The sequence below is a fragment of the Haematobia irritans genome, chromosome 1 (genome assembly GCF_050003625.1).
Source record: "Haematobia irritans isolate KBUSLIRL chromosome 1, ASM5000362v1, whole genome shotgun sequence".
Lineage (NCBI taxonomy): Eukaryota > Metazoa > Arthropoda > Insecta > Diptera > Muscidae > Haematobia > Haematobia irritans.
Window position 1 is genome coordinate 94,463,176 of NC_134397.1, and position 220,838 is coordinate 94,684,013.

Consider the following 220,838-nt stretch of genomic DNA (forward strand, 5'->3'; position numbering starts at 1 on the left):
TTATGGAAACCATTATTTCGCACATAGAAAGCGGCGTTTTTTTAGGTAGCTTGAAGCGCTATTTTACAGGGAGCGATATTGGATTAAGTTGGTGGTTGTTGCGTGTTTTTAGAAAATAACATTTTATTTTTCCTTGGGCAATTGATCTGCTATTCCTTTGATCCTTTGTATAGTTTCGGAACAAAAATATGGTCCGTGTTTGATTTATAAACCCGCACAAATAGTTTTTAATAAATAAATTATTTCTTAATTCACATTGCAAATGGCGCCGTGCTATAAACGTCAGTTTTTCAACACGAAAAAACATAGTATCACAAATGGAAAAAATTTCGCAAATTTTTCGCATTTTTTGGTTTTGTATGGAGTTTCAACGCGAAAACCGAACAGAGTACCGGCCTTTAGCAATAATATCTTAAGTGTTATCCTCAAATTGAAATGCATCGCTACTCAATAATTTGTCAAACAATTTCCGATGCGAGTCAAATTCAAAATTAACATCGTTGAAAATACTCTTCAACCTAAAGGTGGGTATTAAGTTCGAGTTTAGCCGCTAAAAACGTCATTTTTTCACGATTACTTTTCTTTAATAATCCATTTTAAGGAATACAAACTTTGTGAAAATTTGCTTTGGGCTTTTCCCCATCAAGTTATAATAAAATTTGCAACATATATGTATAATTTCATGCATTTTTCTTACTGATTTAGTTTTCACTTTAGCAATTTTAGCGGCTAAACTCGAACTTAATACTCACCTTAAATTTGTATTAATGATATCCCCACTTCAAATTGACAGTCAAAGCCATTCATTCATCATCATTTTCATCAAAATAAAATATATAATAAAACACTACACTACATAATACACTACAATACCAATTGATAAATAATAATCTTATTAAACATATCAACAAATAAGAACAAAAAAACAAACAACAAAACTTTAAATATCTTAAACATTATTAGTAAACACTTTTGCATTGATAATTCGATTTCCTTCTTTTTGGTTCCTTCCTTTTATTAACATGAGGGCAATTTGAAATTTGGAACGTACTGGACCGCGTGTTAGAATTGATTTCCAGTAGAAGGAATTCACAAAATATCCATTTTAAACTGATAATAGCATATGAATTAAACTGACGATGTGATGCACATTTTCATCCAGAAGTTGTTGATTTCAACAATTTGTTGTTTAACAATTTTTATTGGTTGCACTTGTAATGTTTCTGGAAACTCTTTCTTGTCGATAAGCCACTCATTTTTCATTGGTCAGCTTCTTATTGTTTGCAAGAATGTAGCGTCCAAAGATATTAGTTTTCTGCAAAGAGATTTAAATTTAGTGACTTCTTTAAAGTGTTGATTTAATTTACGTTTGTTGTTTTTGTTTTTCGACCTTTTTGTTTATTACCTTATGTTATCTTTTTGTAAATTCAAGCTCGAGGTCAAAGTTTTATTTTTATTTTTTTTTTTTTTTGTTTTATTTTTTCATAATTCGATATTTCGATCTCCTTCGGAAATCATCAACGGGAATCTATATTGTATTAAAAACAAATATGTAATAATGACACAAGATAAATATGTAATAATGACACAAGATAATGAATAAATAAAGTTACAAGCTATGTCACTGCTGTTGTCCTCCCATGTCTGTTGTTGCTACCACACTGGTTCATTTGTTTGGTTTGTCTTGCAATTATAAGCTTATAACTCTGAGCGAGATTATCGACGTCCGTCTTCGCATTCATTCGTTGTTTTGCTTGTGTGTTTTGTATGTATAGCATTTCTAGCATCATTCGTTTGTTGTGATGGCTTTCGCAATGTAATACTCTCACTCTCTCCAGATCTGCATTGTGTTGTTTCTCAACACAGTGGGTTGCGAGTGCTGTTTTCTGTACTGCATTATTATTTCTGAGTTTTATATTTGATTCTGATAATTCGATTTCCTTCTTTTTGGTTCCTTCCTTTTATTAACATGAGGGCAATTTGAAATTTGGAACGTACTGGACCGCGTGTTAGAATTGATTTCCAGTAGAAGGAATTCACAAAATATCCATTTTAAACTGATAATAGCATATGAATTAAACTGACGATGTGATGCACATTTTCATCCAGAAGTTGTTGATTTCAACAATTTGTTGTTTAACAATTTTTATTGGTTGCACTTGTAATGTTTCTGGAAACTCTTTCTTGTCGATAAGCCACTCATTTTTCATTGGTCAGCTTCTTATTGTTTGCAAGAATGTAGCGTCCAAAGATATTAGTTTTCTGCAAAGAGATTTAAATTTAGTGACTTCTTTAAAGTGTTGATTTAATTTACGTTTGTTGTTTTTGTTTTTCGACCTTTTTGTTTATTACCTTATGTTATCTTTTTGTAAATTCAAGCTCGAGGTCAAAGTTTTATTTTTATTTTTTTTTTTTGTTTTATTTTTTCATAATTCGATATTTCGATCTCCTTCGGAAATCATCAACGGGAATCTATATTGTATTAAAAACAAATATGTAATAATGACACAAGATAAATATGTAATAATGACACAAGATAATGAATAAATAAAGTTACAAGCTATGTCACTGCTGTTGTCCTCTCATGTCTGTTGTTGCTACCACACTGGTTCATTTGTTTGGTTTGTCTTGCAATTATAAGCTTATAACTCTGAGCGAGATTATCGACGTCCGTCTTCGCATTCATTCGTTGTTTTGCTTGTGTGTTTTGTATGTATAGCATTTCTAGCATCATTCGTTTGTTGTGATGGCTTTCGCAATGTAATACTCTCACTCTCTCCAGATCTGCATTGTGTTGTTTCTCAACACAGTGGGTTGCGAGTGCTGTTTTCTGTACTGCATTATTATTTCTGAGTTTTATATTTGATTTATGTCCTGAGATTCTAGATTTTAGTTTGTTTTTCGTGGTACCTACATAAACTTGATCACATGTTTCGTTTGCGTTGCCATGACATTTTATTTCATAAATTACATTTGATTTCTCCATGTTATTCCTTTTAGATTTAAGATTTGTGAATAATTTTTGAAGACTATTATTAATTTTTGGTGCAATTCTATACTTATTAGCGTCTATACATCCAGATTTTTCAAATCTTTCCGAAAGTTTCGGCACATATATTACCGATTTGTATGTTAGTGATGGAGTATCATCTCTGTGTGTTTGAGAGGATGTTGTACAAAGAAGATTATTTATTGTTTTTGTTGGAAATCCATTTTTCTTCAAAATGTTTCGAATTTTATTTTTATTTTTCTCATGATATTCCTCATCGCTAATATTTAATACTCTGAATATGAAGTTCTTCGCAGTGTTATAAATTATTTCTTTAGGATGTGTCGAGTAGAAGTTAACTAATCGCCCCGATGCAGTTGGTTTCTGATACCAATCCATTCTGATTTGTCTTTCTTTTCTTATGAGTATAGTGTCCAAGTAGGGTATTATTCCATCACGCTCTAGTTCCATAGTGAATTGAATGCTTTTATTAAAGTCATTAAAAATCGTCATCATTTGTTCTATTGCACTTCGTTTCGTTATCCCAAAGAGGTCGTCCACATATTTTGTCAAAATCTTAGGTCTAATATCACAGTTCATAAGGCATTGCTCCAATAAGTCTTCCATTACAATATCCGCTATTATGGGAGAGGCGGGTGATCCGATGGGCAACCCACATTTCTGTTGGAAGAATTTCTCTTTATATTGGAAATACCGATTTTCCAGGATACAAAATTTAAAGATTTTGAAAAATGTAGGTTTTGTCATTTTTGTAAAATTCTCCAGTACGGTCCATTTTTTATCTATTATTTTTATAGCTAAAGGCCGGTATGCACCTCTAGCGAAATTTTCGGTGGCAAAAATTTATTTAAGTCTACAACAAAAAAACAGGGCTGTGTACACAAATTTTAAACCAGCTAATCGCTTTTAAAAATTGTTAATATATGTTCCAAATATTCCTCAAATAAATTGTTTATTATTTACAGACCTTTTAAAACTTTTACGCACACAATGATTGTAATAAATTAAATGTTTGCTGCCAAAATATGCTTTTGACAACCCTGTTATTTTCATTAGAGGTGCGTACCAACTTACGAAATTGAACGCTACCGAAAATTTCGTTAGCATAAATAGCAATGCATTTCTTATGGGAATGAAATTTTTCGCTAGAGGTGCATACCGGCCTTAAATCTACAGGTACGCTTGGAAACAAAGAAATTACGTCAAGTGAGAACATAGTTTCGTCTTCTTCTATCACAGTTTTATTTATCTTCTCTTTGAACTCCATGGAGTTTTTTATATTAAATTTAGATCCAACAGTGAGATTTTTTAATATTGAAGTAATGTATTTGCACAATTCCGATGCGGGAGAATTAATAGAAGAACATATTGGTCGTAAGGGGTATCCCTCTTTGTGTATTTTGGGAAGACCATATATGCGTGGAGCCACAGCTGTATCAGTTTTCATTCTCTTGCGTTCAAATTCAGATATAATGTTTTGTCTGAATAACTCGTTAACCAAATCATTGTTTTTCTTTTGTAATGTGTTTGTGGGATCTTTCTGAAGTCTTTTATATGTCATCATATCGTTAACAATTCTATCCATCTTTTCTTCGTATTCATCTCTCTTCATAGCCACTGTCACATTTCCTTTGTCAGCTTCCAGTATAGCTATGTTTTTGTTTTGTTTTAGAAAATTTTTGGTGTGTTTCATCGCATTTACCGTATATTTCCCTCTAGCATTTAGTTGTTGTTTATTCATATGGTTTTCTAGCATCGACGTCAATTTATTTCGTGCTATTTCTTGATCATCTTTCTCTCCAATAGTTTTGATACACTCTTCACCATCAGCGATATATTTTAGTAGTGGGAAGTTCTCTTTAACATTTGGTAGACCGAATTTCTTACCATGTGATAGGAGCCATTTGATGTTGTCGGGTATATTTGTGTTTGTTTTGTTCACAAACCAATCGTCATTGACTGTGATATTCAGTTTGGCGAGTTGTGCTGTCTGTAGTGACTTAAATTTCTTTTGGTGTCTCTTTTTGATTTTTAGTTTTATGTTAGTTTCCAGCGTTTTTTCACAAGTGTAGAATTCTTGAAGTTCGTCCTCTGTCAAAGTTTTATGAATTTTGGTTTGGATTCTGTTTAGGTTTTCTCTATTGTTTGTTTTGATTTCATGTTTTTGTTTTATTAACAAATTTAATATCTTGCTGTGAAAATTATTTACATATGTGTTGAGTGTTTTTTGGATCTTTTCAGATTTATTCTTCGTCTCAAATATATTAAAAATATTCTTTGTTGCATTAGAAATAAAATTGGGTATTATACCTGATTTTCTGCATCTTATGCGCTTTACAGACTATCAGTTATTCCGGACGACAGTGCTCGTGTCGAACATATCCCATATATTGTGCACATTATCAGTTAAGTCCGAAGGCATAATCGATACTGATGCATGTTTATGGGATCGATAACACATTTACCGATTATTTAGTCATCGCCGACAAGTCGTATCGATCCGACACACTGTAAGATTCTTTACAAACACCGACATTCCGTCCGGAATAACTTATAGTCTGTAAAGCGCATTATAAGGAAAATAATTGTGGATTGAATGTTAAACTGTTTCTTGCGTTCATTTCTATATTTGTTCATATGTGTTTTGACGTTTTTATGATGTTGTTTTAAACGTTTGTATGCCATATTTATCTCTTATTTACGGTGTGCTCTCCGTTATTTATCTACGTTTGTTGTTTTTGTTTTTCGACCTTTTTGTTTATTACCTTATGTTATCTTTTTGTAAATTCAAGCTCGAGGTCAAAGTTTTATTTTTATTTTTTTTTTTTTTGTTTTATTTTTTCATAATTCGATATTTCGATCTCCTTCGGAAATCATCAACGGGAATCTATATTGTATTAAAAACAAATATGTAATAATGACACAAGATTTCGTTTAACATTACAGACTTACAAAATAAATAAATAAAGTTACAAGCTATGTCACTGCTGTTGTCCTCCCATGTCTGTTGTTGCTACCACACTGGTTCATTTGTTTGGTTTGTCTTGCAATTATAAGCTTATAACTCTGAGCGAGATTATCGACGTCCGTCTTCGCATTCATTCGTTGTTTTGCTTGTGTGTTTTGTATGTATAGCATTTCTAGCATCATTCGTTTGTTGTGATGGCTTTCGCAATGTAATACTCTCACTCTCTCCAGATCTGCATTGTGTTGTTTCTCAACACAGTGGGTTGCGAGTGCTGTTTTCTGTACTGCATTATTATTTCTGAGTTTTATATTTGATTCTGATAATTCGATTTCCTTCTTTTTGGTTCCTTCCTTTTATTAACATGAGGGCAATTTGAAATTTGGAACGTACTGGACCGCGTGTTAGAATTGATTTCCAGTAGAAGGAATTCACAAAATATCCATTTTAAACTGATAATAGCATATGAATTAAACTGACGATGTGATGCACATTTTCATCCAGAAGTTGTTGATTTCAACAATTTGTTGTTTAACAATTTTTATTGGTTGCACTTGTAATGTTTCTGGAAACTCTTTCTTGTCGATAAGCCACTCATTTTTCATTGGTCAGCTTCTTATTGTTTGCAAGAATGTAGCGTCCAAAGATATTAGTTTTCTGCAAAGAGATTTAAATTTAGTGACTTCTTTAAAGTGTTGATTTAATTTACGTTTGTTGTTTTTGTTTTTCGACCTTTTTGTTTATTACCTTATGTTATCTTTTTGTAAATTCAAGCTCGAGGTCAAAGTTTTATTTTTATTTTTTTTTTTTGTTTTATTTTTTCATAATTCGATATTTCGATCTCCTTCGGAAATCATCAACGGGAATCTATATTGTATTAAAAACAAATATGTAATAATGACACAAGATAAATATGTAATAATGACACAAGATAATGAATAAATAAAGTTACAAGCTATGTCACTGCTGTTGTCCTCTCATGTCTGTTGTTGCTACCACACTGGTTCATTTGTTTGGTTTGTCTTGCAATTATAAGCTTATAACTCTGAGCGAGATTATCGACGTCCGTCTTCGCATTCATTCGTTGTTTTGCTTGTGTGTTTTGTATGTATAGCATTTCTAGCATCATTCGTTTGTTGTGATGGCTTTCGCAATGTAATACTCTCACTCTCTCCAGATCTGCATTGTGTTGTTTCTCAACACAGTGGGTTGCGAGTGCTGTTTTCTGTACTGCATTATTATTTCTGAGTTTTATATTTGATTTATGTCCTGAGATTCTAGATTTTAGTTTGTTTTTCGTGGTACCTACATAAACTTGATCACATGTTTCGTTTGCGTTGCCATGACATTTTATTTCATAAATTACATTTGATTTCTCCATGTTATTCCTTTTAGATTTAAGATTTGTGAATAATTTTTGAAGACTATTATTAATTTTTGGTGCAATTCTATACTTATTAGCGTCTATACATCCAGATTTTTCAAATCTTTCCGAAAGTTTCGGCACATATATTACCGATTTGTATGTTAGTGATGGAGTATCATCTCTGTGTGTTTGAGAGGATGTTGTACAAAGAAGATTATTTATTGTTTTTGTTGGAAATCCATTTTTCTTCAAAATGTTTCGAATTTTATTTTTATTTTTCTCATGATATTCCTCATCGCTAATATTTAATACTCTGAATATGAAGTTCTTCGCAGTGTTATAAATTATTTCTTTAGGATGTGTCGAGTAGAAGTTAACTAATCGCCCCGATGCAGTTGGTTTCTGATACCAATCCATTCTGATTTGTCTTTCTTTTCTTATGAGTATAGTGTCCAAGTAGGGTATTATTCCATCACGCTCTAGTTCCATAGTGAATTGAATGCTTTTATTAAAGTCATTAAAAATCGTCATCATTTGTTCTATTGCACTTCGTTTCGTTATCCCAAAGAGGTCGTCCACATATTTTGTCAAAATCTTAGGTCTAATATCACAGTTCATAAGGCATTGCTCCAATAAGTCTTCCATTACAATATCCGCTATTATGGGAGAGGCGGGTGATCCGATGGGCAACCCACATTTCTGTTGGAAGAATTTCTCTTTATAGGTAGGTACTATGTTCGGTTTTCGAGCCGAAACTCCATATAAAAACCAATTTGCGAAAAATGTGCGAAATTGTTTTCCGTTTTTGATACGTTGTTTTATTTCAACTCGAAATTTGACATTTAACTGCAAAGCGCCACCTACAACGTCAGCGTTACAGCACAACAACAACAAACATCCTAATCGTTAGCTAAGTTCGTCAGCGTCAGTGTTGTTTTTGAAAATTAGAAATTTGTTTGAAATGGAAAATAAAATAAAAAAAGTAAGACTAAGCTCTGAAGTGAAGCAGCAAATTTGTCAAGCTGTGGAAAAACATCCCATTATATGGAATAAATTGGAAAAAGGCCATTCGAACAGGAACGCCATACAAAAGGCTTGGGCGGCGGTTTCTGAGGAAATTGGAATCAGTGGTAAAGTTATTTGTTAAAATTTTTAAATAACCACTAAATTTGTGTATAGAAAAATTATGCAGAAATGGTTGGAGAAGCGTTATGGACAGTAGACGTTACCAAAAAAGAAAGACGGTAAAATCTGGTAGTGCATGTGACCCTCCCCTGGATATGGAATGCGAGTATTTGGATAATTCCAGCGAACCGTGGGAATTTGAAGAAAATTTGCAATTTTTAGAGGAAGCGGAAACTTTGCGAGTGTAAGTAAAGATTTTAGTTTAATTTAATTACAACTAAAGTGTTTTTTACATTTCCTATTGTTTGTAGTACGGACAGTTCCATTGTGTTCGAAAATGATTTTGAATTGGAAGAAGCTCAAGCATCCTCATCATCATATTCATTTGTAAGTAGGATATAAAAGAAATGGCGAAGTAGATTTCACATATGCAAATATCACATTTCAGAACAATTCTGCAAGCACAAAGGATCCTCGACGCGACAGTGATCGATCTGATTTGGAAGCTGAACTGGTGAAATCTGTTTCCAAAATGGTTAATATTGCAGAACGAGGAAAAAGTAGCCATTCTGGATTTTTAGCCTTCATCAGTTCGATGATGGATACTTTTGACAGCGACGATATAGCGGAATTTGAAGAAAGGATAGTGGAAATAGGATTTGAAATACGAAGAAGAAACAAAATTAAATAGATCGATTGTTTTTTCTTTTTTATTACGTTTTTATTTTTTCTTTTTTATTACGATTTTATTTTTTTATTTTTGTAGCAGTTTGACTGTTTTTTAATAACAAGTATGCATTATTCTTTTTTATTTTAGTAGCAGTTTGACTGTTTTTTATGACAAAAATGAATTCAATTTTTTAATTTTACTTCTTATTTTACATTATTCTTTTACGTTATTTAAAGTACTTTTACTTTATATACATTAAATTAAACTTAAGATTATTAAATATAAGTGAATCTAGTTGAATTTTTTTAAAGGCATTTTAAATGCATTTAAAGTACCTGATTAGAATATTCAAAAAGTTGCAGTATGAATATTTTTTGTAATAAAAGAAAATGAATTTCAAATGAATTTTTATTCCAAGTAAGCATATTTTCTCTGCCAAGGTAAAGATCCCTCTTCGGAGTTGAAATAATCTTTTATTGTATCGCGAACTATTATACCAGATTCATGTGATCTTCCTTGTGATCCATAGTTGATGTCAGAAAAAAATAAGGAATCCGGCTTCAAAGCATGCCGAAATCGGCCACGTACCACTTCACCATTTTTAGTCTCCGTATCAGGTAAAAGTGGATGACAGTATTTACGTTTTCGAGTTCTTATCATAAAATTATGCAAATATACACAGGTCTTAATAATTTTTTTGGCTCTATCAGGTGCACAGAACATGGTTTTTGAAAGGCAAACATTTTTGGAGCACATAATACCAAAAGCATTTTCCACGCAACGTCGGGCTCTGCTGAGACGATAATTGAAGATTTGCTTCTCCTCGTCTAAAACTGCATTCCTAGTGGGCTTGTAAGGTTTCATAATTCGATGATGTAGCGGGAATGCATCATCCGCTACGAATACGTACGGATAACCCATAGCGTTGGATGAGGGAAAAGGCAGAATATTCTGTTTTATTGCTTTTCCTAGACTACAATTTCGAAAAATTCCTGCGTCCCCTTCTGAACCATAAGCCCCTATATCAAAATATGCGAAGGAGTAATCGCCATTTGCGACAGCCATAAGTACAATGCTAAAATAACCCTGTAGCAAATAGACAATATTTTAGTATAATAATTTTGATATATAAGATCACTCACTTTGTAGTTGTAAAATAAACTTCCTGACTTTGGGGGGCATTTTATAGAAACATGCTTCCCATCTAAAGCTCCAAGGCAATTCGGAAAATCCCATTTCAAAAATGTTTCAGCATTTGCCTTCAGGTTACCGCTAGATATAGCTGGAATTTCTGATTTCAATGCTGTGCAAATAGCATTGCAGACGTCATCCAAAATTTTTCCAAAATGCTGCTTGCTTATTCGATATACGGATGCTATATGGCGTTGTAAGGATCCACATGCAAAATATCTGCAAGTAAATTAAAGCAAGAGATACATATAAATCCAAAGACACATTTACATCATCGGTACGGTTTAAAACTATGTGGTGTAGGAATTTTTGTTTTTAAAAAAGTGTGTTTTACATATCATTGTTTCGTACTTTTTTAGGAATTAATTAAAAAATGAAAAATATAAATCAGAAAAATTATTACAAATATATAAATATTTAAAAATTAATGAAATTAATTAAAATAATTAATAAAATAAACACATCGATTTTGTATATCAATCTGTTTATTCTAATGTGTTTGGATCAGTGCATAAGAATATAATAACATTCCTAATTGAACATTCCTAATTTTAGGACTGATGTAGCTAAACATGAGCTGCCATATGAAGACTTTACCATATTTAAATATTGTTTTAACACTCCACTAAGATCCCGTCCACGTTGAGAAATATCTCTTTTGAGTCGCCGTGCTAGACGAATATCTGGGTATGTATCAACCAAAATTTTCATATCCATCAATTTGAGTATCTCAGGGCTGTGGAATACCAGAATTCCTTCAAATATGATGACATTGGCACCATACATGGTTTTAGTATTTGCCTCTCGAGACTGAGTTACAAAATTGTAAACTGGCACTTCAACTTTTTTACCATCTTTCAATTTGTTCATTACTTCTAAAAGAAGGTCAGTATCAAATGCGTCTGGGTGATCAAAGTTATACTCATTAACGGGCGCTTGCTCATGTTGCTTTTCATTCAGGACCTTGTAGAAACAGTCCATAGACAGCAATGTAATCCAAGGTAAATCAAGAGATTCTATTATTTTCTGGGCGACAGTGGTTTTTCCTGAAGCACTTTCTCCACAAATTCCTATTATAAGTGGTTCCACTTGTTGACCAGCGCAATTGCACCACGGAGGACGACCTGCTATAAATTGTGCGATTATTTGAACGAATAACACATTCTGAGGGATTTGCTGTTGTGACTTGATTATTCATAGAAGCTGTCCGCTGTCTTCTGCGAGGTTGGCCAGTACGTGGTGCTGGTGACTCCAAACATTGTGGATTTTTTGCTGGCACTGTTGTTGGTGATGCAGGGCACCCTTAAAAGTCATTGTTTACACATTTGGAGTCCACATAGAGTTGTTCGACCAAGTCTCCCCGATCATCACTATCAGAAGATGCAGAACTTGATGGGTTATAAAACTTTATTTGCCTTTGTGATACTACAGTCATTTCCACCAACGTATAAAATCCAATCTGACAACAACATAGTCTCTTTTATCGACTGGCTCTTCGCTAAACATCCGTAATACCTTCATTGACTTGTCATTTGAGGTGTGCGCTACCTCTCCGAAAATTCGATTGGGCAAAAACTATAGGGTTCCAAGTTTTACCAATTCCGTATTTTTTTAGCCGAGAAAATAAAATAAAATGACATTTTGTCAACTTGTACATGACGTTGTTTTCATACGTTTCATATGCAATCTAAACAAATCTTGCTTACATATGTTTGCATTCAGGGATGGATGTTTAAATTACTAATTAGGGTGACTAATATAAAATACATAACTAATGTAAAACATATATAATAGGTATATTCGCGCAATTTTCTAATAAAAGTGATACCTCACATTACACTTCCAAAATGCACTTTAACTCGATTTCATTTGTAATTTTCATTGCAAAAACGGAATTTCAAATCCACTTTTAGTATATTTCGAGCCTAAAGTGAGTGAGTTATAATATACACAACAGATATGTAATAGCTTCTAAAATAATTACATTTTGATTTGTTTTTTATGGTTGGTTTCTTCTTCAACTTTTTTTGGTTTTAATGAACATTGTGCTCATTGTATATCTAGCAATAAAGAGGTGAAGTGGGTTGAAAGACTACATGTTTTATAAAAATTACTTACTCCAACACGACTGCAAGCTTTTCTTTAGCACTAATTCCATCCTTGGGATGAGTATTCCTTTTCGGTCTCAGTCTTTCTTCCACAAGATCGAATAGACAAAAGAAAGTCTCCGAGTCCATGTGAAAATTTTCCTTAAATTTACACTCCGACTTTAATAGGTCTTCGAACTGTGGATGATATATATAAATTATAGGGTGAGATAGGAGAGATCTCTTCTCGATTAGGTGATTGCTTACACTGGTAGTGAAGCGGCCTTTATGATTCCTTTCTGCTATGTACGTATTTTTTGGACTCCGTGAAATTTTTTCCTGTTGGCGGTGCAATTTAATAAATTGATACACACCAACAGCGACTGATACCATAATGTTCAAATCAGGTGTGGTGTTGTAAGAAAGCACTTCTTGGACATTTTGATACATGCTTGATGAAATTGATGATGAGTTTGAACTCAGCTCGTCATCGACTTCATCGGTGGAGCTCAATTCATCTTCATCTTCTTCTGATACATTTTCATTTTCCTTTCATATTAACGAAACCGACATTATTATACAAAAATACATAAAAATAATAATACACTTACAAAAAAGATCATTTCAACTGGTTGTAATTGGGGTTTTGCGACGATTGGCCAATTTGGATCCAAAGTATGGATTGTCATATCCAAATCATAGAGAACGTTATCAAGGAACGTCTTATTCCATGTATGCCTCAACTTGTACATCGCTTCCCTCGTTTTTTCATTCACCTGCAAATTGTATTTTGTGTTTTCCAATTGATGTTGCTCAAATTCTAAACTATTGCTTACCTTTTTAAATACTTCAGCAAATATATGAACTATTCGTGCACTAAATTGTTTTGCGTATATACCACATTCATCGTTTTTGACTATTGCGTCAACCACATATAGTAATGGCAACAAAATTTGGCCAGAAACTCGATATAAATATTTTTCCAATATTTTGACTATATTATCGGAATCCTTTGTACATTTTAAAGCACATTCGGCAATGTTATTAATGTCTCTTGATTTATTTCCATTTAATTCCAACAGTTTTGAATAGAATCTTTCAATATTTTTGTTATCCATTTCAAATTTTTATTTGTGTTATTTTCAAATATTGATAAACAATGGAGTCAATTGTTGCATCTGTATATGTAATCATATTATGACGTTTGGTGATGTTGTCAATTAAATTTCGGAGAAATAAACGCGAAATATTTCCAAAATGACTGTTTTCTTCCTTCGAAATCTATTGTCAACACTCTCATTTTTCAACGCGAAAGAATGATTTAGGGACTTTTTTTTCGTGCCAATAAACATAGTACCTACCTTATATTGGAAATACCGATTTTCCAGGATACAAAATTTAAAGATTTTGAAAAATGTAGGTTTTGTCATTTTTGTAAAATTCTCCAGTACGGTCCATTTTTTATCTATTATTTTTATAGCTAAAGGCCGGTATGCACCTCTAGCGAAATTTTCGGTGGCAAAAATTTATTTAAGTCTACAACAAAAAAACAGGGCTGTGTACACAAATTTTAAACCAGCTAATCGCTTTTAAAAATTGTTAATATATGTTCCAAATATTCCTCAAATAAATTGTTTATTATTTACAGACCTTTTAAAACTTTTACGCACACAATGATTGTAATAAATTAAATGTTTGCTGCCAAAATATGCTTTTGACAACCCTGTTATTTTCATTAGAGGTGCGTACCAACTTACGAAATTGAACGCTACCGAAAATTTCGTTAGCATAAATAGCAATGCATTTCTTATGGGAATGAAATTTTTCGCTAGAGGTGCATACCGGCCTTAAATCTACAGGTACGCTTGGAAACAAAGAAATTACGTCAAGTGAGAACATAGTTTCGTCTTCTTCTATCACAGTTTTATTTATCTTCTCTTTGAACTCCATGGAGTTTTTTATATTAAATTTAGATCCAACAGTGAGATTTTTTAATATTGAAGTAATGTATTTGCACAATTCCGATGCGGGAGAATTAATAGAAGAACATATTGGTCGTAAGGGGTATCCCTCTTTGTGTATTTTGGGAAGACCATATATGCGTGGAGCCACAGCTGTATCAGTTTTCATTCTCTTGCGTTCAAATTCAGATATAATGTTTTGTCTGAATAACTCGTTAACCAAATCATTGTTTTTCTTTTGTAATGTGTTTGTGGGATCTTTCTGAAGTCTTTTATATGTCATCATATCGTTAACAATTCTATCCATCTTTTCTTCGTATTCATCTCTCTTCATAGCCACTGTCACATTTCCTTTGTCAGCTTCCAGTATAGCTATGTTTTTGTTTTGTTTTAGAAAATTTTTGGTGTGTTTCATCGCATTTACCGTATATTTCCCTCTAGCATTTAGTTGTTGTTTATTCATATGGTTTTCTAGCATCGACGTCAATTTATTTCGTGCTATTTCTTGATCATCTTTCTCTCCAATAGTTTTGATACACTCTTCACCATCAGCGATATATTTTAGTAGTGGGAAGTTCTCTTTAACATTTGGTAGACCGAATTTCTTACCATGTGATAGGAGCCATTTGATGTTGTCGGGTATATTTGTGTTTGTTTTGTTCACAAACCAATCGTCATTGACTGTGATATTCAGTTTGGCGAGTTGTGCTGTCTGTAGTGACTTAAATTTCTTTTGGTGTCTCTTTTTGATTTTTAGTTTTATGTTAGTTTCCAGCGTTTTTTCACAAGTGTAGAATTCTTGAAGTTCGTCCTCTGTCAAAGTTTTATGAATTTTGGTTTGGATTCTGTTTAGGTTTTCTCTATTGTTTGTTTTGATTTCATGTTTTTGTTTTATTAACAAATTTAATATCTTGCTGTGAAAATTATTTACATATGTGTTGAGTGTTTTTTGGATCTTTTCAGATTTATTCTTCGTCTCAAATATATTAAAAATATTCTTTGTTGCATTAGAAATAAAATTGGGTATTATACCTGATTTTCTGCATCTTATGCGCTTTACAGACTATCAGTTATTCCGGACGACAGTGCTCGTGTCGAACATATCCCATATATTGTGCACATTATCAGTTAAGTCCGAAGGCATAATCGATACTGATGCATGTTTATGGGATCGATAACACATTTACCGATTATTTAGTCATCGCCGACAAGTCGTATCGATCCGACACACTGTAAGATTCTTTACAAACACCGACATTCCGTCCGGAATAACTTATAGTCTGTAAAGCGCATTATAAGGAAAATAATTGTGGATTGAATGTTAAACTGTTTCTTGCGTTCATTTCTATATTTGTTCATATGTGTTTTGACGTTTTTATGATGTTGTTTTAAACGTTTGTATGCCATATTTATCTCTTATTTACGGTGTGCTCTCCGTTATTTATCTACGTTTGTTGTTTTTGTTTTTCGACCTTTTTGTTTATTACCTTATGTTATCTTTTTGTAAATTCAAGCTCGAGGTCAAAGTTTTATTTTTATTTTTTTTTTTTTTGTTTTATTTTTTCATAATTCGATATTTCGATCTCCTTCGGAAATCATCAACGGGAATCTATATTGTATTAAAAACAAATATGTAATAATGACACAAGATTTCGTTTAACATTACAGACTTACAAAATAAATAAATAAAGTTACAAGCTATGTCACTGCTGTTGTCCTCCCATGTCTGTTGTTGCTACCACACTGGTTCATTTGTTTGGTTTGTCTTGCAATTATAAGCTTATAACTCTGAGCGAGATTATCGACGTCCGTCTTCGCATTCATTCGTTGTTTTGCTTGTGTGTTTTGTATGTATAGCATTTCTAGCATCATTCGTTTGTTGTGATGGCTTTCGCAATGTAATACTCTCACTCTCTCCAGATCTGCATTGTGTTGTTTCTCAACACAGTGGGTTGCGAGTGCTGTTTTCTGTACTGCATTATTATTTCTGAGTTTTATATTTGATTTATGTCCTGAGATTCTAGATTTTAGTTTGTTTTTCGTGGTACCTACATAAACTTGATAAAATATGAGAAAACTTTGACAAAACACTACCCTAAAATGCAACGAAAAAACCATGTGGTTTTCAATACTTATTTGTGCAACGAAGTTCGTGGTCAATTGCAAGAAATAAAAAAAAAGGAAAATTTTAGGCAAATAACCAAATAGTTTATAAAAATAGGTAAGTGAAAATAAAAAATGAAATAAAACTTTAAGGAAGTCACTAAATGCATATCTCTTTGCAGAAAACTAAAATTATGGATTCTACGTTCTTGAAAACATTAAAAAGCTGGCCGATGAAAAATGGTGGACAATTAACTGGAACTGCTTCAAATAGTTTATAATAATTGGTACGTCAATATGAAAAATTAAATCAACACTTTAGAGAAGTCACTAAATTTAAATCTCTTTGCAGAAAACTAAAATCTTTGGATGCTACATTCTTGCAAACATTAAGAAGCTGACCAATGAAAAATGAGTGGCTTATCGACAAGAAAAAGTTTCCAGAAACATTACAAGTGCAACCAATTAAAATTGTTAAAAACAAAAAATTGTTGAAATCAACAACTTCTGGATGAAAATGTGCATCACATCGTCAGTTTAATTCATATGTTATTATCAGTTTAAAATGGATATTTTGTGAATTCCTTCTGCTGGAAATCAATTATAACACGCGGTCCAGTACGTTCCTAATTTCAAATTGCCCCCATGTTAATATTATTTATCTACGTTTGTTGTTTTTGTTTTTCGACCTTTTTGTTTATTACCTTATGTTATCTTTTTGTAAATTCAAGCTCGAGGTCAAAGTTTTATTTTTATTTATTTTTTTTTTGTTTTATTTTTTCATAATTCGATATTTCGATCCCCTTCGGAAATCATCAACGGGAATCTATATTGTATTAAAAACAAATATGTAATAATGACACAAGATTTCGTTTAACATTACAGACTTACAAAATAAATAAATAAAGTTACAAGCTATGTCACTGCTGTTGTCCTCCCATGTCTGTTGTTGCTACCACACTGGTTCATTTGTTTGGTTTGTCTTGCAATTATAAGCTTATAACTCTGAGCGAGATTATCGACGTCCGTCTTCGCATTCATTCGTTGTTTTGCTTGTGTGTTTTGTATGTATAGCATTTCTAGCATCATTCGTTTGTTGTGATGGCTTTCGCAATGTAATACTCTCACTCTCTCCAGATCTGCATTGTGTTGTTTCTCAACACAGTGGGTTGCGAGTGCTGTTTTCTGTACTGCATTATTATTTCTGAGTTTTATATTTGATTTATGTCCTGAGATTCTAGATTTTAGTTTGTTTTTCGTGGTACCTACATAAACTTGATAATATGAGAAAACTTTGACAAAACACTACCCTAAAATGCAACGAAAAAACCATGTGGTTTTCAATACTTATTTGTGCAACGAAGTTCGTGGTCAATTGCAAGAAATAAAAAAAAAGGAAAATTTTAGACAAATAACCAAATAGTTTATAAAAATAGGTAAGTGAAAATAAAAAATGAAATAAAACTTTAAGGAAGTCACTAAATGCATATCTCTTTGCAGAAAACTAAAATTATGGATTCTACGTTCTTGAAAACATTAAAAAGCTGGCCGATGAAAAATGGTGGACAATTAACTGGAACTGCTTCAAATAGTTTATAATAATTGGTACGTCAATATGAAAAATTAAATCAACACTTTAGAGAAGTCACTAAATTTAAATCTCTTTGCAGAAAACTAAAATCTTTGGATGCTACATTCTTGCAAACATTAAGAAGCTGACCAATGAAAAATGAGTGGCTTATCGACAAGAAAAAGTTTCCAGAAACATTACAAGTGCAACCAATTAAAATTGTTAAAAACAAAAAATTGTTGAAATCAACAACTTCTGGATGAAAATGTGCATCACATCGTCAGTTTAATTCATATGTTATTATCAGTTTAAAATGGATATTTTGTGAATTCCTTCTGCTGGAAATCAATTCTAACACGCGGTCCAGTACGTTCCTAATTTCAAATTGCCCCCATGTTAATAAATTTTAATGCTGTTTTATGACACCAAAAAGAAGGAAATCGAATTATCAATGAAAAAGTGTTACTAATAATGTTTAAGATATTTAAAGTTTTGTTGTTTGTTTTTTTTTTTGTTCTTATTTGTTGATATGTTTAATAAGATTATTATTTATCAATTGGTATTGTAGTGTATTATGCAGTGTAGTGTATTATTATATATTTTATTTTGATGAAAATGAATAAATTATACAAAATTCATAGAATTTTGGCTTTGACTTTCAATTTGAAGTGGGGATATCATTCATACAAATTTAGGTTGAAAAGTATTTGCAACGATGTTAATTTTGAATTTGACTCGCATCGAAAATTGTTTGACAAATTATTGAGTAGCGATGCATTTCAATTTGAGGATAACACTTGAGATATTATTGCTAATGTGTTGAATTTCACTGTTGAGGGTAATATCTGTTTTTTGTTGAGAACGCGATTTTCTCAACAACTTCTCAACTTGAATATTACCCTAATCCTTTGAAAAAATGTTTGAAAAATTGTTGAAATTTAGCATTTTTCAAACGTTTGTGTTTATTGGGACGCTCATCATGTGTTTATTGGGTTGTAAAAGAATCATTGTGGTCAAGTAAAACAAGATTGTTTAGATGTTTATTAATTTGATTAAACATTTATAAATTCTTATAAAATAACATTTATACCACTATCACAACACATTTAATGCGCTTTACAGAATATCAGTTATTCCGGACGGAATGTCGGCGTTTGTAAAGAATCTTACATTGTGTCGGATCGATACGACTTGTCGGCGATGACTAAATAATCGGTAAATGTGTTATCGATCCCATAAACATGCAGCAGTATCGATTATGCCTTCGGACTTAGCTTATAATGTGCACAATATATGGGATATGTTCGACACGAGCACTGTCGTCCGGAATAACTGATAGTCTGTAAAGCGCATAACATAATTTTTGTCATTAAAGGTGAGTATTAAGTTCGAGTTTAGCCGCTAAAAACATGATTTTTTCACGATTACTTTTCTTTAATATTCCATTTTAAGGAATACAAACTTTGTGAAAACTTACTTTGAGCTATTCCCCATCAAGTTATAATAAAATCTGCAACATATATGTATAATTTTATTCCTTTTTTTACTGATTTAGTTTTCACTTTAGTGAAAAAACTCGAACTTAATACCCACCTTAATAATAGAATGATGTTGATTTACAAGTGGCAAGTTACATGTTGCAGCGTTTATCAGCCTTTTGTTTATTCTCGCTGGAGGCAGCGTGTCTGTAAAAGATTGGAAAAACAATCACTTTATTCCATTTGCAAAATCAAAAATTGTTCACCAATATACATTTTACAATTTTAAGCGAAATAACTATGTTTTCAGCACTTCATTATCGATTTTATTTAAATAAATTATAAGAAGCTAGTTGCGCTTGGAGCTTCACAAAATATAAAATGGCTCTTGTAACAATAGTGATGGCAAAATACTTTCATGTACATTTCATACTTTTTCATACGCTTCCCCCATCACAGTTGGCGATTGTTGCAGTGTCACTTACGAGTCTGTGGTAGCGATGAGGATGAAATGGAACTTTGAAATGCTGTCAGGGATAAATGTTTTTTAACTCAATTTGTCGGGTATGAAATCTAAAGTCCGTTTTTACTGAATTTATTGCAATTTATTAACAAATAATGCTAAAAAGAGGCAAATGTAATAATTGGAATTATTTTTTTCGGGATGCCGGGATTCAAAATAAAACATCCCCGGATTCGGGATTTATGCCGGATGGCAGCCCTAGTTGTTATTAAGTTCGATATTAATGTACCCTGCCAACATTTTTTGAATTTGGGGGCGCTTCTGAGAATCCCCACTACGTCGAAAACAATCATATACGACATCAAAAACTCGTCGGAAAAGCGCCGTCACTATTGAGAAGTTGTACCACGCCAAGTTACTACGAAAAAGTTTCTCATCAGTGCAATTATTAGGTGCCTATTTAGATCAATTTCGAAGGACGCCATTAAGAACCCCTGCAAACTATCAGAAAAAGTGCATTTTAAGGTAATTGTAGAAGAATCATTGTGGTCAAGTAAAACACGATTGTGTAGATGTTTATTGATTTGATTAAACATATATAAATTCTTATAAATATAACATTTTTCCGTCTATCTCATCACATTTAACATAACTTTTTTCATTAATAAAAGAACTATCAGCCGTTTGTTTATTCTCGATGGAGGCAGCGTGTCTGGAAAAAGAGAGCGCTACAAAAGAGAGCTTCTAGATCAAGCAGCGTACCAGGCAGGTTTGAACAGGATTCATGAGGATACTGTAGCTGAAGCGGTGAGAAGCTAAAGGGTGATTTGTTAAGAGCTTGATAACTTTAAAAAAAAAAAAACGCATACAATTTGCAAAATCTCATCGGTTCTTTATTTGAAACGTTAGATTGGTCCATGACATTTACTTTTTGAAGATAATTTCATTTAAATGTTGACCGCGGCTGCGTCTTAGGTGGTCCATTCCGAAAGTCCAATTTTGGGCAACTTTTTCGAGCATTTCGGCCGGAATAGCCCGAATTTCTTCGGAAATGTTGTCTTCCAAAGCTGGAATAGTTGCTGGCTTATTTCTGTAGACTTTAGACTTGACGTAGCCCCACAAAAAATAGTCTAAAGGCGTCAAATCGCATGATCTTGGTGGCCAACTTACCGGTCCATTTCTTGAGATGAATTGTTCTCCGAAGTTTTCCCTCAAAATGGCCATAGAATCGCGAGCTGTGTGGCATGTAGCGCCATCTTGTTGAAACCACATGTCAACCAAGTTCAGTTCTTCCATTTTTGGCAACAAAAAGTTTGTTAGCATCAAAAGATAGCGATCGCCATTCACCGTAACGTTGCGTCCAACAGCATCTTTGAAAAAATACGGTCCAATGATTCCACCAGCGTACAAACCACGCCAAACAGTGCATTTTTCGGGATGCATGGGCAGTTCTTGAACGGCTTCTGGTTGCTCTTCACTCCAAATGCGGCAATTTTGCTTATTTACGTAGCCATTTAACCAGAAATGAGCCTCATCGCTGAACAAAATTTGTCGATAAAAAAGCGGATTTTCTGCCACTGATTTTGGTAATAAAATTCAATGATTTGCAAGCGTTGCTCGTTAGTAAGTCTATTCATGATGAAATGTCAAAGCATACTGAGCATCTTTCTCTTTGACACCATGTCTGAAATCCCACGTGATCTGTCAAATACTAATGCATGAAAATCCTAACCTCAAAAGAATCACCCTTTACAAGGTTAATCCTGTTCTCGGAGTCCGTCCACCGCCCATAGCACCGGAGGAAAGAGACCTCCCACGGCATACTAGGGTAGTTTTAGCCCAGTTAAGATCAGGCAAGTGCAGCCGCCTCAATTCCTATTTATCAGTGATTGATAGCAGCGTAGCTGACGTATGTCCAATTTGCAACCAAGGGTCACACGACATGCGTAATCTTTTCTCTTGCCCAGCTAAACCAACCCGACTTACCGCCAGGTCACTTTGGACGCACCCCACCTTAGTCGCAGAGTTCCTCGATCTGGCCACAAGCAGAAGTACCAAAGCGTATAACATAAAAATGAATGAAATCACAATAAACTGTTACAACAACAACAACAAAATGTCAACTTAAGTGACCTGTCATTTTAGTTTGACTTTCTAAATATCATGGAGTGTACACACGTTTGCTCGTGACTTTACCTTTAATTAATATGCCTTGGGATATCGTATACGACTGTTTTCGACGTGGTGGTTGAGAAAACTTTTGTTGGAATAAGGATTTTTGTTTTTGATAACATTCAACTTGAAATTTAAGAATTGAAAATATTGTTTTTGTAGAAGACAGACTACCTCTCTTATTCTATCAAGGTTGAATTGTAGCATTTATTAAGCGTTTGTGTCCATTGGGAGTCGGGAACTCGTACGGAACTATTGTCACCCTGTTGTCGTCTTATTGCCTTATGATGTACGTCGTATGACTTAGTTTAGGGAACAATGTTTTTCCAGCTGATAGTAATTCCAAATCAACACCACTGAAAAAGAAAATGTTCGCGAATACTAATGAACAGTTCAGGAATAGCACATACAATGTGCTGCAAAGAACTGGTGATAGTCTTCAAAGATCTAATGTGTTAGCATATGAAGCAGAGCAAATTGGCACTGAGGTAAAATCAGTTTTGGGCTTAATTTAATTTAGTACAATGGTAAAATTTTCTTGTTCAGTAGTAAATTCTTAACAGGTTGGCTGATAAGTCCCCGGTCTAACAAAGAAAAACACATTTTTTTTTATCAAAATTCGTTTTTATTATTCAACATAGTTCCCTTAAACAGCGATTCAACGATTATAAAGACCTTCCAATTTTTTGATACCATTTTGGTAGTACTCCTTCCGTTTTGCCTCAAAATAAGCCTCAGTTTCGGCTATCAACTCTTCATTGCAGCGTTCTCAATGACTTGTGGCACGGTGCGTTGTCTTGGTGGAACAACACTTTTTTCTTCTTCATATGGGGCCATTTTGCTGCAATTTCGACCTTCAAACGCCCCAATAACGCCATATAATAGTCACTGTTGATGGTTTTTCCCTTCTCGAGATAATCGGTAAAAATTATTCCATGCGCATCCCAAAGAGACGGTTCACCGGTCGCTGTCCACTCAGCCGACTGTCGGTTGGACTCAGCAGTGTAGTGATGGAGCCATGTTTCATCCATTGTCTCGCTCAGAATCATCAACACGTTGTTTTTGGTCAAATGTGAGCTCGCGCGGCACTCATTTTGCACAGAGCTTCCGCATATCCAAATATTGATGAATGATATGACCAACACGTTCCTTTTATATCTTTAAGGCCTCTGCTATTGCGATCAACTTCATTTTATGGTCATTCAAAATCATTTTGTGGATTTTTTTGATGTTTTCGTTTTGGGCTTAATTTAATTTAGTACAAATGGTCCAATTTTCCTTAATTAATGAATTCCTTAATATCTTATCTACTTTAGTCGAAGTGGTCCGATTGGTCAAATTTGCCAGGTTGTAGACTTTTCGATTCTAAACACAGATGTGATATACCACTTTTTGTCGGAAAGACCTATTTTCGGAGTTACAGGCCCTTAAGTTTTCATTATCACGAAGATTGATTTAGTATCCATCTCACATTATCATCCTAAACGTAATATATTTAGAATAACATGGACCCGGAGAGGTCCTGTGTTCGCATGAGCCCACTTTCGACACTGTCGGATAGGTGGCCGAAGACCGGCCACCTATCTCCTTTGGTTTCGCGTTGACCTACTGTGGACCCAGTCTATAGGAGAAAGTCTCAAACCCCGGCCGAAGGCGTGCCACCTATACGCAAATTTTCAAGGGTCGTGCCACCTATACGCCAATTTTCAAGTATCGAAATTTACGCTCTTCCGACAAAATTTGTACTCTCTCTAAAATGTACTATTTTTACCAAAAACGCTATTTCATTCATTTCATGAAAAATTGCTGCCAGAATTAACAAAAATATTAAGGAAAATACATATTTGCAGGTGTGGATATCTCGAAAACTAGGCTTTTCCGACAAATTTTTACTTAACATTTTGGCTTTAAAATCCGCTCTCCTGCACTCAAAAAAATTTGTTTTGTTTCTAACAACGTTTGCTAAAGTAGCTTTGTTCCATCGAAATCATCACTCACCACATATTAAAAAAAGTGACAAAGTATTTATGGCTCTTACTGAACTTAATATTTAACTTACTGGACTTAATATACTTAAAAGCAGCATCACCTTTAAAAAGGAATGAAGTATTTTATTATCATGTTTTTATGGAAAAGGAATAAATAGTAGACCTATGTATTCCTTAAATGGGATTCTCAAAATTTAGGGGTTTAATTTGTCTCAAAACGCTTCTTATATGTTATTCAACATAGGCATCTTATATTACTATCTTTCGATTTTTCAAAGTGTATCCTTTCTTTTATAGGTGCTAGCTGATTTAGGAGAACAGCGAGAATCTCTTTTACGTTCTACTCGACGGATTGAAGATGCTAATGAAGATCTTTCCAAAGCACGTAGAATTATACGAAAGCTTCAACGCGAATTTATATATAACAAATTGTTGTTGTCTCTCATAATTTTTTTTGAATTAGCAATATTGACAGGATTAATTATAATCAAATTTATACAATAATATTCACCTTTCTATTTGTTATGAATCCCCATGAAACCGTCGTGGCTATATGTTTTTTCAAATAATATAATGTTAGGGCCACAAGAAAATATGAGTACATAAAGTAATATCGGAATTTGTCGATGATAACATCAGACCACACACAATCGTATTTGTATATGTATATTTTGTGGGTTTATTTATTTTATAGTTTCACATTACAGTACGAGTATGTGATTCTAGTTAATTAAACAACATATGTTTGGTACCTTGTAGCGAAATAAGGATAAATAACTTGTAAGCAAAAAAGAAAAATAATAGTAATTAACACCAAAACAAAATATATATCGTTTAAACAATGTTTAAAAAGGGTCTGTATTTCTGCAGGACGAGAGGTATATAGGAAAACTACATTCAGAAAATAATCGGTAAACACAAATGTTCTTCCAAATTTCAGTACGCTGAGGACGTACTATGGTTATATATTTTATTTATTTTGTTTGCATACCCTACAACATTAAATCTTTTAGTTATTGTATGTGATTTATATTGGTTTAATTAAAGAATATAAAATTTTTAGATAAAAACAAAATATGTATGCAAATTTTAAAAAATAAGTACAAGAAATATACCATATAATATAGTTGAATAGAATAATAGAATATATAATATAGTTGAATAGAAAATAGAAATTAAAATTTTGCACAGAATTATACTTACTGGAAATATATGAATGCATAATAATCTTTACAAAAAACAAAAATAAATAAATAAATAAATAAAAAATAATTAATTAGTTAAAAGTGTTATTTTTAAATTATCTATGTAATGCTTTTTTGAAAGAGTATGCGTTGCTGATTGTATTTTGGATCGTGTTCCAAAGACGGACGGAATTTATGAGGAATTGCGATTCACAAAGTAGTAATTTATGTCGTATCCGAACTATAACAATCCTTCTGCTAGAATTGGATAAGAAAATTCTTTCCGTGGATGAGAAAATTGTAGTTCACGATGAGAAACTTCTACACCTGGAGAAAAAATGGCTGACCTCGAAATTAAAGGTGGACCAGTGCGCGTTATCGAGGGCTCGAAAACCAAACCTCCTGTTTTCGATGGCTCAACTTCATTTGATGTATTCAAATTCCAATTCGAAATGGTTGCTTCTAGAAATTTATTGAACGACAATGACAAAGTAATTGAACTTCTATTGGCATTAAAGGTCAATGCCGCTGATGTGATACAAAGCATTTCCGCTGCCTCTAGAAATAATTATAATGAAGTAATAGCGGCACTTCAACGTAAGTACGGCGGAGAACATAAGCCAGACATCTTCAGAATGGAATTAAGAGGAAGAGTCCAGAAATCAAATGAGACTCTACAAGACTTTGCAACTGAGGTTGAGCGGTTGGTGCTTTTGACATATCCAGGAGAAGGCCATCCACTTGTGGACCGCATTAAGATTGAGACCTTTGTGAATGGAATTAGAGACCCAGATATAAAATGCGCAACATATGCGTCACAAAAGGCTACATTTGCAGAGACCGTAACATTTGCACTTGCACAAGAGACTGCGAGATTGCTGGCACGACCCCAAATTCACAAGGTACGCAGAGTGGAGACCGATCAAGATGAATCAAAATCCGTGATTGAATCAGTAAAAGAGGCTTTTAAGCAGGCTATGAAATGTTATAACTGTGATAAGCCCGGACATCTTGCCCGAGAATGTAAAGCACGACGCAAGCGGTCAAGATCAACATCCCCATCAGGCAATCACCACAAAATGGTGATCTCACATTCAAGTGAGTCACCTTTAAACTAAATCGAGCTAGTTCAGCGGGGCAAGAGCTGGCTCCCACAGATGATGGCCCCACAATCTCTATAGCAATAGTTCAACAGAGAAATAACAATTTGGCTATTGGGGTGGTATTAATGGCGATAAGCGTACCTTGACGGTAGATACTGGTGCATCGAAATCTATCATTAGATCTGATTTAGTAAAAGGGAAAGTTACACCGCTGATTGGAGTTAGACTACTTACTGCTACAGGGGAACCAGCAACCGTATATGGAAAGGTTCCTGTAAAGTTAACCATTGCGAACAAATCCGTAAATTATGAATTCATTGTGGCCGATATAGTGGACGAAGTTATAATTGGAGCAGATTTTATGATTGCCTTTGATCTTAACCTGGATATGAGGCGTCATATAATGACCTGGCGCCATATCGAAATACCGGTAAACGTGGGCTATAGTGAGAATACGCCTGTCAGATGTTTGACAACGAGCCAGCCAGAGTCAATACCAAAGATAATAAAAGAGGAAGATGGGAGATTGGCTACTGAGCACATCAAACCATTTACCACATTAGTTTAATACTCGAACCAAACGCGTATACGACAAGTATTGACATAGCTTTAAAATGCAAATAAAACGAAATTAAGAGCACGAAATAAATTTCCATAAAGGGGAAAATGTAATTTTTTTTGTTGTTGCCTTACATTTTACATTGTTTCATTAAGAAAATTAAATTTTTCATTTAAAATATAAAAGCGAAAAACAACTAAAAGATTACAAACATGTATTAAACTAATCTGGTAAATGCAACATTTGGTATGCCGCAAGCCAATCTCCCATCTTCCTCTTTTATTATCTTTGGTCAATACCACCAAATGCCGAAGCAATAATATGGGTTTCTGTGAATGGAGATTGTGAAGTCGGCAAATTTTGGGTTGTTGAACCAGCAGAAAACAAAAACAACATCTTGATAGCAAATGCCCTGGTAACAACAAATGAAGAGGGACTTACATATACCAGTTCGAGTTTTAAATTTATCTGACCATGATGAGCTTATTTGAAAATTTTCTGACATTGGCAAATGTACACCAGCCGAGGCAATAGTAAATTTGGAAAGCAACTCATCAAAGGCACATGGAACTGCGAGAAAACATCTGGAAGGTTATGTCGAAGCAATTGTTATGGAAAAACGCCTCTGCCTTTGAGAAGGGGAATCAGGGAAGAACATCTGTGGTGAAGCATGAAATAAATACCACAGAGCAAAGACCAATAAAACAGGCACCACGAAGTGTTCCTCTAGCAAAACGAGATGAGGTTCAAAAACTTGTAAAGGAAATGGTGGAAAGTGGTGTGATCGAGCCATCATCAAGTCCTTGGTGCTCCCCAGTTGTGTTGGTCAAAAAGAAAGATGGTAGCACCCGATTCTGTGTGGACTACAGAAAATTAAATCATGTCACCAAAAAAGACAGTTATCCGCTTCCACGCATTGATGACACGATTGACACATTAGCCGGGACAACATGGTTTTCCACGCTTGATTTGCAGAGTGAATATTGGCAAGTAGAGATCGCCGAGAGAGACACAAAGAAAAGACAGCTTTTGGCGTTAATGGCGGTCTTTCGCAGTTCAATGTAATGCCATTCGGGCTCTGCAATGCTCCGGCTACCTTCGAGCGATTGATGGAGCGGGTGCTAAAGGGGTTGCATTGGAAGTCCTACTTGATATACCTCGACGATAACATAGTTATGGGCAAAACATTTGACGAACACCTTAAGAACTTGAAGGATGTTATCCAGCAACTGTCAGCCGCTGGTCTACGACTTAACGCAAAGAAGTGTTCCCTTTTCCAGCGGGAAGTTAAGTACTTGGGTCATCATGTGACAGCAGAGGGCCAATCTCCATGAATTGCGCAACTTCCTTGGTTTATGCACCTACTACAGGCGAATCGTACCAAATTTCGCCAGCATCGCCGCTAGCCTCCATAAATTAACCCAAAAAGGTCAGAAGTTCCAGTGGAGTAATGAACAGGAAGAGTCATTCCATCATCTAAAAGAACTTTTATGTTCTGCTCCTGTCCTGGCATATCCTATTCCTGGTAAAAAATTTGTTTTGGATACAGATGCTAGCGTGTTCGGAATTGGAGGTGTCTTGTCCCAACAAATAGATGGTAAAGAGAAGGTCATCGGATATTTTAGCCGAACGTTGTCCAAGCCCGAAAATAACCATTGCGTAACGAGAAGATAGCTGCTTGATGTCCGGTGTGCCGTCCGAGATACACTCAGACCAAGGAAGAAATTTGAATCGGCCCTATTCAAAGAGATTTGTGACTCCCTTGGTATCAAGAAAACAAGGACTACGCTATTGCATCCACAATCTGATGGCATGGTAGAAAAGTTTAATCGCACTCTGGAAGAACATCTTCGAAAGGTGGTGGATAACGGCCAACCAGACTGGGACGAGCATTGAATTGAAGTTTCCCGGAGATTTGATACGGCGCTACACCCAATGATCTCGCCATGGAAGAAACTAGTAACGACATACCAAACACATTTGGTAAAGTTCAAGAATCAGTACGAAACAATATAAAAATGGTCAGCAACAGGATGAAGGCGAGATATGATCGTGCAGCGAACACTGAGGGCTTTAAAGAAGGACAACTGGTTCTGCTATTCAATTCGCAACGAAAGGAAGAATTATGTCCTAAACTACAAACACAGTGGGAAGGCCCATATAAAGTCATCAAGAAGATCAATGATGTTGTATACCGCATTCAAGAGGACGACAGCCCAAGGTCAAAGATGAAAGTTGTTCACATTGGACGTTTGGCTCCATACGGAACGGGTTCTGTGCCTGTTCGGGACGAACATGCTTAAGCGGGAGGCAGTGTTACGAATTTGATATTTCTAGATTTAAGTTGTTTATTCAAATTAGTTTCCGTTAATTTAAAATTTGTAACGGTCAAATTACGTCATCACGTTCAAAATCATTTCTTTATTTTCTAGTACTTTCCTAAACATCTTTTGTGTTATTAGTTTCACAATAATGGTAGTAACCCCTTTTGTTTTGTTATTGTTGTAGTAATATGAGCACAACCCTCTGTCAGGTAAATTACGAGATAGGCAGAAACGACAAAGTGATTGTTCTAGATATTGTAGGCAAGACTAGACAAAATGATTAGATAATTGTGGCAAGACTATGAACATAATCGGCTATGCATGTGCGACATCTGCCGGACACTAGTAGAACATTCTAGATGGCTGTAAGCAATGAAGATAACCAGTTGAATATGCGCTGTTAGATAAATTGTATCTAGATAGTTCTAGATGGTTGTGGCAGAGGGAGCTGTGAGGTCAGTCGTAAACTAAAAGGCAAACAGTACACAACGTAGAGCAAATAAGTGAAAGTTAAGCAAATAAATTGTAGATTGTCGTTATTTGAAAAGAACTGTGTTTTAATTATAGGATTATTAAACACGCTTCAATATAAAAACGTAACAATATGATCATTCCATCTAAGGCTACTGTTTATGATAACGCCCAAGTTCCTAGCTTTTGGTACTTGTTCCATGTTCGGTTTTCCAGTTGAAAATCACTTTATTTTCGCGATTACTATTCCTTACATAATCGAAATTATAAATGAAAACAAAGTTATTCCTGTAAAGTCTTGTCGAAATCTAGAGAAACAAGAAACATCGTATCAATTGAGTTAATTTATCTGCTTTATATTGAACTTTTTTAATGAAGTAACCACGAAAATTTCAACGCGAAAAGCGAACATAGTACATACCTTAACACAGAATAGCTACATGTGAACTCTTGCAAACGACTTGAAATCAGTATATCCTTGTATTGAATGTCGTGTGCTCTTCGCATCTTCTTGAATTTCTTTCTTTTAAGGGTATATAACAAAGCGCATACATTGTAGTTCTCACTCCTCTGGAGAACTTTGCTAGCTACGTCAATGTTTAAGAGACAATTGTGACAAATAAAATTAGAAATTGTAACTAAAGTTATTTTATACAAAAAAACTTTAAATATTCAATTTGCTTTAACAGTACTGAAAATTGTCGGAAAAATGTCCTCACCTACACTATTTAAGGACAGACCGGGAAGGATGAAGGGTCCAACTGTGGTCAACTAAAAAACGAAACATTAGCTAAGAGCATAAAATTAAAATCCGAGAGGATAAAATGATAATTAAGGATAGCTGGTCTAAGTGGGGTAATGGAAACGACCTGGTTTGCGGCGGTAGAGACGGAATGAATGAATTAGTTACACTATATGGGAATGTCGCTGGGAATATTGATATAAATTCGTCGCAATCAATTGATTTTTCCATCTGCTAGTCGACACATGAATAAACCCTTTCATGTGATAATTGGTGACTGTATAATAGTCTTCCGAATACGTTGAAGTATTTGATCTATCCTACAACACCTATCGAAAGGACCTTTTTCAATATTGTTACGAATTAGATATTTCTAGATTAAAGTTTATTTAAATTAGTTTCCGTTAATTTAAAATCTCAAATTGTAACGATTAGATTACGTCATCACATGTCAAAATCATCTCTTTATTTTCTAGTACTTTCCAAAACATCTTTTGTGTTCTTAGTTTCTCAATCGTTCATTGTAAAGTAACCCCTTTTGTTTTGTAGTCTTCATTGCTTATTGTTATTGTTGTAGTAATATGAGCATAATCATCTGCAGATAAATTACGAGATACTTGATGGCTGAGCATAATCAGATATGCATGTGCGACATCTGCCAGATACTAGTAGAATAGTCTAGTTGGTTGTAGGCAAGACTATGAAGATAACCAACCAGTTGAATTATTATTATTATTATTCAACCGTCGAACGGAACGGACGTGTTTTTTAATAGCGGATAAAATCATCGTAATAAGTACCTACTACGAATTTCAAGTGTGGTGGGATATTAGGCCACCATGCAGAGAAATTCAAAGACATCCACTGGGTTGCTAACTTCAGGGCCCAGTGGACGAGTATCGACTGGAGTTATAAATTTGGGCAATGACCAAGAGTTAGGCCCAATTAGTCGACCTGTAGACGGGTCGACAGGTGGCGACAATTTGACAAGTCGAACCTTTTCCAAGGTAACGGCATCAAAAGGAGGTAATCCCTCACGAAAGAGATTCAAGGAACGCAGAAATGCTTTGTTTATCCTAAAGAAATTAGGATCAGTCGACCCAAGCACGTTGTCGGCTAAACAAAGCGATTCCTTAAAATGGGCTCAAGGAATTCTTGAGGCTGGAAAAAGGGAACGATCACCGGATGAGCTGCCATCCTCCAAAAGGGATCAACGATCGTTTGCCTCAGTTGCTAAAGACAGCCTTGTGATGGCTATCATAAATAAAGGAGCATTGGACGGTATGGTTCCAAAGCAAAAATGGGGGGAAATTGAGAATGCTTTGTCTGGCGTCTACTCACAGGTGCTGGAAAAGTTTCCCGGCCCAGATCCTCGACACCAAGAGGCTGGTTGGTATCAAGGACGATTTAAGCTAGTCGCATTTGAGGACCAGAGGTCTATAGAATGTTTTAAAGCTGCTCTGATACTAATTGGTGAAGTTTGGGAAGGAGCTGCTCTAGAGTTAGTCGAGAAGAAAGACATACCGGCTAGACCAAGAGCACATGCGTGGATACCTGCAAACCCTCCTGACCCTGAATCTATTTTAAATAGACTGAAACAATGCAATCCAGATCTTCCAACAGCTGATTGGAAGGTTGGCCGTTTGGATGAAGTGGATGGGCCAAGACGGCATGTAGTGTTTATATTGAACACTCAGTCTTTGCCACATCTAGCAAAGTCCCAGGGCCGTGTATGTTATGGCTTTCATTATATCCAAATGAAGGTGTATAAAAACGATCAGCTAAAGGATTCAGAAATGGACAAGCCTCTGTCTGAATCAGAAGTAAGCGGATCCTCTTGCGAAGTCGAGGGGGATACCAAGACATTTGAAGACATGGATAGATACCGTATGCGTGAGGAGGCTTCTGCTGCCTCAGAGCTCACCAAAGTTGAACCTATTGCGAGAGTCACCGATATCTCTGAAGAGGACATTCTTGATGACTCGATTGAAGCGGCTGATGTGACGGTTGTTGAAAATCTCGATGGTCCTACGGATCCTCCAGATAAATCTTCATCATTTTAAGGCTGCATGTGCTGCCTTAAAAGTTCTCCTGATGAAAGGGGATATAGATATAGTTCTTATTCAAGAACCATATGTTTATAAAAACGAAATATGTGAATTAAGTACTCCGGGGTTCAAACTATTGCAGTATACTGATAATGATGTAAATCGAGCCTGTATAATTGCTAAAAACGAGCTCAACTTGTTTCTGCTTCCTTCAATGTGCAATACAGACACTGTCGTTGCAAGTTTAGAAATAGCCAAATGCAAATATTGGGTATCTTCGGTCTACATGGGACATGACAGGGAGATGCCTCCATATGCCGTTAAGACCTTAGTGGAGGAGTCACTGGAAACAAAGACGAAACTCATTATGGGATGCGATGCGAATGCACATCATAGTATATGGGGAAGTAGTGATACTAATGCAAGGGGAGAGTCGCTAATAGAGTTTATTTTGCGTACTAATCTGGTAGTTTGCAACAAGGGAGATGTCCCAACCTTTGTCACTAAAAACAGGCAAGAGGTTTTGGACATCACCTTGGCCTCGCAAGAACTGAATGAAATGATATCTGAGTGGCAGGTTTTAAGTGAACACAGCTTCTCAGATCATCGCTACATCAGTTTCAAATTTGATGTTCATATCACCAAGATCATATTTCCGCCAAATGTTAGGAAAGCTGACTGGAATAGGTATAGGGAATCGTTCAATATGATGATACCGGAAATAACAGAGACAAATATGAGAAATGTGCAAGATATCGAAAATGCAGTGGAGCGGATTACTAAGGCCTTCAACATCTCACTGAAAGCTGCATGCCCTAGAGGAAAGCCAAGGGGGAAACATCGATCACCATGGTGGTCTACGGAATTAAGTAATATGAGGAAATCCTGCAGGAAGCTCTTTAACAAGGCAAAGTCCACCAGAGCCCCTGAGGACTGGGACGCTTACAAGAAGAATCTGAGAGGATACAAGCGAGAATTGAGAAAGGCTCAGCATAACTCTTGGAATGATTACTGCAGCAGTATTGAGAATACGTCCGAGGCTTCCAGACTACGGAAGGTTCTAGCATCCACCAACTCCGCTCCAGGTTTCATTAAAACATAGGAGGGCAATTGGACAACGTCCAGTGAGGAGACGCTGGAGGTACTATTGGACACACATTTTCCTGGAAATCAGACGGTTGAACCATGTACTGGCGGTGCCACAGTTGCTCAGCGGTCGTTTCCTATCGAGGAAATTGTATCGGAAACTAGAATAAGATGGGCGCTAAATAGCTTTGGACCATTCAAATCCCCTGGACCTGATGGAATTACTCCGGCGGAGTTACAAGCTGTAACTGACAAAATTATCCCCTGGTTGTCGGTGATATATAAAGGATGTATCAACTTATCATATATCCCAGGAAAGTGGAGGGAAACAAAAGTCGTTTTCATACCTAAAGCGGGAAAAGCCTCTCACTCGAGGGCGAAGGATTTCCGACCAATCAGCTTATCCTCATTCCTACTTAAGACTCTGGAGAGGATGATAGATATTTATCTTAGAACTAGCATCGATTCAAGTTTGTTCTCGAAACGACAGCATGCATACTCGAAGGGCAGGTCTACTGAGACCGCACTACATGAACTAGTCAGCTTTATTGAAAGTTCACTATCTGTCAAAGAATACACAATCGTGGCATTTCTAGACATCGAAGGGGCGTTCAATAATGTCCATCCGAGCTCGATATTAAATTGACTGACAACTCTGAATGTTGATCCATGTATACTCAGGCTGTTAGACGAACTGGTAATGAAGAGACGTGTTTCAGCCACACTAGGACAAGCAAACATACAAAAGTATGTGAACAGAGGCACTCCCCAAGGAGGAGTTCTATCACCTCTTCTTTGGAATGTTGCTATAAATAGCCTTCTGGTTACTCTAGAAAAAGAAAGGATAAAAGTGGTGGCATACGCAGATGATGTAGCTCTGGCAGTCAGGGGAAAATTCCCATCCACAATGAGAGATATTATTCAGAGGGCCCTCTGGATGACTGAACAATGGGCGAAAGACAATGGTCTTGGGGTAAATCCTGCAAAGACAGAATTAGTCATGTACTGCAAAGATCGCAAAACTCCCACGGTTAGGCCTATTTCCTTAGGGGGTATTGAAATTCCCTTTGGTGATTGTGCAAAATACCTTGGCGTTATTTTGGACAGGAAGCTGAACTTTAAGCTTAATATTGAAGAAAGGGCGAGGAAGGCAACTGTAGCTTTGTACTCGTGCAAAAAGGCAATAGGAAAAAAGTGGGGACTAAAACCAAAAATTGTGCATTGGCTATACACGGCAGTGGTTAGACCTATAATGCTATATGGTGTTGTAGTCTGGTGGCCGGCACTTCAGAAACCGACTGGTTTAGATAAAGTTCAGCGTATGGCGTGCTTGTGTATTTCAGGCGCATTCAGCAAGACAGGAACAAATTCCCTTAATGTCATGCTGCATCTATTGCCTTTAGACATTTTGGCCAAACAGTCAGCTGCAACAACGGCTGTGCGGTTGCGCGAACTATCGCTGTGGTCGGAAAAAGGTTACGGTCACAGTTCTGTCTTCAAAATAATGTCAGATGTGCCTAACGTAGTGGATTACACTTTGGCGAGTCCACTTTTTGAAAAAAGTTTGAGACTCTAATCCCCAACAGTGAGACGTGGTGCACACAGACCCCGGGGAATAAAGAATATATAGATTTCTACACTGATGGCTCCAAATTGGATGGACAAGTGGGTTTCGGAGTATATTCTAATGATCTGGAATTTCAAATAGCGAAAAGATTACCTAATCACTGTAGTGTTTTTCAGGCTGAAATATTAGCAATAAGAGAGGTGGCGAATTGGCTGAGAAGTAATGTTCCAAAGAATGTGGGCATTAATATATACTCAGACAGTCAACCTGCAATAAAATCCTTGGACTCTGTGTTCCTCAACTCGAAAACGGCCATCGATTGCCGCAAATCTCTCAATGAGATGGCTGAGCAGTACAATATTCACCTAATATGGGTGCCTGGCCATAGGAACATACCGGGGAACTGCGAAGCGGATGAGTTGGCAAGGCTAGGGACTACCTTACATATTCCAGGGGAACTAGAATTTGTTGGTATGCCCCTAGCTACCTGCAAGCTCATGCTGCGTGAGAAGGCTGTTATGATGGCAAATGTTCGATGGGAGAATTGCAAGGGTTGTAACGACACCAAGCAAATATGGCCCCATTTCAACTTAAACCGCACACTAGATATGCTAATGTTCTCGAGACGTCAGATATCACTCCTGTTATCTGCTATAACGGGTCGCTGCCTGATAGGAGATTTTGCAAAAACTATTGGCGCGAAGTATAATGACTATTGTATGAGCTGTCATGATGCGGAGGAAAAAGAATCAATTAAACACCTCTTGTGTGAGTGTCCTGCATTTTGTGTAAAGCGCAAGCAACTTTTAGGAGCATATAGCTTCAGATTACTGGCGGATCTGGAAAACGTTAACTTAAGCAGTCTGCTAATATTTTTGGAACAATCTGGTTGGTTCAACAAAGAAAAACAATCAAGAAGGTTCAGCGGTTAAAACTAGAAGTGCCCATATGTAATAGGTACTTTTAGTTAATGTGGTATCACAATGGACTGAATAGTCTAAGTGAGCCTGAATCTTAATCGGGCTGCCACTTTAACCTAACCTAAATTAAGTGCTATTCTAAAACTGTTGGAGAAAATTATTTCTGATAGTTTGAATCATCAAGTCTCCTCTCTTCTATCGCCTAAACAACACGGCTTCCGTAAATCTTGTTCGACCATAACAAATATCTTGGAATTGACTACAATGGTTAATGAAGGCTTTAGAGATCGTTTACAGACTGATGTCATTTATACTGATTTTAGTAAGGCGTTTGACAAAGTAAACCATTCACTTTTACTGTACAAACTGCATCGCATGGGCTTCAGTGAATTAATGGTATCCTGGTTTGAAAGTTATCTAAAGAATCGTACACAATTTGTAGTATTTGATAACATTATTTCAAAATCAATACATGTGCCTTCTGGTGTTCCACAAGGCAGTCATCTTGGCCCTCTATTGTTCTGCTTATTTATAAATGACCTTCCATCAGCCATTAAATATGGTTACACTCTCATGTATGCTGACGATGTTAAAATTATAAAGGTTATTCGGAATAGTGATGACCAATCCTTAATCCAATCTGATCTGAATAGCATGTACAGATGGTGCTCATCAAATATGATGGAACTGAACATAAGGAAATGCAAGCATATCTCTTTTTATAGATTAAATTATGTCGACACGAATTATAACTTGAATGGCACAACGCTTGAAACTGTTGAATCCTTTAAAGATCTTGGAATACTTTTGGATCGTAGGCTAAATTTTAGATCTCACATTTCTATGACTGTAAATAAGGCCTATGGATCATTTGGATTTGTCAAGCGCTGGAGTAAGGAATTTTCTGACCCATTTGTTACAAGAAACTTATATACTTCACTTGTGCGTCCTATCCTGGAATATGGATCTGTAATTTGGGACCCACAGTACCAAATTCATTGCAATCGTATTGAATCTGTTCAGAAACAATTTTTACTGTTTTGTTTACGTCGGAATAACTGGACACCTCAAACCTTGCCGTCTTACAAAGAAAGACTATCGCTCATCAAATTACCTACACTGAAAAGTAGACGTACCATGCTGAATATCTGTTTTATGGTTGATTTAATTAACGGAAGATTTAAATCTGACTTCCTTATTAACAGCATATCATTCAATGTACCCTTTAGACCTACCCGCAACTTTGAACTGCTCCACATTGAATACTTTCGAACGAACTTTGAAAACAACGATCCACTTCGCCGTCTTTGTAAAGAATTCAATAAATTTTATTATTATCTTGATTTGTCAGAAGAGAAATACAATGTAAAGAAAAAGATAACATTATTATTAAATACTTGATATATTAACAAACGATATGTATATAATGTAATATATTACTGTTAGTCTGTAAGGGTTTAATCCATAGATGAAAATAATAACAAAAAAAAAAATATCTAAATCTGAATCGATTTCAACCAAATTTGGCACACTTACCGATACTGTTAAACGTACTCCTTGTGCAAAATTTGTAGCAAGTCATGGCTTTTGAGGCCATATAAGTCCAAAGATATATATGGCAGCTATGTTATTTACTATTAAACGTATGTTACTCATTGTGCAAAATTTGAACTAAACCGATTTCAATCCAATTTACCAAGCGTTGGTAGAATGTCAATTCTACTCTCTATGCAAAATTTCACGAAAATCGATAGTAAACTATATCTGCACCGATTTTTTCCAAAATCAATAGCCAAAAAAACGACCCTATGCCAAATTTGAGGACGATCGGATTTAAACTGCGACCTGTACTTTGCACATAAAAATACATGAACAGACAGACGGACGGACATTGCTAAATCGAATCAGAATTTAATTCTAAGACGATCGATATACTAAACGATGGGTCTCAGACTTTCCCTTCTTGGCGTTACATACAAATGCACAAACTTATTATACCCTGTACCACAGTAGTGGTGAAGGGTATAATAAGAGTGAGAGTATTCGCTATAATCAAATGTTGTAATGAAAGTGACAAAAATAATTATGAAAATGAAGACAATTAGAGAATTAATGATAAACTCAAGAGTACATAATATTGTTTTTATATTGAGGCGTGTTTAATAACCCTATAATTAAAACACAGTTCTTTTCAAATAACGACAATCTACAATTTATTTGTTTAACTGATAGGTTTCACTTATTTGCTCTACGATGTGTACTGTATAAACTTTAGCTTACGACTGACTTCACAGCTCCCTCCGCCAGGGGCTTATATACCGTGATTTGACGATTTCGAAGATTCTGGGTAGTTTGGCCTACAACCATCTAGAACTATCTAGATACAATTTATCTAACAGCACATATTCAACCGGTTATCTTCATTGCCTACAGCCATCTGGAATGTTCTATCGGGCGTTATTGTACAGGTGATATGGCACACATACTTTTAGGCTTATGCTAATAATATAGTGCATTCTACTATCTGGTGGATGTCGTGCAGGCATAACATAAGTGACCATGGTCACATCACCACAACTACAACAATAAGCAAAACAAAAAGCGTTACCTTTACAATGAACGATTGTAAAACTAAGAACACAACCCAATAAACACAAACGTTTGAAAAATGCTAAATTTCAACAATTTTTCAAACATTTTTTCAAAGGATTAGGGTAATATTCAAGTTGAGAAATTGTTGAGAAAATCGCGTTCGCAACAAAAAACAGACATTACCCTCAACAGTGAAATTCAACACATTAGCAATAATATCTCAAGTGTTATCCTCAAATTGAAATGCATCGCTACTCAATAATTTGTCAAACAATTTTCGATGCGAGTCAAATTCAAAATTAACATCGTTGCAAATACTTTTCAACCTAAATTTGTATGAATGATATCCCCACTTCAAATTGAAAGTCAAAGCCAAAATTCTATGAATTTTGTATAATTTATTCATTTTCATCAAAATAAAATATATAATAATACACTACACTACATAATACACTACAATACCAATTGATAAATAATAATCTTATTAAACATATCAACAAATAAGAACAAAAAAACAAACAACAAAACTTTAAATATCTTAAACACTATTAGTAAACACTTTTGCATTGATAATTCGATTTCCTTCCTTTTGGTGTCATAAAACAGCATTAAAATTTATTAACATGCGGGCAATTTGAAATTAGGAACATACTGGACCGCGTGTTAGAATTGATTTCCAGCAGAAGGAATTCACAAAATATCCATTTTAAACTGATAATAGCATATGAATTAAACTGACGATGTGATGCACATTTTCACCCAGAAGTTGTTGATTTCAACAATTTGTTGTTTTTAACAATTTTAATTGGTTGCACTTGTAATGTTTCTGGAAACTTTTTCTTGTCGATAAGCCACTCATTTTTCATTGGTCAGCTTCTTAATGTTTGCAAGAATGTAGCATCCAAAGATTTTAGTTTGCAAAGAGATTTAAATTTAGTGACTTCTCTAAAGTGTTGATTTAATTTTTCATATTGACGTACCAATTATTATAAACTATTTGAAGCAGTTCCAGTTAATTGTCCACCATTTTTTCATTGGTCAGCTGTTTAATGTTTTCAAGAACGTAGAATCCATAATGTTAGTTTTCTGCAAAGAGATATACATTTAGTGACTTCCTTAAAGTTTTATTTCATTTTTTATTTTCACTTACCTATTTTTATAAACTATTTGGTTATTTGTCTAAAATTTTCTATTTTTTTAATTTCTTGCAATTGACCACGAACTTCGTTGCACAAATAAGTATTGAAAACCACATGGTTTTTTCGTTGCATTTTAGGGTAGTGTTTTGTCAAAGTTTTCTCATATTATATTCAACACCTTTTCAAAGATTTCGTCAACATTTTGGCAAATTGGAAGTAATTCGCAAACAATTTGAAGATGTATTGAAGATGAGCTATTTCAAGTCAAGTTGAATTTATGTTGAAAATTATATTTACCCTCAAACTGAAAAGTTGTTGCATTTGAAAAACGCTCATCCTGTGTTTATTGGGAAAAGATGTTTAGGAAAGTACTAGAAAATAAAGAAATGACTCTAACAAGTTATGACGTAATTTTATCGTTACAATTTGAAATTTAAATTAACGGAAACTAATTTAAATAAACTTAAATCTAGAAATATCACATTCGTATGACCCCAAAGCGCTCTAAGACGATCTGTATTTATATCTAGAGGCTTAAGAAGGACATTTAAGGTAAGTATATATTCAAATATGTTTTGTAGTTCCACCACATAATGACCTTCTAATAACCATCTGTCATTGGTGTACAAAAATCCCTCTATAAAAATAGACAACAATTATTTCATCCCTCGGTAAATTGAACTGATTTACTAAGCATTATATGCCTGTTTATTAACCATATAAAATAAACAAGTTTTTCTTATGTATTTGAAACAAACTTTTAATGTGTTCGAAAACTCCAACTCTAAATAACACTACACTTTATGTTGTGCTGTAAAAATTCTTGTTATGCCGGTACGGAATCATTAATTTTCTCCTAAGCAAGTTTAGCCGGTACAATCACGACTTAACCGGACTCTGGGCACCGATACCTTTTGCATGTTAATCGATTAAAATAAATCCATTTTAATGTGATTTTTAATTTGTTAAAATACACTTACATATTTCTACAAATGTCTACACGGATGAAAAGGCTGTTTTTCATATGTTTGGCTATAAACATTATATGTTTAGAACACAAATTTTTAAACGCAATATTTTTGAGTGCAAGCATATAATGTTCATAAACTAGCATAACATGTTTGGGACATATATGTTAATATGTTAGAACATATTATGTTTGGGACATAAAATGTTTGTAAATATAATATGCTTGGATGCAAACATATATTAATATAGAAATAGCCTATAAACATATATGAGTTTAGTAGCTTGGAGCGCTATTTAACAGGGAGCGATATTGAATTAAGTTGGTGGTTGTTGCTTGTTATTACAAAATTAACATTTTATTTTTCCTTGGCCAATTGATCAGCTACTTCTTTGATCCTTACAAACTGTGTGGTCCGCTGTTCGAATCCCCGTCCGGCAAAAGGTAAAATTACAATAAAAAAAATCATACAATTGAATAATTTCTTCTACAATGTTTGTATTACAGAAAAAGGTGCTAGGAACTAAAAAATCTCGTGGAAGTGAGAAAGATGTGGGGGAATATACAATTGGGCAGAAACAAAATTTTGAGCATTCAGGTCGAAAACCTATGTTGTTAGCACCTATATTACCTGTTTATTTTCATAATTCATTATGATTGTAAATATATAAATAAATAAATAAAATTTTGAGCACAATATTGTTTGGAAGAATTTTTTTTAAGCATATAATATTTTTGGGAGAAAAATGCTTACAAACATATTATATGTTCACATAATAACATATTGTTTTTTGGAAGACAACATTACTGAATTTGGATGCAAAAATACAAAATGTTTGGAAATTGACTAACCAAACATATATTGTTTAGACCAATATGCTTTCAAACATATTATATATTGGAAGAGATCAAACATATAAATGTTTGGGCAATAGCCAAAAATGTATATGCTTGAAGCAAAATATGTTTGGGAGTATATGTTACAGAAGCGATTTTTTGTGAGCGTGTAGTCTGCAGCGCCCACGAGCCGTTGCAAACAAAACATTATTTAACAGAAACATACATTTGTTTGCCACGTGAAGCAATGGTTAGCATGTCCGCCTTTCATGCAAAGGGTCGTGGGTTCAATCCCTGCTCCGACCGAACACCAATTTTTTTTTATTTACACATTTATATTTATACTATATTTTTATAATGAAACTTCAAAATGTGGGTTATTAAAGATTTACAGTCAGAAACAGTGCTTGATATAAACGAAATGGACTGAGCTTTTGTATAAAATATAATTTTTTTTAAATGGAAAAATAACAATTTTGTAATAAAAAAATGTTTTTGGTATAAAAGTTTGAAATTTTGGAAGGAATTCAAAAACTCCAACAAAAGAAGAACGTGGAGTCGGGTATAAACATACATAAATAATTTTATAATATACACATAAATTTATTTAGGCGTATACAGTTTTTTACTAGCATTTAACACCATTTTAAATGCATTTAAAACTTATCGTGTTTTGTACTTAATTTCATTTTTACTTTTAAGGCCGGTATTAAGTTGGCATTATTGCTTTAAAATGACTTGCCTTTTACTTTTCTTTAATAATTCATTTTAAAGAAAATAAACTTTTTCAATTGTTGTAGCTTCAAAACTCGAACTTAATACCCGATTTTATATTTGAAGGTGTCCGACAAGTCCTCTTGGACAACTTATTAATAAAGGGGAACTAAACTTTGTTTTTATACATTTTACTGTTTAATTTTCCACTGTTTCCTCCTTTTTTCATTTTACTGTCCCTACACTAAAAAGAGTATAGTGCCCTTTCGTTATTTTTATGAAGATCCCTTTGTATTTGTTTTTGACTTACTCCTCGTACGTTCCGATTTCTTTTAACGAACCAAGAAAAAAATTGTGCCCATAATGCCAAAATGATAAACAAAACATATGTCCACACATACATAAAATGCTGCTCTCAAGGCGAAAACACATGCTGTATTTATTTTTTTTTTTCAAATCTTTTCTCTTTACTCCGAATACTCATTCTAATATTCAAATTAAATAATATTTAGACTTAAGCATATCAAATTTTTGGCCTTATCATAAAACAGTTTTCCGAAACAACATAGAAGCGGTTTGACAGAAATTGCTCTCTTTTCATTCTCTCGCTGTGTTATGTTGATCTCTTTCGTCAACCCTCCCGGTTTCCATCTCTATTTCTTTCTCTATACTCTCTCTCTCTCTGTCGCTCTCTTAATAAAATATCACAACATATATATGTTTACTCGAAATTTGTATATATGTTTACATTCACACATATTATTGTTATGAAACATTCATGCCCCAAACATAATATATTCTAACATACTAACATATGTGTCCCAAACATTTAGAGTTAGTTTAGGAATATTACATGTTTGCACTTAAATATATTGTGTTTAAAAATTGTGCCCGAAACACATTTTGTTTATATCGAAACATATGAAATCATATTTTTCTAACAGTGTACATATCTATGTAGTTTGTTATGTCTTTTTTCTAGATGATAATATTTATTAGCTTTAAGGTTTCTTGCTATGAAAGTAAATTTTAAATGATCTCTTTTTGTCTAACCACCAAAGCATAAAGAACATAAGTATCGTCAACATTGTAATAATTTTATAACCCTTTTTTCTTACAGCAAATAAATAAATTGTATTAACATTTTTTAATAGTGGAAAATTTGGTTTTCTTACTTTGCTATTCATTTCAATCTACGTTAGTTTTCTCAACATATATTATTCAGACTTGAATTCAAATGTAAAACTTATTTCCAAATAATACGTAAAATTCAAAGCATACTTTTAGGCATATACAAAACTACCCTCTCAAATATCAGCAAAATCAGAGTTGAGTTTAGGTTAGACATATGCAGTAATTATTTGTTACAACCAAAGATTATAGATTTGAGGAAGATAGGAAATTGGCTTCCGTCATACCAAATGTTGCATTTACCAGATTAGTTCAATACATGTTTGTAATCTTTTAGTTGTTTTTCGTTTTTATTGTTTAAATGAAAAATTTAATTTTCTTAATGAAACAATGTTAAATTTTAGGCAACAACAAACAAAAATACATTTTCCCATTTATGGAAATTTATTTCGTGCACTTAATTTCTTTTTATTGCATTTTAAAGCTATGTCAATACTAGTCGTATACGCGTTTGGTTCGTGTATTAACTAAATGGTTCGATCTCCTCAGTAGCTAATTTCCTATCTTCCTACAATTTATAATCTTTGGTTGGTGATTAGTACTTAGCCTGATAAACAGCCACAGAAAAACTTTTGAAGTGAGCTTTATCAAACACAAAACAGGAGGAGAACTGTGGATGACGTTTTGCGGGCCAACACAGTTGAGTGAGGAGTAAGATGACGTTTGTAATTTATCTACTCACAGGTCAAAGCGCCTTTTCTCTTTGTTTACAAAGACCACGAAATAACAACAAAACCTGAATAAGTTGTATTGCTTTCAATGGTTTGCAGTTTTATAATACTGCAAAAAAATACAGCTTTCACCACAAAATAACTCAAACGAATATTTTGAACAGATTGCAAAAGCTTTCGATCACAATTAAGCATAGATTTTAATACCAATTAAGCGGGATATTCACAATGAATTTTAATTTTAATTGGATAAGCTAAAAACACATCCACACTAGAGGTGTACGCGGGACTGAAATTTCACTCACACTCACGCACATTCAGGAAGCAAAATGTTTATTCACGCACGCTCACGCACGATACATGTTGTAGCCAATCCCACTCACGCACATTCACGAAATGAAAACCAGTACTCACGCACGCTCACGCATGAACTACTTTTAAGGACTCACGTTCACGCACGATTCACGACAATTCTCGTGATTCACGACAAATTCACGAGACTCACGACATTTTCCAAACGGAAATCAGCAAAGGTAACAAACTTCAAAAATAGAATATAGTTCGAGAGCTAAATTAATTTCATTTAACATACGAGTATGAATTAAATCTTGATTTTTTCGTGAGCGTGACTACGCAGAATTTTATTCACGCACATTCACGAACCGATTTTATTTCTCACGCACGCTCACGCACGACATATTTATTTTAGTCCCATTCACGCACATTCACGAGACTTGCTTTGGATTTTGTTCACGACTCACGTGATTCACGTGTGAATCACGCGTGTCACGAGAATTTCGTGTCACGCGCACACCTCTCATCCACACAGTGTAACAACTTGACACGAAAATTCTCGTGTCAGCAATTTTAAGCGAAGAGAGTAAAATGCACTTTTACTCTCTTGCTAGTTTTTATTGGATAATTATTGCTAGAAAAGTACGCGAATAGACCTATTGTTGGTTTTGTCAAATGTCAACGTCGACATGTCAAACGCCAACGCCGTCAAAGCATCACTTTGAAACGAAAACACGAGACAAGCCGAAAAATTGAAAAATTATTTTGTATTGGTTTGGAATATATTTTTCAAAATTTTTTTATTATATTTGGTAAGTATTGTATTGTATAATATTATATTCCTTTTAAAGTCATTTTGTTTTTAATAATTTGTTTTAATAATTTTTCTATTGGAAAATTACTATTATACATTGATATATGGGAGCAACCGTCGTACAATGGTTCATGCCCGCTTTGCATACAAACGGTTATGGATTCAATCCTACTTTCGACCAAACACCGTAAAGTTTTGCGACGGTGGATTACTCCCTCTGTAATGCTGGTGACATTTCTGAGTGTTTCAAAGCTGCTTTAAACTTTTCATCGCAATGGGAAATGATATTCAGACTCGGCTAAAAAAATGAGATTCCTTGTCTTTGAGCTTCCTGCATGGAATCGGGTGGCACTCACTGACAAGAGAGAAGTTCAACACTACTGTATCATAATGGACTAAATAGTCAAAGTGAGTCTGAAATAACGGGCTGCCACTATAGCTAACCTAAACTGTACCCGAATGTATCACAATTGGCATAGTTCACCTTAAATGTGAGTATTAAAAGCACTAAAAGCACCAAGTTGACCAATAAAACGTTGATGACATCATTTAATACAATTCCTATAAATAATAGTTTACAAAATGAAAAGTTTGTTATGTCATGTCATGTTTTCTTATAAAAATATAAGTTTCTGAGATAACTGTTTCATTAAAAAATAACCTCTATTTTCGAATTCAAGAGATGAAAATACATAAAAAGCAAGCTCTCATCAAATGTAAATCTTAGTGTAAACTAGTGTAATTACTGTTTTTTTTTTTGCTTTTCATTACAGATTGTCTTAACATTGTTATGTTTTATCCGCGTGCATAAGGCCAAAGAAGAAAAATAAAGGAAAATAAATCCTGGACAACAATCCAACTCAACTTCCAATACTTTGATGGAATTCAATTTATTTCACACATTTAGTAAATGTAGAAGTAATAGTATTAAATGATTTGCGAGATTCATTAAAAAAAAACGACAAATTTTGTTGCTGGGACAACAAACATTTGTAGTTGTTATAGAAAATGTTAGATATTTCAACTAACGCAGTTTGCTACTTTAGCAGCGATGTTTGTCGAAAGCTTCTAGCAAACACGTTTGCTGGGATTATTATCTCAACCGTCGAACGGAACAGACGTGTTTTTTAATAGCGGATAAAATCATCGTAATAAGTACCTACTACGAATTTCAAGTGTGGTGGGATATTAGGCCACCATGCAGAGAAATTCAAAGACATCCACTGGGTTGCTAACTTCAGGGCCCAGTGGACGGGTATCGACTGGAGTTATAAATTTGGGCAATGACCAAGAGTTAGGCCCAATTAGTCGACCTGTAGACGGGTCGACAGGTGGCGACAATTTGACAAGTCGGACCTTTTCCAAGGTAACGGCATCAAAAGGAGGTAATCCCTCACGAAAGAGATTCAAAGAACGCAGAAATGCTTTGTTTATCCTAAAGAAATTAGGATCAGTCGACCCAAGCACGTTGTCGGCTAAACAAAGCGATTCCTTAAAATGGGCTCAAGGAATTCTTGAGGCTGGAAAAAGGGAACGATCACCGGATGAGCTGCCATCCTCCAAAAGGGATCAACGATCGTTTGCCTCAGTTGCTAAAGACAGCCTTGTGATGGCTATCATAAATAAAGGAGCATTGGACGGTATGGTTCCAAAGCAAAAATGGGGGGAAATTGAGAATGCTTTGTCTGGCGTCTACTCACAGGTGCTGGAAAAGTTTCCCGGCCCAGATCCTCGACACCAAGAGGCTGGTTGGTATCAAGGACGATTTAAGCTAGTCGCATTTGAGGACCAGAGGTCTATAGAATGTTTTAAAGCTGCTCTGATACTAATTGGTGAAGATTGGGAAGGAGCTGCTCTAGAGTTAGTCGAGAAGAAAGACATACCGGCTAGACCAAGAGCACATGCGTGGATACCTGCAAACCCTCCTAACCCTGAATCTATTTTAAATAGACTGAAACAATGCAATCCAGATCTCCCAACAGCTGATTGGAAGGTTGGCCGTTTGGATGAAGTGGATGGGCCAAGACGGCATGCAGTATTTATATTGAACACTCAGTCTTTGCCACATCTAGCAAAGTCCCAGGGCCGTGTATGTTATGGCTTTCATTATATCCAAATGAAGGTGTATAAAAACGATCAGCTAAAGGATTCAGAAATGGACAAGCCTCTGTCTGAATCAGAAGTAAGCGGATCCTCTTGCGAAGTCGAGGGGGATACCAAGACATTTGAAGACATGGATAGATACCGTATGCGTGAGGAGGCTTCTGCTGCCTCAGAGCTCACCAAAGTTGAACCTATTGCGAGAGTCACCGATATCTCTGAAGAGGACATTCTTGATGACTCGATTGAAGCGGCTGATGTGACGGTTGTTGAAAATCTCGATGGTCCTACGGATCCTCCAGATAAATCTTCATCATTGTAAGGCTGCATGTGCTGCCTTAAAAGTTCTCCTGATGAAAGGGGACATAGATATTGTTCTTTTTCAAGAACCATATGTTTATAAAAACAAAATATGTGAATTAAGTACTCCGGGGTTCAAACTATTGCAGTATACTGGTAATGATGTAAATCGAGCCTGTATAATTGCTATAAACGAGCTCAACTTGTTTCTGCTTCCTTCAATGTGCAATACAGACACTGTCGTTGCAAGTTTAGAAATAGCCAAATGCAAATATTGGGTATCTTCGGTCTACATGGGACATGACAGGGAGATGCCTCCATATGCCGTTAAGACCTTAGTGGAGGAGTCACTGAAAACAAAGACGAAACTCATTATGGGATGCGATGCGAATGCACATCATAGTATATGGGGAAGTAGTGATACTAATGCAAGGGGAGAGTCGCTAATAGAGTTTATTTTGCGTACTAATCTGGTAGTTTGCAACAAGGGAGATGTCCCAACCTTTGTCACTAAAAACAGGCAAGAGGCTTTGGACATCACCTTGGCCTCGCAAGAACTGAATGAAATGATATCTGAGTGGCAGGTTTTAAGTGAACACAGCTTCTCAGATCATCGCTACATCAGTTTCAAATTTGATGTTCATATCACCAAGATCATATTTCCGCCAAATGTTAGGAAAGCTGACTGGAATAGGTATAGGGAATCGTTCAATATGATGATACCGGAAATAACAGAGACAAATATGAGAAATGTGCAAGATATCGAAAATGCAGTGGAGCGGATTACTAAGGCCTTCAACATCTCACTGAAAGCTGCATGCCCTAGAGGAAAGCCAAGGGGGAAACATCGATCACCATGGTGGTCTACGGAATTAAGTAATATGAGGAAATCCTGCAGGAAGCTCTTTAACAAGGCAAAGTCCACCAGAGCCCCTGAGGACTGGGACGCTTACAAGAAGAATCTGAGAGGATACAAGCGAGAATTGAGAAAGGCTCAGCATAACTCTTGGAATGATTACTGCAGCAGTATTGAGAATACGTCCGAGGCTTCCAGACTACGGAAGGTTCTAGCATCCACCAACTCCGCTCCAGGTTTCATTAAAACATCGGAGGGCAATTGGACAACGTCCAGTGAGGAGACGCTGGAGGTACTATTGGACACACATTTTCCTGGAAATCAGACGGTTGAACCATGTACTGGCGGTGCCACAGTTGCTCAGCGGTCATTTCCTATCGAGGAAATTGTATCGGAAACTAGAATAAGATGGGCGCTAAATAGCTTTGGACCATTCAAATCCCCTGGACCTGATGGAATTACTCCGGCGGAGTTACAAGCTGTAACTGACAAAATTATCCCCTGGTTGTCGGTGACATATAAAGGATGTATCAACTTATCATATATCCCAGGAAAGTGGAGGGAAACAAAAGTCGTTTTCATACCTAAAGCGGGAAAAGCCTCTCACTCGAGGGCGAAGGATTTCCGACCAATCAGCTTATCCTCATTCCTACTTAAGACTCTGGAGAGGATGATAGATATTTATCTTAGAACTAGCATCGATTCAAGTTTGTTCTCGAAACGACAGCATGCATACTCGAAGGGCAGGTCTACTGAGACCGCACTACATGAATTAGTCAGCTTTATTGAAAGTTCACTATCTGTCAAAGAATACACAATCGTGGCATTTCTAGACATCGAAGGGGCGTTCAATAATGTCCATCCGAGCTCGATATTAAATGGACTGACAACTCTGAATGTTGATCCATGTATACTCAGGCTGTTAGACGAACTGCTAATGAAGAGACGTATTTCAGCCACACTAGGACAAGCAAACATACAAAAGTATGTGAAAAGAGGCACTCCCCAAGGAGGAGTTCTATCACCTCTTCTTTGGAATGTTGCTATAAATAGCCTTCTGGTTACTCTAGAAAAAGAAAGGATAAAAGTGGTGGCATACGCAGATGATGTAGCTCTGGCAGTCAGGGGAAAATTCCCATCCACAATGAGAGATATTATTCAGAGGGCCCTCTGGATGACTGAACAATGGGCGAAAGACAATGGTCTTGGGGTAAATCCTGCAAAGACAGAATTAGTCATGTACTGCAAAGATCGCAAAACTCCCACGGTTAGGCCTATTTCCTTAGGGGGTATTGAAATTCCCTTTGGTGATTGTGCAAAATACCTTGGCGTTATTTTGGACAGGAAGCTGAACTTTAAGCTTAATATTGAAGAAAGGGCGAGGAAGGCAACTGTAGCTTTGTACTCGTGCAAAAAGGCAATAGGAAAAAAGTGGGGACTAAAACCAAAAATTGTGCATTGGCTATACACGGCAGTGGTTAGACCTATAATGCTATATGGTGTTGTAGTCTGGTGGCCGGCACTTCAGAAACCGACTGGTTTAGATAAAGTTCAGCGTATGGCGTTCTTGTGTATTTCAGGCGCATTCAGCAAGACAGGAACAAATTCCCTTAATGTCATGCTGCATCTATTGCCTTTAGACATTTTGGCCAAACAGTCAGCTGCAACAACGGCTGTGCGGTTGCGCGAACTATCGCTGTGGTCGGAAAAAGGTTACGGTCACAGTTCTGTCCTCAAAATAATGTCAGATGTGCCTAACGTAGTGGATTACACGTTGGCGAGTCCACTTTTCGACAAAAAGTTTGAGACTCTAATCCCCAACAGTGAGACGTGGTGCACACAGACCCCGGGGAATAAAGAATATATAGATTTCTACACTGATGGCTCCAAATTGGATGGACAAGTGGGTTTCGGAGTATATTCTAATGATTTGGAACTTCAAATAGCGAAAAGATTACCTAATCACTGTAGTGTTTTTCAGGCTGAAATATTAGCAATAAGAGAGGTGGCGAATTGGCTGAGAAGTAATGTTCCAAAGAATGTGGGCATTAATATATACTCAGACAGTCAACCTGCAATAAAATCCTTGGACTCTGTGTTCCTCAACTCGAAAACGGCCATCGATTGCCGCAAATCTCTCAATGAGATGGCTGAGCAGTACAATATTCACCTAATATGGGTGCCTGGCCATAGGAACATACCGGGGAACTGCGAAGCGGATGAGTTGGCAAGGCTAGGGACTACCTTACATATTCCAGGGGAACTAGAATTTGTTGGTATGCCCCTAGCTACCTGCAAGCTCATGCTGCGTGAGAAGGCTGTTATGATGGCAAATGTTCGATGGGAGAATTGCAAGGGTTGTAACGACACCAAGCAAATATGGCCCCATTTCAACTTAAACCGCACACTAGATATGCTAATGTTCTCGAGACGTCAGATATCACTCCTGATATCTGCTATAACGGGTCGCTGCCTGATAGGAGATTTTGCAAAAACTATTGGCGCGAAGTATAATGACTATTGTATGAGCTGTCATGATGCGGAGGAAAAAGAATCAATTAAACACCTCTTGTGTGAGTGTCCTGCATTTTGTGTAAAGCGCAAGCAACTTTTAGGAGCATATAGCTTCAGATTACTGGCGGATCTGGAAAACGTTAACTTAAGCAGTCTGCTAATATTTTTGGAACAATCTGGTTGGTTCAACAAAGAAAAATAATCAAGAAGGTTCAGCGGTTAAAACTAGAAGTGCCCATATGTAATAGGTACTTTTAGTTAATGTGGTATCACAATGGACTGAATAGTCTAAGTGAGCCTGAATCTTAATCAGGCTGCCACTTTAACCTAACCTAACCTAAACACGTTTGCTAATTCAGCAGCATTTGTTTGCTATTTTAGCTGTAAAAAATGTTTGCTGTTTCAACTAACGAATGTTTGCTGAAACAACTACATGCTACTGCTGTCCTTTTTCATTTATGTCCGTCCGATTTTACCACACTTTGCCTTTCCAAATTATAAAGCTTTTATATATGTTTGCTGGTTTTGTATTTGATAAGTTTTATTTCTTAATTCACTATATATGTGCACTTTTGTTTGTTTTAGTTTGATTGTTTTGTTTTACAAAAATATTTTACTTTATTCTATTCTGATATCAAGTTCTTTCATTTTCTATGTTAATGTCTATTTGTTTTACGATTGATTTGATTGTTTGTTTGATATACGCGACCGACGCAATGGTTTAACGACTACTGACTTACTCCTGCTTTCCTTTGTATTGTAGAGTAAATTAGGGTGGGTCGTATTTTGTATATATAGAATTGAATATGTGATGACTTGGAAAATAATTAAGGAAATAAAATAGACAGCGGTTAAAACTAGAAGTGCCCATATGTAATAGGTACTTTTAGTTAATGTGGTATCACAATGGACTGAATAGTCTAAGTGAGCCTGAATCTTAATCGGGCTGCCACTTTAACCTAACCTAACCTAAACACGTTTGCTAATTCAGCAGCATTTGTTTGCTATTTTAGCTGTAAAAAATGTTTGCTGTTTCAACTAACGAATGTTTGCTGAAACAACTACATGCTACTGCTGTCCTTTTTCATTTATGTCCGTCCGATTTTACCACACTTTGCCTTTCCAAATTATAAAGCTTTTATATATGTTTGCTGGTTTTGTATTTGATAAGTTTTATTTCTTAATTCACTATATATGTGCACTTTTGTTTGTTTTAGTTTGATTGTTTTGTTTTACAAAAATATTTTACTTTATTCTATTCTGATATCAAGTTCTTTCATTTTCTATGTTAATGTCTATTTGTTTTACGATTGATTTGATTGTTTGTTTGATATACGCGACCGACGCAATGGTTTAACGACTACTGACTTACTCCTGCTTTCCTTTGTATTGTAGAGTAAATTAGGGTGGGTCGTATTTTGTATATATAGAATTGAATATGTGATGACTTGGAAAATAATTAAGGAAATAAAATAGACATAGAAATAGAAAAGTAATCACAATTAAATAAGGAAAATAAGAATATTTTACTACTTCAAAGCAAATTAAGTAATTGAATTTATAAATTTAAATTTTGTAGTTTTCTTTGGAAAAATTCATGGTTTAATGTCGTTCGACATTAAACAGTATGTATATAAAGTTGTTGTTGTTGTTACTATATGAGGGCCAAAAAAGAATCGAAATGCTCGATTCCTTCACTCTGTTTTCGAAAACAATTTGACCCGTTGTGTTTCATTCCAAAGACTAAAGTTGTTTGATTGACCGTTTAATGCAACTCAAACGAAAACGAGTTATGGTTGTATTCGAACGCACAAACATCGGTCCAAACGGGAACGACTACAAATCTCTATCTTACTTGTTAGGCTTCGAGTTGCTCTTGAACACAGCAATATATGGCCGATGCAACGCTCTAATATTTATAACCACTCAGTGCCTGCTACACACAATTTTTTTTATATTTCAATCACGAAAATCGCAGATTCAATCATTTTTTAAATTGAAATATCTTCAATCACGAAAATGATAGTATCAATCACCCATTTTGATTTTCAATTAGAAATTTAATTGACTTTTGTCACGGAATCAATTAATTGTGTGATTTGATCAATTAAAAACGTGATTCATTTTTAACATAAAATTCAATCACAGTTTTAATTGAATCAATTAAAATTTTAATTAATTTCGACACAAAAATCAATCAACTATCTGACTCATTCAATTAAATAATTAATTGAAATTGGCTATAAATTTCAATCAAAACATTTATATATGCGCCCCGAAAATCGTATTTAGTTTTATTTGAAATAAAAGAAAGTATGTGTTTCTTATAAAACATATTCAATATTTTATTATTTTTTGAATTATGCAATAGACAAATAAATTTGGTTCTTGTCATTTGTGTGTTTTGTTCTAACATAACTTATACATACAATTACTATCAATAACAACTATAGGGTAAACAAATAAACTATATAAATCATTATCTTCCTTATCATAATAACCATGTCAGCAAGTTCCTTCTAATATGTATGTATGTATGCCTAGATTTCCAATAAATCAGCAGCCTGTAAGCTAAATTAGTTTTTCTGAAAGTAAACAGAATAATTCGAATTTAATTTTGTTCAATTAAAACTTGATTTTGTTAAACATTACCTGCATAGAATATCAAGTTCCAGGTTGCATGTTTATAATCTTCTTTTACAGTTGTAGTCTTTTAGCATAAAAAGGTGTATTAAAGAACTCGGTAATTTAATTTTAGTAACAATTCCTTTCCAAAATTTCCACACATTGAAATCGTCTATTAAAATTTGAACCTATCAAAGACAAAATTAATGGGAAAGCAATGTAATATTTGGTATTATATTGATGATACTTTGCAAATTCTGGAAATAGAAAAAATATAAATGGAAAATACATATTTTTATTATTTTCGGACATTATATCATATATCAGATATATTTCTCTCTACCTGGGTTCAAACTGAAAAAGGCAGGTAAAACAAAAATGCAATTTAATGCCAACGCTACTTCGCAACTTCAAGGTGAATCTTCCAACAAACCCATACCGCTCTTGGTTTTAAGAAAACTAGGAGTGAAAAAATATATAATTTTACTAGATCAATAGGGTACCCACGTTTTCATTGCAAACATATTCTTATATATTTCATAAATGATGGAGTTCATGGGATTGGTTGGTCAATTTCACGAAATAAAATTGGCCACTAAAAGAAATGAATAAAAAATATATTATTTTAGCCCGTTTAATATAAACAGGCTTCAATGGAAAACGGTATTCATAATTGCTTACCTTCAATAAACGTAGATTGTTTTCATTTTTACAATACCACAAATAGTCTTGTGTCGTTCCGGAACGAACTAGTTCCAATGAACGGTTCACTAAAAGGAACGATTGTCACTAGTTCCATCTCTTTCGTCCTCATCGTTCCTTTTGTCATTTAGTTTTATGTTAAACTTACGCTCCATAGTTCCGCCGATCGCAATTTGATTTTTTGACTTTTGTTTGAGCTATATGAAAAATTATTCATTTTGGCGCGTATGTATATTAAATCATTGATTGGTATGCTGATATGCTCTTCACAATACACAAAAAATCTTAATTTCTTGCATTGAATTTAGTTACTTCTTTAAATTTTCCATTCATTATTTTTTCTTCCTATATTTCTATAAACTATTTTAAGTAATTTTACTCAATTTTTAATATTTTTTTGTATCTTTCATTTGACCACGAACTTCGTTGCACAAAGTAAACAATGTCATCTCTGCCTTTAGTAGATGGCAGTGATGACAAATGTAAAGAGCTGGAACGCTGGTAGAAAAAAGGCGGTACGTGGCCATTACCGTGTGGTATTAATTGATTGGTTCATGTTACCTTTTAATTTTGATACCACTTTCTATCAAATCATTTACATCCGGTATTATTATGGTATTAACTATCACATACCCGTAGCATATGATATGTCGCCGTTGCTAAAAACAAAGTTGTCACCTTAGTAGTTTAGTTTGTTCACATAGAGTAAATAGACGCGTTAATTGCAATATTTCTTGGAAAACATGATGACTGAAAAAAACTAAATTTTTGTGGCTACAGCGAAGTATTCGTAAGTATAAAATGTTTTAGTATTATTAATGTTTACTAATTCGTAACCATTCTCTCATTAGATACGTAAGAGACATACAAAAGCTTTCCAAATCTCACAACAGACAGCTTGAGGCACACATCCTGTGATGGGACATAAAATTCAAAGAATAATTTTGCATGAAAAAAGTGGTGAAGTGTATGTACTATGTATTTTATAAATGCATGAAAGGAAAAGTCATTGTTACGTGTGTTTTATTGAACTAATATGTATTATAACAATAAATACCGGGTTTGTAACCCAATACCGTTTTGGTATTATTTGGTAATACCACTCTGTTTATACATCAATAACTTAATGGTATAAATATTAATACCGCTTAGGTATTATTTTTAATACCATTTTGGTATTTTCATAATACCGTATGGTACTTTCATGCTTTGTGTACCGCCTACGGTACGGTATTGATTTGAGCCCGTATGGTAATAATTTTTCTATGGGTGAACGAAAAGGAACGATGGAACGATTTGAAGGAATTAGTTCCTTTGTACAAAAGGAACGACGAGTCCGAATAACTATGGTGAACGATTTTGCCCAAGACTATTCCATACCATTTAGGCATTATAGCGCAACCTGGCATTATGTATAATCAGATATAATTGTATTTGCAATGAATATAGTAAAGTATCGTATGATAGTAATATAACTACAAGTTGGTAAAGTAAAAGTGTTTCAACAGAATATGCTTTTTAACGTAATTTGAAGTTTGAGATATTTTTGCGGACTTTATTTTAGGAGGTAGATTATTATATGTTTTTTAACGTAATTTGAAGTTTGAGATATTTTTGCGGACATTATTTTAGGAGGTAGATTATTATATGCATTAGGTCCTAAAAAGTCTATCCTTTGTTTTGTTCTTTCAAGCCTACATAGGGGTATTCTCAGGTTCATCCTGCCTCTCGTCCCTACATTATTCTGGTTTTGAGGGAATGCAACTTGGTGATAGCCAATATTATTCATACATTTAAAAACGTAAACTACAACCTGATATAAGTGCAATTGATATAAAGGCATAATAGATTTAGCGACATCCCTGAATAAAGCCGGTGCTGAGAAATTTCTTGATAAATTATACACAGATTTGAGAGCTTTATTTTGTATCGTCTGTAATGCCTTCATATTGGAATTATTTTTCCGATATCCATAACTAATTGTTATATAACTCAGATGAGATTGTAAAGGGTGATTCTTTTGAGGTTAGGATTTTCATGCATTAGTATTTGACAGATCACGTGGGATTTCAGACATGGTGTCAAAGAGAAAGATGCTCAGTATGCTTTGACATTTCATCATGAATAGACTTACTAACGAGCAACGCTTGCAAATCATTGAATTTTATTACCAAAATCAGTGTTCGGTTCGAAATGTGTTTCGCGCTTTACGTCCGACAAATTTTGTTCAGCGATGAGGCTCATTTCTGGTTGAATGGCTACGTAAATAAGCAAAATTTCCGCATTTGGAGTGAAGAGCAACCAGAAGCCGTTCAAGAACTGCCCATGCATCCCGAAAAATGCACTGTTTGGTGTGGTTTGTACGCTGGTGAAATCATTGGACCGTATTTTTTCAAAGATGCTGTTGGACGCAACGTTACGGTGAATGGCGATCGCTATCGTTCGATGCTAACAAACTTTTTGTTGCCAAAAATGGAAGAACTGAACTTGGTTGACATGTGGTTTCAACAAGATGGCGCTACATGCCACACAGCTCGCGATTCTATGGCCATTTTGAGGGAAAACTTCGGAGAACAATTCATCTCAAGAAATGGACCGGTAAGTTGGCCACCAAGATCATGCGATTTGACGCCTTTAGACTATTTTTTGTGGGGCTACGTCAAGTCTAAAGTCTACAGAAATAAGCCAGCAACTATTCCAGCTTTGGAAGACAACATTTCCGAAGAAATTCGGGCTATTCCGGCCGAAATGCTCGAAAAAGTTGCCCAAAATTGGACTTTCCGAATGCACCACCTAAGACGCAGCCGCGGTCAACATTTAAATGAAATTATCTTCAAAAAGTAAATGTCATGGACCAATCTAACGTTTCAAATAAAGAACCGATGAGATTTTGCAAATTTTATGCGTTTTTTTTTTTTTAAAGTTATCAAGCTCTTAACAAATCACCCTTTATAACCAAAAGTTGAGTATACTAAAAGAATTTTAGTTCAATCATTGGACGCTCGTAATGTAGTTGTTGCAACAAATAAATGGTAATATCAACATTGACAATTTAGATGGTATGGCAAAACGAGGAACAGCATCACTAAATTTACTTATTAATAGTCCGCAATAAATTCAACCAAATCTTTCGCATTAACAAGTGTAGACTAGAATTTGGCTTAAGGTAAGTATTGTACCGATTTAGTAAAAACAGAATATTATAAAAGTTTCCATACAATTTGCAGGCTTCATACACCAACAAACACAAATACTTTTACGGCAAGCGAGCTTTTCTATTGCATTAAGCACATAAAATTCTAGAATGAGTAAACGACGTTTCTAAGTCATCTGTATTTATATCTAGAGGCTTATGGAGGAAATCTCTGGTAAGTATATATTGGATTAAGGTTTGTAGTTTGGCCACACAATAACCATCTGCCATTGGTGTACAATGCCCTACAAAAATAGACAAACATTATTTCATCCCTCTGTAAATTGATCTCACATATGGGCAAAAACCCTTTGTTGTTAGCACCCAATCTATTTTATATTTATTTTCACAATTTATTAAATCTTGTAATAAATAAATAATATATCAATATAATTTGCGCTTTTCATTTAATATTGCAGCTTGGTAAGTAATCTAACAATTGGTTAGGATAATAATAAATAACATTGAGGGAGTTTGCAAAAAATTAATATGAGATTGCGACAGTTGGTTCAACATACTACCTTTCAATTACAATTGCCAAATGTTAGTTGTGTTGACAAATATCATTGATAGTTGATGGAACCACCCGCTTTCGGTTGGCAAATAATTCGGTTGAGGCGACGAATTTGTTTTCTGGCGCTATTTTCCTTTTTAAATCGATCATATGAAGATCCCAATTTAAATTACTCTGCAATATAACTCCCAAATATTTAACGCTATATGACTAGGTAACACGCTCTCCGTTTAGCTTTATTGAAAAATTATTTTGCTCATTTGAGTTATGTGGCCTAAATCTAACAAGCTGAGTTTTAGAGGTACACCCATAGCAAAATTATTTCCATACGGGCTCAAATCGATACCGTACCTTATTGATAGTTGGCCAACCCCTTATGGTACAATATCAATACCGAATGGTACAGGCGGTACACAAAGCATGAAAGTACAATTCGGTATTATGAAAGTACCAATATGGTATTGAAAATAATACCTAAGCGGTACTATTATTTATACCATAAAGGTATTGATGTATAAACAGTGCGGTATTACCATATAATACCAAAATGGTATTGGTTTAATAATATTTAGTTTAATAAAACACACGTAAAATGTCTTTGTTACGTACTTCATTTAATACATAACATACATACAAAAACCTAATCATTTCTCCATGCAAAGTTTTTCTTCCAATTCAGTTCCAAGCCGGAATTCAGGTACTGCATCCCTCAAGTCATTTCTCCATGCAAAGTTTTTCTCCCAACTCAGCTCCATGTCGCAATTCAGGCACTGCATCCCTCAAGTCGTCTGTTGTTGTATTTGGAAGGTTTTTGTATGTCAGTTGCGCATCTAATTAAAGGACGATCGAATTAGAAAACATAAATAATGCTAAAAAAATATTATACTTACCTATACTTCGCTATATTCACTGAATTCATTTAATTTTCGTCATCTTATCCCAAACTATTGTTATTTACCAGCCGCATAAAAAAACTAAACTACCAAGGGCGACCAATTACAATTGGTCGCAACGTCTACATACACTGAAAAAAACAGAAAAATTTCGGTTAATTTTAGAAAATTTTGAATATTTTTAGAAAATTTTAACTAAACAGTATAACAAACGCTGGCATCACGCCGATGTCATAAAAATAAGTAAATATTTTTCGACAAATTCAAGAAAATTTATTAGACATAATTAAGTTTCTTTACTTGTTAAAGAATTAAGTTTTTTCACTTGTTGTTTGAAGGAAAAAATTGGAGTTCAAAATTGCAAAAATGTCTTTAGTGACATACGAAGTTCATGATGAACGCATTTGTAGCAAAATTTACAAATTTAAAGAAATATTGAACTATTTTGTGGAAGACACGAATTTAGTTAATCTTTATCCTTCATTTGTGTATATGTTTTAACTCGGTTTTAGTTAATTTAACTAACGTACACAAAAAATTATTAGAGTAGAGGAAACTTTCTCCAAACATAATAATTCCATGAACTAAACGAAAGTTAAATTGGCTTTAGTGAAATAGAGAGATCACTTTGTTTTGAGTGTATCATGTGTTACGGCGTTGTGATAGTTAATGCCACAATAATACCGGATGTAAATGATTTGATACAAAGTGGTACCAAAATTAAAAGGTAACGTCAATTTATTAATACCAAACGGTAATGGCCACATACCGCCTTTTTTCTACCAGTGTATTTATGACCAATTTATTCAGTCTTGAAAATTCAATAATTAATGCCGCATCCCTTTTCATCTGGATTTGTAAGGCTACATATTATCCGGGAGCAAATTAAAACTACCCCACAATTCAAGATCCTTTAAATCATTCAAATATATAGTGAACAATAGCACTACCTTGAGAAACACCATATTCAACCCTAGCCATAAAACTACGACAATTGTTTGGTTGCACAAACTTTCCTGTTTACAAAATAGCTTTCAAATAATTTATTCTTCTTTCCCTGAATCCTATACAAACTCAATTTCTTCAATAAAATATCATGATCAATAAGATCAAATGCCTTTGTAAAATCATAGAACACAGCCCCACTCCTTTGTAGCTATCATCTAATCCTTTACAGACTGTTCGAATAACATTAACTACTGCTTCCTCTGTGCTCCCAAAACCAAATTGCCTGTCGTGTATAAATTTATTCATCTCCATATATGACTGAAGCTTCCCGCATAATATATTGTCCAGTATCTTATCAATAGTAAATAAAATTGCAACAGGCCGATATTTATTGACATCCAGTGTATTCATGTCCTTAGGAATTGGTATTACTTTATGAATCTTAAATATATCTGGATAAACGGAAGTAGAAATAATCTTATTGAATAGGGTGACTAAAATCGACATTAGTTCGTACCTACATTCGTTTACAAATTTGGGTGAAATATTATCAAACCCCGGGCTCTTACAAACATCTATACACTGTTAGAAAAATATGTTTTTCATATGTTCCGATATAAACAAAATGTGTTTCGGGCACAATTTTTAAACACAATATATTTAAGTGCAAACATGTAATGTTCCTAAACTAACACAAAATGTTTGGGACACATATGTTAATATGTTAGAATATATTATTTTTGGGGCATGAATGTTCCATAAACATAATATGTGTGAATGTAAACATATATAACTTTACAAATTTCGAGTAAACATATAAATGTTGTGATACTTTATTCAGAGAGCGACAGAGAGAGAGAGAATTAGTATAGAGAAATAAATAGAGATGGAAACCGGGAGGGTTGAATAAAAAGATATCAACATAACACATCGAGAGAATGAAATGAGAGCAATTTCTGTGAAACCGCTTGTATGTTGTTTCGGAAAAAAAAGTCTAAATACTATTTAATTTAATGAGTATTCGGAATAAAGAGAATAGACGTTCGGAACCAAGAGAATAGACATTTGAAAAAAACAGCATATTTGTATTACAGAAAAAGATGCGAAGAACTCAAAAATTTCGTGGAAGTGAAAATTATGTGAGGGAATGAGCACAATATTCTTTGGGAAATTCTTCCAAGCATATACTATTTTTGGATTCAAAATGCTTCCTAACATATAATATGCTCACATAAAACAAACATATTAATGTTTCTGCAGTATCCAACAATATATGTGCTTCCTGCAAAGTATGTTTGGAACATATGTTAGAGAAGCGATTTTTTTTGAGGGTGTACTGGCTATAACATTCATTATGTCATCACTATTCAAGTCTTTTAGGATGAACCTTTTACAATGTTGTCAAATTGTTCTCAACGAATTACAGCCTGTTTCTGTATGTCGAAGTGCGTGTATGAAGAACCATATTCCACACAATCGTGTAGACAATTTTAACAGCCTGTTTCTGTATGTCTATCGAGCTCTATCGATCGACTGAAATGCATAAAAACAGCTGATTTTTGGTTATAAATTCAGCTGCTTGTTTCCATTTCAGTCGATCGATAGAGCTCGATCGACATACAGAAACAGGCTGCTAAAATTGTCTAAATAATTGTGTGGAATATGGTTCTTCATACACGCAATTGATTCAATGAAATAAATGTGCATTGAAGATATCTGTTTTCGTTTTATCGTCCCTTATTATCCGATTTAACGAATCGTTGAGATTAACAGTCGGCTTATCAGTACGACCTAGCGTCTTATTTATGAAACTCCAACCTTTACTCGGATCATTGCCAATTTTGGCCAGACTATATGTATAATAATTGTCCCTACAAATTTTTATGGCGACACGGATAATTCTACTAAAACGCTTATTTCAACCGTCGAACGGAACGGACGTGTTTTTTTAATAGCGGATAAAATTATCGTAATAAGTATCTACTATGAATTTCAAGTGTGGTGGGATATTTGGCCACCATGCAGAGAAATTCAAAGACATCCACTGGGTTGCTAACTTCAGGGTTCAGTGGACGGGTATCGACTGGAGTTATAAATTTGGGCAATGACCAAGAGTTAGGCCCAATTAGTCGACCTGTAGACGGGTCGACAGGTGGCGACAATTTGACAAGTCGAACCTTTTCCAAGGTAACGGCATCAAAAGGAGGTAATCCCTCACTAAAGAGATTCAAGGAACGCAGAAATGCTTTGTTTATCCTAAAGAAATTAGGATCAGTCGACCCAAGCACGTTGTCGGCTAAACAAACCGATTCCTTAAAATGGGCTCAAGGAATTCTTGAGGCTCGAAAAAGGGAACAATCACAGGATGAGCTGCCATCCTCCAAAAGGGATCAACGATCGTTTGCCTCAGTTGCTAAAGACAGCCTTGTGATGGCTATCATAAATAAAGGAGCATTGGACGGTATGGTTCCAAAGCAAAAATGGGGGGAAATTGAGAATGCTTTGTCTGGCGTCTACTCACAGGTGCTGGAAAAGTTTCCCGGCCCAGATCCTCGACACCAAGAGGCTGGTTGGTATCAAGGACGATTTAAGCTAGTCGCATTTGAGGACCAGAGGTCTATAGAATGTTTTAAAGCTGCTCTGATACTAATTGGTGAAGTTTGGGAAGGAGCTGCTCTAGAGTTAGTCGAGAAGAAAGACATACCGGCTAGACCAAGAGCACATGCGTGGATACCTGCAAACCCTCCTGACCCTGAATCTATTTTAAATAGACTGAAACAATGCAATTCAGAGCTTCCAACAGCTGATTGGAAGGTTGGCCGTTTGGATGAAGTGGATGGGCCAAGACGGCATGCAGTGTTTATATTGAACACTCAGTCTTTGCCACATCTAGCAAAGTCTCAGGGCCGTGTATGTTATGGCTTTCATTATATCCAAATGAAGGTGTATAAAAACGATCAGCTAAAGGATTCAGAAATGGACAAGCCTCTGTCTGAATCAGAAGTAAGCGGATCCTCTTGCGAAGTCGAGGGAGATACCAAAGTTGAAGACATGGATAGATACCGTATGCGTGAGGAGGCTTCTACATTGTGATAAAGAAAGGATAGAAAAGTGTATTAATTGTATGCAAATGAATAAGAAACTGAGTTTAGGATTGGAGGAGAATCATCACACAATGAGTAAAGATTGTCCAGTGTACCAAAACAAGTTAAACGCGAAAAAGAAACGATTAGGATTAAATTTTTAACAATCAAAGAAACTAAGAGGTATATGTACAAATATCCAGGGATTACTGAACAATTTTACACAATTGGAAATAATAATGTCAACAGACTTTGTAGTGTTAACAGAAACTTATATAACAAAAGATATTAATGAAAATGAAATATATATAGATGGTTATGATCACTATAACATATTCAAGCTCAAACAGAACTTGTGGAGTCGTAACTTATGTAAAGCAATCTTATGATATAGTAAAAATGGGTGCAATAGTGGATGAAATTAACAAGTACTGGATAAATATTTGCCAAATTAAAAACGGGAATATAAATTATCTAATAGCGGCTGTATACAGATCTCCCAGCGGGAGTGAAACTATGTTCTGTGATAAATTTGAAAAAATTATGGAAAATGTATGTGATAATAACTGTGATACAATAATAACCGGAGATTTTAATATTGACTGGTCCAAAGATGAATTTTACAAAAATAAGTTAGCCAATATAATTAATGATAACGGAATGAAACAAATTATGAGCGACTACACTAGAATTACTAGAACCTCAAGTACAATTATTGACTATGTTATAACTAATACAGACAAAGTTAATACACAAATAAGCAAAACATGTAAAATATCAGATCATGAAGCCATAAACATAGATATTGAGTACAATAATGAAGTGAACAGAACTCAATGTAAAGAGATAGAAAGTTTTAAATACAAGAAAAAATTTTTCAAGGAAGAAGTAAATAGAATCTTAGAAATTAATGAAAATGATGAACTAAATGATATTGTGTTAAAATTAGACAATAGTTTTGAAAAAACAGTTCAGAAATTTACTAGAAAGATGAAAGTTGTAGAACAGAAACTTACTAATAAATGGTTTAATAGAGATTTGCAAGCGAAAAAACAGGACAAGATTATGAAATATCGAAGAGCAAAAATAGTTAATTCTATAGCATCATGGAATGAATATAAGAAAACAAGAAACGAATATATAATGATGATACAAAATTAAAAAAACAAGTATATTAACAACCAAATAAATAGTGCAATAGACCAAAAACAAATGTGGCGAAATATAAAAAACTTAGTATTAAAACAAAGGAAGGCTGTGATAAATTCTGTGATATTTGATGATATACAGTATAAGGATGACAAAACTATTGCTAATAAATTTAATAATTATTTTATAGACAGTATTAAAAATATTCGTGATAATATAGATAATATACAATATGTGAACCAAATTAATTTGACAAATTCCAAATTCATTTTTCGTGCAATAAATATACAAGAATTACTAAACATATGTTCTAGATTAAAAGCAAAATCAGATTTCAATAAAATAAATATTAAAATGATAATAGATACATGGGACAAAACTGGTTATATTTTATTAAAAATTATAAACAAATCACTTGAGACAGGCGAATTTCCCGCAAACTGGAAAGAATCAATGGTTACACCAATAGAGAAAGTTTCTAAAACAAAAAAATGTGAAGAATATCGACCAATTAACAAGCTAAAAACTTGCGAAAAAATAATAGAAAAAATAGTTCATGAGCAACTTGAAAAATATATGGAAGAAAATAATCTGTTCTCGAAATATCAATCTGGATTTCGAAAAAACCACTCTTGTGAAACAGCTGTAAACTATGTAATAAATAGATGGAAGAATATAGAAAAGAATAAGAAGATTATGGCACTATTTTTAGACTTTAAACGCCCATTTGAAACCATTGACAGAGAGATACTAATACAAACAAGTATATACGGCCGCAAGTTCGGCCAGGCCGAATCTTATGTACCCACCACCATGGATTGCGTAGAAAATTCTACGAAAGACTATCATCCACAATCGAATTACTTGGGTTGTGGTATCTTAAAACTTCTTAACATCGTTTTCTAAATTGTGATTTAGTCCATACATGGTATATATTAGACAAAAAAAGTTATGTATAGTTAAGTCTACAAATAATTACGAATCGATATGGACTTTTTGTACGTAGAGAGCCAGAATTGAAATATGGGGATCGCTTATATAGGGGCTATATACAATTATGAACTTGATATGGACCAATTTTTGTGTGATTGGGGATCGATTTATCTGAGGGCCATATATAACTATAGACCGATGTGGACCTAGTTAGGCATGGTTGTTATCGACCATATACTAGCACAATGTACCAAATTTCAACTCACTCGGATGAAATTTGCTCCTCCAAGAGGTTCCAAAACCAAATCTCGGGATCGGTTTATATGGGGCTATGTACGATTATGGACTGATATGGACCACTTTTGGCATGGTTGTTAAATATCATATACTACCACCACGTACCAAATTTTAAGCAGATCGGATGAATTTTGCTTCTCCAAAAGGCACCGGAGGTCAAATCTGGGGATCGGTTTATATGGGAGCTATATATAATTATGGACTGATAGGAACCAATTTCTGCATGGTTGTTGGATACCATATACTAACATCACGTACCAAATTTCAACTGAATCAGATGAATTTTGGTCTTCCAAGAGGTTCCGGAGGCCAAATCTGGTGATCGGTTTATATGGGGGCTATATATAATTATGAACCGATGTGGACCAATTTTTGCATGGTTGTTAGAGACCATATACTAACATCACGTACAAAATTTCAGCCGGATCGGATGAAATTTGCTTCTCTTAGAGGCCTCGCAAGCAAAATCGGGGGATCGGTTTATATGGGGGCTATTTATAATTATGGATCGATGTGGACCCGTTTTTGCATGGTTGTTAGAGACCGTATACTGACACCATGTACCAAATTTCAGCCGGATCGGGTGAAATTTGCTTCTCTTAGAGGCCTCGCAAGCCAAATCGGGGGATCGGTTTATATGGGGGCTATATATAATTATGAACCGATGTCGACCAATTTTTTCATGGTTGTTAGAGACCATATACTAACACCATGTACCAAATTTCAGCCAGATCGGATGAAATTTGCTTCTCTTAGAGGCCTCGCAAGCCAAATCGGGGGATCGGTTTATATGGGGGCTATATATAATTATGGACCGATGTGGACCAGTTTTGCATGGTTGCTAGAGACCATATACTGACATCATGTACCAAATTTCAGCCGGATCGGGTGAAATTTGCTTCTCTTAGAGGCCTCGCAAGCCAAATCTGGTGATCGGTTTATATGGGGGCTATATATAATTATGGACCGATGTGGACCAATTTTTGCATGGTTGTTAGAGACCATATACTAACACCATGTACCAAATTTCAGCCGGATCGGATGAAATTTGCTTCTCTTAGAGGCCTCGCAAGCCAAATCGGGGGATCGGTTTATATGGGGGCTATATATAATTATGAACCGATGTCGACCAATTTTTGCATGGTTGTTAGAGACCATATACTAACACCATGTACCAAATTTCAGCCAGATCGGGTGAAATTTGCTTCTCTTAGAGGCCTCGCAAGCCAAATCGGGGGATCGGTTTATATGGGGGCTATATATAATTATGGACCGATGTGGACCAGTGTTTGCATGGTTGTTAGAGACCATATACTGACACCATGTACCAAATTTCAGCCGGATCGGGTGAAATTTGCTTCTCTTAGGGGCCTCGCAAGCCAAATCGGGGGATCGGTTTATATGGGGGCTATATATAATTATGGACCGATGTGGACCAATTTTTGCATGGTTGTTAGAGACCATATACTAACACCATGTACCAAATTTCAGCCGGATCGGATGAAATTTGCTTCTCTTATAGGCCTCGCAAGCCAAATTTTGGGGTCCGTTTATATGGGGGCTATACGTAAAAGTGGACCGATATGGCCCATTTGCAATACCATCCGACCTACATCAATAACAACTACTTGTGCCAAGTTTCAAGTCGATAGCTTGTTTCGTTCGGAAGTTAGCGTGATTTCAACAGACGGACGGACGGACGGACGGACATGCTCAGATCGACTCAGAATTTCACCACGACCCAGAATATATATACTTTATGGGGTCTTAGAGCAATATTTCGATGTGTTACAAACGGAATGACAAAGTTAATATACCCCCCATCCTATGGTGGTGGGTATAAAATTGTTTAACTATGGCATCCAAGATAAAGAACTGAAGTGGTTTATATCATATCTTGAAGGAAGAAAACAAGTTACAAAAGTGAATAGTACACGATCTGAATCTGTGAGTAATGACTTTGGGGTCCCACAAGGATCAGTTCTAGGAGCATTGTTATTCATTATATATAAATGATATGCCAAATATACTAAATAAATCGGAGATTATACTTTATGCGGATGATACACTAATTTTTACAGAGGCAGAATCAAGCAACGAATGTTATGACAATCTTGTATATAATATAAACAATATAAATATTTGGTTAAAAATAAATAAGTTAAAATTAAACGAATCAAAAACTAAAATAAGGGAAATAAACATGGAAAGTGATAAAATATTTAAAATAAATGATGAAACAATCGAAAAAGTTAAATATATTAAGTACCTTGGTTTCATGATAGACAAAGAATTAAAATTTAAAGACCATGTCGATTACATATGTAAAAAAATTGGTAAAAAATTGGTTTCTTTAGACGAATTAGGAATCAAATATCAATAAACACATCAATTAATGTATATAATACAATAATTAAACCACATTTTGAATACGGGTCAACAATTATATTCACTTGTTGCACTAAAACACAAATTCAGAGGCTGCAAAAACTACAAAATAAAGGAATGAGAATAATACTAAAAGCAAATAGATACACAAACATAAAGTGGATGCTGAATACACTACAATGGCTGGATATTAACCAAAGACTTCAATTCAACACGACAATATGTATACAAAAAATGCGAAATGGAAACACACCACAATACCTTTCAGAACAAATTCAATACGTCTCGGATGCACAACCCTATATGTTACGAAATACACACAATTTTAGGCCGAGAAGACTGGAAACCGAAAGAAAGCAAAGATCACTATTTTACAAAGGGCTACAATTATATAATAGTATACCTAATTGTCTTAAAAATGAAACAAATTTTATGCGTTTTAAATCTTCTATTAGTCAATTTGTTAAAATGAATTCAAGTTTGTAAGAATTTATATAACTACAATGAATATTATAAAGTATTAATAATACTACTAAATCAATCAATAAAAAAAAAGAACCAATAAACCGCTCAACCTGGAATACTTCCAGGGAACCCTAAATCAATCATCGCTCAATGTGAATAACGTCACCGAGCCGCTCAACCTGGCAATACCCAGGGAACAACCATCACTCAATGTGTACTACACAGAGCCGTTCAACCTGACCAGGGAACAAAATTACACATCGCTCAATGTGGAATACCTCCACAGAACCGCTCAACCTAGTAATAACCAGGGAACAATTTTCAAAATCACTCGTCCTGGAATACATCCAGGAAATCCATGTTTGTTCAACCTGTCCAATTCCAATTCGACAAACACAGGTATACTTACAACTTACTACAAATTATGAAACCAAAACATTCATTCCAATTCGAATATGACAATTTATTGTGATAATAAGATACATGAGTTGTATTTTATTAATATATATCTAGGCAATAAGAAACAATAAAAGAGTTAAATACTTTCATCTTCAGATATATCCATTCCTCCATTTTCTTCGACAGCCTTAAAATCATGTAATTCTGCCCATGGCTTCATCTTTTCTGCTGAGTGAACAGCTTCGTATTTTCGCTGTTTTACTTGAGCAACATCAATATCCACCAATAAATATCGATCATTACCCAGCACCTTCTTTACTATATAAGGCCCCTTAAACCTGCTCAGCAATTTCCTCGAATGACCGTCAGCAGCATGCTCAGCTTTTATGAGGACTAAATCCTCCTCCTCATATTTTCTAGGTTGGCAATGGTTCTCATTAAAACGCCTAGCATTTTGTTCTCCTTCCTTATCAAGACGTAATTTTATTTGTAACTTCAGATTTTCTAGAGGAATGTCGTCTTCTTCATCTTCAATAGCATCGTGAATCGCCGTGCTTAATTGAATGTAAATGTAAATGTGAAAAGTAGCTTCTGAGGTGTTTGATGCGTTACTTTATGCTCTATACTATTAATACCCCATTGAATGGACGCCACATGTTGATCCCAATCTCGACCATCTGCTTTCTCCGTCATCGAACGGACAGCAGAATTGACAGTTCGAAAATAACGTTCTATTTGTCCATTTGCTCGTGGAGTTCTTACAGCGGTAAGTATATGCTTTACTCCATTCTCCCCACAAAACGACTCAAATAATTTGGATGTAAGAGCCGTTCCTCGGTCAGTAATTATTTGAGTTGGCATTCCAAAGTATTGTGAAATATCAAGCATAGCTTGCACTACCGGTTTAGCAGATGTATTCCGGACAGGACGCAATACTAAACATTTTGAATATGAATCGATTATTCCCAATATATATTGATTTCCCTTTGTTGATTTGGGATATGGACCAACGTGATCAATATGAATAGTATAAAAAGGAATTGCAACCTTTTCTATGGGATATATATTGTAATTTGTTTCATCCTTTGATCTTTGGTTGTACAAACATTGTACACATGAGTCTAAATATTTCTTGACAATTCTTCTCATTTTCGGAAACCAATATAGCCGTTTCACACGATCACATGTTCTCACAAAACCGCAATGACCTACATCATCATGTGCAGATTTTATTATCTTCCATCGTATTCCATTGGGTACTACAAACCGTAAGACCTCATTGGTAATTTTAAACAATCTGTTATTCTTGACAGAATATTCTTTTTCGTAAAATTTTCGTAAGTTGTCATCACTTGCATATTGAAGTACTTCAATAATTTCATTGCATGATTTATCCTGTCTCTGTAATGTCGCTACCCAATCCGGTTCATCCATTCCAATAATACACACATCAAACCCAGCAACATCCAACTCAACAGCACTATCAACTGGATTTCTGCTCAAAGCATCAGCATGAGCCATTTGGGCTCCAATTCTGTGTATACATTCAAAGTCAAATTCTTGTATTCTCAACCACCATCTTGCAATTCTAGGTATTAATGCTTATTCGATGTCTCTTTCAAGGTGTTGCAATCCGTTATAACCTTAAAATGTTTTCCTAGCAAGTAAAATCGAAACATTTCCAAGCATTCAACGACTACAAGTGTCTCTAGTTCGTAGCTATGATATTTCTTCTCGCATTCACTGGTCTGTCTGCTGAAATATGCAACAGGCCGTTTAAGACCTCGAGAACATATTTGAATCAACACACCGGCCAGCCCATGTTGTGACGCATCTGTGTGAAGTTCGTGCTTATCTTCAGGATTGTAAATTACCAATACCGGGTTTTCAGACACCTTTTGTTTTAACAACTGAAAAGCTTTCTCCTGCTCTTCTTTCCATTCGAATTTTGAAGTACTCTTTAGCAAATTATTTAAAGAATAAGCGATTTTAGCAAAGTTCTCAACGAATTTTCTGAAATATCCTGTAAGTCCCAAAAATTGCTTTACTTCTCTCACATTAGTTGGTCTCGAAAATTAGCTTGCGTCTTTATATCTCCAGGTAATATACCTTCGTCGGTAATAATATGACCCAAATATTCGATATTTCGTACAAAAAACGGACATTTTTATACCCACCACCATAGGATGGGGGGTAAATTAACTTTGTCATTCCGTTTGTAACACATCGAAATATTGCTCTAAGACCCCATAAAGTATATATATTCTGGGTCGTGGTGAAATTCTGAGTCGATCTGAGCATGTCCGTCCTTCTGTTGAAATCACGCTAACTTCCGAACGAAACAAGCTATCGACTTGAAACTTGGCACAAGTAGTTGTTATTGATGTAGGTCGGATGGTATTGCAAATGGGCCATATCGGTCCACTTTTACGTATAGCCCCCATATAAACGGACCCCAAAATTTGGCTTGCGAGGCCTCTAAGAGAAGCAAATTTCATCCGATCCGGCTGAAATTTGGTACATGGTGTAAGTATATGGTCTCTAACAACCATGCAAAAATTGGTCCACATCGGTCCATAATTATATATAGCCCCCATATAAACCGATCCCCCGATTTGGCTTGCGAGGCCCCTAAGAGAAGCAAATTTCACCCGATCCGGCTGAAATTTGGTACATGGTGTCAGTATATGGTCTCTAACAACCATGCAAACACTGGTCCACATCGGTCCATAATTATATATAGCCCCCATATAAACCGATCCCCCGATTTGGCTTGCGAGGCCTCTAAGAGAAGCAAATTTCACCCGATCTGGCTGAAATTTGGTACATGGTGTTAGTATATGGTCTCTAACAACCATGCAAAAATTGGTCGACATCGGTTCATAATTATATATAGCACCCATATAAACCGATCCCCCGATTTGGCTTGCGAGGCCTCTAAGAGAAGCAAATTTCATCCGACCCCGCTGAAATTTGGTACATGTTGTTAGTATATGGTCTCTAACAACCATGCAAAAAGTGGTCGACATCGGTTCATAATTATATATAGCCCCCATATAAACCGATCCCCCGATTTGGCTTGCGAGGCCTCTAAGAGAAGCAAATTTCACCCGATCCGGCCCCCATATAAACCGATCACCAGATTTGGCCTCCGGAACCTCTTGGAAGATCAAAATTCATCTGATTCAGTTGAAATTTGGTACGTGATGTTAGTATATGGTATCCAACAACCATGCAGGAATTGGTTCCTATCAGTCCATAATTATATATAGCTCCCATATAAACCGATCCCCAGATTTGACCTCCGGTGCCTTTTGGAGAAGCAAAATTCATCCGATCTGCTTAAAATTTGGTACGTGGTGGTAGTATATGATATTTAACAACCATGCCAAAAGTGGTCCATATCAGTTCATAATCGTACATAGCCCCATATAAACCGATCCCGAGATTTGGTTTTGGAACCTCTTGGAGGAGCAAATTTCATCCGAGTGAGTTGAAATTTGGTACATTGTGCTAGTATATGGTCGATAACAACCATGCCTAACTAGGTCCACATCGGTCTATAGTTATATATGGCCCTCAGATAAATCGATCCCCAATCACACAAAAATTGGTCCATATCAAGTTCATAATTGTATATAGCCCCTATATAAGCGATCCCCATATTTCAATTCTGGCTCTCTACGTACAAAAAGTCCATATCGATTCGTAATTATTTGTAGACTTAACTATACATAACTTTTTTGTCTAATATATACCATGTATGGACTAAATCACAATTTAGAAAACGATGTTAAGAAGTTTTAAGATACCACAACCCAAGTAATTCGATTGTGGATGATAGTCTTTCGTAGAATTTTCTACGCAATCCATGGTGGTGGGTACATAAGATTCGGCCTGGCCGAACTTGCGGCCGTGTATACTTGTTTTAAATTAAAAGTAATTTCCATTTTACAGCAAACGTTCAAAAACATCTCAAGAGTCTTCATGAAATCATCGATTTCTTTTCCAAAAAGTACAATATCATCCATGTACGCTATTATATTTGTGCTTCTAGTAGAACGTATTAGTTAATCAACCAGACGCATGAAAACTGCAGGGGCATTGGTTAACCCAAAAGGCATTCTCTTATATTGGTAATGACCACTAGGTGCAACAAATGCTGTTAAATGTTTGCACGACTTATGAATAGGAATTTGATGGTAACCATTCATCATATCCAAAACAATAAAAATTTTATTATCCCGAATACGATTAATAGTTTCCTCTATATTTGACATAGGAAACACCTCTCGAACTGTTATTTTATTTAATTCTCGGTAGTCGACAACCATACGGAATTCCCCATTCTTTTTTGGAACTGAATGTGCTCTACTTGCATAAGCTGATACTGAATTTTCTATTATATCACATCTTAAAAGTTCAGACACAATTTCCTCCATTTTCTCAAGCAGATTATACGGTACACGATTAGGTTTATGACAGATAATTTTCTCTGGATTCTTTAATTGAATATTTAACTCTATAACGCTGGTTTTCCCCAATTGGGATGTGCTACTAGCAAAACACCCTCCATATTTATCCAATACACCAAATAATTTTGATAAATTTTTCTCATCTAATTTTGGATCACAATTTAATAATGATAATGATAGTCATTGTGAAGTTTCTTCTGACTTCGAAATTTTCAATGTACCGTTCTCACGAACCATTTTTACACCTTTATGGTCGAAAAAGTTCTGCCCAATGATCATTTCACTCTCCTGGTTCTCATTTCCAACAACAATAATGTCAATAGTAAGTGTTACTTCTTGTATCTTCTTCTTTCTTTTCTTTCTTTCTTCATTTTACCGATCGCATAAACTTCAGTTCCTCCAAAATCCACCATTTTTATGTTGGAGCTCTCAAAGTTCCAATTGAATCTTTGCACTGTATCTATTTTCATTGTTGAACATTCACTTCCAAGATCGCAGAACACATTGATTAAATGTCCGTCAACATAAGCTTGTTGAGTTAAACCGTTGCTTCTATTAATGCACAATCGAGAAACCTTGGGTGCAAAGTTGCTACGACCCAATTTTTCATGTCTTTTACGAGGTTTTGAGCAGTCTCTTGAAAAATGTCCCTGTTCTTGACAGTTGTAACATGTGATTCCATTTTTATCCATTCTAGTGTTTGCATTTCGTGGTACACCTCACGGTTCCTTTGCTGTTCCATAACAGACAGATGTGACTTTATATAACCCAATAGCTCCAATGGAGTCTTGACTTGAGTAATATATCCAGTGACAGCATTAATCAATTGTTTATCCTTAAGACCAGATACAATATAATTCTTTGCACTATCATCACTAATCCCTGCGCTTCTAGCGAGTGCTAGCACATCATAAAAATATTTTTCAATACTTTCCTGTGGATCCTTCACACGGCACATCAACCGGAGATATATATCAGCCTCATTTTTCGTACAGGGAAAAGCCTCGGTTAATAGTTCCTTAAATTTCTTCCATGACAGTTCTCTCTCGTTTATGCCTGAAAACCATGATAACGCTACCTCTTCCAATCGTAGAGCAGCGTCAAATACCGTAGTCTTATCATCCCAATTAAATATATACTTAACACGCTCCACATTTACTATCCATTCACGAGGCGAAACTGAATCTTTACGAGATGGATTAAATACAGGTATTAATCTTCTGCATTCTTCAATGCCACACCACATAGCCCCCGATGGAGCCGCAACAACTGCTGACTCTTTGTCGGAGATAACGCTACTGCTTCCTGATTTCGCTACATTCTCCAATTCCAGTTCATTATTGTTAGCCATGTTGCATGAATTATATTCCTTTTTTTTCTTTTGACAATTAAGATTTTTTCTTTTTTTGAATCCCACTTCTGATGAAAGAACGTAACTTATCGCCACGCCTGCTACTACTGCCTATTGAACGTTTTTCACAAATCAACGACAGCCACCACGACAAGCTACGTAAAGTAGAAAATGACATTCAACTCTGAGGCAGGATTTTCCTCAGTTTCGTTCAGTTGCAAGTACTTAACTAGTCATCTTACACCTGTAGATCCTTGTTTATCAATGGGGTCATTTCAAAACGTGAGGGTCTTCTACACTTAGTCCTAATTGACCAATTCGTTATGGTTTGCTGTAAGCATGATGCGCTTTACAGACTATCAGTTATTCCGGACGGAATGTTGGTATTTGTAAAGAATCTTACAGTATTTCGAATTGATACGACTTGTCGGCGATGACTAAATATCGATCCCATAAACATGCAGCTGTATCGATTATGCCTTCGGGCTTAACTTTTAATGTGGCCAATATATGGGATATGTTCGACACGAACTATTCATAGATTCACAATTGCGAGGCAAAACATTATTCAAGAACCCCTTGGCCCTTTCGTAGTCGCAAAATACCTTCTCAAACTCGAAATACTCCTTATGCGGAGCAACTGCTTCAATCTTGCAATATATCATATTGCGATCTGACAGAGTACACTCTACGGAATCAAAAACATTAGCACAACTGCTAAATACCTGATCTATACAAGATTGACCATGCGGCCTTCTTATAAAATTATGTATATTTCTGCAATTATAAGAATCCACAACATTAATCACATCTGTAAAAGCGGGGTTTAAAAATAAAACCATGCGGCCTTCTTATAAGATTATGTATATTTCTGCAATGATAAGACTCCACAACATTAATCACATCTGTAAAAGCGGGGTTTAAAAATAAATCCAGATTAGAATCTCCAATTATTATAATCGGATTCCGGGCATAATCGTATAAAAGGCTATCAAGTAGTGGCAAGAACTATCGTATTGTACACTTTTGGGTGGTGCCAGTTGCATGACAAAGTGATTTCCGACTACAGTTTTTTTATTAGTTTTTAGTCGCCATGGAGATAATTTTCATTCACATCATTATTGCACCTGCTTATTAGGGCAGCCTTTTTGGTGAATAGGCAGAATTCCAAGAGACCGACAAGTTATTTGGCATAGATCCGTCTAATCAAAAGGAGTTCACCCCCATACGCATTCGCTTGCTTCCGCACTAATTGCTTTAGCTATTAGTATGCTTCCGCACAAATTGTTTCGGCAATCAGCTTGCTTCCGCACTATTTGCTTCGGCTATTAGCTTGCTTATGCACCAGGTGTGTTGTCACTTAGCTTGCTTCCGCACTAAATGTTTTCTCATTTAGCTTGCTTCTGCAATAATTGTGTCGACAATTAGCTTGCTACTACATTCCTGTATTTTCCTTTAGTATTAGTTTTACTAACCGAACAACGAAACTTCAACGAATCACCGAGCAATCAGCAATCACCGAATCAATGTATCAACTAAACAATCAACGATCACCGTATCAACGACCAGCGTATCAACAAATCGCTAACGACAATCCCGAATTACCGAAACCGAACCATCAATCGAACAGTCAACGACAACGAATCGTCAACGGCAATCGTGAATAACCAAAACCGAATCATCAACTGAACAATCAACGACAAAATTGTGATTGATTTATGTGAACGCTGTCTTCTTTCCTAAACAAATCCTAGCTTCTTAGTGAAAATAGAGGACACTTTCAGTATCTTCTACAAAATCAATGGGCTAATCAAAGTGAATTTGACCAAATTTATTGCACTTCTGCAAAGTGTTCTTGGTAGAGCTAATGGATAAAGACCAAGGCGCCAATATATTTCTGTTGCTGTGAACCGTCGCTGTCAAAAATGTTTTCAATATTATTACATATATTTTAGAAGTAAAACGGCGAAATCTCAAACAAAACATAGTTTGCGACAGTCGATGGCCGTTTTCAAGTTAAAGAACAGAGTCCAAGGATTTTATTGCAGGTTGACTGTTATTAAAAATTTCAGATTGTCGAAGAAATCATTCAACTATGTAACGGACAAAATAAAGGATGTGCTTGACCAAGGAATCGATATCAACACCAAATTGGCCAAGATCGCTTTGCTGGATTGGCGCACACGACGAGTGGATGTAAACGAATGAGAAATTGAGAGATCTGTGACTTTTCAGCTCCTTGTTCATTGTCAACCGTACACACACACGTAGTTCGTTCTCCAATAAATTTTGGTCTGAGGTTAGGCACATATGGCATTATGTTGAGGACCGAACTGTGACCGTGCGTTTTTCCGACCACAGCGATAGTTCACGCAACCGTACAGCTGTTGTTGCTGCTGACCGTTTGGCACCACTTACGAATAATAAAAAAGGTGTAATTTGGTAGCATTGTCAGTGATTGGCAAAAATTGATAAACAAAAAATAAAATAAAAAATTAAATACAATAAATTGGATAGTGTTGCTTTGTGGTTTGAAAGAAACAATAAACGTGCCGAAAGGAGAATATTGAGAAATGGCATAAATATATCATCGCTTTCGGATAAAAGTTAATAAGTATGTTTGTTTATTTAACTGCCTGGCTGAGTGTGTTGTTAGTTTTATTAAAAATTTCAAATTGTCGAAGGAAGCATTCAACTATGTAACGGACAAAATAAAAGATGTGCTTGCCCCCTTGACCAAGCAATCGATATCAACACCAAATTGGCCAAGATCGTTTTGCTGGATTGGCGCACACGACGAGTGGGTGTAAACGAATGAGAAGTTGTTGAGCTCTTTGGCTTTTCAGCTCCTTGTTCATCGTCAACCATACACACACACACAGGTGGTTCATTCTCCAATAAATTTTGGTCTGCGGTAGATAAGCTGGTGGGTGCATTATTTATGCCGAATTTATTGGCACTCATGCCTTCTAAAGAAAAAAAGTTTTCCAACCTGACGGGTACAGGTGGACCCATTATGTTAAGATCGCTTTCCAATCTTTTCACAGATTATGGGATTTGGTCTTTGCATCGGGTGACTTAAAAAAAAAACCTTTTGCCAAATCAGGATGCTTCGACATAAAATCCACCATTACCTCAAACTGGTTTAGTGTGCGGGTTTTTGCTAGTTAATGGCCTTCAAAAAATTAGATTTTACACAACTCTGGATGAGAAATAACAAAAATAACTTACATTTTTCGCCTTTTTGCTAACTCAAATGAAATCGACTGATATTATTTCGAAACGAACACTTTTGACATTTACAACCGTGATACATAATTGCTACATTTTCGAAAATCGAGCAGAATTTCCGATTGTAGAAAATTTACATCTCGAATTCGAAATACATAGTGGCACCAAATCGTTTAGTAACCCCCAGTATGACATTAAGAGAATCTGTTCTGTCTTACTGAATGCGCCTGAGATACACAAGCATGCCATTCGCTGAACTTTATCTAAGCTTGTCGGCTGCTGAAGCTAATAGCCGAAGCAACTAGTGCAGAAGCAAGCTAATAGCCGAAACAATTAGTGCGGAAGCAAGCTAATTGGCGTTTGGATGTTTGTTCGTCCAATAAAAGAAATTTGATATTTTACTAAATATATTTAGTAAAATATCAAATTTTTTACATGTGATTACGTTAACGGTTTAAAAGCTAAGAGATCGGGAGAAGTATGTTGATCGTAGACGTCTAGTTAAAACTTATACAAATGTAATGATTTCTATTCGATGTACAGGTACCGAACTGGGAATTGGACATGTCTTCCAGATGTCGTAACCTTGTTCTTGACGCATTACGGTTTGGAGTCGGGCGGATAAGACACGGTCTCCGAACTGCTCTCGATATCACTTTCTTTACTGGTCAGTCCATTTGATGTTTCAGGTGGGACAATTGATTGAGGTTTTATATGGTTGGCTGAAGTGTACTTAGTGGTGCCATTGAAACGCACACTGTCCGTCCACGGATGTTTACTTTAAAATGTTTTTCCTTCTTAGCCACTACCTCGAAAGGTCCCTCGTATGGTGGTTGTAAAGGGCCACATACATGGTCATTTCTTACAAATACATATTTGAGAAGCTTCATTAGGCAATAAGGATTGTATTTTACAGCGAATTGCTTGATAAACTCTGAGTTGTTCTCGGCGATGTCAATAGCATGGAAAAACTCACCTGGCACTCGGATGGGTGCGCCAAATAACATTTCAACTGGACTCGCATTAATGTCCTCCTTTACAGATGCACGTAGTCCAAGCAGGACTAATTGAAGTATGGAGCACCAGTCGTTGGTTTGGTAACTTTTTATTGATGTTTTGAACGTGCGGTGCCAACGTTCCACTATTCCACTATTCCATTTTCTTGTGGGTGGTATGCTGTGGGTTTCAGGTGTTGGATTCCAAGCATCTGCATAAGCTCTCTAAAAATTTGGGATTCAAATTGATGTCCCAAATCCGACGTGATACGCACAGGAACAACATATAATGATATCCAATCACTTATAAAAGTAAAAGCCACTGTTTCAGCAGTTATATCTGGTATCGGTATGACAGCTGTCCAACGGGAAAACCGATCAATTATGGTAAGGCAATACCGTTGACCCCTTGATGGTGGTAATGGGCCAATCATGTCGATATGTACGTGATCGAAACGTGAATCATTCGGACCAAATTCACCTACAGCTGACTAGGTGTGACGGCTTACTTTGCTTCGTTGATATACCTTACAGGTTCGACAAATTTCGGCGATGTCTTTCGACATAAATGGCCACACGAAATTTCTTGAAACAATTTTGATTGTTGCTTTTCGGCCTGGGTGCGATAAACCATGGAATTTGTTAATAATTTGGCATCGAAAAGACACTGGTACAAAAGGTCTCATTATTCCATTGCTCACATCACAGCGAAGAAAACGGGGCGAATCTGGAAGAAGAGAAAGCTTTTTAATAGACAAAGAGTGTTTCTTACCAGAATTGAGAAGTGCGTCTAGCTCTGTGTCAGACTCTTGCTCCTTCGCCAGTTCATCGAAACTTATTGTCTTCTCTATAGGGAAAATTCGAGACAGAAAATCAGCTGGGATGTTGCTTTTTCATTCGATGTACTGGATGTCGGTCGAAAACTGGCTAATATAATTCAGCTGGCGTATTCTTCGTGGTGAAATTTTGTCACGTTTTGGTCGAAGGGCGAAGCAAAGCGGCTTATGGTCCGTGAAAATTGTGAAAGTTCTGGCTTCAAGCAAATATTGAAAATATTCTATGCCTTGATATATAGCAACTAGTTCGCGATCGTAGGTGCTACATCGCTGTTGTGCTGGTGTTTACCTTTTAGAGTAAAATCCTAATGGTTGACTTTCCCCGTTGACAATTTGATGAATTACGGCACCAACAGCTTCGCTAGACGCATATGTGGTTAATGTAAGTTTTGCATCATTCACATAGTAATTAAGCCAGGATACACTCAAAAGGTAAAATCACTAGGACAAAAACAACAACTGTAAATGTGTTTGTTTGTAATTGCTTCTGTCACATCCAGATGATTACCGCGTAGTTGTGAAATTAATTTGTATTTGTATTGGTCTTTGAATAAAAACATCCTGCTCGGTTGCAGAAAATCTTGAAATATTGATCAATTTTTTAGAGAAAATGGTGTTGAATTATCGAAATTTTGAGCATTAACCAACAAAAAGAAATTGAAGGCGCTATTGGTCGTATTAACGAACGTCACAGTCAAGCACAGTTATAGGAAAGTAGTTTTGAAAATAATCCCACGGTCATGAGTTCCTTTAGAACTCATTATGAGTGTTTTTGGTTATCAAGAAATTGTCAATGGTTCGCTGGACCAATATTTGGCCTCGTGTAAAAATTTGTCACAGGGGTTTTTACGCAGGACCTTGTTGTGGCATATGTTTCCTCAGCCACCCAGTGCTCCCAGCCAGACCAAAGCAAACAAATGGAATTATTGAAGCCGACATCAGAACAAATTACTACTATACAATATTTCTATGAAAGTATTGCAGCTTTTTATTGGGTTTGTGTGGTAAGTATTTCTCCCTATCAAAAGAAACTTTATTTCATAAGATATATCTTTCTAAACAAACTTCTAGTCGCCTACCCCTGGCCCTCATCTGTAGGAAATCAATAATGCTGGCCAATTCTACACAAATCATGTTTTGAAAGAAAGGAAGGAATCCATACATGTGGAATGGGCCCGTATCGGGGTACAAACCTTGACGGAATTGCAGTAGTATATTTTGCAATACCACACTACTGGTTTTGTCTGGTCTGGAAACGAATCTGCTTCTGCCGGTGGCGCTGTTCCTTCAGCACCACCAATTGACCATCCCCTCCACCACCATACGATTTGGCTAACACGGGCTTGGATAGCGGTGATGAGCGTAGTGTTTATTTGCAGAAATTAATCAATGCGAAAATATCACCAGAAGTAGGTTTCACAAAAAATATTAGTTATCCCATCTAGTTCTCATTCTAACCAAAGATTTGAGAAAGGTTACCGCAGATATACAAATAAAAAAATACATACGTTACATATACATACGCTACTGGACCGGCTACCTTCACAACTTGGTATGGTTTCAAAGACTCCTGCCGTCGCAGTCGCCGATATCTGTAAACAAAATACTAACTACATCTCGAGATGCATTGGCTACATTACGGCTGGAAATTATTGTTCCAAAAACATTTGTAGCTGGTAAAAACATATAGCTTTTGGCCACAATGGAGTAAATATTGGGATTATACTATCATGTAATCTACATATCCTATTATATCCCTATTTGTATATATTTATGTATTATGACATTTATTGTATTCCTTATGTTATTGACATTTAGTAATAAAGAGTTCTACTTCCGCTGTAACCGTGCGCTCTACTATAGGTTATGTTCCCAGCTTAGAAATAAAATTATAATTCATCCTAAATTATCAATCTAATCTCGACATGTCGAAGCCGGAAAGTAATACAGGAGGATTGTCTATCGAGAGACTTTTTGGGAGAGAAAATTATCCCACCTGGAAAATTGCTGCGCAGGCTTATTTGGATTTAGATAATCTTTGAACTACCACGATCGATTATGAAGTCGATGAACAGGGAAATCCAAAAAAAGATGTGAATCCAGATCAGACAGGAGAGCGAAAAGTAAGCTGACGTTGATAATCGACCCGGTATGTTATGTTCACATACAAAATGTAAAAACAGCAAAAGACCTTTGGAACCAGCTAGCAAAAGCATACGAAGATTCTGGACTGACTCGACGCGTAGCATTATTGCGAAAGCTGATCACAACGTCTCTTGCAAGCTGTGGATCGATGGAAGTATATGTAAAAGAAATTGTTACGACTGCACAATCTTTGAACGGTATTGGTTTCACGATAAGTGAAGAATGGGTTGGCTCATTGTTACTTGCTGGACTACCCGATGAATACCGACCAATGATTATGGCTTTGGAAAACTCGGGAATTAGCATCACTGGAGATAGCATAAAGGTAAAACTTCTGCAAGAAATACCAAGTGCATGCGAAACATCTGCATTTAAAGCTTCACAAAGAAAGTTCCAACAAGTAAACAACAAAAAAGGCCCGAAATGTCGGAAATGCCAGAAATATGGTCATATAGCAAAATATTGTCACACGAAAGTCCCAACATCTGACAGCAGTGATAGAAAATATGATGCGTACTCAGCAGTTGCTCTTTCGACGCTAAACACAACCAACAATAACGATTGGTACTTTGACTCTGGTGCTACATCACATATGACGTTCAATTCGGATTTGTTGACAAACATTAATTCAAAAACTGGAACAGTTTCAAAAGCAAATAAAGGGATAATGCAAATAAAAGCGTCTGGTACATCAACAATACGTCCTGATTGTCATGACACAGACATAGAAATAAATAATGTATTGCACATTCCTGATTTGTCAACTAATTTACTCTCGGTAAGTCAAATTGTGAAGAGAGGTCATTGTGTTATATTTAGCAAAAACGGTGTTGAGGTGTTGAACCCGGAAAACAAAGTAATTTCTACAGGAAAACATATAAACGGTCTATTTAAATTGGAGTGTAAAACCACTAATAAAGCATTTGCATGTGGGGCAACTGCAAGTTACAATGTGTGGCACAGACGTATGGGTCATCTTAACCTCAAAAGTTTACAAAAACTAAAAAACCGTTTAGCAACTGGCATAGAATTTTCGAATGACAACGCGAATGATTGTAAAATTTGTCTAATGGGTAAGCAAATTAGATTGCCATTCAACAAAAATGCACATAGAGCTTTGGAGATACTCGAGGTGGTACATTGTGACGTTTGCGGCCCAATGGAAGAACATTCTCTTGGTGGAAGTCGATATTTTTTAACATTTATCGACGACAAAACACGAAAAATTTTTATTTATTTTCTTACAACGAAAAGTGAAAGTGAAGTTGCTGCCAAATTTAACAAATTTTTGTGTTTTGCGGAGAGGCAAAGTGGTAAACAACTAAAAATCATACGCACCGATAATGGAACGGAGTTTGTAAACAAAACCTTTCGGCGCATAGTAAAAGAGAATGGGATAAATCACCAAACAACAAATGTACATACACCTGAGCAAAATGGAGTTGCCGAACGCAACAACAGATCAATTGTTGAAAAAGCGAGATGTATGTTAGCAGATGCAAATTTGCCAAAAATATTTTGGGCAGAAGCTGCAGCATATTCGGTTTATTTACTTAACCGGTCACCATCGAAAGGCACTGGCATCACTCCTGAAGAGGCGTGGAATGGCAGGAAACCTGATCTGTCACATATAAAAGTTTTTGGAACAAATGCTATGGTCCACATACCCAATGCAAATCGTAAAAAGTGGGATGTAAAAGCAAAAGAATGTGTTTTAGTAGGCTTTGATGAGCACACAAAAGGTTACCGTTTTTATGATCCGGATAAAAACATGGTGTTCAAAAGCCGTAATGTATCATTCATTGATGAAAACATATCTACAGATACTCCTGCGAAGTTTGCGATCAAGACAAAACATAGCAAAGTCAGTCTAGATTTAAGAGAAAATGCACTAGAAGAACAAAGTCAAACTGAAATTATAAACAGAAATGAAGTGGCAGAACAACAACAAACTGAAATTACCCCAACTGATTCAACGGACGACGTAAACAAATCAAATCAACGGAGTGGAAGAAACCGAAAGAAACCCGTTAGATTATATGAATACGTCACTGGCAATGAAAGTACATCATCAGATGAGTATGAAACAGCTGTTTTGCGAAATGATGAACAACAAAATAATTTACGAAATGATGAACAAGGAGATGGTAACTCAACATGTAGTTCTGAAGTCAACTTTATTGGATTTTCTGGATTGACGGCGCCTCCATTGCAACCAAATAGCCGAAAATTGTTTCCCCAACAAAAGGTTAAGCACGGCGATGAGGGGCGCATATTTAAAGGCAAGTATTTTGAAATTAATTTTAAAAATAAACAAAATACTGCATCACAATGGTTTCAGACATACATGGATGATCCGGCGACGCTAGAAGAAGCATTGGCACGGCCAGATGCGAATCACTCGAAGCTGGCAATGGAAGAGGAATATCAATCTCTGATGCAAAACAATACTTGGTCAATGTCAGAATTGCCACCAAACCGCAAGGCAATCAAATGTAAATGGATTTTTCGAACCAAACGTGACGTCACTGGTAGCATTGATCGTTATAAAGCGCGATTGGTCATAAAAGGATACTCGCAGCGAAAGGGGGTGGATTATGATGAAACGTACTCGCCAGTTATACGTCATAGTTCCCTACGATACCTTTTTGCAATCGCGGCAAAACTAAATCTACAAGTTGAACAAATGGATGCCATCACAGCATTTCTACAAGGCAATATTGAAGAGGAGATCTACATGGAACAGCCACCGCTATACACGGATCATTATAATGCGTCAAAAGTATGTCGTCTAAATAAAGCATTGTATGGACTAAAACAGTCAAGCAGAGTTTGGAACAAAGAATTAAAAAAGGTACTAGAAGCTAGTGGACTACAAAAGTCAAAATATGATCCATGTGTATTTTACAAACTCGAAGACAAAAAACTACTTATAGTAGCTGTATATGTGGATGACATCTTACTGTTCTGTAACGATGATAAATGGCTGAAGAATATAAAAGGTCACCTTAACCGTAAATTTCACATGAAAGACCTTGGAGCCGCGAAACAAATTCTTGGAATGAGAATCACTCGTGAAGAAGGTAAAATTTCTCTTGATCAAGAACACTATATTGAGAGCATTCTTGAAAAATTTGGAATGAAGAATGCAAAACCAGTCAGCACACCTATGAATGCAAGTGAAAAATATTCAAAAGAATTTGTCTCAATGTACTAGACCAGCCATTACATTCGCTGTAAATAAATTGAGTTGCTTCAACGCAAATCCTGGAACCCATCATTGGTTAGCAGTAAAACATATTTTAAGGTATTTGCGTGGCACCTCAAAATTAAAATTGAATTTCTTGAAAGATGAGAGAAGTGATATCATCGGATACACTGACGCAGACTGGGCTGGTAGTGTTGATGATAGGAAATCTACGACAGGCTATGTCTTTATCGCTCAAGGGGGAGCCATATCCTGGTGCTCAAAACGGCAACAAACCGTAGCCCTCTCATCGTGTGAAGCTGAATACATTGCTCTTTCAGCAACTGTTCAAGAAGCAATATGGTGGAGTGGTATAGAATCACATTTTTACCCGAGTCCAAAATCGATGCAAATAGCTTGTGATAATCAAAGTGCCATATCGATTGCATCAACAAGTGGAGACCATTCCAGAACTAAACACATTGATGTTCGTCATCACTTTGTGCAAGATCAATTCCAAAATGGAAAGTTTAAAGTGAACTACATAAGCACAAACGAACAGGTTGCTGATATCCTAACAAAACCGCTTGAAAAGAATAAATTGGAATTATTCAGGAAGGCAATGGGGCTTCAATAGAATATCCAGATTAAGGAGGAGTATTGGGATTATACTATCATGTAATCTACATATCCTATTATATCCCTATTTGTATATATTTATGTATTATGACATTTATTGTATTCCTTATGTTATTGACATTTAGTAATAAAGAGTTCTACTTCCGCTGTAACCGTGCGCTCTACTATAGTAAATGCACTCATCGTATTCTTAAAGAGATTCTCATACTAATTTTCTTTACAGAAATTCTCCAGAAGTTATCATGAAATTCATCAATGTTTAAATTTCCTTGGAGACTAAAGAGGCTTGTTCTACATCGTCATATTGTCAAACGAATTAAAGTTGCCAGTGAAAGGGTGCACAAATGGAGCAAAGAATTAGCATCTCTAGCTGCTCTTAACGTTCGTCAATGTGAAATGAAATATGATGCTTGCCAAAATACTAAATTATTTAAATTTTCCGAACAAAATGTGGTCAGTTTGTCATTTAGAAGAAAACTAAATAAGAGAGAACTGATAACTAAAGCCATTAACATGTGGTACAATGAGTTGTCAAATAGTAATATGACTAATTTTGGATCGAAAGTGAAATTACGCGTCGCATTTTGACTGTCTAGGGTTAAATAGATCATAACAAAGCACAAATAACAATAGAACATAATAAACACAATTGAACAAATTAGGATGTTTGTTAATAAAACGCGAATGACTTCTGATAAGTTTGTTTTTAATTTTTCCAAATAAAATAGATAAATAAACGGCCTCTTTATACTTGATACTATATTTGTTTTATGTTTGAAATATTCCTTCGCTCATATCTAGACGTCTTTGTACTGTATACAAGAAATATTTATATTTGGAATAAATATTTTTGAATAAATGAAACTATAATTCACTTTCCATTTATAGTATTATTTTATTCCTGTTGTAAAAAGGTTTACAGATTATTGAATATAATTAGGTCCTGGAGTGGGAATATTTTTAAACATCAAAATCAATTTCTGATTGTTCTGCTGGTAATGGGCATTCCTGTAACGATGTTCGTGCAGTGTTTCATACAATTTATGGTATATAACTTCATTGTGCCATTAATTAATATTGTCAAACGTCCAGGTGGTAATTTTTGTGGACAACCTAAGAAAACGAAAAGCTTTAATCAAGAAAAATAGAAACTAGTTTCCAAATTCTCACCCAAAATACTTGCTACCGAACTTTATTGTATATACGCTTCTAAAGAATCAGGTGATAGCCCGAAATGTTCGATGTGGTTAGGACCGATTCCTTTCATCTGGAGGCAATTTGGATGAGTGGTGCCAACCATCAAACACATTAGGACATCCAATATTTGTTCCATAAAAATATAAATCAATCATCGCCCAAGCACTTCAATCTAAAGCCAACATCCACTTGAATTTACAAATAATTATCCACGTACTGCAATCTCTTTTGCCAAAAATAGAATATTTCCGCATTGTTTTCATTTTATTTCTTCCACTTTTTTGAAACAATTACTTTCTTGTTTTGAAATATATTTTCTTATATTTTTGAAACTTTTGTTTGCTACATAAATACAACAAAGAAAAACACAATAACTGACAGAATTGTTCTGTCAAAATAAAAAAATTGCAATCAGCTGGCTAATAATTCTACCTTTTAAGTATACACTGTAATTAAGCAGAGTTTCGTTTAACAAGCTACGTTTAACAAGCCTGAAACGCTTGCAGCGCTGCCTATGTCCAAACGATTGGTGTGATGTCGCTCTTCTTATAGCCAGGTATTAGGTCTTGCAAATCTTTTTAGCTTACTTATCGTTTCAACCCGTTATGCCTTCGGTTTTAGCCCTGTGATGTGATCGTGTGTCCCAAAAAATCGATTTCTGATTTTCCAAACTGACACTTGGAAAAGTTCACAGCTAAATTATATTTGCGTAGGCCTTCAAAAACAATTCGGAGATGACTTTCATGCTGCTGTTCCGAATCCGAGACTACGAGGATGTCGTCAATATAAATGGAGACAAAGTTTATGTCACAGAATAGGTCGACCATATGTCTCCGAAAACGTTTGCGCAGCGTTCCGAAAGCCAAAAGTCATCCGCTTGAACTATTTTTAAACGCCGCTCTCCATATGTTTGAACCGTTGGCAGCAAACAGTTTTTTTGATTGGGGTTTTGTGCGCCTGTCCTCCCTCCGCGGTGGAATGACAGAAATGTCGGCCCCAGTATAAATTAAAAATTTAAATTTGGTGCTATTGTCTAATATCATCAAACGATAAATGGTTTTACTAGACTCGTCTGAACTATCGGTGGGCAGATCAGACGCCATGTTCAGTTTTTTGGGTAGTGGTAAAAGGACGAGGAAGGCGACATTTTTCATATTTGGGCCCAAACCTACGATGGTACCAGCATTCCCCACTTGCGGACGCTGATGAATTTAATTGGCTGCGATAAGAACGGCTGGATGATGAACGTGAGCAGTTTTATTTCTTAAACATCCCGTCAAAATTTCTTTCCAAACGTGACATTCGCCTACAAATTTCTGACATGGCGGATTCCTGGGATGGTTTTTCTACGGCGCAGACCTGCCCAAAGTCACTAACCTGCATTACCTTGTCTGCCAACTTTGCCAAATCTCCCAGTTATGCATTTGAGGCTTGCAATATGGCTCGAACATTTGCTGGGAGTCGTTGAAGTCGCAAGGATTTCTAGAAATCGTCGCTTACCTTGTCTTTCGGCAACTTTTTCAACTCGCTCAGCAATTGCGTTGGACGACGATCGCCTAGGTCAATATCGGATAACAATTGTTGTGTCTTTTTCTGCTCACTTTCACAAAGACGTCCGATGATGCATTTTTTGAGGTTATCGTATTTGCCTGTTTCAGGCGGATTTAAAATTGCAATCGTGAATAACCAAAACCGAATCATCAACTGAACAATCAACGACAAAATTGTGATTGATTTCTGTGAAAGCTGTCTTCTTTCCTAAACAAATCCTAGCTTCTTAGTGAAAATAGAGGACACTTTCAGTATCATTTCTACAAAATCAATGGGCTAATCAAAGTGAATTTGACCAAATTTATTGCACTTCTGCAAAGTGTTCTTGGTAGAGCTAATGGATAAAGGCCAAGGACGCCAATATCTTTCTGTTGCTGTGAGCCGTCGCTATCAAAAATGTTTTCAATATTATTACATATATTTTAGAAGTAAAAAGGTGTGAAATCTCAAACAAAACCTGGGTTGCGACAGTCGATGGCCGTTTTCGAGTTAAAGAACAGAGTCCAAGGATTTTATTGCAGGTTGACAGTTATTAAAAATAAAGGATGTGCTTGCCCCCTTGACCAAGGAATCGATATCAGCACCAAATTGGCCAAGATCGTTTTGTTGGATTGACGCACACGACGAGTGGGTGTAAACGAATGAGAAGTTGTTGAGCTCTGTGGCTTTTCAGCTCCTTGTTCATCGTCAACCATACACACACACAGGTGGTTCGTTCTCCAATAAATTTTGGTCTGCGGTAGATAAGCTTGTGGGTGCATTATTTATGCCGAATTTATTGGCACTCATGCCTTCTAAAGAAAAAAGTTTTCCAACATAACGCGTACAGGTGGACCCATTATGTTAAGATCGCTTTCCAATCTTTTCACAGATTATGGGATTTGGTCTTTGCATCGGGTGACTTCAAAAAACCCTTTTGCCAAATCAGGATGCTTCGACATAAAATCCACCATTACCTCAAACTGGTTTAGTGTGCGGGTTTTGCTAGTTGATGACCTTAAAAAAATTAGATTTTACACAACTCTGGATGAGAAATAACAAAAATAACTTACATTTTTCGCCTTTTTGCTAACTCAAATGAAATCGAATGATATTTTTTCGAAAAGAACACTTTTGACATTTACAACCGTGATATATAATTGCTACATTTTCGAAAATCGAGCAGAATTTCTCGAATTCGAAATACATAGTGGCACCAAAATCGTTTAGTAACCCCTCAGTATGACATTAAGAGAATCTGTTCCTGTCTTACTGAATGCGCCTGAGATACACAAGCATGCCATTCGCTGAACTTTATCTAAGCTTGTCGGCTGCTGAAGCTAATAGCCGAAGCAATTAGTGCAGAAGCAAGCTAATAGCCGAAACAATTAGTGCGGAAGCAAGCTAATTGAAAGAAATTTGATATTTTACAAAATATATTTATTTTACAAGAACTGTAACTTGTACATGTGCTTACGTTAACGGTTCAAAAGCAAATAGATCGAGAGAAGTATGTTGATCGTAGACGTCTAGTTAAAACTTATACAAATGTAATGATTTCTATTCGATGTATTATAAATACATAAACAACAAAGTTTGTGTTAGTAAAAGCTTTGTAAAGGAATGAGGATTAAAACGGACTAGTGAAAATTAATTGAGCAGTATTGTGGGTTGCCACAGGCGAAATAATTAGTGCGGAAGCAAGCAAATAGCCGAAGCAAGCTGGTTGCCGAAACAATATCATCCATTGCCGAAACAAAAGCAATAACATCCAAATCTATTTCATGTAATTTTGCGTAACCAAATCGCAGTGCCCTGGATAGCCACGAATTCCATTTGTATTGATTCGAAGCTGTGTTGAGGACATTCTTTCACATGGTCCGACAGAAGGAAGGTGCTACAATGACAATATCTTGGTGGATAATTATGATTGCACGGCCCGGAGGCAGAGAATGAAGCCGACACATTTTTGTCGGTGGAGACTGGCACTAAATTTTTGCCTCCGGCGGCTTGGCTAAGCCCATGGCTGAACAAGAAGGTTAAATCATGGGCCCATATGATTACAATTTTTTTATTTCGACAAAATTTTAAGATGTCAAAATCATATGTTTATGGTGATTGCAGCTCTCCAAATGACACTGCATAGCAAATGCATCTCAAACAAACTCGCGCATTCATAGCTGGAGAATTGTTCAAAGATGACTTGAGTATCTTGATAACATATTCCAGACCCAAAATACCAAGCACATCAGTTTTTAAACTGCATCATAAACTGGCAGATGGCGAAGATCCATTTGACTGACTTTCATTCTTAACTTTGGTGGGTATTATAGTCTTATTTGTCTCATATCGGCGTTCCTCGGATGAATTATCCACTTCACAATCACTCATAGGTGACGCAATTAAATTTGAACCTTTATTTTTCTCTGGATTTAAATTATTTTTTCAGGACAATTGAAAGAATAAATAATTGCCACTTTTACCAATGCCATACGATTCTTTTATCAGCTGATTTTGACTTCTCAAAATTGTAAACAACATATTGAAATTTGTTGTTTTTGTTATCATGATTCAACCTCCTTATTCAGCCATGGCTAAGCCGATAAAAATTTGTCAATTCAGAGCGGACATTTATCCATTATAAAAACAATTTGAAGTTGCCCGATGAGATTAGTTGTACAACCAATCAAATCAAATGTACATTTCATTGACATTTTCTTAGCTAAATTTTTGTAAAATTATTATAGCAGCTTGAAAATGACTGTTTTTGGGTGGAAGGTCAAAGTTCTTGAAAAATGCGACAATTATATATAATTTTAAACACCCAGAGAAATGGTTGGTTGCAATTCGATAATTACAATGAAGAAATGATGTCAGTAACTTATTTTTTGTTCCAAGAAGAATGTTTTGATTATTTTCCCCATTGTACATCCAACACGACGATAAAAAAGTTCACAGGATCAAAACGAAGTTCCCATAACCATTCAATTGGTTACAATAACCAATGCCGATAAATTTGGTTTTATGCTGCATAAAATTGTTGAGGTAACCACCAGCATAGTGAGACCTACATCATGGGAATCAACAAATGGTTGGTACAACCAAAAGTTGAGTGTACTAATAGAATCTTAGTTCAATTATAGAACGGGCGTAAGGTAGTTGTTGCAACAAATAAATATTTATATCAATATCGACATGGTAAATGGTATGACGCTACAAAATTTGCAAAACGGGGAGCAGCATTTACTTGATAATAGTCCGCAATACATTGAATAAAGTTTATCCCATAGAAAAGAAGTTGCCTTCAGGTAAATATCGCACCGATTTATAAAAAAGGAAGATTACAAAAGTTTCCATAAAAATTGCAGGCTTCATACATCAACAAACACAAATACTTTTTACGGCAAGCGAGCTTTTTTTTTGTATTAAGAATACAGGACGAGTCTAAGTCGATTTGTATTTATATCTAGAGGCTTAAGGAAGAAATTTCTGGCAAGTATATATTGAATTAGGTTCTGTAGTTCGACCACATAATTGCAACCTAATAACCATATGTCATTGGTATACAAACATTACCTATAAAAAATTGTAAATTGTAATGTAAATTGATCTCACATATATGTAGACCAAAAGCCTTTGTTGTTAGCACCTTTTGTATTTATTTTCGTAGTTTGTTATGATTGTAAATCTTGTAATAAATTAATAAAATCTCAATATAATCTGCCCTTTCATTTGATATTGGAAATTGGTTAGGATAATAGTAAAGAAAATCGAGGGCGGTTGCACCAACAAACAAAACAATTAATATGAAATTGCGACAACCAATGCAAGGTTGATCCAACATACTACCATGTAGTTACAATTGCCAAATGTTAGTTGTGCTGACAGATATCATTGATAGTTGATGGAACCACCTGCTTTCGGTTGGCAAATAATTCAACTAAAAAAAAATATTCATGTAATCTCATGTGTAGAAAATTTTATTTATGCATAGGTATGTATACAATATTTATACCCTGCGCCACACTGTGGAACAGGGTATTATAAGTTAGTGCATATGTTTGCAACACCCAGAAGGAGACGAGATAGACACATGGTGTCTTTGGCAATAATGCTCAGGGTGGGTCCCTGAGTCGATATAGCCATTTTTTTATAGCACATTTTTGTAATCAAAGTCTAGGTCGCAGTTTTAGTCCAATCGACTTCAAATTTGGCACAAGTATGTGTTTTGGCTCAGAATAGATACCTATTGATTTTGGAAGAAATCGGTTTAGATTTAGATATAGCTCCCATATATATCTTTCGCCCGATATGGACTAATACGGTCCCAGAAGCCAGAGTTTTACCCCAATTTGATTGAAATTTTGCACTACGAGTTCAATTAGCAGTGTAGTCTAGTGTGCCAAATTTTATTGAAATCGGTTCAGATTTACATATATCTCCCATATATATCGTTCGCCCGATTTGCACTCATATGACCACAGAGGCCAATTTTTTGCTCCGATTTAGTTGAAATTTTGCACAGGGAGTAGAATTAGCATTGTAGCTATGCGTGCCAAATTTGGTTGAAATCGGTTCAGATTTAGATATAGCTCCCATATATATCGTTCGCCCGATTTACACTCATATGACAACAGAGTCCAATTTTTTGCTCCGATTTAGTTGAAATTTTGCACAGGGAGTAGAATTAGCATTGTAGCTATGCGTGCTAAATTTGGTTGAAATCGGTTCAGATTTAGATATAGCTCCCATATATATGTTTTTCTGATTTCGACAAAAATTGACATTTTCCTTGTAAAATCGCCACAGCTTAGTCGAAAAATTGTAAAAATGACTCTAATTTTCCTAAACTTCTAATACATATATATCGAGCGATAAATCATAAATAAACTTTTTCGAAGTTTCCTTAAAATTGCTTCAGATTTAAACGTTTCCCATATTTTTTTACTAACATTGTGTTCCACCCTAGTGCATTAGCCGACTTAAATTGCGAGTCTATAGATTTTGTAAAAGTCTATCAAATTCTGTCCAAATCGAGTGATATTTAAATGTATGCATTTGGGACAAACCTTTATATATAGCCCCCAACACATTTGACGGATGTGATATGGTATCGAAAATTTAAATCTACAAAGTGGTGCAGGGTATAATATAGTCGGCCCCGCCCGACTTTAGACTTTCCTTACTTGTTTTATAATATTAAATTGAGCCGACGGGCTTTTTGGACAACAAATAAATCAATGACTTCTTCAGTCGGCAAATTTATTCGGCGATGAACCGACATTAATGCCAATCCATTGAGTCTACTCTCGCTAGTCGAATTTCTAAGATACGTCTTTAATCTCTTCATTGTTGAAAATGAACGTTCGGATGAGCACGTAGTAACTGCAGGGATGGAAAATGCAGTACTATAGTACTTTTTTCAATACTTTTTCACCCCGGTCAGTACCGTAGTACCCCCGCCAATGATTTAGTACCTTTTGTGTAGACATTTTTGAGTCGATATCAGATTTATGGTACAATAGCTTTGGCAAAATATTTTAATATTTTGAGAAAGTCTTTATCAACCTTATTTGCTAATAGTCTTTTACAAATATGGCAAACCAGACATGTTCATGTGGGAAGAAAATCTTGATTTTGTAAAAGACATAGTCAAAAACAGGATATTATTGAACTTCAAGAATGTTTTAGTCGAAAAAAGAATGCGATTCTATACTGTCGATTTTTTATTTCGGTAGAAAATGTTGTCAAAATTTTATTTCTATATAGATTTTTTGCAAAATTTTATTTTTATAGAAAATTTTGTCAAAATTTTATTTCAATTGAAAATTTTGTAAAAATTTAATTTCTATGGGAAATTTTGCAACATTTTTTTTCTACAGAATTTTTTTGCAAAATTTTATTTCTATAGAAAATTTTTGCAAAATTTTATTTATATAGAAAATTTTGTCAAAATTTTATTTTCTTTAAAATTTAGTCTCTTGACAATAATCTTCCAGTGAAATTTTTGTTGAAATTTAGCAAAAAGTACCTTTCCGCTCAAAAAATACCTTTTTTTATTTATTTATTTATTTATTTTGTAGTCGATATAATTAGGGAACAAGGATATTGTAAATAGATGTACTTTGATCATGACAAATGCAACCATGTATGTATGTAATAGATTACTAAGAAGCAAACGAAATATGAGGACGCCATTCTTGTTGTGGCGGTCAAACTGTGTACATCTTCAGGTGTGGAAAACCTACGTTGCGAAATTAAATAATTATACTGAAGAAAATTGGAACTGAAGATAATCAAACTGAAGAAACCCCGAACTGAAGAAAAAACTAAAGTGGAAAAAGTTTAGCGGAGAAAGGAAAACAGTAAACTTAAAATTTTGGAAGCAGAATATTTTTTCATAATGGTGCGGGAAGAGTTGGTAGGCCAACTAAAACAAATGGGAATAGATTTCCCAGAAACGGCTACAATAGCCCAGTTAAGGGAGTTGCTGAAAGATGTGGTTGGAGCAAATGCGGTACAGCCGCAAAACAACATTGATGCAACGAAGCAGGCCAACCAAGAAACCGAAAAAAATTTGGATATGGTAGAAAAACAACTGCAGGCGAAATTAAGAATTCTTAAATTGCAAAATGAGATAAATGAACTTGAACGAAAAGAGGAAAAAAAAGGCCTAGCAAGTTTTGGAGACATCGAAGGGGCATTACCCAAATTTACGGGTGATGACGAGTATGGCGTCGTAAAATGGGTAGCAGAATTTGAAAAAGTCACAAATGTCGTAGGCTGCGCAGCGGCAGAGAAATTTTTGTTTGCACGCCGAATGATGGCGGGAAGTGCAGCACTATTTTTGCGCAATACTAAAGCAAACAACTGGCCAAGCTTAAAAGAAGAACTATGTGCGGAGTTTGAGAAGACTGTTGGTGCAAAAGACACTTTGAAAAAGCTTGATAGCAGAAAATGGAATATGAAGGTAAGAGTAGCTTTAGGTCATCCTTTATCTGGGTCTAATTTCCGTTTTGTCTCTTCTTTAATTGATACTGGTAGCCCATGTAGCTTCATAAACAGAGCAGTAATTCGTTCGTTGTCCCCAGGAATTATGATAGAAGAGGAAAATTTTTCGCATTTTAGAAGCTTGAATGGAGGAAGGTTGAGGACGTGTGGGCGAATAGCGACTGAGTTAGAGTTTGGTGGGAGGAGAGAGAAGATGGATTTAAATATTTTAGTTGACAGTGCCCCTTGCTCCTTATTGCTCGGGAGGGACTTTTTAGAGTTATTTTCTGTTATTTTATGTATTAGAAATGGGGACCCGGATCCCAATGGATTATATGATAATTCCGGTATGAATTCTATTAATTTGTTTTTATACGCGGCTCCTAGAGCTGAATTAAATTCAAGGCCTGTGGAAATAAAAGATGAAACGAATTTTGGATTGTGTAATGTTTATTCGGTGGTTGATGAGGGGGATGAGGAGATAGCAGAGGACGCTCGTCTGCGGGCGATGTGTAGTAACGAGACTGAGGACGACGGTGAGAAGTGGGATGTTAACCCATCATTGGGACTGCAAGACAGAGAGAAGATTCGGAGAGTGATTCGGGAGGGTTACTTTGACAGGTTTAGTGAGGATCCGCAGATATCGGATTTTAGAGCGTCGATACTGGTGAATTCAGGCGACACGACTTATTGTTCGCCGAGGAGATTGTCATTTGCGGAGAAACAGGAGGTTAACAGAATCATAGCCGACTTGTTGGACAAGGGGATTATACGCCATAGTAATTCTCCTTATGCGTCACCTATCGTGTTGACTAAGAAGAAGAGTGGGGAGATTAGGATGTGCATTGATTATAGGTCTTTGAATAAGATAATAGTGAGGGACAATTATCCCATTCCGTTGATAGAGGATTGCTTGGAGTACTTGGAGGGGAAGTCATGGTTTACCATAATGGATTTGAAGTCGGGATTTTATCAAGTTAGACTAGATGAGGATTCTGTGAAGTATACGTCATTTGTGGTTCCCAATGGGCAGTATGAGTTTTTGAGGTTGCCGTTTGGGCTGAAAAATGGACCGGCCATATTTCAGCGGTTCATAGCTGGAATTTTTCGAGACTTTTTGGACAGGAACGAGATGGTGATATATATGGATGACATTGTGATAGCTTCGAGGACATTGGAGGAGCATATTGTATTACTAGGGAGTATCTTGAATCGGTTGGCTATATATGGTTTGAGGCTTAAACTACAGAAGTGCAAATTTGCATACACTGAGATAGAGTATTTGGGATACAGAGTATCGAGAAGGGGCATTGGGCCTTCGGGAGGGCACGTAGAATCGATCAAGGGGTATCCGGTACCAAGGAATGTTCGAGAGATGCAGGCATTTTTGGGTCTGTGCTCATATTTTAGGAAATTTGTGAAAGGATTTTCTTTAATAGCGAAGCCTTTATATGAGCTAACTAAGGACGGTGTCGAGTATGTGTTCACTGACGATTGCAAGAGGGCATTTGAGGTACTTAAGCAGCATCTAGTGTCTGGCCCTGTACTGGCGATATATAGCCCTCGCAGGGAGACGGAATTGCATTGTGACGCGAGTGCAGCAGGTTTTGGAGCGATTTTGATGCAAAGACAGGACGACGGTGCATTTCATCCGGTCGCTTATTTTTCGAAACAGACGTCAGATGCAGAGACGAGGTATCATAGCTTCGAGCTAGAGACATTGGCTATTATTTATTCCTTGAGGAGATTTAGGGCGTATTTGGAGGGAATAAGATTTCGAATTGTTACGGATTGTAACTCCCTCGCTTTGACACTGGCCAAGAGGAACATTAATAGCCGTATAGCAAGATGGGCATTGGAGCTGGAGGACTATAATTACACTATTGTGCACAGATCTGGGGCGAGGATGGGGCATGTTGATGCACTGTCTAGGATTGATCAGAGTTGTGATGTGGTGGCGACTATTGAGGCGGAAGATATAGACTTCCAGTTGTGTGCGGCCCAGTCTAGGGACCGGGAGATAGGCGATTTGAGATTGAGGTTGGAGAAGGGAACTGTGGAGGGATACGACATGGTGAATGGTGTGGTGTACAGGAGGGTTAATGATGTCTTGAGATTTTTTGTGCCGAAGGAGATGGAGACCGAGGTAATTAGGAATATACACGAGAAGTTGGGCCATTTAGGAGTGGATAAGTGCTATCTGAAGATGAAGGACCACTATTGGTTTCCGGAGATGAGACAGAAGATTGACAGATACCGAAGAAACTGCCTGAGGTGTATTATGTATTCTGCCCCTCATAAACCTAATGCGAGAACATTGCACAGTATTCCAAAGGAACCAAGACCTTTTCATACAATCCATTTGGATCATTTGGGCCCATTACCGGCGCTGCAGTCGAAAAGGAAACACATCTTAGTTATCATCGATGCGTTTACGAAGTTTGTCAGGCTTTATCCTGTTCTTACGACGAGTACTAAGGAGGTTAAGGCGGCGCTGTTGAAATATTTTGATTATTATAGTAGACCGGTCAGATGTATAACCGATAGGGGCAGTTGCTTTACGTCAAAGGAGTTTTGCGACTTTTTAGCGGAAAGGAATATAGATCATGTTAAGGTAGCAGTGCACTCGCCTCAGGCGAATGGACAGGTTGAAAGGGTGAACAGGACTCTGGTGGGAATGTTAGCTAAACTTAGTGAGCCAGTGGCTCATGCGGATTGGGTGAAACAGTTGGGCAAGATAGAGTTTGCATTTAATAATACGGTGAATAGGTCTATTGGGGACACCCCGAGTAGGGTTTTATTTGGGGTCAATCAACGAGGGGAGATAGTGGACAAACTTTCAGAGTACCTAGAAGAGGGCTTTTTCGACCCCGGGGGAGGTATTAAGGAGATTAGGGATAGGGCCGAGGCCTCTATTGCTAGGTCGCAGAAGTACAATGTGCAACGCTCCAGGGACAAGGGTTATAAGGTTAATTCGTTCAGGGCTGGCGATTTTGTTGTAGTCAGGAACGTGGATACGACGGTGGGGGTCAACAAGAAATTATTGCCGAAATTCAAGGGTCCTTACGTTGTGCGCAAGGTGCTACCAAATGATCGTTATGTAGTTGGTGATATTGAAAATTGTCAGATCACTCAAATTCCGTATGATGGAGTTATAGAAGCTTGCAATATGAGATTGTGGAAGTCGGATGACCCAGGTAGAGGGACCCAGGGCTGCTCTGCCCCGTAGTGTATACATGCTAGCATAAGTAGTATAAGTATGTAGACGATTATTTTAAGACTAGAAGTACTTTCATGCCGAGGTGACCGGGGCGGTCACTACTGTCAGGTTGGCCGAGTTGTAGTCGATATAATTAGGGAACAAGGATATTGTAAATAGATGTACATTGATCATGACAAATGCAACCATGTATGTATGTAATAGATTACTAAGAAGCAAACGAAATATGAGGACGCCATTCTTGTTGTGGCGGTCAAACTGTGTACAAAAAAAACATGGCATCCGGGCCCATTGTTGATGACATATGCGATCGATTGAACGCCTATCTCGCTGATCTTACCAGTTATTTCACTGCAAGAAATTTGAGGATATCTCCCACCAAATCCTCAGCCACACTATTCACTACATGGAAAGCGGAAATAATTCCAACACAAATTACCCCAAGATTCTCGGAGTCACATTCGACAGACTTTTTAAGTCGTCCGCACATGCCACTGCAATTTGTGACAAGCTCCGCGGTAGAAGCAAAGTCCTCAAGTCGCTTGCCGGCAGCACTTGGGGTGCGGACAAAGAAACCTTGTTCACTACATATAAGGCAATTGGCCGGTCAGTGGTAATCGGTGGTTGCTATCGAAGTTGTCATCCAAATCATCATTTTGCAGATAGACAACCTCCACCCAGGAATGTAAGGGTTGATCTTCACCTTTTAGAGTCCGAGATCTAGCGTTATAAGAGAGAGCCTCTAGATCAGGCAGCATACCAGAAAGGTCTGAACAGGATTCATGAGGATACTGTAGCTGAAGCGGTGAGAAACTACAAGGTTAATCCTGTTCTCGGAGTCCGACCGCCGCCCATAGCACCGGAGCAGAGAGACCTCCCACGGCAGACCAGACAGTTTTAGCCCAACTAAGATCAGGGAAGTGCAGCCGCCTCAGTACCTACTTATCAGTGATTGATAGCAGCGTAACAGACATGTGTCCCATCTGTAATCAAGGGCCACATGACACTCGTCACCTTTTCGCTTGCCCAGCTAAGCCTGCCCGTCTCACCGCCAGATCACTCTGGACACACCCCATCTTTGTCGCAGAGTTCCTTGATCTGGCTACTAGTTGAAACTGCATTAAAAACTGTTACAACAAAAACCGGTATGAAGTGAGTGTCAAGATACAAATGTCTCGTTGGCAACATTTTTGTGAACGAGCCCTTATTTTGTGTTTTTTTGTGTGCTATGACATCTGCGAAAAATATTTAGTATACATCAAGTCATTGAACAGACAATATCATATTTTTAATTGTGATGATTTGCGGAAAGCATTATTTTTTTGTTTTCATTTGAAGAAAAATACAGCAAAGTCGCATGGAATGCTTGTTTGAAGCAAATGGTGATCATGCTCTATCAGAATCAACATGCAAAAGATTTCAACGGTTCAGAAATAATGATTTTGACGTGAGAAATGAACGTGGAATATTGAAGGCGCCAAATTGCAAACGATATTGGATGGAGATGAGACTTTTAGTCAAAAGCGGCGATGGCAGCGATGTTAAATGTTGCACAACAAACAATCCCACAAAGATGTGGGAAAGAAAAAAACGCTCATTTCATATCGGTATAACTGGTAAACAGGGGCGTGGGTTCAGTCCCGGTTTCGAACAAACACCAAACGGTTGACTATATCCACAGTAATGCAGATTGGATTTCTGAGTGTTTGAGAGCTTCTCTAAGAAGTATCATCGTAATGAGAAACGATTTTCGGACTCGAATGTAGCACAAATGCCAAATCTCATCTTAAAGGAGTGTATTAAAAGCAGGATAACATCATAACATTACAATTTTATGAGAATAATTTACCAATGCAATTCCTATATGTACTTATTGGTTTATTTACTTCTTTTCATTACAGATTGCCTTAACCAGAAAGAAGAAAAACAAACGAAATTTGATCCCGGACAACACTCCAAATCAACTGCTTATACCTGTTTAGTTGACTTTGATGGAATTCAATTTATTTCACACATTTAATAAATGTAGATGTTGTGCTATTAAGTGATTTATGTTTTTTTTGTTTTTAAAATATCGATAAATAATTGACTAAGTTTGTTGCTGGGACAACAAACATTTGCAGTTGTTAAGCAGAAAAATGTCAGCTAATTTAGCAGAATTTGTTTCCTATTTCAACAGTAAAAAATGTTTGCTGTTTCAATTAACGGATGTTTAGATTCGAGAGATACAAATATTTTCAATGGTTCTCTTAATCAAGTTCCTTAATCTAGTTTGTCCATATAGCTCGAATAATAATTAATTGTAAATTAAGATATAGTGCATTTGGACGTTAATCGCCTGTTTCAATATCAGGCTAACATGAAAAATAATAAGTAGCGAAGAGCACGTCGTAAACTAGGAAAAACACTACTAATGTACGCGTTAGAATTATTGTTGTCTCCTTAAAACCAGTTTCTGTATGTTGTCACATGTTGTTGTTGAATATAGAAACAAAAGCTTTGTTCGATTGTTCACCAGGTGAATTCAACAAGTAGCTTCTAAAAATAAATTTCGTGTTGTTGCATTACTGTAGTAACACAACGAAATAAAATAATCTTTTCTTTTCACATGTAGCTATGTGAAAAGATGATGCACAGTGGTAGTAAAGATGATTCATTTTGTAAGAGGAAAATTCCCAAATGTTTTCTCCATAAGGAGTTAGCATAAAGGGCCCAAAATTGAGTTATCTATCCCAGCCAGATCTATACTAAAGGCCGTGGAAAAGTTCATTCGCCCGAACTGAAACATGTACAGTCTAGATTTGTATCTGGCGTTTTCTTTTCAATGGTTCTATTAATCAAGTTCTTTAATCTAGTTTGTCCATATAGCTCGAATAATAATTAATTGTAAATTAAGATATAATATTTATTTTATAGGATATATTTGACACGAAATACTGAATTTTAAAATGAATGTTTACATCAATTCCTTTTTTTTTAATGAAACATGGATTTTTTTCTCTAAAAAACGAGTAAGCGCTGCTTCTCTTATCTAAATACAATTTATATTAATTTGTCTATTCATTTAAATCATGTCAACGAAATAATTAAATTAGTAATAACAAATACCATATACGTTTAAGACATAGCATGTCCTGTGTTTCAATTATCCTTTGGAAATATAATAGACCAACCAAAAACTCGCCGATCAAATCCGCACGAAAATAAATCACAATTGAGTATTGGCTCCTCAGCCCAAGCTACAGAGGAAACCATACGTCTGTGACCCTGAAATAATAAAAATTATAAGCTGAATTATAAAAATATTTTAGTATGTAAAAACTACGCAATTTACCTGTCGACTGGTGCGTGGCAGGCGTGCTACTCTCTGTCCATTTAAATCAAATAAACGTATTTGTCTGTTATCATGGGGAATTGCTATTATACCCGAATTTGATACGGCCAATCTATTAACAGATGAGTCTGTACGTATGGTAGCCAGAGCGGATCGCATATTTCGTAATTCCCAAACTTTTACTGTACGATCGTCAGAGCCCGAAACTACTTTATCATCCTTGGAAAATACAGTTGATGTAACACTCCTAAAAAAATTAAAAAGGTTCTAATTAGATAAAGTATTTTTGAGCTTGAAAACATCAGAATCTTTCAAAATTTGAAAAATTCGATTTTTTTTAAATTTGGGAAATGTCGACATTCGATTATTCGAGAATTGCAAAGATCTACGTTTTTATTTCTGAGGGTTTCAAAGCTTCTCTAAGTGGCTTCACTGCAAAGTGTAACGCCGTTCGGACTCGGCTATAAAAAGGAGGTCCCTTGTCATAGATCTTAACATGGAGTCGGGCAGCGCTCAGTGATAAGAGAGTTCACCAATGTGGTATCACAATGGACTGAATAGTCTAAGTGAGCCTGATACATCGGGCTGCCACCTAACCTACGTTTTTAAAATATGAAAAAATCGAATTTTTCAAAATTTGCGATTATTGAAGTGTTGATTTTCGACGAAAGACTTTAATGTCTTTCGTCCATTTATTTTCGGTTTATTTTATTAGGTCAATTTTAAATATTTAAGGGAACTAAAGACAAAGACTTTTTGATAATGTAGTGAGTAAAACACTTTGTAGGCGATTTGATTTGTTTGCGGTTTATTTGTCACAAAAGTAGCAGTGTGTGCTTCGTTTTACAATCTCTCAACTATGACTGACCGATCTGGTCGATAACAACTAAAGCATACACTGCAGTCTTTACATTTAATACTTATCGATAACACTTGTCAATATTTTTACTACAATAAGGTACAGCTTAGGTATTAGCAAAATACTTAGATATTACTAATATACTACAATTCAGCCTTCCTGACAAAAAGAATCACCCGATTCTTCAGATTCCTGTTAGTCAATTACTCCGACCTCGAAACCAGTGCTTGATGTTGTTTGCGGCCCATATACCCCTATAAGGTATTTGAGTTTGTTGAAACCCATTTACGTCCTCTAGAATATATCGATCATTTCTGTTATTTTGTACGGCCCTTTGTATCGAGGTATTAACTTCCTTGCTACACCTGTGCTAGTATCGAAATTCTTTATCATAACGTAGTCTCATTTCGCGTAATTAACGGGAGATTTCCTATTCTGATTAACCTGTCTTTCGTTGTAAGCCTGGGCTTGCATCTCCTTTTCGTGAGCTTTATTTCTAATATCCTCAACATTCTCGTAATCATCATCCATAATGCTATCTCTAATTTTATCTAAAATTTTCCCTTTTTGATTTACCCCAAATAACATAATGCTTGGGTGTTGGTCGATCATTCTATGTTTAGTATTGTTCAAACTGAATTCAACAGATTCTATAACTTTTTCCCAGGATTGATTGCCTTCGCAGTCTATAAGCTTTGCTATCATTGGCCCAAGATTTCTATTCACCCACTCACCCTGTCCGTTAGCTTGTGGTGAACCGGTAGCAATAAGTATTTGTCTAATGTTGTTTGCCTCAATAAACTTTTCAAATTCTTTGGATGTGAAACAAGAACCTCGGTCGGAAATTATATTCGTAGGTCTACTATAGTATCTAAAGTACTCCTATAGGGCCCTAATCACCTCAGACGTGGCAGTAGTTTTCGTGGGATATAGTTTCACAAACTTGGAACACGCATCTATAACTACAAACAACTGTTTCTTCGAGCTACTTCCATGAATTGGGCCATAATGGTCTACACGCAACATTTCAAACGGCTTATTAGGTTTTTTTTTTATTTCAACTTTATTAGTAACATAGCCTCATAGAGGCCCTATTCGTTACAAAATATATTATTGGTTAAACTTCAAATATTTCTTAAACACTAATAATAATAATTAAAAATTAAATAAATATGATATCTATAACGTATCTCTATATCCTACTGACAAATCAATTTTAGCTTAAAAAAAATTTAATGAGACCGTTAATGTAAACTACTAAGGTTTCGGTATATTATGCAAGTACCCTTCGAACTTTCAATGTTTATGAGCAAATTCAACCGTCGAACGGAACGGACGTGTTTTTTTTTAATAGCGGATAAACTCATCGTAATAGGTAGTACCTATTACCTATTAGGTACCTACTAAGAATTTGAAGTGTGGTGGGATATTAAGCCACCATGCAGCGAAATTCAAAGTCATCCACTGGGTTGCTAACTTCAAGGCCCAGTGGACGGGTATCGACTGGAGTTAGAAATCTGGGCAATGACCAAGAGTTAGGCCCAATTAGTAGACCTGTAGACGGGTCGACAGGTGACGACACTCTGACAAGTCGAACTTTTTCTAAGGTAACGACATCAAAAGGAGGTAATCCCTCACGAAAGAGATTCAAGGAACGCAGAAATGATTTGTTTATCCTAAAGAAGTTAGGATCAGTCGACCCAAGCACGGTGTCGGCTAAACAAAGCGATTCCTTAATATGGGCTCAAGGAATTCTTGAGACTGGAAAAAGGGAACGATCGTCGGATGAGCTGCCATCCTCCAAAAGGGATCAAATATCGATTGCCTCAGTTGCTAAAGACAGCCTTGTGATGGCTATCATTAATAAAGCATTGGACGGTATGGTTCCAAAGCAAAACTGGGGGGAAATTGACTGGAATAGGTATAGGGAATCGTTCAATATGATGATACCGGAAATAACAGAGACAAATATGAGAAATGTGCAAGATATCGAACACGCAGTGGAGCGGATTACTAAGGCCTTCAACATCTCACTGAAAGCTGCATGCCCTAGAGGGAAGCCAAGGGGGAAAAATCGACCACAATGGTGGTCTACGGAATTAAGTAATATGAGGAAATCCTGCAGGAAGCTCTTTAACAAGGCAAAGTCCACTAGATCCCCTGAGGATTGGGATGCTTACAAGAAGAATCTGAGAGGATACAAGCGAGAACTGAGAAATGCTCTGCATAACTCTTGTAATGATTAGTGCAGCAGTATTGAGAATACGTCCGAGGCTTCCACACTACGGAAGGTTCTAGCATCCACCAACTCCGCTCCAGGTTTCATTAAAACATCGGAGGGCAATTGGACAACGTCAAGTGAGGAGACGCTGGAGGTACTATTGGACACACATTTTCCTGGAAATCAGACGGTTGAACCAGGTTCTGGCGGTGCCACAGTGGCTCAGCGGTCGTTTCCTATCGAGGAAATTGTATCGGAATCTAGAATAAGATGGGCGTTAAATATCTTTGGACCATTCAAATCCCCCGGACCTGATGGAATTACTCCGGCGGAGTTACAAGCAGTGACTGACAAAATTATCCCCTGGTTGTCGCGATATATAAAGGATGTATCAACTTATCATATATCCCAGGAAAGTGGAGGGAAACAAAAGTCGTTTTCATACCTAAAGCGGGAAAAGCCTCTCACTCGAGGGCGAAGGATTCCCGACCAATCAGCTTATCCTCATTCCTACTTAAGACTCTGGAGAGGATGATAGATATTTATCTTAGAACTAGCATCGATTCAAGTTTGTTCTCGAAACGACAGCATGCATACTCGAAGGGCAGGTCTGCTGAGACCGCATTACATGAACTAGTCAGCTTTACTGAAAGCTCAAAGAATACACAATCGTGGCGTTTCTACACATCGAAGGGGCGTTCAATAATGTCCATCCGAGCTCGATATTAAATGGACTGACAACTCTGAATGTTGATCCATGTATACTTAGGCTGTTAGACGAACTTCTAATAAAGAGACGTATTTCAGCTACACTAGGACAAGCAAACATACAAAGGTATGTGAACAGAAGCACTCCCCAAGGAGGAGTTCTATCACCTCTTCTTTGGAATGTTGCTATAAACAACCTTCTGGTTTCCCTAGAAAAAGAAAGGATAAAAGTGGTGGTGGTGGATGCGGCTCTAGCAGTTAGGGGAAAATTCCCATCCACAATCAGAGATATTATTCAGAGGGCCCTCCGGATGACTGAAAAATGGGCGAAAGACAATGGTCTTGGGGTAAATCCTGCAAAGACAGAACTAGTCATGTACTGCAAATATCGCAAAACTCCCACGGTTAGGCCCATTTCCTTAGGGGTATTGAAATTCCCTTTGGTGAGTGTGCAAAATACCTTGGCGTTATTTTGGACAGGAAGCTGAACTTTAAGCTTAATATTGAATACAGGGCGCGAAAAGCAACGGTAGCTTTGTACTCGTGCAAAAAGGCAATAGGAAAAGGTGGGGACTAAAACCAAAAATTGTGCATTGGCTATACACGGCAGTGGTTAGATCTATAATGCTATATGGTGTTGTAGTCTGGTGGCCGGCACTTCATCAGCCAACAAGTTTAGACAAAGTTCAGCGTATGGCGTGTTTGTGTATCTCAGGCGCATTGAGCAAGACAGGAACAAATTCCCTAAATGTCATGATGCATCTATTGCCTTTAGACATTTTGGCCAAACAGTCAGCTGCAACAACGGCTGCGCGGTTGCGCGAGCTATCGCTGTTGTCGTTCGGTCCTCAAAATAATGCCAGATGTGCCTAACGTAGTGGATTACACTTTGGCGAGTCCACTTTTCGAAATATTAGCAATAAGAGAGGTGGCGAATTGGCTGAGAAGTAATGATCCAAAAAATGTGGGCATTAATATATACTCAGACAGTCAACCTGCAATAAAATCCTTGGACTCTGTGTTCCTCAACTCGAAAACGGCCATCGACTGCCGCAAATCTCTCAATGAGATGGCTGAGCAGTACAATATTCACCTGCTAATGTTTTCCGAACAATCTGGTTGGTTCAACAAAGAAAAATAATCAAGAAAGTTCAGCTGTTAAAACTAGAAGTGCCCATATGTAATAGGTACTTAGTTAATGTGGTATCACAATGGACTGAATAGTCTAAGTGAGCCTGAATCTTAATCGGGCTGCCACTTTAACCTAACCTAACCTATGTGCAAAAGACTCCATAGCCCCTGGCACGTAAAATCGCAATGTTTTATTATTTACCTTTTTATATAGCACACCATTTCTCATCTCATAATTCTTATGCCCTGTATGTTGTAATTGACTCTTTAATTTCACAATTGTTGGGTCTCTATTTTGACATATAATTAAATATTCTTCTAAAGTATTGGTTTCTATAACCATGATCTCATGGCACCTGCTCAAAGCATCTACATGTTGCATGCGCTTTCCCGTACGGTGTTCGACGACATAATCGAAATTTTGCATTTCCAGTGCCCATCTGGCAATTCGAAGATTTAACTCCTTTTTATTTAATGTCATCGTAAGCGAATTACAGTCTGTTATTATTTTAAAAGGTCTACCATGCAAATAGACGCGAAACCTCCTCAAAGCGTAGATAATAGCTAAAGTCTCCAACTCATAACTGTGAAATTTCGATTCAGCTTCTGTATCCCTTTTCGAGAAATAAAAAACTGGATGCCATTTCCCATTTTTATCCTTTTGGTGCAATGGTTAGCATGCCCGCCTTACATACACAAGGTCGTGGGTTCGATTCCTGCTTCGACCGAACACCAAAAAGTTTTTCAGCGGTGGATTATCCCACCTCAGTAATACTGGTGACATTTCAGAGGGTTTCAAAATTTCTCTAAGTGGTTTCACTGCAATGTGGAACGCCGTTCGGACTCGGCTATAAAAAGGAGGTCCCTTGTCATTGAGCTTAACATGGAATCGGGCAGCACTCAGTGATAAGAGAGAAGTTCACCAATGTGGGATCACAATGGACTGAATAATCTAAGTGAGCCTGATAAATCGGGCTGCCACTTATCCTAACCTAACCTTTTGAATTAATATAGCCCCGAAGCCTATAGCGCTTGCGTCACAGTGAAGCTCCGTATCCAAAGACGGATCAAACAATGCTAACACTGGCGTCTCAACAAGTTTCTTCTTTAAAGTGTCGAAGGCCTTAACTTCTTCGGGTCCTAACATAAATTTCCTATCCGTTTTCGTTAAATCGTGCAAAGGTTTGGCTATTATCGAAAAATCCTTAATGAAACGCCTAAAATAAGAACACAATCCCAAAAAGCTACGAACCGAATGAACCTTGTCTGGTAAAGGAAAATTTTTAATTGCTTCCACACCTTTTTCATCTGCCGTTATTCCAGACGACTCTATTTTATAACCCAAATATTTTACGCTAGTTTGCAAAAACTCGCACTTATCTAAACGTAACTCTAACTTGTTTCTAACGATCGTTTTCATAACTTCCTCAACAATTGTAAAGTGTTCCTCTATGTCTCTCGATGCTATTAAGATATCATCTAGATATATTATAACGCTCCCTTGTCTAATTAAATCTGAAAATATTTTGTTAACAAACATTTGAAATACTGATGGGGCATTCTTCAAGTCAAACGGCATTCTCAAAAATTCGTACTGCCCAAGAGGTGTAATGAAGGACGTATATTTTATGGAATCTTCATGCATGTGAACGTGAAAAAAAAACCATTCCTCAAATCCAGTTTAGTAAATATTGTTTTACCAACTAAAGTCTCTAATAAGTCATCTATTAGTGGTGTGGGGTAATTGTGTTTCGCTGTATTCTTGTTCAAATTTCTGAAATCGGCACACATTCTAAGATCACCTGTCTTTTTACGCACTAACACTATAGGTGAAGCAAATTCCGATTCGTTAACTCGAATGATTCCTTTCTTTAAATAATCATCGAGAACCTTTTGTAGTTCATTTCTTTCAGTGTATGATAGCCTACGGGGAGGACAATGGAAAGGTTTTATATTCTCAAGTATTATTTTCATTTCACAGTCTGGGTCCAAAGGTCGCTCCATATTTATATAAGTTTTACGGAAAATGTTTTCTAATTTGTCTTTAAATTTATATTCAACAGCATTATCGACCTTAAGATTTAAATCAGTTAAATTTTACATACATCGATTGACATAATCATTTTGTTAACTTCCTGTTCATTTTCATAATGGTTTACATTACTATCCTCTATACAATCTTTAATAGCCTCTTTTATAATCGGTTCGCCTAAAATTATTTTACTGTGACAGAAAATCTCTTCCTAACAACGCAGAATGATTTAATCCATAAAATGAAAAGTTTTTAAATCAAAAATATTCACATTATCCGGCACAACGTCTTCTCTTATAAGGCTGATCGGGCTACCAGAGTCTATTACATATTCTAAAGTAAAATTCAAATTAACATTAGGCAATGATCTAAAATTAAATAATCTTACATATGGATTGGTATTGTCGGCCGACGACTTCTTTTTATTCTGCTCACAATTGTTTTCCATGTGTTGTCCACTGCCGCACGCATAACAAGTTCCTGGCTATCGACGAGGTTTACCGCAGTCGGCAGCATAATGGCCTATGCTGTTGCAGTTATAGCATCGTATGCCCACTTTAATTGGTGTTTGTTTACCTTCTCCGTTGTCTCTAGTTTTCGTGGTAGTTTGTTGTAAAGGTCTGCTTAATCGAACATTCGCAAGCGGTTTAGCGTTTTTGTTAGAGTTTTTTGAATTTCTTCGAAAATTTTAAACTTTTATCACCAAAAAAATTCGTTTGTTACAAAATTTTTTTTTTTTCAATAAAAAAAATATTTTTGAACCAACAACACAGTCCTATTCGATTATATCAAGCACTGTTCTTTTCTGACTTTAAGTCTTTAATAAGACACATTTTACAGTTCATAGTAAAAATTTAACCCTTTCGACCCCGAATTTTTATAGGTATCGCTAAAATTTTTTTTTTACTTTTAATCATGTTGAAGTCATTTAAGAAGCGTCTAGCCAAAATATCGGGTCGCCACGCCCATTTGTTTAGGCGGTAGAGAATGTTGCCTGTGGGCAACTTTGGGCAATTGTGACTACAAACTATTTTGTTTTGTAATGATAGACGTATTACGTTTTATTGGATTTTTGTTAAGTTTTTTGTTATTTTACAGTAAATATATACTTAGATGCGCGCGTGAGTGGAATTTCAATCACGTTAAAACACATTCACGAAGAAATATTTGTACTCACGCATGCCATGTGGGTAGGAATTCATGGTCACGAAATGAAAAGTCATACTCGCACACGCTCACACATGAACAATGTTTATGTCTCACGCTTTCGCACGATTCACGACAATTTTCGTAATTCACGACAAATCTCGTAAGTCACGAATATTTTCGGAACACGACAATTTTCGTGGCTCAATAAAATTCTGGTAATTAACGAAATTTCTCGTGACTCACGCTATTGAAATATTAAGCGTGATTAAATATGTAAAGGTGATTAAAATCGGTGAGCTTGAATTTAATCGTGAACGTGAATTTGTTCGTGATTGTGACTTTTTGTGTCTGTTTTACCGTGAGTGCGAATTTTATCGTTAATATGAATTTTATTGTTAACGTGAATTATCTTGAGCGTGGGTTGGATCGTGAAAGTCAATTTTTATCGGGAGCGTGATTTCGGAGAAAGTTTACTCACGCACAATCACGAACACAATTTGATTTTTACTCACGCGCCACACATTTTTCTTTAATCCCGTTCAAGGTTTCGTTTAAATTTCATTCACGAGATTTCGTTTAAATTTCATTCACGGCTTCGCGTGAATCACGCGTGACTCACGAAAATGTTTTGTTTTTTTTTGTTTTTTAACTCATGTCAATTTAACTGGCGGTGTAAAAAACCAAAGTATTATAAAGCGTCAATATTCCTGCTAATCCACTAGTATGTTGCCAAGAAGTGGCTTCCTCCCTTTTTACGATTCCTTCCAAATTCCCCACTGCACTGCAGATATGTTTTCCACACCATCGCCGCATTTCTCGTCACTGGGACATCCCAATTGAAGTTCAAATTTTTTTCAAAACCATTGTTTTTCAAACCTTTTTTCTCCAGGTCTTATGTTTAAAAATATGTAATTTTACTACCACAATTGCCCAAAGTTGCCCACAGGCAACTTTTCAATTTTAAAAATTTCCCATCTCTTGTTTTTTTTTGCAATTCTAAGATTTGACTTCCAGAAATATTTTATTTGACATGTACTACAATAGATTTAATATAAACTTTCAACATTTTAGTTGTAATTTTTGAAAAAAGTCACATGTATAAAAACCTCTTTTTAAATTCGCAAATATTTTTTTCTTGAGGTACGTGCGTATTAATGAAAATTTTTTTGCTAATTGACAACCAAATTAGCTGATTTTTCATTCAACTTGAAGAAAACACTTGTAACTTTCGATACCGTTACAGTTCTATGAACGAAAACAAACACAACGCTGACAGTGAGTCTCAAAACACAAAAAGTTGCCCACAGGTAACTTTAGGGTCGAAAGGGTTAATATAGTAGTATGTAATGTTGAACATCTTTTCGGAATCTTTCGAACATATCTGGAATATATGTTAAAAAAAAAAAAACAAACAAAAACTTTTTGGAGTTCGGTCGAAGCAAGGCTCGAACCCACGACCCTTGGCATGTAAGGCGGACGTAGCAACCACTGCTCTACGGTGCCCAACTAAATGTTTGGTTTCTGTTAAATAAAGATTGTTTAATCGGCTCGTGGGCGCCGCAAGCTATGCTATATTAATATAACTTATATGGATAGTTAGCTATTGATGGCAATAACAGCTACGTAGCTCAGTGGATAGTGTGCTGGCTTAGAAATTACATGGTCCGCGGTTCGATTCTCCGTCCAGGCGAAAGGTAAAATTTTAAAAATTTATAAAATCGTATAATTTCTTCTACATTGTTTGTATTACAGAAAAAGACGCTAAGAACTAAAAAAAACCTCGTGGAAGTGAGAAAGATGTGAGGGAAAATGCAATTAGCCAGAAAAGATTGTTTTTTGAGTTAGTCTTTATGAAATTGTTTTTACATCCTGGAAAAGAGTAAACGTTTATCACAAACAGTATATACTTTTCTTCCAAATAAACTTCCTTACAGCGAAAAGCAAATTAGAAACGAACTTTGTCTAAAATTTCGTTTGGGAGGAAAGAATTATTTTTTTGCGTGTAGGTTTGTTGTATGTCACGTAGCCAGGGCTGTGGAGTCGGAGTCGGAGTCTTGGAGTCAGAGTCTAAAGATTTTGCTGGAGTCGGAGCCGGAGTCGTATAAATTTTGCCCGACTCCGGCGAAACAAAATTTGAAAAACGCTTCATATCTTTGTAAAATTAGATTCGATTGGGGTTTTTAATCGAACAACGAAAAACGAAGTACAGGATTTCAAAGTGTATTTATATGGGTGAAATTTCAAGGTGATATAAAAAGGTTTTACTAGAATATGGGCTGAATTGATCAATTGTATAGTCCATTTTTAACATATTAAACTATCGATTTTTAACTCTATATATACTCTTGGTAAAACTACAATTTTAAGGCAATATAACATAGCAGTAGAACCTAACGTTCTGAATTTTTGGCAGGCATGTTGAGTTCGACGATGGGTCATACCGAACAATTTTGTGATATAGCACCTACATACACGCAAAGAAAAAAAACGTTTGGAAAACGTGTACCGAAAACGTTTTTCTTTTGTTAGAGTTTTTGAATTGCTTCGAAAAGTATACTCTTTTATCACCAAAAAAATTCGTTTCTTACAAAATTTTTATTTTTTCAGTAAAAAAAAGTTATTTTTGAACCAACAACACAGTCCATTTCGTTTATATCAAACACTGTTCCTTTCTAAATTTAGGTCTTTAATAAGACACATTTTACAGTTCATAGTAAAAATTTAATATAGTAGAATGTAATGTTGAAAATGTTTTCGGAATCTTCCGATCATATCTGGAATATATGTAAAAAAAAAAAAAACTTTGGTCGAAGCAGGGATCGAACCCACGACCCTTGGCATGCAAGTCAGACGTAGCAACCACTGATCCACGATGCCCAACTAAATGTATTTTTCTGTTAAATAAACTTTGTTTAATCGGCTCGTGGGCGCCGCAAGCTATGCTATATAAATATAACTTAGTTATATGGGTAATTGTCTATTGATGACAATAACGGCTACATGGCTCAGTGGACAGTGTGTTGGCTTACAAATTGCATGGTCCGCGGTTCGATTCTCCGTCGAGGCGAAAGGTAAAACAAAAAAAATAAAAATTTATAAAATCGTATAATTTCTTCTACATTGTTTGTGTTACAGAAAAAGGAGCTAAGAACTAAAAAACTTCGTGGAAGTGGGAAAGATGTGAGGGAAAATGCAATTAGCCAGAAAAAAAATTTTTTGAGTTAGTCTTTATGAAATTGTTTTTACATCCTGGAAAAGAATAAACGTTTATCACAAAAAAATATACTTTTCTTCCAAATACACCAAATACACAAAAATTTTTTGAGTTAGTCTTTATGAAATTGTTTTTACATCCTGGAAAAGAATAAACGTTTATCACAAAAAAATATACTTTTCTTCCAAATACACTTCCTTTCAACGAATGAGAAACGAACTTTGTTTGTCTAAAATTTCGTTTGGGAGGAAAGAATTATTTTTTTGCGTGTATAAACCCATCTCCGATTTGTTTTAAGAAATTTTTCTCAGTCTAAAATTTTCATAAGATTTGTCAGAAATTATAAAATAAATGCGCAAATTTCCCGTCGCCTCAGACGGGAGAAATCTCCACATACACGCGATGTCCTTGGAAGCTGTAATTTTAAATTAAACCTCTGCCAACGTGCCATCTGAGGCGGTCTTTTGCGAGAAAGTTTGTTTCATCAATGTCACTCGAAATTCTTTACATTAAATGAATGGCCTCTAAAGTCCATAACTGATAGACCATTTATAAATCGATGTTTCACCATTTTACTTCTATAGAAACAATATTCGTAACTGTCCAGCTATTCCTGTCATCTGTTAGTGCTTATTTAAAATTTCGCCCGCCCTAATTTATGACAGTTTATGTTTGTTTTATATATCCGACACATTACATTTTTTAATTTTTAACTTTCTATCTGATTAGCCCGACATTTTGATTTTACTTCTAATTAAGCATAATTATTTTTGGAAATTTTGTGTTTTTATAAATTCATATTCTGGAGATTGTTGTTATCTACCCATATTTTGATGTGGTCTCTATATAGTCTTGTGTCGTATTTTAATTTATTGGCCTGAAATTAAAATGTAGAGTTCTTTACATTCCTAAAATGCTGAGATTTGTCGTCGAGTCGTATCAAAAATTAAAATTAGAGTTCTTTTGGACATATAAACACATATAGAAAAATAGAATACTTATATCGGTATATTCTTGGAACACTACACCTTAAAAATACAATTGGAATACTGTTAAAATGAGATTTAAGTACATCACCTGGAGTCGACTCCGGAGTCGGAGTCGAGGCTAATAAGAAATGATGGAGTCGGAGCCGGAGTCGAGCAAAATTGACTCGACTCCACAGCCCTGCACCCAAAATGTGCCATCTGCTTTTCCATCATAGTTTGCAACCAAATTGCTTATCATCTGTAACGACAAGGCATTTGTTGATGGTTCGATCGAAGAGTCAATTGATTTCATTTGGTTCTCTTTACGTAAAAGTTCTCGCTCACGCCTTAACATCTCAATTTCTCTCTTTAGAAGTTCTAATTCTTTTTCTTTGAATGAAGCAGCCAAAACAATGACGTCATTTTGATTTTTATCCCGTTGACTGTTGTCACTAATCATCTCTTTTTGATTGGAAGGAATGTGCTGTACTTTTTGCGAAATTTGTTTTTCTTCATTCCTTTGAAAATTTGCCATAACGTTTTGATTGTTTCTCACTGCACTTTTCATTGTCACCAACTCTTCGATATCGCATCGCATCGATATTTTTTGAAACACTTAACTTATCACAAATCCAATTATACACGATTATTCGTCATCTTAATACCTTTCATTTAAGTATGTACCACAACGATATAATGGGACGTTTCTAACTCAAGATATAATTTGTTTAGTGAAAAAAGAGCGAAAAACTAAAAATAACGGGATATCTCAAAAACTGTTCCATATTTTTAAACATTTTTTTTTCGAATTCATCAGATCAAATACATAAGAAAAGTCGACTTTCATTAAGTGTAAATTTTCCGTGTAAACTAGTGTAATTAAAATTTTTGTTACTTTTAACGATAAATGTTAATTGTTGATACCAAAGCCGTTTGATTACTTCTGCGCAACTTCTTGTCATTGGTTAGGTTAAAATGGTCAATGATATCCTATGGTTCAGGTTCAAATACAGATCATAAGCCTTTTGCAAAAATTTAATACCAATTTTTCGTTTTACAATTTTCCAAAGGTTATTTTATGACGTTTACATTAGGTCATGCTCGCGCTGAATAATCCATGCATACGGCATTTCTCGGGATGTTTATGGCAATATCACATGGGACTAAATCTTTTTGTAGTCTTCCGACAGCATAATACCCTCGACTCTACAAATCGAGCCAATAACTTGTCCAGAAAAACACCCCCGGACCATAATATTGCCCCCAACCATGATTGACGGAAAAAAGATTGCTGTTAATAGCAAACGCTGTCTGCAAACAAAATACTGCTGTTTTAGCAGCAAACAAAATACTGCTGTTTTAGCAGTTTTTTGCTAAAACTGCAAATAATTTGTTATTTTGGAACAGCAGACATACTGCTGAAAGCCAGTAGTTTGCTGAAATGTTCAGCTGATCCGAATAAAATTATACACTCCGGTATATCTGATAGTAGAATTACTGCTGCAGTAATCTCAAACTAGTCAACGTTTTAATAACTTCAAAAATTAAAAAAAAAAAACAATTAGTAATTTTTGATTATGCAATAACATTTGTGTACAAGCCACCCATTTTAATATATGGCCTACACGGAGATAATAATTTACATTTTTAGGTCAGTACTACGTTCGCTTTTCGCGGTTACTTTACTAAAACAGTTCAATATAAAGCAGATAAATTTATTCAATTGATGCACAGTTTCTTGTTTTCTAGATTTCGGCAATACTTTACAAGGATATGATTGTTTTCATTTATAATTTTGACTATTTCACAAAAGTAATCGCGAAAATAAAGTTATTTTCAAATCGAAAACCGAATAAAGTACCCACCTTTAGTTAAAACATTTTTTAATTAAACGGACCCTGGGATTTGTGTACGCTAACCCTCTATGAAAATGTGGCTAGCATAAATATTTGTGCCGGAGCACAAATCTCACATATTAAAGTATTCCGTAGTCGATTATGGATTTTCTAAAACGAAACCTAATTTTATTTCCCGCGCAAAAACAAACACAGAAAAACTCAATGGAGATCTTCTAAAGGACTTTATATTTTTGTAAAGTATTTTCCAATAAGAGCTGGTGTTTCCGTATTCGAAGAAAATTTTAATGTTTTGAGATAAATGTTCGGATGTTTATTTCATAATAATGCAGTTTATAATGAAAAGCAATTTCTACCAAATATACTCGCGAGAATTCTATCGTTGAGGCGGTGGTTCGACACTGTGTTGATAGAAGCGTACGAAAACAAACAAAACAAAACGTTTCCAATTGTTTCGTTTCGAACAATTCACATATCCAAAACGAAACGAAACAGAAACCCAAGATAACGGCACTTGCCTTTCGTTTTGTATTGTTTTTGTTCGTGAATGGAAACCAAACCTAAACTGAAAAATACTGCGGTGCTTAGTAAAATATAGAAAACAAAACAGTACACATTGAATGCAAACGTTTCGCAAACGTTTCATTAAGTCGTTACAAGAAGAAAAAACTTGAATGTTATTTATTTTTGTCTTGCATTATTTATTCAATTTATTCCTGGAACAATAACACCTGTTATGTTGGTAAATAAGATTTTTTTAACATTTTTATCATCGTTTCGCTCAGCAAACGTTTTATTCCCATTTCGTTGCCGAACGAAACAACTTGGCGCCGCCAATCAGAAGAGCATAAAAGCAATCGTTTCGTCTCTTTTGCTTCTGAAATGTTTGTTTTGTTTTTGTCTGCGTACTAAACGATTGACGAAAATTTAAAAGTTTGTGACTTTAAATGATACGTACCTCAATCGTTTCATTTGTATTCGTACACTGTTTGATAGCTTGTTTCATGGTCCAACAGGAAGGTTTTAAAAACACAATATCTTGGTGGCTACTTATGATTGCCCGGTGGTACGTTGAGGATAGGTTAGGTTAGGTTAAAGTGGCAGCCCGATTAAGATTCAGGCTAACTTAGACTATTCAGTACATTGAGGTACCACATTAACTAAAAGTACCTATTACATATTGGCACTTCTAGTTTTAACCGCTGAACCTTCTTGATTATTTTCTTCTGTTGAACCAACCAGATTGTTCCGAAAGCATTAGCAGACTGCGTAAGTTAGCGTTTTCCAGGTCCGCCAGTAATCTAAAGCTATATGACCCTAAAATTCGCTTACGCCTTACACAAAATGCAGGACACTCACACAAGAGGTGTTTAATTGATTCCTTTTCCTCCACATCATGACAGCTCATACAGCAGTCATTATACTTCGCACCAATAGTTTTTGAAAAATGGTCTATCAGGCAGCGACCCGTTATATCAGACATCAGGTGTGAAATCTGACGTCTTGAGAACACTAGCATAACTAGTGTGCGGTTTAAGTTTAAATGGGGCCATATTTGCTTGGTTTCGTTACAACCCTTGCAATTCTCCCATCGAACATTTGCCATCATAACAACCTTCTCACGCAGTAAGAGCTTACAGGTAGCCAGAGGCATTCTAGTTCTCCTGGAATATGTAAGGTAGTTCCCAGCATTTCTAACTCACCCGCTTCGAAGTTCCCCGGTATGTGCCTTTGGCCAGGCACCCGTTTTCAAGTTAAGGAACACAGAATCCAAGGATTTTATTGCAGGTTGACAGGTAGCGCGAGCTATCGCTGAGGTCGGAAAAAGTTCGGTCCTCAAAATAATGCCAGATGTGCCAAACGTAGAGGATTAAACGCTGGCGAAACGTCTTTTCGACAAAAAGTTTGAAACTCTAATTCCAAACAGTGAGGCGTGGTGCACATAGACCCCAGGGAATAAATATTATATAGATTTCTACACTGATAGCTCCACATTGGACGAACAACTGGATTTCGGAGTATATTCTATAGACCTGTAACTTCGAATAGCGAAAAGATTACCTAATGCCTGCAGTGTTTTTCAGGCTAAAATATTAGCAATAAGAGGTGTCGAATTGGCTGAGAAGTAATGTTCTAATAAATGTTGGAATTAATATATACTCAGACATCCAACCTGTAATAAAATCCTTGGACTCTGTGTCCCTTAACTCGAAAACGGCCATCAACTGCTGCAAATCTCTCAACGATATGGCTGAGCAGTACAATATGCACCTAATATGGGTGCCTGGGCATAGGAACATACCGGGGAACTGCGAAGCGGATGAGTTAGCAAAGCTAGGAACTATCTTACATATTCCAGGGAAACTAGAATCTGTTGGTGTGTCTCTGGCTACCTGCAAGCTCACACTGCGTGAGAAGGCTGTTGAGATGGTGGATAATGACTACTGTCATGATGCGGAGGAAGGTTAGGTTAGGTTAGGTTATGTGGCAGCCCGATGTATCAGGCTCACATAGACTATTCAGTCCATTGTGATACCACAGTGGTGAACTTCTCTCTTATCACTGAGTGCTGCCCGATTCCATGTTAAGCTCAATGACAAGGGACCTCCTTTTTATAGCCGAGTCCGAACGGCGTTCCACATTCCAGTGAAACCACTTAGACAAGCTTTGAAACCCTCAGAAATGTCACCAGCATTACTGAGGTGGGATAATCCACCGCTGAAAAACTTTTTGGTGTTCGGTCGTAGCAGGAATCGAACCCACGACCTTGTGTATGCAAGGCGGGCATGCTAACCATTGCATCACGATGGCTCCCTATGCGGAGGAAAAGGAATCATTTAAACAACTCTTGTGTGAGTGTCCTGCATTTTGTGTACGGCATATAGCTTAAATTACTGGCGGATCTGGAACTCAAGCAGGAACAAAGATCACATTTCTTTATATGTGACACTAAATATCATTTCTGGTCAACAATTCCAATCTGCTTTGCTTCTTCTTGGGTTGATAAAATGAGCTCTATTTCCAAAAAAAAATTCAAATTAGAGCAAAGCGGTTGTTGGGTAATTTGTACGGATGCTCAACATCGAATTCCACATTAAATCTGCGAAAAAAAAGTTCGTACCCGTGGTACGCCTCAGGTTGATAATATCCAATACGGTTTTTGTGCTGACGAAATACAAGACAATTTGCAGTACGAAGTTTGTACTGTCTCAGGGAGATAGTTTGCAATACGAGAGTGTTGATTTTGAAATTTCGAGCGAAAGCGACAACAATGAATCAAATAACGTTTAGAAAGATGAACATGAAGAATTTTTGCAAAAGCTAAGGCAGTGGTCAATTGAAAACAGCATATCTTGTAGTGCTATGGGAGAGTTGTTGCAAATATGGAAAGAGAAAAATATGGGAGTGCCCAAAGAAATCTTAAGAAAACCCCGGATTTTACAACCACTTTGGAATGGAGGAAGCATTAAGATAAATTATGATGGCCTATAATTCTACATCTGATGACATCCTCCTCGATTTCAATATTGATGGTTAACCATTGTGTAAAAGCTTCACTAAACAAGTTTGGTCCATCTTATGTAATGTCCCTAATTAGTTCGAAGTACTATTAATTGGTATTTATGAAGGATATGGTAAACCTAAAGACCCAAACGAGTATTTATCGCTGTTGTTATTTTACAAGATTTGTTTTAACCCTGTTTTAATCCTTTCACTACCGATGTCCAACTAGGAGGACATTCGAAAACGACACCAAACTCTATTTCCACATTTAGTTTCGATTTATTTCTCAATGTTATTTTTCCATATTGGTGAGCACTAAAATACATTTTTATAAACTTATTTAACAATAAACGAAAACTACGAAAATTTGAGACAATTTTTCTACTGTGTGTTTCTAGTAAATTTTTATACAAATGTATACAAAAACTATAGCTGATACTTTTACGGTTTCTTTTTTGTATTTTTTCTCACACTCTGAAGATATTATAGGCCAAATAGCGCTTATTTTCGTAAGGCCATTTGGTCACAATTCAAGAATCAAGTTTTCAGAACAAACTCGTATAGCTCTTGAAGTAATTGGGGTAAGTCCTCAGAATTACAATTTTTATTCTACATGCTGTTAATACAAGTAAAAACAGAAGAAAAATTAATGTTTGTAACATTAGTTTTATTTCGGTAGTGAAAAGGTTAATGGAAGCGTGTGGCAACTCTGTTCAGATGACATTCCCTGACAAGTTATTTTTTGAGAGACAGTCAATCATATACCGGCGTTGAGTACACGCTCACAAAAAATCGCTTCTGTAACATATACTCCCAAACATATTTTGCTTCAAGCATATACATTTTTGGGTATTGCCCAAACATTTATATGTTTGATCTCTTCCAATATATAATATGTTTGAAAGCATATTGGTCTAAACAATATATGTTTGCGTAGTCTAAGTTCCAAACATTTTGTATTTTTGTATCCAAATTCAATAATGTTGTCTTCCAAAAAACAATATGTTATTATGTGAACATATAATATGTTTGGAAGCATTTTGCACCCAAAAATATTATATGCTTAAAAAAATTCTCCCAAACAATATTGTGCTCAAAATTTTATTTATTTATTTATTTATATATTTACAATCATAATGAATTATGAAAATAAACAGGTAATATAGGTGCTAACAACATAGGTTTTCGACCTGAATGCTCAAAATTTTGTTTCTGCCCAATTGTATATTCCCCACATCTTTCTCACTTCCACGAGATTTTTTAGTTCTTAGCACATTTTTCTGTAATACAAACATTGTAGAAGAAATTATTCAATTGTATGATTTTTTTTATTTTAATTTCACCTTTTGCCGGACGGGGATTCGAACAGCGGACCACACAGTTTGTAAGGATCAAAGAAGTAGCTGATCAATTGCCCAAGGAAAAATAAAATGTTAATTTTGTAATAACAAGCAACAACCACCAACTTAATTCAATATCGCTCCCTGTTAAATAGCGCTCCAAGCTACTAAATACATATATGTTTATAGGCTATTTCTAAATTAATATATGTTTGCATCCAAGCATATTATATTTACAAACATTTTATGTCCCAAACATAATATGTTCTAACATATTAACATATATGTCCCAAACATGTTATGCTAGTTTATGAACATTATATGCTTGCACTCAAAAATATTGTGTTTAAAAATTTGTGTTCCAAACATATAATGTTTATAGCCAAACATATGAAAAACAGTCTTTTTCATCCGTGTACACATCACATAACCCTGACATTATATTTCTTATTATTATTATTCTTTTTCTAAATGTGAATGAATTCAATAAATTTGTGTTTTCTGTTTTAAAATTAAAACCGTTCTTTTTGAAATCATTTAAAAATGGAACGACCATCCAGGACAGTTCAGAAGTGGGATTAGAAATTAATTAAGTTTGGTGCCTACGGCTATTGGTAAAATTGACGGATAAGCAGAGAAGAAAGAAAAGGGAGAACGGTAATGTGTATGTGTATTGGTGACTAATCGTTCGTTTTGCATTGTATGTGATACGTGCAGACATAGTTAGGTTAGGTTAGGTTAGGTGACAGCCCGATGTATCAGGCTCACTTAGACTATACTGTCCATTGTGATACCACATTGGTGAACTTCTCTCTTATCACTGAGTGCTGCCCGATTCCATGTTAAGCTCAATAACAAGGGACCTCCTTTTTATAGCCGAGTCCGAACGGCGTTTCACATTGCAGAGAAACCACTTGGAGAAGCTTTGAAACCCTCAGAAATGTCACCAGCATTACTGAGGTGGGATAATCCACCGCTGAAAAACTTTTTGGTGTTGGGTCGAAGCAGGAATCGAATCCACGACCTTGTGTATGCAAGGCGGGCATGCTGACCATTGCACCACGGTGGCTCCCTGGAGACATAGTTTAATTGCACTACGTTTTGTGTGTTTTGTACCATTTGTGTTTATACGTGAACGATACAGACTTCGTGTGTGAGAGTGCTGTCGAATTGGCATTGACACCATGGTGGATGATGTGAAGAAGGGTTCGATAAACGATTCCGAATCGTTTGAGTCCCAATTGGACTCGTTAAAGGCCATGATGGAACAAATTATGACCGTGGTAACCGCTATTCACCGTGCAATGGATAGGATTAATACCGATGGAAAATATGATTTAGTTGATTTGAATGAAAACACGATGCGACAAAAAGAAAATATTTCAATTGATTCGGCTCATGTTAACCCGTATGGTCGTGATTCTGCGAATCAAGAGGTAAACGCGGACAGAAATGTGGCTCCTGTTGGTATTCGCTACACCGAAAGTGTTCGGGATATAGTGTCGATATTGCCCGAATTTAATCCATCATCAAATGATTCTTTAAATTCGCAACAATTTATTAAAAGAATCGAAATGTTAAAAAACGCTTATAATTGGAGTGATAATACATTATTATTCGTTGTGAAACAAAAGCTATTCGGTCCGCGCGTTTGTGGATTGATTCCCAAAAGATTTTCGCATCGTGGCAGGAATTTAAGGAAAAATTCTTACGAAATTTCCCATGTAGTGAGAATATGGCTAATGTGCATATCAGGATGACAAATACGCGTCGACAATTCTTATGAAACTTCCCATGTAGTGCGAATATGGCTAATGTGCATATCTGATGATAAAGACGCGTCGACAACTGAGCGAAACTCCCCAGAATTATTATTATAAAATGCTTGCTATGGGTGAGAAAGCTCGTCTCGCTGAGGAGGATATTGTACATCACATCATAAACGACATAAATGACTCGGATCTACGGAAAACCATATCGCGCGATTATAAATATTGTAATAATAAATAAATATTGTAATGACATAAATAAGTACTGTGAATACAATACAATACGTAATGAACGATCAGGTGATAATTTTGGTAAAAGATTTAACGTACCAAATACGTCAAACAACCAACCAGTCTAACCGAAGGCTGACGATAAACGAAATTCGCGCGAAGTGAAAATTGTCATAAAATTGGTCACTATTCAATCAAGTGCCCAGAACCTCAACGTCGACAACGATTCACTTACTGTCAACGAACATCACACCAAAGTGCCGACTGTCCACAGAAGCCCATGGATAAGTCGGGACCAATTGTTAAAGAAATTGGAGACGTTAAACGGAATGGTGACGTATTAAAACAAGTTAAGGTAAGGATGCCGTAGCATTTGTTGATTGCGGTAGTAAATATAGTTTGGTCGAGGAGGAATTTGGCGAAACATTAGTCGTCCCTGAGAAATGTTCGGGACTGTTTTACGGTTTAGCTGGCGGCAAGTATCTTTGCTCCACACGTGTGAACACTGAGATCGATATGGATGACCTTACATTTCTAAACGTAAACCATATTCCCGAGAAGATTTTGTTGGGTCGAGATGTGTTATGACGAACGGGAAATCGTCTGGTGATTGAGGGTGACGATTGTTAGATAGAGGACAGTTCTAGTTTGAATGTCGATAATTCCCTTGGGCGCAAAGAGCTTAAGCGAATCGTGGGCGAAAATCGCAGATGTTTTGCAATTAATGCTTCCGAATTGGGTAGATGTACTTTTAAGGTTAAAAAAATGTACTTTAGCGAAGATGAGTATTAAATTGACCACCGACGTGCCCGTTAATTTAAGACCATATAGAATTCCATTTGCAAAACGTCCGATAATTGCGGATATCATTCAGGACCTTCTCGACAACGAAATCATACGTCCTTCAACATCCCCGTACGCTTCTTCGTTTGTGCTTGTGGAAAAAGCAAACGGGGAACATCGTTTATGCGTTGATTTTAGAAAACTGAAACAGGGGCCAAATCACCGCAGTCGAAATCGAGTAATTCGTCATCGTAGTGTAGTTTACGCGGATCACCGCAGTCGTTATCGAATTGTTTCTACTCGAAGTTGAACACGATAGGTAGCATGCTATCGAAAACGAAATATGTAGTGATTTTTGAGCAGAAAAAAGGTAAACAAAAAGAAAAAAGTTGGTGAAAATGTAATTATTATTATATTTTGGCAAAATACATTTAAGAAAATATAATATTACTTGCATTTAGGGAAACGGATCAAAGAGAGGAATGCTCAGTAGCCGCTTCAAAAAAAAAACTTATTTTTTCAAGAACATATTTAAAAGTTTCTTTTGACAGATGAAAACGTCTTTTAAATCTATGGATGTTAAAAACACAATTAGTTAAAAGCACTCACTTCAAAATAGAATCACTTACTCTACTTCAGGCTATGCTAAAGGACTGCTTTTGTCACGAATATTTTTCCTTATTAATGACACTTTGTACTCATCCTCTGAATCCGAAGACGAGGAAAACAAAAAAAAACACATAAAAACAATATAAATATCTCAGAAATAACATAATTTGATAACAAAAAAATATTTTGAAATTCTTCTATCTTCCAATTTCTTATTACCATATGTTTACAGCAATGTAAAAAAAAGTAGTAGACAAAATAAATTACGATCGAATGCGGTGATCCAAAAATTTAATGCGATCGAAATGTTTCTCTATACGAAACAGAACTCGATGACGAATGCGGTGATTTGGCCCCAGATTACTGTAAAGACTCCGTAGCCGATGCCGATAGTGGAGGAACAATTTGCTCAACTGGCTGGAAACGTCTATTTGACCCCCTTAGACCATCGGATGGGTTAACATCAGATAGAGATTGACGAGCAATCGAAACAGTATATAGGGTTTGTGACCACAGATGGTCACTACGAATATAACAGTATGCCTTTGGGACTCGTAAATGCCCCCGCACATTTCCAAATGGTCATGAACATGATTGCTAAAAACCGTGAGGATGACGTTATTATTCCGAGTAAGACTGTATCAGAGGGGTTATCAAGATTGAACAAGTTTCTAGGAATTCTTCATAGACATGGCTTAATTTTACGATTGGATAAATGTAATTTTCTCCCTTCCGAGCTTGAGTACCTTGGGCATGTGGTCAACGGCGAGGCTATTACACCTGGCGAGAAAAATATAAACGCCATTAGGAATTTTAAACAACCAACTAATACGACTGAGATTCGAAGATTGGCTTAACGGGATTCTTCCAAAAAGTTTTCCCTAATTATTCAATAGTGTCGAGGCCTCTTACAAAACTTTTACAGAAGTCAAGAAATGGTGATTACGTTTGGACAGGCAGACAACAAACGGCATTTCGGAAACTTATTGATTTATTGTGCAATGCATCTGTTTTGGAACTTTATGATCAGTCTGCTGTGCACGAAATCCACACAGACGCAAGTAGTATCGGTCTCGCTGGAATTTTACTTCAGTCACACGATGGAAAAAGTTTCCGGCCCGTAATATATTTCAGCCGCCATTGTATCAGTGCCGAACAAAAGTATCATAGTTATTAATTAGAGGTGCTGGCTGTCGTTGAATCCTTGGATCGATTTAGAATTTACATTTTAGGCAAACATTTTCGCCTCGTTACTGACTGTTCTGCTGTGGCCAAAGTACGGGAGAGTAAGGAGCTAAAGCCGAGAATCGCACGTTGGTGTATGGGGATTTTAGAATACGATTTTGATGTTATCCATCGACCAGGTAGCAACTTATCTCATGTCGATACATTGAGCAGATCGCCCGACGAATCGCCGACTCCTGCCGAACCAGCGGGTTTTCTTTTCGCTGTAGCCAACGACATAAATGACTGGGTTGTATCGATGTAACTTCAAGATAACCGTTTCAATGAAATTTTTGCGATACTCAACGAGAAGTCGACGTCTCCACAGTCAAAACAAATACGGAAGGAATACGAACTTAAGAACCGTTTATACCGGAAAGAACCAGATGGTTTGAGATAAGTAGTTCCGAAAGCTGTTAGTTGGAGGATTGTCAAGCATGATGGCATTGGGCACTTCGCGACCGAGAAAGCTTTGCAGAGAATAAAAACGAACTTTTGGTTCCCGAAGATGTGGAAATATGTTAAAGAGTACATCGATGCATGTATTTCCTGTTGTTATAACAGAACACAGCAGGGTAAACCCCAAGGACAACTGCATTTCGGCGACCCCGAACTTGTCCCATTCCGATTAATACATTTGGACCACTTGGGACCATTTGTCCGCTCTCGAAAAGGCAATATAAATATAACATACTCGCCATTTCAAAATTCCTCATTATCAAGACCGTTCGGAGTAACAAGACCACACCTGTCATAAATGCGCTTAACGAGGTGATAGGTTATTTTTGGATTGCCGACTCGTATCGTCACTGACCGAGGCACCGCATTTACATCAAGATTTTTCGAGGACTACTGTCGATTTTTTTTTTATTTTATTAAATTATTATTTATTTTAAAAAAATTCAAATTTACAATTCATTTTCGCTCCGCGTCACAAATGACATTTAAGGAGCAAGTTGACAACACTTAGTTACCAATATACATTAGAATAAAAATAATTTAATAACTTGTAAAAAATCTAATTATGCAATATAAGTTATACAATGATAAAGAATTTAGTTTAGATTTTAATTCAAAGAAGCATTTCGATGTTTTGTTGTAAATAATCTTTAACATTTCTCTTAAAAATTGGTTTTGTTCGACTACTTTTTATATCAACCGGAAGATTATTACATTCAACACTGCCTGCAAAATCCACCCTTTGTTTGTTGATTCTAGTCTACACCGTGCTACACGTAAACTCGATGAGTTCCTAGTGTTATACACGTTCGAATTCAAATTAAAATCAATTGACAGATGACTCATGGAATTCCAAGGATTTATACACATATAAAAGTAATTGTTTTTTGTATAATCCTCTAATAGGAAGTATGCCTCTAGCAAAATCACGAAACAGAGATGTGGTACTATATTTGAATATCAAACACGTAAAAACCGCAGTACGAACGCCTAGTGGAGAGAGGTAATGGGCTTATTTGAATTATCTCGAACATCAACCACTGAAGCGAAAGATTGGGATATGAAACTTAGAGATTTCCCAGGTCAACTCAACTACTGGATTTAGTCCCAATGACTAGATTTTCAGATATAAACCTAATGATGTCATACAACTGGACATCGAGGGAAACGACACACAGTCTCAAGATAGCAAAAGATATGAAGCTGCTGAGAATATTACTCGTGAACACAACAAGTGGAAGATAAGATTCGACAAGAGACATTCCACTCCTAGGATATATCACAAAGGCGATCTGCACACAAAAAATTATCACCGAAGTTTTTTTCAATAAAACACTTAATTGAATTTGGAAACGGATTAAATTAATATGTTAATTGATTCAATTAATTATTTAATCAAATCCGAATAAAAACCAATTAAAAAACGATTGATATTTGTTACGTTTCCAATTAAAATATTAATTGATTCAATCAATTTGTTAATCAATTCGGAAATAATTTTCAATTACAAACGTGATTGAAAATTTTACCGTTTCCAATTACACATGTGATTGATCCAATCACCTTTGTGATTGGAATTGAATAATTTTGAGCGATGGAAAGAGCGAAAAGAGAACAAGAGAATGGGTATTTATTCAACAACGTATGATGGAGAGATCTGTCTGTGAAAGTAACTCGTAACGAACGGGTTTTTGTTTTTCGCGTAAATTGAAAAACATGATTGGCGACATTCTGTCTGCTGCGTTGGAAATGTGTGCATAAATATTTTGAACGAAATAACAAATCATAGCAAAGGTTTGAAATAAAGAAAGTGTGCAACAAATGGCCACGTGGTAAAGGTTTGAAAAAATATATGGCAGAACGCATTTGAAATTACCGGTGTTTGTGTTTTGTTGTATTGTAAAAATGGAAAACAGTCTACGTTTTGTGAAGGTAAGCAATTATGAAATGTGAATAACGTTTTCCATTGAAGCGTGTTTACATTAAACGGACTAAAATAATATATTTTATATTCATTTCTTTTAGTGAGCAATTTTATTTCACGAAATTGACCAATCACTCCAATCACTCCAATCAACTCCATCATTTTATCATATATATAGGAATATAAGAATACGTTTGCAATCGAAAGGTGGGTACCGTATGGATCTTTTAAAATTGTAAAATTTGTTCACTCCTAGTTTTCTTAAAACCAAGAGCGGTATGGAAGATTCGCCTTGAAGTTGCGAAGTAGTTCGCATTAAATTGCGTTTTTATTTTACCAGCCTTTTTCAGTTTGAACCCAAGTAGAGAGCAGTATATCTGATATATAAATTAATGAGCTGAATTATGTAATGGTAAAAAAGTTCTTTCTTTTGCATTTAAAAATATGAAAAATATCCGAAAATAATAAAAATATGTATTTTCCATTTATATTTTTTTCTATTTCCAGAATTTGCAAAGTATATAACACCAAATATTACACTACTTTGCCATTATTTTTGTCTTTGATTGATTCAAATTTTAATAGATGTGTGGAAATTTTGAAAAGGAATTGTTACTAAAATTAAATTACCGAGCTCCTTAATACACCTTTTTATTCTAAACGACTACAACTGCAAAAGAAGAATATAAATCTGCAACCTAGAACTAAGAATTGAGCTTGATATCCTATGCAGGCAATGTTTAACAAAATTAACTTTTAATTGAGCAAAATTAAATTCGAATTATTCTGTTTTCTTTCAGAAAAACTAATTTAGCTTACAGGATGCTGATTTATTGGAAATCTAGGCGCATCTACATATTAGAAGGAACGTGCTGACATGGTTATTATGATAAGGAAGATGATTTGTTTATTTTTTAGCCTTTAGTTGTTATTGATCATATGTATGTCTAAGTTATTTTAGAACAAAGCACACAAATAACAAAAACCAAATTCTTTAGTCTATAGCATAATTCAGAAAAATACAATATTAAAGATGTTTTATAAGAAACGCATATTTTCTTGTGAGTTGGGAAATGACCGTTATCTGACAGAAGACATCCCAGGTGACGTCAAGAAAATTTTGTTCGGTCTTCTCATCTGACAAACTGAAGCATTGGTGCAGCCAGTACCCTGAACTCGACAATGACTCACTCGAGGAGGATGACGATGACACACAACCCGAAGTCGAGGACGACTTACCATCAAGAATGGCCGAGCTGTCAACTCTGACCTAGTGGTAAACCTGTTTTAATGGAAGTGTGTGGCAACTCTGTTAAGATGACATTCCCTGACAAGCTAGTTTTTGAGAGGCAGTCAATCATATACCGGCGTTGAGTACACATCACATAACCCTGACATTCTATGTCTTATTATTATTATTTTTCTAAATGTGAATGAATTCAACAAATCTAATTTGTGTTTTCTGTTTTAAAATTAAAACCGTTCTTTTTGAAATCATTTAAAAATAAAACGACCATCCAGGAAAACCCTTAAAAAACGCTTCTGTAGCATATATTTCCAAACACATTCTGCTTCAAGCGTATATATTTCCAGGATTGGTCCAAATAAAATATTGTTTAAAAATATTATGTGTCACCTTAAGCATACATTGGTAGAAAAAAAACTTTTAATGAAATTTTCTTTGGGTGTACACTCATAGAAAAAATCATGCACGGCGTGCTCATTTCAAAACGATTCGTTCATGAAAGTTCATATAATATTGTAGTGTCCGTTAGAGTAGTACATTGTAATTCACTAAATTGGTCTTTTAAAGGTTTTAATTGCTTGAATGGAATAAATTAAAATAAATTATTCCCAACACGGGATTCATTCTTCTTTTTATTTTACTCATATTTGTAGAAGAGGGAAAATGATTTCGATAGGTGTACGCCAACATAGCCAAAAGACGCTACAGGGTCAGCAAAAGAATCTTGGACAATGTAATGGACTTCCTCATGTTGAGGTCTTGCGGAAAATAGTGGATAAAATCCCCTCTCAGAAGAGTCAATCTGATACTGGTGAGAAAAGACGATATCCCACAACTGACTGTATTGGGTCTGGACCAAGTCTGCCTTTTTATCCTGACCTAAACCAAATGCACAGTGTTCTTTGTGACTAAGCTGTTGTTTTTTGATCGGTTCTACCAAGAAAGGCACCGACGCTAAGACGCAGGACAAGGAATCGGCACTAACGAGGCTATCTCAGAAATCGGGGCTAAGGGGAAAACAGGGGGACAATCAGCCGCCCAAAGATTTGTCCAAAAAAGGAACAGTGGATACGCCGAAAGGTCAGGATCAGGAATTATCCAAAGAGGGACAGCCCGGAACACATTGTGGCGAAGAAGACATCGAATCCCGAGTATATCTTAATAGAGAAACGATGAACCAAGTCAACTAGATTTACTTCCAACGGAGCGAAACTCCAACCACCGACATTCGTCGGAGTTGCAACAAGTGGTAAAGAAAGTTAGACACTAAGGAAATGGGATGATGGTACGTTGCGATGCAAACTCACATTACGTAGCCTCGATCAGCACAAACAGTAACAGAAGAGGTCAAGCCCTTCATGAAGATGGCACTATTGCCATCTTAATGAGGAGTTATTGGACATTACCATAAGTTAAGAGAACTTAATTGACTAGGTGCAGGAATGGAGGTATCGGAGGAGCACTCATCAGGTTTATAATAACTGGGCCAGAACCGGATCTAATTAGATAAGGCAAAACCCGCCTGGACAAAATTCGGAACAAAGATAAAATTCCACCTGCAGCAATTTAGCCTAATTTACCCAGGGGTAGAGGCCATTGATTAAAATGTTGAGACATTTACGGCGGCACTAGTAATATAGAAGATTTGCTTACTCCGCGAAAGGAAATCCGCCCGCGAAAAACCCGATGACTTTACAATGGACAAGTCGTAGAAAGGACAGGAACTCAATTGCTGGAAATTATTCCGCTGACAGGTAGACAGCGTTGCCGACTTCGAGAAGAAGAAATTCTCTCTAAAATGCATTCCCAGACCGAAACAATATTTACGATATGGGAAATGGAATGGAATCAATATGCGAGGAGTCAGGACATTATCATAACAAATAAAATGGTCAAAGGGGCTTCTTACCATTTAAGTCGCCTGATAGTAATACGAAACACGACGAACCAACAAAGGGTAATCAGGAAGACGGTGGGTGCAATGGCGGTCCATGATCGTATACTGAAGTGACCATGACTGCCAAGGGTGAAATTCTGGAGATGGTCCTGAGAGAATAGGGCCAAAGTACAGATAAGTGCTACTCCAAGCACATCAGTGCTGAATACACACAAAAAATGATCACCGAATTTTTTCAATTAAACACTTAATTGAGTTTGGAACCGGATTCAATTAATATGTTAATTGATTCAATTAATTATTTAATCAAGTCCGAATAAAAACCAATTAAAAAAATTATTGATATTTGTTACGTTTCCAATTAAAATATTAATTGATTCAATTAATTTGTTAATCAATTCGGCAATAATTTTCAATTACAAACGTGATTGAAAATTGTTCCATTCCCAATTAAATATGTGATTGATTCAATCACCTTTGTGATTGATTCAATCACCTTTGTGATTGAAATTAAATAGTTTTGAGCGATGGAGAGAAAGAGCGAAAAGAGAACAAGAGATATGTATTTTTTCAACAACACGTGTTGGAGAGATCAGTCTGTGGAAGTAACTCATAACGAACGGTTGGGTTTTTGTTTCTCGCGTAAATTGAAAAACATGATTGGCGACATTCTGTCCGCTGCTTTCGAAATGTGTGCATACATATTTTGAACTCAACAACAAACCATAGCAAAGGGTTGAAATAAATAAAGTGTGCAGCAACAAATGGCCACGTGGTAAAGGTTTGAAAAAATATATGACGCATTTGAAATTACCTGTGTTTGTGTTTTGTGGTATAGTAAAAATGGAAAACAATCTACGTTTATTGAAGGTAAGCAATTGTGAATTGTAAATACCGTTTTCCATTGAAGCATGTTTACATTAAACGGACTAAAATAATATAGTATGTATTCATTTCATTTTATTCATTATTTTTCATTCATTTCTTTTAGTGAGCAATTTTATTTCGTGAAATTGACCAATCACTCCCATCACCAAATATATAAGAATATAAGAATATGTTTGCAATCGAAAGGTGAGTACCATGTTGATCTTTTAAAATTGTAAATTTTTTTCACTCCTAGTTTTGTTAAAACCAAGAGCGGTATGGGTTTGTTGGAAAATTCACCTTGAAGTTGCGAAGTAGCGTTGGCATTAAATTACATTTTTGTTTTACCAGCCTTTTTCAGTTTGAACCCAAGTAGAGAGCAGTATATCTGATATATAAATTAATGAGCTGAATTATGTAATGGTAAAAAGTTCTTTCTTTTGCATTTAAAAATATGAAAAATATCCGAAAATAATAAAAATATGTATTTTCCATTTGTATATTTTTCTATTTCCAGAATTTGCAAAGAATCATCAATATAATACGAAATATTACATTGCTTTGCCATTATTTTTGTCTTTGATTGGTTCGAATTTTAATAGACGATTTCAATGTGTGGAAATCTTGAAAAGGAATTGTTACTAAAATTAAATTACCGAGCTCCTTAATACACCTTTTTATTCTAAACGACTACAACTGCAAAAGAAGAATATAAATCTGCAACCTAGAATTAAGAATTAAACTTGATATTCTATGCAGGTAACGTTTAACAAAATTAACTTTTAATTGAAGAAAATCAAATTCGAATTATTCTGTTTACTTTCAGACAAACTAATTTAGCTTACAGGCTGCTGATTTATTGGAAATCTAAGCGCATCTACATATTAGAAGGAACATGCTGACATCGTTAATATGATAAGAAGATAATGATTTTGATATTGATCATAATTGTATGTCTAAGTTATTTTAGAACAAAACACACAAATAACAAAAACCAAATTCTTTAGTCTATAGCGTAATTCGGAAAAATAAAATATTGAAAATGTTTTATAAGAAACGCTTATTTTCTTTTGTTTCAAATAAAACTAAATAAGATTTTGGGGGCGAAATATATACATTTTTTGATTGAATTTTATTGTTAATATCAATTAATAATTTAATTGAATAAATCAAATAGTTAATTGAGTTTTGTCGCGAAATTAATTAAAATTTTAATTGATTCAATTAAAACTGTGATTGAGTTTTATGTCAATTCACTTTTTTAATTGATTCTATCACACAATTAATTGATTCCGTGACAAAATTCAATTACATTTTTAATTGAAAATCGTGTTGGTTTTCAATCAAAATGGGTGATTGATACTATCATTTTCGTGATTGAAGACATTGCAATTAAAAAAATGATTGAATCCGCGATTTTCGTGATTGAAATCAAAAGCATTTTTTTGTGTGTAGGAGAAGAAGAGGATAGTGCATGTTTGGAACCCTACCTTTGTTGCTGCCCTGTCTTTACTAGGCAAAAACTAGACCATATCGGTGAAGAAGTGGCACGGGACCCAGCCCAACTGGAAACAGGGACTGAACACAAATTAGGGTATTGATAGAGACAAAGAATTCGGGGCATAAAAGGTACGAGGAAAAAAGTTAGAGCACACAACAAGCCGAATAATGGATTAGGTGTATGGCAGCCGACATGAGACTAGAGGTGTGAATGTGACACGAAATTGGTGGCAACGGCGTGAGTGTGATTAACAAACCTAATGTAGTGCGTGAGCGTGAGTCACGAAAATAATTTCTTCGTGAGTGTGCGGGAGTAACGAATTTCGGAAAAATACGCTCACGAAAATAATATCGCCCTAAGGTAAATTACTCATAAAATTATTCGTGAGTCAAGATATTTTTCGCGAGTCACGGTATTTTTCGTGAGTCACATTTTCGTGCGTGAGTGTGTGTGAGTCCTACCAAACAATTTCGTGCGTGAGTAAGATTTTTCCGTCGTGAGTGTTCGTGAGTAAAATATTACTCACGTGCACACCTCTACATGAGACAGGCTAACCTGAATCCTGTTTTGAAACTAACCTAATTGGTAGTCTGCTTGTCAATATACTCTGCTATTGATTATTAACGGCTCAGATCGGTAACCCTTAAGACGCCGTTGAATTTGGCAGTGTCAATTTTAGTGATGAATCTTTAAGGAAGTTTTTTGGACTTTAGTGATCGGAAATTACAGAAAAATAAAAATCGGAAACAAGAAAAAGTTTAAATGAGTTGTGCTAATACAATTAAAAAAATTGGTGAATAGAACAATTTTACAGAAGACAAACTGGTGGAAACAAATGGTTTGGTGAGAAAAAACTATGACGATTTAAAAATCCATTTTGATTAAGTATTTATTCAAGATTCCAGTTATGCCCTCTTTGCCAAATTTTGAAAATTTTGATACAATTTTCATCAACTTATCTATACAAAAAACGCTTTTCGACACTTTTAACCCTTTAACGAAGAATTAACCGCTCGATAAAAATATGTTTTTCTTGCGAATTTATATTCTAAATAAGTGTACTAAGTAAAGTGTCGTCAAAATGCTAAAAAAATATTTCCTTCTACGAGAAATTTCATGAGGAATTCGTCTTCAAAGCAGGGATGGAAAATGCAGTACTAAATATATTACTTTTTTTAATACTTTTTCACCTTGGTCAGTACAGTAGTACCGCCGAGAATGATTTAGTACCTTTTGTGTATACAGTTGTACCATAATAGTTTTGACAAAATATTTTAATATTTTGAGAAAGTCTTTAACAAACTTATTTACTAATGGTCTTTTACAAAATTTTGTCAAAATTTTATTTCTATAGAAAATTTTGTCAAAATTATATTTCTATAGAAAAATTTGTCAAAATTTTATTTCTATAGAAAATTTTGTCAAAATTTTATTTCTATAGAGAATTTTGTTAAAATTTTATTTCTATAGAGAATTTTGTTAAAATTTTATTCGATAGAAAATTGTGTCAAAAATTTATTTTTATTTTTCATTTATGCATTTTTTATTTTTACTATTTTTGGAAGAATTCTGACCAACTGTGGCAACCGCGATTACAATACTACGGTAGTCTAGAAAAAGAAAAAGCTCTTGACAATAATCTTACAATGAATTTTTTGTTGAAATTTAGTAAAAATTACTTTTTCGCTCAAAAAGATACCGTTTTTGTACTTTCTTAGAAATTGTAGTTTCCATCCCTGCTTCAAAGGTATATATAACAGGTTGGCTGGTAAGTCCCCGGTCTGACACATAGATGGCGTCACTAGTATTAAATGCATATTATTTTCATATAGTACCAACCTTCAAATGATTCATGTCAAAATTTGACGTCTGTAAGTCAATTAGTTTGTGAGATAGAGTGTCTTTTGTGAAGCAACTTTTGTTATTGTGAAAAAATGGAAAAAACGGAATTTTGTGTTTTGATAAAATACTGTTTTCTGAAGGGAAAAAATACGGTGGAAACGAAAATTTGGCTTGATAATGAGTTTCCGAACTCTGCCCCAGGGAAATCAACAATAATTGATTGGTATGCAAAATTCAAGCGTGGTGAAATGAGCACGGAGGACGGTGAACGCAGTGGACGCCCGAAAGAGGTGGTTACCGACGAAAACATAAAAAAAATCCACAAAATGATTTTTAATGACCGCAAAATGAAGTTGATCGAGATAGCAGAAGATATCAAAGGAACGTGTTGGTCATATCATTCATCAATATTTGGATATGCGAAAGCTCTGTGCAAAATGGGTGCCGCGCGAGCTCACATTTGACCAAAAACAACAACGTGTTGATGATTCTGAGCGGTGTTTGCAGTTGTTAACTCGTAATACACCCGAGTTTTTTCGTCGATATGTGACAATGGATGAAACATGGCTCCATCACTAATGGCCTCTGTTTGTTTGGGATGTGCATGGAATAATTTTTATCGATTATCTTGAGAAGGGAAAAACCATCAACAGTGACTATTATATGGCGTTATGGGAGCGTTTGAAGGTCGAAATCGCGGCAAAACAGCCCCATATTAAGAAGAAACAAGTGTTGTTCCACCAAGACAACGCACCGTGCCACAAGTCATTGAGAACAATGGCAAAAATTTATGAATTGGGCTTCGAATCGCTTCCCCACCCACCGTATTCTCCTGATCTGGCCCCCAGCGACTTTTTCTTGTTCTCAGACCTCAAAAGGATGCTCGCAGGGAAAAGATTTGGCTGCAATGAAGAGGTGGCCGAAACTGAGGCCTATTTTGAAGCAAAACCGAAGGAGTACTACCAAAATGGTATCAAAAATTGGAAGGTCGTTATAATCGTTGTATCGCTGTTGAAGGGAACTATGTTGAATAATAAAAACGAATTTTGACAAAAAAAAATTGTTTTTCTTTGTTAGACCGGGGACTTATTAGCCAACCAACTACGTGACTTAGCAAGTATTCATGACCATGCGTGCGTGGATTTGACCACTTTGTGTAAGCTTGCTCTCACCAAAACTTTTTGTTAAAAATGTTATTTTTCCTATTCGCCAAGAAGAGTGTAGAAGTTTTTTTGATTAATAATAGTAATGAGTATCCATACAATCCCCACATTGTGTTGGTTGATCATTTTTGTTACCCTAGACCCATTAGTGTCGGTACCTTTTTAGAAAAACTATGTAGCCGAAATACTTGAAATATAAAAAAAAAAATTGTGAAAAAAATTCCAGACTTTTCATGTTTATACTTTCCCACACACAAAGTACGCACAAATACCCCAATTTAAATTTACAACTTCATAGCTACATCTGTTCTGCGTCGATAGAATCTTTTTTTGAAAATTGGTTTATAAATGAAGATTTTACAACGTAAATCCGAAATGGAACATATATGTCCCATTCGTCGTCAAAGGGTTAAACATAAAGTCAAAATATTGAGTTAATAGACATTTATGGTACAAGAATTTATTATACATGTGCTAAAAGCAACTCAGTTCAATGCAAGAAGGAAAACAAACAAGTTCATCAAAATTTAAAGTGAACGATTTGGTCCGCCTTTGAACAATGAGTTCATGTGAAATTGAATTCGTGCCACATAAAATAAAAAGCAATGATAAAAGTACTGTCGACATTATTATAATAGAGCGTTTATTTGATGACACTTTGGATACCTTCATATTTTTAAGAAGTTACTTAAAACGATGAAGTACACAAGAATTAACACAAGAGTTCGTAAATATACCTACACCAATTTTTTTTTTTCAATTAAATACTTAATTCAATTTGGAAACTGATTCAATTAATTTTATTTACTTATTTATATATTTGCAATCATAACGAATTATGAAATATAGGTGCTAACAACATAGGTTTTCGACCTGAGGATTCAATTAATATGTTGATTGATTCAATTATTTATTTAATCAAATCCGAATAAAAACCAATTAAAAAAATGATTGATATTTTTACGTTTCCATTTAAAATACAAATTGATTAAATTTATTTGTTATTCAATACGGAAATAATTTTTAAATAACAAACGTATTGAAAAAATGTCCGTTACCAATTAAACATGTGATTGATTCAAGAGAATGTGTATTTATTCAACAACACGCGATGGAGAGATCAGTCTGTGGAAGTAACTCGTAACGATCGGTTCGGTTTTTGTTTTTCGCGTAAATTGAAAAAACATGATTGGCGACATTCTGTCTGCTGCGATCGAAATGTGTGCATAAATATATAAATATAATAACAAGACATCCAAAGGGTTGACATAAATAAAGTGTGCAACAACAAATGATCATGAGGTAAAGGACTGAAAAATATATGACAGAATGCATTTGGAATTACCTACGTTTGTATTTTGCGGAATTGTAAAAATGCAACACAATCTATTGATTGAAGGTAAGCAATTGTGAAATGTGAATACAGTTTTCTATTGAAGCTGTTATATATATTTATATATTTTTTATGAAAATATAAAATTAATTTCTTTTAGTGAGTATTTTTATTTCGTCAAATTGTTCAATAATTAACTTAATCATTTTAATCAAAAATCAAATCCTTAATATTTTTGCAAAGTAGTGATGTTTTAAAATTGTAACATTTTTTTCACGCCTAACCTAACCTATGGATGCTTTGGAAGATTTACCTCCAAGTTGCGAAGTAACGTTGGCAAACGAAGTTCTATTTTTGTTTTACCTGTCTTTCAGTTTGAACCTAAAATATGAAAAATATCCGAAAATCGCAATAAATGTGTATAATACAAAAATATGAATTTTCTACTTATATTTTCTATTTCCAGAATTTGCAATGTAACAATATAATTCCAAATATTGGTTCAAATTGTAATAGATGATATAAATGTGTGAAAATTTAGAAAAGGAATTGCTACTAAATTTAAACTTGCCGAGCCCCTCAACACGTCTTTTTATTTTATAAAAGACTACAACGGCAAAAGAACTCTGCAACCTGGAACTAATATTTGAATATTTTTTATAAGAAACGTATATATCCTTTTATTTCAAACAAAAATAAGTAAGATTTTGGGTGCGAAATTTATTAATTTTTTGATTGAAATTTATTGCCAATATCAATTAATTATTTAATTGAATCAATCAAATACTTGATTGATTTTTGTCACGAATTAATTAAAATTTTAATTGATTCAATTAAAACATTGATTGAATTTTATGTCAAAAACCAAACATTTTTTAATTGATTCAATCTCACAATTGATTCCGTGACAAAAGTCAATTAAATTTTTAATTGAAAATCGTGTTGGCTTTCAATCAAAATGGGTGGTTGATTGAAGACATTTCAATTAAACAAATGATTGAATTTTCGTGATTGAAATCGAAAAAAACAATGTTTGTGTGTAGCATAATGAAAATCCTTGTTTTTGTTGTAACAGTTTATTGTGATTTCATCCATTTTTTTATTTTATACGCTTTGGTACTTCAGTTTATAGCCAGATCGAGGAACTCTGCGACTAAAGTGGGGTCGCACGGCGGCGGGTTCTCTGCACCGGATTGCTTTTGGTCCGAGCGGGGATACAGGAGAACCCCGGAACATGGTACTGTTCGGTCTGCCGAAACCAAATTCACCATCGTTCGGTTTCGGTGAGGTGTAACCGGAGCTTGGAATGGGTGCACTTCCGGAATTGTTCCGGCTTAACATCGCTGCGGGAGTATAGTCATACTGACTAAGTGGAAGGATGCTGTGCCAGTGATAGCAGCAGTGGGTCATCAGATTATGCGATTCCCCCGACATCTCCCGCACAATATTCCCCGCCGCAGCATCTGACACCCAACATTGTTGTGCCACTTCCGGAAAGAGCATCATTTTTGCAATTTAATTGCAACGAGCTCCGAGGTAAGATTAGCGAAATAGTAGATTTTATGAATCGGAAGATCATGGTCGCGGCGATTCAGGAGACGAAGCTAAATGAGACCTGTAGCTTGCGCCATTGCGATTGATACAATGTGCTGCGTAAGAATCGCACTAGAAATGGAGGTGGTGGCCTGGCTTTCATATTACACCGTTCCGTGCAGTATAGGCCTATCCCGCTTGTGCCAGACGCTAGTGACCCCTACATGGAATGTATGGGAGTACCAGTCAAGTCTGGGGCTGCCGAAATAGAACTATACAATGTGTATATACCGCCGGATAGTAGCTGTGCTCCAGGTTACAGTCCAAACATTGAGTGGCTGTTGTGCGGGCATAACCGATTGGTTCTAGGAGACTTTAATGCCCACCACGAACTTTGGCATTCTCTCCTAGGTAATGACCAGGGAGACATAGCTTTGGCAGAGCAGATAGATGACTCCACATTTTGCACGGTGAACGAAGAGGCCCTGGTCTGATAAATGACGTTTCCTGGCAACCCGTCATTTAATTGGGTTCAGACCACCTCCCCATAATTCTCACCATTAACCGACCCTCCGATATCATAACCTATGAACGCCGGACGTTTAAAAACCAAAAGAAAGCCAACTGGGAAGGCTTCAGAGAATATACAGATCGCCGCTTCAGTGAGCTCCCGTCCCCCTCTCATGTTCATGTTGCCCAGAGGGCGTTCCGGGACATCATCAACGCAGCAGCCTCTCGCTTCATTCCAGCTGGTCGAATTGCCCAAGTGAGGCCCAACTACCCAGCTCAAGCGGCGGGACTCGCAGCGTGATGAACGTCGTTGTGCTAACCATGCTGACCCTAGAATCAGGGAACTAAATGTAGAGATTAGTAAGATAGTCGACGAGCACAAGCGGAAAACATGGTTAGAGCACCTGAAGCAATGTAACCTAGGCACAGGAACAGGTAAATTGTGGTAAACAGTGAGAGCCCTCTCGAACCCCGCTATTAGGGATGATGGGATTTCAGTCACCTTTGGCGACGTGACTGGGACTGATCCCAAGAGATGCGCTAAATACTTCAACCGACAGTTTGTCGAGCATCCCGAGAGTGACAGAGCGAAAAGGAGAACCACTCGTCGTATACGTGGTCTCCAGCGGATCACACCACAATTTACCACAGCCGAAGTTAACAATGTCATCAACAGCATGAAACCATTCAAGGCGCTGGGCTCCGACGGAATTTCAATGCTAATGCTGAAGCATCTGGGAATACTGGGAGTTGAGTACCTGACCAGACTCCTCAATTTGTTCTTGGAATCACTCATTATACCCGATGTCTGGAAGATGGGTAGGATGATTCCACTACTGAAGCCAGGCAAAGATTCGAGTAAAGGTGAATCGTACAGACCGATATCCCTTCTCTCGCCAGTAGCCAAGACACTTGAGGCACTACTCCTCCCTAGCCTTGTGGAAAATTTTCCAGCTGTCCACCATCAACATGGATTCCGTAAGGTACATAGTACGACGCCAGCCTTGCATGCCATTTCGACACATATTAATAAAGGACTTAATCAGCCCAAGCCGTGTCATAGGACGGTCCTCGTGGCGCTTGACCTGTCGAAAGCATTCGATACGGTCAACGATGCCACAATATTCGAGGACATCGAGAATACGTCCCTACCGGCAGGAACGAAGCATTGGGTGCTGAATTATATGTGCGGACGCCAGTCGTATGTGGAATTCAGGGACAAGAAGTCGAAACCCCGTAGAGTTAAACAGGTAGTTCCCCAGGGTGGGGCGATATCTCCGGCATTGTTTAATCTCTACCTGTCATCGATTCCACCCCCTACTGACGGCGTCGAGATTGTATCATATGCGGACGATTGTACAATCATGGCATCCGGGCCCATTGTTCATGACATATGCGATCGTTTAAATGTCTAAATTGCTGATCTTACCAGTTACCACTGCTAGGAATCTGAGGATATCTGCCACCAAATCCTCAGCCACACTGTTCACTACATGGACGGCGGAAGTACGTAGGCAGTTGAATGTTAGAGTCGATGGCGAAATAATCCCGACAGTAAACTACCCCAATATACTCGGGGTAACATTCGACCGCCTGTTTAAGTCGTCGTCTTGGGAACTCCCTGTTTCACTTTACGGGGTCTTGATTTCCTATCCCTAAATTCTTCGTACGACTGGCACCCGTACAGATAATTAGTAACCCAACGCTTAGTTCCTGCCGGTGGAGACGTGTTCTCGATGTCCTCGAAAAGTCTGGCATGGATGTCCTCGAAAAGTCTGGCATGGTCTGGCCGCTGTCGTACTGTGTACTTTGCTGAATCCATGTTGAAGATTAGCAGCTGAAAATTTCTCCACAAGGCTGGGGAGGAGTAGTGCCTCAATTGTCTTGGCTACTGGCGAGAGAAGGGAAATCGGAATGTACGATTCACCCTTGCTTGAGTCTTTGTCTGGTTTCAGTAGTCCAATCACCCTACCCATTTTCAAGACATCGGGTGTAATAAACGATTCTAAGGCAAATTGAGGAGTCTGAGGAGGAGTACCCAACTCCCAGTATTCCTAGATGCTTTAGCATTAGCATATAGATTCCGTCAGGGCTCTGCGCGTTGGATGGTTTCGCACTGTTGATGACTTCGGCTGTGGTAAATTGTGGTGTGTAGTCGGCTCGGAGACCACGGATGTGACGAATTGCTCTTCTTTTCGCTCTATCGCTCTCGGGGTGCTCGGCAAACTGTAGGTTGAAGAATATAGCAAACCTCTTCGGATCAGTAACTGTCACGTCGCCAAAGGTTACTGAAATCCCATAATCCCTAGTAGCGGGGCTCGAGAGGGTTTTTACTGTTGACCACAACTTACCTGTTCCTGTGCCTACGAGGGCGGTTCGGAAACTTCTTAGCCTATCAATGAAAGAAAATAGTTAGTTTTTCAAAAATATTTCTATTTTTCAATATAATCTCCTGAAACTTCAATACACTTAGTCCAATGCTTTTCTAGCAATTCTATCCCTTGATTAAAATAGTTTTCCTCAAGGTCTTCAAAATAGTGGTTTACAACTGTAATTGTATCTTCATTTGAGGTAAAACGCTTGCCAGCAAGGATTTTTTTTAGATTTGGGAACAAGTAAAAGTCACTGGGAGCTAAATCAGGAGAATAAGATGGGTGGTCAAGTAACTCGTACTTTAATTCGTTGATTTTAGCCATTGTTAAAACACTCTTGTGCGCTGGTGCGTTGCCTTGATGAAAAATTATTTTTTTGTGTTGTAAGCCAGGACGTTTTTCTCGAATTTGTACATTTAATTGATCCAAAAGGTTGCAATAGTACTCCGAATTTATTGTTTTACCCTTTTGCAGATAGTCAATCAGTAAAATACCTTTGAAGTCCCAAAAACCCTTTGCCATAACCTTACCAGCCGATTGCATTGTTTTTACCTTCTTTGGGGCATTTCCTCCAGCTTCAGTCCATTGTTTGGATTGTTCTTTTGTCTCTGGAGTATATATATCATCAACGCCTAAAATCCATTTTATTTCGCAAACAAACTTGAGAAATGTTCATTCTTATGAGTTTTTGATCGACTGTTAACAAATGCGGCACCCATCTTGCAGAAAACTTTTTCATCCGTAGTTCTTTATGCAAAATTAAATGGACTCGATCATTTGAGATGCCCACACAGAAAAAAAATTCACGAAAAATTTTCCAATTAAAATTTTAATTGAGTTTTAAAACATATTCAATTAAAAATTTAATTGAATCAACAAATTTTTTAATTGAAACAAAAATCAATCACAAAAATGAATAGTATCAATTAATTTTTTAATTGGATCAATTAATTTTTAATTGACCTTCAATTAATTTTTTAATTGATACTATCATTTATGTGATTGAAAACATTTCAATTAAAAAATTAATTGGATCAATTAATTTCGTGATTGAATCAGAAAAAATTTTTTTGTGTGCATGATATTAGCAATTTCACTCACTTTTATTCGTCGATCATTTAATACCATATCATGCACTTTGGCTACAATTTCTGTTGTTATTGCTGTTTTTGGACGTCCACTACGTGGTTCATCTTCAATGCTTGTACGGCCACGTTTAAATTCAGCAACCCAATTTTTTACTGTTGCATATGAAGGAGCACTTTCACCTAACCTTTTTATGTAAATATTTAATGACAGCACGCATTTCTAATTTTTCCACTGTAAAAAAATTGCGGATGCGTCTTTTTTTAACACCTGTTTCTATATGAAGGAGTTGCCAGATCGAAACCAAATTTAACGTGTGTTCATATCAGAGATGGAAGTTTCCCAAACACTTAACTTTTTTCTGTTTATACCACGCTTTTTGTGCTAGGGTAAGACGTTTCCGAACTGCCCTCGTAGGTTACATTACTTCAGGTGCTCTAACCAAGTGTTCCGCTTGTGCTCGTCGACTATCTTACTAATCTCTAGATACAGTTCCCTGATTCAGCAGGGTTAACGCGACGGTGCTCATCACGCTCGTCTGCGAATCCCGCTGCCTCTGCTGGGAAGTTGGGCCTCACTTGTGAAATTCGATCGGCTGGTATGAAGCGAGCGGCTACTGCGTTGATGATGCCCCGGAACACCCTCTGGGCAACATGAACGTGGGAAAGGGACAGGAGCTCACTGAAGCGGCGATCTGTGTATTCTCTGAAGCCTACCCAGATGGCTTTCTTTTGATTGATAAACGTCCGGCGTTCAGAGGTTATGAAATCGACCCTCTGATTTTAATGGTGAGTATTATGGGTAGGTGATCGGATGCCAGTAAAATGATGGGTTGCCAGGATACGTCATTTATCAGACAAGGTGATGCGATAGATATATCTGGCGAACTGCTGCAATCACCCATAATTCTCGTGGGGGCCACCTCATTCGCCGTGCAAAATGTGGAGTCACCTCTCTGCCAAAGATAATCAGTCGCTGTTAAATAATACGTACGTGTTTTGTGCGAGCTCCGGCAGATTACATTGTATTGGTGGCCAAACAACGAGATAGAATTAAAAAAGCACCCTAAAAGATTGGTGGCAGCATATACATTAAAGGGTGATGAAGGTGTTTGGTGACGACTTGATATAAGCCACGATTTTTGTATGGAAAAAGTAAAAGTATTTCTAAACATTCTAACATTTTTAACAAATTTATTAGAAATATCAAGGATCTGTTAACCGGTAAACCAAATACGAGTAAGATAAATTATAACACAACAAACAACATTGAACAGCTTATAGTGATCTCGGATGTCTTTTTGAGGAGTAGGCCGTGTTTACACTATTGTACAATTCAGTACTCACTCATATAAGATATAATTCACAATAGAATCTTTTGCCCGTTACACTTGGATAACACAGTGGCTCAAAGAAAATAAATATACAATCTGGAAAAAAGAAAAGCTTGTAATTTTTCTCCAGAGGTAGAAGTCAAGACTGCATCCAAGCTATTCAAAATGGACAATGATCAGCGAGTCTCGGAAATTAGTGTGACCAACTTAAGGTCAATAATAAAAGAATGCAATGAAGAGATATTGGGGCGAACATCATCATTATCTGAAGAAGTTAGTAAACTTAAAACGGTTAATAATGAGATATTGCGTGAAATGGAGCTAATAAAATACGAAAAAAAGAAGCTAGCATAAAAGGAAAAAACTTGGTATTTACAAGATTATCAACACAACAAACAGGCGCATATGAAGTACAAAAAATTTGCCAAGAAGTTATAAAAACGGGGAATAGCACACGCGTCATCTCAACAAGAGTCATATATCAAAGAAATGAACAAGCAGCAGTGTTGGTTCAATTTGAATCTGAAATTGACGTTGAAAATGTCTTGAAAAACACGAAAAATCTTAAAGGAACCCAAATTTATGTGGAGCGAGATCTCAATGCAGAGCAGAGGTTTGATAAAATTATTATGCTTCAATTACGCAGAAAACTGATGACTTTCAGTGAGAAATACCAAATAAAAGTGAGAGATGATTGGGTGAAAATTGATAATAAGTTGTTTAAATGGAACTCGGAGAAAAGGCTGGTTTGCGGTACGATCAGTGCTACTTACTTATTTAGGGAGTTATATGGGGAAGAATTCAATCTAAATGTTAAGTACAATATTCTAAAAAGCGAAATAAATTAAAAAAAAAAAAAAAAAAACTAGAAAACAATCAGAATAATGAAAAAGAAAATAATAAAAAAATAAAAAAAAATTATCGAAAAATGCAAGTAATGAGGAAATATAAGTTAGTGAGCTATCAAAAAGTATAATTAAGATATAAGCTTACAATGTAAATGGCCTTAAGAATAAAATCCTTTATCCTGAATTTTTGGAATATATCGGTGGCTTTGAAATCTTTGCACCAATGGAAACACATGTTACGGAAAAACAAATAAATAGTTGGACAAAATATTTCAAGGATTTCCATTTGATCTGGAAAGCAGCAGAAAAGCCAAATACATATGATCGAGCAAGTGGTGGAATAGTATGTGGGGTTAGAAAAAATCTCCAATCAACAGGAATTAAACATATATTTGTACAGGAGAACAGATTAAATTTGTTTAAAATAATAACGCCACCCAGCAAAAAAAGCGTCGCCAAAAAAGTAGTGAAAATATTCTTTTTGGATCCGGAAGTGGTGCAAGAAGCGATGAATTTAACATGGGCTTGTCATAGGACGGAAGTCCTCCATTTCAACAGCCGTTGCACTGAATTTGCATCACTTCTTTAGGTGTGATCGGAATTCAATGCTTTGGATGTAAATTAACAAAATCTGTGATATTTTGTCAAATAAATAATTTTAAAAATTTTTTATAATTTTTAATAGATTCTAACGCTTGTCGGAAACGTTTGACCTCAAATATTTTCAAAAATTCACAATTTTCTCAGATTGCATTTATCATTTTTGTCGACAAAATTTAAATGATTTGTACCATTTTATGAATTCTTACTCTGTTTTTACCCTATTTGAAACAAAAAAAGTTAAAATTATCCATTAAAAGTATGAAAGAACCAAGTTATAAAAAATTGAATTAAAAGAACTTCCTGGGTAGTTAAAATAAAGAACATCATTGGGAGTACATCTTCTGGAAGTGCTTTTAGAGTTGTGCCTTTGGAAGAACTTCCAAATTTTTTTGCTGGGCAGTTATACGTTTTACCTTTTTAACTGTTTATATACGAGGAGAAAATTGGGCAAGTGAATTCGACATACTACGAAATATAGTTGAAAGTTTAGAAGGAGAACACATAATATTAGCAGGTGATATAAATATTCGAATTGGTAACCTTCAGCAAAGCCTTGAGAGCTATTTTGAAAGTGAATTCGCTGCAGGATTGGAGAACAGAGTTTCAAAAGACTCGACAGTTAACGCGAGAGGTAGAAAGTTTATGAAGTTCTGCGAAGATAATGAGCTGCTAATCTTAAATGGCAGAACTCAAGGAGATGAAGAAGGTCACTATACATATGTTAGAACAAATGGTAGTTCGGTTAATGACATAGCAGCAATATCATACGACGGTTTAAAAATGATCAAGAGTTTTGAAGTTGACGAAAAAATATGGTCTAACCATTTCCCTATTAAAGTAAAATTGGAATTGACACAAACAGAAAACACAGAAAGTACATTGAATTTGTTACAAAAATTAATTTGGATATGTGAAGCACCAGACAGGTTTAAAAAAAGATTGAATCGGAACCTAATTTTAGCCAAAAATAGCAATGGTTTAAACAACTTAGTAGACCTTTCGAATGTTGTACGGAAATCGGCAATTAACACATACAAACAAAATAACCAAACTAAATTCAAAGCCAGCTGGTACAACAGTCAATGTGAGAAGGCAAGAGCTAATTCTTTTAAATACCTTAACATATATAGAAAAAGAAATACACAGTATGACGAAGGGAGATATTTGAATGCAGTCAAAGTATACAAGGTGATATGTAGGCAAAGGAAAATCGAGTTCGCAAGGGATTTGGAATTGAAAATAACAAAAACTTCCGATTCCAAGCAGTGGTGGAAGATTGCAAAGCAAATAAGAGGTAATAATACAAAGGTCGGGACAAATATATCGGCGGACCAATTTAGAACATATTTTACTGACCTGTTAAATAAACCACAGTTTGCTATTGATATTCAATATGCGGATAGAAAAATTGATGTAGTTGAGGTTCAAGAAGTATTACGGAGGTGTAAAGAAAATAAAGCTCCTGGAATGGACAGGGTGCCATATGAATTGTTAAAGTATGCATCGTATGAATTTCTTGTTGAATTGGCTTATCAGTATAATCGTATATATGAAACAGGAGAAGTAGACACTATCATAGAAGAGTCTGTAATATTCCCCATCTTTAAAAAGGGAAATATAAATGTACCGAACAATTATAGAGGAATCTCCTTCAATAATACGAAAGCAAAAGTTCTGACCGGAGTTATAAACAAAAGATTGAAAAATTGGATAGAGGATAACAACATACTCAATGAATTTCAAGCGGGGTTTAGGTCAGGATATTCAACGGTGGACAATATTTATAACTTAGCCTCAATTGTTCATTATAAGATTAACGAAAATATGAAAGTATATGCATTTTTTTTAGATTTTTCCGCCGGGTTTGATATGGTCCCCAGACAACTACTAATTTATAAACTACATGAGATGGGAATATCAACCAAAATGGTAAATCTGATAAGAAATTTGTACTAGTATAGTAAATCTCCAGTATGGACTGGGGATGAGGTATCACAGCATTTTAATACATTTACTGGAGTAAGGCAAGGATGTTTACTATCCCCATTATTGTTTACATTATACTTAAACGATCTACACAATTGCTTGGAAAAAGGTCTTATGGTTGAATAACTAAATATTCGAGTATTATTATTATACGCTGATGACATCATTGTCTTAGCTGATGATAGATGTGTATTACAAAGAATGATATACAGGCTAGAAGACTATTGCGAACGATGGAATATGAAGGTAAATATGGAGAAGTCGAGATAATGGTTGTTCGGAAAGGAGGTAGATTATCAGCAAATGAAAAATGGAAATATATGAACCAATAAATTGAAATAGTAAACGAATATTGCTATCTTGGAACCTTACTAACACCAAAAATGTCGTTTAAAAAACATGTGGATTGTCGAAATATGAAGGCGAAAATATGTTTAAACGCAACCCGGCGAAACTTTATTAGAAAACCTCTGGTATCACTTATATCGAAGTGGGACATTTTTCAAAGTGTGTGTAGAACAACACAGTCGTATGCGGCAGAGGTATGGGGATTTTCTCAAAAAGGTTCTCAATCAGCCAATATATATGGCAAATTATATTTTATCATTAGAAACAGACATACAGGACAATCACTTTCATACACTTAAACTACACATGAACTATATTTATAATACTTTGTTCAAATATAACGATAAAAAGTTGCCACACAAATTGTCAACAAAATTATGGGGCAAACGAATTTTCTGGGCCGAAGTAATTGAATCTTTGTCACAAAGGACAAATGTTTCGACAGAAAATATAATAAGAACAGGAGAAGATTGGAACGTAATAACTGAGGCACTCATAAATGAACTGAAACGACAAGGATATATAGAGAAATTGGAAAAAGCAAAAACAAGTTCACGATTTTATAGATTTCAGAATCCAGATGTCGGAATAGAATATATGAGCAATTTTTGGAACTTGGAAAAAATTTCAATTATAATGAAAACAAGGCCTGACGTACTTCAGTTGAATGGAAACAAATTTAGAGTTGAAGGACATCAATGTACCATCTGCAACCAAAGAGAAGTTGAAGATTTGCAACATTTCATAGCCAAATGTCCAATGTTACGAGAATTCAGGATAAGGTATTTGGGCGGTACATATTTAAATGAAAATGAGTTAGTAACAGTTCTAAATGGTAATTTTGATAGTGGATGGGAGAGGTTGTATAACTATGTGCGTAGTGCTCTTAAATATAGAACACACATAATCAGGGAGGAATTTTAATTGTGTAATATAAATCAAATATATAGACTAGATTATTTAACAACAAAATAGCAAACTAGGGTATTGACAGACAGCTTAAAAGTTACAGTCATTAAGATTCTAAAGATTTTGTTATAATTTAATACCAACTGTACATTGAAAAATCTTGAATTGTAAAACAATATGGAAACAAAATAAAATAAAAATCTAAAATAACGGGATAGGTCTATACTAGATATCTGCATCGAATAACCTTTCACTACATATGTTATATGCAATTCGTTGTCGAATGTAGTACATGAATGAAAAAAGTACTTATAAGGGGAGTATATCTGGGTATTTACTTATTTTGTATTGAATACGAATAGAACAAATATTCTATCAATGCACATACTCAACACTCCAATCTATTCCACCACCATTAATTGCAGTGATGCCAACTCCCGGAAGGCAAAAAGCACCAAAACTGTTTTAAAAATTCTAACATACCACCTCCCACCACTAAAACTACTAAAGCCAACTAAAATTCAATGCTCTACTAAAAAAAAGTATATACGGCCGTAAGTTCGGCCAGGCCGAAGCTTATGTACCCTCCACCATGGATTGCGTAGAAACATCTACTGAAGACTGTCATCCACAATCGAATTACTTGGGTTGCGGTATCACTTGCCGATGGCAAGGTATCTTAAAACTTCCTAACACCGTCTTCTAAATTGCAAGGTAGTCCATATGTGGAATATATTTAACTAAAAAGGCCGATTAAATACATATATAATTAAGTTTGACAAATTTGTCTATAGAAATAAAATTTTATTTGTTGTTTTGATCTCAGCTTTAAAACCATTGTGTTGACTAAACTACAAGAGTAGCTTAACCAACAGAGGAAAAGAATGTTTGTCAAATTTATTTGGGCAAAGCCCTATAGACTGCAAGATGGTTGGATGGACGCACGTTTCGGAATTACCACATTCCTCATCAGCATCCTCTACTTGCAGCAAAACTATCAACCAATTATCAGAATAAATTCAGGCAGTTCACAAAACCCATGGGGAACCACACTCTTGTAGTTTAGTCAACACAATGGTTTTAAAGCTGAGATCCCGCTTTAGGTATGAAAACGACTTTTGTTTCCCTCCACTTTCCTGGGGTATATGATAGGTTGATACATCCTTTATATATCGCGACAACCAGGGGATAATTTTGTCAGTCACTGCTTGTAACTCCGCCGGAGTAATTCCACCAGGTCCGGTGGATTTGAATGGTCCAAAGCTATTTAACGCCCATCTTATTCTAGATTCCGATACAATTTCCTCGATAGGAAATGACCGCTGAGCCACTGTGGCGCCGCCAGAACCTGGTTCAACCGTCTGATTCCCAGGAAAATGTGTCCAATAGTACCTCCAGCGTCTCCTCACTGGACGTTGTCCAATTACCCTCCGATGTTTTAATGAATCCTGGAGTGGAGTTGGTGGATGCTAGAACCTTCCGTAGTCTGGAAGCCTCGGACGTATTCTCAATACTGCTGCAGTAATCATTCCAAGAGTTATGCAGAGCATTTCTCAGTTCTCGCTTGTACCCTCTCAGATTCTTCTTGTAAGCGTCCCAATCCTCAGGGGCTCTAGTGGACTTTGCCTTGTTAAAGAGCTTCCTGCAGGATTTCCTCATATTACTTAATTCCGTAGACCACCATTGTGGTCGATTTTTCCCCCTTGGCTTCCCTCTAGGGCATGCAGCTTTCAGTGAGATGTTGAAGGCCTTAGTAATCCGCTCCACTGCGTGTTCGATATCTTGCACATTTCTCATATTTGTCTCTGTTATTTCCGGTATCATCAAATTGAACGATTCCCTATACCTATTCCAATCAGCTTTCGTAACATTTGGCGGAAATATGGTCTTTGAAGTACGAACAGCCAATCTGAAACTGATGTAGCGGTGATCTGAGAAGCTATGTTCCCCCAAAACTTGCCACTCAGATATCTTATCATTCAGTTCCGGAGAGGTCAACGTGACGTCCAAAACCTCTTGCCTGTTTCTGGTGACGAAGGTTGGTGCATCTCCCTTATTGCAAACTACCAGGTTAGTACGCAAAATAAACTCTATTAACGACTCTCCCCATGCATTAGTATCACTACTTTCCCAAATACTATGATTTGCATTTGCATCGTATTCCATAATGAGTTTCGTCTTTGTTTTCAGTGACTCCTCAACTAAGGTCTTAACGGCACATGGAGGCATCTCCCTGTCATGTCCCATGTAGACCGAAGATACCCAATATTTGCATTTGGCTATTTCTAAATTGGCAACGACAGTGTCTGCATTGCTCAATGAAGGAAGCAGAGACAAGTTTAGTTCGTTTTTAGCAATTATACATGCACGATTTGTATCGTTACCGGTATTATGCAAAAGTTTGAAACCCGGAGTGCTTAATTCACAGATCTTGATCTTATATATGTATGGTTCTTGAATAAGAACTATATCTATGTCTCCTTTCATCAGGAGAACTTTTAAGGCAGCACAAGCGGCCTTACAATGGTGATGATTTATCTCCAAATTTTTAACCACCGTCACATCAGCCGCTTCAATTGAATCATCAAGGGCTTCCTCTTCACAGATCTCGGTGACTCTCGCAACAATCCGCGGTTCAGCTTTGGTGAGGTTTGAGCCTGCAGAAACTTCCCGCATACGATTTTCGCCTAGTCTGCAGTTTTTATGTCTCCTTCGGCTTCGCTAGGAGATTTTTTCACTGCTGACTCTACCGGAGGCTTGTCCGTTTCGGAATCCTTTGGTTGATCGCTTTTGTATACCTTCATATGGATATCATGAAAGCCATAACTTACACGACCTTGGGTCTGGGCTAGATGTGGCAGCGACTCTATGTTTAATATAAACACCGCATTTCGTCTTGGTCCATCCACCTCATCCAAACGACCAACATTCCAATCGGTTACATTATTTTAGTCTCTCTAGTATTGACTCAGGATCAGGAGGGTTTGCCGGTATCCATTCATGTGCTCTAGGTTTAGCCGGTATGTCTATTTTATCGACTAACTCCAAAGCGGCTCCTTCCCAAACTTCACCAATTAGCATCAATGCAGCTTTAAAGCAATCCATAGACCTCTGGTCTGCAAAAGCTATTAACTTATATCGTCCTTGATACCATCCAGCATCTTGCCGTCGAGGACTTGGTCCGGGAAACTTTTTTCGCACCTCTGAGTAGACACCAGACATCGCGTTCTCAATTTCCCCCCATTTATGCCTTGGAATCATACCGTCCAATGCTCCTTTATTAATGATAGCCATCACAAGGCTGTCTTTTGCAACTGAGGCAAACGATCTTGGATCCCGTTTAGAGGATGGCAGCTCATCCGGTGATCGTTCCCTTTTTCCAGCTTCAAGAATTCCTTGAGCCCATTTTAAGGAATCGCTTTGCTTAGCCGACAACGTGCTTGGGTCGACTGATCCTAATTTCTTTAGGAGAAACAAAGCATTTCTTCGTTCCTTGAATCTCTTTCGAGAGGGATTGCCTCCTTTTGATGTCGTCACCTTAGAAAAGGTTCGACTTGCCAAAGTGTCACCGCCAGTCGACCCGTCTACAGGTCGACTAATTAGGCCTGACTCTTGGTCGCTGCCCAAATTTATAACTTTAGTCGTTACCCGTCCACTGGGCCCTGAAGTTAGCAACCCAGTAAATGACTTTGAATTTCGCTGCATGGTGGTTTATTATTTCCACCACACGTGAAATTCGTAATAAGTACTTATTACGATGAAATACTCCGCTATTAGAAAACACGTCCGTTCAGTTCGACGGTTATATACAATTATGGACCAATTTTTGCATGGTTCTTAGAGATCATATATTAACACCACATACCAAATTTCAACCTGATCGGATGAATTTTGCTCCTCAAAGAGGCTCCGGAGGACAAATCTGGGGATCGGTTTATATGGGGGCTATATATAATTATGGACCGATATGGACCAATTCTTGCATGGTTGTTAGATACTGTTACGTTTTTATATTTAGGCGTTTTTAATTACCGGACAATTAAAACACAGTTCTTTTAAATAACGACAATCTACAATTTATTTACTATGACTTCACACTTTACAATTCGTTCACACTGAAGTTATTCGTTTGACGCTTTAATTAAGACTGACTCGTTAGCAGCATGCGAGCGCTTTTATATAGGACGGTGTGGCAATACGAGAACATTCTGGTAGCACTACAATATTCTGGCAACGCCAGAACATTCTTAGACAATGCTAGAAGGATCTACGACCATTAAGTTGTTCGTCTGGTGGCTGCCAAACACATACACACTCACATAGATATATGCTCGCATTACTACAACAACAATGACAATAGACAATGAGATAAAATGAGAATGCAGAATAACAAAGCAAAGGGGTTGCTATTCTATGAGAGAGTAAGAACTAACATTTCAGTAAGCAAACAAAAGAACATAAAAGAAGTTCAGGAAAATACTAGAAAATGAGTAGATGATTCCAACAAGTGATAGCGAAATTTTATCGTTACAATTTGAAATTTAAATAAGCTTAAATCTATAATTATCAAATTCGTAACACTGCCTCCCGCTTAAGCCTGTTCGTCCCGAACAGGCACAGAACCTGTTCCGTAAGGAGCCAATCGTTCCAGATGTACAACTTTCATCTTTGATCTAGGGCTGTCGTCCTTCTGAATCCGGTATACAACATCATTGATCTTCTTGATGACTTTGTATGGGCCTTCCCACTGGGTTTGCAGTTTGGGACACAGTCCTTTCTTTCGTTGCGGGTTAAATAGCAGAACCAATTCTTTTTCTTGGAAGCCCTCAGTATTTACAGCACGATCGTATCTCGCCTTCATTCTGTTGCTGACCATTTTTATTTTGTTGCGCACTGATTCGTGAACTTCTCCGAAAGTGTTTGGGATGTCGTTTCTGTTTTCTTCCATGGCGAGCTCATAAGGTTTAGCGCCGAATATCAGATCTCCAGGCAACTTTAACTCAGTTCCGAATAGAACATTGGCCGGTGTTCGAGAGGTGGAATCATGAATGGCAGATCTATAGGACAGCAAAAACTTTGGTATATGCTCGTCCCAGTCCCTCTGGCCGTTGTCCACCACTTTTCGAAGATGTTCCTCCAGGGTGCGATTAAACCTTTCTACCATGCCATCGGATTGTGGATGTAATGGCGTAGTCCTCGTTTTCTTGATACCAAGGGATTCACACATCTCTTTGAATATGGCCGATTCAAAATTTCTTCCCTGGTCTGAGTGAATCTCGGACGGCACACCGTAGCGACATATCCAGTTTTTGTTGACCACATCCACAATCGTTTTTGCCTCTTGGTTTGGAATTGCATACACCTCCGGCCATTTGCTGAAGTAATCCATGACCACAAGGACATAACGGTTTCCAGAATCACTTACTGGGAAAGGGCCTGCCACGTCCATTGCTATTCTTTCAAACGGGGCTCCAGGTCTATACTCTTGCATAGGACCTCGACTTTTCCTTGTTGGACCTTTCGCCTTCATGCACTTCTCGCAATTGGCTACCCATTCAGCAATTGATTTCTGGCATCCAACCCAGTAGAATCGTTGCTTCACTTTCTCGGCGGTTTTGGTTATTCCCAGATGACATCCACTGGGACCATTATGGAACTCCGCCAAAACGTCTCTTATTTTGGAATCTGGAACGATGATCAAATTTCGGCTGCTCTTGCCATCTTCGCTTTCCCATTTACGTTGCAGGGATCCATTGACTAGAACTAAACTATCCCATTGAGCCCAGTATGATTTCATAAGTGGACTTTCGGCTGCGATGTCTTTCTTACTGGGCTTCTCGTTCTCTTCCTTTGCCGAAATAATTTTGTTCAAAATGGGATCTTTACGCTGTTCTGTTGGCCAGTCCACTCCAGATTCGACGTGTAACTGCCTGACATTTACAACTGTCTCCTTTGGTTCAGCCTTCGAGTAGCGTCTGCTTTCTACATTGCAATGCCGTCGTGTCAAGGCTTGATCAATAACTTGTTTGCCACCTTTTCTATTATCCGCAAAATTTGAATTTGAGTCGCTTGGCTTTGTGGTCGCCTTCTTCTGATTATTGTTTAATGGAGATGGCGAGATTGACCCCGACGTTTTACGCCACGCTTTACATTCCCGGGAAAGATGTCCAGCCTTATCACAGTTATAGCATTTCATTCTAGATTTATTTGCTTGCTGCTTCATTTCTTGCATTATCTGCTTTAGAGCCTCTTTTACCAATTCAATGACCGATTTCGATTCTTCACACTCGGTCTCTACTCTGCGTACTTTGTGAATTTGAGGCCGTGCCAGCAATCTCGCAGTCTCTTGTACAAGTGCAAATGTTACTGTTTCTGTGAATGTAGCTTTTTGTGCGGCATATATTGCACATTTTATCTCAGGGTCTCGAATGCCATTCACAAAAGTCTCAATCTTGATACGATCTATAAGAGGATGATTCTCTCCAGGGTATGCCAAAAGCACTAGCCGCTCAACTTCTGTTGCGAAATCTTGTAGGGTTTCATTCGATTTCTGGATTCTTCCTCTCAATTCCATTCTGAAGATGTCCTGCTTGTGCTCTTCACCATACTTGCGTTGCAGGGCCGCTATTACTTCATTATAGTTATTTCTAGAAGCAGCGGGAATGCTTTGTATCACATCAGCAGCATTGCCCTTTAATGCCAATAGAAGTTCAATTGCTTTATCATCGTCATTCCACAAATTTCTACAAGCAACCATTTCGAATTGGAATTTGAAGACATCAAATGACGTTGAGCCATCGAAAACAGGAGTTTTGATTTTTGGGCCGTCGATTACGCGCACGGGACAACCTTTAATTTCCAGGTCAGCCATTTTTTTCTCCAGGTGTAGAAGTTTCTCATCGTGAACCACAATTTTCTCATCTACGGAAAGAACTTTCTTATCCAATTCTATAATTTGACCTTCTATATGGTCCACACGTTTCTCCATGCTTTCAGAAATTTCTTGAAGTTTTTCATTGAGAATTCTAGAATTTTCGTCCATCTTTTTTGAATTTTCGTCCATCTTTTTTGAATTTTCGTCGAATTTTTCTTCCAATTTTCTAGAATTTGCTTCTATTTTTCTAGAATTCTCATCCATGATTTTTCTAGAGTTTTCCTCCATCATTTTACTCAAAACACTGAGCATTGATGTGTAATCTACAACACTCGAAGCCACAGACGGAGTTTCTACACTGCTTGTATTGACGAGTATTGATTCATCAATGTCTTCCTTATAATCAAACTCATGCGTCGCAATGTCCATATTACGCCGTTCAAACTCTTCCAGTAGACGCTTTTGAAGCTGGGCCTTATTGCCTGTTGTCGGCAGCTCCAGTTTGCTCAATTCCTTTTTTAAGTCTTCCACTCGAAGCTCATTAAACTTCATTGTAGATTTTTTTCGTTATTTCACTTCGGACACCAATTGTTACGTTTTTATATTTAGGCGTTTTTAATTACCGGACAATTAAAACACAGTTCTTTTAAATAACGACAATCTACAATTTATTTACTATGACTTCACACTTTACAATTCGTTCACACTGAAGTTATTCGTTTGACGCTTTAATTAAGACTGACTCGTTAGCAGCATGCGAGCGCTTTTATATAGGACGGTGTGGCAATACGAGAACATTCTGGTAGCACTACAATATTCTGGCAACGCCAGAACATTCTTAGACAATGCTAGAAGGATCTACGACCATTAAGTTGTTCGTCTGGTGGCTGCCAAACACATACACACTCACATAGATATATGCTCGCATTACTACAACAACAATGACAATAGACAATGAGATAAAATGAGAATGCAGAATAACAAAGCAAAGGGGTTGCTATTCTATGAGAGAGTAAGAACTAACATTTCAGTAAGCAAACAAAAGAACATAAAAGAAGTTCAGGAAAATACTAGAAAATGAGTAGATGATTCCAACAAGTGATAGCGAAATTTTATCGTTACAATTTGAAATTTAAATAAGCTTAAATCTATAATTATCAAATTCGTAACAATACCATATACTACGAGCACGTACCAAATTTCAGCCAGATCGGATGAAATATGCTACTCTTATAGGATCCGCAAGCCAATTATATATGGGGCTATACGTAAAAGAGGACCGATATGGCCCATTTGCAATACCATCCGATCTACATCAATAACAACTATTTGTGCCGAGTTTGAAGTCGATAGCTTGTTTCGTTCGGAAGTTAACGTGATTTCAACAGGCGGGCGCCCCTATAGACTGCAAGATGGTTGGAATTACCATATTCCTCATCAGCATCCTCTACTTGCAGCAAAACTATCAACCAATTATCAGAATAAATTCAGGCAGTTCATTAAACCCAACAATAAACCACACTTGAACCCTCCGAAAAAAGGTTTTACATTGATAGCCGGCTTTTGCCGAAATAAATTCGTACAAACATCTCTCTTTTCCTTTGCCACCGTCAAATCATCGATTTGAATGAAGTTGGCTGGGTTTTATTTTGAGCGTGCTTCCTCTACTTTCTTTCATTCGTTTTGTTTTGTTATTGTTGGTTTTCGTTCTTTAATCATTGTTGTTGTTTTTTTTTTTTATTTCAGCTTAAAACCATACATTGACTAAACTACAAGTGTAGCTTAACCAACAGAAGAAAATAATGTTTGTCAAATTTATTTGGGCAAAGTCCTATAGACTGCAAGATGGTTGATTAAGCTACACTTGTAGTTTAGTCAATGTACGGTTTTAAGCTGAAATAAAAAAAAAAAAACAACAACAATGATTAAAGAACAAAAACCAACAGTAACAAAACAAAACGAATGAAAGAAAAAAGAGGAAGCACGCTCAAAATAAAACCCAGCCAACTTCATTCAAATCGATGATTTGACGGTGGCAAAGGAAAAGAGAGATGTTTGTACGAATTTATTTCGGCAAAAGCCGGCTATCAATGTAAAACCTTTTTTCGGAGAGTTCAAGTGTGGCAAAGAAAAAGAGATGTTTGTACGAATTTATTTCGGCAAAAGCCGGCTATCAATGTAAAACCTTTTTTCGGAGGGTTCAAGTGTGGTTTATTGTTGGGTTTAATGAACTGCCTGAATTTATTCTGATAATTGGTTGATAGTTTTGCTGCACGTAGAGGATGCTGATGAGGAATGTGGTAATTCCGAAACGTGCGTCCATCCAACCATCTTGCAGTCTATAGGTCTTTGCCCAAATAAATTTGACAAACATTCTTTTCCTCTGTTGGTTAAGCTACACTTGTAGTTTAGTCAGTATATGGTCTTAAGCTGAACTAAAAAAAATCAACAATGATTAAAGAACGAAAACCAACAATAACAAAACAAAACGAATGAAAGAAAGAAGAGGAAGCACGCTCAAAATAAAACCCAGCCAATTTCATTCAAATCGATGATTTGACGGTGGCAAAGGAAAAGAGAAATGTTAGTACGAATTTATTTCGGTAAAAGCCGGCTATCAATGTAAAACCTTTTTTCGGAGGGTTCAAGTGTGGTTTATTGTTGGGTTTAATGAACTGCCTGAATTTATTCTGATAATTGGTTGATAGTTTTGCTGCAAGTAGAGGAAGCTGATGAGGAATGTGGTAATTCCGAAACGTGCGTCCATCCAACCATCTTGCAGTCTATAGGGCTTTAGCCAAATAAATTTGACAAACATTCTTTTCCTCTGTTGATTAAGCTACACTTGTAGTTTAGTCAATATATGGTTTTAAGCTGAAATCAAAAAGCAAAACAACAACAATGATTAAAGAGCAAAAACCAACAATAACAAAACAAAACGAATGAAATTTTATTTCTATAGAATTTTTTGTCAAAATTTTATTATTATAGAACAAATTTTGTAAAAATTTTATTTTATAGAAATTTTTTTCAAAATTTTATTTCTATAGAATATTTTGTCCAATTTTTATTTCTATAGAATTTTTTGTCAACATTTTATTTTTATAGATTTTTTTTTTCAAAATTTTATTTTATTGAAAATTTTTTTCAAAATTTTATTTCTATAGAATATTTTGTCAAAATTTTATTTCTTTAGAAAAATTTTCACCGACCCCCAGATTTGGCTTGTGAAGCCTCTTAGAGAAACAAATTTCGACCGATCCGGTTGAAATTTTGTACCTAATATTAGTTTATGACTTTTAACACCCATACAAAAATTGGTCCACATCCGTCCATAATTATATATAGCGCCCATATAAACCGATTCCCAGATTTGACCTCCGGAGCCTATTGGAAGGGTAAAATTCATCCGATCCGGTTGAAATTTGGTACGTGGTGTTAGTTTATGACCTTTAACACCCGTGTAAAAATTGATCCATATCGTTCCATAATTATATAGTCCCCATATAAACCGATCCCCAGATTTGACCTCCGGAGCCTCTTGGAGGAGTAAATTTTTTTTCCATTTATTTAAGCAATTCAAAGCCTCTAAAGGGCCAATTTGACGTATTACAATGTACTACTCTAACGGACATTACAATATTATATTAAAATATAAAGCATCAATTACTAAAAAATATAAAAAAACAACAATCTCATATGAACAATTGAATCAGCAATCTTATATCAATTACATTATATATAAATATTTTTTTTGTTTTGATAATGTTCTTGGATCCCATTGAAATTAAAATATATGTTTTATTCGCGAGTCAGGAGACTACTCATTAAAAAATGTTTGCATTATCTTTAAGGCAATTATCTTTATCTTGAATCATCAAGCTGATGTAAAATATTGAAGAAGTTTCTTTCGGTAGGTGTTGTAGGATAGATCAAAATGCTTCAACGTATTCGGCAGACTATTATACAGTCTACCAATTCTCACATGAAATGATTTATTCATGTATTGACTGGCAGTTGGAATAATCAATTGATTGCGACAAGAGCGTCCAAAAGCAAACAAGTTGACAAGAAAAAGAGGAGTTTGTGTCTTAAAAATCTTGTAAAATAACAACAGCGATCTTAAATCAACAAAGTCTGAGAAGGAACATCCTAAGAAGCGTCGAACATAGTCCGAGACATGATCGAACCGTCCAAGCGAATATAGATAACGTACTACTCTATTCACTGCTAATTTCACCTTTCTCAAGTTCTCCCCCGTTGTACCGCTATAAACCTCAATACAATAAAGTAAGTGGGGCATAACTAATGCATGTATCAACTTCTCCCTCACCGAGTAAGGTAACATTAGATCCGAGTTATACAATTGACGCAATTCCATGTTGATTAGCCTAACTATGTTATCAATATGATGGTCAAAACAAAGCTTGTCATCAACAGTGACCCCAATACACTTAATACTACGGACGGACTCAATGAGTACACCATTATAATTCAAATGAAGGTCCCGACAGGAGTTCGCAGGCAAAAATAGGGCTTTCGTTTTTGTAGCGTTTATAGAAAAATGATTAGAATTCATCCAATCGAATAGGGATTTCATGACAAAGTTCATTTTAGCCTGAAGGACATCAATATGTTGCACTTCTCCTGTGAAAAGCAGTTGGATATCATCCGCGTAAGAAAAAGGCAAACAAAAATCATCTATTTCATTGAATAAATCATGTATAAACAGTACAAACAAAAGTGGTCCTAGGACAGATCCTTGGGGTACCCCACTTCGGACGGACAAAATTTGTGAACATTTGTCATTTAATTGAACAAATTGACTCCTTCCAGTCAAGTAGGACAATAATAATTTACATGCCACAGTGCTAAAACCATATATAGAATGCAATTTGTGAATCAGCAGACAATGATCTACTTTATCAAATGCCTTTTCCAAATCCAAAGACAACAGTGAACACACTTGACTACTCGAAATATTTCGCCTAATGGCTTCAGTCAACCCTAGTAGCCCCATTGATGTGCTTCTGCGACAGCGGAAGCCACACTGATAATCGCTGAGTAAATTCCGCTGTTCTAAATGTGCATTGAGCTGTACCTTCAAGACATATTCCGTAATCTTCGACAAAATTGGTAAAAGCGATATGGGTCTATAACTGTCCGAGCGTACATTAACTGATTTCTTTCTTAAGGCCGGTACTATGTTCATTCTTGCGAAAAAATTTTATAGAAACCATTATTTCGCACATAGAAAGCGGTGTTTATTTAGGTAACTTGGAGCGCTATTTTACAGGGAGCAATATTGAATTAAGTTGGTGGTTGCTGTTTGTTATTACAAAATTAACATTTTATTTTCCTTGGGCAATTGATCTGCTGCTCCTTTGATCCTTTGTATAGTTTCGGAACAAAAATATAATCCGTGTTTGTGTTATAAACCCACACAAATAGTTTTAATAAATAAATTATTTCTTAATTCACATTGCAAATGGCGCCATGCTATAAACGTCAGTTTTTCAACTCGAAAAAAAAAAAAATTCCCCCAAATGGAAAAATTTCGCTAGTTTTTCGCATTTTTTAATTTTGTATGGAGTTTCAACGCGAAAACCGAACAGAGTACCGGCCTTTATAGGGTTAATTTTGGCTGTTTTCCAACCAGCTGGAAAAGTCGAAGTCATTATAATGGTATTAACCAAATGAAGCAGCATGCCACAGATATGTGGAAAAATTATTTTAAAAAATTTTAAAGGAAGACCATCATTGCCAGGGGCATTCGACTTGATAGAAGAAAAGGCAGTAATCAACTCGTCATGTGAGATGCAACTAAAGGAAAATCCTCCTTCACTTTCAGCACTACCAAAAATGTGATCAGTTTCTCCTACCGTATTAAGCTGATTCTGCAAAAATGTAGAATTCAGTTCATCAACATCGACCGTATCACAATCGCGCTTATCCTTACCAATCAACCCGTTTTCCCGTATTATCCCCCAAAGCGTTTTCGGACCCTCACAACGGCTAAACATTTCAGTGTGGCACTTCTTCTTCTCCCTCCTTTTTGCGGACTTAGCCCTATTTCTTGCCCTACAATAAGCCTTCCAGTTCTCCTGGTCACGGTTTGCCAAAAAGGCCCTATAGGCCAGGTCAGACAATGATTGACTGTAGCGTATACTAGGGGATTTAAGCCAATTATCTCGACTCCTCACAAATAAATTTCTTCTCCTTTTAGGAAAAGCAGAATGAATAAAATTTATGCCCTGCATTAAAATATTCAATTGGATGTCAACATCAGATGTCAAAAGAATAGGGAAAAGTCAGTTGACATAATATGAGAATGTAATACATTCTCGTCGTAATTCTCATAATCATAATGTTCGCAATAACTATTGAGTTGTGGTACTGTAAAGTCATAGGACATGAATATGAATGCATGTCTCGATATATCGGGACAAAAAAATTGATTGCTGAGACGCAAGCGAGACGGCGAAGATACTAAAAAATAATCCAATAGTGAAGAAGAGTGATGAAAAGCATCAACGTGTGTAGGTATGTTAATGTGCATTACCGTCAGTCCCAATCTGGTGCATGCCCTCCTAACATTATATGACTTTGCCAAATCAAATAAATTATTATTGAAGTCACCCATTATTATGACATGGGAATAACGTACAAGTAACTCCAAAACTTCTGCCTCGAATGATTCAAAGTCCCCATGGGGCAAGTAGGCAACCCCGATTAACATTTTATCGCGTGCAATAGTTACCTCCACAAATAAACATTCAGCAACATTATAGTTCTGACCAATATGCACCACTTTTGAATTCAACTCGCCGGACACAAACAAAGCCACACCTCCTCCCCTTCGAACAGGCCGATCATTCCTGTAAACGGTACATCCTGATATGTCTACGTTAACATTGTGAGGCTTAAGCCATGTTTCACTGACACCTACTATATTCAAAAGACTTCCTTCTATAATATTTTTTATTTCAGCCAGCTTGGATGATGATGGATGAATGTTAAAGCTTTGTGCATTAAAATGACCAATATTTAAATTATCTTGAAATGTAGTTAAATGGGATCGTAAGAATGAGCTGTCATGTGCAATACTAGATATATTATTGAGATCCATAAAATGAGAGAAAATGATATTACTATCTCTAGGAAAATAATTAAAATAGAAAAAAAAAACTATAAAAAGTTAGCATAGAATCGTTTGACTATCTGTAATATAATTAAGTAAAAGTAGCAGTACTACTCAAAATGGGGCTCCTTTGGCGGCTATTGCTTTGTGCTACCATACGAAGCAGGTCTGTGCATTGCTGCATATCCATCGATTGCGTCGTGTGATTAGGTAAATTTACTATAACCGTAGGGTTGTCACCATTCTCTAATTTATAAGATAAAATTTTCCTTTGCCTCTTTAATTTTCGGCAAAAGTTTGGAGGCTGACTGATGCAGATCCCCACCATCAATGTCACGAAGCAACAGCTTATCACCATTATAATAATTTGCCATTATGCAATCTCGAGTAAATACAGAATTAAATTTCACTAAAACGGACTTGCCTTGTGCCATATAACAGCAATGTTGTATGTCTGATGGATTGAGATCGATTTTACAAAGTGAAGCAACTTTTACCACTGTCTTTCGCAAGTCTGGGAGACCGTCTGGCAAACCGTTTATGATTATGTCAGCACGGTTTAGTCTCCGCTGTTGAATATCGTTATGAGTTCGCAATTCACTCATGGCATTATTATGCGCTGCTTCTAGTTGTTTTGTAAAAGAAATGCAGTTTACAAGGTCTTCCTTCAACTTCTTATTCTCGGTATCAAATTGGGTTTTCATAATATTCAAAGAATTCCTCATATCCTTGACTTGCCTTTGTAATTCATTTTTTAAAGTTTGAAACCGTTGTTCTATGGATGATGTAAATGTTTCAAAACGAATGTTGAGGTCAGCAGAGTTGGTGCTGTTGAGATCAATATTTTCCGCACATTCAGATGCATCAATAGATTCAGTACAATTGATGTCATCCATTGTTTGAGAAGTTTGGTCAGCATCAGCTTCCATAATTTTTATTTTCTTTCGTATACAACTGGGACATTTGTATAAAAATCGCTTCATTTTGTATAGGAATGCGTGTTGCTCCTTCGTGATATTAACACACGAGATATGGTAATAGTCATCGCAAATACAGCAGCCAACAGAATGTTGGTTAGCAACGCTCTTGTTGCATTTCGGGCATTTATATATTTTTGCATTTGACGGCATCTTAAAAAATACAACGTTCGGTAATCGAGCATGTACAGCTCTGGATCTAAAGCAAAACAAATATCTTTGTTGATTGGATTTGTTTTATTTCCAATGGATTGGTAAAGTCCCAATAATTTCTAATTTTCTTCCAGCGTTCTAATAGGAATATGTGCAAACATGCATACATAAGCAAGAGACAACTTCCAATAAGACTCAGTATTTTCGAAGCTGCCCCCAAGTTAAGTGTGTTGATAAATGGCGGCAAATAAATAAATCGTATCTTCTTCTTATTCACAATTTCTCAACAGAGGAGAAGCAAAGTTTATTTGTTGATTTTCTTGATGATTCTTAGTTGTCACAGAAAAACTTCAATAATCAGGTGACATTTATTATCTGGAGATTGAATCGATTGGTAATTGACGATTCACTACAAACTTTTTACCACGAAATTTTAATTATTTTCCGAGAGTTGCTCATTTCAGTGTTGCCAACTTTATTCCTGATCCGGTTGAAATTTGGTACGTGGTTGAGTATTTAGTTTTTAAAAACCATGCAAAAATTCGTCTATATCGGTCCAATTATATATAGCCCGTATAAAAACTGATCCACGGATTTGATCTCCGGAGCCTCTTGGAGGAGTAAATTTCATCCGATCCGGTAGAATTTTGGTACGTGGTCTAAGTATTTAGATTTTACAAACCATGCCAAATTCGGTCCATATCGGTCTATAGTTATATATAGCCTCCAGATAAACCTATCCCCAATCACACAAAAATTGGTCCATATCGGTTCATAATTGTATATAGCCCCTTTATAAAGCGTCCCCATATTTCAGTTCGACTTACCGCGCAAAACTTCAAATCCGTTGGTAATTATGTTTACACTTCCCTATATTCCATATACCGGGTCAAGAACTGAATTATATTGTGGATGACAGTCTTAAGTAGATGTTTCTACTCAATCCATGGTGGAGGGTACATAAGATTCGGCCTGGCCGAACTTACGGCCGTATATACTTGCTTTTAAGTTAATTTCTATAGAAAATTTTGTTCAAATTTTATTTCTATAGAAATTTTTGTCAAAATTTTATTTCTGTAGAAAATTTTGTCAAAGTTTTATTCTATAGAAAATTGTCTCAAAATTTTATTCTATAGAACTTTTTCATTTTTTTTAATTGAGGAGTTGACAAACAAAATTTTATTCGCTTTAAATTCAGTTCCCGTTTAACCTCAAATGAAGATGCAATTACAGTTGTAAACCACTATTTTGAAGACCTTGAGGAAAACTATCTTAATCAAGGGATAGAATTGCTATAAAAGCGTTGGACTAAGTGTATTGAAGTTTCAGGAGATTATATTAAAAAATAAAAATATTTTTGAAAAACTAACTATTCTCTTTCATTGATAGGCTAAGAAGTTTCCGAACCGCCCTCGTACATTTTTGCAAAATAATATTTTTTGGTAGTTTTTGGTTCGCATTATTTTAGTAAGCGATCGATAACTTCTCATCTAAAAAATGTTCGTGTGGAAGCGTAATATAGAAACGCGTGAATTTTTCGACTAAATCATTCTTGAAATTCAATAAATTGGTGTTTTTAACTATGGCTTTTACAAAATCGAGATTTTATTCCCGCATGAACTTGTCTGTTTTGCCAAATTTGTAAAAGATTATTAATTAACAAGTTTGTTAAAGACTTTCTCAAAATATTAAAATATTTTGTCAAAACTATTGTCTACACAAAAGGTACTAAATCATTCGCGGGGGTACTACGGTACTGACCAGGGTGGAAAAGTATTGAAAGAAGTACTATAGTACTGCATTTTCCATCCCGGTAACACACACGCGCAACGCATTAACTACACCGAGACCTCGATTTGCGTCGCAGATACGTTCCAGAAAAGCACGACGCAAACTGAAACGACGCAAAGTGAATTAAATATGAGTTTCTTTGGCAAACCATGCGAAGATTGGAGACAGATAACAACGCAACTTCGAAAATCTAACGACACAAAGTGAAAACTGGTACTAATTCAGCAGCGACGCAACTTCGAAACAACGCAAAGCGAGGTCTAGGTGTATCTCATACGATGAGTAAAAAGTTAAGGTGACACTTGTCCTCACTGTTAATAGCTAACATAGACCTTATAATACATAGATGAGCCATGGGTGTCAAACTATGTTTGACAGTTCCGAAGATTAAGAATAAACGAGAATAATAAGAGAACGCTTACAATCTCTCTCGTTTTCCTTTTTGTAGTTTGCCAATTTTACTCAAAATTGGACCGTTTATGATGCACCAGAGGATTTATGAATAAATTAATATATTAAAAGTTCATATTTGAACAAAAAATTGTGACCAAAACCGCGAAAATACGAAATTTAATTTTGAGCAGCATTGCTCTTCACGAACAACACAAAAACACATGCGCGAAAGTTAATGTTTCTCTGACTCTTTACGAAAAAATCAAAACGAAATGTCAGAAAATTAATTTTTGGAACTGACACATTTTTTTTAAAGAGAATAGTGGATCATCTATGTATTATAAGGTCTATGATAGCTAACAATTGAGAGAGTGAAGATAATACACAGATATGGGAACACATATACATACATACAATACTAGAACAGCTACCCTGTAGGAATGTCTCGAACTCACTCAAAATCAAACTAACTTTTTACTAACTAATTTGAGGCGACTTTAAGCTAACTCATTATTTATGCAGTCTTGAGTCAGTTGAATTTTTCCCAAACTCACTTTTTCTCGATCAGCAATGAGTTACCTTTTTACTCACTCTAAGCTGATGCATATTTAAGTGAAGTAAAGTCATGGAAACAATTCAAATAAACAAACAAAAAATATGTATTGGCTTCTATAACTGTCAATTTGGATTTGGCTTTTTATATTTGTTTCAATTTAGCTTCTATTTTCAGAGAACTTTTGTAATTTTTTGTCACGGTTAGCGGTAAGTAGCATAGAAATGCATTATTCAAACGCAATTTAATAATTAAACTTTCCTTATTTCCACTAGAACCAATCATTATCAGTGAAGGAATAAATGGAAACTTCGAATAAAAGTGTTAAATGGCTGTTTGAGGACGAAGATATTGGGAAATACACTTAAGCCTTTTGGACTTCCCTGACGAATGGCACTTCCATTCAGTGTGCGTCATTACAAAAGTAGGTACAACTCCCTCTGAGTTAAACGAGAAAATTAACACAACACTCAAGACAAGATGAACTCAACTAATATTATCCGAATTTTTACTTACGTTATATTTTATTTATTGTAAAATAATTTGAAAAAATCTGAATTGTTATTATTTTTTAATTAATTCAAAATAAAATGATTCAAAAATAATAAAACAAAAACAAAATATTTTATTATCCACAAAGAGCTCACCATAAACTAATCAGTTAAGAGCTAACTCATAGTATGCTCATATATTATCAGCCTAAAGCTAACTCACTTTGAGCTAACTTTTGGTTAGCTGAAGCTTATGCAGGTTTGAGTGAGGACTGACTCGTTCCAATGACAACACGTGTTAAAACTGAATAGGATTTTACATGGGAAATGAGTTAGGATTTGAGTCACCTGTGACAGTTATGACTAACAATTTATTTATTTATTTATGAGCCACCGTGGTGCAATGGTTAGCATGCCCGCCTTGCATACACAAGGTCGTGGGTTCGATTCCTGCTACGACCGAACACAAAAAAGTTTTTCAGCGGTGGATTATCTCACCTCAGTAATGCTGGTGACATTTCTGAGGGTTTCAAAGCTTCTCTAAGTGGTTTCACTGGAATGTGGAACGCCGTTCGGACTCGGCTATAAAAAGGAGGTCCCTTGTCATTGAGCTTAACATGGAATCGGGCAGCACTCAGTGATAGGAGAGAAGTTCACCACTGTGGTATCACAATGGACTGAATAGTCTAAGTGAGCCTGATACATCGGGCTGCCACATAACCTAACCTAACAATTTATTAACTTAAAGTCACCTCAATTTCCTACAGGGTACTTGAGTAAAGCAATGAGGGTTGTTTTTTTGTGGATTTGTAATCAGGGCTGCCAATAAAATTTATAGAAAAATCGTTACTTTTTATTCCGAAAAAACGTCGTAATCGGCACTTGCATTTTAAAAATCGTAAAAAATTGGCTTTTTACATAATATGAAAATAAAATATATGTTTTGATTAAAAACAAAAAAAAATTTTCTTAAAAAAAGACAAAAAAATAACAGGAACAAGTATGCATTTCAATTCAAAAAAAACATAACGAAGTCCTTGAAACAAATACATTTTTTAATATTTGGTATATTTTTGTATTAATATTATTGAATTCGTCGTTTTTTTTTTTTTTTTTGAATTGAAATTCATATTTGTTCCTGACATTGCTATTTTTCGAGTAAAACATACAGATAAATCGGCTAAATTGACAGCCTTGTTCGTAATGTTTTGCTCGCAAGTTCATATAAAGAGCATATCGGCTCCCTTCAAATTCTTTGGCTTATGCATTGGTATACCGTTACTTATACACTAAGAAAAAATATGCACACAACCATTTTCCATTTTAAAATAATTAAAGGTCAAAAAGTAATATAAAAATATACTCAATATTTTTTATTGACTTAGGGAGCCCCATTTTAATTTTAATAACTTGAAACGTATTTTTTTTTTTAATTTGCATGATTGTAAAAAAATTACTGTTTGGCTGCATATATGCTCAGAGTAGTGGTTTTTGTTTGAATAGAAAAACATTTTTGTTTTGATGCAATACTTTTTTTGGTACGGAAATGCCGTTTGATAAACCTTTGTTAGCCTTTTTTGAATATCAATGCCCATAATCAAAAAAGCCTAAAGGCAATGAAAAAATAATAGATATTCTATTTATGTATCAAAATTTATTCCGTTTTTTTTCGGTGTACACATATTGAATTTCCATTAAACTGTACTAAGTCTTCCCTGCGAAGAAATGAATACGTTCTGTTGAAAACAACAACACTGTTTTTGTTTTCAACAGCAACAATTTCATTCGTGTCTATTGACAAATATCTGTATGTTTTTCTCGATAATGGGTATGCACGCCAATATAAGTGCCACTACACATCGATCTATTGGCTATGGTAAACACTTTGAACAACAAACAGCGCATATGTTGTTTACGTATGGGAAGCAGAGAATAGTTTAGCATTTAATCAGTGATGCCAAATTGGTGCTTTTAGCACCAAATTTAGTGTTTTTTGATTTCCAGAAAGCACCAATTTTAGTGCCTTTAACAACACCATCTTGGTGCTTTCTGGCATTTTCATTTAGTGCTTTTTTCAATTTGAACAGTAACATATTAAGTTTAATTGACGATATATTTTCATACAAAAATTCGGATTAGACTTTCAAAAGCTTAAACTCAACTACATTGCTAAATGTAGGATTTGATTGTTATTAAGGTGGTATAGATTCTTTTTTAATCAATATTGGTATTTAGGGTATTGTTTAGAACCAATTTGACGCAGGCATACTTATACTCATACCTGGTAATAGGAATTTTTGCTGGGAAATGTTTACCGACGAGTGCCGAATTTCTGAACTTGATAAAGATGTAATTAAAAACGTTTGTATTAAATTAACAAAAGCACTCATAACTGAAATAAGTATTAATAATATTTCCAAATTTAATGTCGAAAAAATGTTTTTCTCCTCTAAAAAAATAGTTTGAAATTTGAAAGACATTACTGATCAAAATGAATTGGATGAAAGCTTTCAAAGTGATCAAGGTGTATACTGGAATAGAGGTTCATAATTTCATAAGATTAGGAAGTGTTTTTTTTTTAGTAGAGCATTGAATTTTAGTTGGCTTTTGTAGTTTTTGTGGTGGGAGGTGGTATGTTAGAGTTTATAATACAGTTTTGGTGTTTTTTGCCTTCCGGGAGTTGGCATCACTGTATCAAATACCAACGAGTACTTATCCGAAACAATATGTGTTCCGAAAAAAGGAACAATAAAAATGTAAGTTCTTGAGAAAGAGTACAACATGGATTCTGTTCACTTAATTCCGTGATGTCGAAATGTAGCCTCAACGTGTAAGAACCATATGGCTGGTTCTTACACGTTGAGGCTCCAAAATTCTGGAAGTTTCGCGATTCATGCGGATTCAATACCTATATTGTTTGCACGATGACTGTTGTTGTTTGTTGAAATGTTTTCTGCTGGCATTATCGAAATAATCTTTTTTAGGGGTCATTGTAGGTATTTTCTACAATTTAAATAAAAGTAATGTATTTCGAATTTCTCACAATTTCAAAACCAAACTAAAACTTTATTTTAAAAAAATTACAACTCATTTTTTCACCAAATCCAAAGCATGCTTAGATTATTTAATATTTTAAAATAACAAGTAAATAAAATAGAGGTGTTGGGAAGGTAGTTCGCACAGTCACATATTTCATATATGTATGTATGTCACACACTTCCCTTAACGATAGCCGTTCTGTATAACAAGCCGAAAACATATATCATGGAGAGTAATTGTTTTTTGTATTTCTCGAACTACACGTTGTACATGGTGTACTCTATGCAGTTATGTTCTCGCAACATAATCGACGTGATTACTCTGAGTACACTTCAATAAGAGCGTAAGAGGAATAAGTATTTATTGGTAGTGAAGACATCAGAGTAACAACAGGAAGTTATTCGTAGCTTTTGGAGTTCATCAAAATGTGTACCAATTATTTTGCGACTCTCTCAAATAGATGTACTCATGTAGCAAGTACATGTGTACTCTGCATATACAAATAGAATTGTGCAGACCTCTAGTCTATACTCCACGGAACGGTGTAATATGAAAGCCAGGCCACCACCTCCACTTCTTGTGCGATCCTTTGGTGGCATTTAGCTTAGTTTCCTGGATCGCCGCGATACTGATTTTTTCCGATTTATAAAATCCAGAATCTCACTAATCTTACCTCGGAACCCGTTGCAATTAAATTGCAAAACTGATGCACTTTCCGGAACTGATACAACAATATTGGGTGTCAGATGCCGCGGCGCAGAATATTGTTGTGCGAGAGATGTCGGAGGGGTCACATAGTCTAATGACCCACTGCTGCTGTCGGACTCAGCAGCTAATTTTTCGTGCTCTTTCATAATATGTACAAATTTAACAAAATTTTTACAATATCGCAATTTTTCAATACATTTTTGTATTTTTCTTCAAAATCTGCCACTATTTACAAATGTAAATATTGTGGTTTAAGATACATACTTTCAGTTGATTTGTTTTGAATTATTTCATATGAAAATAATACAAATAAAAGAAGAGGAAATAACAACTTAAAATATATATTTTGGGCAACTGTAGCATTTGGTTTGCACCCAGGTGTGCTCCACACAGACTGGATTTTTACATTGCCCACATTTTTGCCTTGTAGGACGATTCCTTTCTTTCTCACCATGGCAGCACATATAGCAAACGGTTTTTACTTTTGAATATCGTCTATCACTTTTATCAGGCATAAAAGAAATAAGCAACGATTGTATAGGTTCGCCGATAAAGTTAAATCCGTTTTTACTAACCAAAAATTGCTACCTGTCTAATTCAGATAGTTCACCGTCGTTTTCCATATCGAAATCTGAACCGATTTAAACCAAATTTGGCATGCATAGTAAGAATGTTAAGTCTACACCCTGTGCAAAATTTCACGTACATTGGAGTAAAATTTAAGTCTGTGGTCATATCTGTATAAATCGGGCTAAAGATATATATGTGGGAGCTATATCTAAATCTGAACCGATTTCAACCAAATTTGGCATTCATAGTAAGAATATTAATTCTACCCCCTGTGCAAAATTTCACGTAGATCGGAGCAAAACTTTGGCGTCTGTGGTAATATGGGTGTATATCGGGAGAAAGATATATATGGGAGTTATATCTAACTCTGAACCGATTTCAATAATGTCGAACAGATAATGTTCAAAAACAACAATATTTTTTCTGTAGCGAATATCACAATGCAAAACAAACATAAAAAAGCGGTTATGAAGTTAAAAATACCAAAGGAAACAAAATATTTACATTTGTAAATAGTGGCAGATAATGTAGAAAAACATTGGTGCCTAAGCTAGGGTTAAAATCTTTTGTTGAGTAAGTAATATGAAATTGTGTTTTTATTTTTTTTTTGTATTCTTTGTTTTTCTTTTCTACATAAAGTTGAAATGGGCTAAGATTTTGTTTATGTGTGTTTGTTTTGTTGAAATTGCTTTTTATTTTACTCTTATCATTATTTTGTTGTGTGTTTTTTGTTAATAAATTTTTATTAAACCAAATTGGCTCCATGTATTACAATTTTTTTGTGCTGAAGATAGTTATTACTCAAAATTTTTAAAGAATCCCGGATTCAATATTTTGAAATCCCGGGATTTATAATACTCAATCCCGAATGACACCTCTACTGCAAACGTGATTGTTTTCTTATAGATGCATGCCATTTGTGTGCATATTAGGGCTGTCACCCGGGACAAAATCCCGGGATTTTCGGGACGGATTAACGCAAGTGTACGAAAATATACCTAATATAATCAAAATCCTTAAAATGTTTTGCTTAGTAAGATAGCGATATAAAATTGGGTATTAATTTATTTTTGTCATAATTTTTTGTTTTTCTTTTCTTCATATTGTTCAGTTGGACTTGCTGTTCGTTAAGTATGAAAATAATTTGTAATTGGTTTTTAATTAACTCTTTAACTCTTTTGTTATTTTTTTGTTAATAAAATTGATTTAAACTAAATTGGTTTAATGGATTTATAAAAATCGATCCCGAATGACAGCCCTAGTGAATATGCATTGATTGCCTAAGTAAGTTCGATCAAAAATATTTAAAAATAAATTAAATATACATACTCTGTGTGTCCTTGAAATACTGAAACTCCTGGAATTGGATCTCGAAAATCCCACAATCGAAACGTGGAATCTCTTGATGCAGTTACCACCAATCGTTGAGTTGGGTGGGCAAATACATGAGTCAGTTCGTGGTCATGACCAGAAAGTGTTTGCAATGGTTCTCTAGTTTCTACGTCCCACAAAATTGCGGTACGATCCCAACTACCAGTTATTATTTGATCCATATTAGGAAGCCAATCAGCGGCTACGATAACTGATAGATGTCCTCCAGGTCCTGTAAATTCACATAGTGGAGTACGCAAAGTGTCTACCCGATCACGATCTTCCACCTGTTCATCGCTGTCGTCTAGCTCTTCTTCCGATGAATGACCTTTCCTGAAAAAAATAATATCATAGATAATTTTACTTTTCTGGAATATATAATCATAAATGTTAAAGCAAACATTTACTACTATAGAATTTCCAAACTGCTGTGAACGATGAGATAGAAATATCTCAGTTGCCGAAGATGTATGTATATTGTTATCGAAAAATGAGTGAACGGTATTGTTGTAAGGCACAAATCGTGAAAAAATGCAAAACATACACACAGAGAAGAGATTGGTTGGAAAACGTTTGCAGTAATGAATATTCGACACTTGAATGAAATATAAGTTGTCTCAATATTTTTCCGGTACTGTTGAATATTTTTTTCTCCCTACAACCATTTGGGGAAAATTCCAATAAATTTTCTTCTGTTGCATGATGAATAGTAAAGGTCTGCACAAGCATATTTGAATTTTAAAATTTCAAAATGTTCTGAAACATGAATAGAACTTTCAAAACATAGCTATAAGCAAAACTTTCAAACATCAAATAAAACAAATATCAGAACATAACCTACGCATACTTGGTTGCAATCCAACGATGTTTTGAAGGTCCTATTCGAAACCAAGCATTAAGGTCGCAAGCTTTGTAGAAACTGTGCGCATGTTCTACAGTTCTTGCAACATTTTGTTATGCTTGCAACATCTTCTGAACAGAGCTGAAAGCAATAAATTAAATGGTGGGGCAGTTAGTGCGTAGTTATTGAAGGGTGTGTGTGTGTGCAAGGAAAGTTTGTAAGCCATGGATTCCCCGAACATAAGTTTTTTGTATTAAAGGCGGTACTAAGTTTACCATTAATTTTGTGATGCCATTTTCTTTCAAGCTATTTTAGATTTTGCAAATAATTTCGTAAGCTTATATTATTTTTGCACTTTTTTTGTTTTCTCTTGTGAAACATTAGCTTAGTACCGCCCGTTTATATATAATGTAATCCATTTTCCTACGTCCATTATTTCAAATCAAAAAAGACAAAACATTTGTCCTTTTTTAAGAACTGATAGTTGTATTAAATGAAACCATGAAATGGTATTTTACTTTCTTTTACTTTAAATGAAATAACTAATAAACATAAACTGATAGCTGATACTGATGCTACTTGATTTTAATTTTATTTATTGTAATTTTTAATTATAATAAATCTATAAATAAAATAAAAAAAAAATATGAAATAAAAAAACAATTCGCAAAGCTAAACCAAGCTTCTATATTACAAAAATTATTGAAGTAATTGCTGCTTAAGGCTTCTATATTTTTTCACAAAATTAAATCTCGCCACTGTGCTGTGCTGCTTGAGGTTCTAAAGAACAAAGACAATAAACTTTAGGAAGATAGGAAATTGGCTTGCGTCATACCAAATGTTGCAGTTACCATGTTAGTTCCATACATGTTTGTAATTTTTTATTGGTTTTTCGTTTTTATTTTTTAAATGAAAAACTTAATTTTCTTAATGAAACAATGTTAAATTTTAGGCAACAACAAAAAAATTACATTTTCCCCTTTATGGAAATTTATTTCGTGCACTTAATTTCTTTTTATTTGCATTTTAATGCTATGTCAATACTTGTCGTATACGCGTTTGGTTCGATAAACGAAAAGTATGAAACTAACACCGTAAATGTTTGATTTCCTCAGTAGCCAATTTCCTATCTTCTTTTGTGTATTGTCTTTGCTGTAGAACATGCATAACCCACGCAAAACATTTATAACCCAAGTAGCAACAAATTCTATGCAACATGGAATTGATATTTGTTATGCTTAGTTTGGGTTCGATTGCCTTTTGTTGTGTTTGTGTTTTCAAGCCATGCTGCCGTCGAACGAGGTATTTGTTCGGTTTGTTTAGTGAAGCGCTGATGTTCTGCATGTTCCATAAAAATCCAAGCCATTTGAAATCGCTTTCAAACATACTTGTGCAGACCTTTACTACCAGGTTAGTACGCACAATAAACTCTATTAGCGACTCTCCCCTTGCATTAGTATCACTGCTTCCCCAAATACTATGATGTGCATTTGCATCGCATCCCATAATGAGTTTTGTTGTTGTGTTGTTGTAACAGTTTTTAATGTAGTTTCATCCATTTTGTTCTATGCTTACGTAGTTCAGCTGTCCAGAGTGATGATCTGGTAGTGAGACGGGTAGGCTTAGCTGGGCAAACAAAAGGTGACGAGTGTCATGTGGCCCTTGATTAGAGATGGGACACACGTCAGCTACGCTGCTATCAATCACTGATAAATATGAATTGGGGCAGCTGCACTTGCCTGATCTTAGTTGGGCCAAAACTACCCTTGTCTGCCGTGGGAGGTCTCTCTCCTCCGGTGCTATGGGCGGCGGTCGGACTCTGAGAACAGGATTAACCTTGTAGCTTCTCACCGCTTCAGCTACAGTATCCTCATGAATCCTGTTCAGACCTGTCTGGTATGCTGCCTGATCTAGAGGCTCTCTTTTGTAACGTTGGATATCGGGCTCTAGAAGGTGAAGATCAACCCTTACATTCCTGGGTGAAGGTTGTCTATCCACAATATGGTGATTCGGATGACAACTTCGATGGCAACCCAAGAGGTACTGCTTTGACAACATATAATTGTGTCGACGCACTGGGATGATGGTGGTCGCCGCATAAAGGTGATCCAGGGGTGTACTGCTGAGACATCCTGTTGCGGTTCTAAGGACAGCGTCCTACAGGTCTGTATGTTATTCCACTGCGTATCGCTCGTTTGAGGTGTCCACATTGGCGCTGCATAGTTTACCACTGACCGGCCAATTGCCTTGTTATTTTATTAAAGTTTTCTCAACGAATGGAAAAATTTTTATTTAATTTTATGTATACTTGACAAAAGTATAAACGTATAGCTACTAGGTTTTATTTTTAATATTGTAGTCAAAGTAGAATGCTAGGAAGTTCATTCTCCTTTTTCAACACCCCCACTCGATTGAACTCCTAATCCCATCAGTTCGCAGCAGTGAACATGCTTCAATCGTGGTAAAGGCTTAGTAAGAATGTCGGCGACCATATCACTCGTGTTTAGATAATCAATGGATAATTTATTACATTCAACCAATTCTCTCACGAAATGGTGCCTTATATTAATATGTTTTGATCGTGAATGGTATGTGCTGTTATGGCTCAAGATTATTGCACTTTGATTGTCGCATTTGATTTTGATGAAAGAAGAGTTTCCTAGCTCTTTGAATATCGATCCCAACCACATTGCTTCTTGCGCAGATGCCGCCATTGCCATGTATTCTGCTTCAGTTGTAGATAAAGCGGTTGTCGACTGTTTCTTTGAATTCCATGAAATGCGAGTTGTAATCAATGCCTAATTATCAGTTCATTTTTTTTTTGTTGCGTTTTTATATACATATGTCAAATTGTTTTTGTAACGTAGTCTACATATTGTAGTTCCCAACGCTGTTTAACCTAAGATATATACTTAGTATTAAGGTGCAACTATATGTCAAGTTTATGCAGTCCTAGTTAGTTTTTATTAAATAAAAAACAAAAATTAGAAATCAAATATACAATAACTCAAATATATAAGTTCGAGGATTAAAAATTGTTAACATAAAAATATATATTATTTAAATATTAAATTTTTAGTTGCAAATAATTAAACTTATTGGTTAATAACCTGCGTTAGTAGGCATTTGAGAGTAGTAATCAATTCCTAAATTTTTATATTTATATATCAAATGGTTTTTGTAACGTAGTCTACATATAGTAGTAAGATATATACTTAGTAATAAGGTGTAATAATGTCAAGTTTTTGCAGTCCTTGATTGTAGTCCTAATTATTTTTATAATTTTTTTAAAGTAAATTTAATGTAATTCTTTATTTTGAGTATCCCTGTAACCGTATATGGCCATTTCGGCTTGGTTGTAAAATGAGTTAAATAAAATAAAATAAAAATAAATAAAATGCACCCATTTTGGAATTTGTACACGTATCCGGAGGTAGATTTTCTGTCATCAAGATCACCTGCCCAGTCCGCATCGGAAAATCCCTCTAAAAATTTGTAGTCATCTTTCGAAAATTGAAGTTTATAGTCCAATGTTCCTTTAAGGTACCTCATCACACATTTAAGGGCTTCCCAGTGTGATTTTCCATACTCATTGTTATATCTTGACAGCACCCCCACTGCATATGATATATCGGGGCGACTGACCTGTGCAGCATAAGTTAAACTTCCCACAGCTTCTCGATAAGGTACGTTATGAATTAAACCCCCTTTGCACGAGCTCATATTTTTTGTTAATTTTTGGTTGACATCCAATGGTGTCGCCACAGACTTGCAATTTTGCATACCAAAATTTTTTATTGTATTCTTGATATACAATTCCTGGCCTAGCCACAACTTTTCATTGTCGCGATCTCTTGTTATTCTCATACCCAGAATATAATTTGCCTCACCAATATCCTTCATTTTGAAACTTGTTGACAAACTTTGTTTAATTTTCTTTTTGGCATCGAGGTTATTTGTAAGGATCAAAATATCACCCACATAAATTGCGAAATATGTAATTTCAAGCTTGTTAAATTTATAGTAGACGCAAGGTTCGGTTTTGGATTGCGTCAGACCAATTTTCTTTAGTGTCCCATCCAATTTCTTGTTCCATAATCTCCTAGCTTGTTTAAGGCCATACAATGATGTCCTAAGCTTGCAGACTTTCCCGTGGTTCTCTTCGAGTCCCTCTGGGATTTTCATAAATATTTCTTCTTCCAATTCACTCTGAAGAAATGCGGTTACAACATCCATTTGATCTATGTCAAGATTTCGCTGAACAGCTAATCTCAAAAGTAGACGTATCGAAGAACACCTAACTACTGGAGAAAAGGTTTCTTCGTAATCTATGCCATATTTTTGAGAGTACCCTTTTACTACAAGTCTAGCTTTGTACCTCTCAATATCGCCTTTTGAGTCACGTTTCACCTTGAAGCACCACTTGCTATCTATTGGTGTTTTCCCTTTTGGCAATTCAGTTGTTTCCCAAGTTTTATTTTATAACAAAGCTGCTAGTTCCTCTTCCATAGCCTTTTTCCACTCGTGCTTATTGGATCCTCCGAGCGCTTGTTCCACAGTCTTAGGTTCCTCATCTTCATTTGATTCATGACATACATACCCATATCTTACTGTTTGTTTAAAAATACTGGTCGATCTTGTTATATTATTTGTCGGTGCGATTCCCATATCTGTTAACGTCGGGTTTGTGTTTTCTGATACGTTGTCGAACCCATGAAAAGATGTACCATCCGTTTCATCAGGATAATGTTCAGATTCCGAGTTGTTTGGATCATTTTGTCTCTCTTCGAACATTTGATTATTTGTTTCTTGTAATGTATCATCATTTGTATTCTCCTTGGCATTAGGTGCGTGTGTGACTATTTCCCCCACTGAATCGCATCGGCAGAAATAATAAAATTTTGCATTGTCCTTTGGCATATCTTCACAGAATAGATTTTCCAAAATTTTAGCATCTCTGCTTAGCTCAACCTGGTGGGGATCATAGAAACGATATGTATTTTCTTTCGTTTTTGTTGAGGGATGTGTATCACCGCTTTACACCCAAACACTCAGATATTTTAAGCAGAGCTTCTTACCTTACCATATCTCTTCCGGGGAAATGTCATTGAGTATTTTGGTTGGTTTTAGATTGATAAGGTGAACTGCAGTGTTTGCTGCTTCAGCCCAAAACTTTTTTTGTAAGCCTGACTGGATCAAACGACATCTAGTTTTCTCTATAATGGTCCTGTTCATTCTTTCCGATACCCCATTTAGATGCGGTGAATATGGTACCGTAGTTTGGTGATTGATGCCGTTTTCAACAATAATTCATTCTAGCATTGCAATATTCTGTTCCATTGTCGCTTCTCAAGGATTTAATTTTTCTTCCTGTTTGATTTTCCACAAAGTTCTTGAATTCAAGGAACCTGTCACCAACTTCAGACTTCCGTTTCAGAAAGTATATAAAAACTTTTCTCGAGTAATCGTATATAAAAGTTAATATATATTTTGAACCACTAATGGAATTCACATCCATTGGCCCACAAAGATCGGAATGTATTAAATCCAATATAGCGTCTGCTCTAGTCCCTTTTTTAAAAGGATTTCTTGGTATTTTTAATTTTATACATGGAATGCACTCCTCTTGAGTTATTTCACAATTAATTCCAAGCACGGCTTCTGAAGCCATTTTCTTCAGTGCTTCATTGTTTATATGACCGATTCGTTTATGCCACAAATTGCCTTCTTCATGCTTACCTTGAGAAACCATCGATTTGTTACTTGAAACATTTAAGCGAAACATTCCATCCACTGAATCGTCCATAGCAATAACTTTACCGCTATCATTGATAACTTTGCAGGCTTTTCCATTGAAAACAAATTTGTATCCGCTTTCAACAATTTTTGAAACGGATAGGAGATTGATATACAAATCCGCAATGTACAGAAAATTTTTGAAAGTGACAGTTTTCTTTCTCAAGTTTCCCCTTAGCGATATCATGTCGACATTTCCAATTCCATCTACACGCATTGTCGAATTATTTGCTATAATTACTTCTGACTTCTTTTCTTCAAATCTGTCACTGAACAATTCCTTACTTGAGCACATATGGACTGTTGCTCCGGAATCGAAGAACCAGTCATTGTTGTTTAGCTTGCATACTGAAAGCGCTCCCATTGCAGAATTTCTACCATCTTGCTTTTTGTATACTTTATTGAATGATTTTTTGGACATTTGTCAGCAATATGACGATATTGGTTGCAATTATAGCATTTTGGTCCATTAATGTTGCCTGTTTTCTTTTTGTTACCTGCTAAAGCCATATCGTTGGTTGCTTCGTTTTTCACATCCTGCAATATTTTCATTTTAATGTCATCGCCTGTTATTTTTATACCTGTACTTTGATTTCCCTTTATCATAGGTCTATACTCATCAGGTAATCCAGCTAATAACATTGATTCCATATTAAGTCCAACACTTCGTAATTTGTGCGCCGAGTTGATTATTTCGTTAACATATTCTTCAACGTTTGAGCATTCTTTCAATTTTGTTGAGCAGAATTTTTGAATCAAACCAACTATTCTTACCAGGCTGTTGTCTTCGTAGATTTTTGCTAATACACTCCATATATATTTTGCACTAGCACATTCTCGTAAGATACTTGTCCACCAATAAGGCCAATTCCGCCTTCGCTTGAATTTTCTTATCTTCTTTGTCTTCCGTCCCTTCAATAGATTTCCATAGACCTTTCATTTGGAAATACGCCTCCACAGCGAACTTCCAGTCTTCATAGTTTTCGCTTCCGCGAAGTTTCTCCATTTGCATATTCGTTGCCATATTCCTTTTTCAATTCTTTTTCGTATTAAGAGCAAAATTATATGGACTTTCGAATTAAAAGCGCGGAAGGGCCCATAACCTGTTATTTTATTAAAGCTCTCTAAACGAATGGACAAATTTTTATTTAATTTTATGTATACATGACAAAAGTATAAACGTATAGCCACTAGGTTTTATTTTTAATATTGTAGTCAAAGTAGAATGTTAGGAAATTCATTCTCCTTTTCCAAGGTTTCTTTGTCCGCACCCCAAGTGCAGCCGGAAAGCGACTTGAGGACCTTGTTTCTACCGCGGAGCTTATCACAGATTGCAGTGTCATAGGCGAACGTCTTAAAAAGGCTGTCGAATGTTACCCCGAGAATCTTGGGGTAATTTGTTGTCGGAATTGTTTCGCCATCGACTCTGACATTCAACTGCCTGCGTACTTCCGCCGTCCATGTAGTGAATAGTGTGGCTGAGGATTTGGTGGGAGATATCCTCAAATTTCTTGCAGTGAAATAACTGGTAAGATCAACGAGGTAGACATTCAATCGATCGCAAATGTTATCAACAATGGGCCCGGATGCCGGAAGCCCGGATTGTGCAATCGTCCACAATCTCGACGCCGTCAGGAGGGGGTGGAATCGAGGACAGGTAGAGGTTAAACAGTGCCGTATATATCACCCTGCCCTCGGGAACTCCCTGTTTAACTCTACGGGGTTTAGACTTATTGTCCCTGAATTCCACGTACGACTGGCGTCCACACATGTAATTCAGAACCCAACGCTCCGTTCCTGCCGGTAGGGACGTATTCTCGATGTCCTCGAATAATGTGGCATGGTTGACCGTATCGAACGCTTTCAATAGGTCAAGCGCCACGAGGACCGTCATATGACACGGCTTGGGCTGATTCACAGGTTGGCTGATAAGTCCCCGGTCTAACAAAGAAAACACATTTTTGTCAAAATTCGTTTTTATTATTCAACATAGATCCCTTCAAGAGCGATATTTTAAGTCCCCTATTGATATGTGTCGAAATGGCATGTAAGGCTGTCGTCGTACTGTGTACCTTACGGAATGTTGATGGTGGGCAGCTGGAAAATTCTTCACAAGGCTGGGGAGGAGTAGTGCCTCAAGTGTCTTGGCTACTGGCGAGAGAAGGTATATCGGACTGTACGATTCACCTTTACCGGAATCTTTGCATGGCTTCAGTAGTGGAATCACTCTTCCCATCTTCCAGACATCGGGTATAATGAGTGATTCCAAGGACAAATTGAGGAGTCTAGTCAGGTACTCAACTCCCAGTATTCCCAGATGTTTCAGCATTAGCATTGAAATACCGTCGGGGCCCAGCGCCTTGGATGATTTCGCGCTGTTTATGACATTGGTAACTTCGGCTGCGGTAAATTGTGGTGTGTCATCCGCTCGGAGACCACGTATGCGACGAGTGGCTCTCCTTTTAGCTCTATCACTCTCGGGATGCTCGACAAACTGTTGGTTGAAGTATTTGGCGCATCTCTTCGGATCAGTCACAGTCACGTCGCCAAAGGTGACTGAAATCCCATCATCGCGGGATTCGAGAGGGCTCTCACTGTTGACCACAATTTTCCTGTTCCTGTGCCTAGGTTACATTGTTTCAGGTGCTCTAACCATGTGTTCCGCTTGTGCTCGTCGACTATCTTACTAATCTCTAGATTCATTTCCCTGATTCTAGGATCAGCACGACGGCGTTCATCACGCTCGTCTGCGAGTCCCGCCGCTTCAGCTGGGAAGTTGGGCCTCTCTTGGGCAATTCGACCAGATGGAATGAAGCGAGCGACTGCTGCGTTGATGATGTCCCGGAACGCCCTATGAGCAACATGAACATGAGAGGGGGACGGGAGCTCACTGAAGCGGCGATCAGTATATTCTCTGAAGCCTTCCCAGTTGGCTTTCTTGTGGATTATAAACGTCCGGCGTTCAGAGGTTATGAAATCGGAGGGTCGGTTAATGGTGAGAATTATGTGGAGGTGGTCTGATCCCAATGAAATGACGGGTTGCCAGGAAACGTCATTTATCAGACCAGGCGACGCTAAAGATAAATCTGGCGAACTGCTGCAGTCACCCATAATTCTCGTGGGGCCTCTTCGTTCACCGTCCAAAATGTGGAGTCATCTATTTGCTCTGCCAAAGCTATGCCTCTAGGAGTGAATGCCAATGTTCATGGTGGGCATTAAAGTCTCTTAGAACCAATCGGTTATGCCCGCACAACAGCCACTCAATGTTTGGGCTATAACCTGGAGCACAGCTACCAACCGGCGGTAATACACATTGTATAGCTCTATCTCGGCAGCCCCAGACGTAACTGCTACCCCCATACATTCCATATACGGGTCACTAGTGTCTGGCACAAGCGGGATAGGTCTATACCGCACGGAACGGTGTATTATGAAAGCCAGGCCACCACCTCCACTTCTTGTGCGATCCTTTTGAAGCACATTGTATCTATCACAATGACGTAGGCTGCAGGTGGAATTCAGCTTAGTGTCCTGGATCGCCGCGACCCTTATCATTTTCCGATTCATAAAGTCCACGATTTCGCTAATCTTACTTCGGAGCCCGTTGCAATTAAATTGCAAAAACGATTAACTATCCGGAACTGGAACAATATTGGGTGTAAGATGCTGCGGCGGAGAATATTGTTGTACGGGAGATGTCTGGGGGTCGCATAGTCAGACGACCCACTGCTGCTATCGCTGGCACAGCATCCTTCCACGTAGTCAGTATGACTATACTCCCGCAGCGATGTTAAGCCGGAGCAGTTCCAGTAATGCACCCACTCCAAGCACCGGTAACACCTGACCGAAACCGAACGGTGGTGGATCAGGTTTCGGCAGACTGAACAATACCATGGTCCGCGGTTCTCCTCTATGCCGGCTCGGACCAACAGCAAACGTAGAAGGCTCTCCGGGATGCACCTTCTCCAACACAAAAAGACGGACGAAACAACTAGTATACTGATGTGGCAGCCGCTGGCCAATTAATGGGGTCCATCGGGTCAATCCGGTACACAGAACCCGCCGCCGTGGGATTGTAATGAGTTTTGTCTTTGTTTTCAGTGACTTCTCAACCAAGGTCTTAACGGCACATGGAGGCATGTAGAGCAGCACTTGCTGCTTAAAAGTTTGTCCCAGACTGGTTCATGAAAACCTGTATAGCCCTACTAAGTTATCCCAGATCATGTCCTTTGAAATGAGTTCAAGTCGTATCTTGCAGTGTAAAATTACCTCGTCAATGGCAAACCTGTATTACAGAGGGCATTCCCTTCTGGTCCTTGTCCATTCACAAAGTAGTCATGTACCGGTTCTGGAGTAGATCGATTTCCCGTAGCGGAGCTGCCACTCTATCTATCCTACGTACCTATCTAGGTACGCGGCCATTGAATATATAAATATGTTTCCAAACATTTGATTCGATCTAAATATCTTGGGAATGCCGTACTTTGCGGACGTTTCCGAAGGACTTAAAACATTCTCACAATCGTCAAATATTGATGATGTTTTGTTGTTTATTTTCTTAAGATTAGAAGCATTTTCTTTAAATCGAAAGTAAATTTTGTTCAACCGTTTGTTATTTAGAATACTCAATGTTAAGAATTTTGACGTTCGTTAAATTGGATTTTCGCTAAATGGGGTATTCGTTAAACAGAGCTTCGACTGTATTTAATAAAAGTTAATGTGGTTGAAAATATGAGCCCAACATAAAATTTGTGATTTTTTTTTACATAGTAGCAGGGTTAATGAAAATTTTGACTAATTGACTTTTGTAATGCATTTCGAAATCAACTTGTGGGCAACTTTTTACATTGTCCACAACGTTTGCACATACAAACATCACAGCATTACATTTTCCGAACCTCATATTGCTTTTCCTAACCTCATTGTGCATACTCCTATAACATTTGTAGACGAAAATTTACTTCTTAGTAATCTTTTAACAATACTTCTGAAAATCCACTCAATTCGACTTTTCCTCTTTGTAATGATGTACATTTTTTCTTTGAAAAATTCTATCATACCAACCAAATATTTTTATTGTATGGACAGACATACAGCTCACAGCAGAGGTCTGCACAATTCAATATACAGAAAACACGTCTACTGGTGATATGAGAATACCCATTCGAAGTGTCGCAGAACAATTGGCACACATTTGTAGGAACAACAAAACTAGCGAATAACTTCTTGTTGTCACTCTTCCGTTGTCGCTGCAAATGAATCCATATCCTTCTCTCTTATTCAAATGTACACAGAGCGATCATGTGGATTATGCCTCAGTTTGGGAAATACAAATAACAGTTGCTTTGTATTCAAAATGTTTCCATATTTATATTTACTACATAATTTAATTTTAAGGGCTTTTTATTTTTATTCGAGTAGGAATGCTGTTGATCTCATTCTTGTAACGTTTTTAGGGTCTTATAGACTTAATCGCACATATGTTGAAATAAATAAACCTTTCGATGTGCCTGTTTCATTTTTAAACGGGTCAAAATATTCAATTATTCATATTACATTTCTATCTACACAGCAATATACGTACATAGCGTTGAATAGTAAAAATGTAAACTTTCGATTCGCTCAAAACTGGGAAATACTCGAGTTTCTCCAGTAGTTTCATTTTTATAGGTTCCTTTTCGGAAAATATTTTATGTTATCTCTCTGGTTAGCTGTTAGAACCCGAGAGAAAAATAGTGATTGTACTGTATTCGAAAGTCATACATAAAAACTATTCGATGTAGTCTTCTAGTACGTATTCTTGTGCAAAGTTACCTACGTTTTACAATAACTACTGAGGTATGAATAAATTTCAATTTATTAATATAACTTTTCAAAAACTTTCTACATTTCAATTCTTCACTTACTTGGATACATCCCAATTGACGGCTCCTTGCCAAATGTGCGCTGTTCCATCACCACTTCCTGTCAGAACTAAGTCGCGATTTTGGTGAAATTTTATCGAGTTAACTGATCCCACATGACCTGTATATTGCAGAAGGCATCGACCGCTCTCTATACCCCAAATGCATGCAGTATGATCTGCTGATGCTGTTCCTATTATAGGTTGTCCAAACTTGGCAGTTACTTGCCACACACCATCCTTATGACCAGTGAATTCACGCATAACAGCACTGCTTACAACAGACTGTGCTTTGAAACTAGATACGATCCGACTTGTTTGGGCCTTAATTTTATTACTAGCTTTAACCTTACTACTACTTGAAGTAAATTTTGACTTAAAGCTTTTAGTCCCAGATACTGCTTGGGCCGCCGAACCATCGACTTCCTCATGACAAACCAACACAGATGTCTGTGCTGCATTCGAACCTGCACAAGGATTGGTAGAGGTTGACCTTTCACAAGATTGAAGTGAGTCTTTAATAATATAGCCATCAAGTTTCTCTTGCACTGAAAAAACATATATAGCTAGTAGACCACTATATCACTATATGGATGTTCCTTGTGAACTTACAGCTAAGATTTTCCAAATATAAAATTTCAAATTCCTTCTCTATTTGAGCAAACAAATGATGCAATTTAGATCGGAATGGAAGTTCTTCATGTTCGACTAAGCTGGACATGCGAGATTGTTTTGATGATTTCATTCTGATTTACTCCTTTAAAACGATTTGAAAATCCCTTCCAATCCAATTTTCTTCAAAATAATCTGAAACCATAACAAAGTTTTATATGCACCTATAAGTACAAAGTCTATTGTTTTCATTGATCGGCGTTTTTATGCTCTATTGTAGAATGATACGGTACAATTCATGGTACAAGTAATGCAGTTTACAGACTATAATGCTCTTTACAGACTATCAGTTATTCCTGACGACAGTACCCTGCCAACATTTTTTGAATTTGGGGGCGCTTCTGAGAATCCCCACTACGTCGAAAACAGTCGTATACGATATCCAAAACTCCTCGGAAAAGCGCCGTCACTATTGAGAAGTTGTACCACGCCAAGTTACTACAAAAAAGTATCGCATGAGTGAAATCATTAGGAGCCCTTATGGATACATTTAGAAGGACGCCAATAAGAGCCCCTTCAAACAATCAGACCAAGTGCATTTTAAGACAGTTGTAAAAGAATCATTGTGGTCAAGTAAAACACGATTGTTTAGATGTTTCTTAATTTTATGAAACATTTATAAATTCTCATAAATATAACATTTATACGACTACCTCATCACATTTAACACATTTTTATGCATTAATAAAAGATTGATTTTGAGTTACAAGTTGTAAGTTAAATGTTGTAGCGTCTATCAGCCAATACTTTTATTCCCAATGGAGGCAGCGTGTCTGGAAAAATATTTGAAAAACTATCACTTTATTCCATTTGGAAAGTCAAAAATTGTTCACCATATACCTTTCACAATTTTAAGCGTAATATCTATGTTTTCAGAACTTTATTTTCGATTTTATTTAAAAAAAATATAACAAGCTGGTTGCGCTTGGCGTTTCACAAAAAATAAAATGGCTCTTCTAACAGTAGTGATGGCAAAATACTTTCATGTACATTTTGTACTTTTTGATATGCCTCCCCCATCACAGTTCGCGATGGTTGTGGTGACATTTACGAGTCTGTGGTAGCGATGAGGATGAAATGGAACTTTGAAATGCTGGCAGGGTACTCGTGTCGAACATATCCCATATATTGTGCACATTATATGTTAAGTTCGAAGGCATAATCGATACTGCTGCATGTTTATGGGATCGATAACACATTTACCGATTATTTAGTCATCGCCGACAAGTCGTATCGATCCGACACACTGTAAGATTCTTTGCAAACACCGACATTCCGTCCGGAATAACTGATAGTCTGTAAAGCGCCGTGAAGGACTAAAAGAAAACAGACTACTCGTTTATCCAGGAGATCTCAAAAAATATGCAACACTGTCATCAGCTGTTTAAAAACAATCACAGAAAAGAAGTGAAATCTTGCATTTTTAATGTATGAAATGCTCAAATAGTAATATATATTTACTGCTGCGATTATTTATGACACTGTGCTACTTTGAATTTCATGTTTTTCGATAAATTAGTTACAATAAATTGCTAAAGAAGCGTCACTTTATCAAAATACAATCTGGCAACATCGGCGCGGCTTGCACTGATGAGTTGTTCTGGATAGAACACCAGTGCAACGATGTTCTGGATAGTCCATACCCTGCCAGCATTTCAAAGTTCCATTTCATCCTCATCGCTACCACAGACTCGTAAATGTCACCACAACCATCGCGAACTGTGATGGGGGAAGCATATCAAAAAGTACAAAATGTACATGAAAGTATTTTGCCATCACTACTGTTAGAAGAGCCATTTTATTTTTTGTGAAACGCCAAGCTTGTTATATTTTATTTAAATAAAAACGAAAATAAAGTTCTGAAAACATAGATATTACGCTTAAAATTGTGAAAGGTATATGGTAAACAATTTTCGACTTTCCAAATAGAATAAAGTGATCGTTTTTCAAATATTTTTCCAGGCACGCTGTCTCCATCGAAAATAAACTGGCTGATAGACGCTGCAATATGTAACTTGCTACTTAAAACTCAACATCATACTTTTATTAATGCAAAAAATTATGTTAAATGTGATGAGATAAGGTAAGTACTATGTTCGCTTTTCGCGTTGAAATTTTCGTGGTTACTTTATTAAAACAGTTCAATATAAAGCAGACAAATTAACTCAATTGATACGTAGTTTCTTGTTCCTCTAGATTTCGGCAAGACTTTACAGGAATAAGTTTGTTTTCATTTATAATTTTGGTTATTTAAGGAAAAGTAATCGCGAAAATAAAGTGGTTTTCAACTCGAAAACCGAACATAGTACCTACCCATAAACCGAAAAATGTTATATTTATAAGAAATTATAAATGTTTAATCAAATCAATAAACATCTACAGAATCGTATTTTACTTGAACACAATGATTCTTCTACAATTACCTTAAAATGCACTTTTTCTAATAGTTTGCAGGGGTTCTTATTGGCGTTCTTCGAAATAGATCTAAATAGGCACCTAATAATTGCACTGATGAGAAACTTTTTCGTAGTAACTTGGCGTGGTACAACTTCTCAATAGTGACGGCGCTTTTCCGACGAGTTTTTGATGTCGTATATGATTGTTTTCGAGGTAGTGAGGATTCTCAGAAGCGCCCCCAAATTCAAAAAATGTTGGCAGGGTAAACTGGAACTTAAGGTAGGTACTATGTTCGGTTTCCGCAGCGATACAAAACCAAAAATGCGAAAAACTACCGAAATATTTTTTCATTTGTGATACTTTGTTTTTTTTTTCGAGTTGAAAAACTGACGTAAAGCGCACAGTCCCTAATTAGATCGTGTTAAATCCTTCCATATGTTGAGATTAGTTAGTTTCAAAATATGGCGCCATTTGTAATGCGAATTAAGAAATAATTTATTTATTCAAATGGTTTGTGTTAAATTATAATGCAAAAGTGGTTCGCGTTGTTATTTAAAATTGTTATACGATCGATTGACGAAATAAATATAACATGGAGTGGTATTTTCGTAATAAACTAGCAACCACCATCTAGCCGCCCCCTACTACTTGATTGAATAGAAATAATGTATATAACATGAAATTTATAGAAAAATGTTAACAAATAAAGCTCTATTTAGCGAAGTTCATTTTACAATCGTTTCTTTTTACTGGGCATCGGGATAATAAACACAAATTATGCTGTCATTTCATGGTAAATATAAAGGAGGCAGTGCTATTGATGATGCAGTACTATGGTTGCAACGAATGGAATCACAAGAATAATTTGCTATGTTCCAAAAATAAAATTAGTTGTTCTGAACAAAGTTATACCAAAAATAAATGGTAAATGTTAATGCCACATAAATAAAAAGTTATACCCTATACAGGGTTTTATAATTTAGTGCATATGTTTGCAATACCCACACGGATGAAAAAGGCTGTTTTTCATATGTTTGGCTATAAACATTATATGTTTGAAACACAAATTTTTAAACACAATATTGTTGAGTGCAAGCATAATGTTCATAAACTAGCATAACATGTTTGGGACATATATGTTAATATGTTAGAACATATTATGTTTGGGACATAAAATGTTTGTAAATATAATATGCTTGGATGCAAACATATAATAATTTAGAAATAGCCTATAAACATATATGTGTTTAGTAGCTTGGAGCGCTATTTAACAGGCAGCGATATTGAATTAAGTTGGTGGTTGTTGCTTGTTATTACAAAATTAACATTTTATTTTTCCTTGGGCAATTGATCAGCTACTTCTTTGATCCTTACAAACTGTGTGGTCCGCTGTTCGAATCCCCGTCCGGCAAAAGGTAAAATTAAAATAAAAAAATTATACAGAAAAAGGTGCTAAGAACTAAAAAATGTCGTGGAAGTGAGAAAGATGTGGGGGAATATACAATTGGGCAGAAACAAAATTTTGAGCATTCAGGTCGAAAACCTATGTTGTTAGCACCTATATTACCTGTTTATTTTCATAATTCGTTATGATTGTAAATATATAAATAAATAAATAAAAATAAATAAAAATGTTGTAGCGTCTATCAGCCAGTACTTTTATTCTCAATGGAGGCAGCGTGTCTGGAAAAATATTTGAAAAACTATCACTTTATTCCATTTGGAAAGTCAAAAATTGTTCACCAATTTACTTTTCACAATTTTAAGCGTAATAACTATGTTTTCAGCACTTTATTTTCGTTTTCATTGAAATAAATTATACCCTGCCAACATTTTTTGAATTTGGGGACTCTTTTGAGAATCCCCACTACGTCGAAAACAATCATATACGACATCAAAAACTCGTCGGAAAAGCGCCGTCACTATTGAGAAGTTGTACCACGCCAAGTTACTACAAAAATGTTTCGCATGAGTGCAATTATTAGGTGCCTTTATAGATCAATTTAGAACGACGCCAATAAGGGACCCTCCAAACAATCAGAAAAAGTGCATTTTAAGATAGTTGTAAAAGAATCATTGTGGTCGAGTAAAACACGTTTGTTTAGATATTTATTAATTTGATTAAACATTTACAAATTCTTAAAAATATAACATTTATACCACTATCACATTACATTTAACATAATTTTTGGCATTAATGATGATGTTGAGTTACAAGTAGCGAGTTACATGTTGCTGCGTCTATCAACCAGTGTTTTTATTCCATGGAGGCAGCGTGTCTGTAAAATATCTGAAAAACAATCACTTTATTCCATTTGGAAAATCACCAAATTTTTCACCAATATACCTTTCACAATTTTAAGCGTATAATCTATGTTTTCAGAACTTTATTTTCGTTTTCATTTAATTAAAATATAACAAGCTGGTTGCGCTTGGCGTTTCACAAAAAAATGGCTTTTTTAACAGTAGAGATGGCAAATTACTTGCATGTACTTTTTGATGTACCTTTTCATGATGGTTGAAGTGACATTTACGAGTCTGTGGTAACGATGAGGTTGAAATGGAACTTTGAAATGCTGGCAGGGTAATAAGCCAGTTGCGCTTGGTGTTTCACAAAATATAAAATGGCTCTTGTAACAATAGTGATGACAAAATACTAGTCTTGTGTCGTTCCGGAACGAACTAGTTCCAATGAACGGTTCGCTAAATGGAACGATTTCACTAGTTCCATCTCTTTCGTTCCCATCGTTCCTTTTGTCATTTAGTTTTATTCAATTTACGCTCCATCGTCCGCGGATCGCAGTTTTATTATTTTTTTTTTTTTTTGTTCGATCTATTTGCCAATTCATTCATTTTGGCGCGTATGTATTTAAATCATTGATTGATATGCTGCTATTTAATAGAATCATTAGTTCCATCTCAGGCTCTTCACAAAACAAATATTATAAAATCCAAAAATCCATCCTTGGCTTTCTCAGTTTAGTTACTTCCTTACATTTTCCGTTCCATTCATTATTTTTTCTTTTTGAAGTAATTCCACTCAAATTTCCATATTTTTTTGTATCTTTCAATTGACCACGAACTTCGTTGCACAAAGTAAACAAACAATGTCATGTCTGCCTTTAGTAGATGACAGTGATGACAAATATAATAATCCGGAACGAAAAGGAACGATTTGAAGGAACTAGTTCCTTTGTACAAAAGGAACGATGAGTCTGAATCTCTACGGTGAACGATTTTGGCCAAGACTACAAAATACTTTACTGCGAATAGTGATGGCAAAATACTATCACAGTTGGCGATTGTTGCAGTGTCACTTACGAGTCTGTGGTAGCGATGAGGATGAAATGGAACATTGAAATGCTGGCAGGGGACATTCCGTCCGGAATAACTGATAGTCTGTAATGCGCTTTACAGACTATAAGTTATTCCAATAGCGGCTTATGCTTTTGCGGTTTGGTGGGGGGTGACTTCGGCGCAGATGGAGTGGTTGAGGAGATGGGAGAGGAGGGTTCTTTCGTCCTGTTTAGGTATGTTTCCTGTTAGGGCTGAAGACGGCACGTGGAGGTGGCCGCCTTGTGGGGAGATGTACGGGGCGGCGGATATGGAAAGAATCGATGTCTTTCTGGTTAGACTGGCGCTTGGCTTCCTCGAGGGCTCGTCTGGCTTGACCAATGGACTGGTGAGTTGGGCACTTTAACGGAATTTTGACGTAGATATGGTCGAATATCCACCACCGGTGGCATTGCTGGCTCTGCATCAACGAAATAGGCTATTTAGAGACCAGAGACTTCTATTTTACCATAGGAGATTAGGATCGCTGGATATCGTAGATACCGTATATATAGTGGATCAATGGCCTAAGGGTCCTATAATCTTTTGTACATATTTTGTAAATAGTTAGCCTTAAAGGTGAGTACTACGTTCGGTTTTCGAGTAGAAAACAACTTTATTTTCGCGATTACTTTTCCTGAAATAATCAAAATTATAAATGAAAACAAACATATTCCCATAATGTCTTGCCGAAATTTAGAGCAACAAGAAACTGCGCATCAATTGAGTTAATTTGTCTGCTTTATATTGAACTGTTTTAATAAAGTAACCGCGAAAATTTCAACTCGAAATGCGAACATAGTACTTACCTTAAGTTATAAACGTATATCTATTCTCTTTCCTTTAGTTTCTTTAGTTTTAAGCCTTCCCAATAAACACAAACGTTTGAAAAATGCTAAATTTCAACAATTTTTCAAACATTTTTTCAAAGGATTAGGGTAATATTCAAGTAGAGAAATTGTTGAGAAAATCGCGTTCTCAACAAAAAACAGACATTACCCTCAACAGTAAAATTTAACACATTAAGGCCGGTATGCACCTCTAGCGAAATTTTCGGTAGCAAAAATTTATTTAAGTCTACAACAAAAAAACAGGGCTGTGTACACAAACTTTAAACCAGCTAAACGCTTTTAAAAATTATTAATATATGTTCCAAATATTCCTCAAATAAATTGTTTATTATTTACAGACATTTTAAAACTTTTACGCACACAATGATTGTAATAAATTAAATGTTTGCTGCCAAAATATGCTTTTGACAACCCTGTTATTTTCATTAGAGGTGCGTACCAGCTTACGAAATTGAACGCTACCGAAAATTTCGTTAGCATAAATAGCAATGCATTTCTTATGGGAATGAAATTTTTCGCTAGAGGTGCATACCGGCCTTTAGGCCTTTAGGCCGGTATGCACCTCTAGCGAAAAATTTCATTCCCATAAGAAATACATTGCTATTTATGCTAACGAAATTTTCGGTAGCGTTCAATTTCGTAAGCTGGTACGCACCTCTAATGAAAATAACAGGGTTGTCAAAAGCATATTTTGGCAGCAAACATTTAATTTATTACAATCATTGTGTGCGTAAAAGTTTTAAAAGGTCTGTAAATAATAAACAATTTATTTGAGGAATATTTGGAACATATATTAACAATGTTTAAAAGCGATTAGCTGGTTTAAAATTTGTGTACACAGCCCTGTTTTTTTTGTTGCAGACTTATGGCATTTTCTTTTCTTGTAAAAAATGCGCACTTTTTTTGCATTTTGCCCGGAAAATTTACTTTTTAGGTTCTTTTCTAAAAAAAGCAGGCAAAAGTGCGAAAAGGCTTCGCATTCTGTTGTGAAAATAGCACCACGCATAGAGGCAAATTAAGGGCATTTTCAGCACTGCCTACAAACGAGAGTGCTGTGATTGCCCTGTTTCCTTCTTTGAATTCTTTTCTGCCCGCTGAAATGATAGCATTTTTTTAGGTTGCTGGTAACATTTTAAAAATGCGCATTCTGTACAGACAAAATGAAGGCAAAGCCCTTTTTTCAGAAAAGAAAACACCATTAAATAAATTTTTGCTACCGAAAATTTCGCTAGAGGTGCATGCCGGCCTTTTAGCAATAATATCTCAAATGTTATCCTCAAATTGAAATGCATCGCTACTCAATAATTTGTCAAACAATTTTCAATGCGAGTCAAATTCAAAATTAACATCGTTGCAAATACTTTTCAACCTAAATTTGTATGAATGATATCCCCACTTCAAATTGAAAGTCAAAGCCAAAATTCTATGAATTTTGTATAATTTATTCATTTTCATCAAAATAAACTATATATAATACACTACACTACATAATACACTACAATACCAATTGATAAATAATAATCTTATTAAACATATCAACAAATAAGAACAAAGAAAAAAAACAAACAACAAAACTTTAAATATCTTAAACATTATTAGTAAACACCTTTGCATTGATAATTCGATTTCCTTCATTTTGGTTCCTTCGTTTTATTAACATGCGGGCAATTTGAAATTAGGAACGTACTGGACCGCGTGTTAGAATTGATTTCCAGCAGAAGGAAGTCACAATATATCCATTTTAAACTGATAATAGCATATGAATTAAACTGACGATGTGATGCACATTTTCATCCAGAAGTTGTTGATTTCAACAATTTGTTGTTTTTAACAATTTTAATTGGTTGCACTTGTAATGTCTCTGGAAACTTTTTCTTGTCGATAAGCCACTCGTTTTTCATTGGTCAGCTTCTTATTGTTTGCAAGAATGTGGCATCCAAAGATTTTAGTTTTCTGCAAAGAGATATAAATTTAGTGACTTCTTTAAAGTGTTGATTTAATTTTTCATATTGACGTACCAATTATTATAAACTATTTGAAGCAGTTCCAGTTAATTGTCCACCATTTTTTCATTGGTCAGCTTTTTAATGTTTTCAAGAACGTAGAATCCATAATTTTAGTTTTCTGCAAATAAATATACATTTAGTGACTTCCTTAAAGTTTTTTTTCTTTTTTTATTTTCACTTACCTATTTTTATAAACTATTTGGTTATTTGTCTAAAATTTTCCATTTTTTTATTTCTTGCAATTAACCACGAACTTCGTTGCACAAATAAGTATTGAAAATCACATCCCAATAAACACAGGATGAGCGTTTTTCAAATGCAACAACTTTTCAGATTGAGGGTAAATATAATTTTCAACATAAATTCAACTTGACTTGAAATAGCTCATCTTCAATACATCTTCAAATTGTTTGCGAATTACTTCCAATTTGCCAAAATGTTGACGAAATCTTTGAAAAGGTGTTGAAGATAATATGAGAAAACTTTGACAAAACACTACCCTAAAATGCAACGAAAAAACCATGTGGTTTTCAATACTTATTTGTGCAACGAAGTTCGTGGTCAATTGCAAGAAATAAAAAAATGGAAAATTTTAGACAAATAACCAAATAGTTTATAAAAATAGGTAAGTGAAAATAAAAAATTAAATAAAACTTAAGGAAGTCACTAAATGTATATCTCTTTGCAGAAAACTAAAATTATGGATTCTACGTTCTTGAAAACATTAAAAAGCTGACCAATGAAAAAATGGTGGACAATTAACTGGAACTGCTCAAATAGTTTATAATAATTGGTACGTCAATATGAAAAATTAAATCAACACTTTAAAGAAGTCACTAAATTTAAATCTCTTTGCAGAAAACTAAAATCTTTGGATGCCACATTCTTGCAAACAATAAGAAGCTGACCAATGAAAAATGAGTGGCTTATCGACAAGAAAAAGTTTCCAGAAACATTACAAGTGCAATCAATTAAAATTGTTAAAAACAATAAATTGTTGAAATCAACAACTTCTGGATGAAAATGTGCATCACATCGTCAGTTTAATTCATATGATATTATCATTTTAAAATGGTTATTTTGTGAATTCCTTCTGCTGGAAATCAATTCTAACACGCGGTCCAGTACGTTCCTAATTTCAAATTGCCCGCATGTTAATAAAAGGAAGGAAATCGAATTATCAATGGAAAAGTGTTTACTAATAATGTTTAAGATATTTAAAGTTTTGTTGTTTGTTTGTTTTTTTTTTTTTTGTTCTTATTTGTTGATATGTTTAATAAGATTATTATTTATCAATTGGTATTATAGTGTATTATGTAGTGTAGTGTATTATTATATATTTTATTTTGATGAAAATGAATAAATTATACAAAATTCATAGAATTTTGGCTTTGACTTTCAATTTGAAGTGGGGATATCATTCATACAAATTTAGGTTGAAAAGTATTTGCAACGATGTTAATTTTGAATTTGACTCGCATCGAAAATTGTTTGACAAATTATTGATTAGCGATGCATTTCAATTTGAGGATAACACTTGAGATATTATTGCTAATGTGTTGAATTTCACTGTTGAGGGTAATGTCTGTTTTTTGTTGAGAACGCGATTTTCTCAACAATTTCTCAACTTGAATATTACCCTAATCCTTTGAAAAAATGTTTGAAAAATTGTTGAAATTTAGCATTTTTCAAACGTTTGTGTTTATTGGAATGGTTTTTTCGTTGCATTTTAGGGTAGTGTTTTGTCAAAGTTTTCTCATATTATCTGCAACACCTTTTCAAAGATTTCGTCAACATTTTGGCAAATTGGAAGTAATTCGCAAACAATTTGAAGATGTATTGAATATGAGCTATATCAAGTCAAGTTGAATTTATGTTGAAAATTATATTTACCCTCAAACTGAAAAGTTGTTGCATTTGAAAAACGCTCATCCTGTGTTTATTGGGTTGTTCTGTTTTGTTTCAAATTCCGTTTTGTTTTATTATTTAGTTTTTCTTTTCACCCAAAATGTATAGAGAATCCTTTTTTCCCGTACCTATTTTTAGGAATGTTTTAGTCATGATTTAATAAGTCAGAAAGAAAGAAAAGACCTAGATGATCTTATAGTTAGGTAGAATATAGGATTAAAGACTATTGTAATGTATATAGATAAAGGTAAAAACAAAAAAAATGTTTCATTGTCCTTATATTTTGCACAATGTATGGGATATGTTCGACACGAGCACTGTCGTCCGGAATAACTGATAATCTGTAAAGCGCATAAAGCATCGACACGAACACTTTCTTCCTGAATATCTTATAATATGGACGGCACATAGCAATGTTCGAGAACGCTTCCACGCCGTCATTTAAGAGCGTTATTAAAGTATTTGTCATCTCTGGCTGTCTTTGGTCAACATGGCGGGTGCGTAACATATTTTTGCTAGAATTTCATTCTCAATTTTAAGTATTTCAGTGCTATTTTTTAAATATGACAACTATTGCAGATTTATTTACGAAATACAATTGCACGAATTGCCAGGATGATATCCAAGGAATCAGAGTGCACTGTGCCGAATGCGAAAACTTTGACTTGTGTCTTCAGGTAAGTTGGAGCATATGTAGATAAGTATTATTTCTCTACACTTTGTAAATATAAGAGATATTGATGTTTCTAAACTTCATAATTTTTTTATTATGTTGCTTTAAGAAAAGCATCAGTAAAATATAATTTCCATATATGCATTGTATTCCTTTTAACCATTATGAAAATGGGCCTAAACCTACTTTAGTAGAAGTTGTCCGATTGGCCCAATTTTGGGCCAGCTTTTACATTTTCCATTCTAAACACAAAATATAATTCATTATCATGTATATTAGAGTTAGTACCCATCGCACATAATTATCCTAAAAGTAATGGAACAAATCTACTTTAGCAAAAGTTGTTAAAAATAAACAAAACTTTTTGAGTGTAGGAGAAGGGATTTTAAATCGAAAATGTTAAGTAAAAAATTTGGCGGAAAGCCTAGTTTTCGAGATATCGACATCTTAAAATCGGTATTTTCCATTATATTTTTCTTAATTCTGACAGTAATTTTTCGTGAAATGAATAAAATTTCGTTTTTCAGTCCATTGTGATATTACATTTAACTAAAAGTACCTATTACAATAGGGCACTTGTAGTTTTAACCACTGAACCTGCTATATTATTTTCTTTTGTTGAACCAACCAGATTGTTCCAAAAACATTAACAGACTGCTTAAGTTAACGTTTTCCAGGTCCGCCAGTAATCTAAAGCTATATGCCCCTAAAATACGCTTACGCCTTGCACAAAATGCAGGACACTCATACAAGAGGTGTTTAATTGATTCCTTTTCCACCGCATCATGACAGCTCATACAGTAGTCATTATACTTCGCACCAATAGTTTTTGCAAATTCGCCTATCAGGCAGCGTCCCGTTATATCAGATATCAGGAGTGATATCTGACGTCTAGAGAACACTAGCATATCTAGTGTGCGGTTTAAGTTTAAATGGGGCCATATTTTGCTTGGTGTCGTTACAACCCTTGCAATTCTCCCATCCAACATTTGGCATCATAACAGCCTCACGCAGAAAGAGCTTGCAGGTAGCCAGGGGCATACCAACAGATTCTAGTTCCCCTGGAATATGTAAGGTAGTTCCTAGCCATGCTAACGCATCTGCTTCGCAGTTCCCCTGTATGTTTCTATGCCAGGCACCCATATTAGTGAACATTGTACTGCTCAGCCATCTCGTTGAGAGATTTGCGGCAGTCGATGACCGTTTTCGAGTTAAGGAACACAGAGTCCAAGGATTTTATTGCAGGTTGACTGTCTGAGTATATATTAATGCCAACATTTTTTGGAACATTACTTCTCAGCCAATTCGCCACCTCTCTTATTGCTAATATTTCAGCCTGAAAAACACTACAGTGATTAGGTAATCTTTTCGCTATTCGAATTTCCAGATCTTTAGAATATACTCCGAAACCTACTTGTCCATCCAATTTCGCCAAAGTTATTTCAATAGCCCCTAAGGATATGGGCTTAACCGTGGGAGTTTTGCGATCTTTGCAGTCCATGACTAATTCTGTATTTGCAGGACCATTCTCTTTCGCCCATTTCTCAGTCATCCGAAGGGCTCTCTGTATAATATCTCTGATTGTGGTTGGGAATTTGCCCCTGACTGCTAGAGCCACATCAACTGCGTATGCCACTACTATTATCCTTTCTTTTTCTAGCGAAATCAGATGGTTGTTTATAGCAACATTCCAAAGAAGAGGTGATAGAACTCCTCCTTGGGTAGTGCCTCTGTTCACATACCTTTGTATGTTTGCTTGTCCTAGTGTGACCGAAATACGTCTCCTCATTAGAAGTTCGTCTAACAGCCTAAGTATACTTGGATCATGTGCGTGAAGATAAATTCCGAATTTAATTAGTACAGACACAAACCATTTTTTTTGCAGGGCTCTGTTAATTAGTTAACAGAGCTTCATAAAGGAGCTAACAGAGCACTGTAAAGAGTTAACAGAGGTATTTTCTGTCCTAACCAATGACAGATTTATTTTTTGATCACCAGGAAAAATATTAAATGGTCTTCCTGACCAATTTACTTTATCTAAAACTAAACCACCCACTTGTGGCATTGTCACTCACAGCTACATCCACACATATGTCTAAAAATTTTGCAGAAAATTGAGTTTTTACGCAAAATTTTTTGGGAGGATGGGACTCCAGTGGCCATTGTGTCCAAATGGACAATTGTCCCACTATGACCCATACACCATATGAAAGAGCATGAAGAGCTCTATCGATATTTGAAAGAATTTTGTAGATCCGCCGGTCAGTTTTGGAGAAAAATCAATTTCCTTGTAAAATTCTGGACAGGATGCCTCCAGTGGCCATTGTGGCCAAATGGACAATTGTCCCACTATGACCCATACACCATATGAAAGAGCATGAAGAGCTCTATCGATATTTGAAAGAATTTTGTAGATCCGCCGGTCAGTTTTGGAGAAAAATCAATTTCCTTGTAAAATTCTGGACAGGATGCCTCCAGTGGCCATTGTGGCCAAATGGACAATTGTCCCACTATGACCCATACACCATATGAAAGAGCATGAAGAGCTCTATCGATATTTGATAGAATTTTTTAGATCCGCCGGTCAGTTTTGGAGAAAAATCAATTTCCTTGTAAAATTCTGGACAGGATGCCTCCAGTGGCCATTGTGGCCAAATGGACAATTGTCCCACTATGTCCCATACACCATATGAAAGAGCATGAAGAGCTCTATCGATATATGATAGAATTTTTTAGATCCGCCGGTCAGTTTTGGAGAAAAATAATATTCTTTATAAAATTCTGGACAGGATGCCTCCAATGGCCATTGTGGCCAAACGGACAATTGTCCCACTATGACCGATACACCATATGAAAGAGCATGAAGAGCTCTATCGATATTTGATAGAATTTTTTAGATCCGCCGGTCAGTTTTGGAGAAAAATCAATTTCCTTGTAAAATTCTGGACAGGATGCCTCCAGTGGCCATTGTGGCCAAATGGACAATTGTCCCACTATGACCCATACACCATATGAAAGAGCATGAAGAGCTCTATCGATATTTGAAAGAATTTTGTAGATCCGCCGGTCAGTTTTGGAGAAAAATAAAATTCTTTATAAAATTCTGGACAGGATGCCTCCAATGGCCATCGTTGCCAAACGGACAATTGTCCCACTATGACCGATACACCATATGAAAGAGCTTGAAGAGCTCTATCGATATTTGATAGAATTATTTAGATCCGCCGGTCAGTTTTGGAGAAAGGTTTTCCAAAAAAAAAAATACAAATGTTATCCAATATCGATAGAGCTCTTCAAGCTCTTTCATATGGTGTATCGGTCATAGTGGGACAATTGTCCGTTTGGCCACAATGGCCATTGGAGGCATCCTGTCCAGAATTTTATAAAGAATTTTATTTTTCTCCAAAACTGACCGGCGGATCTACAAAATTCTTTCAAATATCGATATAGCTCTTCATCCTCTTTCATATGGTGTATGGGTCATAGTGGGACAATTGTCCATTTGGCCACAATGGCCACTGGAGGCATCCTGTCCAGAATTTTACAAGGAAATTGATTTTTCTCCAAAACTGACCGGCGGATCTAAAAAATTCTATCAAATATCGATAGAGATCTTCATGCTCTTTCATATGGTGTATCGGTCATAGTGGGACAATTGTCCATTTGGCCACAATGGCCACTGGAGGCATCCTGTCCAGAATTTTTTAAAGAATTTTATTTTTCTCCAAAACTGACCGGCGGATCTACAAAATTCTTTCAAATATCGATATAGCTCTTCATCCTCTTTCATATGGTGTATGGGTCATAGTGGGACAATTGTCCATTTGGCCACAATGGCCACTGGAGGCATCCTGTCCAGAATTTTACAAGGAAATTGATTTTTCTCCAAAACTGACCGGCGGATCTAAAAAATTCTATCAAATATCGATAGAGCTCTTTATGCTCTTTCATATGGTGTATGGGTCATAGTGGGACAATTGTCCATTTGGCCACAATGGCCACTGGAGGCATCCTGTCCAGAATTTTATAAAGAATTTTATTTTTCTCCAAAACTGACCGGCGGATCTAAAAAATTCTATCATATATCGATAGAGCTCTTCATGCTCTTTCATATGGTGTATCGGTCATAGTGGGACAATTGTCCGTTTGGCCACAATGGCCATTGGAGGCATCCTGTCCAGAATTTTACAAAGAATTTTATTTTTCTCCAAAACTGACTGGCGGATCTACAAAATTCTTTCAAATATCGATATAGCTCTTCATCCTCTTTCATATGGTGTATGGGTCATAGTGGGACAATTGTCCATTTGGCCACAATGGCCACTGGAGGCATCCTGTCCAGAATTTTACAAGGAAATTGATTTTTCTCCAAAACTGACCGGCGGATCTACAAAATTCTTTCAAATATCGATATAGCTCTTCATCCTCTTTCATATGGTGTATGGGTCATAGTGGGACAATTGTCCATTTGGCCACAATGGCCACTGGAGGCATCCTGTCCAGAATTTTACAAGGAAATTGATTTTTCTCCAAAACTGACCGGCGGATCTAAAAAATTCTATCAAATATCGATAGAGATCTTCATGCTCTTTCATATGGTGTATCGGTCATAGTGGGACAATTGTCCATTTGGCCACAAAGGCCACTGGAGGCATCCTGTCCAGAATTTTATAAAGAATTTTATTTTTCTCCAAAACTGACCGGCGGATCTAAAAAATTCTACCAATTATCGATAGAGCTCTTTATGCTCTTTCATATGGTGTATGGGTCATAGTGGGACAATTGTCCATTTGGCCACAATGGCCACTGGAGGCATCCTGTCCAGAATTTTATAAAGAATTTTATTTTTCTCCAAAACTGACCGGCGGATCTAAAAAATTCTATCAAATATCGATAGAGCTCTTTATGCTCTTTCATATGGTGTATGGGTCATAGTGGGACAATTGTCCATTTGGCCACAATGGCCACTGGAGGCATCCTGTCCGGAATTTTACAAGGAAATTGATTTTTCTCCAAAACTGACCGGCGGATCTAAAAAATTCTATCAAATATCGATAGAGCTCTTTATGCTCTTTCATATGGTGTATGGGTCATAGTGGGACAATTGTCCATTTGGCCACAAAGGCCACTGGAGGCATCCTGTCCAGAATTTTATAAAGAATTTTATTTTGCTCCAAAACTGACCGGCGGATCTAAAAAAATCTTTCAAATATCGATAGAGCTCTTCATGCTCTTTCATATGGTGTATGGGTCATAGTGGGACAATTGTCCATTTGGACACAATGGCCACTGGAGTCCCATCCTCCAAAAAAATTTTGCCTAAAAACTCAATTTTCTGCAAAATTTTTAGACATATGTGTGGATGTAGCTGTGAGTGACAATGCCACAAGTGGGTGGTTTAGTTTTAGATAAAGTAAATTGGTCAGGAAGACCATTTAATATTTTTCCTGGTGATCAAAAAATAAATCTGTCATTGGTTAGGACAGAAAATACCTCTGTTAACTCTTTACAGTGCTCTGTTAGCTCCTTTATGAAGCTCTGTTAACTAATTAACAGAGCCCTGCAAAAAAAATGGTTTGTGTCTGTACTAATTAAATTCGGAATTTATCTTCACGCACATGAAAACGACTTGTTTCCCTCCACTTTTCTGGAATAAATGCTAAGTTTATACATCCTTTATATATCACAGTCAACCAAGGGATAATTCTTTCAGTCACTGCTTGTAACTCCGCCGGAGTAATTCCATCAGTTCCGGGACTATTTAAAGTCCGTTTTATTCTAGATTCCGATACAATTTATTATTTATTTATTTATTTTCTCTTGGCGAATCCAAGCTGCAAAGCCATATACGGATTCCAAAACTACACAAATATAGCAATAATAACAAATTATAAAAATTATGCGCTTAAAAACTAGAAATTAAGAAATGATGTTCCGATGTTTTATTGAAACCTGGAGCGGAGTTAGTGAATGATAGTACCTTCCCTAGTCTGGAAGCCTCTAACGTATTCTCAATACTGCTGCAGTAATCATTCCAAGAGTTATGTTGAGTCCTTCTCAGTTCTCGTTTATATCCTCTTAGATTCATCTTGTAAGTGTCCCAATCCTCCGGAGCTCTTGTGGACTTTGCTTTGTTAAAGAGCTTCCTGCAGGATTTCCTAATTTTACTTAACTCCGTAGACCACCATGGCGGTCGATTTTTCCCCGTGTCTTTCCTCTATGGCGTGCATGGCATGCAGCTTTCAGTGAGATGTTTAAGGCCTTATTAATCCGCACCACTATGGGTTCGACATCTTGCACAGTGCTCATAATTGTTTCTGGTATTTCCGGTATCATCATATTGAACGATTCCCTATACCTATTCCAATCAGTTTTCCTAACATTTGGCGGAAATATGGTCTTTGAGGTACGAATAGCCAATCTAAAACTGAAGTAGCGATGATCTGAGAAGCTATATTCCCTCAAAACTTGCCACTCAGATATCATTCAGTTCCGGAAAGGCCAATGTGACGTCCAAAACCTCTTGCCTATTGACGAAGGTTGGTGCATCTCCCTTATTGCAAACTACCAGGTTAGTACGCAAAATAAACTATTAGCGACTATCCCCTTGCATTAGTATCACTACTTCCCCAAATTCTATGATGTGCATCGCATCCCATAATGAGCTTTGTCTTTGTTTTCAGTGACTCCTCAACTAAGGTCTAAACGGCACATGGAGGCATCTCCCTATCATGTCCCATGTAGACCGAAGATACCCAGTATTTGCATTTGGATATCTCTAGACTGGCTACGACAGTGTCTGCATTGCTCAATAAAGTCGTCATCCAGTCGTTTCGATTGAGTCATCAAGGGCTTCCTCTTCACAGATCTCGGTGACTCTCGCAACAATCCGCGGTTCAGCTTTGGTGAGGTTTGAGCCTGTAGAAACTTCCCGCATACGATATTCGTCAATGTCTGCAGTTTTTTTGTCTCCTTCGGCTTCACAGGATTTTTCCACTTCTGACTACCGGAGGCTTGTCCGTTTCGGAATCCTTTGGCGGATCGCTTTTGTATACCTTCATATGGATATTATGAAAGCCATAACATACACGTCCTTGGGTCTGAGCTAGATATGGCAGCGACTCAATGTTCAATATAAACACCGCATGTCGTCTTGGTCCATCCACCTCATCCAAACGACCAACCTTCCAATCGGCGGTTGGAAGATCTGGGTTACATTCCTTTAGTCTGTTTAGTATCGACTCAGGATCTGGTGGGTTTGCAGGTAACTCCAAAGCGGCTCCTTCCCAAACTTCACCAATTAGCATCAAATCAGCTTTAAATCAATCCATAGACCTCTGGTCCGCAAATGCTATTAACTTATGTCGTCCTTGATACCATCCAGCATCTTGCCGTCGCGGACTGGGTCCAGGAAACTTTTTTCGCACCTCTGAGTATACACCAGACATCGCGTTCTCAATTTCCCCCATTTACCGTCCAATGCTCCTTTATTAATGATAGCAATCACAAGGCTGTCTTTTGCAACTGAGGCAAACCAAATACCAAAAAGTTTTTCAGTCACAGTAATGCTGACATTTGGACTCGCCTATAAAGAGGAGGTTCCATTGAGCTAAATTGGGAAAACTTCTATCTTGTGGGCACGAAACTTGACATGTTATATATCCAGACCTACGCCATCTGTGACCAATCCCGCATTCGCCCCCAATAGAAGGAGAAACAATGTTTAGAACTACCGTTAAAAATCAAACGTTTGCACACGTCATGTTAGCTCTATAACTTGTTTTTATTTGATGTTTACTATAAGATCAAAACATACAATGAATAAAGATTAGTCAAAGAAATGAATTTTGGAGGTTAGATTTTATTTCTTATATCTATGACGCTTAAAAAAAATACATTATTTCGTTCCTACAACTTGTTTTACAGAAAATTTTTAAATTGTAAATGTAACTTCTTTTATGAGTCAGTTTTTTTACTATTATTATTTTTCATTAGTGTTTTGCGGCAGGTGCGGAAATTGGATCTCATCAAAACAGCCACGCCTATCAGTTCATGGATACTGGCACGGCAATCTTATCCGTTTTTCGAGGTAAAGGAGCTTGGACAGCTAGAGAAGAAATACGGTTACTTGATGCTATCGAACAATATGGATTTGGAAATTGGGAAGATATTAGCAGACATATTGAGACAAAATCAGCCGAAGACGCCAAGGAAGAATATGTAAATAAATTTGTCAACGGGACTATTGGCCGCCATACCTGGACTCCTGCACAAGCGCAAAGACCAACGTTGGTAGACCATACATGCGAAGACAGTGGTCCGCTGGGTGCCACTGCTTTGCAACGACTTCCCCCTTTGGACGTTACTTTCGAAGAGGCTGCACAGCTGGGTTATATGCCTAACCGAGATAGTTTCGAACGTGAATACGATTTTACAGCAGAACAGTTAATTTCCAAAATGTCGTTAAATGTTGATGACACAGAGGCAGATTATTTGCTCAAATTGTCCCATGTAGATCTTTATACAAGACGCCTCAGAGAAAGAGTTCGAAGAAAACGATTAGTTCGTGACTATCAGTTAGTTGCCAATTTCTTTCGCAACCGTAACTATGCTCAACACCCCGGGTTGACTAAAGATCAGAGAGAATTTAGAGACAGATTTCGTGTGTACGCGCAGTTTTTTACTTGCGATGAATATGAACGATTATTAAGCTCTTTAGAAAGAGAAAAGGAACTACGAATACGATTGTCAGAGTTATGCCGGTATCGCTATAATGGATTAACTAAAATCGATGAGTGTCGCCATTTTGAACAACATGCGTCCATGGCATCAAGTCGCACAACAGGACCATACGGACATGGCAAAACTGTGAGTAAAAAAGTATTTAAATATGAAATGACTAAATGCTTCCCAATCATGTTACCATATTCTGGTACATATATACATTTTGTAAAATACAACATTTTCATCTCTCCAAATAATTCAATGGAAGTGTTATAATTCGAAATTTAATTAATCGTTTTTCTTTTTGTATGTACAAGTTCCTTTTATTCTTCAATATTTCGCAATTACGTTGAATTGCTTCATCAGGAGTTGATGTATAAATAACATTCAAGTGGAAAAACAACAAAAACACAAAGCTTAAAATCTAGAGTAGTATCACTACGTTCGTCTGTTACTTTTATTGCACTCAGTGCATCTACTCCTGATGAAATAATATAATATAATTATTTTCTTATTATTATAGTTGTTCAAACTGGGCTTTTTGGTCAGTTGGTTTGATGAAATAATATAATAAAATTATTTTCTTATTATTATAGTTGTTCAAACTGGGCTTTTTGGTCAGTTGGTTTTTGTATGAATTAAATAAAACTAATTTATTTCATATTTTACTCAACGTTTCATTGGTTCTTTCCAACTTCATCAGGAGTGTTTATTGAAAATCCTAGAGACAAAATTGCACAATTATTTACATTCTTCTATGATGTGTATAATAAGCTCTACTTACAATTAGTTTTACGTTTTTTATTAATTAATATAAAACTTGACATCACGACACATATTTTAATAATAATTAATAATAACAAGTAAAATTATTGCAGCGAAACCCCTTATACTAATATCACAGAACTGAACACTTTAAAATATTGCAACTGAATAATGTAGCTTTGTATTGTCTTTATATTCCTTAGTGTTAATGGATGTTTTTATTCTCTCTTGTATGCGTAGGCTCTCTAGTGTGTATCTCTTATTTTCAATCTTCTCTTTGTCCAATATTTTCACATTCTTCAAATCTGCAATGTGGTCGTACTCTTTTTCATGTTGTGCCAAAGCTGTGCTTAGCTTGCCTTTGTTTATGTCTGCTTCATGTTCACTCATTCTAACGGCAAGCATTCTGCGAGTGGTACCAACATAAACTTTGTTGCACTTAAAATCAAAATTTCTAACTCGAAATTTAATATTCTTATACGGTATTGACATTACTCTTCCAAAATCCACTAAAAACGGATTTAAAAAAAACATGGATTTTTGTGTAATGTGTTGATCCTATAACGGGAAAAGTAACGATTTAGAACGAATTTTTAGAGAAAATTACCAATCAGTTTATGAAAATGCAAAATGTTGCAGTTTGTGTATTACGAAACAGTAGGATTAATCTCTGGCTCATTTACTTTTTTTTTTTAATTTCACTCCGTTGTCCACTCATCTCAGTTCATCTGTTTTGCCTTCTAACAGGTGTAAATTTTTTTATAGAAGAAAACCTATATGAGATGTTTTAATAATGAAAAGAAGAAAATCGTAGTTAATCAATTATATTTTATAGTATACTTGTATATTTCTTATATGTATTATAAGCCTGACTTTCACAGGTCGTCTTTTTTATTTACTTGTTCATTCATTCGCAAACTATATGTAATTTTTTTAAATGACAGTATGTAATTAATGCTTGTAAGACAGGAAATGGTAGAATACCATTTTAATTTGAAGACTTTTGGTTAAGCAAAAATTCAAAATGCATTTTGCATCGAGTGTACATCAGAGATGCAAAATGCATTTTGAAACCAAAAAGACTGATAAAAGAATAGAAACAGACAGCATACGGTCATCGAATGTCATTACATGGCATTCATTCTCTAGTAAATCATTAGTCGACGGCAATATACTGGAGAATTGTACTTAGAAAGTAAAAATGTTTCTACTGAATTTCTTTTTTTACATGTTGGATTCATTAAAGCATGTTCTTTCCAAGAGAGGAACGCTTGGCCAATATTGTCTAATAATTGAAATGTGTAGACCTTCCAATAAGGGGATCTGATGGGGATGTGGAAATCCGAACCACTATGGACATTTTTACGTTTCCATACACCATAAAAATAACCAGTAATGATAGATTAATAAATTAGCTTTATATCATTACATGTACTACGGTACAAGATGTGTACTTCGTACAACAAAACAGTCTCGAATGCGCCTATCAATGAAAGAGAATAGTTAGTTTTTCAAAAATATTTTTATTTTTCAATATAATCTCCTGAAACTTCAATACGCCTAGTCCAACGCTTTTCTAGCTATTGTATCCCTTGATTAAAATAGTTTTCCTCAAGGACTTCAAAATAGTGGTTTACAGCTGTAATTTCATCTTCATTTGAGGTAAAACGCTTGCCAGTAAGGATTTTTTTTAGATTTGGGAACATGTAAAAGTTACTGGGAGCTAAATCAGGAGAATAAGGTCAGTCAATCAATAAAATACCTTTGAAGTCCCAAAAAAACGTTGCCATAAACTTGCCAGCCGATTAAATTGTTTTTGCCTTTTTTGGGGCACTTCCTCCAGCTTCAGTCCATTGTTTGGATTGTTCTTTTGTCTCTGGAGTATAGTGGTGGATCCATGCCTCATAAACAGTTATGAAACGACGATTTTATTTCGCTTAAAACTATCAAAACAAGCTGTTTTTGGACGTCCACTACGTGGTTCATCGTCAATGCTTGTACGGCCACGTTTAAATTCAGCAACCCAATTTTTTACTGTTGCATATGAAGGAGCACTTTCACCTAATACATTCACCATATCATTATGAATTTCTTGTCCCGATAAACCTTTTATGTAAATATTTAATGACAGCACGCATTTCTAATTTTTCCATTGTAAAAAAAAACTGCGGATGCGTCTTTTGAAAACCTGTTTCTATATGAAGGAATTGCCAGATCGAAACAAATTTTAACATGTGTTCATAACAGAGATGGAAGTTTCCAACACACTTAACTTTTTTCTGTTTATACCGCGCTTTTTGAGCTAGGCTAAGAAGTTTCCGAACTGCCCTCGTAGATGCAAATTGCATTTCGAAAACCAAAAAACTGAACAAAACAACAAAAACAATTAAGCAAATATTTTGCAAAAAGGCGAACAACATTCAGAAAGAAATGTCGTTCAGATGTTGTTGTGGTTTTATTAAACTTCTTCTGTTGGATCTTCCGATACGTAGTTTATTCTAAACATATTTTGGTTCTTTGGTAAAGATACTATGAGCGTCAAAAGTGTGTCAACACCCAAAAACATTTTGCTTTTCGTAAGATTATTGAAAAACATATTTATGCTAAAAAAGTACAAAAACATGATGTTTCATTTTGAATACCCCGTGTAAAAATTGGGGGATCTGATTTGATATGGTTAGATCTGAGCCAAGATATGGTCAGATCTGAACAGATCCGAAAAATGGTTATATCTGGTAAGATCTAAATACTATGCAATTGGATCTGATCAGATCTCAAAAATGAGACACATCTAATCAGATCTAATTTGATATAATTGTATATTATTTGATACAATTGTATCTTTCGAGATCTTTCAACGCATAAAAGCCCATAGTTTGTATATAAAATGAGATTAATTGTTTTATTTAATAATACAGACAAAAAGTATGTGCATAATAAATATGTTTAATTTAAATTGATCCATCAAAGCTATTTAAGAGTATTGACAGTTGAGTTATAGTGTAGTATGTGCATAATAAATATGTTTAATTTAAATTGATCCATCAAAGCTATTTAAGAGTATTGACAGTTGAGTTATAGTGTTGTCCAAGGGTTTTTTCGTTTGTTTCTTCTGCTTTGGACTTAGACACGCGACTAAAGTATTACAGCGTTAAGGCAATCTGCAATGAAATTAAGTTAAAAAACAATTATTAAACAAATATAGGATTAAACAAATATGGGAATATATTGGACTATGTAAGCAAGTATTAGTATTGTTTTGGATCATTCTTCTTTAAGTTGCAATAAAAATTGCCATATAATTTTATGTTGCTTTTAATACTCACATTTAAAGTGTATTCGGGATTAGGTTAGGTATAGCGATAGGCTGTTATTTTAGGCTCATACATACTATTCAGACCATCATGACATCACAGTGATCAACATCTCATTTATCACTGACTGCTGCTCGATTCAATAATTAGCTCAATAACATGGGTCCTCCTTGTTATAATCGAGTCCTATCGGCATTTCACGTTGCGCAGAAACAACTTAGAGAATCTTTGAAGCAGAAATGTCACCAACATTACTGCGAGGAGATAATCCACCGCCGAAAAAATTTTTGGTATTGGTCGGAACTGGGATTGAACCCGTGACCTTTTGAATGCAAGGCGGGCATGTTAACCAGTACACCACTGAGGTTTCCTTTTTTTCCAAATCTAGAAAATAGTAAAACAATATGAAAATGACTACTAACATAACAAATACAATCTACTTACCTACATAATCTCCGCAATAAAGGAAACGATATACACGTTATCAAAGGAACACATTTAAAACAATTATATTAAATTTCTTAATTTTCTCAGCTAGTCTTGCGTTAAATTTGTTTAGAAGTGATGCCCCTGACGGCGTTGACATTTGACATAGTTTTAACAACAACATTGAGGTTGTTGTTAAAACTAATGGATCGTTGACACTAAAAACATGAAGCACTTTTATAATGTATAGAACCCATTTATTAGAACGTATGATAGATGAAACAAGAAGAAACTTTGTTGTTTGAAATTTTAAATTAAATTTACTATATAAATTTTAAAATCATCTTGACTAATGAGACTCATTTCACTTCGGTGCCTGCGTCACCTTCTTGCTTAGAAAACCAAGAAGGTATTTAAGCCCCCATCCTCAAGGTACTACTTTTTTGTGATCGGGGCAACGTTTACTTTGAAGGAAACGTTTCCCGCGATTAAAAATGTTTTAAATAAAATGTAAATTACTATCTCCGAGTGGGACATATATTAAAAAAAGCGACTTGTTCAGAAATGTTATTGCATAATCAAAATATACTAAATGTTTTTTAATGTTTGAAGTTCTATTATTTAAACAAACTACTAACTTTTGGGCAGTATGTCTGTTATGCCAAACTAACAGATTGTACTTTCGCAGAAAAACTGCGAAAACAGCACTTTTTTGTTTACCAAAAAAATCAGCAGTCAATGTTTCCTACAGCAGTCTTTTTATATGAGTATATTTCAAAATAAAAATTCATTTTGTAATCTACTTAGGATACTAAATAATGCTTTGGATGAAAGGTTAATTAAACTCCAAACGCATGGGAGCGACAAATACTAAATGAGTGTTTTGATGAAACCCACATTTTTCTTACTACTCGAGGCGTCAAATGGATACAAATATCTATATTTTATATAAAAATACCAAAACTAATATCTATACAGTACAATTAATAAAAAAGGCGTTTCTTTGCGAATTTTCAACAATTTATTTTTGACGTCAACCAGCAGTACGCGATAAAACATTTAAAAACTGGCGTTGTTCATTATATCCATTTCCAAAACTGACTGTTTTAGATTGTTAAACCATCTGAAGTGAAGGAGCTCAACCATGTTCTGAAACTCGAAAAACATGTTTATAAACTGCCAAATACTTTAAGATGTATTATGTAAGTTCGTTAAATAAACAAAAGTTTTTTTTCCATCTGTAACTTTGTGTATATATCTCGAATAGTTTTTTAGACGTGTGTTTCAAAAATCTTTTTAACTTGTTCATGATTTTTATTATATTTTGGACCGTATTTAACCCCATATATAGTTAGATATGATGTTATATCTACCATATCTTATTAGATATAGTGCTATATATGGTCCTATCCAAGCATATATTATTAGATATGCCAGATATAATTAGATATTATACTATACATGATGAGATCTGCAATTATATCTAACCAGATCTAGCACCATATATAGCATATCTGTGCATATCTAATTATGTCTGAACCAATATCTGAACAGATCCAATTAGATCCAATTTGATATTATTAGATAGGATTGGATCCTCCAATTTTTACACGGGTACTGTTATTTTTACTGACGAATGTAAGTTCTAGATAATTGGCTCCGAAAAACACTGGAAAATATGAAGAAAGACCAATTGAGAGTTCAATGAACAAAAGTTTTGAACATTACTATGCCGTTTCTGCTTATTTACTTTCGAAATGTATGGCTTCTTTCGAGGACGGCAGCCATGTAACCCACTTTTATGCTAAATTCTTCTTACGGCAGTTGCGTTTACGGTCTTCTCTGTCTCTATTGTGATCTTTTTGCAATCTCCACCGCACTTGTGCCAGAATTTTTTTCTTGGTTTCTAAGAAGATTTCAGTTCTCATGGTTCTGACTACGATTTCTCTATTAAATCGATCTTTTCACTTCAAATAACAATTAGGAAAATTAGCAAATTGTTTTTGGGTGTTGACACACTTTTGACGCTCACAGTAATTTACAGCAAATTTAGCGATCTGATGTTAAGAGTTGCGCAAATTCTACACCATTGTTTAAATTAATATGTAGACTGTTGTCTGTGGCATATGCAATTACATTGAGAAGATCAACATTTATATATTGCTTCTTCCAACTGGTGGTTTTTACAACTCAATTAGATTTGCATCATCAGCAAATATATGAATTTTCGAATGCTTTAGACATTTTCAATACTAAAACAATAACAATAAAATTAAGCAAGACTTAAAAATTTTTGTGATTTTGTAGTTTAATTTTAAATTGACCTACTTATATTTCTCAGTTTTGATTTGATTTTTTATTGCTATGTGTTGGAGTTTTTAGTGCGTCCAAGCTATTTGCTGATCAGTGAATTAACATAGATTCACTGATGGCATCTTTTTTCACATATCCAACATCCATCGGTGTCTTCAATATGTTATATAATGCTCTTGACATAGACTGTAAAAACCATCTTCGCCCTTATCAATTTTTATTCCCAGGTACAAATTGACTTCTCCAAAAGCAGTAATTTCAAAATATTTTCGGAGTAAATTCGATACATAGTCATTGAATGCGACTTCGTTGCAATACGTCGATGATAATATTAGTACAAATATCCACTCATCTGATATCGCAGAACACAATTATCGGCCAGACCTATCTTAAATCCAGCATCTACGAAAATTTCAAATAACTTCTCATTCCAACATCGAGCTGATTGCTTTAGCCCATAGGTACTTCTCATTAGTTCTTTTTCAATTTATACGGTGTTCTCACCAAGCTTGTTTTGGGGTTTAAAATTTTTTCCCTTTATAAGCACTTCAAAACGAGTCGTTTTCGCCAAAAAACAACTTCAAAACACAAGTTTTTCTCCAAAACACGTCAATTTAAGAATGTGAACCCACCTAATTTGGAATATACCCCGAATAACATACCCTATTCAAAATATATGTCAAAATATTGAAATAAGTTTCATAGAAAAAAAAAGAATAAACAAAGGCTTTTAATAACATGGACATGTGAAAATAACATAAAAATTTTTTCCCTTTGCGCTAGCGGTAATTATTTGGACATAGGTTGCATATATGTGAATTTCGAGTAAATGTCAATTTCTAGTTTCCATGGTAACTGTCAAACTAAAACATCTCAACCCGGTGTGAACGGTGAAATGTTTTGGAAAAACGAATGATGAAAACGAGTCGGTGAGAACATAGCATTCATTCAATTTTGATAAACTAAAAATTCAGTCCGTACTTTTCTTATTAAAAATTAATTATTTTAAATTTAAATGTGATAAAGATAGAATTGAGCGACAACTGTTCTAAGCACTTGCTTCCAAATATCAAAAAAATGGTCAATATTTGAATTTTAAATTTCACTGTACATATTTAAACAGAATTTTTTATCATTTAATACTTTTTATTTATTACTTTTCAATTCGTTAATACTCTCACTCATATTTCTACCACTAACATTCGCATACTAAAATTAAGGAAAAGAGATATGTTTGTACGAATTTATTTCGGCATAAGCCGGCTATCATGTAAAATCTTTTTTCGGAAAGTTCAAGTGTGGTTTACTTTTGGGTTTAGTGAACTGCCTGAATTTATTCTGAAAATTGCTTGATAGTTTTGCTGCAAGTAGAGGATGCTGATGAGGAATGTGGTAATTCCGAAACGTGCGTCCATCCAACCATCTTGCTGTGTATATGGCTTTGCCCAAATAAATTTGACAAACATTATTTTCCTCTGTTGGTTAAGCTACACTTGTAGTTTAGTCAATGCATGGTTTTAAGCTGAAATCAAAAACAAAAATTTTTAGTTTTAGTAAAACGACGATATTGAATATAAGTAGCCGCTCCCCAATATGAGCTTGGCATTTCCGCATCAATCAGCTTGCATCGAATCATTTCAACTAGATATCTAACCGCCTTTCAGCCATACTATTTTGGATTATAGGGTACAGTAAACTGCTGTTGTATTCCACATTGCTTTAAGAAATTACCAGTTTCATTGCTAGTATATTCTCCTCCATTGTCCGACCTTAGGACTTTTGGATATTCCCCATATTTTGCCTTTACCATATTACAGTATTCTTTTGCGGAGATTTCCGGCTTTCAGCTCAATAAATATATTACCATCCGAGCAAAAACTATCATTACCCGGTAATCTTGTAGGTAAGCCTATTTAAAAATTAATAACCACTTATTAATTGGCATCGCTTCGGATTATATTTACATACGCATGTCCTAGAAGGAAAGTACTTCTCCCCAGGCATACTTTCGGCCATAAAATAAGTAGTGCATTTAAAGCATATAATCACCTAATATGTAATGACTTATTCGTAGATACACCAAAGCCTGCAAAATAGCCACTTATTGTCTCAGGCAACCAAATCTCGAAAATATTGATTTCTATCGCCGATTACAATGGATCAAAATATGACGAGTGATGCTGTAATAGAAGAACTACTTGAATAGAAACGAATATTGTATAAATAAACAAAATATCTAATAAATAATCTAAATAAGATGCAAATTAATTTCACACTTAAAATAGAAATAAATGTAGGTTGTTTTAGGAGTTGGATTCGTGAATTACGTTATAATATATCCAATAGCCAATTCACATAAGGTTCAAAATCTACTAAAAGTGGATTTTAAGTCTCTTTTTTATAAGGCAAATGGCATTTGAAATTTAGTTTAAGCGCATTTTGGAAGTGTAATGTGAATGAGGTATAAGAAAGCATTTATTTAAAACATAATATGACAATGTCATTAAACACAATCATTATGAAATATTTGTGATAAAAAATTCTTAACGGAACAATTTTCAGAATTACCGTTACATTACATATTCTTTTTGATTTTTTATGTAAGTGCTCGATTATGTGAATAATTATACCTAATGGTACCATCATTTATTCTATTTTATTAATTCGTTAACTACAACTGCCTAAAAATTTGAGAGTAACAATTCGAAAATTACCGAGAAGTATTTATTTTTGTCATTACAAGTTAGTCATTATAACTCGCCGCAATGTAATGCAACGTGTAATGACAGCTTTACTCCTGGTAATGTGAATTGTAATGAGATGTGGTTACCTAGTTTTTGCTGGGATATATCTACTAAAATGGTCACCCTTTCGGCCAAATTGCTTTCAATGTTTGGAATATATGGAACATCCTTAATCTGCACTTTCTTTTCATTGCCATAGCCATCTAACAGGTTGGTTGATAAGTCCCCGGTCTAACAAAGAAAAACACATTTTTTTGTCAAAATTCGTTTTTATTATTCAACATAGTTCCCTTCAAGAGCGATACAACGATTATAACGACCTTCCAATTTTTTGATACCATTTTGGTAGTACTCCTTCGGTTTTGCCTCAAAATAGGCCTCAGTTTAGGCGATCACCTCTTCATTGCAGCCAAATTTTTTTCCCTGTGAGCATCCTTTTGAGGTTTGAGAACAAGAAAAAGTCGCTGGGGGCCAGATCTGGAGAATACGGTGGGTGGGGAAGCAATTCGAAGCCCAATTCATGAATTTTTGTCATCGTTCTCAATGACTTGTGGCACGGTGCGTTGTCTTCTTCATATGGGGCTGTTTTGCCGCGATTTCGACCTTCAAACGCTCCAATAACGCCATATAAAAGTCACTGTTAATGGTTTTTCCCTTCTCAAAATCAGAGGTCATTACTTTGCCAGCGGACTTTTGAGTCTTTCCACGCTTTGGAGACGGTTCACCGGTCGCAGTTCACTCAGCCGACTGTCGATTGGACTCAGGAGTGTAGTGATGGAGCCATGTTTCATCCATTGTCACATATCGATGGAAAAACTCGAGTGTATTACGAGTTAACAGCTGCAAACACCGCTCAGAATCATCAACACGTTGTTGTTTTTGGTCAAATGTGAGCTCGCGCGGCACCCATTTTGCACAGAGCTTCCGCATATCCAAATATTGATGAGTGATATGACCAACACGTTCCTTTGATATCTTTAAGGCCTCTGCTATCTCGATCTACTTCATTTTGCGGTCATTCAAAATCATTTTGTGGATTTTTTTGATGTTTTCGTCGGCAACCACCTCTTTCGGGCGTCCACTGCGTTCACCGTCCTCCGTGCTCATTTCACCACGCTTGAATTTTGCATCCCAATCAATTATTGTTGATTTCCCTGGGCAGAGTCCGGAAACTCATTATCAAGCCAAGTTTTTGCTTCCACCGTATTTTTTCCCTTCAGAAAACAGTATTTTATCAAAACACGAAATTCCTTTTGTTGCATTTTTTCACAATAACAAAAGTTGCTTCACAAAAGACGCTCTATCTCACAAACTAATTAACTTACAGACGTCAAATTTTGACACGAATCATTTGAAGGTTGGTGCTATATAAAAATAATATGCACTTAATACTAGCGACGCCATCTATGTGTCAGACGGGGGACTTATCAGCCAACCTGTTAAAATATTCTAATATCCATGATCTTTTCCAAAAGATTTTAGTTATCCATTTGCGACAGTTATTGTATTCACAAAATTGTTTTCCAAATGATCAAAAAATTCTGTCTTGTTGCATACATGGCATGTAGTCCCAGAATCAGTATACCATTGAGAAACGTAAATTGCCATCAGACACAAGATTGTACGTATTTCTTTTGGTATTTTCCTTTAGCTGGTTGACGGCGTTGATGTGCCAAAAATCTGCGGCTGAACAAATCAAAATTGTTGATTGTATTCCCATTGTGGTGCAAATATTGTATGGTTATATTATAGTTTTCGATGCATAAATATAGGCATCAGATCTCAATTATTTACGTCGAATTATTATATTTTGCTTCATTGTGTTAATACACTTTTTTTATGCCAGAGATACATATGTAGCTAATTGTAACAATATTACAGGTTAAATATATCCCATATTAATATAGAATTACATAGTATTTAGATCTGTCCAGATAAAACGAAGCATGGGACATCTAAAATATAAATATATAAAATATTAAAGACCTTAAAAATATATTAAAGACCTTAGCAGCCAAAGCTTAATTATTTTTTGTTTAAATGAGTATCAACATTTTATTGGAAATATGATTAGCCAATAAATAAGTAAATTAATATTGTTTTGTAATCACTTAAAATGTTTTATGTTACAATTGTATACAACTGTTAATACACGAAAGACATTGAATATCGTGTGATGGTAATAACTCATAACAGAAAAAACATTAAATTATTTGAATTAATGTCTTGAAGAACTTAATATGGCAAAGATATTGAAAATATACTTATTCACAAATCCGAAGGAACTAATGTTTCTTTTTTACCTGTTTGCGATATTCAGCTTCCGTGTATTATCAGCACTCATAGTGGCGAACGTTTAAATGGATGTATAAGACAATGTTTCACTACAGGACAATATTCATCACAACATTGGAAATCCTCGGCAGCCAGGCTATTCCTCGCACTCCCCGCAGCACAGCAATCGAAAAATGTAAGTAGTTTAAACCTTATATAGATTCCTTATCTTACTGGATTTTTATTTATACAGAGAACCATTAAACGTAAGCGAAAATCAAAATTCAATCGTACAAAGCAACATGCCCCACACCGGCGACCAGATCTCCTACGTCGTATCATCGCACAACAAAAATTACTTGGATAGCTATCGGGGATCACCGGCTCATACGACGATATCGTTGGCGTCGGTAACGGGGATGAACTCAATGCATATATCACAAATGCCGCTAATAAAATCTCAGGCGAATATGAACCAACCTCCTCACATGCAGCAATTGATAACGGGATCAACGAAAAATCCGGTACCGCAACTACAAGTAAACGACGTTACAATAATAGAAAACCCAAACACGGAGAAATTACAAATACAGCCAATAGAAGTCCACAACAATGTCACATTGTCCCAAACAAACGCCCAAAAAGGACAACAGTCAACACAATTACAAGCTATGCCGATGAGTAACATTCTACGCTCTCAATTGGATGAACTGAATCATTTGCCACAACCATTAGGTACGAACCTTTTGTCAAGTAATGAGCAGCAAATTTGTAAAAATTTTAACTTACCCCCGACATCGTACCTTTCATTAAAAACGCTACTACTAAGTGGTGCCTCTGTAAGTACTGGCAATTTATCGCCCATAGAAATCTTTTTACGAAAATACTTCATCAAGGTGGGTTGGTTAAGCCACTAGTCTACTGACATAAATCATGTACTTTGAACACATATATTTCCGCTTTAATAAATTGAATTCAACCTCTACTTCGGAATGCCCAAACACAGCCTCGATAATCATATAATTCTTATAAATTTACTATTAACTAGATTAAAATTGCATTAAATAGTGAATACTTGGAGTATATAGAACCTCCTAAATACTTTACAATATGTACTATGAATGTTTCTCTCACACACATTCAAGAAAACTTACTTGTATCAAGTTATGTATTTATTTATGTAAGGTATGGCCACACTAGGCAAAGATCTGACCAAAATGAGTATCAACCTTTTTAGCAGAAAAATCTTCGCAGTAACTGCATACTGTTTTTGAAAAATACTCCACAAAATTACGGTGAATATAAGCCCAAAATATTTTTTGGTTGGACAGTATTCGTCATTTTTTCTTCTCTGTTTTAATTTCAGGAAATATTTGCTCGGTGTGACCGTACCTTTAATAGAATTCATGTGCTTATATCTTAATGTCATTTGTAATATTTCACCTAATAATAAATGTAAATAAAATAGTATTTTGTGTTTGAAATTTAAACTGGAATTATGCAAAACTAGAAATGGTAAATGTGAATTATAATGGATCTCGTTATAAAATTGAACACGAGCCCTTATATATGCTAAAATGGGAACTCATGTTACATTGTAATGGATTTATGGTAAATAATGAACCTATAACGGGTGAGATGAAATTTTTTTGTGTAATTTAGGACGTGGGGTAACTTTGGACCCCTCTTTTACATTACATCACGAATTAATTGGAATTTAAATATATTCTTGATTAAAATATTGCCTAATTTTTTCGGCACTTTCAATTAAGTTTGTAATTTGTTCAATTAAATATTTTATTGATTTTTGTGTCCAAACTTAATCAGTGGTTTTATGTGTTAATTAGCTATTTATTATATTATCGTTTATTTATTTGTCGTCAAAAGTCAATATTTGTGACAGGCCAACCCTCTTCTCGAGAAGAAACTTGAAAAGCTGACTATAAATTTACCGTTGGTTCCAAATTGGATGGACAATTAGATTTTTAAATTTAATTAATCTAGAGCAGAGCTTCCCAATCCAATTTTCCTTGCGACCCCAAAAACCATTATCGATTTCGTTGTGAACCCACACATATTCCATTTAGTCAACCTAAAACAAATTTTGTTTACCCAAACAGAATAAATTAAGAAAAATAAGTTTTTTTTAAATTTAAATTCATGTAGTATGATTAACAATGATTAAAAATAATTAAGAATAACAACTGTAATGAATATTAATATGAACGAGTATAGTAGTAGTAGTAGTATATATATATATATATATATATATATATATATATATATATATATATATATATATATATATATATATATATATATATATATATATATATATAAAGGGTGATTTGTTAAGAGCTTGATAACTTTTAAAAAAAAAAAAACGCATAAAATTTGCAAAATCTCATCGGTTCTTTATTTGAAACGTTAGATTGGTCCATGACATTTACTTTTTGAAGATAATTTCATTTAAATGTTGACCGCGGCTGCGTCTTAGGTGGTCCATTCGGAAAGTCCAATTTTGGGCAACTTTTTCGAGCATTTCGGCCGGAATAGCCCGAATTTCTTCGGAAATGTTGTCTTCCAAAGCTGGAATAGTTGCTGGCTTATTTCTGTAGA

At 35.8% G+C, this 220,838-nt stretch overlaps 8 protein-coding genes and 12 long non-coding RNA genes across 24 annotated transcripts; 10 read left to right on the forward strand and 10 right to left on the reverse strand.

Annotated features, from left to right (window-relative positions):
* Positions 1-1,793: 1,793 nt before the first annotated feature.
* On the reverse strand, positions 1,794-2,466 carry LOC142240160 (uncharacterized). Its single transcript, XR_012723181.1, has 2 exons — positions 2,353-2,466; positions 1,794-2,262 (listed from the first exon to the last, which is right to left on the reverse strand). It is a non-coding gene; the product is annotated as an uncharacterized LOC142240160 (long non-coding RNA).
* Positions 2,467-3,146: 680 nt separating this feature from the next.
* On the reverse strand, positions 3,147-5,334 carry LOC142228579 (uncharacterized). Its single transcript, XM_075299052.1, has 3 exons — positions 5,321-5,334; positions 4,212-5,148; positions 3,147-3,152 (listed from the first exon to the last, which is right to left on the reverse strand). Exons 1-3 carry the CDS (start codon positions 5,332-5,334, stop codon positions 3,147-3,149), a joined length of 957 nt encoding a protein of 318 aa, XP_075155167.1.
* An 829-nt stretch (positions 5,335-6,163) lies between these two features.
* Positions 6,164-6,836, reverse strand: LOC142240166 (uncharacterized). Its single transcript, XR_012723182.1, has 2 exons — positions 6,723-6,836; positions 6,164-6,632 (listed from the first exon to the last, which is right to left on the reverse strand). It is a non-coding gene; the product is annotated as an uncharacterized LOC142240166 (long non-coding RNA).
* A 1,233-nt stretch (positions 6,837-8,069) lies between these two features.
* Positions 8,070-9,461, forward strand: LOC142221435 (uncharacterized). The gene is made up of 4 exons (XM_075291157.1): positions 8,070-8,471; positions 8,521-8,710; positions 8,778-8,853; positions 8,915-9,461. The coding sequence occupies exons 1-4, from the start codon at positions 8,303-8,305 to the stop codon at positions 9,155-9,157; spliced, it is 678 nt and encodes a 225-aa protein (XP_075147272.1). The 5' UTR covers positions 8,070-8,302; the 3' UTR covers positions 9,158-9,461.
* A 69-nt stretch (positions 9,462-9,530) lies between these two features.
* On the reverse strand, positions 9,531-13,553 carry LOC142221434 (uncharacterized). Its single transcript, XM_075291156.1, has 6 exons — positions 13,251-13,553; positions 13,026-13,190; positions 12,682-12,963; positions 12,446-12,612; positions 10,279-10,546; positions 9,531-10,222 (listed from the first exon to the last, which is right to left on the reverse strand). The coding sequence occupies exons 1-6, from the start codon at positions 13,530-13,532 to the stop codon at positions 9,545-9,547; spliced, it is 1,842 nt and encodes a 613-aa protein (XP_075147271.1). The 5' UTR covers positions 13,533-13,553; the 3' UTR covers positions 9,531-9,544.
* Positions 13,554-13,556: 3 nt separating this feature from the next.
* Positions 13,557-15,421, reverse strand: LOC142228589 (uncharacterized). The gene is made up of 3 exons (XM_075299062.1): positions 15,408-15,421; positions 14,299-15,235; positions 13,557-13,592 (listed from the first exon to the last, which is right to left on the reverse strand). The coding sequence occupies exons 1-3, from the start codon at positions 15,419-15,421 to the stop codon at positions 13,557-13,559; spliced, it is 987 nt and encodes a 328-aa protein (XP_075155177.1).
* Positions 15,422-16,658: 1,237 nt separating this feature from the next.
* On the forward strand, positions 16,659-16,874 carry LOC142240170 (uncharacterized). The gene is made up of 2 exons (XR_012723183.1): positions 16,659-16,765; positions 16,831-16,874. It is a non-coding gene; the product is annotated as an uncharacterized LOC142240170 (long non-coding RNA).
* A 670-nt stretch (positions 16,875-17,544) lies between these two features.
* Positions 17,545-18,691, forward strand: LOC142240174 (uncharacterized). Its single transcript, XR_012723184.1, has 3 exons — positions 17,545-17,914; positions 17,979-18,083; positions 18,149-18,691. It is a non-coding gene; the product is annotated as an uncharacterized LOC142240174 (long non-coding RNA).
* Positions 18,692-22,465: 3,774 nt separating this feature from the next.
* Vti1b (Vesicle transport through interaction with t-SNAREs 1b) lies at positions 22,466-25,435 on the forward strand. Its single transcript, XM_075291159.1, has 2 exons — positions 22,466-22,649; positions 24,447-25,435. Exons 1-2 carry the CDS (start codon positions 22,530-22,532, stop codon positions 24,651-24,653), a joined length of 327 nt encoding a protein of 108 aa, XP_075147274.1. The 5' UTR covers positions 22,466-22,529; the 3' UTR covers positions 24,654-25,435.
* A 20,078-nt stretch (positions 25,436-45,513) lies between these two features.
* LOC142240180 (uncharacterized) lies at positions 45,514-46,338 on the forward strand. Its single transcript, XR_012723185.1, has 2 exons — positions 45,514-45,863; positions 46,146-46,338. It is a non-coding gene; the product is annotated as an uncharacterized LOC142240180 (long non-coding RNA).
* An 8,159-nt stretch (positions 46,339-54,497) lies between these two features.
* LOC142240187 (uncharacterized) lies at positions 54,498-55,478 on the forward strand. The gene is made up of 2 exons (XR_012723187.1): positions 54,498-55,259; positions 55,321-55,478. It is a non-coding gene; the product is annotated as an uncharacterized LOC142240187 (long non-coding RNA).
* A 3,293-nt stretch (positions 55,479-58,771) lies between these two features.
* Positions 58,772-59,202, reverse strand: LOC142240193 (uncharacterized). Its single transcript, XR_012723188.1, has 2 exons — positions 59,067-59,202; positions 58,772-59,006 (listed from the first exon to the last, which is right to left on the reverse strand). It is a non-coding gene; the product is annotated as an uncharacterized LOC142240193 (long non-coding RNA).
* Positions 59,203-91,224: 32,022 nt separating this feature from the next.
* On the forward strand, positions 91,225-92,036 carry LOC142240199 (uncharacterized). The gene is made up of 2 exons (XR_012723189.1): positions 91,225-91,625; positions 91,686-92,036. It is a non-coding gene; the product is annotated as an uncharacterized LOC142240199 (long non-coding RNA).
* A 2,493-nt stretch (positions 92,037-94,529) lies between these two features.
* Positions 94,530-100,571, forward strand: LOC142221437 (uncharacterized). Of its 2 annotated transcripts, none has more exons than XM_075291160.1 (2): positions 94,530-95,287; positions 100,429-100,571. In XM_075291160.1, exons 1-2 carry the CDS (start codon positions 94,721-94,723, stop codon positions 100,507-100,509), a joined length of 648 nt encoding a protein of 215 aa, XP_075147275.1. In that variant the 5' UTR covers positions 94,530-94,720; the 3' UTR covers positions 100,510-100,571. The 2 variants fall into 2 exon arrangements, with proteins under 2 accessions (XP_075147275.1, XP_075147276.1); XM_075291161.1 differs by lacking the exon at positions 100,429-100,571 and adding an exon at positions 95,362-95,739.
* Positions 100,572-101,418: 847 nt separating this feature from the next.
* Positions 101,419-186,679, reverse strand: Wdr37 (WD repeat domain 37). The gene is made up of 5 exons (XM_075291162.1): positions 186,432-186,679; positions 185,824-186,367; positions 173,239-173,613; positions 101,862-102,108; positions 101,419-101,794 (listed from the first exon to the last, which is right to left on the reverse strand). Exons 1-5 carry the CDS (start codon positions 186,562-186,564, stop codon positions 101,669-101,671), a joined length of 1,425 nt encoding a protein of 474 aa, XP_075147277.1. The 5' UTR covers positions 186,565-186,679; the 3' UTR covers positions 101,419-101,668.
* Positions 186,680-190,964: 4,285 nt separating this feature from the next.
* Positions 190,965-191,959, reverse strand: LOC142240205 (uncharacterized). Its single transcript, XR_012723193.1, has 2 exons — positions 191,236-191,959; positions 190,965-191,178 (listed from the first exon to the last, which is right to left on the reverse strand). It is a non-coding gene; the product is annotated as an uncharacterized LOC142240205 (long non-coding RNA).
* A 2,534-nt stretch (positions 191,960-194,493) lies between these two features.
* LOC142240213 (uncharacterized) lies at positions 194,494-195,391 on the reverse strand. Its single transcript, XR_012723196.1, has 3 exons — positions 195,261-195,391; positions 195,091-195,196; positions 194,494-195,025 (listed from the first exon to the last, which is right to left on the reverse strand). It is a non-coding gene; the product is annotated as an uncharacterized LOC142240213 (long non-coding RNA).
* A 1,968-nt stretch (positions 195,392-197,359) lies between these two features.
* Positions 197,360-219,689, forward strand: Ada2b (Transcriptional adapter 2B). 4 transcript variants are annotated; one of them, XM_075291168.1, is made up of 5 exons: positions 197,360-197,483; positions 197,566-197,663; positions 205,655-206,527; positions 218,336-218,415; positions 218,473-219,689. In XM_075291168.1, exons 1-5 carry the CDS (start codon positions 197,477-197,479, stop codon positions 219,134-219,136), a joined length of 1,722 nt encoding a protein of 573 aa, XP_075147283.1. In that variant the 5' UTR covers positions 197,360-197,476; the 3' UTR covers positions 219,137-219,689. The 4 variants fall into 4 exon arrangements, 3 of the variants coding, with proteins under 3 accessions (XP_075147283.1, XP_075147282.1, XP_075147284.1); XR_012718036.1 differs by lacking the exon at positions 197,360-197,483 and having other exon boundaries at positions 197,505-197,663; positions 218,473-219,514; positions 219,586-219,689; XM_075291167.1 differs by lacking the exon at positions 197,360-197,483 and having other exon boundaries at positions 197,505-197,663.
* LOC142221442 (uncharacterized) lies at positions 203,743-205,504 on the forward strand. The gene is made up of 2 exons (XR_012718038.1): positions 203,743-204,230; positions 204,343-205,504. It is a non-coding gene; the product is annotated as an uncharacterized LOC142221442 (long non-coding RNA).
* LOC142221441 (uncharacterized) lies at positions 210,024-211,715 on the reverse strand. The gene is made up of 3 exons (XR_012718037.1): positions 210,907-211,715; positions 210,475-210,846; positions 210,024-210,309 (listed from the first exon to the last, which is right to left on the reverse strand). It is a non-coding gene; the product is annotated as an uncharacterized LOC142221441 (long non-coding RNA).
* Positions 219,690-220,838: the final 1,149 nt, after the last annotated feature.

Excerpts from the sequence above, each read along its gene's own strand:
- LOC142221437 (XM_075291160.1), top strand. The coding sequence starts at position 94,721 with ATGGTGCGGGAAGAGTTGGTAGGCCAACTAAAACAAATGGGAATAGAT. Across the intron at positions 95,288-100,428 it reads GCAGAAAATGGAATATGAAG|ATTGCCTTAACCAGAAAGAA; the intron begins GTAAGAGTAGCT and ends TTTTCATTACAG.
- Vti1b (XM_075291159.1), top strand. The coding sequence starts at position 22,530 with ATGTTCGCGAATACTAATGAACAGTTCAGGAATAGCACATACAATGTG. Across the intron at positions 22,650-24,446 it reads CAGAGCAAATTGGCACTGAG|GTGCTAGCTGATTTAGGAGA; the intron begins GTAAAATCAGTT and ends TTTCTTTTATAG.
- Wdr37 (XM_075291162.1), bottom strand. The coding sequence starts at position 186,564 with ATGAAATCATCAAAACAATCTCGCATGTCCAGCTTAGTCGAACATGAA. Across the intron at positions 186,368-186,431 it reads ATATTTGGAAAATCTTAGCT|TGCAAGAGAAACTTGATGGC; the intron begins GTAAGTTCACAA and ends ATGTTTTTTCAG. Across the intron at positions 102,109-173,238 it reads GTATTTCAAGGACACACAGA|GAGTGTTACATCAACTGTAT; the intron begins GTATGTATATTT and ends TAATTTTTTTAG.
- LOC142221435 (XM_075291157.1), top strand. The coding sequence starts at position 8,303 with ATGGAAAATAAAATAAAAAAAGTAAGACTAAGCTCTGAAGTGAAGCAG. Across the intron at positions 8,472-8,520 it reads TGAGGAAATTGGAATCAGTG|AAAAATTATGCAGAAATGGT; the intron begins GTAAAGTTATTT and ends ATTTGTGTATAG. Across the intron at positions 8,711-8,777 it reads GAAGCGGAAACTTTGCGAGT|TACGGACAGTTCCATTGTGT; the intron begins GTAAGTAAAGAT and ends TATTGTTTGTAG.
- LOC142228589 (XM_075299062.1), bottom strand. Across the intron at positions 13,593-14,298 it reads AAACTATGTTCTCACTTGAC|ATGCAACAATTGACTCCATT; the intron begins GTAATTTCTTTG and ends TTACATATACAG.
- LOC142221434 (XM_075291156.1), bottom strand. The coding sequence starts at position 13,532 with ATGGATAACAAAAATATTGAAAGATTCTATTCAAAACTGTTGGAATTA. Across the intron at positions 10,547-12,445 it reads AAGCTTGCAGTCGTGTTGGA|ATATTTTGCATGTGGATCCT; the intron begins GTAAGTAATTTT and ends ATTTACTTGCAG. Across the intron at positions 10,223-10,278 it reads GTTTATTTTACAACTACAAA|GGTTATTTTAGCATTGTACT; the intron begins GTGAGTGATCTT and ends TATTTGCTACAG.
- Ada2b (XM_075291167.1), top strand. The coding sequence starts at position 197,550 with ATGACAACTATTGCAGATTTATTTACGAAATACAATTGCACGAATTGC. Across the intron at positions 197,664-205,654 it reads ACTTTGACTTGTGTCTTCAG|TGTTTTGCGGCAGGTGCGGA; the intron begins GTAAGTTGGAGC and ends ATTTTTCATTAG. Across the intron at positions 218,416-218,472 it reads CAGCACAGCAATCGAAAAAT|AGAACCATTAAACGTAAGCG; the intron begins GTAAGTAGTTTA and ends TTATTTATACAG.